General features: G+C 36.2%; 8 protein-coding genes across 18 annotated transcripts in view; 5 read left to right on the top strand and 3 right to left on the bottom strand.

The window, feature by feature from the left end:
- The first annotated feature begins 14,466 nt into the window (after window positions 1–14,466).
- LOC141902892 (kelch-like protein 7) lies at window positions 14,467–56,092 on the top strand. The gene is made up of 10 exons (XM_074790820.1): window positions 14,467–14,532; window positions 20,231–20,575; window positions 21,902–22,063; window positions 28,386–28,500; window positions 30,559–30,861; window positions 32,032–32,250; window positions 33,329–33,503; window positions 44,976–45,269; window positions 46,831–47,014; window positions 50,128–56,092. The coding sequence occupies exons 2-10, from the start codon at window positions 20,508–20,510 to the stop codon at window positions 50,396–50,398; spliced, it is 1,791 nt and encodes a 596-aa protein (XP_074646921.1). The 5' UTR covers window positions 14,467–14,532; window positions 20,231–20,507; the 3' UTR covers window positions 50,399–56,092.
- Window positions 56,093–56,701: 609 nt separating this feature from the next.
- On the bottom strand, window positions 56,702–102,041 carry LOC141902893 (IST1 homolog). 5 transcript variants are annotated; one of them, XM_074790821.1, is made up of 12 exons: window positions 101,822–102,041; window positions 94,743–94,830; window positions 94,573–94,649; window positions 94,362–94,465; window positions 93,579–93,666; window positions 90,190–90,273; window positions 89,961–90,074; window positions 71,255–71,536; window positions 71,015–71,161; window positions 62,486–62,564; window positions 62,294–62,338; window positions 56,702–59,608 (listed from the first exon to the last, which is right to left on the bottom strand). In XM_074790821.1, exons 2-12 carry the CDS (start codon window positions 94,828–94,830, stop codon window positions 59,418–59,420), a joined length of 1,299 nt encoding a protein of 432 aa, XP_074646922.1. In that variant the 5' UTR covers window positions 101,822–102,041; the 3' UTR covers window positions 56,702–59,417. The 5 variants fall into 5 exon arrangements, 4 of the variants coding, with proteins under 4 accessions (XP_074646922.1, XP_074646923.1, XP_074646924.1 ...); XM_074790822.1 differs by having other exon boundaries at window positions 62,513–62,564; XM_074790823.1 differs by lacking the exon at window positions 62,294–62,338 and having other exon boundaries at window positions 62,513–62,564.
- LOC141902896 (uncharacterized) lies at window positions 90,763–140,650 on the bottom strand. 4 transcript variants are annotated; one of them, XR_012618972.1, is made up of 13 exons: window positions 140,562–140,650; window positions 140,192–140,238; window positions 139,513–139,573; window positions 139,337–139,423; window positions 139,157–139,210; window positions 138,712–139,077; window positions 138,555–138,602; window positions 135,902–135,994; window positions 135,699–135,761; window positions 135,536–135,598; window positions 135,400–135,465; window positions 134,113–134,280; window positions 90,763–90,772 (listed from the first exon to the last, which is right to left on the bottom strand). XR_012618972.1 is itself a non-coding variant. In XM_074790826.1 (12 exons), the coding sequence occupies exons 2-12, from the start codon at window positions 140,207–140,209 to the stop codon at window positions 134,195–134,197; spliced, it is 1,005 nt and encodes a 334-aa protein (XP_074646927.1). In that variant the 5' UTR covers window positions 140,210–140,238; window positions 140,562–140,650; the 3' UTR covers window positions 133,816–134,194. The 4 variants fall into 4 exon arrangements, 3 of the variants coding, with proteins under 3 accessions (XP_074646927.1, XP_074646928.1, XP_074646929.1); XM_074790826.1 differs by lacking the exon at window positions 90,763–90,772 and having other exon boundaries at window positions 133,816–134,280; XM_074790827.1 differs by lacking the exons at window positions 90,763–90,772; window positions 138,555–138,602 and having other exon boundaries at window positions 133,818–134,280.
- On the top strand, window positions 103,764–112,333 carry LOC141902898 (transmembrane protein 70 homolog, mitochondrial-like). The gene is made up of 2 exons (XM_074790833.1): window positions 103,764–104,018; window positions 111,663–112,333. Exons 1-2 carry the CDS (start codon window positions 103,863–103,865, stop codon window positions 112,290–112,292), a joined length of 786 nt encoding a protein of 261 aa, XP_074646934.1. The 5' UTR covers window positions 103,764–103,862; the 3' UTR covers window positions 112,293–112,333.
- On the top strand, window positions 116,565–131,796 carry LOC141902897 (aquaporin-5-like). 3 transcript variants are annotated; one of them, XM_074790832.1, is made up of 4 exons: window positions 116,565–117,280; window positions 127,591–127,671; window positions 130,539–130,591; window positions 131,752–131,796. In XM_074790832.1, exons 1-4 carry the CDS (start codon window positions 116,690–116,692, stop codon window positions 131,759–131,761), a joined length of 735 nt encoding a protein of 244 aa, XP_074646933.1. In that variant the 5' UTR covers window positions 116,565–116,689; the 3' UTR covers window positions 131,762–131,796. The 3 variants fall into 3 exon arrangements, with proteins under 3 accessions (XP_074646933.1, XP_074646932.1, XP_074646931.1); XM_074790831.1 differs by lacking the exon at window positions 131,752–131,796 and adding an exon at window positions 129,382–129,455 and having other exon boundaries at window positions 127,591–127,672; window positions 130,539–130,665; XM_074790830.1 differs by lacking the exon at window positions 131,752–131,796 and having other exon boundaries at window positions 130,539–131,398.
- LOC141902895 (uncharacterized) lies at window positions 131,472–133,780 on the bottom strand. Its single transcript, XM_074790825.1, has 3 exons — window positions 133,645–133,780; window positions 132,803–133,378; window positions 131,472–132,272 (listed from the first exon to the last, which is right to left on the bottom strand). Exons 2-3 carry the CDS (start codon window positions 133,367–133,369, stop codon window positions 131,565–131,567), a joined length of 1,275 nt encoding a protein of 424 aa, XP_074646926.1. The 5' UTR covers window positions 133,370–133,378; window positions 133,645–133,780; the 3' UTR covers window positions 131,472–131,564.
- Window positions 140,651–141,777: 1,127 nt separating the features above from the next.
- On the top strand, window positions 141,778–154,707 carry LOC141901996 (uncharacterized). Of its 2 annotated transcripts, XM_074789612.1 has the most exons (12): window positions 141,787–141,905; window positions 143,067–143,110; window positions 151,234–151,348; window positions 151,825–151,860; window positions 151,943–151,987; window positions 152,268–152,309; window positions 152,542–152,589; window positions 152,664–152,717; window positions 152,833–152,859; window positions 153,577–153,627; window positions 153,765–153,872; window positions 154,218–154,703. In XM_074789612.1, exons 1-12 carry the CDS (start codon window positions 141,884–141,886, stop codon window positions 154,400–154,402), a joined length of 777 nt encoding a protein of 258 aa, XP_074645713.1. In that variant the 5' UTR covers window positions 141,787–141,883; the 3' UTR covers window positions 154,403–154,703. The 2 variants fall into 2 exon arrangements, with proteins under 2 accessions (XP_074645714.1, XP_074645713.1); XM_074789613.1 differs by lacking the exon at window positions 151,825–151,860 and having other exon boundaries at window positions 141,778–141,905; window positions 154,218–154,707.
- A 37,820-nt stretch (window positions 154,708–192,527) lies between these two features.
- The window catches only part of LOC141901393 (YY1-associated factor 2-like), a 19,602-nt gene continuing 437 nt past the window's right edge, over window positions 192,528–211,692 (top strand). Inside the window, exons 1-4 of the mRNA XM_074788601.1 lie at window positions 192,528–192,707; window positions 192,826–192,945; window positions 205,822–205,971; window positions 211,632–211,692. The exon at window positions 211,632–211,692 is cut by the window's right edge and continues 437 nt beyond it. Of these exons, the coding sequence (XP_074644702.1) occupies window positions 192,682–192,707; window positions 192,826–192,945; window positions 205,822–205,971; window positions 211,632–211,692 (357 nt within the window). The 5' untranslated portion in view covers window positions 192,528–192,681. The remainder of the gene's footprint in view (window positions 192,708–192,825; window positions 192,946–205,821; window positions 205,972–211,631) is intronic.

Here is a 211,692-nt window from a genome sequence, read left to right as displayed (position 1 = left end):
TTATGAACTAAATCAATTCCAACAATATGTTTCCATGCCTATATGATCATCAAAAATCATGATATGGTTCGTAGGCATGGAACATATTGTTAGAATTTCTTCAATACATTGTAAAATGGATACAATGATTTATCTGGACTGCACAGTTTCACTGGTCGTATTAGTAATAAGACACATTGAAGGTATGTGTTCAAAACATTAAGTAAAATATCCCAAAAGAACAATGTCAGTCAAAAATAAAGACTTTAAAAGCAGGGGCGGATCTAGGGTGAATAATAGGGTACCCCCTCTAAAACCATCCGAAAAATCTTTAAAAGAGCTTGTTTCGTGTAAATAGTCCATCTCTATTATCATTGCGGCAGTTTGGCAGACATTGGCGCTGTAGTTCATGCTTGACTCGGGTGAGGAATCGTAAATTATAGGAAAATAGTAAATTATAATGACAAATGACAATGTTCGCGGAGCTCCGTCGTATACTGCGTGTATACTCATAACTGAACAGTTTTCATATGTCTAAAATAGAAAATTAAAAATAAAGCAAAACTCTACATACTTAAGAGTATTTTTGACACATACTACATACTCTGCGTAGTACTTAAGAGCTCGCGTGAACCATCAGGGGTCGCGATAGTGATATGTACGACCATTGACACTAAGGTTCTCAGTGAAGGATTTTTTTATCGTTTTATTCATAGAAGTGTGTCGCTTACACTTCTAATATTCTAGCAGGAAAGAATAGGCTGTGGTTATTTTGCCCACAACAGTCGATGCCTGGTCAAGCATTTTGTAACTACCATTGCCGTGTAGCTGAGGACTCTGCTGTCCCTACTAAATTAAGAGAATTTCTGAAATATTCAGGTATGATGTTGTCAGGGACAGAGCCCTTGTGATAACATAAAGTAACTACGGATTTAACAGGAATTCTTTATTCAACTTCCCTTAACTGAAAATACAAATAACATATCAGACAAACAACTAATAGATGATGTCAAATTACTCCAGATATTGATCTATGTATTACAAATACCTACTACTTAATTTTAAATCAACTGGCACCTCTTGCAAATTTGAAATTTTGCCAGATGGCATAAATTCGTTAATCCTGAAATAAGAGTGAGGGTGTCTCTCATTACATTAGATTAATTGGCATTGATTTATGCCTAATCTAATTTAAAAGACTAGTTAATTATGTCTAAAAGATGTGTCATTGAGGCCCCACTTGTCCAATTAATACACAAATATTTGGATTAATTAATGAGCTGACCAATGATATATTACATTTCTTCGAACCAATAATATTCAAGGACTTACTGTATAAAGAGGGGCCATTATTGAAAACTTTCAGTAGACAGAGAATTGCAAACCGATCATCATCACTTCGAATAGACACACTTATTAGCCGATCGTTGATTATACAGAAGGATTTTTAAGAATTTAGATTGTACATTTAGATTATCCTGAACGCTCTAACTGTTTTACTTGGTACATTGAGATAATCATGTATATTATTATATATAATTGAATATAGAATATAATTGCAGTTACATGGCAAATGATATATAGCATATCATCTAAATATTTATGCTATATATTAAACATCAATATTGTATTTCATATGATTTCTAGAAAGATGGATATGTTTAGAATACGGGACAATTACACGGAGAAACGAAAATAAAAACCAGTGGGTTGAAGGATTCAATTTTAAGTTAGAAATTGTTCGAATAATCACGTCAAAGGATGGATCAGGCATGATAGTTAGATACCACTCGCCCTATGAACATGATTTGAAAGTGTGAGCAGTTTTTTGTCAATTTTCTTCGATTAGCTGTAAAAATCCCCTTGGTAAAAATCCCGTATACTATTAGTACTAAAAGTTATCGCACAGCTCAAATATGTAATACAAGTTAAGAGGTTCAAATATATTAGTACTAAAAGTTATCAAAAAGCTCAAATATGTATCGCAAGTTGAAGGTTAAAATATATAACATTAGCTTGAATTTGAAATATTTCAAATAAAAATTTCATAAATGATTTACAAGTTATTGCCTTGCACAGTGAAATGTCGCACAAGTTTTAAAAAAGTTCACAGTTCAAAAATATAACAGTTCGAATTTAAAAATATATATTAAAAATAATATAGGTTAATTAATTCTTTTAATTCTAATTTATTTTAATTTTGATTTTGCATGCCAATTGTGAGCAGTGCCTGTTTTTCTGAATTTTGCGGTCAATCATTCATCTTAGAAAAATGTGCAATGCATCCAACGACATTAGAAAATGCACTTGTGGAAAGTTCGGAAGAAATTGTTGGAGTGCTTGTGCAAATGACACCAACCGAACTCAGAAAGTATTATATAGGAGTTGTAATGATAATAATAATCTGTTTTCTCTAGGTACTCAAAACCACGCTTGAAGGCGGTAAGTCATAATGGGTGGCAGCCTTCTGGTAAATTCGTGTTGAACGAAACGACACAATACGATGAAGGAGGAAATATGGTTCCACCAGAAGAATGGGAGGAAATCTTAATTCCGAAATTATTCGCTAAAGACATTCCCATTCCAACAAATGTGATGGAACAAGATTATGGTGAAGGAATTGAAGAATTGTTTGCCTCCTTGAGAAAAACAGTATATAACGAGTCCTATCTAACTGCTGTGATTCTCGGAGGTACGTATTGAGGTTTTCCATGGACATTGTTGGTATGGATGTTTGATAAAATGTAGTCAGTTATTATAATGATAAGTGATTTTTCAGGAGTAGCTATAATGGTCCTCCATTTTCAAGAAATAAAGTCGCTATTTAGGCACGTGCCAATCTGCACCTTGATTGGTCAGCCCAATGCAAATAAATCGTCCCTAGCCAAAATGTGTGCGAGTTTCTTTGGACTGCACCGATCGTGTGTTTTGGCTGAAGATGGCCGAACTGTTACATCACTGTTTGTTTTTTGTGTTCAATGATCCTGACACAACCGATGCTCTTAAAATGATCATTACTAAGGTATGACTACACCGGTACACTTTCATGACTTACGTAGCATGTCAAGAAAATGTATTATTATAATTGATAGTGACACATTCTTTGAAATCTGATTCGACACTTCTCATTAGTATGTAGAGTTTTGTTTTATTTTTAATTTTCTATTTTAGACATATGAAAACTGTTCAGTAATGAACAAGATCAGGAGTTTAGAAGCAAACACGAGTCCAATCGTAACAACGAAGTCGTTACTTCGAGGATTCAATTCTCATGGGTAATTTACTTCAATCATTTTTGTATTAAGGTTTCATCCTGTAATAATCCATATACACATACATAGTATACTTTGTGACTTGGCTTGCACCATGATCTCATTCTCATAATTATATACAGTGTATTTACATTTTATTTTGTAGCACGCGTGAAGTCAGTCGATTAGTCCTCTTACCACTTATGAAGGATGCTGCTCCACATCATGTGGACATAGACACAAAAATGAATTGCGCGGTGGCGAGTTGCTATAAATGTGAACACCTTGGTGAGTTTTGTACGGAAGGAGTCAAAAAAGGTGAACGACCCCATTTTTGGCAAAGATATGATGGCTGCTGCTTTAGATCAGAAAAAAGACAAAAAGTCTCTGCGAATATCGCAAGGTAGCCGAAATACTGTTGCTGCTCAGACGGGGAGCATTTCTGTTACGAATCAACAAAACTCTAATCTCGCATTGAAGAAACCATGTGTATACTGTACTGGCGATCATGTGTTGAATAATTGTAAAGACCTGTCTAATGTTGCCTTTGAAGAAAAAATATCTTTTCTTAAAAGAAAAGGCCTCTGTTGGGGTTGTCTCTGGTCTGGACATCAGAATAGAAATTTGTAGATTGAAGATGAACTGCGATATATGTAAACAGTTACATCCGAGTGTACTGCATGATGATTCTAGGTCACTTCCTGAAAACCCAACAATTATGACACGAAGAGATCAGAATCAGAACACGATATCAGATGTGAAAGATGGAATTCCCTGTGGCGTCATAAATGATGGTGAAAGGAAGACAGATGGATTATGTACTATGGCTATACTTCCAGTTAGAGTGAAAGTGAAGGGAAGAATTCCAGAAGTGATAACTTTCGCCTTCCTTGATCCTGGAAGTAGTATTTCTTTTTGTACTTCATCGCTGTTGAAGCAGATCGGTGGTATTGGCAAGAAAGTGAGATTGAATCTCGACACCATGGTGAGGTCTGCAATGCTTGATACGCAGATTGTTCATTGTTTAGAAGTCAGAGGTTTGGAAACTGAAGACGTAGTTTTCATGCCTTCTGTTTATACTACAGAGCAGATGCCAGTTTCACTACTGCATGTACCAACAGAAGACGACATCCGTAAATGGTCGCACGTGAGTGATGTTAAATTGCCTCAGATAGATGCAGAAATTGGTTGGCAATAATATTGCGGATGCATACACACCATTCGAATCACGGACAGGCCCTGCTGGATCGCCGCATGCTTCCAGAACCAGACTAGGCAGGGTCGCCGGGAATGTGATTAGATCTGGCGATTAAGATGATGACATAGTTACCGACACTGTTGAGTTCTCTTGATCAATTGGTACAGGAAGCTATAGATTTTGACTTTCCTGGGCGAATTGCTGAAGATAAAAAACAATGGTCAGTCGAAGATCGTAAATTCATGACGATGATGGAGTCCAATGTAAAAATAATGAATGGTCAGTACCAATTACCAATGCCATGGCGGGACAAGAATGTGAAGTTTCCCAATAATGTTCGGCATGCTGAAAAACGACTGTCAAATCTGAAAAATAAGCTGTTGAAAAATGACAAGTTTCGACATGACTACAATGCCTTTATAGACAATATATTGGCTAAAGGCTAATGCGGAACAGGTTCCTGAAGATTTGCGCTTGGAAAATGGTCGTATATGGTATATACCTCATCACGGGGTATATCACCGTGTCGTTTTCGGTTGCCCTGCACTTTATGGTGGAGTGTTGTTGAATTCTCAATTGTTACAAGGACCTGATTTGACTAACTCTTTGGTTGGTGTGTTGATACGCTTCAGACAAGAAAGGACAGCAATAGTGGCAGACATAGAATCTATGTTTTATAGAGTAAAGGTTGCGCCGGATGAAAAAGACTGCTTGAGATTCTTATGGTGGCCGGATGGTGATTTGAACAAGAAAGCCATACCTTTCCGTACGTTAGTTCACTTATTTGGGGCAATTTCATCCCCGAGTTGTTCTAACTGGGCTTTACGCTGGACAGCCACTGACAACATTAACAAGTATGAAGTAGAAGTTACTAATACAGTCTTGAAAAACTTCTATGTTGATGACTGTTTGAAGTCTCGTGTACAAGATGGTAAAAATATAGAATTTGTGATGAAGCTGATATCTCTGTGTAAAGAAAGGGGCTTTGTTCTGTAATTGAAAGTTTACCTGAAGAAGAACTTGCTAAATCTTGCAAAGAATTGAAGAGTCTAGATTTTGGTTTGCCAACAGAAAGAGCATTGGGTGTCTACTGGAATGTAGAGAACGACACTTATGGCTTCAGGATTACTGCTAAACATCAGCCTTATAGACGCAGAGGGAACGATAACCACACTCAAACGTGGTGAACGAATAATAAGATAAAATCCACTATTTACAGATTAAAATAATTTAAAAACAAGAATTTATTTATTCAATCTAAAATATATATAAGACACGACGTTTCGATCTCACCCTAGAGATCATCGTCAGGTGTTCATCATCCCACCTGACCTAGCAGGTGAGAAGAGAAGATACACAATATCCGTGTATGATGATAACGAGAGAAATCCCACAATAAATTCAGCCAAAACGAGAAACTTGAGTAGAAGAATATATATATATTTGCGCAACTCCGGCCCCCGCTCCCGCTCGAATACTTCGTCTGAGCCCGAAATCAAAGGAGAATCTGACCAAGGATCACTGCAATGGAAGAACATCATAGCCTTTTATTCCGTATAAATAACGTTTATTCGACTTCGAGTGGACCCGCCTCGATTATTAGCCCAATACCTTTTCTCGCGCGAAGACTCATCGCCTGAGCTTCGAGCGAATTCGCTCGAATCATGGCCCGGTTTATCTGCGTTGTCTTAACAACGCGGGTTTCTCTCGAAGTCGGATATTTGCCCTTGTCGCCTCTCGACCCGAGATCGCTCGGAGGTCCGAGGCCTAGTCAAATCCAAATAGCCCGTTCATTTCGCCACGACTCTCGACCTGAATAAATCAATAGATATTCATACATGTCATTTTTAACTATGAATTGTTACTTCTTTTGATTATGCGTTCGATTTTTCGGAGTATATATATATTCGAGCATGATATTCTAGTATGCGATTGCCTTATTAGCCTATGACTGTCGCGAGATTCAGTAGGATTCAGTATAAGAGCTTATGGAAACCGGAATAAAATTCAGACTGCACTTGAATTTTATAGTCGAAGGAACCGATCGCCTATTTCTCTCGAATTTACGGTCAGAGTCGATGCGATTACGAATGGCCGACGTAACGAAAGTGGTAGACTTCCGGCTGTGGTTCTTGAGCAAATTCGACCGACTGCACTGGTCAGAGTTATGTTTAGGCGGGGAACCGAATCGAATCTCACGAGTTAGCAAATCACATAGTATTTTTCGACGATTTTCCTAGGGCGATCATTGACCCCTTATTCTGTCCTCTCCTGGAGCAGAATCGACCTAGGCGTACCCACCTGTAGCGGACCTATTCTGGACTTACCTGCTCTCGCTACAGTAATAGGGAATATGTTGTTTCAAGCCAAAGGTCGAACGGTCGAGTTCATTAAAAACAAAACATTAAAAGTAATTTAAAACTATAATATATTTTCATAACCGTGTGCATTTTATATTAAAACTAAATATTTATTCTAAGATATCAATAATTTTAAAAGCATATTGTATTAAATCAATTGGTCGCTCCACTTCGCTACCGCTCCGCTCCGCGAATAACATATAAATTGATAGATTATTCAATATAAAAGTGTTATTAAAGTGTGAGTAAAAAAGTAACGAGTAATTAACGAGCTCTTTTAAATAGATATTTAGATATATTTTAAACATATTTCAATATTAATATTTGTATGAGTTAGATTTTTAAACATAAAAAGTGTGAGTAAAGTGTGAGTGAAATAATTCATATTTAAATAATTGAATATTTATATTTATATGTGTTAAATTCTTATTTTCAGTATAAAAGTAACGAGTAATTAACGAGTGAGATAATTCATATTTAAAACAGTGAATATTTATATTTATGTGCGTTAAATTCTTATTTTTTAACATAAAAAGTAACGAGTAATTAACGAGTTGATGAAAATATCAATTTTAATAACAAAATTACTTATAAATATGAATGAACAGATACTACAGTTCAAAGATATCGATTTAAATGAATTAGAAAAATATTTTACAATTAAAAATTTCATTCCTATTAAAGATTTGATTAAAACTGCGCGTCTTCGTTTTCAAGTGAAAAATATTACTGAATTAGTGTTTAAAAATCACTATCTGATAATAGAGTTATCGAATGATAAAGATAAAATCTTATTCAATACAATAATTCCAAAATTCACAACATTTGATGGAATAGATAAACATTTAATAATTACAGAAAAAATGCAATCACTTTTTAATGATGAAAGTACATTATTAAATCATAAAACATTATTTTTACACTTACGTTATTGCCCATTCAGAGAATGCTATGTTATGTTTTTCAGATTACAAGAAAAGAGATTTATCCCTGACATTCCAAATGAAAAATCATATAAAGATGTTGGAATTCAATGTAATTTAGATAATGAAATTGTTGCGCCTAAATATAATCCTAATGAAAGCGTTTTATGTAATTGTGGAAAATATTATACTCGAAGCAATAAATCACACCATCTTAAATCAAAATATCATAACACATATTAAAGATAAAAACTAATAACATAACCGATGATTTAAAAACATTAAAACATCATTTTGATTTCAGTAACTATCCTAAAGATCATGAATTGTTTAGCATGAAATGATAAATTGTTTGACAGTTGAAATGATAAATTGTTTGACAGTTGAAATGATAAATTGTTTGACAGTTGAAATGTTAAATTGTTTCACAGTTGAAATGTTAAATTGTTTGACAGTTAAAATGATAAATTGTTTGACAGTTAAAATGATAAATTGTTTGATAGTTGAAATGATAAATTGTTTGACAGTTGAAATGATAAATTGTTTGGCAGTTGAAATGATAAATTGTTTGACAGTTGAAATGATAAATTGTTTGGCAGTTGAAATGATAAATTGTTTGACAGTTGAAATGATAAATTGTTTGACAGTTGAAATGATAAATTGTTTAACAGTTGAAATGATAAATTGTTTGACAGTTGAAATGATAAATTGTTTGACAGTTGAAATGATGAATTGTTTAACAGTTGAAATGATAAATTGTTTGACAGTTGAAATGATAAATTGTTCGACTGTTGAAATGTTAAATTGTTTGACAGTTGAAATGATAAATTGTTTGACAGTTGAAATGATAAATTGTTTGACAGTTGAAATGATAAATTGTTCGACTGTTGAAATAATAAATTGTTCGGCAGTTGAAATGATAAATTGTTCGACTGTTGAAATAATAAATTGTTCGGCAGTTGAAATGATAAATTGTTCGACTGTGGAAATGATAAATTGTTCGGCAGTTGAAATGATAAATTGTTCGGCAGTTGAAATGATAAATTGTTTGACAGTTGAAATGATAAATTGTTTGACAGTTGAAATGATAAATTGTTTGACAGTTGAAATGATAAATTGTTTGACAGTTGAAATGATAAATTGTTTGACAGTTGAAATGATAAATTGTTTGACAGTTGAAATGATAAATTGTTCGACTGTTGAAATAATAAATTGTTCGGCAGTTGAAATGATAAATTGTTCGACTGTTGAAATAATAAATTGTTCGGCAGTTGAAATGATAAATTGTTCGACTGTGGAAATGATAAATTGTTCGGCAGTTGAAATGATAAATTGTTCGGCAGTTGAAATGATAAATTGTTTGACAGTTGAAATGATAAATTGTTCGACAGTTGAAATGATAAATTGTTTGACAGTTGAAATGATAAATTGTTTGACAGTTGAAATGATAAATTGTTCGACAGTTGAAATGATAAATTGTTTGACAGTTGAAATGATAAATTGTTTAGCTGTAAATTTTATTGTTATTTGATTTAATCATTTAAAAGTTTAATGTTTTAAAAATTTTTGTTAATCTAATGAAATTTTAGTTATATTTTAGTTGAATTTAATTAAAGTAACTTCAACTAGAATTTAACTAGAATTGACTAAAAATACACTAAATCAACTGTCTTGTTAATCTTTTTAAATTTTTATTCAATTCTAGTTAAATTCTAGTTGAAGTTAGTTGCAACTAACTTTAGTTACAATTCAACTAAAATATAACTAAAATTTCATTAGATTAACAAAGTTGTCTATTTTAGTTTAATTTTAGGCGTAGTTCAAAGTATTTCAGTTTTACACAATAAATGAGATTTTTTTTAAATTCTTTACTTTAATTTGTTATTTAATCATTCCAATTTATGCCCAATTTTATGATTTCTAAATCCTTTTTCCGTCTTGTATTTTTACTACAAATTTCGCATCTTTTAATATTATTCATTCTATCTGAAATGCAATTGATATTATTTTTCAATTCAATATATTTTATTTTACAATCATCATAAAAATGAAACAATTGTTTCAAACCATAAACTGAAAATGAAAGTAACCCTGAAATCATCATAATTAATTTCATTTTCTCTTGATTTCTGTAAATAAGATTTAACAAATTTAATATATTTTAACTCATTTAATTAGAAAAAGATTTTAATAGATTAATTCACTATTTAATCTGATTCAACAACTTTCTTGTGATTATTACCGTTTTTATGAGTATTTCCATTTTTAGTATTTAAATTCTTTAATTTCTTGCTTAATTTATTATTTTCATTTATTAAATCTTTTGAAATATTTTCATAATAAAAGTAAAGCGCAGCTAAAATTAAACCTCCAGCAACTAAATAATGTTTTAAATCACTTTTCCCAGTTGGAATGAAACCATCCATTTATTTAAGAAAGAAATTAGAAAATTTATAAACATTTGCTTGTTTTAATTAAATATTTTATAATCATTTTTAAAATATTAAACTTTTAAATGATTAAATCAAATAACAATAAAATTTACAGCTAAACAATTTATCATTTCAACTGTCAAACAATTTATCATTTCAACTGTCTTATCATTTCAACAGTCGAACAATTTATCATTTCAACTGTCAAACAATTTATCATTTCAACAGTCGGACAATTTATCATTTCAACAGTCGGACAATTTATCATTTCAACTGTCAAACAATTCAACAGTCGAACAATTTATCATTTCAGCTGTCAAACAATTTATCATTTCAAATGTCAAACAATTTATCATTTCCACAGTCGAACAATTTATCATTTCAACTGTCAAACAATTTATCATTTTAACTGTCAAACAATTTATCATTTCAACTGTCAAACAATTTATCATTTCAACAGTCGAACAATTTATCATTTCAACAGTCGTACAATTTATCATTTCAACTGTCAAACAATTTAGCATTTCAACTGTCAAACAATTTAGCATTTCAACTGTCAAACAATTTAGCATTTTAACTGTCAAACAATTTATCATTTCAACTGTCTTATCATTTCAACAGTCGAACAATTTATCATTTCAACTGTCAAACAAATTATCATTTCAACAGTCGGACAATTTATCATTTCAACAGTCGGACAATTTATCATTTCAACTGTCAAACAATTCAACAGTCGAACAATTTATCATTTCAGCTGTCAAACAATTTATCATTTCAAATGTCAAACAATTTATCATTTCCACAGTCGAACAATTTATCATTTCAACTGTCAAACAATTTATCATTTTAACTGTCAAACAATTTATCATTTCAACTGTCAAACAATTTATCATTTCAACAGTCGAACAATTTATCATTTCAACAGTCGTACAATTTATCATTTCAACTGTCAAACAATTTAGCATTTCAACTGTCAAACAATTTAGCATTTCAACTGTCAAACAATTTAGCATTTTAACTGTCAAACAATTTATCATTTCAACTGTCTTATCATTTCAACAGTCGAACAATTTATCATTTCAACTGTCAAACAAATTATCATTTCAACAGTCGGACAATTTATCATTTCAACAGTCGGACAATTTATCATTTCAACTGTCAAACAATTCAACAGTCGAACAATTTATCATTTCAGCTGTCAAACAATTTATCATTTCAAATGTCAAACAATTTATCATTTCCACAGTCGAACAATTTATCATTTCAACTGTCAAACAATTTATCATTTTAACTGTCAAACAATTTATCATTTCAACTGTCAAACAATTTATCATTTCAACAGTCGAACAATTTATCATTTCAACAGTCGTACAATTTATCATTTCAACTGTCAAACAATTTAGCATTTCAACTGTCAAACAATTTAGCATTTTAACTGTCAAGCAATTTATCATTTCAACTGTCTTATCATTTCAACAGTCGAACAATTTATCATTTCAACTGTCAAACAATTTATCATTTCAACTGTCAAACAATTTATCATTTCAACTGTCAAACAATTTATCATTTCAACTGTCAAACAATTTATCATTTTACCAGTCGAACAATTTATCATTTCAGCTGTCTTATCATTTCAACTGTCAAACACTTTATCATTTCAACTGTCAAACAATTTATCATTTCAACTGTCAAACAATTTATCATTTCAACAATCAAACAATTTATCATTTCAACTGTCAAACAATTTATCATTTCAACTGTCAAACAATTTATCATTTCAACTGTCAAATCATTTCAACAGTCGAACAATTTATCATTTCAACTTTCAAACAATTTATCATTTCAACTGTCAAACAATTTATCATTTCAACTGTCAAACAATTTATCATTTTAACTGTCAAACAATTTATCATTTCATCTGTCAAACAATTTATCATTTTAACAGTCGAACAATTTATCATTTCAACTGTCAAACAATTTAGCATTTCAACTGTCAAACAATTTAGCATTTTAACTGTCAAGCAATTTATCATTTCAACTGTCTTATCATTTCAACAGTCGAACAATTTATCATTTCAACTGTCAAACAATTTATCATTTCAACTGTCAAACAATTTATCATTTCAACTGTCAAACAATTTATCATTTCAACTGTCAAACAATTTATCATTTTACCAGTCGAACAATTTATCATTTCAGCTGTCTTATCATTTCAACTGTCAAACACTTTATCATTTCAACTGTCAAACAATTTATCATTTCAACTGTCAAACAATTTATCATTTCAACAATCAAACAATTTATCATTTCAACTGTCAAACAATTTATCATTTCAACTGTCAAACAATTTATCATTTCAACTGTCAAATCATTTCAACAGTCGAACAATTTATCATTTCAACTTTCAAACAATTTATCATTTCAACTGTCAAACAATTTATCATTTCAACTGTCAAACAATTTATCATTTTAACTGTCAAACAATTTATCATTTCATCTGTCAAACAATTTATCATTTTAACAGTCGAACAATTTATCATTTCAGCTGTCAAACAATTTATCATTTCAACTGTCAAACAATTTATCATTTTAACAGTCGAACAATTTATCATTTCAACTGTCAAACAATTTATCATTTCAACTGTCAAACAATCTATCATTTCAACTGTCAAACAATTTATCATTTTAACTGTCAAACAATTTATCATTTCAACTGTCAAATTTACCTCCGCAATAACAATGAATTTTTTCATTAGGATTAAATCTTTTGAATTCATTTTCTAAATCACATTGAATTGCGATATCTTTAAAAGATTTACTATTTTCTAAATCCGGAATCTTTTTATTTTCATTGCTAAATAGTTCATGATCTTTGGGATAATTGCTAAAATCAAAATGATGTTTTAATGTTGTTAAGTCTTTTCTTATGTTATTTGTTTTTATTTTTAGATTTGAATTATTAATTTTGAGTTATGATATTTTGATTTAAGATGGTGGGATTTATTGCTTCGAGTATAATATTTTCCACAATCACATAACACTTTTTCATTAGGTTCATATTTAGGCGTAACAATTTCATTATCTAAGTTACATTGAACTGCAACATCTTTATTTGATTTTTCATTATCTAAATCACATTGAATTCCAATATTTGATGAATTTTCATTATAGATAATTTGTTTATTATCAAAATTATAATAATATAATTGTCGTTTTTCAATTCTTAAGTCTATCCTATCATTACCTTTTGAAAGTATTATATCACTTTCTCTTTCATTAAAAGGACACTTAAGAATATTTATTATGTTTTCATCTAAATTACCTTTATAATTTAAAACTGTATTAAATATTTTAGGATTTTTGGCGCCATTATCTAAAGTATCTATTAGTTCAGTAATTAAATATGTTTCATTTAATAATATTTGATTAATTACAGTAATATTATCAATTTTATAATGTCTTGCGGACACTAAATTTGTTGCTGAAATATAATTTTTAATGTTAAACTGTGAAAATGATTTATTGGGTTCATTGATTTCGATTTTGAAGTTGGGTTCTTCGTTCTTCATTTTTATAAGAAAAAAATACTTGTGTCTCGTACTCTCGTGTTCTAGTATGAAATGACTTATTTCACTCACACTTTACTCACACTTTTATGTTTAAAAATCTAATTTTAATCAACTCGTTAATTACTCGTCACTTTTATGTTTAAAAATATAATTTTAATCAACTCGTTAATTACTCGTAACTTTTGTAATTAACATATAAATGATTTTAAAATAAATGAAATTCATGTAAATAATGTTCATATGTTCATATGTTTATATGAAATTATTAAGAGTAATAGGGAATTTAGGCTTCATGTTGTTCATTTTCCCCCATCTATTAGGGGAAAAAATTACTTGTGGTGATGAGTGGTGTCTCGACCTTCGACCTCTGATCTGAAAGCCCACTTTCCCAATTACTCGCTGTGATGTGTACAACCGGATTCTGGTCGGCTAGTAACGACTCAAACGACTCGTGAGGTCAAGGGGTTCGGGGCACAGCCTTGACGGGTGAAGATGTACCAAGACGGATTTTTCTCGGGTTTATTGCAGAATAACGAGTGAAAACACAAATACACTATCAAAAACCCCAGCAACTGTTTCCCAAGCCCATCGGCGAGTGCCTGTGGATCAACCGGTCTCTAACTGAAGGTAGTGACCGGCAACCAGTCTATTCCTTATAGACTGGTTACCGGTCAATTAGAATTGGACAGGCAACCAGTCTAAATTCCTTGTTCTTCGATATTATTACCGCGATTATAAAGAATTTTACGCTCAAACCAAGTGTTGTTTGTTGAGGATTTGAAGGAAGCACTGAATGAGAATATTACATTTGGAATGGCAGGTACCGTACTTTTTTGATAATCTTATTATTCTAGTCTGACCGCTTACTGGCCAACTTCATCATGTTGAAGACTTTTAGTGCCAGGAGGACCATAGGGGCCCGTATCAGAGTTGTAGGTAATGTAAAAACGATAATCTGTTATTAAAATCCAATGTATATAGTAAATAACAAGGGGGCTAACGACGCTCACAAACAACTCAACTTCGGTCGCTTACTATTTTGTTATTTCTCATCCGATTTTGATAATCCAGGCATGATAATGATCATGATATGAAAGCTAATAGATTCCTGCTTCTAACGAAACCAATCCCGTTAACTTCCGATGAATAGTTCGTGAATTATATGTCTTTGAACGCGAAATTACGGCCGAAATCGCCTGGACCGAAAATGCTATGCCGCCGGTTTTTGCCGATTTTTCGAAATTTAAAACGTTGAGTTCCGCGCAAAATCCTTCACCGATTTTGATGATCGAGGGCTTTAAATGCGCAAAACATTCTATATTTTTTGGATATTGCGGTTGTTTAGTTAATCCATACGATCTTCTAGTCAGTAACCTGACTGTGGTTTAGTTTCACGATCGGATATTTTCACAAACCACAGTCAGGAATGGGAAGGTCATTTTTGTATGAAATCTTCGTCAGCCAATTTGACTGACGAGTAATTTGCCTGGCATTTCATTGTCTCTTAAGATATCTGTCTCATTTTTGTTGTAATCGACGCACAACAGATTCGTAGTTTGTCTGATACCTATAACACCTCACCTGACGATCTTAATCCATGTGCAAATCGGCCGTAAAGTGAGAGTAAATTTCCGTCCAGTCAACAGCTGCCATTTTGAAAATTACTGGAGGTGCTGGCACCTGTGGACTGAGGCCAGGACAACAGCACAAACTAACAAAGCGAAACGACGAAATTTAAAAAAATTAAGAAATCAACACTTATTCACATTTTTCTTTTACCAGAAATTTATTATTTCATTATTTATTATGGAAAACACGAAGACTTGAAATAAAAGTTGGAAAACCATCAAAAATAAAAATTGTCGTTTCGTCTTGGAAGTTTTATATAAATCCTTGTGGGTCCCCTTGTCTTATCATGCCACATGTGCAATACAGAGAAATGGCGGCCAATGGCGAAATTTGTGGAGAAATTAATTAATTTCTCAAAATAATGTTGATTAATCACTCGAAACATACATAAAATTGGATTATTTCGAAAGGTACCTGTGTTAGTTTGTGAATTAAGCCATTAATTGTGGACTGAAGTGAATAGAAAGTATATTTTTGAAGTGTTACTTTTTTCAACCGTGTTTTGGTCCTTGTCATCCCTAACGTTGGTATAAGCCCATCCGATTATAAAAAGCTTACCACCAACGATTAGGTAACTAACTAACGATCTTCAAGCTTTGCAAACGCGAATTTTCCGATCAGTCTAAACGTTTTTCAGTGTGTAAACTCCGTCGTACTCGGCATTATGGGACAGTGAGTAATTGAATTTTAGCCACCTGAGCCCTTGCTTGATTTGAGCAAAATACCTTAAATGACTTCACAGAATTTGATTATGAGTCTAGGATTTTCTAGATTTTTTGACGCCTTATAAAGCGTTACCATTATGAAACCTAAACAATGATAACCATTCAGCGTCATTTTACAAACGACAACCGTAAATCGATGTGCAAAACGTCACAGGTTTATGTGTACACATACAAGCTATTTGGCAAAATATTATTGATAAAGATGTAGAATGGCTCCCTGGGATTATATAATGACCTCTATTTGAACGTCGAAATGTTATATTGCATCGAATATCATGAGAAGACGTATTGTAATAGTAAAGGATGTATGATTATATCAGGGGCGGCAGGGATAAATAGAAATGATAAGTAAATCGGATTATTCGGTTAAATGGCGGATGTATACACGATTTGGAAGTCTGATATAAAGGTCAGACCCTGACATGGGGATGCTAGTGGAATGACGAAGCTATCTACGATCTGAGTTGGGCCGGCGTGAATTTCATCGGCGGCTACAAGCGGTCTATATAAAAACGTGTAAACATATAATTTCAATATTCAAATGTTTTAGAAAATATGTTCGATATTAGACGTATGCAGGTTTCATGCGATTAGCAATTTATAATAGCATAGCTGTCATATATGGCTCCGCGTCCACTGATGGCATGTGTATAAGGTGACAATTCAATTCAATACTTTATTGATCCTTATTACACTGAAATTCCGGGATAAAATTCCAAAAATCAATAAATTTACAAATTTTGAAATAAGAAAATACAAGACACACGGGTAATTCATACAGAATAACATGAATAAGTTAATTATATGACAATGTCTACTTCAACCCAGACTCAAGTCTAGGATATCAAGTGACAGCCAGATCGGGCCCCAGGACCGGGCTGGCTGGCTATACGATATGCTCAAAGTCACGATGAAGCAGACATCAGAAGAGCTCTTTCTTCAACCATGGAGGCAATGAAGTTGCAGACCAGCTTAGAGGCAAAAGTGAATCGAAGTCACAAGTTCACAATTTTTTTTTTGAATTAGACCAGTCGAAGACTGTATCATCTACCCAATCGCCAAATCTCATAATTCCCGAAATTTCTTAAAACTTCGATTTCAAATTTGCAATTCCACATTAGCTTATACCAGAAATTCTACATTTTTTCGCAGGCGTCAAATAATTTATTAAAGTTAATTTTCTTGTTGAAGAATGCTTTCTCTGGTTTTGGGATCAATTAAAATTCACTCCTGAATACATTAGTAAAAAATTAGACAAATAGATTCTTATCTTATTGTAAGAAATTCTACTGAACACAGATTTTGAAATGAATTAGGCCTATGTGTCGATTGATCCAGACGAAATAATTACAGCTAAATCAACTGACGATCAACAAGGTGGAGTTTTCATTTATCTTTGGATAATTTGTCTACCCCTGATGATACAAGCATTTTGGCGACATCTTTTGAAACCTCAAAGCTTTATCTGCGCCCGTCATTTAGTCAGCCACAGTCGATTTTTATGCCATCTGACCTCTCTCCGCCTGTAATTAAGCAATCTAATGTAAGAATTACTCAGTTATGTAATATGATAGAGGAGTGAAAGACAGTATAAAAAATATTCAAATTGTGCGTTTGTCGTGAAACATCTATTACTACTGTCTCGCAGAGCATAGACACCGACCGTTAAGCCATGTGGATTCGGTATTTTAAGGGCTATTCGGTTTACTCCAAAAGGAGTCGCTGATAAACTTTTAAAAGCTTCATATCAAGGGTATATCATAGGACTCTTGATGCCCGTTAATTATCATCTCATAATAACAATGAACCCAATTCTGCATGTACACTAGCGTGACTGATTGCTGATCCAAATATTTTAAACATGACATTAGAAAAAAAAACAATTACACAAAACGTCCGTTAATTATCATCCCATAATAACAATGAACCCAATTCTGCATGTACACTAGCGTGACTGATTGCTGATCCAAATATTTTAAACATGACATTAGAAAAAAAACAATTACACAAAATGTCAAGTACTTACAGCATCTGAGACGCTTAATTTGAAACGTACACTTGCACACTGCGGTTTAAATATATTCCCACCAGCTGCAAGAATCGGCAAAGGAATTGAAGTCCGTAGTGACCAGTTCATTCCACGATTAATAGCTGGAAAGAAAGTAAATCAAACTAAATAGTCATATACATAAGTGTAAACCAGTCCCTTACTAACTACTAAGGCTTTCCAATGGCTCTACACACTACATTAAGGGCCTAAATCTATTCTAGGCGTATCCCCCCAAAAAAGCTAGGCATTAGGCAAGTAGGTAGCCAACAATGATCATTGCTTTGCCGAGTACTCATTCGCTATCATATGTACTCATATCGTAGCACCACCCAGTGGAAAGGTAACCTTAACTGCAGTTAGACCAAGAAATCATGTCTAACATTCCCTGGTTAGCGGATTCTCACCTTAAATTGCATAAACTCTGCTGTCGTCATCGATCCGAGTCGTCAAGTGAACGCGGAAGTAAAATTCCGTAGGAAAATCCCTACCATTCCTGTCCATATTACGTTGATTTGAGCCAGAAATCTTCAGGAAATATAGCGAATGTAAATTGATTTACTAATAGAATTAATCAATTGACTCATTTTAGGGATCATAGTTCATTAAAGTCCTAAAACTCGCCATAAATTTGCGATAAATTTAAGCTGAGAATGATTTCAACCATCCGCCATGTTGGCTGCATTTTGTCCGCAGTAAATGACGGATCCGGACTAATTGTAAGTCTGAATTCGCGATTTACGGTTGAGTTTGACGCTCGAGGTCATCCGGTAATTTGTAGGCTTTTCGGGATGTACTTTTATCGATGGATGACAATGCTTTGCGTTATTCTTGTCGCTGTTTAGACCCGGTAATTACACGGGATTAATTCATAATAAATTACTATAGCCTATGCAAATTCGAAATGGTCTGGCACTGAGTTATATTTCTGACAGAAATGAAAATTACGTTTATAAGCTGTTAGTGGTCGAATCCGAGAGGAGTTACATTTTATGAAAAAATTTTGGCTGGAAAGTGGAAAATTTATAATAATAATAATCAACAGAATTACAAGAGGGTTTTTCTGCGAAAGCAGCAGAAACCCTAATTATTTTTGACCAAAATATTTTTGTCTCCCACACAGCTTATAGCCACGGCGGGGGGGCGTGGACTTGATACGCGCCTCTGTCCGTCCACATCCTGTTGTGAACATCATTTAAGAGGGACTGTTGATATGCAGGTATGTTGACTGCAGGATAGGCCTACTACAAAGTATGATTCACTGCAAGGGAGGCGAATTATCTCTCTTTGGCTAATCACACTATGTAATTTCATCCAAGGACAATTTCATAGATTGTTTATCCCTGGGTAGAGTATGTGCCATACTGATTTAGGAGTTCTAGGGTGGGTCACAGGTCAAGGTTAATAGAGGTCTTTTAACAGAAACCTTGTAAATGCAATTCATGAAGAACCATTAATAGCAGGACAATGATATTGCATAGAGTGGTTACCCCTGGGTGTGTTCATGATTTTTGGATAAAATATAGAATAGACCTTTGAACTTTAAAATTAAAATTAATTTCTCATAGGCAATGCCTTTGGCAAACAAGCTCCAGTTTTCAATTTAAACTACATAGCGCGTGGGCAATTAATTTTGAAATAGATTAGGTCAGTAGATTGATGCACAGTTCTACTACATGTTTTTACTATAAGTACGGTCAACCCCTGATATACTGCCTTCCCGTATACCGCCACCCCCGCCTACCGCCATGTTTTCTCAATTTACATCTCAATAAAAATACATAAACAGTATTAATATTATAATAGATAAACAGTTTTACTATTAACAGTAGGGGGTTAACTGTACATCCATTTCCTTCTTTATCACTCCGAATTTTTGTTGGAATAAATCAAAATTGAAAAATACCCCGTTTTCCAGAGGAAAAATCACTAACTCACGAACAATGTTCAGCATTGGACTCAAAAACTGCAAAGAAAAGTTGATAGTCATTGTCATTTAGTCCAGCTGAGGCTAAATTCTTATAGGTTCATTCAGCTTTGAGCCATACCCTTTATTCCATATGCTTTAACTCAAGATTCGTGACTGCAAGTTATTTCTATTTTTTTCTATTTTCTAGGCATCTATCCAGTCTAGCTGTTGTTGGTGTTTCACATTGCTCATGTGATGTTGATGTTAAGAACCCATTTTTGACTCTGGACTTTGGAATGTATGTCAAGTCAGGACATATCAGTTACCGGGTCATCAATGTCTGATTAAAAGTCACCAAACCAGTTACACCTTACACAATATCAACAGTGGCATTAATTCTTCTGTGTACAGCAGATCAAAATTTACTGGCAATTTCGTGAAACATTTTTATTGGATGATTGGTGCAACTATCTGAGAGTCTAGACATGGCTGTTGTGCGGGATGTTGGTAATCATGATTCTAAATTCAAATCCTCCAATAGTGATGATGAATTGTAAGTATTTTTTTCTGTTTGCTCGCAATAAATGTCATAAGATTTTGTATGTATCCAATATTCAGAGATGTAAGACTTCCATTTTTTTTAAGGAATTCCTTTTGAAAAATTTCCTGGTAAAAAAATTTCCTGGTAAGAATCCTGTGAGATCACTTGAAATTTGAAAAACTTCTAGCTCCCCCAGTGTGGCGCTTTGATCAATTACCTTGATCTTTTGTATATATTTGAATCCCCCAAGGGCCCATCAGCATAAGAAAAATTGGGTCGATCAGACTCAGGATGGCCATCCTATGATTTTGTTGTGCCCAAAAATGTCAATTTTAGCCCGAATTCCGAGTCCTATAGCTTCCTAATGGTTTGCCATTTTTCATTGCAATTTGTGATGGGTATTCTTTGGAAAGGAATCTTTAAAACTCGTAGTATTTAGTATTTCCTTATTATTGGTACCTAGGCATATTTTGTTACCATGATCAATTGCAATGTTGTAGCTCATGACATTCTATGATTGTGGTGAGTTTCAAGGTCATTGGGTTTTGCATATGGTCACCTGGGGGAGTTGTATAGTAGAAAAACTAAGTGTTTCCATATTATATTGGTACCTAGGCATATTTTGTCATCACAATCAATTACAAAATTGTAGACTTAGGCCTAGGCATATACTGAATGATATTTAAACCTTAAACTATCAATTTAAATCTTTTTCACATTTAAGTATTGTGTAAATGAAAAAGTTGTAGGCCTAGATGTAAATTTATGCATTAGAAAACAGCACTCAGAATATCAATATAGGGCCTAGTTGCGTCACAGTGAAATGAAAACTCGCAAGACATTTAAAATTTTAAATTTCATATCATTTTGGGGCCTTTGTGCACACAGTTTCTAAAGTGTTTGAAGGTTTTTGAAAATTATTTTTAAGAATTCCTTATTTGAAAGTTGAATACTGTAATTTTTCTACATATCTGACATTTCATATTGTTGTAAATTTATGAAATGAATTATACATAGGCTGAACTTAGAATTAAGGACTCGCAATGTTGCGTAAGTTGTTGAAATCCATTAAAGGACCAGTAAAATGTAATAAATTTTGCATCGTAGGCCTAAATATTTATTAGAAATGAGGAAATACGACCCAACACTGCAAGACTTAAGTCCCTAACAAATTGAGACTAGCATCTGTACAAATGGTTAATTGCATGTATATGCATACTGGCCTTATGATAACTTATTGAAATTAAGAAGCATAAGCATTTTAGCCAAGTCAACTAGATTATTACAACTAGAACTTGTTTTTTTTCTATTGTTCATTTGTTAAATAATGTGTTGCAGATGTGTATTTGTATTTCGTGATGGTTCACAAAGAGACAGCACTTTACAGATGTTGCAGAGCTTTAGAAATGATAAGATTCTTTGTGACGTTGAATTGTTGGTGGATAATACAAAGATATTGGCACATCGCTGTGTCTTAGCAGCATTTAGTCCTTATTTCAGGTAATTTGTTGATTGTGACCTTGGCCCATTTCTAACCTTCTTTGAAGATGTTTATCCAACTGTTTACGGATTTTCCAGGAAAAAACTAGGAACTGGTTTTCAAGGATCATGCGAATAGTACTTACTACTTAGTAACTGGAAATAAAAAACCTATTTGTCCTAAAGCATTTTACTTGTTAGGCCTATACTAGGAAAGTAGTTTTAGTGGCCATTTCTAGAGACATCACAGAATAAGAAAAAACGTTTAAACCTTTATTGGTCGATGAAAAAATATGGGGCTTTACATTTCATGATATATTGTATCGCCTGTGACTTATTTAAACTCCAATAATTTGGAGGATACATGAAAGTACCAGATTTTGTTCATAATTCAGTTTGAGACTGCAGCAAGTGTGCTCTATTCTAAAGGCATACAGTCTTTGTTGTCAAAATAGGTACTGTGGTAAATAAGTACTATTTTAGGATGTTAGCTATGCAAACACATAGCACATGTTACCTGAATGATCTATGTGGATTTTGTAGGTTAATTGTGTAAATGCCATACATAGCTAATGGGTTCATGCATATAGAAGCTTGAATCATGAAAATCTAGACCTAATTCATGGAAGAATAAATCAATGACATTGTGAATTATTAGGCATATGTGTCCTCAACCTTTATTTCAGCCTTCGTAAATACAAACGCCTGAAAAAACTTCAGGTTCATAAGTGTACAATTCCAGGTTGATTATTTGTCCAAATTTATTAAACCATGGTAAACCATTTTTACCCGTTAAAATGAAACGTCAATTTACTCGTCAAACTTTCATATTTTACTTGTCAAACTTTAATTTGCTTTCCGTCAAAATTAAGAATCAAATTGATGCGTCAATTTTGTAAAATTATCGTGGAAACATCATATTTCCATCGATTACTGTACCCTTTCCTATGGTTTTTGCCAATATTTTCTAATTTTGGATTGATCGCCAATGGTTTTTCTATACGACCCGGCCCTGCAGTATTACATTTAGCCACCGGCGAAATCTGCCATCATTTTTCATCAAAAAATTTATTGAAAAATTTATTGGGATTTAGGAAGTCGAGAGACTTTTCGCTCTCGTAACGGTGAGTCCGTTCTGTTTGGGGGCTGTCCCTTGTCTTTTTTTATTTAGGCCTATCTGAATAATTTGATTTAATTTAATTCATAATCAATTGATAGATTAATTAGAATGCAATAATGCCGCCCCTCCTGAAGGTCAGCATCTTGGTGGGAACGGATGCGATCATCTGTTTGGAGCCTGGGACGACCAAATTTTGTGTGCGTTTATCCTTGCAAGATTTGCGAGGGTTGGTCGGAGGACCTATGGATTCAGGCTGATAAGTCTCGAAAACTAAAAAATCGTCGTTGCATTAATAATAGTAGGGTTTCGGCCGGCGTGCCCACCGACATCTCTATTTCAAATCGTTTAGCGGAGCGGTCATCGGCTGTACTGGCATGGCGGCTTCCCAACTCCTTTCTCTGAGGAGGATCGCTAGTTCTCCAACACTGGTCGCCGGTCAATCACCCGTTGCTGGTCGATCACCGTTTCAGCCGGTTCAACCAGTTCAGTTTCTGACTACTGGTTCTGAACCGAGCGCATGCGATATTCGAGATACTGGCACAAACCACCCGGAACAGGTCCGGTCCAGACGTCACCCGGTTCTGAACGGTTCATTAGATTCTGACGTTTCGAATTCAAAACATACTTATCGTCGCTCTGGGTAGAGGTCACTCTTCCACCAGATACCATTGTCATAGTAAGCTCGCAAGGTCTCCTTCACACAGGTCGAGGATAGATTGCGAGAGAGATAACGATCAATATTGTCAGAAGTTCCGCCGTCAGTCGCCTCATCGTTCGTCGGCGGCGTCAACGTCGGTTAGCAAAGACGATTCTAGTAGGTCATGATCCCATTCGAGGGACTATCACCTAAGTTGCCATGATCATTGTGATACGGGAAATTCCTGACTCAGAAGGAATTCCGTGTATTTGAGGATTAGATTTTAGACTTGTTATCGTCGTTGCAAGCTTCCGGAATTACTACAGGTAAGCCTATTCCTGATTGTATGGTTAGGAGTTCATCAGCCCACTCAGTTATTCGGAATTCTGATACTGAATTCCTGGATGTTGGGGTAGGGTCTGATTTCAATGAGGATCTGTCCCCAGAGGTGGCAATTCCTTCTGGTGTCATTCCTTCCCCAAGCAGCTTTGGGTTGCCCCACGCAATGGGAACTTCCCTGGCTTGCAACGTATCTCCCTCCCATTCAGTTTTATCCAAACTCGCGAGGGACATGCCATTTAGCGCAATGATGAATGAGTTTTTTGTCAAACATTAGGGAACTCGCTCTAAGCCCTCGGCAGATACTCAGGTTTGTGAGTCAATGGAAGCTTATCACCCTCCGGACTCTGATTTAAATGCTTTACGTGAATCATCAGCTGTTTTAAGAGAGTGGGCTTGATAGTCGTTTTCCTTTGGTGGTGATGACGTCAATCCTGGACAATCTTACAAGGGGTTTGTTACAGGATTTGGCAGTTAAGGTGTTGACGGGTGAGCTTTGCGAGATTCTTGCTGCCATCCATGGGGGCTCCGACCCAGAGTCAATTGGCCTAAAATTAGAGGGAATAGACCGTGGTTATCCAATCCTTGGCTCGGTCTGTTTCACATGTCTTTCAGTTGTCGGTTTGGGGTCAGGCTAATCTTGTGTTAGCCTCCCGCCAGTTATGTCAGTTATGGACAGTTCCTCTACCGGTTATGGTATCTAATTCGTTGTTGAGTGCTCCATTGGGCACTTCTTGGCGTCTCTTTTCCGGTTGGTGCGCTCCTGTTTCCACCGAACTGAGATAGATTCGGCTGGTCCAAACCAAGTCCATCATGCGAACTCCGTGGAAGAAGTGTTCTCATCCGACTCCGGCCGCGCAATGTTTGGCATGGACTCATGCAGGACCAACTCAAGCTTCGGCGCCTTCTCAAGCGGCTACAAATGCCGGTTGGAGAATGCTCCAACAATCGCGTCAAGCCCCGTCCGGTCATAACAGTTCCAGTTCGTATTGGGACAAGGGAAGGCTCCAAAAAGGGCTCTACCTTTTAGAAAAACTCGAAATGAATTCTCGGGACCAGTGGCAGGTTGTCTGCAACAGGCAGCCACCCACTGGTCCTACCTTTTCGAAGACAGTTGGCCCTCCCTGGTTGTCTCACGTAGCTACCGCGCCTGATGAAGTAACCTCCCGACATGCGATAAAAAACAGGTCAGGAGGCCTAAATCTCTCTGGCTCTCAAGGAATTGGCCGTGAAGGGAGCGATAGAACCTGGTGACGGTGATAGGTCTGTCGTCCCTCAATTGGCACCTGAACATTTCAAAGTTCCGAATAACCAAACCCAGGGAGTTGATTGGAGGGCTCCGTCCGGGTCAATGGGCAGCTTCATTGGACCTGAAAGATGACCTTTCAGGTTCCAATTCACCCAAAATCTCCGAGATTTCTTGCCAATCACCAAAATGGGTAGGTAGGTAAGCAGGGAATTTTTTATTTTTATGGAAAAAAATTTTCTGACAGTGGGTAGGTTGCTGTAAATAATTTTTTCAGGACCAAATTCCCAGTTAACTCTTTCAGTGCCCAGTCGACTTTTGTTGATAGATTTTTTCAGGTCATACAGTACCCTGTTGACTTTTGTCGACATTTCTTATAGCAGTTTTATTTTTATTTATGTAGAATTCACCAGAGGAACCTGACGCTAGATGGCTTGATTAAATGGCAGAGCCAGTTATTCAGGGATGATAATTTTCTGCCTTTCGGCGGATTTCCGTCTTTTCAATCAATTTTTATTATTTCTCAGATCGATACAAATCCGTTGAAAAGAATGGGGGGCGGCGTTGAAGATAATGACATCTTAAGGATAGATTGGTATGACCATAAAAGCCTTTCCTGATCTATTTTTAAATGCAATCATTTTCGTTAACAAAGTTTTATCTATCTGTTGCCCGACCATGTGCCTGTGGATATAGGTATGTTGCTGGCATGTAGTGCTGAAAAACAGCTTCTGCGGCCCGTAACGTGGTGTCGCCTACATTGTTTTTCTCATGCAAATAAATAGATGATTAGCATCTTGGCTCGTCTTGGAACTAGCAGTGTGTTAACGGTAAAACATCGGACAATGTTGTTTGATTCTCTGAGTGAAATTTCAATGTGAAAACTGCTGAATAACGATCTGAGACGGTGTGAAAAATCAAAATTTTCGGAGGGAGGACCCCAGACCCCCCATTATTACTTCGCGCCTTCGGCGCTCATGACTGGCAGCTCATTGGCTCGCATAAGTGAGCCTATGTCAACGGTCTGGCCGATCGATAATCATTCATATGCTTAATACACTACGCTCAAAGCTATTTTTATCGAACTCAACGCAATTTCTGTAGCCTGTAATTTCACTACATATGAGCGAAATCAACAGATTAAGCAAAAATATATTTCGTTTTTGGTTTTCTTAATGGTGCGCAAAGTTGAAAGCAAGGGGTTTCATATTTTTTTAGAAATATACCAAAAATTTGATTCATTTGAGCACGCTTTTTTATACAGCATCTTTAACCGTCCAAAATTACACCTGTGAAAATTCAATCCTATTTGCGTCGGAAGAACTTTATATCACCAAGATCCGATGCTTGGTTCGGAAGTTATGGGCTTTCAATGACGGAACCCCTCAAAATCTTGGTTATATGAAATTTGTGTTGACCCTGTTTTGACTTCCCTCATGACGTCATAACATTGGCCCCTGAGCTGGATGGACTCACTGTAGCCAACTGGTCTTCCTTGTGCTACAGTGCTTCATTCCGTGCTTGGGTGAGTGCTCTCTTTTTTCCCTCTTACCTTGCGATTGAGCGGTGGTTGTTCTATCAACCTTTCCCACCATCCTTGTGCTAGGCTAGTCTAGCAAAAACCATTGGAAAGGGTACAGTACTCGACGGAAATATTACAATTTTTGAAACAAAAATTTGTATTTCCGAGTAGTACTTACCCTTTCCTGTGGTGGGAATCCCGCCCACCTGCCCCGCATTGGCAAAAGCCATAGGAAAGGGTAAGTGCTACTCGGGAAATACAAATTTTTGTTTCAAAAATTGTAATATTGTCAAATCTGATCTTGGATAGGGCTTCATTTTCTAAACCAAGTCGCTATCTTATATATATTGTCAAAGCTAAAAATTCATTGGACACCTCAAAATCACTGTCGTAGATTTTCTGTCAAAATTGAATATTCATTTGTTGCGTCAAAATTGCTATCGTAGACTATCGAAATTCAATTTCATTCTATAGGTTTCAAAACAACCACCCATAGTATTTGTCGAGTAAAGTATGAAGTTAGGATTTTGAAAGTAATCTATTAAACTTAAAACACCATGTTTGCCTGTCAAAATACATGTTTGGACTCATTTGTGCATCCAGACAAACATTCGGGATTTCAGTTTGAATACATAATTTGATGAGTGAATACCCTCTCCAAATGCATATTTTCACAGGGAGAAATGATGTATTTAATATGAAAATTTGATGAAATGTGTAAAATATGTTACTTTGATGGGTAAAATGACTGTTTGTTGGGTAAGATATGATGGTTTGATGGGTGACTGGCAATTGTGCAGTTTTAATTTTGAGTATCTATGATAGCCATGCGTGAAATTAACATTTAGTTTTTGAATATCAGCGATAGTGATTTGGTTTTGACAGGACATCCAAGGTCAGATGGGTAAATAATTAAAGTTTGATTGGTAAATTTGATGATTCATTTTGACAGTATTTCTACGGTATGCCATGTAAGTCCTTCTGAGTTTGGTATTAGAAATAAACTATTTCAAATATCTCCATATTAACCTTAACTCAGGGGCTAACTTATTTTATTTGCAATTGATTTAGGCCTAACCCCTGGGTGAAAGATAATACCAGTCTATGAAACCAGGACCTGAAGTTTTGTGTTAGAATACCTTCTCCATGGGCGAGGGTCAGGATATCAGGGTTCCCTCTCAACAGTTTTAACCAATGAATTAATTTATTACAATAGGCTCTTTCCTAAAATAACCGGTTGATATTCTTTTTGAATGAAGTTATGCATACACTATACATAAATGAGGTTGAGTAAAAAGGTACCAGGCTTTTGTGATGATATTCAAAGCCACCACCTCAAAGCCTGCTAATTGTAGTAGGCACATAGGTTAATATTTCTTTTTTTACATTTTCAAATTGTCAAAAAAAAGTTTTTTTGTAGGCCTATGCCTAATATATATGGATTATACTATTACAGGATATATTGATTTAATATTACAGGGCAATGTTTTGTGCAGGCATGGCTGAAACTTTTGTCTACCAAGTGGAAATGAAAGACATAAACCCATTGTCTCTAAAACAACTTATAGATTTTGCCTATACTGCTGAAATTCAGGTAAATTTAGAATTTCCCTTGTGCTCTTCCTTTGTCATATACAAAATAGGATGTATGTAACGCCACACCAAAAACATCCTGTTTCTCGGATGGAACAATCACCAAAATGGGTAGGTAAGCAGGGAATTTTTTTCTTTGTATGGAAGGTTTTATTGGTAGGTTGCCGCAAATAATTTTTTAGGACCAAATATCCAGTAAACTCTTTCAGTGCCCAGTCGACTTTTGTTGACAGATTTTTTCAGGTCGTACAGTGCCCTGTCGACTTTTGTCGACATTTCTTATAGCAGTTTTATTTTTAGTTTTTCGTTTAGAATTCAGCAGAGGAACCTGCCCCTAGATGGCTTGATTAAACAGCAGCGCCTGTTAGTTTATTTTTTCATGCTGCGTTTTTGTGGTGTTGCAATTCAAAATATGAGTTTTTCCGTTTGAAAGTAGCGGGTACCGATCCGGAGGTCATGTGATCTAATTAAAAGCTGATTTTCTAATTATAATAATGATAATAATTTTTATATAATAATAATTATAATTACCTATATAATTTATATTTCTGACAATAGACATAAAATATTCCAATGTCAGTCATTAGCTGAGGCCAGATACCCAATTTTATCATTTTTATACCAGAAATTTAGGGGGTTATCAAATAAGTAGGTTACCAACTATGATTTATGCAAATTAGCTCATTTCCATAAGACATCACTTTCAGGAAGAAAAATTATCACCAAAATTTTCGAAGGGTCATAGGCCTACCCTACAAACCTTTCGATTACCATAAAGCTCTATCTCTTACAGTTTTCACTCTGTAGCTCCTGAGTTACTACTAATTTTCCTACTAGGTAACAACATTAATTGAAGTCGTTTTATTGACCTTCGCATTAGCAATCCGTTTTGGAGCCTCTATATTTGTGTTAAATTGTTAACTGCGGCACAGTCATAAGCATTTGCGTTGAAAACAGTCGTGTACAGTCGCCTAGGCAATATCGCCTTATACTCTCGTGTTCACTACGTGTTTGTGTCAGTTAAAGATAACGCGCGCCACGGTGTATATCGCAAGTGACGACGATTTGTCTGAGTGAAGATGTTAGCTACTTAAAGCAATCCTATCGTGAAATTATTAAAAACTATGTCAGTTGATAAACTTTGTTTCAACAGTAACTGGCACTGGCCTCAAATTTGAAGAACATGGGAGCTTCTGTCCTGCTTGGTCCGTATGATAATGAAAAACCTGCGATGAAACCCAGGCTTTCACCAAGTTTGTACCGTATCTTAACGTATCACTCATAGGTTTAGTTGTTTTACGTCATTTTAGGGATGTATTAAAATTTTGAACATTTGTTCAGACAAAAAGCCCTTTATCAGTTTTGCGAAATTTCATTCTTGTTAAAATTCAGTTATCATTAAAAGTTCACACTGACCAAAATTGAGTCCTTTTTTATAGGCCCTATTTTTTTTCTTGTTTAATTTTCAATGAAATGGATTTTTGCAGACGGGTAGCCGATTCTGACAGATTTTTTACTACTCACCAGTTTAGTGAGCCACTGGACCATTGGTCCTTTATTAGAAATAGGGTCAGGAGGCAATTTTATTTCGAAAACAATTATTTGTAAGGATGAAATATCGGGTCGGTTTGGCCTGAGAAACAGGGTTTTCTTTCGGTGTGGCATAAACCTTGACTAAACACTATTTGACTTGGAGCTAACCACTACCAACTCTGTGTTGCATGAGCTTAATACTATTAATATACATATGAATTGTAGAATTATAAGTTACTATATAGTGAGAATAACATTTGTAGTACAAGTAGAAATGTACACATTTCATTAGATTTCAAGTCCTTACTGAGAAAACAGATTACTGACTGCAAAATTTTTTAATTACATTACACTTAAAAAGGCCTACTGCATTATACAACTGTAATACAACTTGTTTATTGATATCAATTCATACGGCTATTATCAAATGTAGGCCTACATAATATTTTACGATGGTTTTGATTATTATAGCGTTTTGCTCACAAATAACATGTTAGAGTTATTGATATGACTATCTATTTTGTAGATTGATATCAATAATGTACAGGAGTTATTGATGACTGCTGATTTATTGGAGATAGACAGTGTTAAATCTGTATGTTGTCAGTTTCTCAGTAAACAGTTGCACCCCAGTAATTGTTTAGGAATTCGAGTATTTGCCAAACATCTCGGATGTCAACAGTTGTACCATACCGCTCATGAATTCTCTATCTGGTGTTTCCCATATTTGTTATTGGAGGATGAATTGCTGGAGATGTGTTACCCCGATTTAAAAGAGTTACTTTACTCTGAGGAGATGTGTATTCATACACCTGATGATCTAGTCAAGGTAAGATTTGGTTGTATATTTGAATATTTGAACATGAACTTGTTCCAAACCTCATGTTGAATTAATCATGTTGAATATGAAGGGCTTAGCTTCAGTGAATTGTCTATATCGGTTTTCCCAGCAATGAAGTATTATCCCCATCTTTATCCTCATAGGTGCTTGCGCACTGATACATCCGTAAGTAGTTCATAGAAACTGCGAAGTTCGTGGTTTACACTGACTGGGAGAGTATCGGTAGATTATTGTCTCTGCATGATTCGTTGCTAGCCCGGATTTTATTTCTTGAAGCACTGCGAGTGAGGGATTTTCTTTATGAAAATTACCAGTAATGCGAAGGTGCTGTACTCTAGGGGAATACCCCGAGTGAGTTAGTACAATTCAATAAAACTCTTTATTATAAAGACTCTTTATTATACTGTTATATCCATTACGGATTGAGGTGTACAGAGTATAAAGATAGAAGATAAAATAGAATAACGATATAAATGAAACAAATGACTAATTACAGTTACATACAAGGGATATATGGACCCAGTGTCAGTATATACATGATCCACTTAATGACGTTGATAATACATAGTATTCATTCAATCATTGACATGTAGTAGGCTAGAGACAGCAGTGCTATATACACGCGGCCAGATAATCGGATGCGTCCTGCTAACTAAGGCCGACTCAGGTTGACTGATGAAAAATAAACTGTTCGACGTGCGATAGTAGAAAAAAATATAATGAGATACGCAGAGTTTCCGTAATCGTTAAAAAAATTTCCATTACTCTTTATTGGGGGAAAAAATGTAAAAGCGTGTGTCCGTGCCCAGATGAACACATCAGGCGAAGCCCAAAGGGGGAAGTTTTGAGGATTTTTGGAGCAATTTTAAGTCCATTCTTATGTTATCATGTGGTCTTTGCCGTTACAAGTAGTAGTGCCTCAGCCTGTCACATGAACTTCATTCATTCATTGAAGTATCACACACACACAGAACACAGTTTCATTGGTTAACGTGTGGACTATACCATTATGGAAAAAAGGGTGGGTAGGATGTCTGGGCGATTACACTATGCTTTGTAAGGAAGGTAGATCCACGCATTTTATTATTTAGAGATAATATGTAGATTTGTTCGAAACTAGGAGTAACCACCAAATGTAATGTAATGTCTTTTTTGTAGTTAATAATGGAATGGGTGAAGTATGATTTAATGAATCGACAGATGAATTTAGTGTATCTATTGAATTCAGTAGATATGGATCGATTGTCGGAGTCAATTCGATCGCATTTACATGACTTCCTAAAACAACAAACATCAGAAGTTATTCCTCGTATGTGTATGCAACGGTGTGAGAAATATCAACAGATATGTGAATTGAATCGAGGCAAATGGAAAGAGGTATGATTGCATTCCAACCCAGAGTACAAAGATTTATAACTTAGAGAGATGGCATTCTAGATTCATGGAAATTCCTGGGGCCCTGCATCACCAGCTGACCTGTGTATTAGCCACAATCTGTTGACTAGGCCTATAACAAACACAACATTCTTGCAATCAGGAAATCAATTGTTATGCCCTGATCAACCTGCTCTTGTCTAATAGACAACTGTTGCTACACATTGAGATGAAGTGGTCAGATTGATGTGACGAATTGTGAAAAAAAGTACTCTGAATAAAAGATGGTGAAAATATGATTCAAATTCCATAAATCGAAATAATTCACGAAAGTGTATGAAAATTTCTGAGGGAAACCTCTGAGAGTAACTGCTCTTCGTGGCAAAAAGTGTAACCACTGGGTATACTTAGCTGACATTTTGTCATTAAGAGAGAAATAGGTGTTGGAACTAATATGGAAAGTTTTATCTGTCAGATTTTTGCCGTTAGGAAGTACTTGGAAAAAATAAGCAAAATTTCAATTTTCAATTTTTTCCCATTCTACTAATCGTTGTTGATTGTTCTGCCCTGTGCTATTCATGGGGTAAACTTATTACCACATATCACCATATTTGAACCTGCTTACTACAGTAGTGTTTTGCACCATGATTTCATCTTAATACATTATTGCAAATCCCAGAACAAATCAATTTTTATGTTCAAAGGTGAACTGTACTGTTGATCCTACTGGACCCATGGTCGTTTATTATGCCATATACCGTGCATACGCTGTGTTAGGCCTGTGTTTTTACCCCTCAGCCATAGGATGCGAGGAGTATTGTTGTCGGGTGGGCTGATGTTATTCCGCTCTCCAGTCTTCGGTTTTTGATTGATTTTCTTGTGACTTCTTCTTCCTGCTCTACAGTCTATAGTTTCCGACCAATCTTATTATAACTTGATCCATGGTTTTAGCTGTGGTTTTAGGATAGAACTATGATAATGAATTTGCAGGCTTCTACGATATACTTGTCTAGTGTTATCTTATTATCCGAATTTGTCATGCTTTTCTAGCTCACTCTATCTCATTTAATGTATTGTTTAGGTATTGATGGTATTTGGTGGTGAGCGATGCGGCGATTCATTAAGATCCTGTGAGGTATATGATGGTGATGGTTGGTTTGCACTTATGCAGCGTCCTTCAAACTCAGTTCCTCAGTTAACTCAACCTCGTTCTGCTATGTCTGTTGTACAAACCCTTAAAGGCGTCTATATTTTTGGTAAGTCTTTTCGTAAAAGAACTATTTTCATGTACTTGCTAAGTCTCGCAGTAAATTTCTAGCCCACTTTGGATTGCTTTTAGTTTTCACAGAGCTGCCAACCATCACACATTTTGCGGGACAGTTATGGAATTTCATAGTCCCGCTGTCTGTGAAGCATTAAAATGTCCCTGATTTTCAAACAATTTGCTTTTTTCACAGAAAATGTCACAGTTTTTAGGATCAACTGTAGAAACTGGAGAAACTATCTGTTACCTCTTGGTGGCACAAATTGTAACCAATGAATATACACAGCCGATATATTGTCACTAGGAGGGAAATAGGTGTAGGAATTGATATGACAAGTTTCGTCCATCAGGTCTAAGCTGTTTGGAAGTGCTGGGAGAAACTGCAAAATTTCGATGAATTTCCCTCATTCTACTAATCAATGCTTGACCTTGTTTCATGACATCACAGGGAAAGCCTATGGAAGGCGAAAACCACCAAAACATGGTTATATGTCATTCGATAATAAAAAGGTTTAAATTGATGATGAAACATATAAAAAGGTGATGAAAATGTATAAAAAGGTGATGAAAACATATAAAAAGGTGATAAAAACATGAAAAACTCTCAAAAGGTCGATTGATGGTATTTCATCATATTTTATCACCTTTTCATCTTTCACCACCTTTTCATTATCTTTCGACGGTTGCCTATAGCAACCATTCGATGATACTATGAACGCCATCTATCGGCATATAGAGGCGTCAATCCATCTATTTCAGGCGAATAGCAGATAGGACAACTCAAACACACGCGTAATAATAAGGTTTGGGTAGCCTAAATCAACTTAGTCGAGAAATCGTTGAATGTGTGGGCGTCATGACATGTGTATTTGTGTAGGTTTTATCGCACTTTTGGGTTCAGGTCCAGGAGAAAATTCATATTTTCATGAACTTTGGTAACGCCAGTTGCACTAGTTTATTCGTGCGTGCTACGGGCAATCATCTCGATTACTCGTAGCTATTAGGTTGCGTGCTATTAGGTTTTTTTCGGGAAATGTCTTCTGACAATTTGTCAAGACTAAGTTAAGCTAAGTCTCGAATTCGAATGTCAAATAGCAAATGATCTTAAATTTTCAGCAAAACCTTCACTTGTTTGCTGACAAGCGAATTGTCCAAATAAATTTATCAATTCTATTCATAAATCATTTTGCTTGTTAATCAATAAGGATAATGAATTTTTCACTTTGTCAGTTTTTGAAAGGATTAGTTAGTATCTTTCCTGAGTCATTCATGAATTTCAAAATTTTATGAATATGTGATACATACAATTCTCACAACAGTCTAATAAGAGTGAGTAAGGCATCACAATTGTTGACGCAATGTTTTTCTTAAGAAAAATTAATAAGCATTTTCTTATTAATATTAAAGGCACCCCGAGAAGTCATGAATGGAACAAAAATGCCTCAGAATCCAGGCATTCTAGATAAATTTACAAAAAATGATCAAAATTCATTAGGAAATACATGTAAATAAGGGACTCGAACATGATCATATTCAATTTGTTTGGGATTCGAAGATTATAGCGCGACAACAGAGTGCGGAGTAGAGACATTGGAACTCATATCTACTTTTTACCAGAAATAGATGGATTGATAGCCTCTATATGCACAGATGGCATTAGTAGTATCATCGAATGGTTGCTATTGGCAACCGTTGAAAGATAATGAAAAGGTGATAAAATATGAAAATATGATAAAATACCATCAATTGACCTTTTATCACCTTTTGACAGTTTTTCATGTTTTATATGTTTTCATCATCTATTCAAACCTTTTGATTATCGAATGACATATAACCATGTTTTGGTGGCTTTCGCCTTCCATAAAAGCCCTTCAGAAAGGCATCATTTGGAAATCTCTCTAGAAGGGCTTTCTGTGACATCATTATCAAGGAATGTTCTACCATGTACTTGTTACTCATAGGGAAAACCCATTGCCATGTATATCATCAAAGACAAAGTTGAAAAAGCTTACTACACATTGCACCATGATTTCATCGTCATCAGCTGTTTCTACATTATTGCAAATCCGAGAACAATCGATTTTTGTGCTCAAAACTAGTGTCCCCTGTTGATCCTAAAAAAGATAAAGATTATTATTATTATTATTATTATTATTATTATCATCCTGCTGGATCCATGGTCCTTTATTATTAATTTCAATGTTTTCAATGGAAAGTTGGCTATTTTAGCGGTTTGGGAAAAAGTACTGCTTAAATTTTAGGATGTCCCTGAAAATTGATGGCTGTTCCGGAAAGATGGGGACCCTTTTTCCCTCAAAACAATTTTCGCGATTGGCAGCCCCGTTTTTGTCTAGTTGTCATGGGAAGTTATGTATCGGGGATGATTATTTTAAACGAGTTTTGATCATGGCCAAGATCATTTAAGGAAGTTTTGAAGTGATTCAATGGATTGTCTGCATATTTGGTTACACATGGTCATACACATCTTCAGCCCAAAAATTGGCCTGGTCAGATGGTTGACTGGTGTCTCTGAAACTAATATTTAATATGATATCAATAAGTTTTCATGGGAAATTTTGAAGATGTTTATGTATCCACCTGGGGCCTATGATCAAAAGAAAAATTTGGTGGATTGAACGCAAGATGGCTGTCCTGTAACTTTTAAGCATAGCTTGACGTCTATGACATTAATGCTAGTAAAATGAATGGTAAGGTACGAAAATAAGTAGCTCAGTTCTGCAACGTATAGGCTAACATATATTATTGTTATATAGTATTGAAGGCTCTTGTTCTAAACACAAATCATTTCGAAGTTTTAGCTCATTACTTATTCTGATTTTTAGTAAGTTTCAAGGTCATTCCTATTTGTATATAGTTTTGTATAGGGGTGTCGAATATTGAAAGATCGGTATACCGAGGGGGCATGTTATCCCTGGATACTGTAACCGGCTGGAGGTTGTATCGGCAGGCTGGTTGGGGAACTAGCATTTACACCAGCAGTACAGGATTCCATCCATCAGGAACAACAACAGAGTTAAACCTTAAATGTACAATCTTTATTGCATCCCGGAATGTGAATGATAATCTTAATTAGGGTTTTCTGTTTCTTCACAGAAAATCCTATTGATATTCGGGTGTTTCTTATTATTACCTTCATGACGTAGTAGATTGTAGGGAGTCGATGACGTCATTTTTCGTTTCGCCACTTATAACTTGTTGGTGGGAGTTCAGAGGAAGATTTGTCAAACAAATAAATACTTTAATCTTATTAAATAATTATTGTGAAATTTCGCTTTTTAAAAATATTTCCCTAAATTATTAGAAAATGCCGATAGTAAGACCATGGGAAAGTTTTTATCGTTGATTGGGCGAATCACGGCGGCAGAGTGCACCTGTGATATGGCGGAAATAGTTCCATGTGAAGGCGAAGCTTTTAAATGATTAGACAGTCGGAGGTGGTTTATCAACTTTTTTCAACTATAGTGCTGCTATTTTCCCAATCAACTTGCTAGATTTCAATCGTTTCTCATAAGTCAACACTTGTAAATCAAGTGTGATTTTGATGTGAGATACATCGTGATTAGCGTATTGACGCCATGTTAAAGCTGCGTGTCGATCATGGAATAGTGGAATTATAGGGTGGAATTATCTTGATTTTATCCATACGAAGCTTATAAAAGGTTAGTGTCAACAAATGGTCCATAACAGTCCCTCTAGTTTATGTGGAGAGACGCTCTTAATCGGCAAAACCGTGGTCTGTTTCGTGTTATCGTTGGCCTACGTGACTGACCTTGCTTGAGCATTCGCTGTCGGCGCGCCGCTTGAAACTTATGAATAAAGTATTATATAACTGATTGTTAATGACATACAACAAATAAACCTTTAAAGAAAGGTACCTAGTGTCTGACATTCTACTGAAAAATCCCGGATTGATCCACTGCATAGTTTTTTTCATAGTAAATGAATCAATTAAGATGATTGACAGACGCGGGTGCGGTCGTATTAGTTGTTGAAGACGTTCGATGTAAACAATAATTTTAACCACGTGCGCGATGAAAACAGGGACATCAAACTAATAGCACTGAATTTTTTAATTACATGTGATTTGAATGGGCATCTGTGCTGGTTTTTCAAAAAGTCGAATCTTAATTGACTCCAATTACATAAGCCTAAGGCAGGCCTCTGGAATTGAATTGAATTCGACAAAGTAATTCGCCTGTAATTTTCGATGAATCTTTTTGAAAATTAGCATGAAGATTGGGTCTGGCGAGATGTCCACCCCTATTGTAAAAAAATGTCATTGGTGATCAAATATGGCTGCCATTGGGGTGGCCATCTTGAATTTCTTGTTTGCACGATGCAACCCGCAATTCTTGATTTCCACAAAATTTGGTGTGAGGATCAGGGTCAAGCTGTCCTTGCCTTTTGTATATGGAGGTCATCGGCCTTCAAATATGGCCGCCAGGTCAGCCATCTTGAATTTCTAGCACGAAATGGCCTGCAATTCTTGATGCATTTTCAGGATACTAGGTGTAAGAATTTTGGTAGGTGAAATGTCTACCCCTTATTGAAAATAGAGTTTAAGTATGGCCACCAGGGTTGCCATCCATCTTGGATTTCTTTTCAGCACGATGCCTACACCAATTCTTGATGCATTTTTATGCCCCGGCATAAAAATGACGTTAACAGTCTAGAGGCCGTAATTGTTGACCGATTGTTTTCAAATTTGGTACATAAGTAGGATATCACTTAGGCCAGCACCCTATTTAAAATTGGGTCGATTCGATTTAAATTATGGCCACCAGGGGGCCGACATGAAAAACGACGTTAACAGCCTAGAGGCCGCAATTGTTGTCCGATTGTTTTAAAACTTAGTACACAAGTAGGATATCACTTGGGCCAGAACCCTATTTAAAATTAGGTCGATTCGATTTAAATTATGGCCACCAGGGGTGCCAACTTGAAAAGCGACGTTAACAGCCTAGAGGCCGCCGCAATTGTTGATGGATTGTTTTAAAACTTGGTACACAAGTAGGATATCACTTGGGTTAGAACTCTATTTAGAATTGGGTCGATTCGATTTAAATTATGGCCAGCCGGGGGCCGACATGAAAAACGACGTTAACAGCCTAGAGGCCGCAATTGTTGACCGATTGTTTTAAAACTTGGTACACAAGTAGGATATCACTTGGGGAAGAACCCTATTTAGAATTGGGTAGATTCGATTTAAATTTTAGCCACCAGGAGGCTGACATGAAAAACAACGTTAACAATCTAGAGGCCGTAATTGTTGACCGATTGTTTTAAAACTAAGTACACATAGGGTATTACTTGAGGTAGAACCCTATTTAGAATTGGGTCGATTCGATTTAAATTTTAGCCACCAGGGGGCCGACATGAAAAACCACGTTAACAGTCTAGAGGCCGTTGTTGACCGATTGTTTTCAAACTTGGTACACAACTAGGGTATCACTTGGGGTAGAACCCATCTGGGTATCTGTCCTCTATAGGCTACAGTTGACAATAGGGGCTAGGAAGCCCGTTATGAAATAATCCCAGGGACAAACCCTGTAAATTCACATATGCCTGTAAATTTCAGGCCGGGGGCATTCGAGGCTTTGCCTCATTCTAGTTTCATGTAGTGTGATCTTTGGGGCAGCTAAAATGGGCTTGTCTTTTCATGTAAGGATATATTAACAGAAAATGAACATTATCGCCACATAGCCTATACCTCTTAACTATTCTAAAACTTGATACATCGTTACAATGTAAATCATTCTGTATAACTTGGAATACTGAATCATTCTTCTTCTACTGTGTCATGAAGGTACAAGGCCCGTGGGCCTCTTGTTATTATTTTATTCCATGCTATTTTTACTAAAAGAACATAGGCTTTGTTACCTTACTGCTGTTGCTGATACAATCCATATGATATCCTTCAGCTCACTTCGATCTACAAATACTCCTTGCGTATTGTGATGAATCAACGTCACAAAAGCACCGTCAGGCCGGAAACATCCAGAATTGAACGGATTAAGCAAAAATATATTTCGTAATTGCTTTCTCTTTATGGTGCGCAAAGCTGTGGGTTTCATATTTTTTGAGAAATTTACCAAAAAGTTTCAAAAATTCGATTTATTGGGCACGTTTTTTTATGCAGCATCTTTAGCTGTCCAAAATTACACATGTGAAAATTCAATGCTATTTGCGATATAACAACTTTATATCGCCAAGATCCGCTTTGTTCGGTAGTTATGGGCTTTCGAAGACGAAACCCCTCGAAATCTTGCTTCTATAAAATTTGTGTTGACCCGGTTTTGACTTCCATCATGACGTCATAACATTGAACGAGGTAGATCAGCTGGTGCGCGTTATTTCACAAACAAAATGGTGGCACGATTGAATAGGTTGATATCCATCATTTCTAGCATGAATACTCAAGGCGTATGATGTAACGATTAAATGTGTGCGATGTGTTCAAAGATTCGTCTAGTTTTGATATCCCATGCATAACGTAACGTTGCACAAATATATCTGACGAAAATGTGGTTTCAAAATGCGGATTTTTAGGGATGAGTCTGATATATACACGACTGGAACACTACTTGTTTTATCATCGTAAATTGAAGTCATTTTATTAACGTTCACATTAGCAATCCGTTTTGGAGCCTGATTATTTGTATTAGTTTGTTAACTGCGGCACAGTTGAGCGTTCGCGTTGAAAACAGTCGTGTACAGTCGCGTAAGCAATATAGACTTATATTCTCGTGTTCACTGCGTGTATGTATCAGTTATAGAGTACGCGCGCCACGGTGTAGTAATAACGATTTGTCTGAGTGAAGATGTAAGCAATCCTATCGTGAAATTATCAAAAATCATGTCAGTCGATAACTTTGTTTTGTCCGTGGCTGGCCTCATTTTGAAGAACTAGGGAGCTTCTGTCCTGATTGGTCAGTATGATGAAAATGAAAAAACCCCCGATGAAACCCAGGCTCTCACCAAGTTAGTACCGTATCTTATTGGGTCACTCATAGTTTTAGTGGTTTTACATCATTCAAGGGATATATTACAATTATGAACATTTGTTCAGACAAAGGCCCATAACCAATTATTCGAAGATTTCATTATCGTTATAAGTCAGTTATCATTATAAGTTCACACTGGCCAAAAATGAGTCCTTTTTTATATATTTTTTCAAGTTTAATTTTTAATGAAATGTTTTTTTGCATACCGGTAGCCTACGTGACAGATTTTTTTACTTCAAACCAGTTTGGCAAGCCACTCGACCATTGATCCTTTATTAAGTTAAGAGTTTTCGTCAGTCCACTTACCTCTTACAGTGAGGGAAGGCAAGTATTCAACGATCCATTGCCTCCACACATGGTCCGCTAGAACCTGACACTGCCGCCACCTTTTACAGCTATTGATTTCTTTGTTTTCAAACTTACCAAATGAGACTATTGAAGATGCTCCACCATGGAGAAAATGATTAGGCGTTAATGGTGTTGGATCATTCAGGTCTGAACTGTTATTTGTAAGGGGTCTACTGTTGGTAGCACCCTCCACCTCTATAAGGGTAGTGCGTAATATGGTTTTATAAACACATTGCTCCCCAAGTACTGATTTCAAAGCTCTCTTAACAGACTTAACTACATTCCCATACCCCGCTGAAATGATGCGCGTTGGGAGGCATGAAAATCCACTTCGTGCCTTTTTTCCACTTAGAAATTTGAAATAATTGACTGTTTCCATTCCGAAAGACAGGATTAAATTCCCTTTCAGCACCAATGAAGTTGCTTCCATTGTCGCTATACAATTCCCTAGGCATACCACCTCTACTAAAATAACTACGAAAAACTAGCATGAAACTATCAGTTTCGAGGGAATCTGCTAATTCGAGGTGTATTGACCGAGTCACAAGGCAAGTGAACAAACAAACCCATCGTTTAATAACGGAACAGCCTCTTTGTTGAAGCTCATCTTCCATGTTTCTGACCATGTATGGAACACAGCTTGTTAAGGTCGTTTTGGAAATTCACTGATTTCGGCCACCTTTTTTCGTTCGGAGAAAACTGCTGAACCATTTAAGCGACCCAAGATCATTGATACCATTTCTCATAGCTTGTTTAGTAATCGCTGATGTAGTACCTTATCAAATGCTTTTTTGAAATCCATTTCAGCTTATTAAGGCCTAAAAATCAATTTCCAGAGTTAAATTACCATCTAGTCCAATCATCCATGGTTTCAAGTAAGCCCAAATGACTTTTTGTAGACCTTCCTTTTATAAAACCGTGTTGACCGTTGAACAGGATTCTAAATTCCCATCATTTTCATAGCATAGTGGGGCTGCATCAGCATACACGCATTCGTGGCTGACACATTTTCCAGACTACATCAAGAATACGAACAAGGCTGTGCAGAAAACCCGTTATCGCAGCTGTATTTTTACATACTCCTCTTTATATACTGAATAATGAGTATGAAGTGAGAAATAAGTGTCAGACAAGTTGTAGACATCAGGACTTTCAAACTAACACCTATTGACATTGAGTAATATCATAATATTATTATAATTTTAATTATAATTAAGGTTTTCATGTCGTAAGAGATTTAGAATATTACGAAAATCTTGTTACAGTATTGTAGATATATATGATTATAAAATGTGTGACAGTGGGTCAGCGACGGGAAGTAACGCATCAGTCAGTCAGTCAGTCAGTCAGTCAGTCAGTCAGTCAGTCAGTCAGTCAGTCAGTCAGTCAGTCAGTCAGTCAGTCAGTCAGTCAGTCAGTCAGTCAGTCAAAATCCCCTAGGTAACAATCCCCAAGGTAAAAATCCCCTTGGTGAAAATCCCCGATTCTTCTAAGTACGTAAAAATCCCCCTCCTTCAGAATGTAGTGTATCCCAATGAAGGATTTCACTGCGCAGTTCAAACATATTTCAGTCTCATTGCAAATGAATAAAATTGGAGAAACATTTTGCTTTGAAATTTTCTTGAAAATCACCAAGTGGGGATTTTTACCTGCTTTGAATATTTGAGGATTCTTACCTAGGGGATTTTTACCCAGGGGATACTTACCTAGGGATTTTTACCTACAACCATATCAGGGTGACAATACCTAGTTACATACTTTGGGTTTTAATGTTGAAGATTTTATCATTATATTTCAATACATAATTCAACCATTTAACCGGAAAATATTTTCAGCCCGCCTCTGAGTATGGACTTCATAAGGGTAACTGAATTATAATTAAAGGGTAACTGACACTTTTTTTAAATTTCAAAATATGATCTATAGGCCTACACTCATCTTCAACCGTTCTGTTCAACCAATCTTTAGTTTACGCACAATTTGTAACATGATTTTTGACCTCATTTTCGTTGTTTGCATCGCTAACTGTTCAGCATCGCCTAAATCAGCAGATGCGCGCTGCAATGTCATTAAAGGGACAGCTGAGAAATAGCGTGTTTTCTGTTATATCTCAATGCAAGATTGTTTTACAGCTTTGAAAATGGCCAGGGAGGTAGAAGGATCTATTGTCTATTGTATAAACCTATTTCAAAGAATCAATGAGTAATTTGAATAGGCTAAATCGATCAAATTAAAGATGCAGATTTCAATCCACTATGAAGCTATTAAAGTAGTACACTATGCTAAGCTCTCAGCACTGTTACTGCTGTTCCATAGTTCACCTATAGTTCAGCATCACAAGCATACTATACAGTATCTTATAAGCACTCACAGATTTCGATCTCACTAAAGAATAAATAAATTCATATTTTTCATAATCATTTAAGACTAAGTAGTTTGAAAACTATCACTTCAAAACTCTACAAAACTTTCAATAGATTTCTACAGCCTTTACAGCAAATATTCAAAGGAATTTTTTTTTTCGATTCAAGTTTCACGCTGCAGAAGAGTTTTGATAGATTACATCACAAATCTTTCACAATCATTATTTTTAAGTTTTGAAATAGGATGGATGAGGAAATATTCTAATTTCGTGACCAAAGCCGCTACCGATACGAGGTGTATTTCAAGCAAAGAATTGATATTATTCCTGCTGCCAATTCTGTCTAAGATTCATCAGTTCATAAGTCAAAATATCCTCGGTATTATATCTAACCATGATCTTACTTACTATCACTAAATGATAATCCAAAACGATGATTTATACATCCATGTTCCTTGCTGTCTACTAGAAAATGCCATGGATTTCTATTCAAATCCTATTTTTGCGCTTAATTTGATCAGATGTGGTCCGTTCAACAGCTAATTATAACCATTGATATGGAGACTTTTTAAAATCAAGAGGAATTTTGTCTGAATTTGAATGCCAAATAGATATAAAATTAAGTCAAATTGCTCTTGTAGCTTATTTCCTATTCATTTCTTTAGACATCATTATCCGAGCCGTCACTTAAGTGACGTAGTTCTATTAATAGACACAGTACCTCGCGTTCCGCTGAAGCAATGTATACACTGAAGAGGTGCGCGAACATCAAAAATCAATTCTGACTAGATTGAAAAGATTTTTCCAATCATGAAATCAGCTACCCTTATTGTATACTATTATTTATCGTTTAGTGTAACAAGGAGCCTATCGGCTTATATAGCTCCGCTGTGTGATTTGAAGTAATGGAAGCTGTATACCTAAAACTGTAGGACTAATAGCAATTTGAAGAAATAGAAACTCCACCCCCAGGGGCGCCCCCTGGTGGACGAATCCAAAAAATGGCTCTTTTACTTTATGAGCCTAGGTCCATAGAACATTCATACTAAATTTGGAATTGATCTGATTAAAACTGTAAGACTAGTAGCAATTTGAAGAATAAGTTGACAGACGCATGAACGGACGGACGGACGGACGACAACGGCTCACCCCCTAACCCATTAGCTCCGCTGACCTTCGGTCACAGCGGAGCTGAAAAGTAGAAAATCTTTAAAAAAGTGTCAGTTACCCGTTAAGTAGATATGACCATACATTTTCTGAAAGCTCATTCCACAAGCTTTCAAATGATTTCAAGTTGGCCAACTTAGGGAGTCACCTTCAGGGTCTGAACCCCAACTTGGTTATTCAAAATTCATATCATCGGTCCAGCCATCATTATTACTAATATCATTCTTTCCAAGACATCAGATTCATTCATTTAGTGTATCCAAAATATCGGCTTCAGTTATCTGAGAGTGTGTTTTGTGTATTGCGCCATGGTGAGTGACGATCTTCTTAAAACCAGAACCTGATTCATATACACATGGTTTCTGCACACACTAAAACATGTTGAATGTATGATGGATCCCTTAGGCATCATTTATCGTCACTCTTTCAGCTCACAAGAAGATCAAGTAGAACGCTTCCCTAAAGTCAATTATTGACTTTTTACTGACTTTTCCTTGTCTATTCAAATGTGTGTATTTTCCATGACTGTCTTACCACTGATGTTAACATTTTCTTTTTATAGGAGGTGTGAACTGTTGGGAACTGCAGGATTCTGTAGAATTTTACAATTCGCACAGTAACTCGTGGCATGTTTTACCAATTAAACTCCCTCACACCCGACACGGAATGTCTGCAACGATTCATGATTACCAGATATATATCAGCGGGGGTTGTGATCGCTCATTATATCTTAATAAAATAGATGTTTTCGACCTACGATGTGACACGTGGTGTTCGAAACCCAGCATGATGCATCATAGGGGGCAGCACTGTTCTGTTAGTCTTGGCGAGTTCATTTACATCTTTGGTGGAGCGGGTATGTATTTTCTGGATATATCAGAGCTTGGAACCAATTGTAAATTCCTATGCCAGTTTTATTGAATTTTTACAACACCTGTAAAATCTTTTTGAAAATTATTTATTTAAAATCAAGTGGATTGAATAATACTTCAATTCAAAGCAATAAGGTCTACCTGTATTCATTGAATACTTTGTTAGACTTGGAAACATGCTAGTGAAAACTCCTGGTTGGCCCTAAGCTATTTTGAATTTTTTCAGTTCTTGAATGTTATTAAGCAACCCAAAATGGCCATCTTATATCTGATAGCCTCAATTTTTAACCCATTTGCGACTTGAGTATTTGCTTTTCGTTCGGTGGACCGTCCATCCGTAGAACGAATCCAGTTATTTTGGGAAGTTTTGAAGACGCTTCAATCGATTATCGTGATGTGCATCGTGATGTGCGGTTTACACATGTATCTACCCTAGACATATCTTCAGCCCAAAAACTGGCCCAGTCAGAATCAAGAGGGCCGACTTGTGGCCATTGTTGTTCGCCAGATCAGCTCTTTTTACACATTTTTGAAGTTTTCAAGGCAAATTTTGAAAATGCTTCAATCAAATATCTTGATCTTTCTCATGTATTTTTATCCCCCAAGGGCCCATCAGCTTAAGAAAAATTTGGTTAAAAGAAAAAATATCGCGGATTTTATAGGTCGGCGTTCTCATCCCTGTTAATGTAAGATTGGGGCTAGTGAGATGTTCACCCCTATTGAAAATGGAGCTTGTCAGCAATCAAATATAGCCACCAGGGCAGCCATCTTGTATTTCTTGTTACGCCAATGTATTCTAGAATTCTTGGTGGATTTTTCATGAAAATAAGTGGGTGGGTTAGGATGGACATGTGTGAGATATGCACCCCTATCGAAAATTGAGGTAGTCGGTCATCAAACAAGGCTGCCAGGGCAGCCTTCTAGAATCTTAATTGTTAGAGGAATACAACCTATAAATCTTGGTGGATTTACATGAAACTTGGTTTAGGGTAAGGGCTGTTCACCCCTGATGAAAATGGAAGTCATGGGCCTTCAAACATAGCCACCAGGGTGGCCATCTTGAATTTCTTGTTGGCACGATACAGCCTTCAATTCTTTATGGATCTTCATGAAAATCAGTGTGAGGATTAGTGCAGGTCAGATGTCCACCCCTCTTGAAAATAGAGGTCATCGGCCATCAAATATGGATGTCAGGACAGCCATCTTGAATTTCTTGCCAGCGTGATACATCCTGTAATTCTTGATAGATTTTCATGAAACTTGGTGTAAAAATTGAGGCAGCTAAGCTCCTTCCCCTATTGGCCATCTCAACTTTCTTGTTTGCAGGATATGGCCTACAATTCTTGATGGATTTTCATGTAATTCAGTGTGAGGATTGGGGTAGGTGGATGTCCACCCTTTCTCAAAATAGAGGTTATCAGCCATCAAATACTGAAAATGGAGGCTTGAACAAAAGTTGAACACAACACCCCCACAAGTCGGCTTAAATGAAATTAGCATCATGTATTATGTTTCATTTTGGGTGTTATATTTTTTATTTCATAGGAGGGCCTTTGGCAGAAAGTAATGAATATTTAAACAGTGTAGAAAGATTCCACCCACAATCAAATAATTTACGGACAGTTCGTGAAATGTTAACGGCTCGAGCAAATTTTGGTGCTGTCAGTCTTAATGGTTTGATTTATGTTAGCGGAGGTGAAAATGAAGTAACTTTACAGTCAGCCGAATGGTAAGCTGTTAACAGTCTCAAATACGTTTCATAGTGGTGTTCACACCTGATACAAACTTCAGTTGCAGACTCCAGAGTAGACTCCACGTACCTTGAAATAGTGCATAATGTTGTTTTTGGACTATTTCGATCAAGCAAATAATTTTCGAATCACATTATTCGAAGATCAAGCGTAGCCCATAATAGCTTTTGTTTTTAATGAAAGATAGGGTTCCTACAGCCCCTCAAAATCCAAAATCTATTTTTGAGGGTACAAAATCCTTCAACTTCTTAGTTTTAGGCCTATTCCAAAAATTGTATCTCTCATAGGATTTTGTATCACAAATTTTTATACGAAATTCTAAAACGATTTATTCAAAGAAAAAAATGAATACCCATGTTTGCCAGCCCTGCGAGCACCAGAAAAATTTTTGAATTTTCTCATGCTCTCAGACGCAATCTGATCTATTTAAACCAAGAAAATAACTGCTCTGACAACATGTTGAAATCTGAAATGCCATTTGCTAGGGCCACTTATAACATGCCACGGCTGCTATTTCTATAAAGCGTGCATCTGTGATTGACACATGGATTACCCAGACATAATAAACAAGAACGATCTCAATTTTTATCTTTATCAGGCCATCCCAAAATGATGGTCTGTTTACCGTAACCTGATCGACCTGACTTCAAAAGTAATGAGTGAAAACTTTTTATGGGATTCATTGAAATGAATTTTATTTTTTGATAAAGACAGCCGACCGACTGACCCACTGCCATGTATGAGCTACGTATCTTTTAAGTCAGGTGTGCATCGTGTGAAAACATGCCTCGACTATGGCCTAGTTTAAGTTTTCCAGGAATCTGGCAGTGTTCCCATAAGCTGCCATTTATTCGTAGTGGCTATATTAACCCACTAATATATTGAATCAATTGCCAAAAATGGCACGTTATATTGAATCAATTGCCAAAAAGAGCACGTTATATTGAATCAATTGCCAAAAAGGGCACGTTATATTGTCAAAAAGGGCACATTATATTGCAAAAAAGGATACGTTATATTGTCAAAAAGGGCACATTAATTTGCCAAAAAATTTAGATAAGGGCTCCAAAAAATAGTTTGAAAAATCCTGTTAAGGGCAGAATTTATCTCCAAAATGAGGGTGCATTCAATCATATTACTGAAGTGCTCTGAAGGGCATTACTCAATGAGTATCATATATTCTATAACAAGCACGTTCAAATTGAAAAGAATTCCTGAAAGACACATTAAATTGTAAAAAAGAGCACGTTGAATTACCAAAAATTCAGAAAAGGGCTAAAGAACGGCTCAAAAACATGACTCAATAACCATCACATTCTAAACAGGGAATGTTCAAATTGCAATAAATACTAAAAGTGGTATGTTATTCCTGAGATTCAGACAAAAGGATTTTTTGCTTTTTTAACGCCTCAGGTGCCGGTACTCGAAAAACGCCTAATGAAAAACACCCCTATTGTAAAAAAATGTCATTGGTGATCAAATATGGCTGCCATTGGGGTGGCTATCTTGAATTTCTTGTTTGCACGATGCAGCCCGCAATTCTTGATGGATTTCCACAAAATTTGGTGCGAGGATCAGGGTCAAGCTGTCCATGTGTCACCCTGATATAATTTGCATATTTCGTAATCATATAGATCTACAATGTCATATCGAACAGTTCATAACATTTCATAGCTCTACTACATATTAATAATGATAATAATAATAATAATAATGATAATAATAATAATAATAATAATAATAATAATAATAATAATGATAATAATAATAATAATAATAATATAATATAACTTATGACTATAGTGTCAATATGTGCTTTAAGGTCGTAATCAACATGTGACATTACTCAATATGTTTTCACAATAATTAGCTATAGTCAGTGCTCATCGATAATTAATTAATGTCTCTCAAACATGTCACTAGGTGTTTGTTTGTGAGTCCTGATGTCTACAACTTGGCTGACACCTAGTTCTCACATTATACTCATGATTCTGTATATAAAGCCTATGTAAAGCTATGATAATGATTCTCATTCCGGGATGCAATAAAGATTGTACATATAAGGTTTAACTGCCTTGTTGTTCTTGATGGATGGAATCCTGTACCGCTAGTGTAAATGCTAGTTCCCCAGCCAGCCTGCCGATACAAAAACCAGCCGGTCACACATGCCTTTTTTATAAGGGGTCATCAAACATGGCCGCCAGGTCAGCCATCTTGAATTTCTAGCACGAAACGGCCTGCAATTCTTGATGCATTTTCATGATACTAGGTGTAAGAATTTTGGTAGGTGAAATGTCTACCCCTTATTGAAAATTGAGTATGGCCACCAGGGTTGCCATCCATCTTGGATTTCTTTTCAGCACGATGCCTACACCAATTCTTGATGCATTTTTTCATGTAGCAGCTTTTTTCTTTGGGGCAGCTAAATTGGGTTTGTCTTAAGGATATATTAACAGAAAATGAACATTATCGCCACATAGCCTATACCTCTTAACTATTTTAAAACTTGTTACATCGTTACAATGTAAATCATTCTGTAAAACTTTGAATACTGAATCATTCTTCTTCTACTGCGTCATGAAGGTACAAGACCCGTGGGCCTCTTGTTTTATTTTGGTGCAAAGCCATAACAATAGACCCACTAAAATTGTGTCATATCTTGATTATATTGAAATGATAACAGTTATATATTATGAAAATAATGACGATACCAATACGGTACTTAATCATGAATTCGGTTGGCATCGAGTAGGAAAAACTCATGCACATAGCAAAGTGGCGCACGCTTTGAAATTCACCCACGTGCCATTTATTTTTCAAACCCATATATTTATTCGAGTTCATTGTTCATCGAAGAAATAACATTTTTGCTGGATTATGGGTTTGGTATTAATTGAACAAGTTCATAATAAGCATTTTGATGAGTGGGCTATACTTGATCTTTAAAATCCAACCAGAATATCTCCAACAAAGTAAGTCCGTCCCAAGAAATTCGAGGTATGCTGAGTCTACGTATGGTACAACATTTTTGCAAAGGTGAGACTTGCAAAAGTATGTCTTAATGGAAATTTAATTGATTATTTTTTTGTAGTTATTGCCCAGCGACAAATCAGTGGACGATATTGCCAGCATTATTAAACCCGAGAAGAGGATTTAGTCTCGTATCATACCATAGTTGTTTATTTGCTATCGGAGGATTTGATGGTAAAAACGATACGAACACTGTTGAAAAATATCACCCTAACAACAAACAGTGGCAGACAGTATCACCAATGACAACCAGTCGTTACAATCTAAGTGCAGCAGTGGTTAGGTATCCATTAGATAAACTGTGTCATCAATGCCGAAAGATATCTAGTTGATCCAGTAAAAATGGAAATTTTTGGAATACAGAAAAACTTTGAACAAAAATTAATGTATTGTGTCTTGGCTTTTATAGACAAATTGAAGTAAATCTACCGTCTCATCCATTGATAAATGATGAAAATAAGTTGCAATCACACAAGCATTTTTGACCTGGGCCAAATATTAATTTGGGCTGGGCAAATCGCTCACATGTGCCAAATACTGTAGACTGTTGACCTTGCTTACCTCAGATCTTACAGGACCGTGAAATTTTGTCTAAGGTAGGCGACTTCTGAGGTAAAAGCTAAGACCATAAAAGAAAATTTCACATTATTGATAAAGCATAAATCAATGTAATTCTTTATTTATGGATACTGTATATATTATAAAATTGTGCCGAAGGAATCAAGTGTGAATATTCTGATTATTAAATGTATAATATATCATTTTTCATCTCATTTTAGTTGTATATATATACTACTTCATCAATCCGATAGATATATATGTAGTGCTGAAATCAGATCAGTATTATTGGGATTCAAACCTAAAAGAAAATTTAATGACACTTCAATGGAGTCATCAGAAGTCACATATGTCATAATTCCTGTGTATCAGACTGATTTCTCATCTTATTCGATTTACCAACACACTTATGGAAACACTGGAAACTTTACGGTTTTGCCTGCTTTTGGTGTATATTGTCAGTATCTGGTTTATGTTGTGTTTAGACTGCTGTACACTCACCACCTGCAGTGTAATCAACTTAAAAAATGTTGAAATATGAATGATTGTAGATTCAGCCCAGAAAATCATAAAACTAGGGGTCCAGGGAGACCATACCCACTTGGTAAACTTGGCTTCATAATTTCTTTAATCAATGCCCACGGGATCAAATACAGTTATCAATTACCTGGAATCTCACCACAATTAGAACATATCATGAGCTACAATTTTGCAATTGATTTTGGTTACAAAATATGCTATCAGTATAAATGAATACAGGGTTCGTCGCGGTGCTTGAAAAGCTCGAAATGGCTTGAATTTGAGAAATACTACTCAAGCGCTTGAAAACAGCTTGAAAATAGATCGAAAGCTTGAAATAATTATTTTTGACTTGAAATAAAAAGATATGGCTTGAAATGCTTGATTATCACAAATTTTCTTCTTCACGAATTTTTTTCGATGAAATCGCAGACAGAATATGTTCTTGAGTTGTTTCTACGCGTGCATCATGTTTTAGGCATCCATAAAGAAATTAATTGAATTGTATTGAATCGCGAGACTCGCTTGCACTGCGACTTGTGGTGAAACTCTCCGGTGTCTGGAGACTTGAACATATGGGGAAATTTCAGTCATGCATGTTATCGAGCATTGATGTAAAATGGCATTGAAATCCCACACCCGGTGTGAGAGCCATATTGAAGGCACCGCGACCTAGTCAAAGTCATTGAACATTACAAATTTCGTATTTGGCCTTCCAAAAATAAAGGTCTGTTTGCCGTCACCCGACCGACCCGACTTCAAAGGTACCGAGTGGAAACTTTTTTCTTGGATTCATTGAAATAAATTTTATTTTTGATACAAATGGCCGACCCACTGCTGATGTATGAGCTACGTATGTTTGAAGTTAAGTGTGCATCGTGTGAAAACATGCCTCGACTATAGTTGAAGTTTTCCAGGAAACTGGCAGTGTTCCAATAAGATGCCATTCATTCTTAGTGACTATATTAAAGCTGGTAATGTTATAGCGTGCATATATTCAATCTAATGTTTCATTTTGAACACAGATTTAGGATATTGTTTCAACTAAAAGAGGTGATGATAAATTTGTTGTTTTTCTTTTTGCCCCAAAATTTTGCAAAAAAAAAATGATTCTACCTTCCTACTGACTAATCCCAAAAATTTTAGTGGGTGTAACGGCAAAACAGACAATTAATTTGGGATGGCCTAATATCCAAATCTTGATTGATATGAATATTTAAGCTAGGAAATGCTGAAAATCATTGTGATAAACGGGTTTCATCTCTAACAGAATCGTATCAACTCGGAGGTTCCACTGGAATAAAAATTTTACCTCTTTTTTAACATTTTTATACGAACCTGTTAAAAATAGGCAAATTGGCTGCGACTATCGAAAATTGCTTCAAACGTGCCTTAAAAAATAGCTTGAAAATGGTATAAATCTAGCTTGAAATGGCTTGAATTTCACCTGAGCTTGAGACAATGAACCCTGAGAATAGATTGTATGTAATTCGATATTCAACTTGAACAGTACTCATTCGTTGATGGAAAAAAGTTTTTATAGGAAAATATCAACAGGTTTAACTTAAAGTCTTGATATTTGATTATCATTAGCACTGTCATAAGATATATCTCCTCACATGGATTGGAATCACCCAATTCTCAGTTCTTGCTACCAGGGGAGTTAAATATTGAATTATATACAATTTTCTATTTATATTGGTACCTATGCATATTTTGTAACCGCAAGAATGCTAAGCTCAGGTCGACTTACGACTTGATCGGATCATTTGATCGGAATGAGGCGAGTTGGCGACTTAGTATAATCGGCAGCACCTTTTTGGTGCACTTATGACTGCGTTGATTGATGGCAGACCAATGGTAAGCTGAATCTCAAGGATAGAACAAGTTCTATTTTCTTTGATCCGATCGTCATAGCCAATCAGCAATGAGTTTTGCGTTACAAGACTTTGAGACTCGGCGAAAATATAGTCGTAGTCGACCTGAGTGAAACACATCGAATGAAGGTGAATGGACGAGAAAGTTAAGCACTATTTAAAAGAATTTTGTCCTAACTATTTTATGTAAAATTGAGTTGATGAGCTGGGGGTTGATCCAATCGATTGGCAGGTAGGTGCTTTAGCTGCAGATTTATGTGTGGGAAGGAATAAATGCACTAAGCACATGTTTATTGATGAGTGTGGGGAGAACACTGGTGTCTTATGAAAATGTTGCGATATAGAACAAAACACCAAAGATAATTTTATATTTTCAGATACAATTGTATTCAAATTAGCAGATTAATTTTTATCTTACAAAATTTTCCATAAAAGTTCCATAAGTCAGCACTTTTGATGGGTCAGCCAGGAAACCGTAAACAAAGACTATTTTTTCATGCCTAATGGGCTAAATTGGAATTAGAAAAATAAAGAATGCATGGTTTTTGTAACATTACCTCAACAACCTTGAATTTGAATGCATTCATTATGCTTGCCACAGCATCATTTTGATAGCTTTAAAGTAAGTGATAGAATGTGTTAACGAGAACATGGGCCGGTTTGCCCTTGGGCCAAATTGCTCCGTGTGATCAGTGCTATTGTTTCAGATTGAAAATATACATCTAGGTTTAAGTTGATACTATTCCTACCTTCAAGTATTACAGTCAACCCTTGATATACCGCCCACATCAGTGCAAAAATATTGTGGCTGTATATCGGGGGTGTTTTACTATTTATTTGTATAGAGATGTACATTGAAAAAACCTGGAGGTAGGTGGGGATGGTGGTATATGGGAGGGCGGTATATATGCTAATAAAATGAACATTTTATCCGATTTTATGCGTTATTATCATCCACAAATCTTTAAGTGTATATCCTCATTATAACGAACTCAGATACAGTGATTCATCACATGTAACAAATATAGAATTTCGTCCCAAATAAGACAATTTAATTATTTTCATACTGGATATAACAAACTATCGGTTATAACAAATATATCTTCTGGTCCCGTGAAGTTTGCTGTAACAGGGTTCCATTGTATATATTTTCTTGTTGACGATTGAAATCAAGGCATTTTTCTCATCGACATGCGGTTCATGTGCCCAATCAACTATTAGACATACGTAGCTGTTCCTTTTGACTGTCCATTTTTTTGTTCATTTTCTATGTCTCCGGATTTAAATCCTCCATTTTATCAAAGAAATTAATAAAGAAGTAACGAGCCTGTTGACACGTTCTCATATCTGTGGTCTAGACCTGATATGATTTTGTACTTGGCATTATACTTTCTTCAGTGGAACTTTGTTCCAACGAAATTCCGGCGAATGGAAAATCTGTCTCATATAACTGATGGTCATTTGTCCAGTGTGAAATTTATCAAATTATTCAGTTAGGTCCAACTAAAATCATTCAAGTTTTCATTCTGGAAGTATATGGTACAGCTTAGAATTAACGTAACGTGAATTGCGCATCGTTTGCTTGTTGAACGCTTTACGTTCTCGTTTATCGTTCCATTTGAAATGCATCGTACATGCGATTAAAACGCGTTTTAAAACCGATACAACGATGTATGGTACGTGTTAAATTTCTTTCCAAAACACCAATCATTATCCGTTTTAAACGTAAACGAAACGTGAAGTAAACGTTAACGATGTTCAGTTAATTCTAAGCAGTACCATACTGTCAATCAAAAAAATTTCGGTTTCCATCAAATACGAAATTTTTCAACAAAATTGTGCAGTTTTCACAATTTTTGATGAAACTGTACCTTGGTTCGACATACATTGCACCTTTTTTTACATGAAACCTACTTGTCTGATTTTTTTATCAGTAAGACTGGGGTACCCGCAAAACCAGCTATCCCGCCAGGTGGTGTGACAAGCAGTAGGTCGTTCATTCTCAAAATTAGTTCATTTTCTATGAACATTGAACTGGATTTTTAGACTCCTCAATCCATATATTATCACAACACCCCCAAATATACAATACTTTCATTCCTCTACTTCGTAAAGTTTTCATAAATAATTGATTCGTTTAAGAGAAAAGTTCATTTAGATTTAATAATTGAAATGTAGAAGAAATCAAACGCGGACGACCAATGATTTACTAGCTAACCTGGCGGATCCTCGCCTGCCACGGTAGCCATGCAAGTACCCCATTGTGAGAGTTTTTGACTAAGGGCGGTGCATCTTGGTAACCAAAAGTTGCGGAGAAAGCTAGGGTCAATAGTTAGATACCGGGTGTGATATTGGTCCTAGAAATCAGTGAACAAAAGGCCAGGGGCCTTTTACTTCATGGCGCAGTAGTAGAACTATTCAGTATTCAAAGTTTCTTGTTGTCTAAGTAACTTGTTTGCAAAATATACACTAGTCTCATAAACATGTTATCAACACTTATTGAATATAAGCGCAAATAGCTTTCATAAAAACCATCGACTAAAACTAGTTTTTCATGTAGACAAAGGCTACAGACTTTATGGCTCTATGATTAAAACAAACAATTTAGCGTCAATTCACACTGTTGCAAAACTAAGACTGGCCAATCGTATGGTAGTATTTTGACTGATCATTAGGGGAGTGGCCTGAAATCATCTTCCTGTGGTTTAGATCAAGTTAGGTCATTCTACTCCTGGACACCAAATGAACCAGTCACATCTAATTATATACGTTTTGTTATTTGTCAATTTTTAGGTTGTCTTTGCTTTTTCATCTATGTATTTTGTACATTCTAATTTATGTTAACTTAGATATTTGAATATAGGCCAAGATTAATCTATTTATGTATACTTGAACTCGTTAATTAATTATCTATGATGCCTGTCACTTCAAAATGATTATGTTTACATATCATATCTATTATACCACGAGACATTCTACTCCTAAACACCAAATAAACCAGTTACATCTAATTTTATGTTTTGTTATATGTCAATTTTTAGACTCGTAGAATCAGACTATTGATTGTTTATGGAAAAGTCTTGTATCATCGGATAGATTGTCACTCGGTACACTTTGTAATTTCACAGTACATAATATATATTCATTCTCTATTTTTGCTAATAAACATGAATTAAATATAAATTACATAATTTTTTTTTTTTAAACATATATTAGCAGGGTGAACCTGTTAAAAGTTTTCACTTGTAGCAACAGGTACCCAAATACACACTTCACCCTCACCCACACATTCATACTTTCGCATTTACACATGATTTTCTACTGCTACAGTGAAGGCATACAAAAATAGGTATATAATAGTAAGATGATATAGGTACAGTTAGTTAATACATAAATGATACAGCGAAGAACTCACAGTGACATGATTCGTGAAGAATAGATGAATCTGGTAAGGAGCATGTCCTACATCTTACTAAGTAAAGGGCTTCGGCCTGAGTTGTATCCTCACTCAAAGACGTGTTCCTGTAAACATTATCATTACAATCTTCTGCTGGCTGAGTTGCAAGCAGAATGTGGCCTATGCGAAAAGAGAAGGCCTGCAGGTAGGAGGGATGGAAGAAACAATCTTGTCTCACATCATTGAAAAATACTAGTATAATTAAAAGCAGAAAAATACTAGTATAATTAAAAGCAGATATATTTTTCCTTAACATTTCATCAATAATGATTTTTGTACAAATACGTATAAATATACATAACATAGGTGTTTATTAGTTTACAGCCTTTGAGTATAATTAAATACAATCTAGCCACACTAAAAGGAAAAGAGATAAGGTGAAGATTTTAAAAACAAATGAAAATTCAGGCAAATACAGTTAACAATCTAATGACGAAGGCAATAAATGATCGGAAAGTAAAAACTGATTTGAATTCTTTCCAATCAAATCATCACTTATCGCAGTAGAATAGCGATTCAATTTGATTATTTAATGCAATCTAAGTTGGAAGTGTTTTTTACCTCCGTGACATGCAGTTCACAGATGCAGAAGTATATATACATACACCTTTGAGTGGCTGGGATATCTAGAAGGCAGGGGTCCAGAAGAAAAGACTTTTAAGATGGCAGTTATGTCATACGTCACAAAGGTCCCTACACGGTATTAGATATTTTTGAAGAAACACATCAGAAAATATGCAATTTCTGCAAGGATGAGTTTCAAATTTGCAGGTTTTAATGATCTTTCTTTTCGACGAAACGGGCAATCTCAATGGGTAGGCAGGAGTCTAGACCATCCCTACATCTGCCCCTCTTATTTCAAGCTCTATGTACTTCATAGATGAGAACACCATGGTTTATAACTAAACTAAACTCAACTCTAACTAAACTTTCTTATTAATGATATTAATTCCCTCATGTTGGTGATAGGATTGAGCGTAGGTCGCGTCTCGTAGAAAATATTTGCCATGTGTACTTATAATTTGGTTAAGTCAGACAATATGATGGCCATTTTGAAGTGGGTGGGAGCAGGGTTGTCAAGATATATGTATGGTATGGTATGGTAGTCAATCAAAATAAGTACCAAGATCCTGCAAAGGGAAAGGGATTATGTTTATGTCATATTTGTGGGAATCCGGATTATAAGCCGGGTCCGATCTAAGCACTTGTCCCATTGCTCACGACAAGTATATTCTCATCAGGGCAAGTAGGTTATCATTTATCACCCCCGATCTAGTGCAATTTTTTGTCAAAAAACTTTTTTCCCACTCGATACAACGGATGATAGTGCCACCGATCGGACTGCCTTTGTAGGGCAAGTAGCTTTTGGAGGGGCAAGCGAAATTTCAGATATGCTTGCCCCCGGGCAAGTGGCTTTCATTCTTTAGATCGGACCCTGTATAAGTCATTACCTTGTATGTTAACAAATGGACTGCAAATATTGTCTGGATTAGGCCAAAATCTGGATTAAGCCAATCCGGCTTAAGCAGGTTTGACTGTACGCACTAATGTTTTTTTTGTGTTTCTACTCCATTCATGAATGTGATCACATGTCACAATCAACTGATTTGCATGGGGATTTCCAATGAAAGTCATCATTCATTCATGGATATTAAGATCACTTATTGCGTTATTATAACTGATCACCTGATCACCTGATCCCCCATCAGGTATTGGATTTTCCCCGATTCGTAAATATATCAGCAAAAACAAGCCATTTATTTGCCATTAAAAACTTTATTTACAGCCTCCATGCCAGGTTAGATTTAGGGAAAAAGCCTTTCTTACTGTCCCCAGTGGCGGATTTAGCCTACCGCACTTGCCGCTAATGCGGTAGTCAACATTTTTCCTCTAACAACATTTTATTTATTTCATGGATAGACTTGACTTAGCTGATTCCTTGGAAAAAAGTACCCATATTAAAACAGGATTTTTTTCTTCCAAAACCCAGGAAATGTCATCTCAGCCCTTTAAATTTTTCAAAATTATCTGGGGGAGAACCCATATTATTTAGGTATTGTATCATTCTCTTGGCCTGTTGATTTCAACTAAAGTGGGCTTGACTGTACATCGACCGTACATAACTCTCTACGTTAATATGTGTGGGATCCCAGGGATCTTAATAAGGTAACCTAGATATTAAAATTTTAATAGTCAACCACAAATTATACCACGCCTATACATGAACACCTGCTGATCTGCAGCTAACTGATCAGAGAGGAGACTTCACTCTTTTTGGGAACTGATATTCTTGCAATCAAATTTTCATGAAATTTAAAGAATCGAAGAATGGGGAAATGCTTTAATGCACAATTTGTACGAATATATATGCTCAGTTGTTGAGTTCAACCTGGAAGCCTTTTAATCTGAAAACCATAACATTCAAATTTGATCCATTTGTATTGAAAGGCTCGGCCTAGAAGGACTGGTAAAATTACTGCATCAATGCGATCATCGTCACATAATCCCTTCCCTTAGTATACCTATTACAAATTTTGATGGTAAACCGTAAAGAAGCTACAAGCCTCAGAATTTAGACCAAAAACGGCCTATTTTTGCCACGAAAAAGGGTCAAGGATGGTTATCTTGTGATTGGTGAAACAGATTTTTCATGTATAAACAAAACATCAAGACGACATCTCAATTCCATCCACAGACGGACCAACGAATACAATACAATGTAGCCCTTTGGCTTTGCCCCAAAGTGGGCTAAAATTGCAGGACAAGCTGAAATAAATGATTTTAAAATCTATCTGACAATATCATATCCTTGGTAAACTATATCACATGTCCATTGAATAAATAGTTTGTACATTGTTTTAATATTCACAACTCAACCATTCTCGAAATCTTCACAATGAATCATTGTTGTTATCATCAAGTTCCAATCTTACGGATTGTTTATTTCTTTTTCTTCAACTGTTCAAATCTTCGGGTTAAATCATCAAAATCCACATCTTCACCTCCAGCAGAACTGTCTAATGTAGAGAAACTAGAATTCCCAGGAACTGATGGTAATTCAGGTAATGTATCAACACCAGGGGGTGCTGGAGCCACTGATGATATATTCGGTTGATATGGCATTGATGAATCTAAAATAAAATTAAACTTTACCTCAGATGTTTAGCGCTATTAGCCAAATGCAGTTGTTATTGGGAAAAGTGGGTGTTTTCTGGTGGTGGTGGGGAAGTTGTTTTAAGCCAGTTGGACAGGTATGGACAGACCGGTTTTCCGCTGTATCCCAGATTTTGATAGGTATTCTGTAAAGGCTACCTTTTTTATGGCCAATGAACAATTGATAGGGGGCCTGTGTGGGATCATAGCTCCCTACACTTGACGAAATGTTGTATACTGTTATTTCAGATTATTACAATAAACCTCGGGTATAACATCATTAGATTTAGTGTAGATTAACTTTTATCATATTAGTTTTTAGTCCAAATATTTCCCTTTCAATTTTCCCAAACAATGAATTAACCGTATCTTCAATAACTTAGATTACTTATACCGTAAAAATAATTTGGTCACAATCAGCCAAATCAACTAAATTGTCCTTGAATATAACATATCGGAAAAACAAAAGTTGCTGTAATCAGCTAACATCATCATTACATAGCACATTTTAATTCTACCTTGTTGCAATTTATGACAAATATTTAAAACCACTAGGCGAGGGAAATAGCATCATAAATAAAACTCAAAGTTTTTAGTTTTCACTTGATAAAATAAACGTATGATTTTGGAATTTTTGGCATAGTACCACCTTACTACAACTAAAACTAGACTTAGTCAGTCATTTAGGACAAGGCAAATTTGAATAATTCCTCTCTTAGAACTGCCGTGAAAAATGGTTCATGTTTAATCGAATAGTTCAACTTCTTACATTTTGGCACACCAGCACTCAGTTAAAACAACTGTTTGACCCTTGAGTCAAAATAGTTATGCATCTGTCAATCTGCTATCTGTACCCATCCCTTCAGATGATCGACGCCGACCTTGTCGATGTCATGACAATCAGTTTTTGTCGGGATGACAAATGCCTATCAAAAACACGTGGAAAGGTGTGTTATTTGGATGTTGAATGTCTAGCATTTCGAACTAGGGCAGGATGGCGAATGCCTGTCAAACATATTGTCACTGAAATGACAATCTGTCCGTGCGATCTTATATTATCTTATATGATCTTATTTTATAATAGTGTCGATAACATATTTGTACATAATTATTAACATGATTCGAACCTTATGCACATGTGATACTACGGTACAATGAGTTCTGAAAATATGTGTGAAGTTTGTAATTATGTCAAATCAGGTATTTTCCCAACTGTCCGCCATCCCATAAATACAAGAAACATGATATAGCTTTCATTATCTGCTCACTGTAGACGAAAGAAATCTCAGTCTAAGTGAAACGCTCCAGAGAGCTGTCTATGTTTGAAATAACCCTTGTTTTAATGTCAGTTTTGCTTTGCCCTCGAGTAGGCCTCTCATCCATTCTGCTAGTATGTTAAACTTGTAGATATCTTACTCTCACCAACATTTCAAAATGATTTGCCAATTTGATCAAACCAAAATAATCTGAGGCTTATGTTTTAAACTTTAATAGTCTGAACGATGTCTGGCAATGTCTGTCATGGATATCATCTTGATGTTGGTGATAGGCTGCATATGGTCTGTGCCTGAAATCCTTGGCATATTGGTTATATCCTGGCGAATCTTGTTGCTGTGATATGGCGAAGTCTTGACAATCAGTTTTTCGATAACCATAGTCTGTCCATAGTCTGAGGTGGGGGGATACAGACAGCAGATAGACAGCTGCATCATTTTCAATAGAGAGGTTAATATCAACTCATAACTGTGGATCTGGATGATATCGTTGGGGCTAATAACGAGCTTCTCTTTCGAATTATCCAGTGAAATTTCATAGAAATACAGCATTGGGGTGCAAGGCGTAAATATGATATTAATGAACATTCATAGCCAAATTGTTGGTGATAGGTGAATTTGGCATTTTTACAGATGGCAGTTTAACTCATTTTTGGAATGTAATTTGAAAATAATTTTTGTACAAGAGCAGGCCAGGTTAATCTTAGCTATAGGCTATTCTCATTGCCATATCAGGGGAACAATACGTTTTTTATGAACTGATAAATCAACAAATTTCTTTGTGAAATCATGTATTCATCATCAAAATATGAATTGGCGAAGTACTTGTAAATGTGAAGTTGACAAAAAAACAGCTTGATTTGGGAATCTCATGGTATAAATTCTCTGGGAATCATAAAATCATGGGCGAACAACAAATCGAATGGGTTGGGGATTCCAACATCTTGGTTAGAATTGAATGGTTTATTGACATTTGGCAAGTGAGACTATGAAATAGTCATTCATTCGCTTGTCTTAAATGATTTCGAATACCAGTTGAGTTGTTTAACTTCAACGCTTCATTTTCTCTCATAAAAACTAACAATTTTAATAAACTTAATGCATGAATTGTGAATCATCCAATGTATGGCTGTGGAACCTTGAATGTCTTCATTTTCTTGCGTGAAAACATGAATTCATACTCCCTATTGTGCCCCTGACTTATTGCCATACTTGAGCAGGGGTGTCCTATTGGATTGTAGGCTCTAAATATATCTCAAGTAGAGCAAATCTGTCTATTTTCTGCTTCACTGCTCCTCTACTAACAATACACATATAGTCAAATACTTTTTGGTGTAAAAAGAATTGGTGTAAAAGAATTTCCAATATGGAATGTTGTAAGATCCTCACCAATAGGAATGACACTCATCTCCCTGGACTGAGGTCGACTTGAGTCTACAATAGAGGGCACCGAGAAGTTTATCTCAAAAGATACAAGAAAATTTCTGAATCATGCTATAGTTGGAGGGATATTGATTGAACATGAGAATTCATAAACTATACTGATCAAGTATAACCAGTAAGTATAACAAAATGCCTCACATTTAGACGAGAGGATGAGATACTCACATGGGGGTGGGTCTTCTTTGTCCGCTCTTGGATGTGAACTGTAATCAGGCAACTGAAGTAAAAGAAAACTCACAGATTGAGAAAAATATCAAACAAATGCAGTAATTGTGTATTAATTAACCCATAAGCACTCAAGCCTGACACTTTTTTTGTACGCTGCACAAATACATGTACGGTTACAGTGGGATTCGAACCCAATAGCTTATGATAAACTAGACACCCAACTCCTCAAAATAACGTAAAGAAATCAACATCTACCTATTTGAAATTCTCGAGTATTTGGAGTAACAACATGACAAATCTGGGCGAGCGCTCACTTCAAATCCAAGTGTTTGGATGAATTTTGGGGGGCCAAAATGACATGATTTTGATGGCCCACCTCATCAAATCATACATGATAAGAACGCCTTGACTATTTACTACAAAATAACACCAACTTATAGTGCATGAAAATAAACAGCAAATGAGCTATTTGGTATCGTGATAAACTTGGATTTTCCCTTAAATGTCCTGAGGAGTAATTAACACTACATAGTGAAATTCCTGAATGCTAATGGGTTAAAAGACAGGAAGAATTTTGGCAATAAGTTTTTTCCAACTATGGTGGAACATTGGTGTGGCTCAACACGTAAATAAAGTGAACTTCACATAACTTGTATCAAATACACCAATAGTCTTAAGAGTTCTTCAGACCAAATTCAAGATGGCTACCTGTAGACCATTTTGGATGCGATCTTCAAACAGGTTACACATGAACATCTACACACCATTCCCTATAACGCTGAAAAATATTATACCTTGTTTCTCCACCTTCTCTCCTCACCAAAGTGACCAGGCAGGCTGGTGTTTTTTTATTCATTTATAAAAAAAAACAGATTCGTGGAAACTCTGCACCCGGCAGCCAGGATTTTATTTTTACGAAAGAAGAAGATTGAAATTTCCAAATATGGATATAAAATGGCAGGGAAAGACCCGAGTTATGACCTACTGACAGCATATTAATGTTTTCAAATGACAATTGTCACCGGCACCAAATAACAAGAAAAAACTAGAAGTGAATTTAGTCATGGAGAAGGAGCGGGCGTTCCGCTCGTTTAACTGTATTTCTATCTTATGCAAATGCATGTACATGTAAGAGATAAAATAATTCGACTCGCTTAGTCTTAAGTAAAAAATAAATTGCCCATGGGCAAAGTGTAGTTTACCTTGAAAGCTAGAGGTTGTTTGGAATAAGGGCATTGCTTGAAAAATCTTTTTAATTCGTGACTTCAAAGTTTCACAAGTTTATATTGTATTTTATCTTTCTTAAAAGAAATATTTTGTAGTCAAATAAGACGAAAGATATACATTTGCAGGGTACAGGTAGGCGCGGCAGGGAAACTATTATATTTTCAAAAAAAATATGTTTCACAATATGAAAAAAATATTCAAATAAGGCCATTCCAAAATAATTCATAAATAATTGTCTAATAGCATAGATTTCGAGAATTCTTCTAAAATTATAACTTCATCCAGAGCGTCATCTCTGTGTTAAAAATGAAACAATACATTGATATAGTGCGCGCTTTTATGTTACCAGCTTTAATATAGTCACTATGAGAAAGAATGGCAGCTTATTGGAACACTGCCAGTTTCCTGGAAAACTTAAATTAGGCCACATGTCAAGGCATGTTTTCACACGATGCACACTTGAATTCAAACATACGTAGCTCATACGTCGGCAGTGGGTCGGTCGGTCGGCCGTTTTTATCAAAAATAAAAGTTATTTCAATGAATGCCAGAAAAAAAGTTTTCACTCGGTACCTTTGAAGTCGGGTCGGTCGGGTTCCGGCAAACAGACCATTAATATGGGATGGCCTAAAATTCATATGATGTCACATATCAGAGGGTGGCTGAATATTGGGTCTTGGAAACCTCTTCCAATGTTGGCCGCGGAAGTTAAAATACCGGTACAGAAGAAATCGGCTATTAGATCGTTAAACCTTTAAAGGAGCGATCAAAATCAATCAGCAACTCTTGTTTCAATAATCATATTTATTTTCAGATAATAATTTTCATATCAAAAGATACGGCAGAGCTAGGCCTACAACATATCAGAAGTTTTGTCTTACAATATTAGTTGAAGCGTATTTTTTGAAAATATCGATAATTCCTGCTTCTATGAGTCGAGGTGGTGATTCATTCTTGGGGTAACGGTATCTGTAAAACAATGTGTAAGATCAATAAAGTGAAAATTAAATTGCATTGAATTGAATTGCAATCACATCGTAATAGACAGAGGATTTGATATTCTGTCCGTCCCGTACTAACATCTTGCTGCAGTTGACATTTTCAGGGCATTTAGGACCAATGACAATCATTATTCATAGAATATCTTACCTTCAATAAGTAGAAATACCGTGTAATACACATGTGAATAAACCAGGAAATGCGCGGTATTGCGCGATGTCTCTAGCGCACGGAGATGCATCGCGGTCATTCACAAATGTATTCAAAGAAACCGAAACTTTGATCTGTTGAAACAAAATGTCAACATTGCGACTGAAATATTATGAAACAAAATTTAACCTTGATCTCGATTGAAATTAAAATCCACCATTCGGCGCATTCTGTCCACACTTGAATTTTGAAAATGTTCCTAATAGGCTAGCATATTTCTTGGATCTATCCAAGAAACAATAGTTCATAGGTCGAGCCACGTTATTAGAGAGTTAGGCGCGAGTCGGACCCCTGCGTTTGAACGGTAAATCTAGACGTTCTTTCAGAGAAAATTATGTGAAAATGTTTGAACAGCCAAAACTTTATAGTACTAGCAGTACTATTTTGATTTCACAGCAATTTGTTTCGATTTTGGCATATTTTTGATTATTTCACAAAAATACGAGTTCGTAATTATATGAAATTTTCAGATCCTAAAATAGATACTATATGACACCTCTGATGAAAAAATCAGATCTCAGGACCATCTAGATAAAAAGTGTGCCACCCGTTTTACTAAAATTTTTCGCGATAGGCAAATGAATTGGAAGCATGACGTCATCAGTTAGTGATAGCAAAAGCGAACCATAGGTTCGCTAAAAATTACATTTACAATTCTATTAAAATAAAGAGAAAAAATTAAAAACATTGTAAAGAGGTTACAAGGTTATTCACAATATATACATTTACATGTAGTATTTATCGTACACTAATGACTACAGGAGGGGCCTATACATATCTAAATCATCTTTAATAAATTTTGCTAATTGAAAATTTGGAGCTTTAAATAGGCTATATCAAATTTCTATACTTGTTTAAATTTGGAGTGTTTTGGCGAATAGGATACAATCAAAAAGAAAATGTAATTCATCCCCAAGAACATTGCATGTTGGACAAATCCTTATCTGGTTAGGGAGGTTACAGAATCTAGTTACAGGTAAAAGGTGGGGCCCAAATTCTAAACTGGAACAGAGATGACATAGGATTAGCAGAGAGTTGCAGAAAGCACACATCTAAATCAAAATTTTTGGCGAACTGTTGAGGCCTTGTTCTCAAATTTATCACCATAATTTATTTCTATTATTAAAGTTCTGTTTAAGAAGGAATAATTTGATGGCATTTGCCTTTTAATACGATGAGTTCCTCATAGCAAACAATTATATTTTCCATTAAAATTGACCAACGCTTTAAATAAGGATAAGGAAAGTACAGAAAATGAATCATGAAAAATTATAGGGAAATAGAAGAAAAAGCCAGGACCATGTCACATACAACCTTCTTATGTTGAATACACAATGAATTCTGCAAGGTTGACACAAATACGCAATGTCAGATGGTGGTAACCAGAAGGTCATTGGAAAGGCCATTTCACTATTCTGTTTTAAAGAAAGAATTGTCTCACAAAATGTTGAAATATTAATAAGTGGAATCCAGACTTCTGAACCCAGTTTCAGATCTAGGGGTCCAGGGATGCCATGCCCACTTGGGAAGTGGTTTCAAATGCTCAACAATCTACCAATTTCAATATTCAACGCCCATGGTGACCATATATCAATGACCTTAAAACTCACCAAAAATCATAGAGCATGTCATGATTGTGATAACAAAATATGCCTCATTACCAATTTAATATGGAAATACTAAGTTATTCTACTATTCAAGGCCCACTGGCGACCGTATGCAAAACCCAATGACCTTGAAACTCACCACAATCATAGAACATGTCATGGGCTACAACTTTGCAGTTGATAAACTCACTAATATCATAGAACAGGTTATGCACTACAATTTTCCAACTGACTGTGCTAACAAAATATACTAAGGTATCAATATAATGTAGAAAAACTTTTTTCTGCCTACAAAGAGTGACTGCCTGAGTGACTCCAAGATGGCTGCCAATTGTGTCATAATTGGCTGATCAAAAATACCTGTCCCAGGTATAAAACATTCCTTTCCAAAGAATAACATCACAAATTGCAATAAGATATGGCAAACCAGTAGAAAGCTACAGGACTCAGAATTCGGGCCAAAATTGACATTTTTGGGTACAAAAATAGTCAAAGGAGGGCCATCTTGAGTCCGATCGATCCAATTTTTCTTATGCTGATGGACCCTTGGAGGATTCAAATATTTAAGAAAGATCAAGGTAATTGATCGATGCGTCTTCAAAATTTCCCTCAAAATGGTTAACTAGGGTCCAGGGACACCATGCTCACTAAAGGCCCGGACACACTGGGCGATTTCGTTGGCCGATTTCGTCACCCGACGAAATCGCCGGTAAAATCGCCCAGTGTGTCCGGGCAATCGCCTTCGGGGATTTAGTCGGCCGACGAAATCGCCCGAATCCAACATGTTGCATTCTGTCGCCGGCGATTTCGTCGCCGGCGACAGAATCGCCCAGTGTGTCCGGGTACGACGATCAGTCGCCTCGAGCGCCGTATTAATCAGCCAATCACAGCTCTTCATTTATTAAAGGTGGCGCTAGCAGCTGGTCGTTTCAAAATAAGCGGCGCTGTTCGCCGATTTCATCGGCCGACGAAATCGCCCAGTGTGTCCGGGTCTGTCGGCGATCAAATCGGTCATAAAATCTGCGGCGATTTCGTCGGCCGACGAAATTGCCCAGTGTGTCCGCGGCTTAAGGAAGTGGTTTCAGATGCTCAACAATTTCAATATTCAAAGCCCCATCCAATGACCTTGAAAAAATCCAATGATCTTGAAACTCACCACAATCATAGAACATGTCAGTAGCTACAATTTTGTAATTTATTGTGGTAACAAAATATGCCTAGTTACCAGAACGAAATCAGGCAGCTCCACCAATCGACCTTGAGATCGCGGGATAGATGGCGCCACCACACGGTAACAATTAATTTAGGTGTAATTAAGTAATTTTGAATTTGTTAATGTGATATTATTAAGTCGATTGTACACGGAACATTTGTTTCGTTCTATGCATCGGAAACTATGACAATTGCAAAATAAAACAAGCTCTTCTCAAATTCCCTGTCTTTTCACGGATTTTACAGATTTTTAGCAAATTCACAAGTTTTTCACAACCGTGAAATTTGTATCCTAAATTCACAAGTTTTTCACGTTTTCACAGTAGTGTGGGAGCCATGCATAGAACATGTCATGAGCTACAACTTTGCAATTGATCATGGTAAAAAATATGCCTAGGTACCTATATAATAAGGAAATACTAAGTTATTCTACTATTCAACGCCCCCTAGTGACTATATAGAATAACTAATGTCCTTGAAACTCACCATAATCATAGACCATGTCATGAGCTACAACTTTCCTATTTGATTGTGGTAACAAAATATGCATAGGTACGATTATAATATAGAAATACTAAGTTATTGTATTTTTCAACTAGGGGTCCAGGGACACCATGCCCACTTGGGAAGTGGTTTGAAATGCTCAACAATCTAACAATTTCAATATTCAACGCCCCCTGGTGACCATATACAGAATCCAATGACCTTGAAACTCACCACAATCATAGAACATGTCAGCAGCTACGATTTTGTAATTGATTGTGATAACAAAATACGCTTAGGTATCAATATAATGTGGAAAAACTTACGAATGAGTACTGGTGACACCAAGATGGCCGCCAATTGCGTCATAATTGGCGGATCAAAAATACCTGTCTCAGGTATAAAACATCCCTTTCCAAAGAATACCCATCACAAATTGCAATGAGAAATGATAAACCAGTAGGAAGCTACAGGACTCAGAATTTGGGCCAAAATTAACATTTTTGGGCACTAAAAAGGTCATAGGACGGCCATCTTGAGTCCGATCGACCCAATTTTTGTTAAGCTGATGGGCCCTGTGGGAATTCACATATATCCGAAAGATCAAGGTAATTGATCAAAGCGTCTTCAAAATTTCCCTCAAAAAGTTCAAAAATGTGTAAAAAGTGCTGATTTTGGCGAACAACAATGGCTGCCAGTCGGCCATCTTGAATCTGACAGGGCCAGTTTTTGGGCTGAAGATGTGTCTAGGGTAGATACATCTGTAACCCAAATATCAAGACATTACCTTAAAGCGTCTTCAAAACTTCCCAAAATAACTGGATTCCGTCTACGGACGGACGGACGAAAAGTGAACCCAATAGCCCGCTGGGACAAAGTCCCAAGTGGGCTAAAAACCAATGACCTTGAAATTCATAGACCATGTCATGAGCTGGCATCAGACCACAATTAGGTTAGTAGCTCAAAGATGTGTAGGGCCAGACCCTAAAAATAGTACCTAGACTGAAGAAGAGGTCCTCCATAAATGTTGCCATAATTTCTGCGAACGGGATAGGTAACAAATTTCTGTTATATGAATGAAATCCATTAGTCCTGAGAGACAGATTGATGATGAAATAAGGGATTTCCTGGACCTTTTTTGCTTGGATTAAGGTTGGGACATTCCCTTCTATATTCGGTTCGGATGTACTGGCATACCTCTACTGGGATACCCCTCCTTTCTAAAGGTTTGATTATTTCAAAAGTTAGGCTGGGTGTGTAGGGCGAAAACCACTTTAATGCATAGCTAAGATGCTGGCCTATGAGCCATAAGCAGGATTTCCCCTGAATTTGCGCGCATGAACTAAACTCTCAAATTTCTTGTTTTTGCTATTAAGGATAATGAAGATTTTGGAATAGTGGTCTGAGCTCAGCCACAACTTTCCAATTGATTGTGGTAGCAAAATATGCATAGGTATGAATATGATATAGAAACACTAAGAATTCAGGCCAAATTTGACATTTTTGGGCACAAAAAAAGTCATAGGACAGCCCTCTCGAGTCTGATCGACCCAATTTTTCTCATGCTGATGGGCCCTTAGGGGATGAAGATGTGTCTAGGGTAGTCAGTAACCTGTCTGTGGTTTAGTTTCACGATCGGATATTTTCACAAACCACAGTCAGGAATGGGAAGGTCATTTTTGTATGAAATCTTCGTCAGCCAATTTGACTGACGAGTAATTTGCCTGGCATTTCATTGTCTCTTAAGATATCCGTCTAATATTTGTTGTAATCGACGCACAACAGATTCGTAGTTTGTCTGATACCTATAACACCTCACCTGACGATCTTAATCCATGTGCAAATCAGCCGTAAAGTGAGAGTAAATTTCCGTCGGGTCAACAGCTGCCATTTTGAAAATTACTGGAGGTGCTGGCACCTGTGGACTGAGGCCAGGACAACAGCACAAACTAACGAAGCGAAACGACGAAATTGAAAAAAATTAAGAAATCAACACTTAGTCACATTTTTCTTTTACCAGAATTTATTATTTCATTTTTTATTATGGAAAACACGAAGATTTGAAATATAAGTTGGAAAACCATCAAAAATAAAAATTGTCGTTTCGTCTTGGAAGTTTTATATAAATCCTTGTAGGTCCCCTTGTATTATCATGCCACATGTGCAATACAGAGAAATGGCGGCCAATGGCGAAATTGGTGGAGAAATTAATTAATTTCTCAAAATAATGTTGATTAACCACTCGAAACATACATAAAATTGGATTATTTCGAAAGGTACCTGTGTAAGTTTGTGAATTAAGCCATTAATTGTGGACTGAAGTGAATAGAAAGTATATTTTTTAAGTGTTACTTTTTTCAACCGAGTTTTGGTCCTTGTCATCCCTAACGTTGGTATAAGCCTATCCGATTATAAAAAGCTTACCACCAACGATTAGGTAACTAACTATGTCTAGGGTTGATACATCTATAAACCAAATATCAAGCCATTACCTTGAAGCGTCTTCAAAACTTCCGAAAATAACTGGATGAAAATTGAAAACGGAACTAGTCCCAAGTGGGCTAAAAACGGGATAATTTATTTATACGAAATAAGCACTAATACGGTCTAACTGGATGGATTAACCAAGGTTGACTGTATGACGAAACCCAAGGCAACTAAATCGAAAATTTGAATTTATAAGCAATGTCCCATCATAAATTACGCACCTTATTTCATCAATACATGTTTAAACAAATGAGTTTAAGATTAAAATGCTTACGTTACTACTGACTCCAACAGTAGGATTAGGCATTGATGCAGTGCCGGTAGCTGGTAGACCTCCTCCAAATCCAGTATGACCAGGAGGCATTGAGGCATTAGGAGGTGAGTTAGGTAAAGGCGGCGGAACTTTATGTTCTGTAAGAATCTATAATAGCAAATTGACAATTTTTTTTCTAACTCATTGAATAAGAAGATAGCAAAAACTAAATGTTCTTCGGAAAGAAGATTCAGAACCTACATTTGTGTTATGGTATGGGGGATATTGGTGATTAGCTCCAGCTGGGGGTGGATAACCACTAGCTCCTGGTGGCGGATAACCACTAGCTGCCCCAGGCGGATAAGCAGCAGATGCAGATCCAGGAACAGATGGTGGTGCCATCGGTGGAACAGGTAAAGGAAGAGGATCAGCAAACCCACATCCACCACCGCCACTACCACCAAAATTGTTTTTCTTATCTCCTGTAAATCCGAAATCTATCAAGGCTTCTTCATTGACTGCATTTTCTTTACGCTCAGCTTCCTTTAAAAGATCAGAAATATGTTGAAATTCAGTTATTTCGAGATTTTGGTGCAGATATGTCAACTAGGCATACAAGGCACAATGCCTACTTGGAAGGTGGTTTGAAATGCTAAAAAGTCTAAAAATTTCATTATTCAATGCCGCCTGGCGAACATAGGCTACGTGCCCAGAAACAAACGATATTGAAACTCACCACTATCATAGAACATAAGAGATGTCATGAGCCACAACTTTCGAATCGATTGTGGATTGTGGTTTTTTCTGATATACAATGCCCCCTGGTGACGATGTACAAAACCTTATGACCTCGAAACTTAACAAATCGTTGAGAATGTGTAGTGATTCCAGTTACAAAAATAAGCATAGGTATCCATATAAATAGGCAACGTAACCCGTTGATGTTTTCCTCAAAAACCCTCTTCCCATCTATAGATGAGGACTGAGAACACAATTGCGCGACAATCGACGAAGACAACTGATGCGCACACATCAGGTGAAATTCCTGAGTGTAAAATACACCCCGAGTGTATGTCAACCCGTTTATGAAGGCAGATGAAAAATACAAAATAGCTTCCGATGACCTTGACCTTTTAGGCGCCCCGAAATCTAAACAGTTACCTATAATCCCTAGGATAACTCATGCATCAAATTGATCGAATTTCACCTGATTACCTCATACCGTTTATGAGTTAAAGCGCAGCAATGAAAAATACAAAGCAGCTCCTAGTAACCTCGACCTTTGACCTACAGGACTCGTAATCTAATCAGTTACCCTTAGTCACTAGGATAACGCATCCATACAATTTCACTAAATTATCTTAAACCGTTTATGGGTAAGAGCCTTGGAATGAAATTTACAAAATGGCTCCCTGTGACCTTGACCTTCAGCTTACAAGACCGGAAATCTAATCAGTTACTAATCCCATCTAGTACAACACAATTGTTTAATTTTAGGGTTTTTTGACGGATTGCCTCAGTTCATGATGTGCCCCGGACTGTTTACCCAAACAGATATGATGCCTCGGATCTTCATGTGCTGCCCACTCAGTTTACCTAGGACAGTGCAATTGCCTCAGATTATCGTGACCTTACCCTGACAATATTACAAAATGACAATTTTCATCATCATCTGTGCAGTCTGAAGTACCCAGGGGTCACCCAGACGCAACATTACCCAATACGATATGATCCAAGGTCAAGTTCTTGGCGATTACAAATCCGAGATGGCTGACTTTGGTCACATGATCCCAATGCACCAATCTGAACCAACGAAAATTATACTGAAGTGTAGCCCAGTACATATCCCAAATTTGGTGTATAGTTTGTTTATTTAGGTTGAGTAGAGACACTGGAGACACTAGTTTCACCCATTAATCATTTCAATATTTTACCATGTTAAATGGCCAGTTCTGAAATTTCAAGAAAAGCCAAAAAATCAAACAACATCATCCATGTTTTACCGTCAACACACTGCTAGTTCCAAGACGAGTCAAGCAGGGACATAATTGAAGCAGGGGCAACTATGATGTTAGAGAGTCTAGATAATTCAAAATCCATAGAAGCAAAATCAGTACAAATCTCATTTTCTAATGAGTAATATATATTCATTATAGTGAACGTGTTCGGGAGTTACATTATCTCCATTTCGGGCATAGCATAAAGTGATTAAATTTACATGTCATACTGGTATTCATATAGAATAAGACGAAGCTAATTACAAACAATTTCAAATAACTGAGTGACAAGATAATTATAATGCAAATATAATTAATTACCTACAAATTACACATAAATTACTGAGTGAAAATATTTGATTAGAAGTTAGTTATCTAAGCACATTGAGAATGAATCCTGACCTGTGTTTGAATAGTTGTTGATTAAGGGAGGGCTGTTGAGTTTTGATAACTAGGGGTCCAGGGACACCATGCCCACTTGGGAAGTGGTTTCAAATGCTCAACAATTTAACAATTTCAATATCCAATGCCCCCTGGTGACCATATACAAAAACCAATGGCCTTGAAACTCACCACAATCATAAAACATGTCAGCAGCTACGATTTTGTAATTGATTGTGATAACAAAATATGCCTAGTTACCAATTTAATATGGAAATATTACAATTTTTGGAACTAAAATTTGTATTTCCGAGTAGTACTTACCCTTTCCTATGGTTTTTGCCAATATTTTCTAAATTTGGATTTATCGCCAATAGTTTTTCTATACGACCCGGCCCTGCGGTATTGCATTTAGCCACCGGCGAAATCCGCCATCTTTTTACGTCATAGCAGACCAAAAAAAACAGCTATGCGGGGCAGGTGGGCGGGATTCCCACCATAGGAAAGGGTAAGTACTACTCGGAAATACAAATTTTAGTTCCAAAAATTGTAATATTTCCGTCGAGTACTGTACCCTTTCCTATGGTTTTTGCTAGACTGGCCTAGCACAAGGATGGTGGGAAAGGTAGATAGAAAAACCACCGCTCAAACGCAAGGTAAGAGGGAAAAAGAGAGCACTTACCCAAGCACGGAATGGAGCACTGTAGCACAGGGAAGACCGGTTGGCCACAGTGAGTCCGTCCAGCTCAGGGGCCCCCCCCAGAATTTTGCGAAATTAATACTTGCAGATATGAGCCCAAACTATGTACAAGGATACACCCCCTGTGATCCTGATAATGCTACATAAATATTCTACACTAAAGGGTCCGATCGGAAAGAACGGACACCTTGAGCCATGACAACAGGACCAAGTGAAGCTAATGAGCCTAACTGGCCTGAAACATCCCGTAAATAAAATGACGTGAATGTCGACGGTGAATTCCAAAAGGCGGCCCGACAGACTTCCTCCAACGGAGCATCCGAAAAGGCTGCGCAGGAAGTAGCCATAGACCTCACTTGATGAGAAACGACTCCCTCCGAGGAAAGATTCTCCTTCAATAAAATGTCCTTGATCATTGAAGAGACCCATCGGGCTACTGTGTCCCGCGAAATATCCCCCTTTAGGTGATCCAGCAGCGGAATAAATAACCGCTCCCGTGAACCCCTCCGTGAAGCAGAGCGATCTAAATAGAAACACAACGCCCGCACAGGACATAAAGTCCTGTCCGGGATGCCCGGTTCCACTCGATGTTTTAGGGCTTCAATTCGCCATTGACGCCCAACCGAGCCTGGTCGTTGGTTCTTTGCCAAAAATTCCAAAGCAGGCCGCAGCGAAACAAATTCATTCGCTGGCCCAAAGACAATATGACCTTGTCGGACTGAAAGCGCATGAATCTCAGAGCGACGGGCCGAGCAAGCCAAGAACAGCAAAAATACAGTCTTTTTTGACAAATTTGCAAATGACGCTGCCGAAAGAGGTTCAAATGGAGCCTCCATTAACTTCTTCAAAATTACAGACAGATCCCATGGTGGAACTGTCCTTGTTACCCGAGGCCGGGAAATAGAAAACCCAGCAACCAGCTGGGATATCCGATGATCCCCTGCTACATTTGGCCATCCAGAAGCACGCAATGTATGAGAAATCGCGGAGCGGTAACCTTTAATAGTTATGACCTGTAAACCTTTTACTACAAATAGGTGCAGTAAAAAATCTGCCAATTGAGCTACAGAGGGTGAGCATGGATCAATTTCCCCTGCAGCACACCAATCCGCAAAATGACTCCATTTGGCATCGTAAATGGTGCTTGTTGATGGCCGCTTAGATCCTGCGATAAAGGAGGCAGCCTGTTCTGAAATGCCTGAAGCTGACAAGGATCGCTTGTCAATGGCCAGGCGAGCAGATTTAACGACTGGCTGTTTGGATGATGCCGAAAGATCCCCTGAGACAGAAGCGATGGGAAATTCGGAAGAATCCTGGGGTTGTCGCACAGTAGGTTGAGAAGTGGTAGGAACCATTTCTGAGCCGGCCAACATGGTGCTACCAGAACTATGTTGCAATTGACTGATCTCTCTATTTGATCCAGTAAGCGCGGCAGGACTGGTGTGGGCGGGAACGCATACGCATGCATCCCCGACCAGTCCAGAGAGAAGGCATCGACCCCCCACGCTTCCGCGTCTGGAAACGGGGACACAAACAGAGGACACCTCCGATTGAACCGGGTGGCAAACAGATCCAGCAGCGGATTGCCAAAAATGCCCCGAACCCGATCGGCTACTTCTTGGTGGAGAACCCATTCTGTCGCAATAGCCTGACCTCGACGAGACAGAGCATCGGCCATCACGTTCCTTTTCCCTGCTAAATGTGCCACAGTCAGGGACACGCCCTTTGTCTGGCACCAAAGAAGAATTTTGGCCGACAGACCTGTGAGGGTTTCTGAGTGAGTGCCCCCTTGGTTCTGAAGGTAAGCCCTCACTGTTGAATTGTCTGTGGCTAACCAAACGTGGTGGCCCTCCACTCTCCTGTGAAAACACTTCAGGGCCTTCCACACGGCCAGCATTTCTAGGAAATTTATGTGGTTGGTGGCCTCGTAGCGAGACCATTTCCCGACTTTGACTCGGTTCTCCAGATGTGCCCCCCATCCTTGGTGACTGGCATCCGTGAAGACACGAACTGGAGCCTCTAACGGGGCTAGTGACACCCGAGCCGAAGATTCATAGTGGCCGCCCACCACTGAAGATCCGGACTTAGATCGGTTGGAGGTACGGGAATCAAGGCCTCCCAGTTGCCCTTCGACTGAGACCAGAAGACCTTCCAATATTGTTGCAAGCGCCTGCTTCTGAGGCGGCCTAAGGGCACCACCAGACCCATGGAGCTGATGGAGCCTAGAAGCCGTGACCAGTAACGAGCTGTTCTCGGGGTTGTGGACACTCCCGCTACAGCTTCTTGAAGTTTGGCCACTCGAACCATAGACGGAAAGACTTTGCCGATCGAAGTCCATGCCGAGATAAGTGAACTGTTGGGCCGGCGTCAACTGAGATTTTTCCCTGTTTATGCGGAACCCTAGCTGATGGACTTAGTCCAAGACTGAGGTCATTGCCTCCCGACATTCCTGAGCCGAATTCGCGACTATTAACCAGTCGTCGAGGTAAACGAACAGTCGAACACCCCTTGACTGAAGTACCTTCTGAACTGACTTGACCAACTTGGTGAAAACCCACGGGGCCGTACTGAGGCCAAATGGAAGAGACCTGAATTGGAACTGGCGACCTTTCCACTTTATCCTGAGAAATCGCCGAGATTTTGGGTGAATTGGAACCTGAAAGTAAGCATCTTTCAGGTCCAATGAAGCCGCCCATTGACCCGGACGGAGCCCTTGAATCACATCCTTGGGCTTGGTCATCCGGAACCCTGGAATGTCTAGGTGCCGATTGAGGGATGACAGATCTATCACTGTCCGTTGACCCCCTGTGGCCTTTGGTACCATGAATATTCGAGAAAACCAGCCGGGAGAAGTTTCGTTGCAAACTGGTTCTATCGCTCCCTTCTCTGCCAGTTCCTTGAGAGCCGGAGAGATTAAGGCCTCCTGACCTGGTTTTGGCCGCATGTCGGGAGGTGACCTCATCAGGCGCGGTCGCCTTAGGAAACGGAGACGGTAGCCACGAGAGACGACCCGGGAGGGCCAACCGTCTCTAAAGAGGTCGGACCAGTGGGTTGCTGCCTGCTGCAGACAACCTCCCACTGGTCCCAAGAATTCATTTCGAGTTTTTCCGAAAGGAAGAGCCCCTTTTTGGAGCCTTCCCCTTGCCTCGATACGAACCGGAACTATTACGACCGGACGAGGCTTGACACGATTGTTGAAGTTGCGCGCTAGTTCTCCAACCGGCATCCGAAGCCGCCTGAGAAAGCGCTGAAGTTTGAGATGGTCCTGTTTGCGTCCGTGCCGAACCTTGCGCCGCCGGCGTCGGACCAGAACGCTTTTTCCACGGAGTTCGGGGGTTGGACTTGGCCTGAACCTCCTGAATCTTCCTCAGCTCTGCGGAAACCGGAGCGCACCAACCGGAGAAGAGACGTGAAGACGTCCCCAATGGGGCTCTCAGCAAAGCATTGGACACCATATCCGGTAGACGAGTTTTGGCACTGGAGTCCATCACTGACTGACGGGAGGCTAACACCAGATTAGCCTGACCCCGAATCGACAACGGAATTACATGCGAAACAGACCGAGCCAAAGATTGGATAATCCGGTCCATTCCCTCCAGTTTTAGGGCAACTGACTCTGGGTCGGAGCCCGCATGAACGGCGGCGTGAGTCTCGCGAAGCTCACCCGTCAACACCTTAAGTGCCATATCTTGAAACGAACCAACCCTGGTAAGATTGTCCAGGATTGACGTCATGGCCAACAAACCGGACTTAGGCAAACGAATACCCGACTGTGCTGTAACAGTATCCGGGCTGATCAAAGTATAATCAGCATCCAGGCAGTTATGACTGTGATCCACAGCACCTGGAGTTGCGTAATACGCCGAGCGAAATGCGCCTATAGGTGGATCGGTTGAACTAAAATATTTCCCAGATTTCATACCCCGTTCTGGAGGGGGAAATGAAAATGTTCCAGGCCGACATTCACCCCATAATTGCGTATCCAATCGAGCCCACTCTCTCGAAACCGCTGACGATTCCCGTAAAACGTTAAGATCGGAGTCCGGAGGGCGATAAGCTTCCATTGACTCACCGACCAGAGGAGCTGCTTTGGGCTTAGCGCGAGTTGCCCCGTGCTTGACAAAGAACTCACTTATCATCGCTCTAAATGGCATGTCCCCCGCTGGTTCGGATAAAACTGAACGGGACGGAGATACATTGCGAGCCAGGGAAGCCCCCATCGTCTGGGGCAACCCACAATTGCTTGCGACAGGAACGACCCCAGAAGGAATTGCCGCTTCTGGGACCGGATCCTCATTGAAATCAGACCCTACCGCAGCATCCAGGAATTCAGAGTCAGAATTCCGAAAAACTGAGTGGGCTGGCGAACTTCTAACCGGACAATCAGGAATAGGCTTACCTGTTGTAGAAGTTGCAGCGACTTGTTGCGACGAAGATAACAAGTTTAAAATTTTCTCCTCAAATACATGGAAATCCTTCTGAGTCAGGTATTTTCCAGTATCCCGACGATCATGCCGACTTCGGTGACGGTCCCTCGAACGGGATCGCGACCTACTAGAAGAATCGCTTTCATCGCTAACCGACGTCGACGAACGATGAGAAGACCAACGGCGAAACTTCCGACAATAACGATCGTAGTCCCTCTCGCGATCAAACCTTGATCTGCGAGAAGGAGATCTTGCTCGTTTATTACGCTCACGGCGTCTAAGTGGGAGAGCGAGCTCTATCCCCGGAGCGACGATCAGAATCAGACGATGAACGTACCGGATGTTTGAACCGGACGACGTCTGGACCGGACCGGTGGCCGAACCGGACCGATGCCCGACCCGGAACGGACCGGTACCGACCGAACCGGTGCGGGCCGTTCGCGACTACCGCGGCGCGCGCTCGGTTCCGAACATGTAGTCTGAACCGGCCGAACCGGCCGAACCGGTGAACGACCAGAGACCGGTGAATGACCGGAGACCGGTGCCGGTGAACCAGCGTTCCTCCCCGGTGAACGGAGTTGGGAAGCCGATCGTACCTGAACGACCGGCGACCGCTCCGCTTTACGATAAGAAACAGGATTAGAAACGTCGGTTGGCACATCGGCCGAAACCGACGAATCCCTGCTAACTCTTAGTTCAACGATCTCTTAGTTTAAGAGCCTTATCGGCCCGAAGCCAAAGGTCCTCGGACCACACGACGCAAATATTGCAAGGATTGCTCCTTGCACATATTTGACCGGATTTGCGCCTGAGGGGGTGGCATAATTATCCTGTTACAAATCAAAACAATTCAATTCAATCAAATTATATTTGTAAATAAAATTCTTACGGAAAAAAAGAAACCAGGGATAACCCCCAAACCGAACGGACTCACCGTTATGAGAGTGAAAACTCCCTAATATCCTAATTCCCAGATTTTTACGGCGAAACAATCCAACGCGTTCTACTGCGAGAACGCCAAGAAAAAAGATGGCGGATTTCGCCGGTGGCTAAATGCAATACCGCAGGGCCGGGTCGTACAGAAAAACCATTGGCGATAAATCCAAATTTAGAAAATATTGGCAAAAACCATAGGAAAGGGTACAGTACTCGACGGAAATACTAAGTTATTCTATTATTCAACACCCCCTGGGGACCATATGCATAACCCAATGACCTTGAAACTCACCACAATTGTAGAGCATGTCATGAACTACAAATTTGCAATTGATCATAAAATATGCTAGGTACCAATATAATAAGGAAATACAAAGTTATTTTACTATTCAACGCCCTCTGGTGACCATATAGAATAACTAATGTCCTTAAAACTCAGCACAATCATATAACACGTTATGAGCTACAACTTTGCAATTGATTGTGGTTACAAAATATGCATAGCTACAAATATAATATAGATATACTAAGTTATTGTATCATTCAACGCCCCCGGTGACCGTTTTCAAAAACCAATGACCTAGAAACGATATAATGTGGACAAACTTTTTCCCACCTACGAATGAGTACTGATGACACAAGATGGCCGCCAATTGAATCATAATTGGCTGATCAAAAATACCTGTCTCATGTATAAAACATCCCTTTCCAAAGAATACCCATCACAAATTGCAATGAGAAATGGCAAACCAGTAGGAAGCTACAGGACTCAGAATTCGGGCCAAAATTGAGTCCGATTGACCCAATTCTTGTTATGCGGATGGGCCCTTGGGGGAATCAAATATATACGAAAGATCAAGGTAATTGAGTGTTTTCAAAATTTCCCTAAAAAAGTTCAAAAATGTGTAACTAGGGGTCCAGGGACACAATGCCCACTTGGGAAGTGGTTTCAAATGCTCAACAATCTAACAATTTCAATATTCAACGCCCCCTGGTGACCATATATATATATAAACCAATGACCTTGAAACTCACCAAAATCATAGAATATGTCAGCAGCTACAATTTTGTAATTGATTATGATAACAAAATACGCCTCGTTACTAATTTAATAAGGAAATGCTAAGTTATTCTACTATTCAACGCCCCCTGTTGACCACATGCAAAACCCAATGACCTTGAAACTCACCACAATCATAGAACATGTTATGACCTACAACTTTGCAATTAATCATGGTAACAAAATATGCCTTGGTACCAATCTAATAGGGAAATACTAAGTTATTGTACTATTCAACGCCGCCTAGTGACCATATAGAATAATTTATGTCCATGTCGCATGGAAAGAGTTAAAACTCACCACAATCATAGACAATGTCATGAGCTACAACTTTGCAATTGATTGTGGTAACAAAATATGCATTGGTACAAATATAATATAGAAATACTAAAATATTGTATTATTCAACGCCCCCTGGTGGCCATATACAAAAACCAATTGACCTTGAAACTCACCAAAATCATAGAACACGTTATGAGCTACAACTTTCCAATGGATTGTGGTAACACAATATGCTTAGGTATCAATATAATGTGGAAAACTTTTTCCCACCTACGAATCAGTACTGATGACACCAAAATGGCAGCCAACTGTGTCATAATTGGCTGATCGAAAATACCTGTCTCAGGTATAAAAGATCCCTTTTCAAAGAATATCCATCACAAATTGCAATGAGAAATGGCAAACCAGTAGGAAGCTACAGAACTCAGAATTCGGGCCAAAATTGGCATTTTTGGGCACTAAAAAGGTCATAGGACGGCCATCTTAAATCCGATCGACCCAATTTTTCTTAAGGCGCTGGGCCCTTGGGGAAATCAAATATATATGAAACATCAAGGTTATTGATCAAAGCGTCTTCAAAATTTCCCTTAAAAAGTTCAAAAATGTGTAAAAAGTGCTGATTTTGGCGAACAACAATGGCTGCCAGTCGGAATCTCACAGGGCCAGTTTTTGGGCTGAAGATGTGTCTAGGGTAGATACATGTGTAACCCAAATATCAAGACATTACATTGAAGCATCTTCAAAACTTCCCAGAATAACTGTATACAGACGAACGGACGCTATGGACAGCGGACGGACGATGGATGAAAAGTGAACGCAATAGCCCGCTGCGACTAAAGTCCCAAGTGGGCTAAAAAGTGCTGATTTTGGCGAACAACAATGGCTGCCAGTCAGCCATCTTGAATCTGACAGGCCAGTTTTTGGGCTGAAGATGTGCCTAGGGTAGATACATGTGTAACCCAAATATCAAGACATTACATATAAGCGTCTTCAAAACTTCCCAAAATACCTGGATTCCGTCTACGGACGGACGGACGAAGGACGAAAAGTGAACACAATAGCCCGCTGGGTCTTAAGTCCCAAGTGGGCTTAAAAGTGCTTCTCTAATTTTGCAATCTAAATCAGAAGATTCTTTATCTAAAATTTTGAAATTCTTTTCGCTAAACGAGACCTGACAGTCACGGCAATTTGACAGATGTTGGCCAATTACTTAATTGCTTTTTGTTTTACCTATATAGGCAGTGTTTATATCACATAAACAAGTGTACTTGTAGACAACCATAGCTTTCAAGGATTTAGGAGTCGAACATTTAAGTGAAAAAAAATTCTTAATCTTAGTGGTTACGAACAGGGCTGCCAACCTTTCAAAATTCCATTTAGGGATTAATGGCAGATTAATTAGGAATATTGAAGGTTTCAATAGGAATATATCGAAACCGAAGAAATTGTGACTTTTCCAAGTAGGAATATTTTGCTTTCAATTAGGAATACCTTTCACGTGTAATATATGAAAGCTGGATATGAAAATATGGAATTATTAGCAAAATAAAAAATCAGCAAATTCTACAGAATGTATTTTTTCTTTATTATTTTAAGAAAGATAAAAATCAACAGTGTTTATCAAAAATATACAATAGACTAAAAAATAAGAACATAAAACTGGCATAAATTGTCAAACGAATTACATAACACTATACAGCTGTCATGCGAATATATCCATTTCCAGCATCAATTCCACGATACTGTCCAAGAGAGACTCCACGTACAGAACTGAAAGATACAAACAGTAAAAAGTCTCTAAATCTACATGCTACTCGATGGTGCTGCCATCTGCCAAATATGCGAACTAAAAGTTTACTTTGAGATGCACTGCTCAAAAGCATCTTAAATTATCTTTTTAAATCAAACTAACACAAGAGTGACAACATTAAGGTTCAAACTAGCAAAGCAATTGCTTACCGAAACATTTCAAAGAGTCCACACGTTGAAATCTAACCCGGATCTTCGAATGCTAATCGCGCTGCGAAAACGAGCTAATTACCGCAGTAAACTGATTCTTCTCCGAAACGATGCGGAGCAATTTGACAATAACAATCACATTTTGCCACATGTAATAATATTTTCACAAAAATGATTGAAAACAACGTATTTTAAAACGAATGAACTTTATTTTTATTCTTGAAACAAATTAAAAAGCTGCTCTCCTACTACGAAATAATCGTACGCCATGCGTAGATAAAATCAATAACACAGCTACTCTCATACACACACACGCACGCACGCGCGCGCTAGTAAGCGCTTTTTATCGCCTGACCCACGTACACAGTATATAGCCACGCACTCATCCACCGCGGGCGTGCATATAAATTCCCCACCTATTCAATTCTGTTCTACCAAATCATCATATTGTGTTACAACGCGCTGGCGGGTGGAAAATCGGACATCGCCGAAAAAGAAAAAAAAGTCGGAATTTTGTATACCTGATCGTATCGTCGGAATTTCTTCACGCAAATCGGGAGGATTCCGAATAATTCGGGAGGGTTGGCAGCCCTGTACGAACGAGCATTGAAGGTCTATTTCAAAATTCGATTTGAACAGTTTCTTTAATTTTTGAGCATAAAGAATAGACATCAACCAACATACGGTATGGAAATGAAAAGAGAAACTTTATTCTCATCGACGGTTTTAGGCTGGGTAACGAATTTAGAGTCGAGAAATCTTTTAACACAGTGTTCAAAAACATGGCTAGGATAACCATTAAGTTTGAATTTATCTTGTCACTCAGTAATTTGAAATTGTTAGTAATTAGCTTTGTCTCATTCTATATGAATACCAGTATGATATGTAAATTTAATCACTTGCACTATGCCTGAAGAGGGGATAATGTAAATCCTGAAAACATTCGCTATAATAAATATATATTACTCATTGGAAAATGAGATTTGTACTGTTTTTGTTTCTATGGATTTTGAACTATGATGTTAACTAGTAGGTTTAAATCCCATATATCCACAGATACGCGGTCGACCAACAGAAAGAGAAAACTTTGTTAGTATACACATGCCGCTAACCAGGGGTCCAGGGACACCATGCCCACTTGGAAGTGGTTTCAACTGCTCAACAATCTCACAATTTCAATATTCAACGCCCCCATCCAATGACCTTGAAACTCTCCACAATACTTCTATTCAGATGATTTTAATGTAAGCCACCGCCGTTAGCGGCGTTAGTGTTTGGTCACCTACCTCAAAGGCAAAATGCATTGAAATGTGGGTGACATTTGTATTCATCCCAGAACTACATTTAAACAGAGATCCCCTATTCTTGCAAACTCCAAATTCTAGAAGGTTCCAAGTGTTTGATTTTTTTTGAGATGATCGAAACTATATTTTGAATTGGTTTCGTAGCTCTTTTTGACGATTTTATCGGAGAAGTCTAATCCATCCCACGAGAATCTACACAACACGTATACTCGCTTGCCACAGCTTCCTGATAGAATCTCAACATCTACAGTTTAACAGTCATAATTCTGTTATTTTCTCGTTTTATTGGTATTATTTATCATTCTAACTTACATGGTTAACTCCTTTACATCTTCAAGATTATAATGGTAGGTAGTTTCCAAAAATATCTGATAATAATGACCGTATAGTGCTGCCATCTATGGCCCGTAACAGCGATTATTGTCTTGTTATTGAATCGCTGATTTATCTTATTTAAAGTATATTTTTTCAAGCATCAAAGGCATAAAACAGAAGACTGATAAATTATAAAATACTTCCATCTTCAGTGCCCGGTGGCTCTTTATGGTTTATAGTTCGTTAATTTCGTAAAATTTTACTCAAACTGTCGATTTCGGACAATTTTCTTCTCATTTCGCCCTTGGCCTAGGATTAGGATGAGGATATTATTTACACTCCAACCATTTCTATGGTACATGGAGGGAGACTTATACAAAGTATAGAATATTTACAATTAACAGAAAGTATAAACTTGTTTTGATAAAATATAACAAAGTTATCAACAATATATACATACACTATTTGCAACATACTAATTATTGGAGGGATCTATATACATCTAAGCCTTTTTTAATGAATTTTGCAAGGTGGATTGTAGGATTTTTTAGAATATCAAGATTGCCAAAAGAGTTCAGATTCAAAATATTTTCACGGATTTCATTCAGTAGGTTGCAGTTAAAAATAAAATGCAATTCATCACCTAAAACAGTACAAGCTGAACATAATCTATCATTTCTATCTAACGGAAGATTTGATAATTTATTTACAGGCAAGAGATAAGACCCAATTCTAAATTCGAATAAACTTATTACTAAATCTTCATCAAGTTCACTAATATATCTTTCTAATTTAATATCATTTTTGTATTGTCTATAATTAATGTATGTCGGGCTAGCATCTATTGTGGAAACGGTATTTTGAAGATGTTGGTCACAAAGAATCTGTTTTATTCGCCTTGAGAAGGTCCTACTGTTCACCATAAATTGTTGTGTCCAAATATGAGATAAACCGCAATCATCAAAGGATTTCTTAATAAATAATAACCAAGGGCTCTTATGTCTATCGTTTAGATACAAATTGTAAGATATTTTGTAAAGGATTGAGTTTAGTTTCCTTTCCCGATACTGTCTTTATCCAAAAATTAATCATTCTACGTTTGACTTCTATACATAAAGGATAACATCCTAGTTCTGATAACACTTGCAAATTACGAGAATATTTTGTCACTTTCATTAAAATTTTGCAGTACAATGAGTGGAGATTCTCTAATAAATCAAGATTTTCTAACCCCAAACCTCGCATCCATACATAGCGATAGGAACGACACACATATCAAATAGCTTGAACATAACATCTTCTGGAAGTTTCAAACGCCTACCTTTCTGAATGATCGAAAACACAGCTCTCATTGCTTTATCATAAAGGTATTTTCTTGCTTTAGCAAAGCTACCATTCCAATTAAATTTCACTCCAAGATATACATAATCCTCAACTACCTCTAGCTCTTGATCGCCAAACATGAATTTCGAAATCTGTTTTATCCTGATTTTACTTCTAGCAAAGACTAATATTTTGGTTTTTTCGGCATTCACAGTGAGGCCATTAACAGCGCAATAATCAAATAAAGTATCTAACTGTGACTGTAGTGCTTTCTCATCTTCAGCGAGAATAACTGTATCATCCGCATAGAGAATGATAAACAAATTCAATAAAGTATCAATCTCCTGATTACGTTTTGAATTCAGACTTTCAATTAATGACAGAGTTGGTTTTCCACGAGTGATAGAAAAATCCTCGATATCGTTTAAGAATAAAGAAAATAGAATGGGTGAGAGATTTTCGCCCTGTCTTCAATATCGTTTTGGATCATTAATTTCACATTCTCTCAGTTCCTTAATAAATGCTTCCTTTTGTATTTTCTTACTTTGTCTTATAACTTTTTTATACTTTTTAGATGCCTTCTTAAATGAGTCAAAGTTAGAAGGCGTAGGGCAGCCCCTATATCTATCTCTCCTATAATTATATTCTTTCTGTGCATCTCTGCAGTCTTTGTGAAACCACTTGTGAACTGTCTTTTTCCTGCCATTACTTTTTCTATGATACATCAGATTACACTCTTCAGCACTTTTTAATAAAGAAGACACAAATTGTTCAGTAAGATCATTTACATTATCCTTGGTGACTGAACAATAGCGCACCTAGCGGTGGTGGCAAACATTAAAATCATCTGAATAGAAGTATGTCAGCAGCTACGATTTTGAAATTGATTGTGGTAACAAAATATGCATAGGTACAAATATAGTATAGACATACTAAGTTATTGCATTGTTCAATGCCCCCTGGTGGCCATATACAAAAACTAATGACCTTGAAACTCACCAAAATCATAGAACACGTTATGCGCTACAACTTTCCAATTGATTGTGGTGACAAAATATGCCTAGGTATCAATATAATGTGGAAATACTTTTTTCCAGCTACAAATGAGTACTGATGACACCAAGATGGCCGCCAATTGCGTCATAATTGGCTGAACAAAAATACCTGTCTCAGGTATTAAAGATTTCTTTTCAAAGAATACCCATCACAAATTGCAATGAAAAATGGCAAACCATTAGAAAGTTACAGGACTCAGAATTCAGGCCAAAATTGACATTTTTGGGCACAAAACAGGTCACAAGATGGCCATCTTGAGTCCGGCCGACCCAATTTTTCTCATGCTGATAGGCCCTTGGGGGATACAAACATATATCTGAAAGATCAAGGTAATTGATAAAAGGGTCTTAAAAATTTCCCTCGAAAACTTCAATAAAGGACCATGCGTCCAGTAGTAGGATCAACTGAGTACGTTTTAGTTTTGAGCACAAAAATCGATTTGTTCTTGGATTTTCGATTACGTATAAACAGCTGATAAAGATGAAATCATCATGGTGCACTGTGTAGTAAGCATGTGCAACTTAGTTGATATACAAGGTAATGGGTTTTCCCTATGAGTCACAAGTACGTGGTAGAACAGTTCTCTAATATGTTGTCACCAGGAAAGCCCTTCTAGAGGGATTTCCCAGTGATGCCGTTCTGAAGGGCTTTCCCTGTGATGTCATAAAACTAGGTCAAGCATCAATTAGCAGAATGGGAAAAAATTTATGGAAATTTTGCACATTTTCTCCCAGTACTTCCAAACGGCTTAGAGCTGATGGACAAAATCGGCCATATCAATTCCACCATCTATTTTCCACCTATTGACAAAATATCATCATCATCATCATCATCATCATCAATATCACGGACTTATGGAGGCCTGTTGAGGCCTATTGGTGTCCGGCTCGTTTGGTAATTTACATAAATTTAGGTGATATTTAAAATATTTCTCAATGCTCATAGTTTGATCTGCACCTAGCCCATCTTAAAGATGGGTGTTAAATGTTCTTTAGATCAGTTAGAATGGTTGCCAAGTATTGTAACATTACATGACTAGTTAGAAATATTGATATCAATAATCTATCAGTATCATTTCGAGTTTAGATTTTAAAGAATAATAAAGTTATCTATTTATAGTTAATAAGTTCTAATAGTTTTTTAGAGAAAGACTTTTGAGATTAGTTATCAATACTCAAGTTATCTAAATAAGTTTTTCTCAGTTATTTCCACATTGATAAAAAATGTGATATCAATATTTAGATATAGCATGAATATTATATATTAAGTGTCGTTTTTGATATATTGTTCTGTTCTGGTACACATCCATGCTGTAGTTGGGTTCCACTCTTCTTCTTGACATGCTGTTGTTGCTCCTTTTTTGTTCTGTTCTTAGCTAACTGGATCCCATTGAGTGTTGCAGGTTCGGTCCTTTTTAATTTTATGTAATTCTCTACGCATTGAACCCGATCATTTACATTGGTAAATATCACTCTTATGGGACGTGGTCTCGTTTGATTTTTATTGCCAATTCTTCTGATGTCTCTTAAGTTGGCTGCACCAAGTTTAATGATACCATTTAGAAATCTTTCCACCCGAGAAGTGTCGTCACAAATAATCTTATTATCTGATTCAGGTATGTTATATATGATAATGTGTGACCGTCTCTCATCATTGGAAGAGCTATTTGAAACACTGATTTCCTCAGTCGATGTTTTTGTTGAAGTGTGAAATCCAGCTTCCATTTTATGGGTAGATTTCTTGAAGACCATATTTTCACTCTCAATCTGCTTAATTTGATTTGAAAGAATATCGAGATTTTTTGAGTTCGTATCCAATAGTCTGCTATGAGTCTCAATTTTTTTCTCTGATGTCAGCTATGCATTTATTTGTTTTATAGCTTTCTTTTGCAGAAACTTCTTGATGTATTTTGGTAATCCGGGATTCTAAAATTTCTATAGCGTTAAAGAATATTTCTCTCATGTTCTTTATCTCCAACTTAATGGTCTCCATCTCTTGAAATTTCTGCTCAGTTTGAAAATCAGTCAAACATCGACTACACAGATATTTAACTGGCAGATTCTCTGCATTTTCAGCTGCATTGGAGCAGTTATTACAAATTGACTGACCGCACTTGGAACACTGGACAATCTCGTTTTCAAAATTAACAGACGGTTACATTTAGAGCACGGTACATAGTTTCCCCATTCATCATCTTCTTCTAGTGTTGAATCACAATCACTGTCCAGTTCTGCTAGACTCTCAGCAAACTTCAGAGCTTCTTCATGTATTTGCCCTTTTTTGTCACAGCCCTTAACCTTAGTTGCCATGGTTTCCCTTGTCTGAAATGGTTGCTGACTGGTGGTTGCTAAGTTGCTTGGTTGATTTCCCACGGATGAAAGATTTCACTTTTTAAACACTCACAGATTTTCTTAGGGAAGATCGTAGTTGTTGAAGCAATATTCAGAAGAATCCCTGTGTATTATTTAACATTGTCCTGCTAAGTTAGATGGCAGGAAGATGTTGTTTCTGTTAAATATGTAGAAGTTACATGGAGCTTAGATGTTCATTCTTCCTTCCATCCCCATGGTCACTAGGCAAAATATCAGCTGTGTATATCCAGTGGTTACAATTTGTGCCACCAAGAGCTAACAGAAAGTTACTCTCAGGACCACTCTATAAGGATCAAGACAGTTGATCCTTAAATGTGTAAAACGTGCTGAATTTGGCGAACAACAATGGCTGCCAGTAGGTTATCTAGAATCTGAGAGGGCCAGTTCTTGGGCTGAAGATGTGTCTAGGGGAGATACATGTATAAACCAAATATCAAGACATTACCTTGAAGCGTCTTCAAAACTTCCCAAAATAACTGGATTCCGTCTACGGATGGACGAACGGAAGAAAAATGAACGCAATAGCCCGCTGGGACTAAAGTCCCAAGTGGGCTGAAAATGATCGCATTCTAAAATAGATCGGGAAATGCTTTTATGGTCGTACCAATCTATCCTTAAAATGCTGGAAAACCACAGTCATCATCCTCACCCCCCTCCCATTTTTTTCAACGGATTTGCATTGATCTGAATAATAAAATTGATTGAAATATCAAGACAATCCATCGAAGCGTCTTCAAAACTTTGCAAAATAACTGGATTTCATCTACCAACCAATGAACAAAAAGTGGATGCAATAAACCATTGGGACTTTAGTCCTAAGTTGGCTAAAAAAGATGATTTAAATATTGTACGTACCAACATAACCTCGGGGTCGGGTTCATAAGGCACTTTATAAACCCTAGCTATTTCAATCATATATCTCTCAATCAATATTGCCGGAGGTTTGTTTACTGATAATTTTACTAGTAACTGAAATGTATAAATTTTCATCATTAAATTCATTTCGCCCAATCACATTCTGACAATCAATTTTGAATTTCAATCATGTGTTGGCAATCAATCTTGAATTTCAAAGAGTTCTTACCTTCTCGTTTACATAGCCATCACTGTTAGCACGGCATTCTTCGACAAATTCCTTTGAATATTTTGCAGCAAACTGATTTACAACCTACAGGAATTATAGATACAGGGTGTCTAAAAAATTGTGTTACCATAGCTTAAATGTAATTGTTCATTAACTATAATTGAAATAGAATTTTGGGGGGTAAGGTTGGTAGACGTGGATGTTTACTCCAGGATGAAATGTTGAAATGCAAGAAATCAGTCATGCATGACTGAGCAAACCATGTCTTTGAATGGTCCCTAAAATCAATTGAACCAGTCAAACCAAAGAAATAAGGATTTTCGCATTATATACATTTATTGATAAATGTTCCGCTTTGAGACCAGACAATTAAATCAACTGATAAAATTGTTGGTACTCAGGACTAATTAGGCTTCTCTGGGACTTGTTCAATATTATCACCATTTTACCAATGCAAAGTTAACATTTATTGATAAATGTTCCACTTTGAGACCAGACAATTAAATCAACTGAAGCAGATTTCTACTTGATAAAATTGTTGGTTCTCATGACTAATTAGGCTTCTCTGGGACTTGTTCAATATTATCACCATTTTACCAATGCACAGTTAAGCTCTCAATGTTGAATTTTGATACATACATCAGGTTCAGTATTTTGCAAAATCTGTTACTTTCCAGATACTAAGTCCTTGATTCCTGCTGATGGTCTTTAAGATTACTTGGTTTTTAGGCCAGCTGTAGGCTGAGCCTATTACTATACAAATGGAGCGAATTTAAATGACATGGTTTCCAGAGCAAAGGCTCTTTGAATGTGCAACTGGGCATATATTCATACAGATCATTCATTAAAGCATTATCCAAACTCTACATAGCTGAATTTTGAAAGAGGGCCTCGTTAAAATCTATATGAGCTTTTGCGAATATCTGATCGCAAAAATATTGGTTTTGAAAAGCCAATCAGAAAGCAAAGACTCCTCTATGATTGGCTTAGCCACAGAAATCAGCAGGTGTTCACGTGAACCGGCGGTATGGTCTACTGTTTTACTTCCGGGTTTTATTTTAAGATCTAAAATTGTATTTCAAGATCGATTTCTGTGAAAGCTTTTAGTTCATTTGGTTTTTGGGAGGATTATTTTTATTAGCACTACAGAAAATATCATTGACCATTGTGCAAAGTCCGGGAAAAATTGCTTTTTCTCAAATCGGATAGATGACCTTGATATGCTAATTAGCCATGTGCTCAAACTACAAATTCAATCAAATTTTATTCTGCAAAAAAATATCAAATCCAGTTCAATTTTACTTTATTGAACAAATAAAAACATCAAATCCAATTCAATTTTGTTTTATTGAGCAAATTGCAGAAAATTCAATTCTATTCCGCATTAAAATCAATAAGACCAAGGGAAAAGATTTATCTGAGGTATTTGTTCCTGCCATATCCAGTCGCTGTCTGTGCTACTTTTGTATTCTACGATTGTATTGTGTAAATTATTAGATATTGACTCTGAGCTGGGAGTGTATTTTGACAAATTTAACCCATAGCATGCATCATTATTTGCTATTTTATGAAAAGCTGACAGGCTGGCCATAGTGCCCCCTGGGGCTCTTTTAACATTTCCCAACAGGAAAAGGTCACAAGAAGTGAAATTCAATAATTTTTTTATTTTAAATCAATTTTTCCAACAGGCAGGTGGTCATTTAACAATAGACGTACACAATGGAACAATCCGCAAATTTGGTTCGACAACATATTAATGGCGATTCATAAACATGCTAGTGCTCAGCCATGCATGATTTATTTCTACATTTCAACATTTCATTCTCAACTAGACATCCAGGTCTACCAACTTTACCTCCCAAAATAATAAATAAATTCATAGTTAATGAATTGTAAACCTTAAGGCAAAGGGCAACACATTTTCTGAGACACCCTGTATAATACTATCTAAAAGCCATTTGAACCAGTACTAGCCCATTCACAGCGTAAGCGCTTGCATCCCCTGTGCGTACGCAGGGAAATTTGAAAACAAGAGCCCCAAGTGGCACGATGGCCTATCAGCTTTTCATGAATATGACAAATGATGCATTCTGTGGGTTATATTTGTCAAAATTCACTGGGCCCAGCTCCGAGTCAATACCCGCTATAATTTACAAAACAATCGGGTTTTCATAAGTAGCACAGACAGCAACTGGAGCTGGCAGGAACAAATACCTCAGATTAATCTTTTCCCTTGGTATATCGATTTGAATGCGGAATAGAATTGAATTTTCTAAAATTTGCTCGATAAAAAAAAATTGGATTTGAATTGGATTTGATGTTTAATTTGCCCAACAAAATACAATTGAATTGGATTTGATATTTTTTTGCAGAATAAAATTTGATTGAATTTGCAGTTTGAGCACATGGCTAATTAGCTTATCAAGGTCATCCATCCAATCTGAGAAAAAGCTATTTTCCAAGACTTTGCATAAATGACTGATATTTTCTGTAGTGCCAATAGAAACATTCCTCCAAAAATCAAGTCAACTAAAGATTTCAGAGAAACCGATCTTGAAATACAATTCTAGATCTTAAAATAAAACCCGGAAGTAAATCGGTAGACGATACCACGGGTTCACACGTGAACACCTGCTGATCTCTGCGGCTAAGCCAATCACAGAGGAGTCTTTGCTTTCTGATTGGCTTTTTAAAACAGATATTTTTGCGTTCAGATTTTCGCGGAAAAGCTCATATAAATTTTAACGAGGCCCTTTTTCAAAATTCAGCTTCATAGGGGTTGGAGAATGGATAATGTTCTAATGAATGATTTACATGAATATATGCTCAGTTGCACAGTCAAAGAGCCTTAGCTCTGAAAACCATGTCATTTAAATTCGCTCCATTTGTATAGCAATAGGCTCAGCCTACGGCTGGCCTAAAAATGTCAAGTTATTTTGATAGTAAAATTGTCTAACACACTTTTTTTTACTGTTTGTTCTGTGTGCATTTAACACATTGGCTGCCAGCTTGATCAAATGGTGCTGCCCCCAATTGTAACTATGAATATACTTGGTTCGGTCGCTGGCACTGGAGCTGTTACATTGTCAGCCTTTTCACAAAATTGACCAACGAATGACCATTGAGAATGAAGCCGAGTTTGCACATATTTCCAGCCAATGAGGGACATTCCCATGTTCCAGGGTGCAAATACTGTAAATAGGAAGAATCTCTACAATACATTCGTAGCTGGCAGTTGTGACAGAACTGGAACTACGAGTACGGTATATTTGTAGCTGACACTGAAACGTCATGTGCACAGCAAATGTCACTTAAATGACTTTTCCAAAACCCAATGCGCATTCTTCATCTATTACTTTTAACATGAGCAGTTTGTAAGCATTTCTTACTTGATGAAACTCTGGAATATCCCCATGTAATCTGACTTCACCCCATATAATGCTAGATATAGCTTCTCTTAATCCATCATCGATAGCTCTACAAAAATAGATACATCTCTTAACATCTGTAGTTACTCTGGGAAGAAGGTTGAATTACCGACAAAATGAGATATTGCCACAATAACGAAAATCCCCTTGTATACCCTATATATGCATGCTAGAAATGGAAATAAACCACTGCTTATGTTGCAAACACAAAATAAGGTGGAAGGACAATATACCTCATGAGAAACTAATAATGCTGGTACCAGGAAGAAAAAGGCTTGTTACGAGATTGTGGAAACCAGCAACAATTTTTGATGGGTAGATGGCACTCTGATGGGCAGACAGTAAGATAGTTTAAGTCTTAACTGGCAGAATCCAAGAATTAGAGATTAATATGGACACAATAGATTGATCAAAAAGATAACAGTGCAGACAGTCGCAATGTTAATGTAAAGATTTCAGAGATCGTAGTACTAGTTTTTTAAGACACTTTTACGTTCTGTTCTATAAGTGTGCTACGATCTAAACTCTCCAAAAGGCCCTAACCCCCGATCATTTTCTCAACGGATCTTCATCAATCTCAAGAATGATAGAAATGGACCTCCAATAAGAATAAACATAGAGCTTGTTCCATAATGAAAGCTTTAGTCACCCAAACACAATGCAAAAGGTGACAAAAGGTCATTTATCTCATTTAACAGTAACGCACAAAATCATTCCAATATTTCCATCTCTGTATTAACTTACGTCATTGTTTCAATCAGTCCAAATCTAGCTAACAGTAAATCACAAAATAATTCCAATATTTCCATCGCTTCTACCAAATAATCTTCACGTACAATATGTTCTACCTGTGAATAGTAATCTTCTCAAATATCACATCACGCCATCTTTTTCCCTCCCTTCCTTTATTTGTTACAAAAGCAATCAGGTGACGATAAAACTAATAGTATGTTACCCTTATCTTAGCTCTATCCTCTTTTCCATTTGCTATATAATCAGCAATCTCTTTTCGAGCTTTAGTAGCTAATTCGGCTGAAATGAAGCGTTAGGAAATTATCAATATGTGTGGACTGTTAAATGGTGGGACACTTAATGGCAGGATAACTTTTTGGAATAAAAACTTACTTTTTTTCTTTTCCAGTACTTTTAATCTTTGTACACATAGTCTGAGATTAGTTTTTAACTTTGTATGTTTAACTCTTGGTGCAAACATCTGAAAAATATTTTGAATGAAAATGTGGTTAGGAATGTTTGAATATTTGGCAAAAAGAGTGTCCTGTCTTAGTATGTGATTCATCTGTTTAGTCTGTCAACCCCTTCTTACAGAGCATATGCCATCAAAATAGAATATTGTGTAAAATTAATTTTCAAATGTGACGTATTCACAAATATCAAATATGGAACTGGTTTGAATTTCAGTTCAGCCATTACTGAGTGATATGACTATTAAATCGGCAATTTCAGCACGTGCTCACTGTTATTGTTTATCTTAGCAGGTGCGTGTTTCTGATGTCATCTGTGACAATCGCTCGCAGCTTCCAGTCATTTCACAGTTTCATGCAATATTTTATCGTTTTGGGAGTGATTTGAATTAATAAACTCTTACCATTGTATAGTGTTGCTACCGTTGTATATGACATGATAATCGTTAAAAGTGAGTAGCGCTGTAAGTCAGTGAATACGATGAACAAATGGTGTTTATTTCATCGATTATACTTTTACATCATTTTTGGACTATTTGGAAAATTAATATTTTTCAATACCGAAATCCACAGGGAATTCTCATCCCTGTTATTAATCGCTGATGTAGTACCTTATCAAATGCTTTTTCGAAATCTATAAAGATTTAAGGCCTAACAATCAATTTTCCAGAGTCAAAACACCATCTGGTCCGATCATCCATGGTTTCAAGTAAACCCAATTGACTTCTGTAGACCTTCCTTTTATAAAACTGTGTTGACCGTTGAACAGGATTCTAAATTCCCTTCATTTTCATGAGATAGTGGGGCTGCGTCAGCATACACGCATTCGTTGGTCGACACATTATCCAGACAAGATCAAGAATCATATGAACAAGGCTGTGCAGAAAACCCTTTATCGCTGTATTGCAGCTATATTTCATGTTTTTATCCTACGTGATGCCTGCGACACCATCTGGCCTCAGTCTTATGAATAGAAAACTAGGGGTCCAGGGACACCATGCCCACTTGGGAAGTGGTTCCAAATGCTCAACAATCTAACAATTTCAATATTAAACACCCCCTGGTGACCATATACCAAAACCAATGACCTTGAAACTCACCACAATCATAGAACATGTCAGCAGCTACGATTTTGTAATTGATTGTGATAACAAAATATGCCTCGTTACCAATTTAATATGGAAATACTAAGTTATTCTACTATTCAACGCCCCCTGGTGACCATATTCAAAACCCAATGACCTTGAAACTCACCACAATCATAGAATATGTCACGAACTATAACTTTGTCATAGATCATGGTAACAAAATATGCCTAGGTAACAACATAATAAGGAAATACTAAGTTGTTCTACTATTCAACGCCCCCTGGTGACCATATAGAATAACTAATGGCCTTAAAACTTGCCACAATCATAGATGATGTCATGAGCTACAACTTTGCAATTGATTGTGGTCACAAAATATGCATTGATACGAATATAATATAGAAATACTAAGATATTGTATTATTCAACGCCCCTGGTGGCCATATACAAAAACCAATGACCTTGAAACTCACCATAATCATAGAACACGTTATGAGCTACAAGTTTCTAATTGATTGTGGTAACAAAATACGCTTAGGTATCAATATAATGTGGAAAAACTTTTTCCCACCTTCGAATGAGTACTGATGACACGAAGATGGCCGCCAATTGCGTTATAATTGGCTGATCAAAAATACCTGTCTCAGGTATAAAACATCCCTTTTCAAAGAATACCCATCACAAATTGCAATGAGAAATGGCAAACCAGTAGGGAGCTACAGGACTCAGAATTCGGGCCAAAATTGACATTTTTGGGCACTAAAAAAGGTCATCTTGAGTCCGATCGACCCAATTTTTGTTATGCTGATGGGCCCTGGGGGGATTCATATACATCCGAAAGATCAAGGTTTCCTTCAAAAAGTTCAAAAAGTGTAAAAAGTGTTGATTTTGGCGAACAACAATGGCTGCCAGTCGGCCATCTTGACTCTGACAGGGCCAGTTTTTTGGCTGAAGATGTGTCTAGAGTAGATACATGTGTAACCCAAATATCAAGACATTACATTGAAGCGTCTCCAAAACTTCCCAAAATAACCGGATTCCGTCTGACGACGGACGAAAAGTGAACGCAATAGCCCGCTGGGACTAAAGTCCCAAGTGGGCTAAAAAACATTCTAAAGGGCCTCAGAATAGTTCTAAGGAATATACAATTGTTTTGAAAGTTTGGGACTATTTTCGTGTAAAATACAAGAAATTAACGGTTGAAAAAGTAGATATCAAAACTGGAAAGGCAACAGGGATAAGTGAGCGATCAGTTCGTAATATACGGAAACAAATGAAGGACACTAGACGATTTCTACATTTTACTTATTGCCTCTACAGCTGTGTTGTATGTTCTAAATCCAGCAGGTTCCAGGAAATTGGTCCATCAAAACACCCGTGACACCTTCAAAACAAACCTATGAAAACTATTTATAAAAGTTCTGCACTCTTGGATATCCCAAGAGTTGAAAATAATTCTAAGATATATCAGAAATGCAACAAGGTAGCAAAGCAAATCTGAATTCATTCGTAACTCTTGCTCTTGCTACCACTCTTTGCCGTGACTATAGCAACAGCCAGCTGATTTTGCTTACTCACTAAATCTTTAAAAACCAATGACCTTGAAACTCACCACAATCATAGAACATGTCAGCAGCTATGATTTTGTAATTGATTGTGATAACAAAATATGCCCCTTTACCAATTTAATATGGAAATACTAAGTTATTCTACTATTCAACGCCCCCTGGTGATCATATGCAAAACCCAATGACCTTGAAACTCACCACAATCATAGAACATGTCATAAACTACAACTTTGCAATTGATCATGGTAACAAAATATGCTTTCTTTTGCAGAAACTTCTTGATGTATTTTGGTTATCTGGGATTCTAAATCTCTATAGCGTTCAAGAATATTTCTCTCATGTTCTTCCAACTTAATGGTCTCCATCCGTTGAAACTTCAGCTCAAGTTTGAAAATCAGTCGAACATGGACTACACAGATATTTGACCAGCAGATTCTCTGCATTTTCAGCTCCCTTGGAGCAGTTATTACAAATTGACTGACCGCACTTGGAACACTGAACAATCTCTTTTTCAAAATTAAACAGATGGTTACATTTAGAACATGGTACATAGCTTCCCCATTCATCATCTTCTTCTAGTGTGGAATCACAATCATTGTCCAGTTCTGCTAGACTATCAGCAAACTTCAGAGCTTCTTCATGAATTTGTCCTTTTTTGTCCCAGCCCTTTACCTTAGTTGCCATGGTTTCCCTTGTCTGAAATGGTTGCTGACTGGTGGTTGCTAAGTTGCTTGGATGATTTCCCACAGATGAAAGATTTCACTTTTTAAACACTCACAGATTTTCTTAGGGAAGATCGTAGTTGTTGAAGCAATATTCAGAAGAATCCCTGTGTATTATTTAACATTGTCCTGCTAAGTTAGATGGCAGGAAGATGTTGTTTCTGTTAAATATGTAGAATTTACATGGAGCTTAGATGTTCATTCTTCCTTCCATCCCCATGGTCACTAGGCAACCTCTAAACTAGTCTAGTACCTAGCCGTTGTTCCTCAAACAACGTCTAGGGCGAAAGTGCTCATATAAGGTTAATTTTCGTCCCTCATTATGAGGGACGAGGCTTTGAGCGTCTATTTCACCCCTTAAAACACCAATTAACTTACCTCAAACTGACTGTTCTGTAATCAGATGGAGGTTAACTATTGTTTGTGCATAGATTCTTAATCCTAAGTAGCTTTTGACGATCATAGTAGCTCAAAACTTTGGCGCTATTGCACTTTAGAACCCCCCTCCCAAAAATGTTTATTTCTGTATATTATTAATCAGGAAGGACTGTAGAGTCAAAATAAATTACTTATGACAAAAAGAAAATTTTTTCCCAAGCCAAAATTCTGATAATTTGGGGCTGATTTCCTCGATTCAAACCGACGGGTCGGCCATGTTTCCGCACTAATTACCACCTAAAAACATCTGAATAAATATATCTCAATGAATTTAATTGAATTGACAAAATTTCGTTTTTGGGCATTTAACTTTTCTTCATCAGAACATCTTTAAATCAATAGCTAAGTATGAAAATAATGCAGACATACGCGTCCATAGTTCCCACAGTTAGATGAATTCAAAATTCCCAAGTTTTTCACAAGTATTTCATGGGTGATTTCTCAATTTTCCCAAATGCAAATGAACAAGTATATCATCATGCAACAGTCAACATTTTAGCGGTGACTGGTTGACAAAGGTGATTTACAAGGGAAATTGGCAAATGCAATATGTGAAATGCAATGAATTCCCAAATATTTCCCTTAGGCCTATTTGAGGGAAATTTTTCAAATTCCCAAATATTTCCAAACCGGGAATCACTATTTCAAAATTCCCAAGTTCTTCCCAATTTCCCTGTTCTGTGGGAACCATGCGGGTCAAAAGTTATTGATTTTGAATCCCTAGACCTCCCTGATAAGAGATATGCTGAAATAAAAATTTTTGGGAGGGGGTTACGAAAGTGTAATAGCGCCAAAACTTTTGCCTAGTCGCCTCAAAAAACAGTTGAAGTGAAGCACCATAACAAATATGGCGGCTTTTCGTGGTGCATGGTGGGAGTGTTAATTACAGATTCTGACTTGAACTTGGACTGACATTGATGCCAATGCAGATATTATTCTTGTTTCAAATTCTTATGGTTAAAATTGACCAAAAGTGATGCGTTTTATCAACAAAAAATAACATTTAGAGTAATTTTAGAGATATATATTGAATTTTCACATTTTATTAATTTAGTCCGTATTGGAAATCCCGATAGTGGCAATCAATTCAATTCAAACCAAATCAATAAATTCTCCGGTTCGCGATTTAAATCATCAAATATTTCATTATAAAACACATTTTCAAAGTCAACAAGATTGATTAATATATTTTAGTACAAAGGTTTGATTTGACACTAAAATCAGTTGTTGCATTGCAATTAACAGGAGTTAACCTCTATAGGCCTATGATCAGGTGGACTTGCATATGTATTTCTACGGGTATCCCGTAAATTTACGTGACATCTGGAAAATCCCGTAAATAAACGTGACTACCTTCTGACTCAGTCTGACCAATTATATTTAGCCTCTCAAACATTTATGTTACGTTGTTCGTGATTGGATAAGGTTTAAAAAGGCTAGAAACAACTTATTCTTTGTTTTTTAATATTGATGTGTTAGTTACTACATAGATGGCGATCACTGCAACTGTCTGAAGTGACTCGCACAATTATTTTGCCTTGCCTTCCTTCAGTAAATAGAGCCGTGGTATTTTATCATTGCACGTGGGAAGCTGAATCTTTTCTAGGTTAAAGTAAACTAGTATACAAACGATTTCACCGTGTACTACGAGATTCCTGCGTGGCGTTTGGGAGTAATTATTTTTCAAAGATGACTCCGATGCCCCGTGTACGCTAGTCTCATTCAGAGTGTTATAAATTATGCTTACAGCAGGTATGGAAACCTATAAAAACATTCTTTTAGGTGAAGATATCACTGTTGAATATCTAAGAGCGAATTAAATCATCATCGCGACATTGTAGAAAAAGATTATTGACTTTAAATAAATTCTTACAGCAAGCCTATCTCAGTTTCCAATTTTCTTGTTTTTGATGAACGCCAACGAAATGATTTATTATTTCTTTGTCTTCCAGTAATACGAGCTTCAAGGCTCAAGTGTTCAGCAAATGACAGACACCAGGAGTGGGCATAGAAGAAGGAGCAAATCTCACATTAATATCGAAAGTTTTCAAAGAAAGCAATTTAAATTAATCATATGCTTTTATTACTATAATTTTATCAGCCTTATATCAATAATTTGCACATTTTAAATATAATTGAAATTAATAAATTGGTACAGTACCTTTTTAAATATAATTGAAATTAATAAATTGGTACAGTACCTTTTTCTTAAGAACCATTTCCCATAAACATAGATTGTGGAAGCTGAAACGAACTTTTTAACAGTATGTATAACTAATAGGCCTATACATTTGTTTTCACCACATTAGATTTATTCAGTAATAAAGTGTCATTGATCACTTAAGTGGATTCCGGCACTTAAAATACCATAATAATAATAATAATATACATGCTGTTAGTATGTTGAATGAAATGCAAAAATAACACTGAAATTTAAAAAAAAAGAATAAACGATGATCTTTTGATTGACCGGAATGTTTTGTTTTGATTACCTTTTTTTAAAATTAATTTTTGTCTTCTAATCTACTGAATAAACTTTGAATTGTGATGAATACCTAGGTTCTTGATTTTCAATATCTATATACCGCTATTTATGTTTTCAGCCTAAATATTCTTAAAATACACCCGAAATAATACATTTGCATTACTAGTTATTTCAGCTAGAAACAGCCCGCATATATTTGGATCCGTCTTGTGCTGCCACCACATGGATAGTCAACACTGATTCATTCAAAATCAATTCTTAGACAGTGTTTTATTTAATGAAACTGCAATTAATGAAATAAGACAGTTAATACAGATTTATAGGAGTATATTCTACCTGAAATGACAAATTATAAAATCAAAAATATGGATATTATGCACAAGTAAACTTTGCGACAGAAAGCATTAGCCTAATCTACAGGAAGTCACCTATATTTACGTGAGTCACGTAAATTTACGGGATACCCGTAGAAATACATATGCAAGTCGACTTGATGATGCTTTAGCGTCTGACATTGTAGGGAACCATAACGACCGGTATTCAGACTACCTCTAAACCAATTATTAACGAAATTACGGCCCAAAACGTCCCACGGAGAACATGTGTGACAGACAGTAGACTTTAGCCATCAACAGGTGGTTGTGAGTGATACGATATAGTTGAACCCAAGCCCGTCAATAAACCCCTGTGGGCCTACTTACGTCTCTGTTTTAGGATTTGTTCCTTTTTTGGTAAAAAAAAACTAGGAAGCAAGCCGTCGGCGTTGACTTGCAGATCTACACACTTGTCACTATCACCCGAATTATGGTTGTGGGTACCCAATAATCATGCCAGTTGTGACTGAATCAGTGACTCATAGGCGCGTGTCCGAATTATTGAAGCGTTCATACGTTATATTTGCCGTTTCTTCGGCTGTCAAAATGAAACCCGGAAATGAATGATTGATGTCTGTCTGCAGAGTTTCCAGAACCTGTCATGTCAGGTCCCGAAAAAACCCAAACTCATGACAATATTTGACGAAACGGCGAAATATCTAGGCATGTGCTAGACGAATGGAAGAACATTTTGAGTTGAATGAATATTCTGACCCGTCGTTGATATTGAAAATGATTCAATAATAACGATAAGGAAATTGTTCAGGCAAATAGTTCATTTGGAAGGTTGATTTATAAGAAGAAAATATTTATGTGTAAACTATGACTTATTTCTGTATTAAAGGGAAAAAATAAGTTTCAGGCATAGATGAATTAATTTATGTAGAAGTAAGAGCACATTATAAGAGAATATTTTCGCTAGATGAATCGAGGTCTTGATATTTCGTTTCCGCAATAAGACACTGAAAATTATCTGCTCACTATCGCAGTTCGGCAACACTCCTCAGTGTCCTGAAGTGTCACTATTTATATATTCATTGTCTTTATGATGTACATATTAGAGCCGAATGCAATATAGAGACTGATTTAGACTGATTTTAAATCAACTCATCAATTTAAAGCATGAAGTTTTTTTTCTATTTATACCAGTTTTAATGCGGACCTGTCACCTCAGGTCCCGAGAAGCTCTGCAAAATGGCGCGAGCTGCCGTGTGAGGTCTCACTTCATAAATATTGTTTTATAGTAACTTAATATTAACTATATCCATGGTTAGCAATCTATATTATATTCATTACTATAAAGATACCATAAAAAGTGAAGTTTTTTCCATTTCATCAGTTCTAATGCAGGCCTGTCACCTCAGGTCTCGAGAAGCTCTGCAAAATGGCGCGAGCTGCCGTGTGAGGTCTCACTTCATAAATATTGTTTTATAGTAACTTAAGATTAACTATATCCATGGTTAGCTATTGATATTATACTCATTACTATAAAGAGACAATAAAATTAATGTTTTTCCTTCATTTCATCAGTTCTAATGCAGACCTGTCACCACAGGTCCCAAGGAAGCTCTGCAAAATAGCGCGCGTTGCAGATGAGGTCTCGCATCATAATTATTGTTTTATAGTAACTTAAGATTAACTATGTCAACAAGCTTGGACTGATATGTTTTTAAATTGTATGTACACTTGGTTTATTAATTATATCGCGAGTAATTAATAATAATATATAATAATATAGGGCCTGATCTTAATGAGTATAATGATTGTTATTAATACTGATTATGATTACATAAGGAACTACTGGTATCATTGCCTGATCTTGATATTTTTATGTTTCGTGTTACAAAAAATTAAATTGATTGTAAACAATTCGTTCAATGTTCTCCAATAATTCACAATCATTCCATCTTTATTATTATAAGGCGATATAGTTCAACAACTTTTTATAAACGGACAAACATAAATTCTTAAATGAATTCATAACACATCATAGTTTCTTTTTTGTTTTTGAATAATATATTCAGAAAGCACTACGATATGTTCTTTGTGTTCTTATCGGCTATCATTTGTTATAAATCCGCGCCTATCATATCTTCTAATCGCCTATCATCGGTTCAGTCATAGCGATTTTTATTTTAGCGAATCGACCTGTCACCTGAGGTCCCACCTGTCATGTCAGGTCTTGGGCCCTAACATGACAGGTTCTGGAAACTCTGCAGACAGACCTAAATGAAATGAATAAACCTACCGTCTGGTGCTGCCACCTTCCAGTACAGTTTCAATCAACAATTTATTGTCCTAGAAAACACATTTTCCATTCTTTCTTACTTAATGTATGGGTCGGTTCTAGAAAATATCAACATCGAATATGCACATAGCAAGAATAGGCCTATGTAGGTTGCCGTTTGTTGTACCTGGCCGCGGTGTAATGACGGCCCTGACACTGACAGCCCTCAACAACACTAACTCCCGAATAACAAGAAGATATTTTTCCTCAAAGACCTGTGACTCAGTTTTAGCCACTGTAAGTATATAAAGTTATTTCCAAAATTCCTGGGGCCAGTTGCTCAAAAGTTAGATAACCGGCGGATGAACATTTAAGGCATTTAAAGTAAATGGGAGTCTGTTAAAAATATAACGGAGTCAGAGTGCAATATGTCTCGCAGTGGTTATGGCAGTTAGTGCTAATGTCTATTTCAACCTGATTTGAGAGCATTCCGGGTGGCCTAGCTCCCTCATTTTTGGTAGTACATACCTGATAATGGTCTTAATGGGACCAGAAAGGACAAGCAGTCGACCTAAATCATCATTTTTTAATCCATTGGAAACTGTATTGAAGGATATCCAAAACGCTGTGGCTACTCGTACGCCCCCTTACGGATTACTCTGGAGGCTATTCGTACGGGACTAGGATCTGTACGCTAATAACTATCGCTGATTGGCCGATTAACGCCGCGCAGGCGTACAGAGGTGCACGACTTAGAAAATTCAAGGAAAGTGTGGAGAATAGAGTTAGAGAAAAATAGCGGATAGAGCGAGACTCGAACCCGGGCCAGTAAATTACTAGCGCAGCATCATACCACTAGGCCACCGAGCTCGCTGTCAGTAGGTCGAATGTTTTAACTACATATAGCCTCACCTTACCCTAACCCTATCCCTTCCCGTACACATAATTCCAGAGTTATCCGACGGGTGCGTACGAATAGCCTACGGAATTATTCGTACGGGTCCGTACGAGTAGCCACTTCCTATCCAAAAAGTCTTCACTGATAGGGGTTAAATGAAGAGAAGTGACTCCATGATTTGAAAGTTTAACAATATGTTTCCATAGCTACGTATAAAATTTCAGTTGATAGGCATGGAGACATATTGTTAAACTTTCAAATCATGGAGTCTCTTTTCTCTCAGGAACCCCTCTCAATGCATATTTTTTGGATATCCTTCAATACAGTTTCAAATGGATTAAAAAATGATGATTTTGGTCGACTGCCAATGCATTCTCGTCCTAATAAGACTTTAATCAGGTATGTACCACCACAACTGACTGAGCTAGGCCACCCTGTATGCTTTCAAGTCAGGTTGAAATAGACATTAGTACCTAGCCGTCGTTCCGTCGAGGGCGAAAGTGCTCATATAAGGTTAATTTTCTTTGAGCGTCTATTTCACCCCTTAAAAAAACCATCAACTTACCTCAGTCAGATTGACCGTTCTGTAATCAGATGGAATTTCACTATTGTTTGTGCATAAATTTTTAATCCTAAGTAGCTTTTGACGATCGTAGTAACTCAAAACTTTTTTGACTAGTCACCTCAAAAAACAGTTGAAGTGAAGCAACATATGCGCTGTTTAGCGATGAGACACGCGTCACTCAAGTTGTTTTGTTGCTTACGAACTACAGTGTTACAATGCCTAGTTTCAAAGTGAAAACTTGGTGTCATTTTTGCTATTTCTGTATTCAAATCGCATCAAGCATGGACTATGATGAAGGAACCTCCGAATGAATAAAATAATAAGAAAACGATGTGTGAGGTTTGTAATGATCGGTTTAGGTAGGATTTCTGGTGGTTTTAAGTCATGATTTAAAAGTACTTGGTGAAATGAAAGCCTAGACTATTTACTACGAAATAACACTAACTTGTAAATGCATGGAAATAAACAGCAAATGAGCTATTCGGTATCATGACGAACTTGGATTTTACCTTGGTTTTTTCTGAGGAGTAATTAACACTAGGCCTACATAAAGAAATTGAGTGCTAATGGGTTAAGGCAATACGATTTGTACCACATGATCATACGCGGCTGTCTAACATGAGTTTGCCGAGTTGCTAAACTCGCTTCTAGTAAGGCTAAACAAGAATGCTACCTCATTTCTCTGCAGCGGCCAGGTCATTTTTAGCCCACTTGGGACTCGAGTCCCAGCATGCATTCACTTTTCATCAGTTGTCCATCCGTTCGTTTAGGCCCTATCCGTGTCTGTCCGTCCATAGACGGAATCCAGTTATTTTGGGAAGTTTTGATGACGCTTCAATGTAATGTCTTGATATTTGGGTTACACATGTATCTACGCTAGACACATCTTCAGCCCAAAAACTGGCTCTGTCAGAATCAAGATGGCCGACTGGCAGACGTTGTTGTTCGCCAAAATCAGCACTTGTTACACATTTTTGAACTTATTAAGGAAAATTTTGAAGGCGCTTTGATCAATTACCTTGATTTTTTCGATATAGGCCTATATGAATCCCCCAAGGGCCCATCAGCATAAGAAAAATTGGGTCGATCAGACTAAGGATGGCTGTCCTATGACCTTTTTAGTGCCGAAAAATGTAAATTTTGGCCCAAATTCTGAGCCCTGTAGCTTCCTACTGGTTTGCCATTTCTGATTGCAATTTGTGATGTGTATTCTTTGGAAAGGGATCTTTTATAGGCCTACCTGAGACAGGTATTTTTGATCAGCCAATTTGCCTATGACGCAATTTGCGGCCATCTTGTCATCAGTACTCATTCGTAGGTGGGAAAAATTTTTCCATATTATATTGATACCTAAGCATATTTTGTTACCACAATCAATTGCAAAGTTGTAGCTCATGACATTGTCTATGATTGTGGGGAGTTTTAAGGACATAGGCCTAAGTTATTCTATATGGTCACCAGGGGGGCGTTGAATAGTAGAATAACTTAGTATTTCCTTATTAGATTGGTACCTAGACATATTTTGTTACCATGATCTATGACAAAGTTGTAGTTTATGACATGTTCTATAATTGTGGTGAGTTTCAAGGTTATTGGGTTTTGCATATGGTCACCAGGAGGCGTTGAATAGTGGAATAACTTAGTATTCCATATTAAATTGGTTACGAGGCTTATTTTGTCATCACACATTAATTACAAAATCGTTGAATATTGAAATTGTTAGATTGTTGAGCATTTGAAACCACTTCCCAAGGTGTCCCTGTACCCCTAGTTGTTGGGCCTGAATATAATCAAATTTGTGATCAGTTCGTTTCTATAGCTGCCAAGTCTGTTATGGTAAAATTGACCAAGATTTTTTTAAAATAATGTACAGGGTAGATAGGCGGTTAGCTGGGTCGACTTAAGCTCAGCAGAGCTGAGAAACAAGGTATCAATTTTTTTTAGCCTACCAATGAAATTTCAATGGGGTACCCGCAAAACCAGTTATCCCACCAGATGGCGTGACGAGCAGTAGGTTGTTCGTTGTTCATTTCCAAAGAACTTTAAACTGGATTTTTGGCGAACCGTAGGTTTGCCTATGCAAACGGTCTGGTGAAGCAGTTTTCATTGAAAATGAATAGAGTACCGGTGTGTCAACAAGGCACGAACATTGGCTATTGAACCAATAGTGTTGATTTTTGGTGTTATGGTTTGGCTTAACGAGTTCTCGAGCCTACAAAAATTCCATAGTGATTGAGTTATTTTTAAGGGACTTATCCTTCCTAAAAGTTCAATCCTTCCGGGAAGTGTTGCCGTTTTTTGTGCAACTCATCTGGATGTACTTTTCGACCTACAGGCCCTCACTTTGTAAACCCCCCTAAGTTTTCTTGCTTCTATTTATCTGAGTTGACCTTGTTACCTGAGCTACACTGAATGTGATTAGCTGTTTGTTGGATATACGCGAAATTCCGGGATCTTCTGATGTAATTGGGAAAGCCCATTGGGAAAACCCAATGTGGAACCCAAAACAAAATGGCGAGCATTTCATTCGACTAGGTATCGTATGTTCGCTTAAAATTTGTTCGGTGTTACGAATATAACCGAGTAGGCTATTCAATTCATTTGTTACAATTGAACAATTGTAACCGCACCGATATGGAGTCCAATTCCATTTTATCTCCATGAACCCCGAATAATTTCCAGTTTTGTATTGTCTTAATCGTCGTGCCCTTGCCAAACAGGACAGTGTCAGTGTTTGTAATTTATTAATTAATGAATCCGAGCGTATGCAGGCTGAATCTCTATACTTTTAATCATTTGAAATTATCATAAGTCACTTTTTGACTTCCTTGGTCTCATTATTACTTGTAATAAAAAATGCGTACGAAACTCCCTCAATTTCACGGATATATACATGTATATATTTCGAAATGCAAAAAAAATTCAGTCAGATTCATTCTTCGTCATGATTCGACTTCATTGCAAAGCCCGTATTTTTCCGAAAAAATTTTGAAGCAGTAGCCAATAATTCAATGGAAAACGTTCGTAAAACATAATTCGTAAAACGTAATTGTATAAGACCTTGACCTCGCGCGACATACGACATGCAGTGAGCTCATATGGTAAATCGTTAACCCAACTCGTAATTTGTAAAACGTAACTCGTAATTCGGAAAACGTAATTTGTAAAACGTAATTCGTAATGTCGTTTCAGAAGTCGTGCGTTGGGCGCGTATTTTAATTTAATTCAAGGATGATAAAATCTGGAAATTGCGAGTATAATGATATCTTGTATGTATTAATCGTTTAATAAGGGGCTAAGAATTAATGAAGTGATTAGATTTAGAATAAAAGATTGTTGTTTGAAGAGTTTGGTAATCTATTCTACATTCGATTGTAATCCAAATTAATTTATAGTTAGTATAATATTTTTGACAATACACACTCAATGATTTGATGGTGAGCCACAGGGCCATTGGACCTTTATTAGACTCCTCAATCCATATATTATCACAACACCAACCAAACAATATACGATACTTGCATTCTTCTACTCGGATATCGGTAGGCCGCCTATAGTTTTCATAAATTGATTAATTTGAGAGAAAAGTACATTCTAATTTAATTGAAATGTAGAAGGAAATTGAACGCGGACGACCAACTATCTACTAGCGAACCTGGCGGATCTTCGCCTGCCATATGTATGTGGAATCCTCGATTGCCACAGTAGCACTGCGGGTAGGCCTACCCCATTGTCACTATGTCAACTGACCTTAGTTTTTGATGGGTTTCGTCGTCAGACGAACCCATCTATGGCATCGTCGTCATGTCTGTCTGTCTGTCTGTCCGTCTGTGGATGTTTCTTTATGACACGATTTAAGCTGTTTGTGTGGACCGACAATTCTGTTATTTCACACAGGTATTCTCTACTTGATGTAGATGGTGCAGCTTGTTTTATATTTGATTCCGATGGTTATAAGTGTTCTAATTTGGTTAAAAGATAATTAACGTTACTCGCTAGTTCAAGCCGCTGTATAGCGCGTTGCTACGACGACGCTCGATCAACATACTGGTACTCGCTGTGTAATACTGAACACGTATATACCTGTAGATATTGATCGTACTAGCACCTTAACACTTCTCGGAACTGCTGTGCTAAATGCTGAGAGGCCGAATCTATGTGCAATCATTTATTGGGCTCGTCACATTTGATAGTGAATGGATAAATAATCGGTGTCAATGACGGTCGCTACTCCCCATCAGTATAACTCATCAGTATAAGAAATAATTCTTTCGAGTTTTTTTTTTCAATCCCCGAAGTTGTTGTTACTATGTTGACCTCCCCGTTTTATAAGCTTACCGATGATTCTTCTAGTATTTTCAGGGTCACAAGACATGACGAAGTCGCAAAGTTTTGTACAAATTTCACGAAACAAACAATTATTTAGGCGGCACCTGATCTATTGATTAATTATGATAAATAATGTTTATTTCATTAAAAATTTGTTTTATTCAAACACTACTTTCATCGCACATAGCGTGATCGGTAGGCCCTACTATTCTACGGTAGGCCATGGACTCTTTCATGTGGTAGGCCTATTACAAATGATACAATCCGCGTGTCCGTGAATAAGTGACGCGTGGTGGGGCGGGTTGTGAGGAGCATCGAAACTAATCCGTCACAAATAATAGATAGGAAACAATACCTTAAGAGGTTAACATTTATTAACATCATTACCAAATCAAAACCTGCACATCCTATCATAAATAGAAATTCTAAGAATTTATTTCAAAGAATAATAAATTACGTCTAAATATTGGGATTCGAACTCGTAGCATCGATTCAGGTGCCTTTCCCAAAGCGGGTATCCCGCGGGGAAAACCCATTACTATTTATATCGAGAATCGCCTTTTTGACAGCGAGTTCGGTGAATGAAACAGAAACAATTACACAGAAACCCATCATGGAAAGTTTCTTTCTGGTTAAGTCTAAGCGTAGCGTTAATGGAGCCTGCTGTCTGGATGTTTATCTGGCGACCAGCCCTGGCTGGCTGGTCGGACCTTAAAGTATTTAGAGATGGTACGATGGTAGCGAGTAGTGAGTCATGAACACGACAACGGGGTGGATATTGTGATCTAGGAATTACGAGAAATTAAAAAAATATCTGCATTTGGTAAATCCCAAAACTGAGGAATTCACAGAGTTGCCCGATTGTAAGTCATGCCGGTTACAAAATGTTTTTCTGGTGAAAACATGAAGGACTAAAAGAATTTTTTTAGATTTAATGAATTTTGCAGAATGGGAGGAGGGAGAATCCGTGCTCAAAGTCATTTTAAAATGTCTTGGCTATGCAAAAGTACTTAACCTGATGCTTAGACTTCACTTTAGGGTTTCGATAGAGTTAGGGTCCAGGGTCCAGTTCCACAGTTCTGAGTTAAAATTTGACTCTGAGTTAACTCATTGAAAATGAAGTAACTTTAACTCAGAGTTAACTGTAACTCACAACTGCGGAACTGGGACCAGAAGGTTAGGGTTATGTTTAGAGTTAAGGGTTAGGGGACCAAACACAGGTCAACACAAACGATCGCATGCTGTGAGCATCAGCTGGCGAAGTTTGTTAGTGTTTTGACTACAGATTTGGGTGACCCAAATTCAACCTAGGAGGTTAGGCCTGCTTCATGTATCATCGGAATTTTGCATATAATATACAGGATAGCTTTTAATAGCATGAGCAATGCAACAGATGAAAACATACAGGTGGGAAAACCCTCTCTTATGAAAACAATTACAGTGCCCCCCCCCCCCCCCCGATAAACCCAAAACATGACTCAATGACATCAGTCGCAGTAGCTAAGGGAACATATTTTTTCTCATAAATCAGCATTGTTTTATACGGTTCCTACAGCGCATATAGTACTGGCTTTCCCCAGTGACCCACATTGCTGTAGTGTGTACAACATAGCCTACTGACTGTACGTATGCAGCACATATTACTATTTTACGGGACGGCACAGGCTGGGCTGGGATACTACACGGACAAGCTTATGGTTTCAGGACGCTTTTATGGTCCAGCACTGGATAATAGAAATATCTGCGATGTCTATATCAGTCATCTCCATCCCATCTCAAAAACCTCTTCATGACCCCTTTAAAGCTTACAAGTAACACCAACGATTAGGTAACTTACTACTACGGGAACCGGAGATCACTTAATGCATACTATTCATACATGTACATTATCAAATAAATCGAAAAGTTTGACCTCTGGCTTAAATCCATCAGGTCCATCGAGTATTTGCTAGTTTGGAATAAAAAAAATTGTAATACTTAGTCCTGGGCATGTGTGCTGAATCTGAGGCAACTGACTCCAGGATAAATATACATAAGTGTCTACTGTGCATCAGAATCAGATCAAAATCCCAATTAAACTGATCCAAATTAAATGGATTTTGACTGTTTATTGAAGTTTGATTTTTGTTTTTATTTTGTCTATTTTTAGAGACATGTGACTTCAGTGGGGGCAGGATCCATAGCTCCAGCAGGTGACAGATTTGTATCCACAAAGAAAATCACATATCGTAGATATTGCGTTGATAAGCCTTCATCGAGCGTACCTCTAATTATCGATGATAAGTATGGAGAACTTGTTTACGAAGGTGGAATCGCTTCAATGGTTAGAGGTGTGAAATTTTTCTCATTATCAACGAGTATTTTGGGACTCAGTTTACAACCGTACATTCTCCTAAATGCTGATCAATTGGGCAAATTTACTGTGCTTTTCGGAGGCATATGCAGTTTTTTCATTCTTGGTACTCCAATCCTTCTTCACTGGATAACAAAGAAATACGTTACACAATTATATTTGAAGCGAGATACTGGTGAATTCACTGCGCTTACCGTGACATTTTTCATGCGAACAATGACAACTAAATTTAGAGCTGAAGATGTCAAAGTTCCAGAAATTCCTGGATTATTCACGACAGCCATTGCCAAAGGTCGACCTCTGTTTATGGACATGAATTTCTTTCGGGATATTGAAGTATATAAACATATGATGGGTTATGATAAACCGGTTGATTGGTCATTTCCTGATGATATTAAGAAATACTATGAAAAAGAAAACAAATAGATTGTTGCATATTGTATGCCCTAAGTTGAATAAATATATAACGATGATCAAAAACTTAGTTCATCCTTTGTCCTGGACAGATTAGTTTCAGGCCCTTGCCGATTGGGATATCGGGTGTAGCCCCTAGAATTTTCAAACTGCCCTTCGAAAAGTCAGCCCAAAAGATTTGGGTCAAGATTTTTTCGAAATTTGGATACAAAATAGTTTTTTGGGAAATGATAAGTAATCCATTCTCAAATGATTTATTCAAGTACCCGGGTACTTCATATTTAAGATCTACCCTTTTTCAATAAGAAATGGCACCTTTTTATGGTAAAAAGTGCCCTTTTTCCATAGTACTGCCCTCAAAAAAACTCGGCACGGGCCTGGGTTTCGAGCACTAAATATGTTAATGAAGGGACGTGTAGTTGTGTTTCCCATAAATGTTTCGGGATGAACACCGCAAAACTATCCTTATAAAATAAACAGAATAGTAACTATCTTCGAGGTACTTCTAATGAATTTTCAAAAGTATTACACATTTTGACTCAGTGTATGGTATATAGGCTAGCTCAAGAAGCCTATCGATTGTGGTGAGATTCACATTCAAGATGTGATATTCACGTTGACGTTGACTAATTCAAAAAAACTTCCCATCCTACTCCGAAAATGTTTTAAGAAGAGTATTCATTTTGTGGTGTTATCATGTCGAACCCCTTGACCTCACGAGTCGTTGGAGTCGTTACTAGCCGACCAGAATCCGGTCGTACCAATCACAGCGCTTGTAACAAACGACTTTAGGTTTCTATTGGTTTTACCGTTAAATAGACCAATCAACGAATGTTTTACTGAACAAGGAAGTATTTCGCAAATCGACATAAGACGTCATGCGCAATAGCGCCAGTAATGAAATCACGCTTCGTGAGGCCAGGGGGCAGGTGGAAGCGAGTTCGGGAGTGACACCGGACCCCTGGCAAGCGAGGATGATCATACCGCGGAATCACGGATTCGTGAAAAAATTTTTAAACGTAATTTCTTCACTTTCACTATGAATAGTAAGCGGGTTTTCCCTTGGGGATACCCGGTGTCAGACAAGGCACTGGCTTCCAATCCCACTATCTGTTTCTGTAATTATTAGGCTGCTTGTGGTCCTTATGAGGCGCTATGGATGCCGCGATGGTGTCGGAGTTAGTGTCGCACACGCGGGTCGATGACAGCTTTAAACTGCTCGACCGACTCTGACTGGACGAGTACTTCCTCAAGGTTATTCCAGTCGATAATGGTTCACAAAAAGAAAGAATGTTCTTAGTGATTGGTTTTTGCACTCGGTACTTTGAATGATATACTGTTGTTTCTGGCTGATCTGATTACGACATTCGATTGTACAAAGTCTGAGTGAGTTTTTGCCCTTTCGACCTGGTCTGTATATGGCAAAGCCAGGGCTGACCCCTCCACTATCTCATACATAAGTGATAGGCGCTGGTTCCTCCACCGTGTAGCTGGGCTTGGTAAGTCGACGGTTTCTAACATTTCGGTTATGCATCCCGGTGTTCTAGAGCGCTAGTCGTTGAGGATGAACCTGGCGGTGCTCTGGTGGATTTTTTCCAACTGCTCGATGTCCGATTTCCTGTATGGATCCTAGGCTATACAACAGATCAATATTTGAGAATTGAGCGAATCAAAGCAATGTAGGCTGTATGTTTCTGTTCTTGTGAAAACCTTAGGTTATGGCGAAGAAATTCTAATGTTCAATTGGCTCTACTAGTGATTTTGTTAATATGGGTATGTCATTTGAGGTTATCAGTAATCTGGACGCCAAGGTATGGAGAGCTGGCAATCTGTTTGAGGATAGAGTTGCCGATAGTTTAGAGATAGCTACGCTTATTCTGTATGGGCAGAATCTGAGACTTCCTTGGATCCCCCCCCCCATTCGTTACAGTCTGGGAGCCCAGAAACATTTGTTTCACATCTCGAGTAAAAAAGGTTTGAGGGCTGGAATATCTGCATCTATGACAGGAGACTCCAAAAAGGCAATTATTAAGTTCTGCTATTGTGCACAACAACCAGGGGGGCCACTAAAAACCCCAAAATGTGACGCTTAATTCACGATTCGAGTATATCTTTCAAACTTGTCTTAAAATGTTCTCTATAGGAGTGAATTCAGAATTCCCAATTCGTAGGTTTTCAATTTGTGTAATAATTCTATACGGTAAGAATGGCGCTAAATATGAACTGTGAATGAATTCAAAATATCACGGAAATACCTTGTGTTCATATTGTTTATTTATCCGCTATAAAGTTCCGATAAAAGATTGGTCGTTAAGGATCATTATCGGACGGTCGTGACTCTCTATATAAAATCACAAGGGATGAAACAGGGCACTACGGCGCGTTGACGACCACAGGTCTATCTATGTTGTTTTTGTTTTCTGTGTAAACATAGGCTGGGCCCAGTGCCGTCGTCGTCGTTGATGACACCATCAACGCCAATGCGTCACGATGTAGTACACCGGGATCCGTCTAATGAATATACCGGGTACCAGTCTAGTAAAAATCCACGCGGTGGTCATGCTATTTTTGCGCGAAAACGTACGTGGAAATTGAACAGCTCAAGATAATCCTGTTAACGATACTTTCAAGTTTGCATATCCCAATCTTGTACATTGTTTCATAACGATATAAAAAAGCAGGTTCTGTGTCTATAGATTTCTAATTATAATTTTAACCTAATTTTAACCACCTTCAAGTATCTCCCCAACAAATCGCCACAATGCCAATGGCGGCCATGACAATTAGTACTCTTGATGTGTCGCTATAGAACCGACAAATTTTGACCTCGGGACACCGCTATTGAGGCTTGATGGAAACAAAATTGACTATTAAAATGCATTCTGAAATGCTCCCAGAATGCGTATCATAAGTCAATTTTTCAAGATTTACCGCGCAATTATTAATTGCGACGAGCCAGAGCGCGCTACGCACTTCTGCCTCTAAGGTACGGTTGGGGGCGGGGATGGCCGTACGATAGTCTATACCTTCCGCCGGCCCTGGTTCCAACCAATTTGATTAAGTTAACCCTTTGAGTGCATGATACCAATAAATGGCACTCAAACTCGCTCGCTGGGCATTAATACTGGCCCTTTTCAAAGTTGGTGCCCTTTTTTCACTGTGCTGTAGTCACTATATGGCCCTGGATCCGCGCCTGGGTGCGGTGTAATAGCGAAATCCATCACCCATTCATACACCGCACTGCGTGCGGAGTAGACACAATGAAAGGACATAAACCGCGAGGAAGAACTTTCACTCGGCCGATTACGTGCGACATCCTCTCAAAATCTCAAGTTTATGCTCACAACTTTATCAATGTCTGTAATCCATCATGCAAATAATGTAACAAACCAGCTAAAACAAAACACTTCCTGTTTAACTGCCAGTCACCTGGCCACAAAACAGAAATCTACGCCCTGTTTTCCTCATTCAACAATAGAATAACTAATCAAATTTCCAATCTCACTGAAACCAATAACATTAACTTCTTACTAAACGGCAACATCTCCTTTTCGACCTTCATACTAACATTCAAATGCTAAATAATGTTTCAAAATTTATTCACAGTAACTAGCAACAATTCCAACAATAGACTTCTACATATGTACATTATCTGCTCTGTTAGCCATTTCATGTAAACCCAAAATTGATAATAAATCTACATTTCATTTAAATTTTCTAATTAATCCCGAATAAAGATTAGGGGACAATGAACTTCCGTCGGTGGACATACGACAACCGAGATAAAATCCCGGGTCTGTACGATTAGAGTTACAGTGGTATATACTACAGTTATTCTATCGGGTAACATCTGTTTTATATGGATAGATAGAATTTCTAGACGCCAATAGAAAACGATCTCATGTGCAAAAATAAATGTATATACGGGTAATGTGTGATTCTTCTGTAGTCCGATATTTAATATCATGAAAGGCACAGGTCTTTGAGTAAAAATTATTCTAAATATTCTAGTGACAGTCATTACCAGAAGGTTATATTTAAATGATCGATTAAAGAATACGAGAGTCTACGTTCTTGCGTCGGTGAATGTTGGAAGTGGAGATGGTAGTTTGTTTGTGAAGCAAGGATTATTAATTCAGAAATATTCAATAAGCTTTATAGTGTTGTAATATGTAACCGTGGAACATGTTGCTGATATGACTACGCGATCCGGAGGTAACATGCAGTAGCAGCTGGCATTAGGGTAGCGGTGTCAAATTGTCTGCTGCTCGGGGAATCAAGTCGTTCAGTTTCCAGTTACTGTAGGTTTCGGATAGTGACGCACGTACGCGCACAGAGAATTGCTTCGCGTGTGGATTCCCTTGCAGCACAACTCTACTTTCAATCGCTCGCGTTTCAGTGTTACTGGTATGTCGGCGTTGGACACGATCACGGCTAGAGTCAGACAATTTCTGAATTCAGCTATGGCCACCAGTTTGGATGATTTACGCAGCCCGGTTTTCTGGAGGGGCTGCGTCGCTGAATGTTTGGGAACGATGTTCCTAACATTTATCGGTTGTGGTTCATGCATCAGTTGGACCAAAGAAAACTCATCGCCCGTTCAGATTGGGTTAGCATTCGGACTTGCCGTTGGAACATTAATTTGGTGTTTGGGAAACGCAAGTGGTGGACACATTAACCCAGCAGTATCAGTGGCCATGGTTGTTACTGGTAAAATCAGTATTGCTCGAACAATGTTGTATATGTTTGCTCAATGCGGGGGAGCTATTGTCGGTGCTGGGATTCTTAGAGGGGTGACTCCTTATCAAGTTAGTGAGAAGATCGGAGCCACGGTTTTGGCAACATTTATGACTCCGGCGCAAGGATTCGGGGTTGAATTTCTTATCAGTTTTATCCTGGTGTTTACAGTATTTGCGACATGTGACACAAAACGAAATGATTTGAAAGGATGTGGACCTCTGGCTGTTGGTTTAGCTGTTGTGACTGGACATCTGATGGCGGTAAGTATTCCAGAGAAGTGTCCATGGCGCACACATTTGTTAGAAAATAACTTAGTAATCAACATATTTTCGACCATCAAAAATATCAAAAATAAACTATCAATACATATTTCGTTTAGAATTTTCAATGAAATAGAATAAGGTATAGTAACGTCTTGATGCGCTGATGGGTAACAATACTAACCTTACATTATGAAAAAAACACAATAGAACACAAGGACTACCCACGGCAATGGATCCTCTTACGCAGACAATAACTCATGTGTCCAGCGTGTTATTTTCATTTTTAGCAGTTCAAAACTTCTGTCCCCGATAACTATGGCCCTGCAAGATTATGCCTATACTTTGATTATTAGAAAGCGTCAATACGTTTAAACGAAAACAACATTTTTAGATTTCGGTTAGAAGCCAAAATCGTTACGTGATTACTTGAAATCAATTAATAAATTAATTGACGACATATGATTTTAGTCATAGTAATAAAGTAACGGGTTACATGTCCAATCCATTTCTGACCGGACGGGCCCAGTTATGCATTCTGTGTCTTTATCCTATTGAAACCGAAGGATACGGTTGTATTTCGTCTGACAGGGTACTACGTACTTGCCACTATGGGCTCACTGGCGATAACAATGTTCCACCACTTTAGTAAGCTGATTAATTCAATCTGTAACTGTGAATCTGGTTACTCTAGGAGTTATTGATGCGATTAGTCTAGCATTAAATGGGGAACTTACAATTGTCCATCAGTGTGTAAACCTGAGCCCCAGTCCGGATTAAAACATTCCATGCAATAAATTGGGACGACGTGTGTGACGACGTAAACTCGAAGATGACCAACGATCAACGGCTACTACGACTTAGACCAAAGCAACAAGTAAATATTTTATTTTTCGAAAAGGATTATCACAAGTTTTTAAATCCTGGGTCGTAATTTGAAATATTAATTGCATGTACATGTATATAAGCCACACATGTATTACGCGTATAATGATTTGTCATGTATATTAAGGGTACATGAAACAGCAAGCTAATTATACTAGATAATTTAGCTACGTCGTCCGGCAGCCTGCCGGGGGGGGGGGGCTTTTGTTCATTTTCGGGCCCATTTTGCCTGAAACTTGCGACAAAGTCTCAAGGTCAATGGACCTCTAGTGAGATCTATTTTAGAATGGCAAAACGGACAGTCGGTTTGTTAAATATGCCGAACCAGCATCAGGCCTTGGGTTGATGAGACTCTTTTTTATCCAATATTGCTAGAAACAATCTTATTACATCGTAGTTGTAGTGGTTCTAACTAAAATGTTTTTGGTAAATCCAAAATGGATAAACTATGGACGTCCTGTGTGGAACGAAGAAGTTTCAGGGTGTGTCCGGGCCCCCGCGGACACCCCTAGATCTGCCCCTGGGCCCAGTCAAAATTATGGTCAATACAGCACGTCTTAAAGATGCAGAGACAAAATATAATATAACAACCGACCCTTCACATCATATCGTTGTAGAGTGAAGCGCGCAGTCTCAAAAATCAGACATCTTGCTTTTGGGTTAAAAAAAACCGAGGTAATTTGGCGCTCCTAGAGCCCCATGCTGCCTCGATCTGTTATAGATGACCGTAGTTTTAGCTATGGACAATTGCTCTGCGCACTCTTCCCCCGACCGAATTCAGTGGTACTTGCGTAATTTGGCAAAATACTTGGATAGAACACTAAGGACTCCAGATTTTGGATTTGACGCCGGATTCCAGAACACGAACTATCTAAGGGAACCAGGGCTGAAGTAATGTTGAAGATTTCTAGGGACCTTTCATTCTTTGTATAGAATTACACCAGCATACCAGGTATAAGATTATGTTTCCAGTACTAGTTACTCTCGTATCTATTTATATTGTATTTTATTGTATAACCAGACTTGAGAGAACGTGCATTTTCCTTGGGTTGCATGTACACGGAATAAATTCTAAAACAATAAACTTCACCTGCAACCTGAATATAACTCGGGCCAGATTTTGATATATTGTAATGACTAGTTATACGATAACTGAAATATCACCTGAATGTCGGAGCGTATTGTATTCAAACCTACGTAAGGCGTTTGCGAATGAATGATGGAGATGGGTGCATTCAATCCTAAGATATAGACAATTGACTAAATCGGCTTTTTCTGTTGGGTATCCTTTTCGCGGTCGAAACTTGTTAGTGCCCTTTATAAAATGTATAGTACCTAGATATTCATTTAATATGGGATTCATTCTAGTTATGGCACTTTTACCTGAGATCAGGAGGGCACATCAGTATGCGGGGCTACTTTTTACGTCAATCCGTCCATGGAAGAACAAGAACGGCACTTTTACAACAAAACATCCGGTGTCAAAGTACGTCAATACGTGGATGGTTTTCTTTTCAGTCTCATCAAGGTTCTCGCAGCAAAGTTGTGCTTTCCTCTAAAGCCCGCCGGAATGGCTCAAAAATGGTTTTTGCTTTTCAAAGATTTTGTGCCCTTAAAATTATGGAACAATCTTCAAGATAGGGTACTGGATCCGCCACTTTTTTGTTTAACCGGGCGTTGGTGAAACAGAGGATTACAATCCACAAAGAACTCTCAGCGGTTCATTAGAATCGATCAATCTGCAACAAACAACTATTATGTTGTTTCGGGTCGCGTGCATGATTTTATTGTTAACGGAAATGAAATCGTCTTTAAGTTATCCCAGGCAACACTTGAGTTAAACATCGACGGAAATCCTTTTTGTTGTAGCTTCAAACGATGATAAAAATGTAAGTGGAATATCAATCTCACAGATAAATATGTTATGTTGTTCCTATCAGAACGGACTAGCCATAAACGAATGAGTCGACGAATCAGACTTGACATCGTCTCCATACAAAGTTAGTAGTCCGTGCGTACTCCCTGTGTGCAACGGTGAAAGAGGTTTACACTATGTCCACAAAGGTGTGTATCGGGAGAAGTGTGCTCCGTGTCTACTCCGTGTATCAGAGGTGTTCATTGTGTATCGGGGAAAGTGTTTCTACTCTGCCAGGAGGTTTGAGGCAGTGGCTGAGGGTACCTCACGAGCCTAAAGGCTGGCTTATGTCGACAAGCAACGCGACGCCTACCGACTCCTACCGACGCAACTGAGAGCAACCGCGATCGCAGCCCAGCTTATTTCGACTGCGCTCCGATTCGCAGCAACTGAGGCCGACTAGCGGGATATGAGATCCTCCCATTTGCTTCCCTGCTTATGTCGGTAGCGATTACTAGCAACTGCAACGGCTCAAATGGTCACGTGATAAGCATTTTGAGAATAAATTTGAATTATTAGGAAATATACTACTATTAGAAAAGCTATTTCTCTAAGACTTTGAAGTTTCTGATTCAGTTTTGAATACAACGTGCTAGCGACATCTATAAAGATGGCCGCTCACACCATATATCTACCAATTTCGTTTCTAGATCTTCGGTCCAGTCCTCTGCCGTGCTGAAGGTTTGGTTTACGTTTTGAACTACTTGAATTTGAAAGTTTATGACTAATTACGAATGACGCTTACTAGCGGTGATAATTTGTACTATGTATATACGGTCTCTCATTGGCTGGAACCCCTGCGCCCAGTTCCGTCGCGTCGCAGATGAGCTTATGTCGGCTGCGATCGAAAGCAACTGCCCGCCTACCGTAGGCCGGAGTAGAACATGGGCAACTAGCCGGATACGGCTTGCGACGAGTCGGTAGGCGTCGCGTTGCCGTCGCAAGCCGGCTTATGTCGAACCGATTGAGGAGCAACTGGCGGCCTCTCGTAGGCCGCTAGTTGCCGCTAATCGGCGATAAACCCAGTTGCGTCGGTAGGCGTCGCGTTGCTTGTCGACATAAAGCAGCACTCAGGTCGCCCTACGACGCGACGCAACTGAAGACCACGAGTTGTAACCGCGCTTAGGTCGCTTACAACTAGAACTGGAAGCAACCGGCAGCAACGGGATTGAAACGTTCAACGCTAATCAGTGCGCGCTCAGGTCGCCCTACGACCGTCGCTGCAACGCGCGATTCAATTGATCATGTGATCTGTTCAAAATGGCGCCGCCCACGTTCAATTGATCATGTGATGTTCAAAATGACTATAGCACTTCCCTACAACGCGGAAATCGGTTGCAGTAGCGCTCAGGTCGACAAAAACGCTGTACAACTAGTGGTAGTCGCTGCGACGCGTTGCTGAGAGTTCAACATGTTCAACTCGCTGACGATCGCTGCCAGTTGCTCGAACCAGTCGCTTCTAGTTGCAGTTACAGTTGTAAGGGCGACCTGAGTGCCCCTTAAGCCAGCCTTAACGTGAGGCACTCAAATGACTTGAAATGGTCTTCGTGGAAGGAAGATAAATTCGAAAACCTGAATGGTGTTTCGAATATTCAATCGCACGAATTCATAGGACAACCTAGAGTGAGAAAAGGGCATCAAGCGTACTGAATGAAATGTGTTGAAAATGATAGGCATCAGAATGAAGGATATTAATTCAAAGTAAAAATATATCGAGAACCCTTTTCTGTCTGCCTCGAAGGACAGTTTTTCAAAAAAAGAAGGAAACAATTCGCTGTCAAAAAGGCAAAATTGATTCTAATTTTGTTTGCCAATGGGCGAGATATTAGAGATCTGTTTTAGCTAAGTGTACTTTTCTGGCAAAGTATGACAGCGTATCCTGTAAAAATTCTGGCTACGGGCGCATCGAAAAAGGCAATTAGAAAATATAGCTGCATAGCAGCGATGACGGGTTTCTGCCTAATTGGTTCATATGTCGAACTGGGAAGCGTACGAAGATTTCATCGAAATAATTCTAGCCCATAACATATGACTATTGCCAAGAAGCGCAACCTGGGTCAACATTATGCTGGATATGTGGATATTAGGAGTCCATTTGTCAAAGCTTGGAGTAATCATTTGACTAATCATTAGTCAAATGATTACTCCAAGGTCAAAGCATCGAAGCAATACAGTCCAACTTGTTAATGTCTCAGATGGAGCGCGCGGGGCAGGCCCGTCATTATATTGCTGACTTATCCAAATTACACTTACACAGCGCAACGTTTTTCAGTGTGTAAACTCCGTCGTACTCGGCATTATCGGACAGTGAGGAATTGAATTTTAGCCACCTGAGCCCTTGGCTTGATTCGAGCAAAAGACCTTAAATGACTTCACACAGAATTTGACTATGAGTCTAGGATTTTCTAAATTTTTGAAGAACGCTTTCTCTGGTTTTTGGCTCAATTAAAATTCACTCCTGAATACATTAGTAAAAAATTAGTCAAATAGATTCTTATTTCATTGAAAGAAATTCTACTGAACACAGATTTTGAAATGAATTATGTGTCGATTGATCCAGACGAAATAATTACAGCTAAATCAACTGACGATCAACAAGATGGAGTTTTCATTTATCTTCGGATAATTTGTCTACCCCTGATGATAAGCATTTTGGCGACATCTTTTGAAACCTCAACGCTTTATCTGCGCCCGTCAATTAGTCAGCCACAGTCGATTTTCATGCCATCTGACCTCTTTCCACCTGTAATTAAGCAATCTAATGTAAGAATTACTCAGTTATGTAATATAATAGAGGAGTGAAAGAAAGTATAATAAATATTTAAATCGTGCGTTTGTCGCGAAACATCTATTACTACTGTCTCGCAGAGCATAGACACCGACCGTTAAGCCATGTGGAATTGGAATTTTAGGGCTATTCGGTTTACTCCAAAACAAGTCTCTGATATACTTTTAAAAGCTTCATATCAAGGGTATTTCGTAGGACTCATGATGCCCGTGAATTATCATCCCATAATAAGCGCACAGCGAGCGCCGAAGGCGCGAGCTGGAAGCTCCTTAAGTTAATCGCGCGTATGAGGCAAATTCAAATTTTCTATATTTCTCCATACCGTCCTTCTCAAAAAATGTAGTTTACATCCGGGACACATGGGCATTGGCTAAATCGCGGTGACGAAAATGACGGTCACGGACGGAATTTCGTCGAAACTTGCGGGCCGCGTCGCGCGGGTAGTTAAAATACGTGAATGAAGGATAAAATGATTTTGTGTAATTTTCAGAATATTTACAAAGAATATTCACAAAATATTGTCAAAAATGTTATTTTTAGTTCGTATTTATCCGTAGAAACCGATTGGAAGACTGGATTCGAATCCCGCAAAAAGCACAGTCCCCTTCAGCAACGGGTCGAATTTTTAGGCCAGCCGTAGGCTGAGCCTATTACTATACAAATGGAGCGAATTTAAATGACATGGTTTCCACACAAAAGGCTCTTTTGCTTGCCAAGTGAGGGCATATTCGAACAAATCACGTATTTAAGCGTAATCCATTCTCGGAATCGTAGCGAGCAGAATTTTGAAATAGGGTCTCATAAAAATGTTTTCTGCATTTTTCACGAAAGTTAAATCGGGAAAATTTCAATTTTTATCAGCCAATCAGGAAGTTGTGTCTTCCCTGTGATTGGTTTATCTGAAATTATCAGCAGCTGTTCACGTGAATTATCGCGATTTCATTACTGGCGCTTTTGCGCATGACGTCATGTATCAACACGCGACAATACTTCCGCGTTCGCTACGTGTTCGCTGATTGGCCCATTTACTGGGAAATTCCACAGAAGCCTAATGTGGTTTGTTACAAGCGCTGTGATTGGCCCGACCCGATTCTGGCATGGCTTTAGCTTAGTGGGTTCGAATCCCTTGACGAGTGAAGATGATTGATCCTATCAATATCTATTGAAACAAATAAGTTTCCCGGTTGGGCAGCCGCGGATATCTACCGGAAGTGTTCCGGTTCGATATTTCGAGGTTTCGAGGAATTTTGGAGTGATATTGAAATCCGGTAAATACCAGCGGTAGATTGTGAAAACCCATTGCATGATATTTGTATTACTTAATCAACGAAAAGCGTCGGGGCCGCGCCAGGAGTTTTCGTGATTCAAGTAGCGCAATAGCCTACTTCTTCGTGTTCGTCCACCTCAATTTTCATTCCGCCGATCTCTGACACGGCTCTGTCCCCGTCGGCGCTGTGATTGCACTTTCGTACCACCAACATTTTTTATTTCTATATCAGGGAGGTCTGGAGAATAAAAAAGTCAAAATTTGGATATCACATAGATAGGCCTGATTTCATCGAATAAGTCGACGATGGTCGTTACGTTTCCGTACTTATTACCACCTAAAACCGTTTGAACAATTTTGTCACAACCAACATTTCGTTTACAGATATCAGGGTTCACGTGAACCCGCGGTCGTCTACTGTTTTACTTCCGGGTTTTATTTTAAGATTTAAAATTGTATTTCAAGATCGATTTCTATGAAATCTTTAGTTGATTTGGTGTTTGGGAGGAATTTTTATTTGCTCTACAGAAAATTCATCCTTGACAATTGCGCAAGGTTCGCGAAAAAAATGGTTTTACCAAATCGGGTGTATGACCTTGATATGCTAATTAGCCATGTGCCCGAATTGCAAATTCAATCAAATTTTATTCTGCCAAAAAAATGTTAAATACAATTCGCTTTCCGAGAGTTAATGGTATGCTGCATGGAACAAAGTTGTTTTGAGATGGGTCTTGAAGCTATTGAGGTCGAGAGATAACCATCTAGATAGTTCGTGAGAGTTCCAAAGTTTTGAAGAGGCTTCAAGGTAATGTCTTGATATTTGGTTTATACGTGTATCTACCCTAGACACATCTTCAGGCCAAAAACTGGCCCTGTCAGATTCAAGATGGCCGACTGGCAGCCATTGTTGTTCGCCAAAATCAGCACTTTTTACACATTTTTGAAGTTTTCGAGGGAAATTTTGAAGACACTTTTATCAATAACCTTGATCATTCGTATATATTTGTTTCCCCCGAGGGCCCATCGGCATGAGAAAAATTGGGTCGATCGGACTCAAGATGGCCGTCCTGTGACCTTTTTTGTTCCCAAAAATGTCAATTTTGGCCTGAATTCTGAGTACTGTAGCTTTCTAATGGTGCGCCATGTTTCATTGCAATTTGTAATGGGTACTCTTTGGAAAGGGATCTTTTATATCCGAGAGGGTATTTTTGACCAGGCAATTATGACGCACTTGGCGGCCATCTTGGAGTCATCAGTACTCATTCGTAGGTGGAAAAAAGTTTTTCCACATCATAATTGATACTTAAGCATATTTTGCAACTATAATCAATTGGAAAGTTGTAGCTCATGTTCTATGATCGAGGTGAGTTTCAAGCTCATTGGTTTTTGTTTATGGCCACCAGGGGGCGTTGAACAATACAATAACTTAGTATTTCTATATTACATTCGTACCTATGCATATTTTGCTACGACAATCAATTGGAAAGTTGTAGCTCATGACATGGTCTATGATCTTGGTGAGTTTCAAGCTCATTGGTTTTTGTATATGGCCACCAGGGGCGTTGAACAATACAATAACTTAGTATTTCTATATTACATTCATTCCTGCTGTCTGTGTTAACACACGATTTTACTACGTAAATGATATTGAGCAGGGAGTGTATATTGATAAATATAACCCACAGATTACATCATTTATAAAAAGCAAATCTGACAGGCTGGCCATTGTGCCCCTTGGGGCTCTTGTTTAGAATAACAAGCGCGCCGTTTTCACAGCATCGCTAAGGGTGGAGTCCAGGAGAATAACGCGCCGCGCAGTCCGCCTGTTACAAAATGACCGTCCCGCTCCACACAAGTACCCACATGAATAATTTACTCAATATTTTGCCAATCCCTCGTGGGAGTAAAATGCCGTGCGTTTTTTAACATATCGTATCTTTATGTGTTTTTACTCCCGTTTTTCAAAAGTTATTCCCCTTTTCTGTTTCGAGTAAAATTCGTATACGCTATTATCCGTATTTAAAATGCCGTTGTTCAATTAATTCCGTACCCATGCAACCCGTTGTAATACTTAGGAACAAATCTTTAGTGTAAAACATATAAAACTATTGAAGCCATGAGATTTAATGTAGAAATCTGACGTTTTTTAACTACAGAAAAATTTATTTTCGTGTAATCAATAAAACAATTGGCTCTCAATATGTAATCAACATTCCCAAACTCCCACGTTGTTTTTCGCAGAAAATGATTTTTTGAAATTTAATCACGGGTCCCTTAATTCGCTCGAAGGGCTATCATATTTTGGGTGATTTTCTTTGGTCACGCCACCGGGTGCCTTCCTTCAGCAAAACCTACATTTTGTACAATGTAGAACTTGGGAACAAATTTCTTGTGTAAAACATATAAAATTGTTAAAGCCGTTCGTAGATGATATCTGACGATACAGAAAGATTTATTGTCGTATGATATATTGTCGTATGTCAATTTGTAATCAACACTCCCAAATCGTGTTTTCTTTCGCAAATGTATGTATGTGTGTGTGCGTGCGTGCGTGTGTGCGTGCGTGCGTGCGTATGTGCGTGTGTATGTGCGTGTGTATGTGCGTGTGTATGTGTGTGTGTATGTGTGTGTGTGTGTATGTGTGTGTGTATGTATGTATGTATGCAAAATGTACATACGTACATACATACATACATACATACATACATACATATATATTTATAAATATATACATGAAGGCTGCAAGCGCTCGTTCTCCACTTGAATTCACGACAATCCAGATGAAAATGTATTGAACGAAATTTCCTAGAAAAGAAACCTAATACGGTGTTAGATGGATAGATAACCATCTATTACCTGCTTCGATTGGGGATCTGACAAGTCTAGGGTCCGGACATATGCAGACATTCCTCAGCATTAATTCCGTCACTATATTGTATGAAATACATGTACATGCCGTTGCATTATTCTTTCTGAATCATCCTTGGAACCGTTATTCAAGAAGGAAGTCTGTTATTTTTTGACGTAAGAGTAATTTGGGATGTGGTGACGTGGTCTTGCTTCAATTTACACGCACATAAACGTTGGCCCAAGGTAAAAGACAAATGTGTAAGCAGATGAAACCTCGTGTTTATTCCGCGTGTAAACCTGACTCCTCAACCGTTATAATCTAAAAAGTATATGATCCTCTTTTTATTGTTAATACTGAAGATAATTTTTGATCATCATATACATCGTTCTAGAACGTTTCTAGGCCAGCTGTAGGCTTTAAACCAAATCCTAGCAAATAGTTTCATTTTCATGAACATTGGTGATATTTTTAATGATAACGTCAGAACAAAAGTACTGTTTGTTGAATTTATATTTTGAGTGAAACAACTATATACCCACACTGAAAATAGTCTCAACTATCTACAACCTGATCATGTTACAAAGAAGATTTGTTTCTTATTCAGGTAAACTTCACTGGATCTGGTATGAATCCCGCTAGAAGTTTTGGACCAGCTGTAGTGACTGGGTTCTGGAGTAACCATTGGGTAAGTTTTGTAACATTTTGAATAATGGCGATGTAAATGGTAATATAGCGTGATGGTTTTCAATGTGAATCTGTATTATACTCTAATGGGTTGCGGGGTGTCCCTCGAGGGTTGATAATGCAGCCAATACACATAGTGATAAATATTCAAATATAAATTCGCTGTAATTCGAAATTATTCTAATTACGATAGTCACGTGATTAAATGTTGGCGATTGTGAGCAGATGGTTATTTATATTTCTTTCCTACTCAAAATGTTAGCATTTTGTCGAAACAATGATTGGTCTAATCCTAAATCCTGTTATTGGCTTCCCCATAACCATCAGAAAAATCTTATATGTGAAAGAAATCATTGTTTTGAATGAAGAATCCTATTTTCAAATATTTCTTTTTCAATTTTAGAAATTTTTTCCACATTGAGTCGCTAGGCCGCCGGCACCACATGCATGCTAATCGCTCGTCTCGCATTTTCAACTCAAAATCACATGTGACGAATGGAACTATTTTTCAGAATCTGAACTTATTGTTTATTGTTCTAAGTTGGCAGCTTTTTTTAAGGCTGAAAAAAATGATACCTTGTTTCTCCGCTCTGCTGAGCTTAAAAGTTGATCCGGCCGGCCGCCTATCTACCCTATACATTACTTTTTTTTAAATCGTGATCAATTTTACCATAACAGACTCGGTCGCTATAGAAATGAACTGTTTACAAATTTTATCATATTTTACAAAAATGACCCGGCCGCTGCGGAGAAACAAGGTTTCATTTTTGTTTAGCCTAACCGAAAATTGAAAGACCTGAAAGGTCAACGCGATTCAGAACTACTAGAGTCGACCTTCTGGGCAATGTCATGATGGTGCAAAAAGAAAGAAATATTCGAAAATAGGAATCTTTATTCAAAATTTTTTTCGATGTCCCCAGGACGCTTCCATTGAAATTAACACTCTTCCAAGCGCATTTTATCTAAAAACTGAATTCAAACCTGTTACGTCTAGTGCACTTTCGTGACGACCTTCTTGGAGAATATCATTTTGCCCTTAAGACATAAAAAAAACTTAACATTTCAAAATGACAGTCAAATAGGTAGATGTGTTTGTTACAGAAATGAAAATCATAGATCGGATTTAGGATCTTTTATGTAGATATTTGACAAGGCCGTCTTTTTATCTTATTTTGGGCTTGGTAAGAAAGTCTGTTTCAAATTCATCATAAATATGCCTCTATTTTCATAAAAGCCCATTGCTGAATATTGGATTTTTTGTGAAAAACAATAAAACAAATAAGAATATGAATCGTGTACGTATTCAATATCCAAAGGATAAATAATCCTTTGCATATAGAATATAGCTATTTTATCAGGTGTATTTTAAGAGGGTAAGTTGGAATGAATAGATTATTACCTCATGTAACTGCTGCTTTCCAGATTTATCGGATCTATGAATAGATATTTCACGTTTACGTATCATATGATTGCAACATTAAATCGTATATTTCTATTCGAATCAGCTCTGTGTTAACCTCATTACTGAAACTAATCTGTATTCTTTGCAAATGAGAATTCAAAACACGGTTGCTCAGCCACCCATCCGCATTGGTTAAAAAATCTACTGTGACAATCCATGGAAGTGTGAGTTTTACAGTCATGGGTTTATTTTCCATTTTTGCTCTTATCATTTCAATACTTGCATTTTTTTTTTGTTTGCGAATACTGGATGAGAGATGTTTTCAACCCCTTTCTCTGCATCTTCGTTCTACCGAAACACGGAATAATATATATTGAAATGAGGTAAAAACAAGACTGGATGATCTGAGGATTAATCTTGAGATATTAGTCTGAGAGGTACTGGTACCTACCGTGTAAGGTAATCTGAGATTGAGTAATATGTAGGAGGTTGAGTGGGCATTACAGTCATCCTTTCACTTTGGGGGTGTTCAGGTGTCGCATTTATAAAGATGGGGAATCCTTTTATTGTATAATTGAGGGAAGATCAATTTTCAATAGTTGGTTGAGTGCGAGATAACCAGAGCGGCTCAAAACCGAGCCGATGAAAATGAATTAATTATAAAATGCGTGACATTAGCCGCGATCACACGGAGAAGATTTGGCCCGGGCCAAATTGGCACCGATCAGGCTCGGGCCAAATTTGGCCCGTGCCTAATTAGAGAGCGCGTTCACACGCAAACCATTCACTCGATACTCAACATAACAATGCTCAAACAAAGCGAAGTGGTTCATTTCCGGTACCAGTTGCAATTCAAACGCAATCATTTGTCTGGTGCTAAAATTAGGCTCGTGCCTGGTCCGACGTTTTTGGTCAGGCCAAATTTGGCCCGGGCCAAAGAGGCTCGGGCCCATTTGGCACCCGTGTGAACAGTTGTTCGGGCCAAAAATGCTCGTGTGATCGCGGCTATACAGTGAGGGAGTGCGTTGTTCGGATCTATGGAGACTGGACACGCTCGCTCCTCGCCTCATATAAACATTAGTTTCTGTAAAAGGAGATTGGCTAGTGATGTGGAATGGTCAGCGCACTGGGGACCGAGGCAACTTCCGTCAGGGTTATATTTTATTTGATACCAAACGGGGATTAAAATGGTGTTCCTTAGCACACATCCGGTGATAAACAACCAATTAGCGATATATATCGCCATAAAGTAATTGTTTCGTTTTTAGATTAATGTCGTTTGAGGAAAGTAGAAAATGGCAGCTTTGATCAGCTAGGAAAATCCGAATCGTCTATTAAAAAGTCCAAATGAGACGAGGATAATAAGATATTTGTTAAATACTGGCCCTGTCGCTAAGCTCAATGAGCTCAGGTCTTGTGAAAATTAGAATGGAAAGGATTGTAACTGACTGTTGTTGTACTTTTAGGTTTATTGGATTGGACCGCTGCTGGGAGGGGCTATCGCTGCCATATTGTACGAGTATGTATTCTCAGGAGATGCTACATTTTCACGAGCCAAAGGTTACTTATTAGCTAGCCAATCGGCCTCCTCCCAGCCTGCAACAGCTACTGTATCCGCCGCACCACCTCTCAACGATCATAATACGATACTTCCATCAAATACTCTAGATATCGAAGTTGTCGAAGACAAAACGTCATCGGTTTAAGCTTACAGCGTAATTAGTTTCAGTGAGCAGCCATGCGTAAAGGTTATTACATCATCGATTTGGCGGTGAAATTCGGGCCTCCTTTACGTGTTCAATCTACCTACTTATCGTGTATTGTTTTTAACTGATGTTATATTTTATATACTAACCGAAATGTTTACGAATTTTTGCTCGCTGCGCTTATCTTGTCATTCTTGTCAGATTGTATTTTCATTTTCACGCAATTTTAATTGATTATATATTTGTTCTTGTAAATGATACCATTAATTATATTTTTTATATTATATGATTAAAACTTAAAACTGCTAAGAAATTCAGATAATGCCTCTAGTAATTTCCAGTCAACGGGAAAAACAGTAAAATATATAAGTATGGATGAATAGATGTAAATGTACTACTCTTGAGAGTGACAAGGTCTCCTAGCGACAACTGCTTTTTGTAGTATCTTGAATCCCGCCTACTCTTGTGTTATCGTAATCCATGTATTGCGTGGGGAGAAACTTGCTGTTTTCTCAGAAAGTTAAATGATGCTGTTCGGTATATAACATGAAACAAGTTACTTTTTCTAAGATAAAACATCATTTTAGTCAATGTTATCTTCCAATTTGCCATATATTGAGTACATATACCCAACTTAAAATACAATTTATTTACATGAATCTAAATTTTACAAACATATATAAAATGAACTTGAAATTGAAATCTGCGTAACATACTTTTCTGGAATGAATTCAACAGATGGAAGTATACGTTATGTAAGGTAGAATCGGTGCAAAAGAGTATGAATTATTTGAAAATTTTATAAGTAATAGTTTTAGGCAGTCTGTTGATGATAAAAACTGCGCATGTTATTATCAGTATTATGATTAATGGAGCTATCAAGGCTAAGAATGATGCGGAGCACCAAACAAATCCGACTGAAAACAAAGTTAAAGCAATAAATATCAAACTCAATAAAGTCGTCCGTTTATAGTTCATTTTGAGAAGGAACCTGACACCAGGACGCGAGGAGACGGGAGCATCGAAAATTACAACTTCGTCTTCGTCAGCTGCAATGGATATTGTGCGCAAAGCGTTAAAATTACCCGTAAAAGTTCCATCGATTTCAACATTTTCCATTTGATCAGGGTTTAATGCATTACCAGAATCTTGCGATATCTGACTACCGGACCGATCGGTCCTTTCATCAGGGTCGGACAACTCGACGGATACGGTCGATATATTACTTTCGGTGCGGTCCCGCGATAACTCTCGTAGATCTACATCAGCTAAATGATGGGTATTTATGATTCCCTCACCATTTCGCCAAAACCAAACAACCTGAGCGGCGTTTATATAGACTAGCGAACACGTAAAATACGTCATAGATACGTACTGTATTGGCATTAGCAATCCGTATGCGGACAAGAAATCAGTACTGCGCCCAGCGACTGCCAGTGATACGGATACAGTAGACTGACCGCTCGTCGACTTCCGAATAATGTTAAGAATTATCTGCAAAAACAAGTTAAAATATCTTTCATGTAACGTGTGAAAATAAAGGGAAGACGCATTTTTTATAAGTGAACACGATCGCATATACACGTACATAATATCTATTGCGTCTTTTAATATAGATACATGTATTAACTATAGGCTGTTCTACTTTGTATGTGAACTGTGTGAATGAATATCTATTTCTAGTTTTGTGAACTTTATCCAGATTTAACATGGCTAGGTCTGGAATAATCAAAATCTCAGCTCAATTTTTTTCAATGACCATAAATAAAATCTAAAGTTCGCCCTATGATAAAACGTCTATAATACGTACAGTGATTTTATTTCATTCATATCGGATCAAACAGACATAGGCCTATGACACTTTCTCGATTTATTAACTATGCGATAAGCATTATATAGCGATAAACGCTATAGAAGAACGCTTGCGGAAATGTCCAAACATGTCCGTGTTAACCAAAGGCTCGTTATAAACTTGTATAATGTTTTCATAAGATTTACTGAATTTTTCCATCACTAAAACGTACCTGTGGAAAAAGTTCTGTGGACCACAGTATTATAGCAACCCATTGAAATTGTCGGTAGACATCTAAACAACTATCTAGTACCAGAATTCCAATCCAAACGAACAAACACGATACAGTGTACACCAGTTTCCATTTAAATTTGTAATGCTCCTTGTTGCTGTATCTATAAAACTGCGTAAGTAATATCAAACCCAGGACTGGCAGATATACCGCCTGGATCTTTATATAAAGGGGCAAAGGGTCCCTACCAGATCCGTATACAAAGCACATATTCAGTAAACTGGCGGTGACATCCATCGTGGCCCAGGCTAAACTCAAACCTGCCACCGATTTGTGTCTATAGTTTTTGTAGAGTTGTGGCAAAATCACCAAGAACCAAATAGCCGTACTGGTTAAACCACATAGATTAAAACAAACACATAATCCCACGGGCCAATCAGACCGACAATTCTCCACTAATCCATATATATGATACCAATTTGGTAAACCATCTGTACTATTAGTTATATTAGTGAAATTCATCGCAGAGGGTGTGCTTGTCAACAGCTTCTTCTGTATTGTCGGCATTTCTTAAATCTAGAAAATATACAATATAAACTAGTGGATCGAACAGTTTATTTTGATTGAGAAACTACAATAATCATGATACTTTTTTAAAAAATTTCCATGGGAATTTTGACTCGTATCCAATCACGCGTCCTACGATAAGTGGCCTTTTGCGTAAGTGGTTGCACCGCGACTTAGCAATTTAATTTCATATCTTCATCATACTTGACAACGATGTTTTGAATGATATGTTGGTTATGAATTGATGGAACAGCTAAAGACTGAATATCACTTACCTTCGATTTCAGTGATTGTCACACAAACAATAGAAGTGATATTATACAGAGGTCTTGTACGTATGTATGTATGATTTCTGACCCAGTTTGCAAAATCAAATTATTACTATCATATAATATGTAATTTGGACTGCGATCTCTGTAGAATGAAAACAAACTAGGCTGACATGAAAGCTTGAAGTAAACTTTTATTGCTGATTATGAGTAATATCCAATATGAAATACTGATCTATTTACTCGAATATGGCATGTACAGTACTCTGAAATGAACTTTGGATAAAGAAACGTTCGATACCAAACTGTGGATTACATATCTTTATATTCCGATAGATGGCACAGTGTATGCAGATTACAGAACAAAACAAATATTATAAACTTGTAATTAAATAAGCTTGATTATAATGCTTTCAACCTAAGATTTGTTTAACAGTCGTTCCTCAAAGTGGTTCAATATCTTATATAGGTTACGTACGGAAGAAACGCCCAGAATTTTTTCCAATTCTATAAGATAACTAATAATTCAGTTAAAGCCGCGGGCTCATTTCACTCGTTAGTTCTTCTTTAATTCAGCAAATCTTTTTAAAGCTTGCAGGGCTCGCAGTTCCAGGAGTTCTCTCGCCGCTGTATCACTTTCATCTACGAAATAAATGTCCAGTTAGTATATACATACGCTGATTTTGTTTCTATAGGCCTACATGTAGTAGAAATATTTTGGTTTTCTAAATTGAATAATTGGGAAGAATTTGGTGACGAAATGGAACTGTCGTGATGCGGTACGGTACGGCGTGGATTTACAGGAGGACATTTAGGATAAAAACGTTTAAAGGTAAAATTCCGTTTCAACAGCTGATTTACATAGGTCAGGTAAACAATCAACTTTTTCCTATTTTGATTGCATCAGAACGTCACGTAGAAACGAGTGCGATGAAGTAGCGTCAGTTGTATAGATGGTTGGGGCATGATTAACCCGGTCGGTTCGACAGGCTAAGTGGTCGACCCTTTCCATGACGCGTTGACTACTTTTCAATTTTCGGTTACGGATGCACATGCTTAGCGTTCAATTTCATATCAAGGTTGTTTACGCTATCAAAATGCTGCCGGTCACCTTGAATCGCGCTGTATAACTTATGTTACCATTCTATTGTGTTTCCTATCATTCAAATTTCAAATATACCTAGTTCACAAGAATTCTGTATTTCTTTCAAGTAACATAATAAAAAAGTATGCATTTTCAAGAGATTTTTTTATCAATTTATTATTACTCCATTTGTTATAGAGAAAAATATATACCCGTACGTGTATAGAGAAAATAAATCATAAAGTACCAATTATACAAGCGCTTGTCGTTGCATTTTTTATTGGACATCGGTGGATTGCGCTATGAGGACGTTGATTCCGGTTTTATCATCATCACTATCAATGATTTGCAAAAGGATTTGACATTAAGCCACGAGGGGAAAAGATGTTTATGATAAAGAGGTGACGGACAGACAGTTGTTTGTTTATGGCCCGGTTTATATGGCGTGTCTAGGTATGCGTAATGACCTTGGCTCGATGAAGTCTAAGTCTGCAGTGTCTTCTTAACCGAAAATTGAAAGGTAGTTAACGCGTCCTGGAACTAGGGTCGACTGCTACAAGTATTTGTTCTTCCGGTTCCGTCACCAGCGTCCAGATGTGGTGGATATCTATGTGTATGTGTATGCGTGTGTGGTGTATGTGTATGTATGTATGCGCGGTGTGTATATTATCTCTTACCATCCCTTTTATCTGATCCCAATGGTTTCGCATATTCCTGTTCAATAATCGGTTCCTCGACAATTTCTATTGAGAATAAGAAAAGCAAAGCTGAACACAGTTATTTACGCAACGCGCATGTTAGCGACATATATACCTGATCTTTTCTTGCCCCCTAAAGCATTATATGTTTCGGGCTTGATCATCTCCTCGATCACTTCTGAATGGAAGATAACCCGTGGTTTGAATTAAACCCATGCGATGAAGGGGAGGTTTTGATACGTAATAGTGAGAGCGTCTCTGGCAGGAAATATGTTTACCTGATTTTTTCTTGCTTTCTAGTGGGGTATATGTGTCGGGTTTGATCGTATCCTCAGACACTTCTGCAAGAAAGAAGTAAGACAATGAACTACACTGTGGTATCAGAGTCTAATAATGATTTCTTGATTAACCCATTAATACCCGAACCCTGTGCTGGGGCACCATATGTCTGCGCCCTCAGTACCAGTCATGGGTTAAATACCTTGTTTTTCGTTGTCTTCGTTTTGTGACGAGAGAAATGAATTCCATGCGTCCATTTCAGCTTCACTTAGACCTTTTTCATCAGAGCGTTTTTCTGTAAAATTACCGGTAAAATCAACAAGACAGACTGGAGTGCGAATGGGCGATTTATCCGTTCTGAAGGTTATAAAGACATGATATAGACGTGATAATTTTCACTACTCGCGTTCAGAAAATCACAAAATGAATGTATTCGAGACTTCAGCTGTTGACGGAGAGAAGCATGAAGTTATTGAAACCAGACTGAAAAACCATCACCGTGGCCCGGGATACCATATCCAATTGGTGAAATGCTTGGCAATCTCACCATTTCAATAATGCGCCCCCCCCCCTGGAAATGTTGTTACAGAGCTTGTAAGCAACACAAAACGGCGTGGAAGAAGAAATATTGAGACTACGTGTTTACTATATGACGTTCTATTGATAAGTAAGGATTCACACATACAAAGATAAAGCAGGAACACGTGGTACAAAACACATGATACAATAAAGATCAAAAGTTCATGTAACCGCAACCACAAACTAAAACTACTTATGCATATTACTCATATCATAGGTTTTGGATAATACTATAAACAACAGGAAACTCAAAACAATCATGAAACATCTTCAAGCTTGCTATTGTTTGTGGTAACAAAATACGTATGCATAGCTATGTACCGATATAAATATGTAAATGATAACATGAATTACTGCTCATCCCATTCAAAAGTTCGTAATTCTTACAAATTTTTCATCTACATTTTTCAAGTTTTCATGATCAATATATCAATATATGTGGTTTTATATGCTTTTTACCGTTTTCAATTATCATCATTAGTTTTTAAGAAATTGTCAAACTTCCCAAACACGTTCTCTAGAGTATTTTTAGCTACAGTATTTTCCTATAACTATAACTGTTACTGTATATCTCCATATGAGGTAGCACTTCAAGATCTGTCAGCAAAACACAAACTCTACTTCCGATGCGAATATAGCTTTATTTCGTTCAGCAAACAAATATAGTTTTCGGCTAGCTAGTTTATCCCTGTCACGCAGGTTGCAAGGCTAGATCTCAAATAAATCTCCCTCTATCAAAGATTCCAATATATTTATACACAATATTAGAGTCACTGTAATTACAGTTGGTAATAACAAAGAGAAACACGCATTGTTATATATAGTGCCAGCTCAGTGAGTTTGTTGCGAGTAAGTCTTATGATTTTGAGACAATGTTTCTGAATAAATAATTAGATAATTAATATATGACACCTGAATGTCTTTGACACTGTAGTATGTTTTCATAATAATATAGTTGAGCATTTGTTTTGTTAAAGTATCGTGTTTGCATATTTATATCAAGAAATTTGACAATCTAACCGATCGTACTTTGTCAGAATCAACATTTTCAGTAACTATGGAAATAAGGGCACCTAGTTATTTGATGAATTGTAAATTGTCAATTATTTGATAATTGTGAATAATTTGATAATTGTTCCAACACCGACAATCATCTAAGATCGTCAAAATAGTCTTCTAGAGTCAAAATAGTCGAAATAAGTCTTCTAGTGTCAGGCATTTGAGTTTCATTCATCTCCCGTCAATACTTATCAGATTGCATCAATGAAATATTGCCGCAACAGATACAATTGGTGATTCTGTTACCAGTTGCTCAAAAACTAACCATCAGAAATTCCATAGTGTTATGGCGAGCACTCGGACTTTTTGAATTTTCAGAAACAGCTCCACATGGATGCAGCCATGGTTGTGTTAAACTTGACGCAAACCGTTGAACCGGGTTTGCTATTTTGAGGATGTTCGATTTTCGATCTTAACCGATCATGATACGAGCTGGAAGGTGTTTCAAATTGAATTGAAATAGGCTTAGCTTAGGCTTAGGCTTTGTTGGAAAGATTGGAACTTTGGAATATATTAGCATATATTGAGGAACATATTACATTCGTTTACTTTCTGTCGAAATTGATCTCGAGCGTATGAAAGTTGTGTTGAGATTTGGCACGAATTTTAAGTCACTTTCGATCATTCTAAAAAAACCATATCGGCTCAAGTCCCAGCGGCCAGATATTACACTATTATGACCGAAATAGTTGGTATATGGATGGGCCTCAAAATTGTGATTCAAAAATGTGTAAAAAGTGCAGCCGTGTCTAGGGATGCTACATGTACAGGAGAACCCGCTAAAGCGTCTTCAAAGCTTTCTAAAATAACTGGAATCCGTCTAACCAGGGAAGTGTGATGAGCTATTGCGGTTGATGTAACTATTGCGGGTTGTTCTGCGACCGAATCAAAGTTGATGTTGACTGGTGTTCAGATGGTAACACACACTCGATAAGCGTAGCTTACTGCTGTTGCGGTAACCTTTGATGTACGGGCTGAATTGAATAGCCTACATCCGGCAATTAAAAGCGTCCGTATTCCATCTCATCACACTTCCCTGGTCTAACGGACGAACGGAAGGACAACGGATGATAAGTGAATGCAAAACCCGCTGGGGTTATACGCCCCAAGTGAAGTGAGCTGGTAAAAAGATGGATTACACTGAAAAGCGAGATAAAAGAAGTCAGTTGAAATAAATTATTCGTAGTTTTGTCGCATCACAATAAATTGTTATCTACCTTCAACATTAGTTATTCGTTTGTCAAATGCCGATTGTGGATATTTTTCTGAAATTTCAAAAGTATTGTTTGTGCGATTTGTTTGTGAAAATACGTCTATATATAATTCTAATGTCAAAAATACGTTTGCATTGGCTTTTATGCAATAGTCACTTACTGTCTATCAACAACTTCAAGAGTTTGGCAAATGTTTTAGTATATATTTCAAGATCATTCCATCTCTGATTTTGTTTTTTTTCTTTCCCAATTTTATCATCAGAATTCGGCTGAGTTGTATAATCTTGTGACGCGGTTGTTCTAGTAGGGTCTTGGGTAGGCTTTACGTCACTTTCCTGTCTCTTATTTATAGACTGGGTTGTAGCATTGGAGCCTACAGCCATTGTAGCGTTAGATTCTGTAGAATCAGTGAGTTCTGTAGATTTATTTAGATTCAGATTCTCATGTTTATTCATTGTATCTCCTTTCTCCCTTAAGTTGCTATCTTTGTCATTTTCTTTGTCATTCTCTCTAGATGTATCTTTTGCTGCATATGAATTATTTTGAATAGATATCATGCAGGGAGGGTTTGGTTTATTTATCGGGTGGAGTTGAAACTAACTAACCTTCATCCTGGCGCCTCTGAGGAGTTGCAGTCGGAGATTGAGATCCATTTTCACCTACAATACAGTATAAAGCACGATGATTAATTCGTTATTCTTTCAGATCAGAAGACGAACTAGAGCTAGCTCTTCATGGTGTTAGACACCAGGGAGGCGCGAGAGAACGTCCTTGGTTTGACTAACCTTTCTTTGGTAATGCAATCTCCAATAGTCGAACAAATATATTCAACAGTCTTCGGAAATCCGCTACCTCCGATTGGTCATTATTGCCTTCAAAGTAGACACAAAATTTAATATATTCCACTTATACGTTCATCGAAGGAATTACGGGTACATATCCAATAATTGAAAATATGTACCTGGATTTTGACGTTTCGCGGGAGCAGCAGAAATTCCAGCTCCACACAACACGAAAATAATCTTAAAAATATCACGAAAACACACATTTTCATAAGTTTAAACTATATCCAGAGTTCGAAACTTCGTATCTTATGATATTTTGATAAGTAAAATTCATTTTATATTTACGACATCTTTTAAATCTTGTATATAGGTTTTAAAACTTTTCTATGGCTATTCTACACATATCTTCAGTTTGTCGAACAATCTAATTAGTTACCACCATGGTAGACACTTTTTCTAAGAGTTTTTTAAATTTTTTACAAAACATCTCCGCTAAATAGGTCAGGTTTGGTTTTCGTTTAAGTATAAACTGACGAGTTTTTTTCGGTGAATGTGAAACATAATCCAACAAGACGTATGTATTACCGCCGGGATTGCTAACCTTAATCAAAATAATGGACCATCCCGAGTCAAAACTTTTACAATTGACAAATATATCCTCTACTAACTATAACTATAGAATTGCGGCCATCATTTGGAAGAAACGAAGAAAGAAAGTCCGTGCAGGATTATCAAATCTTCAAATCAAATTTCTCGTAATCCCACTTCGATTCTGCCTTGTCAATATGACACCTGAAGTCAGCTTACTAATGCATTGAAATAAACGATGTATTTGTAGATGAAAAAGGAACTTACGATGAGTTTATAATGCATTCTGTTCCTGCGCGACGTATCTGTTACTTCTGCAATAGACAAACCTACTTTCCTAAAATAATATTCATCCGTCTCTCGTCATGTATAGGCTTATTCGTCAGTTGGATATAGTAGCCGCGTGGAAGGAAAAAATGAACTAAATTCTTTCGCAATTAGCTACATCGATTCTGCACATATATGTGATCCATGTATTATGCCATCATTCATCATGACTAACTGATATGCTTGTGAACAAGATATTATTCTTATAAGATACACTATCATTCTTATAAAACGTGTTTATAGGAAATGATTACCAATGGAAATGAGCAGTTTTAGAGATTTCATTGATACTAGGTTTAGTTTAACTCACCTGTTCAGAAGACTAGTTCGTCCTGTAATGCACTGTATAACGAGAACAGTTCCACACCTTCATTCCATAAAACCACTTATAAATACAGCATTTATCATTACTTAACATATTTTTGTGAATTTATTTTACTAAAGAGACCTACTTATGTCGACCTAATGTGTCTGGGAACCTCTCGTCTTATTGTATTTATCATATGTATACGTTTATCACATACCTCGAAATTTCAATCAATACACAGGGCTCTTTTTCGCATTTGAAAATAGATTTTTCATAAAATTGCTAAACGATTGTAAATTATTCATAACTGGAGCGAATAAAAACATCTTATTAAGACATCGCCCCGAAGAGGAGACGTGTGATCTATCATTCACTACGGCAATCAGCCGGGTCGGGTTTTCGGGTTTTCTTCCATTTTTTGAGAGGACCAACTGATTGAAAACCTTAAGAACATGAAGATATTTTTTCGTTCACGAAATACGTATTTGAACACACAACTTGCCTCAACGTGTAGACACACCTCGAAACTTGACCCAACAGAAGTGACATAATGTTGTAGATCTTGGACAAATACAAGAATATATATCAAAAGAATTCCACCAATTATCATGAGCGATATCACAAAAGCCTTGTCACAATACATCCGCAAATTTAATATTTATTTCGTTGAATCAACTTTGAATTAAAGAAAATCAGGGACAATAACATTAAAACTGGCATGATATCTAAACAGTTCTGATTACCGGTAGTTAATTAGAAAATACAGACATGAAGATGCACAGTCGAGACAAGTAATTTCAAATGTGAAACGAATGATTGTTTAAGCCAGACCAGGCTTTGACAATACATTTTTACAAAAATCACATTTTTCCGGATTCAGATCCAAATCACTTTTATCCGGATTTTGGTTTAATCTGAATGGATTTTATTAGTGCCAACTAATCCCAATAAGGCGAGATCTACACTACATATGCATACGGTAGCATTGGGTGTTTTATATAATTACATAATGAATAGAAATATCGCCTCGAAGAATGAATGAATAGGGCAACTTGATGCCTCTATGTTCTATAGATGAATTCTCCCCCCATTCTCTTTCTTCTCACGACGAGAACTAGAGAAACTGCTAAACAAGAGACGCTGCTTCAGGAAGGTTTGTAGGTTGACCTAAATAACGCGTGTTTATAGGTAGGCATTTATACAATGCACCCCTATAGAATTCTATTTAATGCCCAAAGCCCTCAGACTATTAGAGGTCCTACGCAGAGGGAGAGAGGATAGAGCTAGAATACACACACTAATATACAGATTTTTCTCAACTGATAATGTATATATGTACGAAAAATTGTAAGTGAATCTTCACATCAAACTATAAAAATCCGAGTTTTTTAGATACGTATGTCGACGTTTAACTTCGAGCTAAATCTAGGGTGTCCCGATGGATTATCATGAATGTGTAAAAGCAATATAATTACACGAGGGTGCATATTTATTGCTGTCTTTGCTCATTCAACCATTATTGATATATTAAAGCATTATAAAATGGCAGCATAACTACGGTACGGATTAACGAAAATATACGTGCATACGTATCATTAAAAAGCAGAAGTGACCGTCATTGAATTTGATTGAACAATTAGGAGACTATTACTTAACATCCCCACAATGGCATAGATATCAATTTACATTTCAATAGATATTATGACTTTCGATATTTCGTTCGTTACTCGAGAGCGCCCGCGACCGGTCGGTGAGATTCTTCTATTCACATACTCCTCAAATTGGTTCTTTACAGGTACCAATGGTAGGATCAACCCCATGTATCCGTCTAACTGTCAATTCAGGCATCACGTTTGCATGAGGCCAGGCCATAATCCTCTAAACCCCGATAAACGCGTACTCATGATACTATAGAATAAGGATCTATAAGCGGAGGAGTACGTATAATCTTGGAGTAATCATTTGATTATAATCATCAAATGATTGCTCCAAGCTCCAAGGTATACTGATAATAACTCCACACACAGCGCATACGTTTTATTAGTCAATATTAATCCCTACACTCGTAATTCCTACACCGTCTTTTCTTCAGAAGAGTTACCTGAAGAAAAGTATTCGGTGGTGCTTTGAACTATTAAAAGTTGTAAATCATTTTGGCTTTTTAGTCATGTATAAATTCCCTCGGAATTTCCTTTATTGTCTGATTTTTTCAAAGATTCATATTCTTTCTGTAATGCCCGTCGGTAAAAAGTGGATCCGTTGTAAATGAATAGAACCCTAACGAATAGATTGATCAAAGTTCCATTAATATTTCTGGCCAAATAAATAGATAGTCATAGATATAAAGCTTAAGAGATTTATTGTGATTGAAACATAGTATGTATAGGGCCCATATAAGCATTCACTTCTGTTCTGCAGAAGAAAATATTTCAGGTTTTTATTGTGTTACGTACACGAACAGACCTGCAGGTATAAGGTGTGTAGAAACTCTGTTTATTTATTGTTTAGGGATTGAACACTTAACGACAAGAAACATGAAAACTGGATACTTGGTAAGTTTATTCAATATGACTAATTCAAACCAATAATTACTTATTCCATTAAGATATACATTACGAGCTGAATCCGCCTGAGAAGAGGAGGGGAAAAATACGTAGCAATATTTCTAGGGTTGATATTTTGATCGGTACGGCAATGGAGTTCATTCAATGAAATCATTCCAGAATTTGAGGACTTATCCAAGTATTCAAGAAGATTTGATCACAAAATTCGAAGAGATTAATCAATTACATCATGGTAATATCAAATATTCTATAAATCATGTGTCTGGCTTGAGTAGGCCAGGAACCATTGTCGCAGACAGACAGAATACACCAACTTCGCTGATCTTGCGAAAACAGTTTCGTGGTTTCAAATATTTTCTCATAATTAGAGGAGTTTCAAGGTCCTGAAAAATAATTCTTCAAATTAGGAGTGTTCAAGGAAGCAAGAAATAGTATGAAAGAGACGTTTATTGTTTATTTGTGAAAGGAAAGTAAAAGAAAAACAAAACGGTGACTTGTACTTGCACGTGGAAACTACGTATGAAACTATTAGTATTCTATCCGTGAATTCAAGGTGGTGAATTGTTTGTACAGAACTTCAAACCTTTCGAATTATTGGAAGGAGCATTTCAGAATCATGATTACGAGTGAAAACCAGTGGATACCCATGGGCGTCTTATGGCTCAGAGTTTAAAACATTTCAAGACACAAATTAGTACATGTAGATCACTTCAGAATGTATGGATATATGATGAATGTGTTGTGACCTCGGGTCACCACCTACTGGAAGATATCTTGTTACCGCGAAGGCCACCGGTATCATAATTATATAGGTATCAAACAAAAAAGTATTTGAGAATAAAAAGTGCAGGAAAATAATACGTATCTGATCTATACAGTGTCGGTCAAGTACCAACTGAGATACTGTCACTGTCTATGCAGTTGCTGTATGGTACAACAAACTACCGTAGAATATGCTTGAAATACGTACCGTACGTTTTATGGGTTTAATGGAGGCCACGTAATTATTTTCAAGTAATGAAATAGCTGTTGTACAACTTCACACTAGTAGGCCGGTTCAACTCCGTTTTCTGGTTGAATTGTGCCGAGGTCGTAGGGACAACCTGCGTAATGCGGTTTTTGTCCCATGTCCGGAGAACTTCTTTCGACGATCAGAAGCATTGTCGGAAAAATGTCCTTCGACAATCCGACAATCAGAAACCGAGCAATGTCGAGAACATTTCCATCGACAATCCGACAATCACATAATAAATGTTAATTTTTTAATGTGTCTTAGTTTATTTAGTGATAACCGTTTACAGATGATATATTTGGAGAATCTGCAATACCGGTTCCTAGGCCACACGAAGAAATACCATAGTTTCTCAAAAAAGCTCAAATGCCGTCCTCGTAATAAGAGGTCCCTAGTAAAAATTAATAAGCCAAAAGCGCATCGGCAAAGCATCAATCGTCTTATGTTATGTAAAAATTAAAACCCGCTCGCCCGGTATCCAACATCCCGACATATAGTCCTTTCGATCCCAGCCATTTTGTACAAGGGTAATCTTCGCAAACACCCAGTCGTTCGATCCCAGCTACTTTTATATAGGGGCTATCTAGGCCTACGCAAACAAATAGCCCCACGATCCCAGCCACTTATATAGGTTATCCACGCAAACGACCAGCCCCTCGATCCCAGCCACTTTATGTAAAGGTAGTCCACCACTTCAGGATCAATTTCTTCAATTTCTTTGAGAATGCTTCCGATTGTCGAAGAAGCTTGTCGAAGGATATTTCTTCGACGATGTCCTTGCAGTGAACTCCCCTATTTCGTTCCAGAAGGATGTGGCGGCCGGTTTATGGGTTCTTGAGGGCACGCTAGTCAATTACCTACATCCCCCTGTAGAGGGCACGCTACTCAATTACGTACGTCCCCTAGTAAACCCAGAAAATAATCGACTCCAACTACGTAATAAAATGGATGTTGGACTAGTTCACGCCATTAAGATATGAGTTTCGTCTATTGGTCGACTTTTCAAAATGAATTATTTCAAAACCACGGCTTGAGATGACACTTCGCTAATTATGTCGCAAAACAACGCTGGTTAAATCAGCTCATATAATTGGGGCAGTTCTTACTAACAACCATGACAGTAAAACGAGACCAAACGGCACAATTTCATTACTCCCAATTAACCGAAGACCTTGTCCCGCTCCAGAATTCATTCAGAAATTGGCCACAGAGCGCCAAAACTCATGGGCTATTGGTTTTCCATTTGTGGTGACTAAAATGAAATTTCAAAGACTTTATCAGAAGGATCCAGCCTTGTTGTTTTAAGACCGAACATCGCTTTACCAAACTATAGAATATATGTAACTGTCAATTTTTATATCTTCTCACTAAGTGGCGCTGCTGATTGACAGAGAAAAATCAGTTTTGCTTAAGTTTTCCTCGCTGTCTGTCGTGTTATCTGCGTTGTGGTTGTTTACGGCTTGGTTTTGTTACTGCGCTCTCTCGTATTGTGCACGACTTGGCTGTGTGCCCCAGAGTCCACTGTGTGCGGGCTGGAGAGCTATGTGGCGCTTAGGACTGTGTGCCCTGTTGTGTATGGGCCGGAGCCGACTGGATTGATATCCGGATGATTTGGGGATTTTGGTGAAAAAGGGTCCAATCGAGGAACGACTGTACTACAGTCAAACCTCGTTACAACGAAGTTCTGGGGGCAAAATGAAAATATCGTTGTATCCGATACTTCGTTGTAAAGATTGAAGAAAAAAATAAACCGTAGCTTATGAACTGAAATGCTCATATAGTCGAAACGAGTGTTTCGTAACGAACTCAAGGAAAGTTCTGACTAATTTAGACTACCGGTAATTAATCGCTGGAGGTTATGTTCGATGAGCCGCCCCGAACCTTCAAATTAAACATTCTGCATACATCCACTTTTTTCGTTCCTCTGTCAACTTTTTGAATTATTTTGACTTCAGTGGTCAAATCAATCTGCATGCGTTTGTTAGGCGCTGCGTTGTAGAAAATAAGAACGGATAGTGTTGATGTATTGTTCGTTTTCAGTAGCTATTTTCACGCTTCCTCGAAAAGAAGTAAAGGAAACGAATCTGGCGTTGTTTTTGTCACCGTAAATGTGGATTACCCGTACGTCGAGGATGAGCATATTAACTGCCGCAGAAAAAATCACTGTCGTACACTACAGCTATGCGGGCGAGCGGGTTTTGATGTTTATTAAAAAGGCGATTGATGCATTGCCGATGCGGGCGAGCGCATTTGTCTTTTTGTTTTTTATTAGGGACTATTTTCATGACGCGGGCGGTTTTTGATTTCTTGAGAAATAAGGGTATTTATTTGTGTGGCCTAATCTTTATTTTTTGTTGAATGATTTAAGTTCTAAATACACAACGACCAATGCAAAAAGGGGCTATACGCAAATGCACCAACTCCAGCAGCCGACTCTATCGTTGGTTGGGGTTGTTGGTCTGAAGATGCGTTCTAGTCCAGGAGCAATTCATCTACTTCTCCTATTCCGTGTTCTTTAGATTACGTAAGTCCCCACATTGTGTGATTTATCGGTCATATTACTACTATCAACATTCCCACTACAGGTCGCTTAGTGGATTACACCTACCCTAACCGCTAGCATCTGCTCCAGAATAGAGCCAGGAGAAATAAGTATCCTATGCCTGAATATTAGTGGTTTGAAATCAAGATCATATACTGTAGAGTTTGATTGTTTATGCAAGTCAGCGGATATTTTAGTTTTTTCAGAAACCAAACTTGATGATTCTGATGAATTGTGGGTAAAAGGTATTTTAGAAGTGTCGGTTATGAAGTAGTTATGAACAACAGATCGAACTTAGCTATAAGGAAATCCGGTGGAATCCTCCAAAACCATCCAAAAATCAACCAATACCATTCAGTGGATTGAAATTGATAAGGTGGGACAAACACTTATTAATTGGAGGAGTATATATCCCCCCAGAAACTAGTAGATATGGAAATATTAACTTATTTGATGAACTTGACACTGACGTTTTAAATCGATTGAGTTCTACCGATGCTTACTATTGTCTATGCGGGGATTTCAATGCCTACACAAAGCAGTTACTAGATTATTTACCCCATGACGAAACACTCATGGAATTCATAGGTCTAGATGTAGTGTCTATGGAAGACCGTCATAACTTTGATATATTAAAAACACACGAAAACACAAGTTTTACTCAATAGGAAAAACAAAGACTCCTTTATCAATAATTGAGGTTATCGATTGTTGGACTTTTGTAAGAATCACAATATGTTCATTGCAAATGGCAGATTAGGTAGTGATAGAGGAATTGGGGAGTACACGTGCATTAAAGGGGAAAATAACCATGTTATTGATTATTTTATTATGTCTCCCTATTTGTTGCCAAAATGCGTGAGCTTCAATGTAAATGACTATGACCAAATGATATCTGACGTACACTGCCCTGTTACGTGTTCCTTCTCTATTTCACACGCGAGAAGTTTATATACCAATGAACAAAATATTCTTAACACACCAGGTAAAATTAAATGGAACAGTGGCCGAAGCCATGTTTTTAGAGAGGCGATTAACCAAACCAAACTAGATAAAATAAATATCGAACTTCAAAATGGTACAATAGATAGCGCCTGTGCAAACAAGCGTATATGTGGCATTTTGAATACGGGCCACAATGGGCCGAAGCCGGGTTACCTCTTACAAACCAAGAACAGTGTTATATGACCATAAAGTGAAACGAGATCGTAGAATCTATAGGAAAGCGAAAAGAAATTACAAAAGGTATCGATCCGTTCAAAATAGAAATAATCTGAATTCGGCATATAAGAGATATAAGGCATCGATAAAGATGTCAAAACAAAATAGAATTAAATTGCATAATGACCAAATAGAAAAGTTGGCAAAAGATGATCCGAAAGCTTTTTGGAAATATTTCCGAAAGGAAAAACCAAAGGGATGTTAAGCGTCGCTAGATGATCTATTTGACCATTTTTCCGCTATTAACCAAAACCATAGTAGAGAAAATGATACTCATAATTTTTTCAATGTAAGTGACTTCATTCATGATCATAATGATGATGCACTTAATAGGCTTATCACTGAGGGGGAACTATCCAAATGCATAAAATGCCTCAAGAATAACAAAGCCCCTGGAAACGACGAAATCCTAAACGAATTTCTCAAAACTGCAGAAAATGAAATCCTGCCTACCCTTGTTTCGTTGTTTAACAATATATTGAAAACAGGTTGCATTCCGGAAGAGTGGGCAGTAGGTATTATCACCCCGATCTATAAGAATAAGGGAGACCCTTCCAATCCGGATAACTACAGAGGAATTACCCTACTGAGCTGTATGAGCAAATTGTTTACGAGCCTGATTAATAAACGTTTAGAGTAGTTTTTGATGGAAAATCAATTACTGAATGAAAATCAAGCCGGATTTCGGAAAAATCGTAGTATCATGGACCATATTTTCACACTGCATTCTCTTATAGACATTTTGACTGGTAATAAGCGAAAACTTTATTGTATATTTATTGATTATCAAAAAGCATTCGACACAATATGGAGAAAAGCACTGCGGCATAAATCAATTTCAACTGGAATTACAGGACCCATTCTCCGAGTGATTCATAACATGTACCAACATATCAAGTCCAAAGTCAAGGTAAATAACCTACTACGCTATGGTTTACGGAGAATTAGGACGACTTCCCTTTGAAATACAAATAAAAGTCAGAATGGTTAAGTTTTGGGGACACCTGATTACAGAGAGCAACACTCATTCTGGTAAAATATATCGCATTCTATTAAGAAATTATGTAAATGGTAAGACCAGTAAATGGATAACTTGTATCCAGTCGATCTTAGAAAACTCTGGTCTTGGCTACATTTGGTACGAACACTCTTTCCCGAACTGCCGTTATTTGTCAGAAATTGTTAAATTACGTTTACAAGACCAATTTAAACAGAAATGGCACCAGACTATTAAAGCCTCAACAAAACTAGATACTTATGGAATTATTAAGCTGAATTGGGGGCGGGAAATATGTTCACTAGCATTACCATTTGACCTAAGGACAAATTCAATACGGTTCCGTTGTTCTAACCATAACCTACCGATTGAAACGGGAAGATATGAAAATATTCCCCGGAATGAACGACTCTGTACCAAATGTGACCCAGGAAGAAAGACACTCTATATATTTGGATGGATATATAAAAGCTGTGGGTACTGGAGTGTGTAATGGGTAGTGTAGTGTGATCTTAGAAATGGAACATTTTAGAAATGGCCAGAATTTTAACTTAGGTTCTATCTCATTTTTATTTTACAATTGCGATTGGTATAATTTTTTTTTAAACGGCCGTTAAGGCTTCATGTTTCGTCTGCAATTCACAGCAAATAGTTACGCAACTACGCACATTTCAGCGTTTTTGGCAGCTGTACACTCAATCGGCACAGTTCGTGACTAGCTTCACTGCGGAATTATCATTAATTGACATCGCCATATCACATCATCGACTTATATTGTGCCTTAAAGCCCTAACAGCCGAAATAATTGAAATGCACACACGATTTCTATCATTGGAAATTGAGGGAGTGGCCATGTTTGTGTTTGCTACTTCGCGATAATCCCGCGCGGTGGGGCAACCGCGCGGAGTGAGGCCGATACGTCTAGAAAAAATTGGCGACGAATACCATTTCATAATGGAGTGTAATTTTTTGAAAGTTTAAGAAGTCGCTACATACCGCAACAACTAGTAAATATCCCTAACTTAAGAAAATTTATGAATCTTTTTACATCACGAGACCCAAACACCTTGAGGAAGCTAGCAGTATTAATTAAAAAGGCACATAGCCTCATCTAGCCATCGCTGACTGTGCACACACGTTTTAATTGCGTGTATAATGATACCTATAGAAGAAGAAACTATCACTGTACATTATAAATGTAACTGGAGTAACCGTAATTGAATAACAGTAAATTGTTTATTTTTTGTATCCTGTGCTCGAAAAAATTGTATAATTACTGGAGCAATAAATTAAATCTGAATCTGAATCTGATTCAATAAATCCCACTCGACCAGAGCTTAGGTTAATTCTGTGATTGAAGTTGAAAAACACTTCCTGTTAGCCTGTCCAGCGTTTCATGCTTAGGCTACTAGACATCGACTCAGATAACCCGATCGATGTATGAAGCTGATAATGTAATTGAACAATCATGAGTTGCACAATAAAGATACATGTATTAAAGATAATGTTATTTCGGTTTTCTGATCTGTTTCGGCGATTTCTCCTGTTGTCAACTCTCTTTCCGTCCCCTTCTTAGTATATTTTGTCACGACTTCGGTCTTGCTGCCTTGGGCTTGGTTTAGTATTCCCCCATTTCCATATTGATACTATTTTCAAAGATTGTGATTCTTTTGCCTACAACGTTTGTTGTATTTTTCGGATGGATCTACATACGTATCGATTCCGTACCCTTTTTTGACTGCATCCTGTTTTCAACTCTTCGCAGAGGGCTCTTAGTATCCGTTGTCATGGCTTTGATGGTCATGCTGGCTGAGGCGGGGGCTAGTTTAGTATTCTCCCTTTTAGTTCCCCAGGGAAACGGTACGGTATTTGTTTTTCAGAGTGTGTATTTTATTTTCAACGATTGTGATTACTTTGGGTTACTATTATGAGTTGCTTTTCCTGCCCTCTGGTCAGGTAACCGCTGCCGATTTAACTTACGCTCTCTTGTACCTCTTACACGAAGTATCTAAGGGATTAGGGGACGTAGGGCTTGCACCTATGTACTCAAATCTCACGTTTTTAGTTTACTGCTTTGATAAATGTTCATCTCTTTTGGTTGGGGTTTGGGTTGTGGGGTATTTGTGTGGGTTTTTGGCTTGTCTTTTTGGAGTGATTGGTGCCATCGCTGGGAGATCCCGGTTTTCCCCATATCTTTAAACTATATTTCTATAGTATGTCCGCACAGCAGGGAGTGAGAATAGAATACTGTTTGCAATTCGACACGTCATTATGTAAAATATAGAATTGCCTGCTAATATAGAGATCTCAAAAATTAAAGAATTGTTTGTATTTTACAGGTTGTTATTCTTTATGTAGTGTTGACTACAGTCCTCGCAGCTGACAAGGATCCATTAACCGAAGAACTTCTCAAAGCAGAATTTGAAAAACTTAACGAACAACTTCTTGATAGACGTAAGCTGATTCTGTTAAAATGAATGTATGATAATGATTAATCAATTCAAAATTAGACTATTACATTGTTGAAACATTAATGAATTAACGTGAAATCATAACAAGAAACAATGTAGACTGCCAGAAATTGACAAGGCGAGATCGGAAACTTAGAAAGATATCGAGTTCATTCAAAGTGACGTTCATGAAAATCAATTCGCGTTGATAAATTGTAACAGTTCGATTTAGGTTCATTTATATGCCGTTAGGTTCTTGGCCAGTCATTGAATATCACGGTCATGGTATAACTCCACGTGTTGGGAGATATTCAGATACTGGTTAACATTTAATTAAAGAAAAGTCAACGAACTGTTATTTCGTACAATGATGGTTGAAAACATGTATTGTAGATCATGTTATATTGAAAATGCTGAACTAGAATTATTTTTTGAAAGTCAATTATATTTTTCGAAATAATTCTTTTTTTCAAATTTAAGGTGATCCAGTGAAAGAACCGAATCATGCCAGTGACGGTAAATCTAAAGTTTTGGTACAATGTGTATAGAAATTTCATCAGTGTTCAATAATGTCTACCTTATTGAAAATTACTTTCAGAGGATGAGATGATGCGATTATCTGAAATTTTAAAACGTGGAACTGGTAAGTCGTGGGTTCATAGGTTTATCTACGTATAAGTTCATTGATTCGATTGATTAATTATTGACAGATGGCCTGATATGTTTTATTTAGTTAATCTAGTTCGGTTAGTGCTACACCTTCTTCAATTTGCAATCCAGAGCCCAGTCACTCATTAATTACAGTTAATAAGCCATTTTCTTGATGCTGGTTAATTTTGCAATTTGCATATTCTACACATCATGCTCAACGATGTATGCAATATCTAAATTATAAGAGTAACGTCGTATTCTATATTCAACAGTTGAAGATGAAAAAAATGAAATGCCTTTACACACACAGCGAAGTAAGTTAATTATGGATCATCTTGAATTATATTCTTACAGTTTTCTACAAGTTAGTAACTCAGAGGAATATAATTTTGGTTGATCTCTACTCCCGCAGTTGATCAAAATTATTTTACTCTGATTTACTGACTTGTGGTTAAATCTATAAAGAAATTATCAATGCCCTACTAAGCCAAATAGCCAAGATCTGTTCACGTATATCAAATAAAATTATCCACTTATCACTTTTAGGAGATGGTAATTCCAGAAATACCGCAATAAAAGTAGAAGATGAGAAGGGTAAATGAAAATCTATGAACTATCAAAATTTGCTTATGTGCAATGTGTAATTGCATAAATTGTTTTAATTCTAGAATTAAAAGAATCAGACAAGCCGGAATTGAGGAAGGAATTACTTGTTGAATTAGGTAGTGTTTGAAATTTAATGATTATTTCACTGAAGTGACTCACGAAGAAAATTGCCAGTCCGCAGTCAAGCAAGTTGATAGGTTAATTCCCGTATGTGTTTCTTTTTCCTTGTAGAAAGAGAACTGGAATCAGATAAAGATTGTAAGTAAATTCTGAAATGTAGGCCGTACTGATGTAATTATGATAGTAATCTTTGTTTTTCACAGAAATTGAAACAATTCACAACGTACGTAATATTCATAAATAGATATAAAAACGTACCAGTAGAAAATGTGCCGGTATCAAATGAAGGAACACCCAGTGAAGCAAATGTTTGTAGGTCTGGGCACCCACACAGGTATTGATTTGGAAAGTGCTAATCCGATTGCAGTAGAACATCGTTAGAACTGCTACACCGGCAATATCGTTGTAAACGACATGAAATACAGGAAACTCCGCTTGCCTCGGATCTAGTGGGGCCGATCAATATCTTCCAAAGCGATCGAATACCGAGATAGTCGCAGCAACGATGGGTCATTAACATATTAATTGTAGTAAAAAGAAAATCTAATTAGCCGATTTATCCGGTGAATACGATAATCCGAGGCAAACGTATCCGTCGCGAGCAGTCTCCTTAGTGATATACTAAGGAATAATGAGTTTGTGGGTTGGAACTCTAGATCTTGTTCGTTTTAACCGATATTTTGCTATTAACTTCGTTTTGGCAAAGTTTTAGTGTGCTTCAGTTCGCTAAAAGTAATTAAACAATTTTTATATATATGACGAATTTTGAAAGTTATGTGATCATTGATTTTATAACTTGTGTCCTCCATTAGTCCTGAAAAGACAAGTCTAAGATATCAGATAATTCTATTTCAGCTGACAAGAGAAGTGACGAGGGCAGTGATGATAAGAAGAGATCAGAAACGGGTAAAATAAACATTTTTGTACATTTAGCTTATAATAATGGGGGTTTAACTATTAACGACACTAATTCGTTTAATGACTGTGCAATTTAATCATTTAATGACAGATTGAATGTGTGTTGAAATCTTTAACATTTCAAGCAAAAAGCCTTTGGGAAAAGGTGAAAAAATTTGTCACTGGAAAAAAAGATGATGTTAGAAAGAGCGAAAATCCCAATATTGACCAATTGTCTCAACGCTCGAGACCTGGTAAGACGTAATTTGATTTTGTAAGATGGATTAACTAGGAGTGGTGACGGAGGGAGAGCGAAGGAGAGAATAATGATTAATGCTTTACTAGACAGATCAATCACTTTGTTTTGATAGGCCGTTTTCATTTCTGTATACGTACACTGAATACATTGTATGATAAATCCCTAATTCAATATCTATTCACTATAAGTCTTCTTATTTGGTTTTTGAGTACAGCATTCATCATCACACGCATGTTTGAATTAACGAGAAAAGATAATGTTTCAAAAGCTATAATACGAATACGTCTTAAAGAAAATGGCGTTATGTTGTGTTACATGTATTCTATCAAATTGATTACAGAAAAAGGTGACATTTACAAGGAATTAGATGAACTGGAAAACGAAAGATTGGCATTGTTCCAACAATTAATCGCCAATCTTCAGAAATCATTGAAATTGAGAAGTACATATGCAGAGGAAATGGACGCAGATAAGCGTGGGCGAAGAAACGGACACGGTGGAAATATGGGTTTACTCGGGAGGTAAACTGATGTATAATCGTCACGCTTCGGGAATTCACTGCTCTAGAGGGGCGCCTTCTCACTTGGTGGCAATACCCGCTTAATCCCTAACACATATACGTAATATAACTGAATAATACGTACGTCATTCGATAACTTATAGTTTACATGCTAGAGGCCATGTTTGAATTCACATTTGACTGTTTTCATTGTGTAAATCATGCCGATAGATTTTGAAATATATTTGTCTACTTTTTAATGATGTAAAATGCTCTTAACTTTCCGCAAATCAAATTTATTTTAATATGTAAATCGATTACGTAAAATAAAATCATATATTTTTGACTACTTATTGCTAATTTCTATTTCTATTCTGTTTTTTTTTTACCGTGGTGAACAAGTGCAAGACATATCTAGTCAACGGATTTGATAACAACACGTGTTGTAGGAACACCTGAGGCTGGCTGCACAGTTGTGGCTTAAGTTCAAATGTAGTCTTAAAGAATCTTAAGACTGGCCTTAAATTGTAACATTAGCCGCGATCACACGAGCATTTTTGGCCCGGGCCAAATTTGGCCTGACCAAAAACATCGGAACTGGTCCGAGCCAAATTTTAGCACTAGATGATTGCGTTTGAATTGCAAATGACACCGGAAATGATCCACTTCGCTTTATTTTAGCATTGTTTAGTATCGAGTGAATGGTTTGCGTGTGAACGCGCTCTCTAATTAGGCATGGGCCAAATTTGGCCCTAGCCTGATCCGTGCCAATTTGGCCCGGGCCAAATCGTGTCCGTGTGATCGCGGCTATTGGCTACAGAACTAAGTTGGTCTTAGACTGGTCTTAAGTCTAAGCCGTGATCACGCAACAGGCCCCGCTAGGGAGAAAGAATCGAACAGATTTATTTTTTCTTTTTAACGACGGATCAACAACACGGCCGACTTACGTAGGAAATATAATTTTCTTTATTTAAGACTTTTGGTGATAAAATATTTGTCCGACATTGTTAGGGACGGAATCTACCAAGTATTCCATGCAAGACGCTCATATATTCTGTATCAAAGGTTGTCATACATAATCCGTCATCTTGCAGCATCGATTTGCAAAATCAAAAGCATGTCGAAGATTCTTGCGTCATTTTTATCGATCAGTCAAAAGTAGCGAATTGTGTTTAACGGAAATGCCACTTCCGGTTAATACTGTAAGTCCATATGCCCGTACGACTTTTCTGCAATAAAACAGGTAGCACTCTTCATTACCTCGTTTACTCGATTTCTCGTTTTCCGTAACCACAAGTCGCGATTAGCCGACCCCCACACATTCCAGAAATACTTTAGAAATAGTTAAATTGGATTGCATTGAAGAAAGCTCTCAAGAAAATCAATAACAGTGCACCAACTTGAAGCTATATTTTCATTTTGCGTTCCGTAATTTCGATTCGTAATTTCGTTTTATATTTTGTAATTTCGTCGTTTCTTACTTTAGCAGGATCCTCACATTCCAAAATATTGCATTTGTTTGCACCAGCTTTATCAAAATAAATCGTCAAAATTAAATCGCCACTGGCAAACACTATAAGTACGTGTAGTACATAAAGAATTAATACCTCCGTCTCAGAATATTTCAGTTTAATTCCTTTTTTGATAAAATATTTCCTGAATACCCATAAATAGCGTTAACAGAATAAATTTCATTCTCAAATGGGTCAAGTTTATTTAATAGAAAATAACGAATCCATCGGGAACATTTCCCCTCATCAGGTATTATAAAAACAGGTGAGTAGAGGTGAGTAGAGGTGGAAATTAGTTCTTGGATTACTCTTTCAAAATAATATAAAAACCGTTCGGGTGGGTGCCGGAATATCTTCCTTTCCGTTCTTTTTTTCCAGGTAACGAGTTTGGATATACAAAGTTGAAATGTTTTATCAAACTAGGTGAGCAGTGATGAGTAAACACTTGTGTCGGATAAATTCGTTTGAAAAAAAATATATTGAATATGGTGTTGTTTTGCGTGAACTTTGACACAGCACTCAAGACCTGTCTGCCTTGGTCCTTCGTGTCAATCTTCCAAGATATTCAATGCATGTTAAAGACTGTAAAAGATGTTTTGACGAGGTATATTTCTAAAAGGAAATAAACTGCGACAAGTGGTTTCGCAAAGTCATTAGCGATCAAGATTAAAAGCCTCTAAGGATATAATTCTTCCGAAGAGAGAGAAGTCATAAACAATGAATAAATAAGTCAATATAAGTCACGAGAGAAGAGTAAAGAGATTTAGTCAATCAATATCCGGCGGCTTAAAATAAAGACACAAAGTTGATGAATGAAAAATAAGGTACGTTTTCTTCTGAATACTTATAGATTCTTAATTCTATTTGTGTACTGTCGACTTAATTGTGCAAATCTGATGTATTTGCATTGAATGAAGTAACAATAAAGTATATTTTAATAAGTATTAATAATGTATATTTGAACTTGAATTGAGCCCACTAGGCGGTGGTATTGGGAGACACCAGTAATAGGGGTTATGGGCTTTCAAGCCAAAGGTCGAACGGTCGAGCTCATTAAAAAACAAAACATTAAAAGTAATTTAAAACTATAATATATTTTCATAACCGTGTGTATTTTATATTATAACTAAATATTTATTCTAAGATATCAATAATTTGAATTTTAAATGCATATTGTATTAAATCAATTGGTCGCTCCGCTCCGCGACCGCTCCGCTCCGCGACCAATTGATTTATTTACAATACACAAATTCATATAATCAAATATATTTTAATAATAATAATTATTCTATTATTCAACTGAAATACACACGGTTATGAAAATATATTATAGTTTTAAATTACTTTTAATATTTGTTTTTAATGAACTCGACCATTCAACCTTTAACCTGAAAGCCCATTACCCCTATTACTCTTAAAATAATCATATAAATGAATAACATTTAAATTGACAGATTATTCAATATAAAAGTATATATTTACAACATTATTTCAATATTCATATTTGTGTGAGTTAGATTTTTAAACATTAAAAGTGTTAGTAAAGTGTGATTGAAATAATACATATATAAATCATTGAACTTCTAAAATCAATTTAAAAAAAAATTTAGTATTAAACTGGAAGCAAGTAAGTACTACTGTCCAACATGTAATATCAATATAGATAAATCCCAAAAAGCAAGACACAATAAAACTAAAACACATTTAGAGAATAAATTGAAATTAGAATATGAAGATGATATATTAGAAACTAAATTAGATGAATTAAAGAATGAAAAAGAAACATACAAATGTGATACATGTAATCAATCATTCAGTGATAAAAGATATTATAAAGAACATTTAAAATCTAAAAGTCATATTAGAAATATGAATAATGATATTTTAGGTGAAGATTATTTTGATAAAGATAATGATAAGAAACAGAAGACAATTAAAAGCATAGAAAATAAATTAAACAATAAAAGACCATACATGGAAGATGTAAGATAATATATTAATTCATTGGATAATAAAAAAGATATAGAGATAACCGAAGCATTTAAAAGTGATATTGGCCCAGCAGCTATTGAGTTTAAATTTCATAAAGGAAAAACATTAGAAGAAAATAAAAAACATTTAGAAAATATGAAAGAAATAATAAAAATAATTACAGATGTTGAATATCCTAAAATAAGTATATCTTCTAAAGTAAAGTTTATAAAATCTGAAGATAAACCAATATATAATATAAATTCTCATTCACAACATATTATTTCAAAACAACATATAGATGATAAATTAGATAAATGTTATAATGAAGTAAAAACTAAAATAGACGAGAAATATTTTGAAGGATCTGGTTTAATATTTGATGAAATAATATTTATGACTTTACATGTTTATAACACAAAATATAATAAGTTAACTAAATCAAAACCAATTGATGAAAATAATGTATCATATTATAAAGAACCAGATATTGAAGCATCGAGTTATATTAAACTACCATTTAAAACTAATGCTGTAATAAATGTACAAAATGAAGATGATAAATGTTTTCTATGGGCTATAATAAGTTGTTTACACCCAGTTGAAGATTATAAACAACATAGTTTTAGATTAACTCATTATAAACAATTTGAAAATAATTATAAGATAGATAAGTATCCTGTAATAATTAAAAACATCCCAAAAATAGAAAGAGATAATAATATAAAGATAAATGTATTTGATTTAATCAAATTACCAAATACAAAAGGTAACAATATAAAACATTATACATTAGAACCTTTATATCTATCAAAAGATTATGATTCAAACGATGTAATAGATATACTATATTATGAGAATCATTATATGTGGATTAAACAAATCGATTTATTTTTTAAATCAGAAAGTGATCACCATAAAATATATCTTTGTAGAAAATGTTTACATAGAATTAGTAATGAAAGTAAATTACTGAATCATAAACAATTATGTGAAAATCATGATTATTGTAAATTAGTTTTACCAAATGAAAAGGATAAAATATTAGAATTCAAAAAATATGATTACAAAATAAAGTACCATTTGTAATGTATGGAGATTTTGAATCATTAAATAAAGAATTAACTGATCAAGATAGAAAAGAAATATATTATAAAAGAAAGAAATTAAATTCTAATGAAAATTATTTTTCAGAAGAACCACCAATAACAAATACTATTAAAAAGATTCATCAATCAGCTGCAGCTTTCGGGTTATATATTAAATCTGATTATCCAGAACTAATTAAAAGTGAATATTATCATTATAGAAATGAAAATATTATCAATCATTTTTGTGACTTATTAATTGAATATGAAATAAGATTTAATGAAAAGTTAAATAAGAATATAGAAATTATAATGACAGAAAAAGATAAAGAAGCATTTGAGTTTGCAGATAAATGTTATTATTGTGAAAAGATATTTAATTTTAGAGATAGAAAAGTAAGAGACCATGATCATTTGAATGGAAAGTTTAGAGGCGCCGCACATGAGAATTGTAACTTGCAAGCTAAGAAAATTAACTTTGTACCAGTTATATTTCATAATCTATCAGGATATGATGCACATTTATTCATCAAACAGTTATGTCATAAAATAGAAGAAATTAATAACGAAATAGAAAGATTAAATTCAAATAGATCAAAAGATAAAATACCAACTTATAAATTTAGAATGTTAGCTAAAACATCTGAGAATTATATATCATTCCAATTTGGTTGCCTAAGATTTATAGATTCATATAGATTTTTAAATAGTTCATTAGATAACTTATCAAAATCATTAGTTGATGATGAATTAAGAATATTAAAGCAACACTACCCAAATAATGATGATTTTCAATTAATGAGATATAAAGGAGCAATTCCATATTCATTTTATAAATCACATAATGATTTCAATATAACTGAATTATTGAAAGAACAATTCTATCATGAATTAAAAAATGAATATGTTAAAGATGAAGTATATAATAGAACATTGAATATTTGGAATCATTTTGGAATGAAAAATCATGGACAATTAGTAGATTCATATCTAAAATCAGATGTATTATTATTAACCGATATATTCGAAAGGTTTAGAGATGTAAACCTAGAATATTTTAACATTGATCCTTGTCATTGTTATTCATCACCAGGTTTAACATGGGATTGTGGATTAAAATTTACAGATATAAAAATGGATTTGTTAACAAATATAGATCAATTACTATTATTTGAAAAATCTATAAGAGGAGGAGTTTCAGGTGTATTAGGTGATAGATATTTCAATGTAAATGATAACCCTGGATATAAGTTATTATATATAGATGCAAATAATTTGTATGGTTGGGCAATGATGGAACCACAACCTTATGGAGTATTTGAATTAACTGAAGTTTTACAGAATGAAAATAATGATAAATTTGATTGGAAGAAAAGAATTCTAGATATTGCAGATGATTCAGATACTGGTTACTTCTTTGTTGTAGATTTAGAATATCCTGAAGATAAAAAATTTAAATCTAGAAATCTAGTATACTGCCCCGAACATAAAACTGTAACACATGAAGAATTATCAAATTACCAAAAGAGAATTAAACCCGAAAATCATATTCATACAGAAAAGTTAATGGTAACTCAAGAAGATAAATATAATTATGTAGTACATTATAGAATGTTAAAGTTTTATTTGAATCAAGGAATGATTCTAAAAAAAGTACATAGATATATTTCATTCAGCCAATCTAAGTGGTTAGAAAAATATATAGATTTTAACACCAAACAGTGAACTGAAGCTAAAACTGATTTCGAAAAAGATTTCTTTAAGTTAATGAATAATGCATTCTATGGTAAGACTTGTGAAAATATTAGAAATAGAAATGATATTGAGTTAGTTAGTAATGGTAAAAGAATTAGACATTTACAAACATATCCTAAGTTCATTGGTAACAGAATATTTGATGAAAATTTAGCTGCAGTTAAAATGTGAAGAACATCAATGAAATTTAATAAACCAATCTATGTTGGCGCTTCAGTTTTAGAATTATCAAAATTACTAATGTATGAATTCTATTATAATGTATTACAACCACTTTTTGGAGAAAAACATATAGAAATATTATATTTTGATACTGACAGTTACATATTAAAGATAAAAACTGATAACATAACTGATGATTTAAAAACATTAAAACATCATTTTGATTTCAGTAATTATCCTAAAGATCATGAATTGTTTAGCAATGATAATAAAAAAGTTCCCGGTAAATTCAAAGATGAATTAGGTGGTGAAGAAATGATTGAATTCATCGGTATTAGATCTAAAATGTATTCATATAAAACTAAAGAACATGAAGCTAAAAAGTTAAAAGGAATAACTAAAAGTGTAGTAGAAAAGAATATTCATTTCAAAGATTACATCAATTGTATATTCAATGAAGAAGTTAGAAAACATAAGATGAGATGTTTAAGATCTGAAGATCATGAAATGTTTATTGAAGAAATTGAAAAGATAAGTCTAAACCCATTTGATGATAAAAGATATATTTTAGATGATGGAATTCATACAGTTGCTTATGGTTGTAATTTAGATGAATACTTAAAATTTAAAAGAGAAGAAACAAAAGAGAACGAGATAATGAAAAGAAACCTAACGTGTTAATCAAATTTTAATAAAAATATGTTATTAAAATGGAGAGTAAACAAGCACACAGTGAGAACAACAAATTATTTCTAGATAGAATAAAAGATACTTCAAATGTCAAATCAGTAGATTATAAATTTAAGAAGTTAAAAGAATTAATAATCCATAAGAAATATCTAATTACAAATATTGATAGAGTTACTAACAAATATGGAGATAAATTAGTTATACACTTAGAATATGAAGGATTAAAAGGAAATACATATAAATTCAGAACATATTTACCGGATAGATTTCATAGATTATCAAGTCAAGATCTAGAAGAATTATGTTCTGGTGATTTCTATTTCGTATACAAAGGTAAGAATGAAAAGGGGCACCATGAAATAGATTTCGAATAAGAAAATATGTAAAATAAATGGCGGAATTAAAAGAATACAGAATATTTGTTGATTCAAGAAAACTTACTAATTATAAATCTCATAATTTACTAGTTCAATTAGATAGAGAATTTAAGAATTGTGTAGATTTAAAATTAGTTAATATAAGTTTATGTAATTCTTTTTTTAATATAACGGATAAAACTATTGAAGATAATACTTTTTTAATTCATATTGGAAATGTAGATAAATGGTTTCATATAATTTTAAAACCAGGATTATATAATTTAGAAACATTAGCTCAAGAAATTAACCGAATAGCACGGTTGAAAATTAGAAGAGATGATAAATTTTTAATTAGATTTATAAAAAGTTATAGCACAAATAAAATTAAAAGAAAGGTGTATGATGAAAGTCAACATGCATTTATGGTAAAAAACCATTAGCTAAATTGCTAGGAATTGCACCAGATACTGTTACAGGAAACATAGATGGTAATTCAAATATAATACCTTTTACACACTTTTATATTTATTGCAATTTAATCGAGCCTACAAAAACTTTCGAAGCAACTAAAGAAACAATTTGTAGTTCTAGTATACTAAATATTTTACCGCTAAAAAATGTTAAACAATTTGGAACTCAAATAAATTATAATTTAACAGAATGTGATTTTAAACCTTGCATTCCTTAATTTAATAATTTTAAATCAGAAATAAGAAATCATAATGGATATTTAATTGATTTGAATAACTTTCCTGTAATTTATGAATTAGTTATAAGATGTAAAGAGTAATTTTTTCATTATATAAATGAATATAACTGTTGAACCGAGTATATGTTTTGGGTTTGATTTTAAACATGAGAAAGAAATGAAATTTAACATTAATGATGTAATTACACATATCAAAAATATTACATTTTCTAATGAAACAACATTTGAGTATGAAACAACAATAGATAAAGAAACTTTAAATGTAGAAAAGATTACTAATTTAATTAGAGAATCTTTAAGATTTTATGAATTAGATGAAGATTTGATCATCGATGATATTAAAAAAATAATAATTGAAATATATACAAATGAAACTAGTAATGAAATAAATGTTGAATTAATCATAAATAAGATAACTAAATATTTTGATGATAGTAATTTTTTTGATAAATAAATGAGTGATAATAAGTGGATAATAACTGGATTATATAATGGAGCATTACTATCTGTTGGAACTGTTGGTTATTCAATGGTATTAAAAAAAGTATTTAAAATGGGAAGTGTTAATGTTGATAGATTTGATATAAATGATATTTTAAAATTAACGTTAGCAGTTACTTTATCTAATTTAACTATTGATTATTTAGAAAAACAAAAATATATTCCTCCCATATAAATGCATAATTATTTTACTAAATAAATGGCTTCTGCAGTTATAACTATCATAGGATCGGCAATTGTTAACGCTTTAGCATTTACTGGTGGTGGTTATTTATTTAAACATATTGATAAAAATGGATCATTAACAGAACAGAAAAGACATAACTTAGCATTAGAGAAATATAATAAACAAGCTGAAGAATATAGAGAAAAGAGACAAAACTATATGGATTATATTAACAAGGAATTATATGATCAGAAGATTTCACATAGAGATTTTCAATCAGTTGATGATGCAATGAGTTTATATAACGCGGTAACCAATAAAGAAAAATTACATCTATACAAACCTAATTTATCAGATTATTATACCCCAAGTAAAGAACAACAGAAATATGAAATAATTTGGATTTTAGGTGGAACAGTTATTGTTATATTTGTAGCATATAAATTTACTAATTAGTAATTTTTTTTTTTGCTAAATAAATGGAAGATAAAGTTGATAATATTGATATTATTCCTCATGATATAAATAAAACTAAATTAAAAATATATTTAGAAAAACAAATATTAGAATTTGAAAGTGACTTAAAGATAAAAAAGAAAAAATATTTAAAAAGTAAAATTATATATTATTTGATTATAAGTGGTTCGGTTACAATTAGTTCTGTAATAACATTTCTAGCAATATTCAGTCCATTAACACCTTTAGCTATATCAATTGGTGTATTAGGATTAAGTTCAAGTGTTTTAACTGGTATAAGTTCAAAATTAAATATAAAAAGTAATAAAGAAAAATTAAAACTAATATAAAAGAAATTAATAAATTGAAGAATACACTAGATTATATAATAAGTTTAAATGGTCATATAACAGTTGAAGAACAAGATAAATTATTAAAAGAATTAGTTAATTATTAATTTTTTAATTATATAAATGGCAGATAGTTTTCCAAAAGCTTTCCAATATAATAAATCAATTAAATATAGTATTCCAGCAATACATTTTAATAAAGATATTACATATAGAAATGAAGTTTTAAATTCATTAATTGATTTATATATTTATGTTACTGAAAGTAATAATTTTCATGTAAAGATGGAAAATATATTTCATGTGTATACAATTAATTTCAAAAATTTAAATGAGGCAAAACAATGGTTATTAAAATCTAATATGAAGTATTGGCAGAACCAATTAAATTTTGCTGTTTATTGTGCAACAACAGGTTGTGGAATTAGTTGGAATGATCATTTAAACAAACCAAGTTTACCATTGATGTTATCACTTTTTAGATTTCATACATATTTTTAAATAAAATTTATATTACATGAATTAGAATGTCCTTTACCAGGTTCAAAATATTTTAAAGAATTGAATAATAATATTAATTTTTCTAAGTTTTATAAAATATGTAATGAATTTAATATTAATTCAAATAAAGATTTTAGAGCAAAAATTGGAACAATGGGTGGATTAGGAATATTATATACTAAAGAATTTGGAAAAATAATGACAAATTCAGATATAAGAACACTAAATTGGAATGAATTACCAAAATATTATAATAATATACAACAACAAAACAATAATGGTTGGGTTTATTTTATTTTAGAAAATAGTGAAGGTTTTACTAAAGCTGGTATACAAAGAATAAATCAATCTATTAGAACTTATCTGATATGTATTTTAGGTGCGCAAGTTGAAACAAGATCCCCAATAATTGGAAATGATAACACTTCATTCGATGCGCAGAAACAATTTAAAGTATTATTTGAAGATTCCATTCATAATGATAAAAATAGATCGATTCCGGAGAACATTGTAAGATATCAAAATTATTTAGATAAATCACATATTAGATTAAATTATTGTATAGGCCCTAATCTATTAATTATTTTTAATGATTTAGTATTAAAGATGGGAAACATAATTGGTTATAATAATCTAATTAAAACCGCAACAATAAATAATTCATTTGGATTGAATGATATAAATAAAAAGATTATTACTGCTCCAAAATTAATGGAAGGCGAAAAAAATAAAAAACACATTCAATCAACTGAAACTAAAACTAATAATATTGAATTAAATAATGATTCTAAAATAAAAGATTACAATACTACAGAAAATATAAAAACTGATATTATTCAACATGATATAATTAAACTAAATGATGATAATAAGTCCCATGAAAATGCTAAATTAGCTTTAACTTGTATAGGAATTGTAATCGGACGAATATTATATTTCAAATTTTAATTTTTTGTTATGTAAATGGATGTAAAAGGTGGAGAAGATTTTCCAATGGATACTTTAGATGAACCTGGCATAACTGATGAACAACCACCTGATTTTAGTGAAACAAGTTTTGATGATGGTAATGAGCCAGGACGTAATTCTAATTTAGGTGAAGATGATGATTATGATTATGAAACGCGTAAAGAATTTAAAGAATATATGACAGCTTCCGAAAGGTTAGTTATTAGAACCGCAACATCTAGAAAGGATTTAATGAAAAGATTAGTAAATACAACTGATCCTCTTATGAAATCTCAATTAAAATTAATGAAAAATAGAGTAATATATACAATTGTTAACGAATTAATATCAAAAGATGTAATAGATGAAATTGGTTCAGAAGAAATTGTAAAACAAATTATAAATGATGACCCATTTTTCATGAATAATTTAGAATTCAAAAATGATTCATGGTATTATAATGTTGAATTAAATAACAAAACTGTATCAATACAATTATCTAGAATTGGTCAAGAAAATATTTTTGAACCTAAAATGTTAGCAAGATCTTCAATTGAACATTCAAAAGGTGGCACAGAATTTCTCAGAATTATATGGAATGCACTCGATAGAATAGATGAAGAAGAACCAATTCCTAAATTTGATATTAACAAATATTCACCATTTAAAAATCCAAATTTAAATCCTAATGATGTTGATCCAGAAATGGAAGATCATAGAGATCGATTAGATAAATTAAGATCTTCAACACCCGAAACATCGAGAAGAGACACTCAACCAATTGATAATGATTCAAGTCAATTACAATTAGTATTAGAAAAACAAATTGATAGATTAAGAGATTCAGAAGAAGAGATGAATAGTACTGGAATAAATCGAATACAATCTTTACTAGAAAAAGGATTACTTGATTTAACTGATGAAGAATTAAAACAATTTCCTGAAAAAGCACGTAGAGAAATTAAAGGGGTACAAATATCAGCTGGTGAAATTGCTAATATTAAGATGAGATTTTCTAAAATAACCATGTTAGAAAAAGAATTAGCTAATGCAAATGAAGAATTAAAACAATTAGAATTAAATAAAAATCTTCAAGTAATAGAGGAAGCTGATTATGAAAGCAGAAAGTTAGCTTTAGAAAAAGAAATAGATGATTTAAAATATAACAAAGAATTACAGAAAAAAGAAAGAGATACATTATTAAAATCATATGATCTTAATCATATTAAAAAATTAAAAGTTGTTTTTAAAGATTTGTTGATAAAAACAAATTCTGACATATCACTAAAAGATAGAATAAGATTATTATTTAAGTTAGAAGGAATAACAATTCTTTCAATTCTAACAGCTGTAACTATGTTATTTACAACAATAGGTTTAGCAATATCAAATGCTTTGAAATCTACTCCTACTCCAAATAAACCAGATAAACCCCCAGATAATAATTCTATACAAGATAAAGTTAAGGATGGTTTAAAGAAATTAGCAAAATATTTATGGGAACTATCTAAAAAATCTGTGCATTGCCAGGATTTATTGCATCAATTGTTGGTTTTATATTGAAATCTGCAGGAAACATTATTAAGTTTGCTGCTGAACATATTATTTTATTTTTAATTACAGTTGTAAGTGCAATTATTTTTGGGTTAGTAAACATGATAAAAAATAAATAATTAATTTTTTTGTTAAATAAATGAGTGGGAGTTATATCAATCCTTCTAAGAATCATAGAATATCTAATGCTATCAAAGCAGAAAGATCACATCATATAATTACTCATAACCCTTCTAATATTAATCCCGATGAAACTTTATATGTTAGAATTCCTCGATTAACACAAAATACTTTTTATGTTCCAAATAGTATTTATTTATCAGCCGATATAAAAGTAACCGGTAATAATAATAATTATGTTGTTGATAATGTTGGAAGATATTTGATTAAAAAATTAACAATAAAGATTGGTCCAGAAACAGTTTTCTCATTAGATGATTATAATTTATTTATGCATTATAAAGATTTATGGTTAACTAAAGAAAACAGAAATAATATGATATTTCAAGGTATCCAATCAGAAAACCAAAATGAATTAAGATCAGAAGCACATAATGCAATATTAACTAATGCTGTAGATAAATTGATAAAAAGTATATATGGAAGCAAATATAAAATTCCATTAGACTTTGAATTGATAAATAACAATGCACCTTTATATAAATACGCAATTCAAGAAGACGTTATATTCGAAATAACATTTGCTCCTGTTAATGAAATTGTAATATCTAGCGTTAATAAAGATATGAGTTATAAATTATCGAATATATGTTTAGAATATGATACAGTAACTGATGAAAATATTTCAAGTATAATTCAAACTAAATACAATCAAGGATTTTCATTATTATATGATTATATTGATAAATTTAAAACCGTAACTATTAATGCAAATGATGAAATAATTAATGAGAATATTAACTTCCCAAGAAGATCTATTAAAGGTATATTAATATTTTTTACCATTGCAACATATACTAATGGCGCAATAAATGTTGATAATTATTATAATCCTGAAATAACAAAAGTAGAAATAACTATCGAAGGAATAGCAAATAAAATATTTTGTCAAGGAATGAGAATGATTGATCAATGGCCAGAAATTAGAAAACATTTTATGAATGAAAAAGTAAAATCATCTGAAAATTGTAATATTAATCAAATTGATTATTATACCGGTAATAAATATGCATTATGGTTAGATTTTAGAACAACAGAGGATAATTCATTACACGGTTCTGGAAAAAAATTACAAAACACTAAAGATGGAATACAATTATTCATGACAAAGAATAAAGGAATCAAAAATTTTAAAATGCACATTTATATTATATCTGACGCGCAATTATATATTGTAAATTCTCAATTAAATAGTGTTATGTATTAATTTTAACTATAATAAAAATTTATATAATAAATGGAAGGAGGTAAAGTATATAAACATATTCCATACATCGATACACATGAAAATAATGATGGTTTATATTATGTAATACCTTGTAATATAGCTTTGATATTTGATCCTATTTTCAAAATTTATAAAACTAAACTAATAGAAATCAATAATAATAAAAGTGGTGTTGTTGATAATTTAAGTAATGTAATTGATAATAATGTAATACCTACTACATCTAATAATGTAATACCTACTACATCTAATAATGTAATACCTTCTACATCTAATAATGTAATACCTTCTACATCTAATAATGTAATACCTACTACATCTAATAATGATAAGATTGAACCTGATATCAAAACCAAAAAGACAAATGAAAAATATTGTGATGTATGTAAGAAATATATATCATATAGAAATTGGGCATCACATAAGAAATCAAATAAACATATAGAAAAAGAAAAGAAAAATAATGATAATAATATATCTGATAATAATATAATAGATAATATCATAGATAATGTTAATACAATTGAAACAAATGATACCATAGATAATATAACAGATAATGTTGATACAATTGAAACTAATGATAATGAAAAAATTGATGATTCTAAAAAACATTGTAACATTTGTGATTTAGATATTTCTAAAAGTAATTTTTCTAAACATAAAAAATCTCAAGCGCATATCGAAAATGAAAGGAAGTTAGAAGAACATGAAAAGAAATTAGAAGAAATAGAAAGAAATAAAATGTGCCAATATTGTAATAAGAAAATTGAACCTGTTGATGAAAATACTCATTATAAATCAAAGTTACATCTAATTAATGTTTATAAAATGGTGAGTATGATACCATTGTTAAATAACCAAAATAAATATATCAAATATTTTAATCCTAAAACTAACCAATATTATATATTCTATAAGTTGTTATTTGATAAATTATTAGCTTATGCAGAAGATAATCCTAAACAAATATATAAATTATTGTATTTAAGAAAAATAGATTTAAGTTATCTGATAAATAATTTTGGACATCATTTTGATTTTGATTATGCTGATTTTGATGAATACTTAGAAAAATTAAGAGAAAAAGCTAATTTACCTACTAATAATTATGTTAAGATGGCTCAATTAAAATTAATAAATCTACCTAAGAGTTTTGGTGAATTAGATATAAACAGAGATGATTTTATAAATGTATTAGAAACAAAATTAGAATAATTATTATAAAACTAATTTAAATAACTATATACTAGACGTACGAGTAAGAATCCAAGAATCCAAGAATCCAAAAAAATCTTACTTTCTTACTCGTACGTCTAGTACATAGATATATATATATATATATATAATAGTTTTCATAAAAATTAAAAACATAAAATTATCAATCTAAGTATAGAAATAGTTATTATATAATCTATTTTTATTATTATTAAGAAAAAACATATAATTTATTCATTTTCATAATTTAAATTTAGAATAATTATTATAAAACTAATTTATATATCTATATACTAGACGTACGTAAGAATTCTTACCAAGATTCTTACTTTCTTGGCAAGAATCTTACTTTCTTACTCGTACGTCTAGTACATAGATATATAAATTAGTTTCTATAATATTCCAAATTATAAATTTTATTTTATAAATTTATATTCATAGGGAAATTGTAGTCTCAGTAATAATTTTGAACCTTTATTATTCTTTAATTTATTCATATATTCATCATGTAATTCAGTTGGTATAATTTGATTTTCTTCCAATGATTGTTGCATAGATTTTCTATCTTTATTGTGCAATAAAACTAGAAATCTTATATTCTCCCTAAAGTCTTTAACAATTGAATTATATTTTTGATTTAAAACCCATGTTGTTATCCCGAAATGTCTTCCAGAGAAAGCTAGATAACATAACTCACTTTCTCTAACTTTTGAATCATGTAAATTTGCGCAATCATCTACAATGAATAATGTATTTGATCCTTTATAAGTATCAATTGCTATTTTTATACAATTATCTAAATTTTCTTTTACTGTTTTAGGATCTAATTTAATAAACTTTTTCATCTTAACTATGTCTCTATTACATGTTTTATTCATTTCATAAGTGGGGCAGAATAATATTATATTATCAAAATGATTCTTATAAATAGTTTCTAACAAATCTAATATGAAATGTGTTTTACCACAATTGGTTACTCCAGTAACTAACATATTATGAGGTTCAAATATAAATAAATCTTTATTCATTTATTTTTTTAATTTTACTAGATAAAATCCATTCATTAAATTTATCATCATATCCTTTATATTTCACCAAAGAATACTTTTTTCCTTTAAGAGTTTTTGTTTTCAATACTTTTTCTATTTTGTATTCTATTTCATCTGGATTTGGTACAAGTGATAATTCTTGTTCATAGAAATAACCTAATATTTCTTCATCTTTTAGATCTTCTAGTTTATAAACAAATGGTTTAGTTAATATTATCTTTTTAATCTTGAATATTTCTTCAGTAAAATTTGGAGTATAACCTTTATAAAAGGTTTTTCTATATTTAGATATTCTTACGTGTTGTCCTATTTTAAATTTAGGTTCACCGAAATCATGTGTAACAAACGCTCCATATAAATTATTCCATACTATTTCTGAATTATCTTCTTTTCTAGCTTGTATAGGTTTCATATTTATAGAACTATGTTTAGAATTATTATAACCTTTCACTAAATCATCTAATACATCGAAATATTTATATGTTTCATTAGCAGTAAAATATTTCCACATTCTAGTTTTCAATGTTTCATTAAATCTTTCTATAATAGATGCTTTTTTTATCTGAGTGTGTTGAAAAATAATCTACATCGTTATCAGATAATAGTTTTTTAAAATGTTTGTTATAAAATTCCTTACCTTCATCAAATTGTATCTTAACTGGAATAGCTTCTTCAAATATATTTTTAAAAGCATTTGTTACTTCTATACCAGTTTTATTTTTGATTGCGTATCTACTGACCATGCGTATCTACTGAATATGTCTATAACATTCAGTATCCAGAAATATCCTTTGTTGTATTCCTCTAAGTTCTTCATGTCAATTAAATCTGCTTGCCATTGTTGATCAATATATGAAACCATAACTTTTCTTGTTAAATAAGTTTTATCCATTTTCTTGTGGATTTGATATGTTGGTTGATTTTGTAACCATGATTTCAATTCACTATATTTTATATCACCGTGTGGGTGCCGTACGGCACCATTTTCATTATCAGATTTAATTTTATTCCATAATTCTGAAACGTTAGAATATGATACTTCACTTTCTGGGTTATAATATAAATCTCTTAAATATTGTTCTTTTTTCATCTTCTTTTAATCCATTAATAATAATTTAGATTTAGTTTCAATGACTTTATGATTTGACTTATTTTCTGGTATGATAGGTTTATTGTCATTGGAATCATCTTTATCATCAGATTTGAATTTTGATTTATATATTACACCGGATAATATAATAACTGTTACTAATCCAATTGTAATATATAATTTATAATTACTTCCAGCATTAGAAGAATTAGATGGATTATTATTTGAATCAATATCAGGTGATTCATTTATATCAGTTAATTTCTTTTTCTTAGCTTTTTTTTAATTCTGAAGATCTTTTACCTAATTCTCTTGCCCATTTAATTTGTTTCTCGGATCTAGCCTTTTTCTTAACTCCATCACTCATTTATTTTAGTTAATTTTTGTTCTGATTCATTTTCTGTTTCACTGTTTGGTTGTAGTACATCTGTTTCGTTCTTACCTGATTTATATTCCATAGGTTTGATGTTCGAAAATGTTATGACGCCAGTAGAAATTAATGTCATAACCGATCCTAATTGAAATGAAGCATATCCAACCCATTTTTGTAATTCAGTCATAACTAAATAGTCATTTTTCAAATCACTATATAATTTATTTTCATCATCAATTGGTATTAACTGGTTACATAACTTAGAATAACATTTGACAATACCATCTGAAATAGAATCATTTATTCGGGCCAATCTTGCCTCTTCATAAATCTTAAAATATTTTATTACTTTATCGGGTTTCATAGCATCTAATTCTTGAAAAGTAATAATTCTATTTAAAAACTCTTTAGTTTTTCCACCGGCAATCAATAGTTCTAGATGATGCTTACAATATAAATAGTATTCATAATCTATATTACAATTAACTTGAGCACAATTAGTTACAACTGTATCTTTATTATCACTTATACCCAAATCATCTAATGTTTTTTCAATATCAATACTATTCTTATTAGATTTCTTTGACATTTATATTAGAGAAATTTAATAAGAAAAATATTATAAGTATTATAAAATGATACCAGTATCTCTTTAGATTCATACTAGCTTAGTTAAAGGTAAAGAATTTTAGTATTAGTTATTGTTTTTTTTAGTATTTTTTATTTGTGATATAAATTATTCTCTTTTGAAAAGAATTGTAAAAGAAAATATTAAAAATTAAAATAGAAATAATGGCTAGTTGAAGGTATGTAATTTTCATTATATTTTATTTGAGATATATTAATCTTTAACCACTCAATAAAGATTCAACATATTGTTCATTATTTGGATTATTGTTCCATAATTCAATGAATTTCTTTACTTTTATTAACTGTTCTAAATATAACTGTAAATCTAGTTTGTCATGTTTAATCATATTTTCCTTCTTTTCAAGAGGTCTCAGGTTTTTCCAATTCCAAATTAACTTTTTATCATATTCATCATTCATGTCAAATTTAGATATTGGTAACACATGATCAATATGAAAATAATTGCCATAATTATTTATATTCAGTTTATCATCGAATTGATATATTATCCATGATTTGAAAAATTTATCTGAACAATCCAATAAATGTGCTAGTGTAACTGAGTGGTTTTCTTTACTGAATAATTTTGATACTTTAGATCTTAAACATTTTTTCAATTTGTAATTAAAATCTGTTTGATATCTTTCTTTCTTATAATTATTTTGATACGCTTTATAATATTCTCCATTATTATCCCTCCATTCTCTCATATATTCTGTTATATAATCTGAGTGATTTTCTCTCCATTGTTTATTTCTAACTTTGAATTTTTCAATATTATCCATATAATATTGTGTTGAATAATTTGGATTATTTTCAAGAAATTTGTTATTGTATAGTGTAGTACAGCTTTTGCAATATGTTTGTTTGCCATCTTTTTTAGTTTTATTTTTTTGAAATTCTGTTAATGATTTATTCAATTCACACTTATTACATTTCTTATAGCATATATTTATTACACCATTATTGTTTATATTTATAGCTTGTGATTGTTCCTCCATTTATAATATATATTTTTATTAAAATTGATTAACATTTTAGAATCCTCTTCCATTTCTTCGACTAACGTCATCCTTTTTCATTCCTTAAAATATCATTATTCATATTTCTAATATGACTTTTAGATTTTAAATGTTCTTTATAATATCTTTTATCACTGAATGATTGATTACATGTATCACATTTGTATGTTTCTTTTTAATTCTTTAATTCATCTAATTTAGTTTCTAATATATCATCTTCATATTCTAATTTCAATTTATTCTCTAAATGTGTTTTAGTTTTATTGTGTCTTGCTTTTTGGGATTTATCTATATTGATATTACATGTTGGACAGTAGTACTTACTTGCTTCCATTTTAATACTAAATAATTTTTTTTTTAAAATTGATTTTAGAAGTTCAATGATTTATATCATGTATTATTTCAATCACACTTTACTAACACTTTTAATGTTTAAAAATCTAACTCACACAAATATGAATATTGAAATAATGTTGTAAATATATACTTTTATATTGAATAATCTGTCAATTTAAATGTTATTCATTTATATGATTATTTTAAGAGTAATAGGGGTAATGGGCTTTCAGGTTAAAGGTTGAATGGTCGAGTTCATTAAAAACAAATATTAAAAGTAATTTAAAACTATAATATATTTTCATAACCGTGTGTATTTCAGTTGAATAATAGAATAATAATTATTATTAAAATATATTTGATTATATGAATTTGTGTATTGTAAATAAATCAATTGGTCGCGGAGCGGAGCGGTCGCGGAGCGGAGCGACCAATTGATTTAATACAATATGCATTTAAAATTCAAATTATTGATATCTTAGAATAAATATTTAGTTATAATATAAAATACACACGGTTATGAAAATATATTATAGTTTTAAATTACTTTTAATGTTTTGTTTTTTAATGAGCTCGACCGTTCGACCTTTGGCTTGAAAGCCCATTACCCCTATTACTGACACCAGGCGGTTTGGTCATGTTGGTAAGTTGTACCATGTTGACAGAGAAATAGAGAGTATGCGCTAGCCATACGACTGGTCGGTGTAGGAACGTCTATTGTAGGCAGTCAACATTTTTAAATGCCCTTCAACTATCAAAGTATATGATTTTTTTTTAAACTCTGAGAAAAAAATGATTGCCTCTGGCATGCTTTCAAAAACAAAGTGGTGGTTTACCGATGGAATTGGGCGTCGCCGCTGCGTGGCTCGCTGATACAAGTGCAGACAATTTCTCTTATGATTACAATAATATGCCCTATTAAATCTAAGAAGGCAATCAAGTTTGCCCTCTGGGTCCGCCCCTGTACTCCTACTGAATGAAATCATTTTTGCGACAGCGCTACGGCGCTGGGGCATATTAAGATGGCAAAATGTACCATGTTGATAGAGAATTTCTCAGTTTTTGGTATAGTACATGGCTAATATACAAAACAATATAACGGCATTTTAAGGGTCCAGAGGGCAAGGTCGAGCGGGTCAAGAGGGTACAGAGGGTTAGGGTTAGGGTCTAGCGGGGTTAGGGTTAGGTGAAGGGTTAGGGTTATGGTAAGGTGAGGCATTTTAGTAGGGTATGTTCAGGTAAAGCTATAAGTAGTCTAGACGTTCCTACACCGACCAGTCGTATGGCTAGCGCATACTCTCTATTTCTCTGTCAACATGGTACAACTTACCAACATGACCAAACCGCCTGGTGTCAGTAATAGGGGTAATGGGCTTTCAAGCCAAAGGTCGAACGGTCGAGCTCATTAAAAAACAAAACATTAAAAGTAATTTAAAACTATAATATATTTTCGTAACCGTGTGTATTTTATATTATAACTAAATATTTATTCTAAGATATCAATAATTTGAATTTTAAAGGCAACCTAGAACCGCCCCTGGAGTATGCAGTGATTTCTCGACGTATTGGCCCCACTCCGAGCGGGATTTACGCGAAACAGCAGAAACAAACATGGCCACTTTCAGGTTATAACGAAAACACGGATTGGTTGAGCTTGTTGGCTCTGCTTTATGCAGACGACACCGTTCTGATTTCAGACTCAGCGACCTCACTACAACATGCACTAGACAACCTTGTAATGTACTGTAGAAGGTGGAGGCTCACAATCAATACTGACAAAACTAAAGTTATTGTTTTCGAAAAAGGGAAATCACGTAGAAATTTTATTTTCCGTCTCGCAGGAGATAATATGTAATAGATGAAATCTAAGTGACGGACGCTTTGTCACAGCTTGATTTAATTTTTTATACTAACAAATCATTTCGATTCGAAAACAACCTCGTGTATTTTGGTACATTGTGTATGTATTGTGTATTTTGAGTGTATAACGAAATACACTCAGAATAGTGTCAGTGACTAGGAACACAGAGAAAATTAATCGTAGTCAATCCCATGGAACTGGAAAGTAACTTTGATCAATTCTATTTCATATTGAAATTGTGGGCCCGAAGCATATCAATTCTTAGATAAAACTTGTAAAAATGAAAAATAATGCAAGAGGGTTGGGGGAGGGGGAAAGACGATGAAACTGCAACTCTAAGGTTTGATTCATTTCTGGTTATAGAAAATTTGGGCTTTTAAGATAATGAAATTCAATATTCTGCCAGAAAAAGACTTGACCCAATTTCCCAACTGAATTATTTATTATTTTTGGTATTTGGCTTACCCGTGGCACTGTTTATCACTGCTAAAAACTATTTCGATTTAGATTAGTGCAGGAATTATTCAATGGTTTAAAGCACTTTGCAAAACCACTATATGTAACCGACATTTCGAAGTGAAACTGACTCAGACTGAGACTGGTTTTTGCATGATTGAGGAATTTTGACCTGGTTGTTAATTTAGAGATTAGCACCATTCGAAAACAAAAGGACAAGAAGATTACTACGAATTGTTTAATTACGGAGAAAAATGGAAGACGCGTTGAAACGCATCAATCGGAAAATTATTTTCTGCCAGAAAGTATCGAATTGATTAATTATCAGCGGAAAAATTCAAATGTCAATACAAAAATTGATTTCTCTTACGAAAAATATTTATTTGTTTCTAATCCTCCGGGAATAACGAGTACCGGGTATCTACGGCTCAAGTAAATAAGCAGTGCACGTGGCTAGCGGTACCGAATTCCTTATTTGGTGAAAGAAGGGGCGGAGACTAAATGTTGTTGCCGACCGCGATGTGGGGGCTGCTGCTCGAGCGAGACCAATCGGCGATCCGCCGCGCTGCCGTGAAATTTTAAGCAAATCGTACGACTCAGTCTAACGCGACTCTCATCGCTGTCTTAGAGTCATTTAATTTGATAAGATAATTAAATATTTCAGTGCTGCGGCTGGGGTTGACTGCTGTACTTATACGTGAGCGCTAGAGCGTAATTCTCCGGGATTCGAACCCGTGCGCGATGCCCCGGACCGGGCGCGTTTGAATTCGCTCCCGGTTGCTAAGGGAATTTCAGCTATTTTGAACTCGTTCGATCAACGTGGTTCATTGTTAAACGATTCAACGATCCAATCTTGGTCGAAATTTTACGAAATAAATACATTCTGAAATCACCCGATCCACCCGATCACCCGATCCTGCGGCGCCCGGCGTCCGTCTAATATGTAATAGATGAAATCTAAGTGACGGACGCCTCGTCACAGCTTGATTCAATTTTTCATAGTAAGAAATGATAGCGATTGGGGAAAACAAACTCAAGTACGGGGTAACGAAGTCGAAAACACTCAAAATATTGTCAGTGACAAGGAGCACACTTAAATGTAGTTAATGAAACTGGAAAGAGAATCAACTCCAATATTTCATATTGAAATTGTACTGTAGTTGAACCCAAAGCAATGAATTAATGAAGAAATTAAATCAACTTAGTCAAAACTTGGAAAAATTAAAATTAATGCTCGAGTTAAGGGGTGGGAAGAAAGAAGATGAAACTGTAACTCTGTAACTGTAAATTTGATTCATTTCTGAAATTTGGGCTTGATATATTATAAGCCCAAATTTCAGAAATGAATCAAACCTCATAATTCTTTAATCTTATATTATAAGATCAAATGAAATTTAATATTTCAATTTTTGCGAGAAAAAAACTTGAAAAATTTCTTTTAAATCAGGTCGGCTCAACTCCAGAACAGGTAAAAGTAGATCTGCCCAGGCTGAGTACATAGCACGTATTCTTCCGCGAGCCAGGTAGCCGACCTGTTTTACTCGTCGACAATTCCGACGATTTAGAATTGCCCACCTATTATACTCGTCGATAATTCCGACGATTTAGAATTGCCCACCTATTTTACTCGTCGACAATTCCGACGATTTAGAATTGCCAACCTATATTACTCGTAGACAATTCCGACGATTTAGAATTGCCGACCTATTTTACTCGTCGACAATTCCGACGATTTTAAATTGCCGACCTATTTTACTCGTCGACAATTCCGACGATTTAGAATTGCCGACCTATTTTACTCGTCGACAATTCCGACGATTTAGAATTGCAATATCTTTTATATAATAATATCCCCTGATATAAAGTGGCTGGGATCGAGGGGCTGCGTGTTTGCGCGGATTACCCTGATATAAAGTGGCTGGGATCGAGGGGCTGTGTGTTTGCGTGGATTACCCTGATATAATGTGGCTGGGATCGAGGGGCTGCGTGTGTGCGTGGATTACCCTGATATAATGTGGCTGGGATCGAGGGGCTGCGTGTGTGCGTGGATTACCCTGATATAATGTGGCTGGGATCGAGGGGCTGCGTGTGTGCGTGGATTACCCTGATATAATGTGGCTGGGATCGAGGGGCTGTGTGTGTGCGTGGATTACCCTGATATAATGTGGCTGGGATCGAGGGCTGTGTGTTTGCGTGGATTACCCTTGAATAAAGTGGCTGGGATCGAGGGGCTGCGTGTTTGCGTGGATTACCCTTGAATAAGGTGGCTGGGATTGAGGGGCTGTGTTTTTGCGTGGATTACCCCTGATATAAAGTGGCTGGGATCGAGGGGCTGTGTGTGTGCGTGGATTACCCTGATATAAAGTGGCTGGGATCGAGGGGCTGTGTGTGTGCGCGGATTACCCTGATATAAAGTGGCTGGGATCGAGGGGTTGTGTGTTTGCGTGGATTACCCTTGAATAAGGTAGCTGGGATCGAGGGGCTGTGTGTTTGCGTGGATTACCCTTGAATAAGGTGGCTGGGATCGAGGGGCTGGGTGTTTGTGTGGATTACCCTGATATAAAATGGCTGGGATGAAGGACCGTGTGTAGATTACCCTTTATAGATAAAAACTGCAATCGGCATCAAGTGGCCGTGTCGTTGCTTGAAAATTTATCTTCCCTTCAACAATTCTAAATCGTCTGAATTGTCTACGAGTAAAATAGGTCGGCAATTTAAAATCGTCGGAATTGTCGACGAGTAAAATAGGTCGGCAATTCTAAATCGTCGGAATTGTCGACGAGTAAAATAGGTCGGCAATTCTAAATCGTCGGAATTGTCGACGAGTAAAATAGGTCGGCAATTCTAAATCGTCGGAATTGTCGACGAGTAAAATAGGTCGGCAATTCTAAATCGTCGGAATTGTCGACGAGTAAAATAGGTCGGCAATTAGAAACCGAACCACTCACTTCATTAAAGAAAATCCTCCACGATGGAACTATATTGACCTATTCTGGAGTTGAACCAATCAGGTCTCGGTACCACTGTCTGCTAAAAAGATTATTCTTTCGATTTAGATAAAGTGTCATTTTTTAATGGTTTAAAACTCTTTGTGAAACCATAATGTAACCAATGACATTTCTATGGTGGGAACTGAGAGGGGTTTTTGCAATATTGAAGAATTTTGACCTGGTAGTTAATTTAGAAATTAGCTCCATTTGGAAATAAAAGGAAGATGAGAGAAGATTACAACGCATTTCTTAATTACCTTCAAAAAGAAAAAAAAATCGAATACGCGTTGAAACGCACAAATCGGAAAATTATTTTCTGCTAGAAAAAACTCGAATTAGCAGGAAATGCGAATGTCAGTACAAAAATTGATTTCTCTTGCGAAAAATATACATTTCTTTCTAATCCGCCTGGAATACGGTTCAAAATAAGCAGTGCACGCGGCCAGCGGTTCCGAATTCCTTATTTGGTGAAGAAGGGGCGGAGACTAATGTTTTTGCCGACCGCGATGTTGCTGCTGCTCGAGAGCGAGACTACGCCGTGCCGATCCGCCGCCGCGCTGGCCGAGAAATTTTACGACTCTAACGCGACTCTCGCAGTTTTTAGGGTCGTTACTTTTGATTAGAAAAGTGTATTTCAGTGCTGCCGCTGAGAATGACAGCTGCGCGCGCGAGAGCCTAATTCTCCGGGATTCGAACCTGCGCGCCGAACCGCGTGGCAACGGGCCGCGGCCGCGTTTTGTTATTATGAATTCGCCCCTGTTGCTAAGGGAATTTCAGCTATTTTCAACTCGATCGATCAACGCGGTTCATTGTTAAACTATTCATCAACCCAATCTTGTTCGAAATTTCATGAAATAAATACATTCTGAAATAACCCGATCCATAAGTTACCGTATTTTAGTTAGTGGAATGCCGGATTTTAGCGTGACGTAATTCTACTTCCGATTTCCCCATGAACTTCAAACCGGACGTCAAGTGACGTCATTTTTTTGGCATCAGACCACAATTAGGTTAGTAGCTCGAAGATGCGTAGGGCCGGACCCCAAAAATTGTACCTAGAGTGAAGAAGAGGTCCCCTATAAATGTTGCCATAATTTCTGCAAATGGGATAGGTAACGAATTTCGGTTATATGTATGAAATCCATTGATCCTGAGAGACAGCTTGATGATGAAATAAGGGATTCCCTGGACTTTTTTTGCTTGGAGTAAGGGTACCAAACACGGTGGGGGATTCCCTTAGATATTTGGCTCGGATGTACTGGCATACCTGTACTGGGATACCCCTCCTTTCTAAAGGTCTGATTATTTCAAAAGTTAGGTTGGGTATGTGGGGCGAAAACCACTTCAATGCGTAGCTAAGATGCTGGCCTATGAGCCATAAGCAGGATTTCCCCTGAATTTACGCGCTTATATATGAACTAAACTCTCGAATTTCTTGTTTTTACTATAGGATATAGAAGATTTTGGAATAGTGGTCTGAGCTCTTTTCTGACTTTGTCAGCTAGTCAGAATCGGTTAAGAAGACACTTCGTAGTACCCACATATACGCGTTTACCAAAGGGACGTCCTCCGGGCGCCTTCGGCGCCCGGCGTCCGTCTATTAATGTTAATTTTTGGTCTTTGGCTTACCCGTGGCTCTGTTTATCACTGCTAAAAACTATTTCGATTTAGATTAGTGTATCAAGAATTATTCAATGGTTTAAAACACTTTGCAAAACCACTATGTAACCGACATTTCGAAGTGAAACTGACTCAGAATGAGACTGGTTTTTGCAAGATTGAAGAATTTTGACCTGGTTGTTAATTTAGAAATTAGCACCATCCGAAAACAAAAGGACAAGAGGATTACTACGAGTTTTTTAATTACGGAGAAAAATGGAAGACGCGTTGAAAACGCATCAATCGGAAAATTATTTTCTGCCAGAAAGAATCGAATTAATCAAGCAGGAAAATTCAAATGTCAATACAAAAATTGATTTCTCTTACGAAAAATATTTATTTGTTTCTAATCCTCCGGTAATGTCGAGTACCGGGAATCTACGGCTCAAGTAAATAAGCCGTGCACGTGGGTAGCGGTACCGAATTCCTTATTTGGTGAAAGAAGGGGCGGAGGCTTAATGTTGTTGCCGACCGCGATGTTGGGGCTGCTGCTCGAGCGAGACCGATCGGCGATCCGCCGCGCTGCCGTGAAATTTTAAGCAAATCGCACGACTCAGTCTAACGCGACTCTCATCGCTGTTTTAGAGTTATTTAATTGATAAGATAATTAAATATTTCACTGCTGCGGCTGGGGTTGACTGCTGTACGTGCGCGCTAGAGCGTAATTCACCGGGATTCGAACCCGTGCGCGTTGCCGGACCGGGCGCGTTTGTTATTATGAATTCGCTCCGGTTGCTAAGGGAATTTCAGCTATTTTGAACTCGTTCGATCAACGCGGTTCATTGTTAAATGATTCAACGATCCAATCTTGGTCGAAATTTCACGAAATGAATACATTCTGAAATCACCCGATCCAAAAGTTGCCGGATTTTAGCGTGACGTAATTCTACTTCCGATTTCCCCATGAACTTCAAACCGGACATAGGCCTACTCTGACGTCATTTTTTTCTGACTTTGTCAGTAAGTCAGATGGCATCAGACCACAATTAGGTTCGTAGCTCGAAGATGCGTAGGGCCGGACCCCAAAAATAGTACCTAGAGTGAAGAAGAGGTCCCCCATAAATGTTGCCATAATTTCTGTAAATGGGATAGGTAACGAATTTCGGTTATATGTATGAAATCCATTGATCCTGAGAGACAGCTTGATGATGAAATAAGGGATTCCATGGACTTTTTTTGCTTGGAGTAAGGGTACCAAACACGGTGGGGGATTCCCTTAGATATTTGGCTCGGATGTACTGGCATACCTGTACTGGGATACCCCTCCTTTCTAAAGGTTTGATTATTTCAAAAGTTAGGTTGGGTATGTGGGGCGAAAACCACTTCAATGCGTAGCTAAGATGCTGGCCTATGAGCCATAAGCAGGATTTCCCCTGAATTTACGCGCTTATATATGAACTAAACTCTCGAATTTCTTGTTTTTACTATAGGATATAGAAGATTTTGGAATAGTGGTCTGAGCTCAGATTCGGTTGAAAAGACACTTTCTAGAATCCACATATACGCGTTTATCAAAGGGACGTCCTCCGGGCGCCTTGGGCGCCCGTCTATATTCGAGATTGTCGATCACTTTAAGTATTTAAGAGTAATTTTAATATCACGTATTGAGAAAAACCCAAGAATTTTAAACATTGATGTGAGCATCCAGCTCTTTGATACGTTAGTTAAACCTATACGGCTGTGAAATCTGGGGAAACGAAAATATTAAAATCATCGAAAAGGTACATCTTACATTCTGTAAATACATTCTAAAAACTAATTCGCGGCACCCCAAGCGTGATGGTCTACGGCGAATTAGGGAGGCCTAGAAGTAGAAATTAAGGCACGTATGGTTAAATTTTGGGCAGGTCTGGTGTATGGGCGGCCATCCCCGCCAAAAAGACAAACTTCCTGTGTACGTGAAAATGACATCAATGCGTGATAATGTCAGTAGGTGGCGCTGTTTATCAGAAAGATAAACTCGTGTTTTCGTAAAAAAGACATCGAAGCATAAAAATATCTCTAGGTGGCGATACTAGGGCATAGGGCATAGTAAACCGGAAATTAATTACTTTTAATAGATAAAATAAAATTAATTGAAATTGAATCAAGGTCGGACTACCGACCCAACAAACCCGTAGTCTGTCCCTGTGTTACAAGAAATATATCTCTATTTACCATTTTTTCAAATAACTAGGTGCCCTTGTTTCCATAGTTACTGAACATTTGGATTTTAACAATGTAGTACCGGTTAAATTGGCAAATTTCTTGATATAAATATGCAAACATGATACTCTAGAAAACGTGTTTTGGAAGTTTGACTCGCAATTACTTAAAAACTAATAAACATAATTGAAAATGGTAAAAGGTATATAAGACCACATATAGATGGCTATTGATCCTGAAAATTTCAAAAATGTAGATTAAAATTTGTAAGAATTACGAACTTTTGAATCAGATGAGCAATAATTCAAGTTGAATTATCGGGAAGACGATATCAATGTTTATAACTTCACCAGCGCACATTGTTGCATTAACTTGATAAATGAGTGATATCATAAAAAAGTTTATTATCAGCCGAGTTCGTCGATATTTTTACTTTGTTTCTATCTTAATCAAATCCAGAGATATGAACGAAATTAAAAAATCAAACCGGAGAAAAATGGGGACAAAAAATTCAACAATGCGGACCCGGTGGGTACCTAAAAATGGCGCTGGAAACTGTAAAAAGGCTTATCACCCGAATCCAATATGTTGAATTTCGTCGCCGGCGATTTAGCCTAGTGTGTCAGGCTACGGCGATCGTTTATCTCGAGCGCCGTATTCGCCCGACCAATCACGCCTCTTCAACGATTCACGTGAGTTATGAAAGGCGATTTCTGTCGACTAATTCGCCCAGTGTGTCTGAGCCTTTAAGCGACAGTAGCGCTAGAGAAGGTTCAAGGCCTTTGATGTTCACGGTGATTGAATTGAACGTGATGCTATGGAATCCATACAAAATCTATAGGGCCCTATTGGTTTCCCAAAACATTTTAGAAAAATAACTTTGGGTTACCATGTACATGTATCTAGGAACTTCGTTCTCACGCTTGGGGCCACGGAAGGAGTTGAGTGTTCATATTTTTTTCTACTAAAGACTGAGCGAGTCAAACCATTTTACTTCGTACATGTACATGTATTTGTATAAAATAGAAATACAGTTAAACGACGGGGAACGTCCACTCCGTCTCCGTGACTAAATTCACTAATACGACGTACTTTTTCTTGTCATTTTGTACCGGTGACAATATTTCATTTGAAAACATTAATATGCAGTCAGTAGGTCATAACCCGGATCTTTCCCTGCCATTTTGTATCCATATTTGGAAATTTTAATCTCTCTTTTAAGTTACATAAATTTGTTTTCAATAAAAACAAAATACTGCCCGCCGGGTGCAGTGTTTCCATAAATCTTTGTTAAAAAAAAACAAATTAAAAAAGACACCTCCCTGCCTGGTCACTTTTGGTGGGTAGAAAAGGTGGAGAAACAAGGTATCATCTTTAAGCCTTATAGTTTCTGGGGTTGTAGGTAAAAATCCCCTGGGTAAAAATCTAAGTAAAAAGGCCTTAGGTAAAAATCCCAAAATATTCAAAGTAGTAAAAATTTCCACTTGGCGATTTTCAAGAACATTTCAAAGCAAAATCTCTCCTCAATTTTATTCATTTGCAATGAGACTGAAGTATGTTAGAACTGCGCAATCTTTCGTTGGGATAAGTAAACTCTAAGAATAAAACATATTTGAGAATTAATAAGAAAGACGAATTCTTTATTTGTAATATCTTATTTTCGAACTGGAATATCCCCAGAGGATTTTTTCCAAGGGGATTTTTACCTAGGGGATTTTTGCCGCTAATCAGTTCCTGGGGATGAAATACAAACTGTATCTTTAATAGTAAAGTAGTCTTGATACCAAATCAGCGCACTTCTAATGCCAAAATATTCTAGTTTGGATAACATGATTGTGTGATAAATCGTATAAAACGCTTTTGATCTAGAAATATACCAATCGTTATTTCCCCTCTAACTAGCGTGTCAATAACTCTATTAGTAACAAAAGTTAGTGCCATTACCGTTGAATGGTTTCGTCGAAATCCAATTTCACTATCACTTAATACTTTGTGCCGATGTAGAAAACGGTTCTATATTATTTTTTTTCAAGAATTTTTGTCATATTGGGGCAATATTGAAATGAACCTTTAATTCTGTTGAATAGATCTTTATCATCTTTTTATGTACAGGGACGACAGCAGACAGACATTTTCATACTTTCCGGTATTTTCGCGGAGTTTAAACTACAGTTGAAAATATGCATTTAGAGGAAAAACAATTACGTTTTTGACGATTTTCTGGCTAATATCATCAATTCCGCAACTATGCATGGATTTGAAGTTTTTCTCAATCATTTCGATTACTCTCGTAGTTACTGACACTATAAATACACTCTTAAAAATTAAATTTATGAAAAAATATTAAACCGTTCAGTGTTTTCTTGATTATTTATTAAGAACCCATCTTCATTTTTGAATTGATCAGAATATTCATTTTTAGTATTTTGTTTATTCATGCAAGAGTTTATAGTTTTCTACAGTTGCTTATCAATCATTTGCCGATTCCTAAAACTTTCGAGTATCGTATATTTTTTTTGCTTATTTCCGATAATTTATAGCGATAATTTTTGTAAACATAACTAGATGCAGGTGTCATTTTAGATATATTTCCTTTACAAATAGTGTTTTGTTTTAAAAATGCTAGAAGACCTTTAGTCATATGGATACATATCAAAACAATCAGCTGTTTGAATTTTTCAATGAAATTTGTATATGCTAAGTCAGTGTCATTTTGGAGTAATACCCTATGCCAATTTTCTGTCATAAGCCGCCTTCTAAATGGTTCGATATAATTCCTCTGACATATTTTGGTTTCACGTGGGTGATTTTTATATCAATGGAAATGAATATTGGCATGTGATCAGAAATGTCAGACATCAATATGCCTGATTTGCTAGTACAACTGTTATCAAAGTTTATGAAAATATCATCTATCAGAGTGGATGACGTAATGCGAGTTGGTTTGTCTATTAGAACACCATTTTTACTGGAGAGACAAAAGATAAAATTATTACCAGATAATTTGAGTAATTCTTTACATTACAAACTGATCTACCTCCTCTACTATTTTTTTCTGCTTTTGAAAATGATGATCATATTTGCTACTGGTTTAAGTTTCTGTTAATCCGATTAGATCGAACCTACAGTCTCAGGCTTTTAGTGATAATTGTTATTGGTCAATTTTTTGTTAATGCTTATTCTATTTGCATGGAACAATTTCAGTCCCTCTCGGGGAGCAGTTGTGATATTAGTAATAGAATAGCTATTACAGTCGAGCTAATCCATGAAACCAATTAAAAGTTTTCATATGTTAAGCAACCTCAAGATCAGTATAGCTGCATACACCTATCACATAGCTTATCAAACAAATACGTGTAATACAGTAGAAACCATTAAACCATTTATGTAAGTTGCTACAATTCAAAACGGTATGTCGACTTTAGAAAGAACTTATGAAAATAAGCACTGCAGAAAAGTCAAACGTTAATTGAAATCGAACTTGTTTACCTACGTCAAGTGACACAATTATACGGTAAGCTTGCAGGCACGGTAAGTCATATGTACTGATCCACACAAAGAAATGTCATGCAATACGCCATACAAAAGATATGTCGTCACGTTTTAGCCTCCCTTTTCGGCGGCATAAAACGAAAATTACCGCACAAAAATGAGAACTACCGCGCTGAAACGCACCAAAACGTTGTTGCGCGACAATTTTCGAAACTATTTTTTTAATTTTTGTATTGCGTTAACGTGAAGTGACCTTTTTTACTTGGCCCGAATCAGCCACCATACGGAAACCTTACCTTAAACAGTTTCTTCGTCGGAGATATCTTTGGAAATCACGAGAAAATACTTTTTCATGTGTAATATATCGTGTTTTGTCTGTAAATTGATCACGATTTCTAGATTTCAGACCCACAACAGTTACTCTGAGGAATATAGGACCTGGCCGATTTCGTCTACGTATTAGTGTGAATATCGTATAATCTGGTCTCTGTGACCTGAACCCGGGACAAACAACTTTTGATTTTAACCATATCCGTGCCCCAGTGAAACGTGCACCTAATGGCGAATTCTGTACAGGCTGCCTAAAACAGCACAGGACAATCTACGTAACCGTGCGACAAACGAACATTACAAGTGTCTCATCGCCATGGATGTCTATAGTTTATACGTGCATCATATAAACTAACCAGGTTTTGCAGCAAACGACGAAATAATGTGGAATCAAACTATCGATCCAAAACGACAGCGAACATAATTTCTTTTAAATCCCCCAATCCATGGAGTAGCAAAGAACATTTATTCCATATCCATGTGCACTTGGCATGCTTCGTAGCCTTTGGTCATTATTCGCTTTGTTCCAAAATGAACAACATATTGCGTTCAAAATACACAATCGAGATTAGCTTATCAATCACATCACTGATAACAAAAAGTACATATATTTTGCTAAGGCAATATTGGCACCTGGTGAAATAGGGGATTTATGAGGCATCCATTATTCACCCATGGAAGGAAACAAGCATGCTTAACCGAAGTGTGTCTTAACCCTAAGTTTTTTAAAGGCCTAACGGATGATCTTGTTTTAAAATGATAATAATAATAATTATAATGATAATGATAATAATAATAATAATAATAATAATAGTAATAATAATAATAATGATAATGATAAATATGGCTGCAAAGCAGCGATAACGGGTTTTCTGGATGCATGTGATCGAAAGGAAAAATTAATTACCGGGTATTCGATGGAAAAAATAAAATGAGATGATTTGGATTTTATCGGAGCAATCCTCTTTTTGGTTGAATGGTCTAACCCTAGTATAGTCCCCCATGATTTGGAAATTCTCGGAGCCCTCCTTTATTTACTTACTAAATGACGTCACAAACTGTTATTTCGCCGGTGCTTGTTGTCTAACAATTCAATTCAATTCTTTATTTACAGTAACCTAATAAGTAATTTTAAGTTTCAAATAGGATGGAAAGTACATGCAGACAATCTGTTGGTTCAGAGAGACCGTTATTACAGTATCAATTTATACATTTCGTTTCGAAGCTGTCAGTTGCCGAATCTGAATGAAGATGAATTTTATTGGACGAAATCGGCGGAAAATATATAATAATAATAATAATCAACAGAATTTCAAGAGGGTTTTCGACGAAAGTCAGAAAACCCTTATGATAATGATAATGATAATGATGATGATAAGCACTTATATAGCGCTATTCCGAAAAATCTTCGCTCACTGCGCTGTCTCTCCAAACGCTCTAAGGAATAACAATGCTTTTTTAACTAAGCTATTAAATGAGACGATGTCATCAACTAATCTGATATCTGATGGTAATTGTTCAAGAAGAGAAACTACCGTCACCAAAATTGGTCCAGGTTCTCTTGGCAGCTACTAGATTTGAGTCTGTAGATCTGGTGGTCCTCACACTTGACTTAACCACAAGTTCCGGCAAATATTCAGATGCCACGTCTTAAGACAAGAAAACAGGATGGGATACAAGTAACACATGTTGCCAGACAGCACAAATAGTAAATCGTAGGTGTCTATACACAATACAATAATAACGTGCAGTGTGATCTGTAAATGTCATCGAATTTCACATAGATATCCATATTCATTACTGCAACTTTTTATCCTCAAGTAGAACGTTGGTTCTGTTGAACCCTTTTTAAATCGTGCGCATTTACTATACGAAGTACTGTCATCGTGCTTTGACCACCAGTTGGTTTCAACTGACGGGCCTCCTCCGTTGAACCAGCGCAGTTCTGATAATTTATTTGAACCACTAGGTCGGTAAATATCAACCCAAAAATTTGTACCTATAATGATTTATAAATATGATACAAGTTTAGACAAAAACAGCAAAAAACTAACCAGCAAACTATTGTTATCAACCACCCTCGTGTACCTAGCATTGAATCCCCGAATGAAAAGCATGTGATACGTAAGTAAACCTTACCTCCGACTCGCAACATTTCTGTCCTAGCTAAGTCTAATTCCTCATTTGATAAAATGTTAGCTAAAGTTGCCGATGCACCATGTTTTGTTTTACACCGTGTTTTAGCTGTTGATGGCCGAACACTCTCTGCAATATGACCGTAATATTGCACTGTGAGTGAAGTTTCTGTCGTAGTTGTCATTAAACCGCTCGGTTGCCAATCAATTTTCTGATAAACACAAACCACTAAATAGCATTTATTGACATAGACAAAAATATGAAATTAGTAGATTGGTTCAGTAATTCAGTTATTTGGAACTGAATCTATAACATAATTATATTTGATAGTTTTAACAGAAATTGATGGTTTTGAAGAAATAGACAAATTACCTTCATGTATTTCTTGTCAAGTTTCGGATCGGTTTCAGCTGCGAAATGTACGGTACCAGTGTATAAGTTACAGGTATTCAGTATTTTATCAAAAGAAAATGCTGAACATTTTAAGTTCAATGTACATACTTTAGAACATTCAATAGAAGATCTGATGTGAGTTATCAATATCACAGTTGTATTGATCATTGAAGATTTGTATGTTCGTCTGTAGCCAGTACCCGATACGAAATAACTCCTTGATAAAACGTATAAATAGATAACCAACAATCGTTCTAATTTCATGTTAAACATATGTTATCACCCGATTTGTTTTATTCCAATTAAATCCAATTTTGCCGCATAATAAAATGATATCTAATGGGCAATGCTGACACAGTATGAAAATGGAAACTTTGCGTTACTGCTTAGCTCGATACTTCATCAATCATAGCCCCAAGCGAATCGTCTGCGCACCGTCGTCATGTGATAACAGTACAGTGTAACAGTAACAGTGATTTTATAAGAAAAAAAAACACGCTACCTGCGACGTTACGTATTGCGTTAATAATCAGGGTCTAGGCCAAATCATCATGCATCAAATTATTCAAAATTTAATCTTATTTCATAGTACATTTGGGTGGATCCGGGCTGTCTTGTATTAGGCGCGAACGGAGGGTGGGGGATCTAGGGGTCATCCCGTCAGAATACATGTACCTATTTCAAATTCGATGTGCACTATTGTGCAATTGTCCTGCATTTTAAAACTAATACAAGAGGAAATGAGTAGATTATTGCAACCGACAACTTCCAAGCCGGGGCTCGACCGTATTCGGGAAAATAAGAACGCTCAGATCCTGGATCCGCCGCTGCTTCGAAAGCTCTACGTTTCGGTTCGCGGCAGCTGTTACAATTCAATGTTACATAACATACATTACAGACTGGTGGCCGCTTAGTAGCGGCTACCTGTCCAAAGAAACCTTGGGCAATAATTAGACCATTGAAGGGTTGACCATTGAAGGGTTTATGTAAGCGGTAGGGAATAAAACCCATGCAAGGAATGGATGAAGGTCTCTGAATTCAGGCATGAATTACACCACGAACCTTAGCAGGCGTCAAAGAAATGCTATTTAATTTTGACAGTATTTCCATGCAAAAAAGATAGGCTACAGTGTATAATGATTTTAAATCAATAAGATATACGCTTAACACAGAGGCTTCTCCTTTACATTGAAAAAGGAAGGAGACTTGGCATTGTTCAATCAAATCGTATTTGCCCTCACTGTAACACTGTCGGCGACGAATCCCATTTTCTTTTTTATTGTAAACTGCAGGATAACTTAAGATTTAAATATGATATTGTAAATCTAAACACTTTTCTTTCGGCCTTAACTTATCCCTATAAACCAATCTTCTTAAATATCGCAAAATTTACTATATTAGTATGGTGGCTGATTCGGGCCATTCTAAAAAATTTTTCTGTACGACTAAAGCAACGATAAAAAAATTTTCACTTTTTGAATTCTCGCGCGAGCACCAAAAAACGGGCCAATGTGAACATTTTTTTATCGTTGCTTTAGCCGTACAGAAAAACTTTTTAGTATGGCCCGAATCAGCCACCATTATATTAGGACTTATAAATCACTTAGAGAATACTGTATGTACGGTATATAAGATATTGTATTACTTCTCTCTCCCCATTCATTGTTTTTCTCATTGCGCATCCTTTTTGTTTTTGTCTGCTTGTTGTTAATTACGGTAGGCCTTTGTTTTTCTTCATTCAAAATCTTACACTTTGGATTTATGATGAACAAATTGAAATTGAATTTGAAATTGAAATTCGCACATATCATTTCAATGATTAGAAAATTAGATACAGTTTTACAAGAAGTTATTCATCTCCCGCCACGTTCAATTCGGTCACAATTGAATCTGTGTGTAGTACATTTGGTAGCGTGATGGAGATGAATATGTGACGGAGATGTGACCGGAGCTGATTTCCCATTGATGATGCAATATATCAATGACCGACCCCATGTATCCCTGTGTAATAAAAAAACAAGGGTGAACCAGGCGCGGATCCGGGGCCCCATACAGTGACAACAGCAAAGTGAAAAAGGGCACCAATTTTGAAAAGGGCCAGTATTAATGCCCAGCGAGCGAGTTTGAGTTTGAGTGCCATTCATTGGTATCATGCCACTAAATTTGCCTTCACATTCAATTTGTTTATGCCTTTTTTAGATTTCTGGCGAAATTTGCCATTTTTCGATTAAATTTATAGAGCAACAATTATAATGTCTCTTTTAGTATAGTTGCCCCTTTGAGTAAAAAAAAAAATGCCTTAGATTGCTCTTCATGATTTTGGGCAATTTATTTCATTCATATTTTGCTTTAGGCCTAGTACAGAAAAGCAATTATTTTTTTTATGGCGCACAAATTGTGTGCCCTTTTATTTACTTTTTTCCCGAAACATAAATTTTTCAAGGGCATTTATGAATATGAAAACTGCGACTACCACCGTACCGGTACGTGCGCTGCATGTGCGATAGTCTGGATCCGCGCCTGGAAACTGTTTTTTTTTATAGGGATACTGGGGTCGGTCAGTGCATTCTATCAATTGTGACTACAAGTCCCTTTGCGACAACGCAAGTTTTTTTTATTAAAAAAGAATATACGCGGGGAAATTTTTTACTTGACCGCTTGAGATATCCCTTTATTCAAATAAATGAAGAAAGATGACTGTACTTCCCGATCCACAAGTTTTTTTCTCACACCAAAACGTATTTCCGATTGGTAGGCCTACTACCCACACGGGAATGCCATCCCGTGGAATCAGGACCGCCAATGTCAATTAATTCAGTGCCCCCACTAACCGATAGGCAGCGACACGATCGATCCATGAAAATGTAGATTCTCGGCCTTTGTATAAAGTTTTCACGATTATTGTTACAAATACGTATATTCACGGGGTACAGTGTTGTACGAAGATAATCTTTAAAATCGGCAGGTTTTATCTGTGGGCTGATTTTGATGAGGTTATGGAGGAAAAAAGAGGATCAAGCAGGTATAAACCAAAATGATTATCCACTTCCAATCCAAATTCAATCAAGAAATATATATTGGTACGTTTAGGTTTAGTGTCGAATTGTTAAGTCACTCCGTTTTAAATTCCTTTTTTAAAGAACAAAACGAAATAAAAAACACGATGAAGGAAAATGGGATTGCAGCGTTTGTACGTTTCAGAATCCGGTAGAAGCATTTAAATGTGAAATGTGTGATGTTAGAAAAGGAACATCAACTAGGTAGGTAAATGCACAGGAGTTTGCCCATTGGCTAGTCTAAAGTCTATTTATTTTCTATTGTCCACAATCTTTTTGGGATATTTCCTTTAATTCTCGGTGCGCATACATCAAATTGAGGTCTTAATCGAATCAGCAGAGTCCAGATAGGCCTAAATCATCGTTTTTACATCCATTTTACACTTTTGAAGGATTGATGAATACTCTCGAAAATCGGGGAGAAAGACCTCCGCTTTGTTCGTATTTGTTTATTTCTTAATGCATATTTAGCCATTGCACACAATGCGCAATGAGGCGAGGATGCGTCAATTATATCATGGGGGATGAAGGAGCTCCTTGTCGCCAATAGACCAATCAACGACTCAAGATATTACCCTAGAAAGCTGTTTTGGTAGATAAACATGGCTTTATCCAAGCTGTTAAAACAAAACAGTTCGGAAATGATTTAGGCCTATGATAGCGGAACCATTGCGGCCGTGCTCGCGTCGTGAAACACGTGCAAGCAATGTACTCTCCCCATGAAGAATAAACTTACCCAGATCATATGGTACACACTGCTCATTTGCATAATGAAGTAAACAAACTAGAACAAAATGGCGGTCTTTCTTGCCGATTTATAGCTCAATTTTCGAGAATATTCATCAATCCTTCAACTCTGTACGAAATGGTCATAAAAATGATAATTTATAACTGCGCAACCCTACTGATTCGATTAAGACCTATTTGAGGTATGCACACCAAAAAGTAAGCAAAATATCCCAAAAAGATCGTGGACAATCAAAAATAGATAGACTTTAGTACCCATCCGTCGTTCCCAAAACAGCGTCTACACCTGCTTTTCTGGGATATTTCACTTACTTTTTGAGGTACATACCTCATTTAGGTCTTAACAGAATGCCAAAAATCTCGGACAACAACTGAATATCTGATATTATTCCAGTTCAGTACCAGTTAGATGGATTGGCAAATAAACTCCTTTAGTCTAGTTGAATTTTAGAGAGAAAATCCTCCATTTTGTGAAATTTCTTGAAATTGAACATTGCCAGTTTAGCGTCAGACGTAGGGAACCCTTAGCCTAACAAGGATTGGTATTCAGAATACTGCTATGCTGTTTGTTTATGTTTGAAACTACTTGAATTTGAATGTTTCTGACATGATACTAATGATGCTATAGGCCTAACTAGCGGTTAAAGTTTGTACTATGAATATTCGGTCTCTGATTGGCTAGAATTCCTTTGCCTATGTCAGTCGAAAGCAACTGTCAGCCAACCGTAGGCCGGTGTTGAACATGGGCAACTAGCCATATTGCTTGTGACGAGTCGGTAGATGTCAGGTTGCCATCACAAACTGGCTTATGTCGAACGGATTTAGGAGCATAGGCCGCTGATTCGGCTATAATCGGCGATAAACCCAGTTGTGTCGATAGACATCAAGTCGCTCGTCGGTACAAGCCAGCCTTTAGAAAATCATTTCTGTGAATTCATTCATGTTATCTACATGCCAGCAGCTTTCTGTCTTATGAATTTAATGATGAATGTGGTAGGTTCATAATGATAACCAGGGTTCTTACGGAGCAGGGAAATCAGGGAATTTCAGAATTATTTTTCCCTTCAGTGAAAATCAGGGAATTCTGACTCTTTCCTTTAAAATCAGGGAAAAGTCAGGGAATTTTTCTGGAGCTCTGTTTTCAGATAGCTCCTTTTCTAATTCTAAGTTGTGAATTGCATTAGGCCTACAGCATAGTTTGTCACCACAAAGCTGCAATCACAGAATAAACATTACACTGTGCTCTTGAATGTTCTATTGTTATGGTACAATTATAGGCCTAATCTTAATTATGAGAACATCAAATTACAATGTAATGGCTGATAGTAGTTCATATAGCCTTTAATTAGTTTACATTACAATAGTTTTTTGGGCAAGACATAGGGATCTTAGTTATACCTCTATGATAAAGTCCCTGAGTTCTGAATAAATTCCATGATCATATTTTAGAAATATGGCGTAATTGGTAGTAGCAATTAGCCGGTTGGGGTAGTTTTCATAACCAAAATCAATTGAAATGCATTCAAAAAACGGCATAGGGCACAAAAGCTGACTAAAAAGATTTCTGGCTAAGGAGTCCATGAAAATATCTAGAAGCACATTAAATTTTTTGATTCAAAGCAATTTGCATCAAGACTTAATTTATTGCTTGGAAAATGCACCAAAAAACAGTACATTTTCAAAATTTTCTGGGGGAGAAGATTTGTCATCCATCCTGCCAGCGCCATGTTGGTAGCCTTTTTGGTGACATTGCTATTCTTTTTTTCTGAGTAGAACCCCTTTAAAAACTTAGTGTACAGGCCTGGTGATGAGTAACAAACAGCCCCCATTGAGGATCCTTAAAATTCAATCAGTAAATTTGAATTTTTGGTACCTCGTTTTTGCTGCTGATGATCATGGAATTTTGGGTCAAGGATCAGGGAATTATCAGGGAATTTTTTGGATTTTCAGATCTGTAAGAACCTTGGATTACAAAGATTGGATATTGTGAACTACAGATAATAGTGTAGCAGTATGTAATGTCTGCATGTCAAAGATTTCGCTTTTTGATGGGTTTCGTCGTCAGACGAACCCATCTATGGCATCGTCGTCATGTCTGTCTGTCTGTCTGTCTGTCCGTCTGTGGCTGTTTCTTTATGACACGATTTAAGCTGTTTGTGTGGACCGATAATTCTGTAATTTCACACAGGTATTCTCTACTTGATGTAGATGGTGCAGCTTGGTTTATATTTGATTCCGATGGTTATAAGTGCTCTAATTTGGTTAAAAGATAATTAACGTTACTCGCTAGTTCAAGCCGCTGTATAGCGCGTTGCTACGACGACGCTCGATCAACATACTGGTACTCGCTGTGTAATACTGACCACGTATATACCTGTAGATATTGATCGTACTAGCACCGGTTTTAGATAGCGCGCGCGCTGATCGGTCTTAACACTTCTCGGAACTGCTGTGCTAAATGCTGAGAGGCCGAATCTATGCGCAATCATTTATTGGGCTCGTCACATTTGATGGTGAATGGATAAATAACCGGTGTCAATGACGGTCGCTACTCCCCATCAGTATAACTCATCAGTATAAGAAATAATTCTTTCGAGTTTTTTTTTTCAATCCCCGAAGTTGTTGTTACTATGTTGACCTCGCCGTTTTATAAGCTTACCGATGATTCTTCTAGTATTTTCAGGGTCACAAGACATGACGAAGTCGCAAAGTTTTGTACAAATTTCACGAAACAAACAATTATTTAGGCGGCACCTGATCTATTGATTAATTATGATAAATAATGTTTATTTCATTAAAAATTTGTTTTATTCAAACACTACTTTCATCGCACATAGCGTGATCGGTAGGCCCTACTATTCTACGGTAGGCCATGGACTCTTTCATGTGGTAGCCTATTACAAATGATACAATCCGCGTGTCCGTGAATAAGTGACACGTGGTGGGGCGGGTTGTGAGAAGCATCGAAACTAATCCGTCACAAATAATAGATAGAAAACAATACCTTAAGAGGTTAACTTTTATTAACATCATTACCAAATCAAAACCTGCACATCCTATCATAAATAGAAATTCTAAGAATTTATTTCAAAGAATAATAAATTACGTCTAAATTTTGGGATTCGAACTCGTAGCATCGATTCAGGTGCCTTTCCCAAAGCGGGTATCCCGCGGGGAAAACCCATTACTATTTATATCGAGAATCGCCTTTTTGCGACAGCGCCACGGCGCTGGAGCATATTAAGTTGATCGAACCACCTGGTGTCTTCCAATACCACCACCTAGTGGGCTCAAATTCAAGTTCAAATATACTTTATTGATACTCATCAAATATACTTAATTGTTACTCTATTGTTCCCAGTACTGCAAATACATCGGATTTCCGCAATTAAGTAGACAGAACACAAATAAAATCAAGAATCTTTTAGTATTCAGAAAACAACGTACACGTTATTTTTCAACTTTAATTAGCAATGAGATAATTTTTTGCGACACTCACGGATGATGCGCATTCCCTTTCTGGAAGGCTGATCGGCTCTTCCCTGAAAAATTAATTTCTGAATCGACGTCCCGTAATGATGAATACTATTTTTAGATCCCCTGATTTCAAAATTCAAAAATATAGATTTTTATGAACCTTAGGTCTACCCTTGTAATTAACAAATTATTCGAAAGCAAAGATCTTGCATTCGAGTTTATTCATTTTTTAAGCAGTTTCTTTATTTCAAGCCGCCGAATTGATTGTCTAAATCTCTTTGCTCTTCTCGGAACTTGTATTCGATTAAATTTTCTATTCTCATTCTACAATTTGTACGTGAATACTATCAACGGTAGCATTTGTTTCTTTTCATTTCGTTTTTCATAATGATTTTGTAATATTTAAATCTTCATTTTATCGCGACGGGTGCTTCCGCTTTTAAACTGTTCGTTTGTTACTTCCGATTTTGTAATCTTCATTAATTTATTCATTCTTTATGACTTCTCTCTCTCCAAAATCGGAATAATTGTATCCTTAGATACAATAGGATCTTGATTTTTAATGACTTTGCAAAACCACCTGTCGCAGTATATTTCCTTTTAGAAATATACCTTGTTGACAGCGAGTTCGGTGAATGAAACAGAAACAATTACACAGAAACCCATCATGGAAAGTTTCTTTCTGGTTACCCTTAACTTGTCATAGGCAACTGTATTCGACACTGGGGAACTGCCATAGGCGACTAGTTGACAGCCCGACCTATCTCGCATTTAGAAATTGTTTCTATGTACAAGCGCCTCGCAGTGCGCCTCGCCATAGTCCTTAACGAACGTCAACTGCTGATACTCGATAATCTAAACCCGGAAGTAATTTCACATTCTGATATTTTGAAGCATTTTGACCTCAAAATTTTGACCTAAAAACCCATTACCATGGCATGTATATCATCAAAGTTGAACATGCTTGCTACAAAGTGCACCATGATTTTATCTTTATCAGCTGTTCGTTATTGCAAATCCAAGAACAAATCGATTTTTGTATTCAAAACTAAAATGTCTAACTCAGTTGATCCTACTGGACCCATGGTCCTTTATTGAAGTTTTCGAGGGCAATTTTGATGATGCTTTGATTGATAACCTTGTTCTTACGAATATATTTGAATCCCCCAAGTGTCCATCAGCATAGAAAAATTGGGTCATTCGGACTAAAGATGGCCGTCCTATGACCTTTTTAGTGCCCAAAAATGTCAATTTTGGTCCGAATTCTGAGTCCTGTAGCTTCCTACTGGTTTGCCATTTTTCATTGCAATTTATGATGGGTATTCTTTGGAAAGGGATGTTTCATACCTGAGACTATCTATACCATCAGTACTCATTCGTAAGTGGGAAAAAGTTTTTCCGCATTATATCGATACCTAAGCATATTTTCTTACCACAATCCATTGGAAAGTTGTGGCTCATAACGTATTCTATGATTTTGGTGAGTTTTAAGGCCATTGGTTGTTGTATATGGCCACCAGGGGGCGTTGGATATTTCAATAACTTAGTATTTTTTATTATGAAAAATACTAAGGTATTGAAATATTCAACGCCCCCTGGGTGATTCAAGGTAATGTCTTGATATTTGGTTTATACATGTATCTACCTAGACACATTTTCAGCTCAAAGACTGGCCCTGTCAGATTCAAGATGGCCGACTGGCAGCCATTGTTGTTCGCCAAAATCAGCACTTTTTACACATTTTCGAAGTTTTCGATGGAAATTTTGAAGACGCGTTTATCAATTACCTTGATCGTTTGTATATATTTGTATCCCCCAAGGGCCCATCAGCATGAGAAAAATTGGGTTGATCGGACTCAAGATGGCTGTCCTGTGAGCTTTTTTGTGCCCAAAAATGTCAATTTTGGCCAGAATTCTGAGTCCTGTAGCTTCCTAATGGTTTGCCATTTTTCATTGCAATTTGTGATGGGTATTCTTTGGAAAGGGATCTCTTATACCCGAGACAGGTTTATTTGATCAGGCAATTATGACGCAATTGGCGGCTATCTTGGGGTGTCATCAGTACTCATTCGTAGGTGAAAAAAAGGTTTTCCACATTATAGGCCTATTGATACATAAGCAAATTTTGTTACCACAATCAATTGGAAAGTTGTAGCTCATGACATCGTCTATGATCGTGGTGAGTTTCAAAGTCATTGGTTTTTGTATATGGCCAGGCCACCAGGGGGCGTTGAACAATACAATAACTTAGTATTTCTATATTATATTCGTACCTATGCATATTTTGCTACTGCAATCAATTGGAAAGTTGTAGCTCATGACATGGTCTGTAATCGTGGTGAGTTTCAAGGTCATTGGTTTTTGCATATGGCCACCAGGGGGCATTGAACAATGCAATAACTTAGTATTTCTATGTTATATTCGTACCTATGCATATTTTGTTACCACAATCAATTGGAAAGTTGTAGCTTATGACATGTTCTATAATTGTGGTGAGTTTCAAGGTCATTGGGCTTTGCATATGATCACCAGGGAGCATTAAATAGTAGAATAACATAGTATTTCCATATCATATTGGTAACTAGGCATATTTTGTTACCACAATCAATTACAAAATTGTAACTGCTGACACGTTCTATGTTCAAATTTTCACATCAGCAGAATTGATATAAAATTGCAGACTTATCGTATATATTTTCAGTCCTATCAGGATGCAAAAATGTCCAGAATGTTAAGAGTTTTAATGGAACTCGATCAACACTCGACCATCAAGTTGTCCGCCATTGAACTAACCGTTACCACAATCAATTGCAAAGTTGTAATTCATGACATGTTCTATGATTGTGGTGAGTTTCAAGGTCATTAGTTATTCTATATGGTCACCTGGGGGTGTTGAAGAGTAGAATAACTTAGAAATTACTTATTATGTTGGTACCTACCGGTAGGCATACTTTGTTACCGTTATCCATTGCAAGATTGTAGCCCATTACAGGTTCTATGATTGTAGGAAGTTTGAAGGTCATTGGATTTTGCATATAGTCAATTTTTTGACGCCTTATAAAACGTTACCATTATGAAACCTAAACAATGTTAACCATTCAGCGTCATTTTACAAACGACAGCCGTAAATCGATGTGCAAAACGTCACAGGTCTATGTGTACACAAACAAGCTATCTGGCAAAATATTATTGACATAGATGTAGAATGGCTTCCTGTGATTATATAATGACCTATATTTGAACGTCGAAATGTTATATTGCATTGAATATCATTAGAAGACGTATTGTAATAGTAAAGGATGTATGATTATATCAGAAGCGGCAGGCATAAATAGAAATGATAAGTAAATCGGATTATTCGGTTAAATGGCGGATGTATACACGATATGGAAGTCTGATATAAAAGTCAGACCCTGACGTGGGCATGCCGGTGGAATGACGAAGCTATCTACGATGTGTGTAGGGCCGGCGTGAATTTCATCAGCGGCTACAAGCGGTCAATATGAAAATGTGTAAACATATAATTTCAATATTCAAACGTTTTAGAAAATATGTTTGATATTAGGAGTATGCAGGTTTCGTGAGATTAGCAATTTATAATAGCATAGCTGTCATATACGGCTCCGCGTCCTCTGATGGCATGTGTATTAGGTGACAATTCAATTCAATTCTTTATTGATCCTTATTACATTGAAATTCCGGGATAAAATTCCCAAATTCAATAAATACAAATTTTAAAATAAATTAATACAACATACATGACACACGGGTAATTCATACAGAACAACATAAGCATGTTATTTTAAATGACAATGTCTACTTCAACCCACCCAGACTCAAGACTCTAGGATATCGAGTGACAGCCAAACCCGTGGCCCGGGCCAGCTGGCTAGGCCACACGATATGCTCGAAGTCATGATGAAGCAGATATCAGAAGAGCTCTTTCTTCAAACATGGAGGCAATGAAGTTGCAGACCAGCTTAGAGGCATAAGTAAATGAAGTCGGTCGCAAGTTCGCGATCAATTATTGAGAATTTTCTATAAAAAAATTTAAACCACTACTAGAGTCGAAGACCTGTATCATCTACCCAATCGCCAAATCTCATCATTCCCTAAATTTCTTAAAACTTCGATTTCAAATTTGCAATTCCACATTAGCTTAGCCCAGAAATTCTACATTTTTTTCGCAGGCGTCAAATAATTTTCTAAAATTAATTTTCTTGTTATCATTCTTTTGATCGATATAGATCTATTGAGAAAATTATAGGGGTGGGGGGGGGGGGGGTTAAGGGTCTTGGGGAAAAGTTGTTAGTTAGATCGTAGCATACTTAAAGAACAGACCGTAAAAGCATCTTATAACGATCTCTGAAATCTTTTTTTGCAAGATCATTGCAAAACACCGCTGTTGGCTAGAACCACTGTGCAGATCAATAATATATAAACATGCAATAGCACTGGGCAGGAAATCTTTCTTTGGAATCTGCGGTCGCGCGCTTCAATTCATCCAACAAAGCATAGCCTACGTGCTCAATAAAAGTAGTCATTGTTTTGATTCAGGCACAATACGCTTGGCTTGAGTGATAGATTGGAAGATTATAGATAGGGGCTCCTCTTGGGACTCTACTATTTATTGACAAGTTCATTTAAGTATGAACATGTTCTAGTGATTTGCATATTGTTGGAGCCATCCTTTTTATGTACTGAAGACATAAACAACGAATGATCAACCGCGTGGCAGCAGTCTTATTTTGTCATAGGAAAATGGGCCTCATGTGCGCCAAAAACTCCTTGAAATTTCAAAATTTTCTCCGAGAAGGTCCTCCAAACCCCCCTTTAGGGACTTCGCACCTTCGGTGCTGGCGACTGCTGGCTTGGCCAGCAATAGATAGCGTCTAATACTTTTATTTCAAATTTTTCCGCGTTTTTTAAACGCCTCTGTTTTCATCCCTGCATTTGAAATCACTTTTCAAGTGGGCATAGTGTCCCTGGGCCCATAGTTTTATTTTGAATTGAATTGGTCTGGTCCATTAGGGCGTGTGTGCCACATCGGTGGTCATACTATTTAGCATCAGAAAATTTCAGCGTCGGTGTGATCTTGTCGCCAATATTAAAAAAGCCTAAAGTTAGTTGAAAATACCTACCTACTGCATCGATTAAGACTGACTGTAGCAGCAGCGATAGTAAGTGATGGTGCCGTTTATGATTATTGATTTTATGATAGTTAAAACCAGCGGACATCAATTTCATTGAATTGAAGTTCCCATTTCGTGACTCGTCGGACTGACTTGTCACTCATAGGCCTTCCCTCCTGCATAGTTAACGCTATAACTAGTTCGGATTAGTTATTTCACGGAGATGCCATCTTAATCAAATCTGTCGATTCCCAACAATAACATGACTGCTTTTGAGCACCTACCCCACCAGGAATTCTGTTCTTGCTCAAATTAGACTAATAAAATACATTTAGATTCAAATATGATAGCCAAATTATGCTATCATTGTTACATCTTTTTGCTAACTTGAGTACCGTAACTTAAAGCATCCTCGCTTGCAGGGGTTTAATTGCTTCCTGCCGAAGCTCACACCAAGACAAACCCCTGCCCTCAGACATTTACTGGTGTATTACTTCCATCTAAGGTTTCTTTGGTGGACAGGTTGCCTCTTAATAGCCAATTATCTAGTGAATCGGATGTTTGGTATTGATAGAATGAACTTGCTGGTGAAAAACAAGGCATCTGATTGGCTTAATACATAGGCTGGTGGCGGCTTGGTGGCAAACTGTCTACAAAAGGAATCTTTGGAAGTGTAATAATAGACTAATAAACGGTCTGCGGCCAGGCTTTGTTTAGGCATGAGCTTCGGCAGGAGGCAATCAATCCCGGGTAAGCAAGGATGATCTAAGACAATTCAAACTTAAATCCAAATAATGATTTTAAACATTGTGAAAAATATTAGTAAACAGTAGACAAGTGATTATTTTACATAGAATCAGACATGAATTTATGTATTTACAGTGCAAAACAGCCTCTAACTCAATACCTAGAAGATAATTTGAGTCAAGAATTGAGTATTTGGAAGTAATTTGACATGATAATTGAATTTTAAATGATATTTAGAATTAACAAGTTTTTCCCGTTTCTATTATTTTCACAGTATCACATATTAAGTCTGTGTTATTCGACGGATTCAATATGGTGTCTCCCCATATGATCGTGCGAAGAAACAATATCTAGCCAATGTTCTACGATAGTACGAATGCAGTTGCAGCTTAGAAAACCCGTTATCGCTGCTTTGCAGCTATATTTACTCTTGTTATTTCTGTTTGTTGATATAAAAAAGTATATTGTGTTCTTGAATTTGTAACTTTTCTACTGTGTAATTAAATTTGTGAATTGTGTGTTGTCTCTCTGATACTTGATGGGTTTGAGTGTAAGTAAAATTGAAGTTGAATCACTTTGTATATCCATTTTTATTGGGATCTTTGCATATTTTTTTCACCACACTCGATGACATAGCTCATGAGATATGAGGCCAGCCTATTACTTATCTTATTTCAAGATCGGTTTCTGTGAAATCTTTAGTTGATTTGGTCTTAGGGAGGAATATTTTTACTTGCACTACTGAAAATATCATTGACAATCATGCAAAGTCCGGGAAAATTGATTTTTTCGCATGGATGACCTTGATGAGCTAATAAGCCATGTGCTCGAACTGCAAATTCAATCAAATTTTATTCTGCAAAAAAATATAAAATCCAATTCAATTTTACTTAATACTTCTATTCAGATGATTTTAATGTTAGCCACTGCCGTTAGTGGCGCTAGTGTTGGGTCACCTATCTCAAAGGCAAAATGCACTGAAATTTGGGTGACTTGTATTCATCCTAGAACTACATTTAAACAGAGATCCCCTACTCTTGCAAACTCCAAATTGTAGAAGGTTCCAAGTGTTTTATTTTTTTTTGAGATGATCAAAACTATATTTTGAATTGGTTTCGTAGCTCTTTTTGACGATTTTATCGGAGAAGTCTAGTCCATCACATGAGAATCTACGCAACACGTATACTCGCTTGGCGCAGCTTCGTGATAGAATCTCAACATCTACAGTTTCACAGTCATAATTCTGTTATTTTCTGAACAAATCTTTTCAAATCTGACAAATTGAACAAATAAAACATCAAATCCAATGGTATTTTGTTTTACTGAGCAAATTTCAGAATTCAATTCTATTCCGCATTCAAATCAATACGACCAAGGGAGCGTTCACAAATTACGTACCTAAAAATCTCCCGTTTTTCTGACCCCCTCCCCCTTGTACCACCTTTGTACCAAATTCACTGACCCTTCTAGTCTTAGGTACGTGCCATGGCACAGATGACCCCCCTTATTTATACCAAGCACACATAGAACGAAAGTCCAATATGCAATAAATGACACTACTAAAGAATTAAGCAAGTATTGTTGTTTATTGATTTTATATACCCGATAGTAAAAGCCGATAAAACACCATTATCGGCTATTTTCATTTGGGTTTGGGTGCAAAAAGTACGTACCAAGATTGATTAATACCCCCTCCCTCAAAGTACGTACCTTTTTTGCTGACCCCCTCCCCCATGTACTACTTTGTGCCAAAATCCAGTAACCCCCTCCCCCAATAGAGGTACGTAATTTATGAACGCTCCCCAAGGTAAAAGATTTATTTGAGGGATTATTTGTTCCTGTCAGCTCCCTGTCTATGCTACTTAAATAAAAACATGATTGTACTGCGTAAATTAACATGATTGCACTGCCTGAATTACAGGTATTGACTCTGAACTGAGAGTGTATTTTGACATAACCCACAGAATGCATCATTTGCCATTTTATGAAATCTCACAGGCTGGCAATAGTGCCCCTTGGGGATCTTGTAGTCGGTTTCAAAGTCATTGGTTTCTGTATATTGAGTTTAGAAGTTGTCAGATTGTCGAGCATTTCAGACCACTTTCCAAGTGGGAATGGTGTTCCTGGATCCCAAGTTTCTTGTTCTATTTATATTGGTGCATGCATATTTTATAACCACAATCAATTGCTAAATTTTTGTTGCTTATGACATACCCTCTGAATCTGATTATGGTGAGTTTCAAGGCCTTTGCTTCCTGAATGTTCCCCAGGGGTGTAAATAGCAGAATAACATGAAATTTCCATGTTCACATTCGTGCTCATAGGCCTATGCCTAGTCATAATCAATTGCAAAATTCAAGCTCATTACAAGGTCTAAGATTGTGATAAGTTGCTGTTGTTCACTAGGGGTGTTGATTGAATATTGAAATCGTCAGATTTTAAGCATTACACGAAGTGGGCATGGTATCCCTGGACCCCTCGTTACCTAGCCTGTACGCCCTTGGCTGATAACGGCCAGCTCCAAGTTGCCGATATTCAGTACAGCCTAGAAGAATCTCAACTTCGTTTTCACTTGCGTTTAGTTGAAATCTTTCAAATCGCATCTATTAGGCGTTATTAATGAAACAATATATTTTAAGCTTGTAAATCATCCAAATACTGAAATTTGCACTCGAAAAGAAGGGAGCTGTTATTGATTTGTGTGTGCATTTGATGCGTGTACACAAAATGCGTTGAATCACGGTAGTTACTAGTTTGATACATGTTTCTATTTCGTTTTAATTTAAAACAAAAAATAAAAACGCAATGATCTGCGATCAACGCTATTACCTTATCTGAGTAATACTGCAATGAATGGAAAAATGGTATTCCCAGTACGACATCATTTGATCTGGGGTATTTATAAAATGCGGACCGGAGGATTTCTTTCACTTAAAGGATGGGCACAAATTTATATGACAGTTTTGTTTAATTCTAGAAAACCAAGATTAAATCCACATTTGGTTGCCCAGGTAGCCCAACAATACGCACCACCACCACCTCCGAAAAAAGAAAAACTGAGCAAAAAAGAAAGGAAAGAGTTGTCCAATTCAGCATCAGGTTCATCGTCACACAGTAGCAGACTCAGGTAAGTTCAGTTAGAATTACAACCATATCACTTGGTAAAAATACGACCAGTGTACAATGCGTCCCAAAAGTATTTTTTCCTAATTAATTCGTGAAGCAATTTAATTGGCAATTTTTACATGGTTTTCAATCAATTATCAGGCTGTCTTCATGATATGACTGTAATTTAGTTTTGCACATGAATGCTTTTCAAAGAGTTTCCAATTTTCCATCAAAACCAAACTGGCATTGAGCTAAAAAGAAAATAACAATTTTGCTGGAAAATTAAATGCTTCAGAAATAACGCAATAATCTGCAGGATCAGTTGCTCAACTGGCCCCTAGTATCCAAGAAAGAACTGTGCTGGTAATTGTCTCAAATGGACTCATATTCATTTATCTTCAATCTAATTTTGATTTTTAGCTTAAATGACGTAGCTACTAATATGACTCGAAAGTCACCTAAAATCAATAAAAAAGTAGCACACTTAAATAGGTCTAAATGCAAAATAAAAAACCTTTATTCACGTTCTTTAAGCGATGAAATTAATTCACATCTTCATTTCATTAATCACACTTTTGTCAAGAGGGTGACATTTCATATTTTAAAAATTTGATATTTCTCTAAGTTAAAAAAGATCATTGAACATTGGCCTATTTTTGCATTCTTTGGTTCAGCTTGCTTTTAACTTTGACTTTATTGACAAATTCATGGTCATCATAATGATGATAATCATGAGGGCGCCTATTATGATATAATAACAAGCAAGATTTACAAAGAACTGAGAAAACATAATAACTACATGATATTTATTGGTGTCGAAAGAATGTTAAAGTATAAGGTAGAAAGTTTAGTCTCTGAAATGATAACCTAGGAACACTCATACTTTTTTGATGCCTTATAAAACGTTACCATTATGAAACCTAAACAATGTTAACCATTCAGCGTCATTTTACAACTCACGACGGTTAATCGATGTGCAAAACGTCACAGGTCTATGTGTACACATACAAGCTATTTTGCAAAATATTATTGGCAAAGATGTAGAATGTCTTCCTGTGATTATATAATGACCTCTTTTTGAACGTCTAAATATTATATTGCATTGAATATCATTAGAAGACGTATTGTAATAATAATGGATGTATAATTTTATCAGAAGCGGCAGGTATAAATAGAAATGATGAGTAAATCGGATTATTCGGTCAAAATGGCGGAGGTATACACGATTGGAAGTCCGATATAAATGTAAGACCCTGACATGGGGATGCTGGTGGAATGACAAAGCTATCTATGATCTGTGTAGGGCCGGCGTGTATTTTATCGGCAGCCTCAAGCGGTCAATGTAAAAATGGTTGTCCGTTGAAATTGGTTTGAAGATTTTAATGGATGGCAGGGTTTTTAAATGAAGTGATTAACTATTCCAAATTTTGGGTCCATTTACTTTCATAGAAGATTTTATTATGGTCCATATAACCCATTAGGACTCAAGCCTATTTATCCTCAAGCCGCCCAAATCTGCCCTGACACTTTTTTCATATGTGCATAAAAACTGTTTGAGGAGTAATTGACACTACATAGTGAAATTCTTGAGTTCCAATACGTTAAACTGTTCATATCGAATGTTTCTGTTGCTACCAGATCGAGAACATTGCATATTCACAAATGGAGGGAAGTAATTTTTGAAGATATCAGGTAGTTTGTTATTCATATAAAGATATATAAACTCTCAACCTTGCCAAAAATTTGTCATTTAATGTTAAGATTTTTTTAGCTTTGAATAAGGGAGAGGTATGGGCTAAGTTATCTACTTAAAATTATAGGAATCGCTTTCTTTTGTAATTTAACCAGACGATCAATGGAAGCTGTATTACCCCAAATGATGTTAAAATATGATTAGTGGCAATATTTAAATGAATGATATATCTGCAATAACGTTTCTTTGGGTCAAAAATAAATGCATTTGCTGATGATACCTATGAAACGGGTTAACTTCATGGATAAAAGATTAAAATGCAATTTCCAAGATAGTTAGTCATTAATTTGTAGACCTAAAAATTCTATGAGGTTTCTATAACCTGAACTGTAGGATTGTCAATATTTATAAGCGAAGTTTGTTTAAGTTTGCTCTAGTGAAAAACATAAAAATGAGTCTTTTTAAAATTTAAAGAAAGTCTGTTCAAAGGAAACCGTATGTTTAGTTTATGTTTTTTAATTTAATAGCAAAAATACATAAATTTTGGTAAAAGCCATGTAGGTGGTTTTCTTAATTCTCAAAAACAAACGACGACAATGATTATGCATAGCTCCAATACGCTCATTTATTTACGACAGAACAACGACAAAATGACTGAGTGAAGTTTGCTACAATTTCTACAAAATTTAGACTAACAATTCGCATTCAAAAAGGCCAACATTTAGTTAGAAATTCAGCAAATTCAAATTGATATGAATATTTACAATTACTGTACCGTACAAGTACGTATAGAAAGAACCAGACCGATACCTAGCCAAGAATTCACAGGTTTGAATACAGTGCTGTTCATTAGCATGCAAAATGTTGCTTAACAAAATGATGAATTGCAGGATTTGATATGCTTCAAACACAGTACAATCATACTACAGAGCGTTGAATACATTATAGAAATACCTAAAGAAATACAAATAAATCGACTCAGGGTTTCCAGCGGTCCTTCTAAGTCCTTCTTTGTCCTACTTTTGGAAAAAGTTTGGACAAACATCATTTTTGTCCATCTTATTGACGCTAAGTCCTTCCTTTTGATAAAATAGTCCTTCCAAATTTGCAAATTCTGTCGTGAATTTTGTCGCGAATTCGACTGTTGAAACATTTTATTACTCAGGCCTGTTAATTCAATTGTCAGTAAGATTGAATATAGCCTACAGGAAAGTATTATGGAATCACCCTGAAATGTATGACTGGTCTAAATGACTAATATCCCAGTGAAGGCATTGCCAAAATGTGCCCTTATGGGCCCTCATTTCACTGGAAAGAACTTCTTTCTGAGTCCAAAAGTCCTTCCTTTTGGGTCTGAAATTTGCTGAAAAAGTCCTTCTTAGTAATTTTTTTTACCCAGGCCTTACCACTGGAAACCCTTCATAAAATATGAAATGCACCAGTTTCAAACACGGCTCCTTGACATCCGTAAACGGTGTCTATAAAAGGGTTAATAATCAAATATAAAATTGATATATGAACACTTAAGTACTAATTTAACCCCAGACAAACATTTGATTTCATTCTAGCATATTACAGTCCCGGTAACTATTCAATATTCTCCTCTAAAACACAAATGCAACTGGTCTAATATATTCTGATGTAGACATTATAACTTTAAAGAGCAAATGCTGTCAACATAGAATATTATGTTTAAGTCATTTTCAAATGTCATGTATTCACAAATATCAAATATGCAACTGGTTTGAATTTTGGTTCAGCCATTACTGAGAAATACGACTTTTAAATCGGCAATTTCAGCACGTGCTCACTGTAATTGTTTATGTTAGAAGGTGTGCATTTCTGACGTCATCTCTGACAAACGCTCGTCGCTTCCAGTCATTTCACTAGGCATTTCATGCGATATTTTATCGTTTTGGGAGTGATTTGAATTAATAAACTCTTACCATCGTATACAGTTGCTACCGTTGTATATGACACGATAATGATATATAAGTGAGTAGCGCTGTAGGTCTGTGAATGCAGTGAACATATGATGTTTATTCTATTGATTATACATAGGCTTCACGTTCTAGTGCTCACACGTGCTTGCATTGATTGTCATAGTTGGCATCACAAATAGCGCCACCCCGGGTTGTATGTGAACTATACGCACGGACTCAAGGATAAATGACTAATTTACGGCTTCTTCGAGTTACTTTTTGGTTTACCTTTGTTAGTGATATTGAAGATGGCATTGAGCCAATTATTTAAAATCGCGGTACGTTTTTTTGTGTAAACACTTGTTTCATTGGTTCTCTTAAACGACGTATAACCGATGCGATTGAAGACATGGCGAACCTCCGTCGATGACTAGGTCAACTTTGTTAGAGTTCTACGAAAAATGTTTTGGGCGGGAAAATTCTTGGCTCTTGCGTATAAAATTGCAATGACCTCGATGGGGGGGGGGGGGTGCTGTCTCTACGAGCGAATGTGATTGGCTCTTTTTGGGATATACGGGGGAATTCCGGCGCTACCAAAATAAATATGGGAAAGCCAAAATGGCGAATGTTTCATTGGCCAATTCCAAATGCTCATTGCTGGTGAGGATATGATTATTTCACATATACGCCATAGGTATGGTTTCATTTTAATACCTGGTGATTGTTTTGATTGACATTGAAGTGTTAGCGAACACACACAAACACACACATGCTCACACTACTAAAGTATAGACTACTATTGATACTGTAACACGCTGCTAGCTGGCGCGTACAAGTTTGACATTTCATCAGCAGAATATGAGTCCTTTGTTTTCTGTTTGATAGAATTTGTAATTAATTGTAATTTCTTGTGACCTGAAAATACTTAGCAGCAAGCTAGCGCATAAAGTATACTCACAGCTATGAGGTGTATTGATCTGTGCATGTATATGAAAAGCACGCCTTGCGTGTGGCCTAGATAAAGTTTTCTTGGAAACTGCAAATTATTCCACTGCCAGGTTTCGTCGCGGACTGTGAAAGCAGTGAATTGAAAAATGATTCACAGCCGTGAAAGGCAATGAATTTTATAGGAAGGACAGTGAATTTTGGAAATTGTTCTATTTATCAAAATAGATTGTCTAACTGTGGTAAAGATTCCACTAGAAACAGGATCGAGAACAGCTGAGAAGAATTCCGTGTGTACATTATGAGAAACTTTATTACAGTGCCAAGTGGGGGAAAGGGGGCTGCATGCAGAGTTACATATACCGTAGGTCATATTGATTGACAGTTCAGTATTCTAAATCTTTAGAATAAGGAGTAGGTCTATGATGAAATCCTTATGAATTATTTATGCTCAGACTCTTGAGTATATATACTGACAGTTAATTTTTATACTGGATTAAACTAAACATACACCATCATATGAATTTAGGAAAGTCCATATTAAGAATTTCATTTCATGTTTATGTTTGTAAAGAAGAAACTTTCGAGTTATAACAGTTATTTCATAAAAGTATTATAGAATAAAGAGTAGCCTAAGCCAAATTTTGTTCAATTTCATTCAAAACATAACTCCAGACTATTATCATAAGTTTATGTTTAAAAGAAACAATAGCAAAATTTCACGTCATTCAATTCTGTAGTTTAAACTGTAGTTTTAACAAAGAATACAGGTAAATGGTCTTGGAAATGGTCGGGGGATTCACCGCGCGCAAGTGAATCACTTGCGGAATCTCAATTCACATGTTTTAATTAGTAACACAACTTTTCTTGGGGGGCCTGGTCTGACTTTTTTGGTCAGGCCAAATTTGACTTCGGCAAAACGCTTGTATGTAATGCCGAGGATACTTAGTACCAAGCTTAGCTATTATTTTATGCATAGTCCTATATAATATGAACAAGTTTCAAATAACTTACCGGTAATCAAATTGACATAACTTTTCTCTTTTTGTTTGAAATATTAGGAACTTGTTACAGATAGATGACCAGCTTCATTGTACATGTATTTTATCTTTCATACAGGTCACCTCGTTTGAAAAATATAGACCGCACAAGTGCTCAGCATATGGCAGTAACCGTAAAC

Source organism: Tubulanus polymorphus, chromosome 3 (genome assembly GCF_964204645.1).
Source record: "Tubulanus polymorphus chromosome 3, tnTubPoly1.2, whole genome shotgun sequence".
NCBI classification, from domain to species: domain Eukaryota; kingdom Metazoa; phylum Nemertea; class Palaeonemertea; order Tubulaniformes; family Tubulanidae; genus Tubulanus; species Tubulanus polymorphus.
Note: the sequence above shows the minus strand (reverse complement) of the source record. Positions and strands in the feature narration are given on the sequence as shown.

Bases quoted from the DNA above. Each gene is read 5' to 3' on its own strand.
- LOC141902898 (XM_074790833.1), top strand. From the start codon at position 103,863: ATGCACATAGCAAGAATAGGCCTATGTAGGTTGCCGTTTGTTGTACCT. The intron at 104,019-111,662 runs GTAAGTATATAA...GTCTATTTTTAG, and splicing joins GTGACTCAGTTTTAGCCACT to AGACATGTGACTTCAGTGGG.
- LOC141901996 (XM_074789612.1), top strand. From the start codon at position 141,884: ATGTATATATGTACGAAAAATT. The intron at 151,988-152,267 runs GTAAGTCGTGGG...TATATTCAACAG, and splicing joins AATTTTAAAACGTGGAACTG to TTGAAGATGAAAAAAATGAA. The intron at 152,590-152,663 runs GTAAATGAAAAT...TTTTAATTCTAG, and splicing joins AAAAGTAGAAGATGAGAAGG to AATTAAAAGAATCAGACAAG.
- LOC141902892 (XM_074790820.1), top strand. From the start codon at position 20,508: ATGGCTGTTGTGCGGGATGTTGGTAATCATGATTCTAAATTCAAATCC. The intron at 22,064-28,385 runs GTAATTTGTTGA...TTAATATTACAG, and splicing joins GCATTTAGTCCTTATTTCAG to GGCAATGTTTTGTGCAGGCA. The intron at 47,015-50,127 runs GTAAGCTGTTAA...ATTTTTTTGTAG, and splicing joins ACTTTACAGTCAGCCGAATG to TTATTGCCCAGCGACAAATC.
- LOC141902897 (XM_074790830.1), top strand. From the start codon at position 116,690: ATGTCGGCGTTGGACACGATCACGGCTAGAGTCAGACAATTTCTGAAT. The intron at 117,281-127,590 runs GTAAGTATTCCA...TTTCTTATTCAG, and splicing joins TGACTGGACATCTGATGGCG to GTAAACTTCACTGGATCTGG. The intron at 127,672-130,538 runs GTAAGTTTTGTA...TTGTACTTTTAG, and splicing joins GGTTCTGGAGTAACCATTGG to GTTTATTGGATTGGACCGCT.
- LOC141902895 (XM_074790825.1), bottom strand. From the start codon at position 133,369: ATGCCGACAATACAGAAGAAGCTGTTGACAAGCACACCCTCTGCGATG. The intron at 132,273-132,802 runs GTACGTTTTAGT...TTGTTTTTGCAG, and splicing joins CCACAGAACTTTTTCCACAG to ATAATTCTTAACATTATTCG.
- LOC141902893 (XM_074790821.1), bottom strand. From the start codon at position 94,830: ATGTTTGCACCAAGAGTTAAACATACAAAGTTAAAAACTAATCTCAGA. The intron at 71,162-71,254 runs GTAGGTTCTGAA...TTGCTATTATAG, and splicing joins CCCCATACCATAACACAAAT to ATTCTTACAGAACATAAAGT. The intron at 62,565-71,014 runs GTAAGCATTTTA...CTTTTACTTCAG, and splicing joins CTGTTGGAGTCAGTAGTAAC to TTGCCTGATTACAGTTCACA.
- LOC141902896 (XM_074790826.1), bottom strand. The intron at 139,424-139,512 runs GTACATATTTTC...TCTACTTTGAAG, and splicing joins CGCGAAACGTCAAAATCCAG to GCAATAATGACCAATCGGAG. The intron at 135,466-135,535 runs GTATATATGTCG...TATTCTCAATAG, and splicing joins AGGGGGCAAGAAAAGATCAG to AAATTGTCGAGGAACCGATT.